General features: G+C 41.5%; 11 protein-coding genes, 3 long non-coding RNA genes and 1 other non-coding gene across 24 annotated transcripts in view; 10 read left to right on the top strand and 5 right to left on the bottom strand.

The window, feature by feature from the left end:
• Positions 1 to 16,095, top strand: part of LOC133408391 (G-protein coupled receptor 22) — a 34,913-nt gene extending 18,818 nt beyond the window's left edge. For 2 of the 4 annotated variants that reach the window (XM_061687249.1, XM_061687247.1), the window contains one exon: positions 11,963 to 16,095. In XM_061687249.1, coding sequence (XP_061543233.1) covers positions 12,051 to 13,739 — 1,689 coding nt within the window. In that variant the 5' untranslated portion in view covers positions 11,963 to 12,050 and the 3' untranslated portion in view covers positions 13,740 to 16,095. Of the gene's footprint in view, positions 1 to 10,472; positions 10,537 to 11,962 lie in introns of all 4 variants that reach the window. The other 2 variants (XR_009769302.1, XM_061687248.1) reach the window with 2 other exon arrangements.
• LOC133408395 (uncharacterized) lies at positions 14,978 to 21,861 on the bottom strand. Its single transcript, XR_009769304.1, has 3 exons — positions 18,765 to 21,861; positions 16,386 to 16,437; positions 14,978 to 15,678 (listed from the first exon to the last, which is right to left on the bottom strand). It is a non-coding gene; the product is annotated as an uncharacterized LOC133408395 (long non-coding RNA).
• trnaf-gaa (transfer RNA phenylalanine (anticodon GAA)) lies at positions 19,051 to 19,123 on the top strand. The gene has a single exon. It is a non-coding gene; the product is annotated as a tRNA-Phe (tRNA).
• Positions 21,862 to 22,012: 151 nt separating the features above from the next.
• On the bottom strand, positions 22,013 to 25,519 carry LOC133408394 (uncharacterized). The gene is made up of 3 exons (XR_009769303.1): positions 25,288 to 25,519; positions 24,812 to 24,845; positions 22,013 to 24,677 (listed from the first exon to the last, which is right to left on the bottom strand). It is a non-coding gene; the product is annotated as an uncharacterized LOC133408394 (long non-coding RNA).
• Positions 25,520 to 58,932: 33,413 nt separating this feature from the next.
• Positions 58,933 to 65,502, top strand: ip6k2b (inositol hexakisphosphate kinase 2b). The gene is made up of 5 exons (XM_061687250.1): positions 58,933 to 59,543; positions 61,949 to 62,180; positions 62,267 to 62,430; positions 62,541 to 62,716; positions 63,837 to 65,502. The coding sequence occupies exons 1-5, from the start codon at positions 59,330 to 59,332 to the stop codon at positions 64,425 to 64,427; spliced, it is 1,377 nt and encodes a 458-aa protein (XP_061543234.1). The 5' UTR covers positions 58,933 to 59,329; the 3' UTR covers positions 64,428 to 65,502.
• Positions 65,503 to 77,985: 12,483 nt separating this feature from the next.
• sec61a1a (SEC61 translocon subunit alpha 1a) lies at positions 77,986 to 83,785 on the top strand. The gene is made up of 12 exons (XM_061688368.1): positions 77,986 to 78,100; positions 78,713 to 78,780; positions 78,868 to 78,933; positions 79,232 to 79,310; positions 79,403 to 79,534; positions 79,607 to 79,716; positions 81,162 to 81,315; positions 81,404 to 81,564; positions 81,714 to 81,911; positions 82,090 to 82,281; positions 82,374 to 82,450; positions 82,662 to 83,785. Exons 1-12 carry the CDS (start codon positions 78,094 to 78,096, stop codon positions 82,846 to 82,848), a joined length of 1,431 nt encoding a protein of 476 aa, XP_061544352.1. The 5' UTR covers positions 77,986 to 78,093; the 3' UTR covers positions 82,849 to 83,785.
• A 396-nt stretch (positions 83,786 to 84,181) lies between these two features.
• uroc1 (urocanate hydratase 1) lies at positions 84,182 to 98,172 on the top strand. Of its 2 annotated transcripts, none has more exons than XM_061688063.1 (20): positions 84,182 to 84,272; positions 87,503 to 87,728; positions 88,284 to 88,414; positions 88,884 to 88,977; positions 89,051 to 89,110; positions 90,030 to 90,158; positions 90,245 to 90,306; positions 90,420 to 90,486; positions 92,182 to 92,325; positions 92,392 to 92,480; positions 93,318 to 93,380; positions 93,467 to 93,646; positions 93,734 to 93,831; positions 94,660 to 94,732; positions 95,277 to 95,466; positions 95,551 to 95,649; positions 96,476 to 96,575; positions 96,715 to 96,796; positions 97,844 to 97,943; positions 98,017 to 98,172. In XM_061688063.1, the coding sequence occupies exons 2-20, from the start codon at positions 87,603 to 87,605 to the stop codon at positions 98,155 to 98,157; spliced, it is 2,028 nt and encodes a 675-aa protein (XP_061544047.1). In that variant the 5' UTR covers positions 84,182 to 84,272; positions 87,503 to 87,602; the 3' UTR covers positions 98,158 to 98,172. The 2 variants fall into 2 exon arrangements, with proteins under 2 accessions (XP_061544047.1, XP_061544048.1); XM_061688064.1 differs by lacking the exon at positions 84,182 to 84,272 and adding an exon at positions 85,064 to 85,078.
• On the top strand, positions 84,189 to 86,333 carry chchd4b (coiled-coil-helix-coiled-coil-helix domain containing 4b). 2 transcript variants are annotated; one of them, XM_061688067.1, is made up of 4 exons: positions 84,189 to 84,272; positions 84,706 to 84,729; positions 84,980 to 85,078; positions 85,325 to 86,333. In XM_061688067.1, exons 2-4 carry the CDS (start codon positions 84,708 to 84,710, stop codon positions 85,669 to 85,671), a joined length of 468 nt encoding a protein of 155 aa, XP_061544051.1. In that variant the 5' UTR covers positions 84,189 to 84,272; positions 84,706 to 84,707; the 3' UTR covers positions 85,672 to 86,333. The 2 variants fall into 2 exon arrangements, with proteins under 2 accessions (XP_061544051.1, XP_061544050.1); XM_061688066.1 differs by lacking the exon at positions 84,189 to 84,272 and having other exon boundaries at positions 84,282 to 84,729.
• A 997-nt stretch (positions 98,173 to 99,169) lies between the features above and the next one.
• On the top strand, positions 99,170 to 107,077 carry LOC133408814 (MAP kinase-activated protein kinase 2-like). The gene is made up of 10 exons (XM_061688065.1): positions 99,170 to 99,443; positions 101,533 to 101,672; positions 102,037 to 102,101; positions 102,215 to 102,294; positions 102,369 to 102,495; positions 103,342 to 103,417; positions 103,497 to 103,621; positions 103,833 to 103,918; positions 103,996 to 104,076; positions 104,153 to 107,077. Exons 1-10 carry the CDS (start codon positions 99,171 to 99,173, stop codon positions 104,279 to 104,281), a joined length of 1,182 nt encoding a protein of 393 aa, XP_061544049.1. The 5' UTR covers position 99,170; the 3' UTR covers positions 104,282 to 107,077.
• Positions 107,078 to 109,793: 2,716 nt separating this feature from the next.
• Positions 109,794 to 125,194, top strand: pfkfb4b (6-phosphofructo-2-kinase/fructose-2,6-biphosphatase 4b). Of its 4 annotated transcripts, none has more exons than XM_061686877.1 (14): positions 109,794 to 109,940; positions 117,093 to 117,209; positions 117,309 to 117,405; positions 119,097 to 119,163; positions 119,247 to 119,321; positions 119,395 to 119,451; positions 119,547 to 119,668; positions 120,582 to 120,789; positions 120,873 to 121,019; positions 121,092 to 121,196; positions 121,316 to 121,445; positions 123,076 to 123,138; positions 123,210 to 123,274; positions 123,809 to 125,194. In XM_061686877.1, the coding sequence occupies exons 1-14, from the start codon at positions 109,898 to 109,900 to the stop codon at positions 123,866 to 123,868; spliced, it is 1,356 nt and encodes a 451-aa protein (XP_061542861.1). In that variant the 5' UTR covers positions 109,794 to 109,897; the 3' UTR covers positions 123,869 to 125,194. The 4 variants fall into 4 exon arrangements, with proteins under 4 accessions (XP_061542861.1, XP_061542862.1, XP_061542860.1 ...); XM_061686878.1 differs by lacking the exon at positions 123,809 to 125,194 and adding an exon at positions 123,340 to 123,783 and having other exon boundaries at positions 119,592 to 119,668; XM_061686876.1 differs by lacking the exon at positions 123,809 to 125,194 and adding an exon at positions 123,340 to 123,781.
• Positions 125,195 to 125,451: 257 nt separating this feature from the next.
• Positions 125,452 to 130,324, bottom strand: arpc4 (actin related protein 2/3 complex, subunit 4). The gene is made up of 6 exons (XM_061686880.1): positions 130,249 to 130,324; positions 129,193 to 129,311; positions 128,987 to 129,098; positions 128,808 to 128,903; positions 125,854 to 126,025; positions 125,452 to 125,769 (listed from the first exon to the last, which is right to left on the bottom strand). Exons 1-5 carry the CDS (start codon positions 130,249 to 130,251, stop codon positions 125,870 to 125,872), a joined length of 486 nt encoding a protein of 161 aa, XP_061542864.1. The 5' UTR covers positions 130,252 to 130,324; the 3' UTR covers positions 125,452 to 125,769; positions 125,854 to 125,869.
• A 1,490-nt stretch (positions 130,325 to 131,814) lies between these two features.
• LOC133408934 (ras-related protein rab7-like) lies at positions 131,815 to 139,669 on the bottom strand. The gene is made up of 6 exons (XM_061688333.1): positions 139,355 to 139,669; positions 135,999 to 136,062; positions 135,229 to 135,355; positions 134,895 to 135,113; positions 134,425 to 134,553; positions 131,815 to 132,928 (listed from the first exon to the last, which is right to left on the bottom strand). Exons 2-6 carry the CDS (start codon positions 136,049 to 136,051, stop codon positions 132,833 to 132,835), a joined length of 624 nt encoding a protein of 207 aa, XP_061544317.1. The 5' UTR covers positions 136,052 to 136,062; positions 139,355 to 139,669; the 3' UTR covers positions 131,815 to 132,832.
• A 2,155-nt stretch (positions 139,670 to 141,824) lies between these two features.
• On the top strand, positions 141,825 to 147,822 carry si:ch211-157b11.8 (fibroleukin). Its single transcript, XM_061687468.1, has 6 exons — positions 141,825 to 142,064; positions 144,055 to 144,244; positions 144,584 to 144,661; positions 146,621 to 146,733; positions 146,840 to 147,102; positions 147,480 to 147,822. The coding sequence occupies exons 1-6, from the start codon at positions 141,825 to 141,827 to the stop codon at positions 147,820 to 147,822; spliced, it is 1,227 nt and encodes a 408-aa protein (XP_061543452.1).
• A 13,868-nt stretch (positions 147,823 to 161,690) lies between these two features.
• gata2b (GATA binding protein 2b) lies at positions 161,691 to 171,444 on the top strand. Of its 2 annotated transcripts, none has more exons than XM_061688153.1 (6): positions 161,691 to 161,810; positions 161,909 to 162,370; positions 162,609 to 163,163; positions 164,391 to 164,536; positions 166,774 to 166,899; positions 168,650 to 171,444. In XM_061688153.1, exons 2-6 carry the CDS (start codon positions 162,145 to 162,147, stop codon positions 168,926 to 168,928), a joined length of 1,332 nt encoding a protein of 443 aa, XP_061544137.1. In that variant the 5' UTR covers positions 161,691 to 161,810; positions 161,909 to 162,144; the 3' UTR covers positions 168,929 to 171,444. The 2 variants fall into 2 exon arrangements, with proteins under 2 accessions (XP_061544137.1, XP_061544136.1); XM_061688152.1 differs by having other exon boundaries at positions 162,609 to 163,184.
• Positions 166,197 to 187,597, bottom strand: LOC133408857 (uncharacterized). The gene is made up of 4 exons (XR_009769334.1): positions 187,507 to 187,597; positions 185,324 to 185,593; positions 184,656 to 184,877; positions 166,197 to 166,585 (listed from the first exon to the last, which is right to left on the bottom strand). It is a non-coding gene; the product is annotated as an uncharacterized LOC133408857 (long non-coding RNA).
• Between the last annotated feature and the right edge of the window lie 49,521 nt (positions 187,598 to 237,118).

Here is a 237,118-nt window from a genome sequence, read left to right as displayed (position 1 = left end):
AAGTTTGTCAAGTGTTGCAAAGAGGTTACACAAGACTGGAACTGCACTTTTCATCTTGGGTCAGTTTTCGATCAATAGTGTAGTGGATGTCGCTGCAATATATCCCACCAGACACGTTCCAGATTTGTCTCGTACTTTCTGATGCATAAAAAAAATATTTTTGTGAAAGAATATGGACTAAAGTTCCAGCAATTCTTTGAGATAATGACTTCCCACGAGACTTCAACTCTTGAGACCTGAGCTCACTAAGGAGCCTGAGAATTTACAATGGATGTTTCTTAAGCTTTTTCTCTTGTGTTTTGCTAACCCTAAAGCCAAGTACAATGGGGAAAGCTGTTATGTCAGCAATAGAACTGACAAAGGAAAACTATTCTCAGGGAATCATGAAAGTCATCACTGGACCTCAGTAGTTTACATTTCAGCCATCATGAAATGATTAACTTTGCTGGTTTGTCACTCTTTTTTTTGTCGGACTGAAAGAAACACCTGTGTCTTAATACTTCAGTACAGCATTTAGTGGGTGTTTCAGTGTCATGATACTTTGAGATGATGGCCAGTTGACATGTGGAAGATTGAGCAGAAAGGTAGCGTCTGCTAAGCCCCATTTTAGTACTGTTACTGCTGTTATTTTTTGTTGCTTTTGGAGAACAATAGACTCAATTTGGATCTTCTTTGACTGCTATGGTGCCGTTATGACCACTATACCATCTTTTGTCCACGTTAACATCACATCTGTTATAGACAACAACAAAACCATCTATACATTGCAATTTCTGTATCACTTTTACTGATTAGGCTCGTGGGTGACCTGTAGCCTATCCCAGCTGACTTTGGGGTACGCCCTGTACTGGTCGCCAGCCAATTACATGGCACATATAGACAAAAAAAAAAACATTGACACTCAACACAGCAGATAAACGCAGTGAATTTGCTTGTTATATTAGTGAACAAATACAATCCATCAGGTTAAATATTAGCACAAATCAGAAAAATGATAAAATGATGCTACATCTGAAGCCACCCAGGAAAAAACTATGTCAAAATTTGATACAGTTGACCAAAAAACTGTAGAGAAAATGGTTCAGCAGCTGAAACCATCAATAAGCTGTCTTACCATCTGACTTTTCAAAACTATTGCAAAGTCTGTGCAAGCTGATTTGCAGCAAATAATCAATTTCTCACTTCAGTCAGGCAACTTTCCTAAAGCTGTTAAAGTGGCTGCTATTAAGCCTTTTCTAAAAAATAGATGTCCATGTTAGCAAGCTATAGACCCTTCTCAAAACTCCCCTTCATAGCCAAGATTGTCTAGAAAGTTATTTTTAATCAACTCACCAATTTCTTGAATTAAAATGTATTTTTTGACTAACTTCAATCATGTTTCCAAGCTCATCACAGTACTAAATCTGTTCTTATCAAAGTTCTAAATGATATAAGTCTAAATACTGACTCGTGAAAGGTGTCAATTCTGGTCTAGTTGGATCTCAGCGTGGCTTTTCATACGGTAGGTCATAATATACTGCTGAACAGATTGGAGACGTGGATTGGACTAAATGAAACAGTCCTTAAATGGTTCAGGTCCTACCTCAAGGAAAGGCGTTATTTCGTAACCATGAAGTGTTCAATCTCATCGAACGGCAATGACCTATGGGATCCCTCAAGGGTCAGTTCTTCGACCCCTCCTGTTCAGCCTGCATACGCTACCCTTGCGCTAAATTATGCAGACCTGACCTGACTTTCAACAGTCATATCAAATAAATGACTAAAACAGCCTTCTAGCAGTTGAAGAACATATCCAGAGTGAAGGCTTGCATGTGCCAAGCAGACCAGGAGAAGCTCATCCATGTTTTTATCTCAAGTGGACTTGACGACTGTAATTGTCTTCTGACTGAACTCCCCCAAAACAGCATTAAACAGCTGCAGCTCATTCAGAAGGCTGCAGTTCGGGTTCTGACTAGAACAAAGAGGTTCAGAACATAGTGCTCCAATTCTAAAGTTTCTACACTGGCTTCCAGTCAACTTGAGAATAGATTTTAAAGTTTTACTACTGGTCTATGAATCACTGAATGGTTTTGGGCCTGACTACATGAAAGAAATGCTAATGGAATATAAACCCAGTATGGCTCTGAGATCTACAGTCTCAGGTCAAATAGTGGCGGACAGAGTCTAAAGCAAACATGGTGAAGCAGCATTTAGCTGTTATGCTGCACAGAAATTGAATAAGTTGCCAACAGAATTGACGTCAGTGTGAAGGTTTTTAAGTCCAGGTTAAAAAACAAAAATCCCCCCATGGTTTTAGAGCATTTCAACTTTTAAATGATCTTTCTTGCAGTGTACACTGTTTAAATTTTATTTCGATTTTTTTCTTTGTTTTTAAATGCAGTGATCATGTAAAGCACATTGAGTTACCGTGTGTATGAAATGTGCTGCATAAATAAATTTTCTTTCCTTTGCTTCTGTAAAGAAAAAGAAGAAACCTGGTGATGAACGAATTAAAAAAAAAGGAGTGTGCAGTTGATTGCACCCAATTTTCTCTCAGAAATAAGAGGCAAATACTGATATAAAGTCAACACAACATCGGACCAAAGTTGTGGATGTGTTGATAATGATCTGAATATCAACCACACGTTGATTTGCTTTGATGAATCTGTTTTAATTTGACCTTTCATCACACTTCTTACTCCTACGTTCCTGATTGCATAATTAGATCCTCTGCAGGCTCCGTCGCAGCCTGCTGAGGACCCTAAACAGAAACATCTAACATGCAGGCTCAGGTCCTCCGAGACCAAGACTGAGAAGCACTTTGAAGAATTCCACGTGTGCACATCCTCTCTTCATCTGACCTAATGTTCAGTGCATTCGTGTATACACATTCAAATTAGCTGGATGAAATCCACCTAGAAGCACCTCAAATGATGAAAAATATAATTTCTCTTATGTACTCTCTCTGCAGCATGGTGAGAAGTGGTTAGATTCCGGGCTCTGGCCTTCCTGTGTGGGGTTTACTGCGACTTCCTCCATGCATGTTAGGTTCATTCAAGACCCTAATTCTTCCTTAAGTGTACATGTAAATGGTTGTTTGTCTATATGTGCCCTGTTGTTGGCTGTTGACCAATCCAAGGTCGACCCTGCCTCTAGCGCCCAAGTCAGCTTGGATAGGCTCCAGCTCCCCCACAACCCTCATCAAGATAAACAGTATAGAAAATACTTGGACATTAGCAAGTGCTGTTTTGAGCAGATTAATGCTGCTCTCATCGTGGAGATCTGCGTGGATGTAGCTCAACTTTCCTTAGCTGATGTCATGTGGGTCTTCTTTCGTTGGACAGAAAAATTGTTGAGACTGAATCAATAGCAGCGGCACGTTGGAAGACTGGTTAGCACATCTGCCTCACAGTTGAAATCCCGGCCTCACCTGTGTGAAGTTTGCATGTTCTCCCTGTGCCTGTGTGGATTTTCTCTGGGTACTCCAGTTTCCTCCCACATCCCAAAAACATGCGTGGTAGGTTGATTGAAGACTCTAAATTGCCTGTAGGTGTGAATGTGAGAGCGAATCGTTGTTTGCTTCTATGTGCCCTGCGATTGGCTGGTGATCAGTTCAGGGTGTACCCCGCCTCTTGCCCGAAGATAGCTGGGATAGGCTCCAGCACGCCCGCGACCGTAGTGAGGATAAGCGGTACAGAAAATGGATGGATGGATAAATCAATAGTGCCTCTACAGGTTGCAATCCATTTTGTCTTGCTTCATGACATGAATGATTGATCAATTCCAATCCGTAGTTGTCAACATGAATGGTTCTTTTATTTTTATTTTTTTGTGCCAGGAACAAAAACATTTTGTCTTTAGGTGTGCAGAAGCAATTATGTCTCTGGCAAGAAACAAGTCCCAAGTCACACACACAAAATAAGCACGGTATGTATGTGATTAGATTCTGACACACTGCATGGAGGTTTGCATGAGGACAGCATGAGATAGGCCTTGACAGCCATTAACAAGCTGACACCAATAATGATTCTGTCTGTAGCGCCCAGGAAGCTCTACAGAATATTCATTGTTGAGACTCTCAGTCAGCAAATTGGATGTAACAAGGTGACCAAACAGCCTGCTTTCCCTTTAGGGAATTTTAAAATCAACTTTAGTCGGCATTTATTCTTCTAAAGCACAGTGACTCGCATTTCTCATTAGTCCCGGCCTTCTCGTAAAGTATAGTCTCTACACCAGTGATTGTCAAATTGTGGTCCCACTAGTGGTATACGGGCTCCCTCTAGTGGTATGTGAAAGTACTGAAACTACATAACATTACAGCCGCTTAAATTTATTTTGAACCCAGTCCATTACAATCCGCTATATGCGGAACGTCACTTGAACAAACCCGGAAAAGAGGTTAGATGACTTGTGTATGCTACACCAACGAGCATCACTACGGGTTGATTACATGTTTGTTTGAAGCCGAACTTAGGTGTGAATGTGAGTGCGAATGGTTGTTTGTTTATATGTGCCCTGCGATTGGCTGGCGACCAGTTCTTCGCCATTCACCCAAACCGGGAGGGAGTGCTTAGACCCGTTTTCGACGAATACAGAAGTAGGTTTGTTAAGTACATTTCAGTTGTATTTAACTTTTAAGTACAATACATTTGCTTTTAATCTTTTAAAACAGTTTGTTTTCAAGCATTTATTGAGGATTTTGTTTACATTTATGTGCAATATAGTTTAATTAAATTATTATTTAATTAGCCGGCACGGTGAACAACTGGTTAGCACATCTGCCTCACTGTTCTGGGGACTGGGGTTCAAATTCCGGCCCCGCCTGTGAGGAGTTTGCATGTTCTCCCTGTGCCTGGGTGGGTTTTCGCCGGGCACTCCGGTTTCCTCCCACATCCCAAAAACATGCATGCATTGGAGACTCTAAATTGCCCATAGGTGTGAATGTGAGTGCCAATGGTTGTTTGTTTCTATGTGCCCTGCAATTGGCTGGCGACCGGTTCAGGGTGTACCCCGCCTCCTGCCAAAAGATAGCTGGGATAGGCTCTAGCAGCCCGTGACCCTAGTGAGGATAAACGGGAAAGAAAATTGATGGATGGGTATTATTTAATTATTTAAGTACAGTTTTTTGTTTTACTATAGTTAAGCACAGTGTTGTGCTTAAATGTTCCAACTGTACATAAGCATACTGTGGCTTACAACAATATTAAATATACATTTTAGGAACAAAACCGGTGTCTGGTTTTGGGTTAACACTTGGGCCTACTATGCTACTGTATTTTAATGTTGGTCATTATGGTGGTACTTGAAGAGCTAAGTGCTTTTTAGGTGATACTTGGCGTAAAAAGTTTGTGAACCACTTCTCTATACAGTAATGTCTTGGCCAGCTCACATGTCAATCATTGTACATAGCAGGAATGAATACTATAACTTTTTTCATGCAGGCTACACGCAGGACTGGTCACCAGGCAATCACAGCGCAAATATATAGACAAACGACCATTCACACTCATTGATAAATAACTATGGAAAATTCAGTCTTCAATGACCTAACATGCTTGTTTTTGGAACGTGTGGGGAAGCCGGAGAACCTGAAGAAAACTCACCCAAGCACAAAACTGAGGCAGAAATGCTAACCACTACTCCAACATGACCTGAAAAAACATAACATTGTATTCAATAAAAGTAATGTGTTCTACTAGTCATCATATTGTAGTAATCAAGAAAGTACTGTAAGATGACTTCTCTTTCATTCAAATTGAAATTCGCAAAAGATCATAGTAAATGATGCAAAAAGAATTTCAACTTTTCCTGCCCCTACTGCCTCGGTAAGAACAACATTGTGAGGTTTCCCATGTTAGATCCCCATCATACTAAGGGCTTTGACATTTCCCCTCAAAGCACTAGCTAAGACAGTCAGACATTTTCCTTGGTCTGTATCCCTTTCAGTCTCTTCCCAGTTCATCACACACTACCCAGTGTCCATTATCACAAAACTGGCGTTGTCATTGTTGCACTTAGTCACAGAATGGCATCAATTACACTTGTTGAAAGCTTCTCTGCCTGCTCATTTCAACAGTTCTCTATTAACCCCTTGTAAGTACTAACAGCCTCTAATGAGAACCTGATGACGGTCTAATTCTCAGTACAAATGCGGAATGCCGTACATAGCCTTGTTCCTAAGAACTGTGTTGTGCTTTCACCAAACAGGTAGTCCATCTGCAACCATGACCTGTTTGAACAAACCAGTTACTGTATAAGTGGGAGTCGGCATTCAGCGATAGCTGCTGTTTTAGCAGTTTGCAGATGATGGAGTGGGATAAATGATGCTCTTGTCCCATGTCAACTTTGCTCCCTCCTAGAGGCTGATTGCTTGTTTCTTGTTGTCAAGATCTGTGGCCTTTTTTTACTTTTTTGTTTGAAGGGTCAGGCACAGAGATTTTCTGTTTTCTATGGGGACCCTCAAGGGTCAGTTCTTGGACCCCTCCTGTTCAGCCTGAATATGCTACCCTTGGGTCAAATTCTTCAGAACTTTAATTTTGACTAATAGCTATGCTGATGACACGCAGTTATATCTAGCAGTGTTTCCAGATGACTACAGTTCAATTGAGATGTGTCACTGTCTAAAACAGATAAATAACTGGATGAGCCAAACTTTTCTTCAATTAAACCACAACAAAACTGAGATAATTGTTTTTGGCAATAAAGAAAAGAGGATTGCTGTTATTAAATACCTGGAGTCACTCTCTTTCAAAATTAAAGACCAAGTCCGAAACCTTGGTGTACTGATGATGACTGTTCTCAAAGTTTCCGACGTGACTTTCAACAGTCATATCAAATCAATTATTAAAACTGCCTTCTACCATCTGAAGAACATATCCAGAGGGAAGGCTTGCAAGAAGCTCATCCATGCTTTTAGCTCAAGTAAACTTGACTACTGAAATGGTCTTCTGACTGGACTCCCCAAAAAGAGTATTAAGCAGCTGCAGCTCATTCAGAATGCTGCAGCTCGGGTTCTGAACAGAACAGAGGTCAGAGCATATTACTCCAATTCTAAAGTCTTTACACTGGCTCCCAGTCAGCTTTAGAATAGATTTAAAATTTCTGCTACTGGTCTATAAAGGTCCCAAATACATGAAAGAAATGCTAATGGAATATAAACCCAGTAGAGATCTGAGATCGACAGACTCAGGTCAAATAGTAGAGCACGGAGACCAAAGCAAACATGGTGAAGCAGCATTTAGCTATTATGCTGCACACAAATGGAATAAGTTCCCAACGGAAGTGACGTCAGCCCAGTTTGAAGTTCAAGTTAAAAACTATTTATTTCCACCATGCTTTTTAGAGCACTCCCACTTTTAAATGACATTTCTTGCACTGTACGCTGTTTTAATTGTTTTTATTTTTTTTATTTTTTCTCCTTGTTTTAAATGTTTCTAAGCTGTTTTTTTCTTTGTTTTTAAATGCTTTTAATCATGTAAAGCACATTGAGTTACCTTATGTATGAGATGTGCTTTATAAATAAATTTGCTTTGCTTTGCTCTTTATGACGATTGAAGCGAAACAAAGCAGTAAACTTTGGAGCCGCGAATACTGATTTAAAGTTAAACATTCACAAGTTAGAGTCATTGATGGTGTAGTGGTTCACTCCCCCGACTTTGTAGGCAGCGTGGATTCAGTTCCCACTCTGTGACGATGTGAATGTGTGTGTGAATGGTTGTCTTTCTCAATATGTGCCCTGTGTTTGACTGGCAACTAGTCTAGAGGGTAGTCCATGTTTCACCTGAAATAGACCTGTCACGATAATTACTATATCGACTTATCGTTCTATAAATAAAATTGATACGATGGTTTTTACGGACTCGATAAATTGTCATTGTTGTGGTGACCCGGCAGAGATTTGGACGGCTGTGTCATTAGCCACTAGTGGGCGCCAGCGGAACTCTCTTGCCGGTGCTGGCTCCGTCCAATACTCCACAGGCTTGCTCCGTGTGCAGCGCGTAGATTCACACAACAGAGACACTTCAAGGAACATTAACTGTTTATTATGTTCGTTAACGAGCTAAACAGCTTGCTCCACCACGACAATGTCGTTTAAAACGTAAGCGCTTCGCTCCGAGTTGTTGTGTGGGTTAGTCCCCAATTAACAAACACACGTGAAAATTAACCATTTATTATGTCCGCTAGCCCCTGAGATAATGAGCTAAGTACCTAAACAGCTCGCTCCACCATGTTGAAGTCATTTAAAACGTCGTTGCCTCTAGTTAACTACACAGAACGTCAACGTATATTTGATTGACAGGTGAAGGGCTCGTCTTCGGTGGAGAAACTACACAATTTTGCAGGTCGAGGGCGGGCCTTTTCTATGATTTCAGAGGCATTAAAAAAAAAAATAAAAAATACAACGATATTGTCGTTGATCGTGATAGTTTTTAAGAAAATATATCGTCTTTTTCATGACTAAATTATCATGACAGGCCTAACCTGAAATCAGCTGGGAAAGGCTTCAGCTCCCCGTGACCCTAAACAAGTGGTACAAAAAAATGGATGGAAGGCACTCTTAATTCTTACGTTGGATGAGTGTTTTTACTGACAGCAAGAACGTTTTGCATCTACAGAATGTATGTTATCTTATGTGTAAGCCCCATGATTGACAAGGGATCAGTCCAAAGTGTAGCCAGTCTCTCGCCCAAAGTCTCCTCCTACACACATGACTGTGAACAATATTTGCGGAATAGAAAATGGATGGAAGGCACTCTTAATTCTTACGTTGGATGAGCGTTTTTACTGACAGCAAGAACGTTCTGAATCTACAGAATGTATGTTATCTTATGTGTAAGCCCCATGATTGACAAGTGATCAGTTCAAGGTGTAGCCAGTCTCTCGCCCAAAGTCTCCTCCTACACACATGACTGTGAACAATATTTGCGGAATAGAAAATGGATGGATGGATAATCTCTTGCTTAGGACTGGCGCAGGTATGTTTTTCCTTCCTACAAAATATTTTGAAGATCCTCAATCAGAAGTCTAAAAAGGCAGCACATCTGCCTCACAGTTTTGAGGTGCGCAGTTGGAATCTTAACTCTGGCCTTCCTGTGTGGAGTTTGCACATTCACCCCTTGCTTGTGTCAGTTTTCCACCCATATTCCCAAAACATGCATTTTCGGGTAATAAAAGACTTACAACTTGTCCATAGGTGTGAATGAGACTATGAATCGATGTTCGTCTATACAGATTTGTTTCCTGCAATTGGCAACCATGATGTACACTGACGCTTATCCACAGTCAGCTGGGACAAGCTCCAGCTCACCTGCAACCCTAATGAGGAATGTAAACCATTCCCCATTGTTAGATGAATGTAAAGTCCACAGAACGAGTCTGAACAGTGATGCTCACATAGCCATCCATGTCATTAAGGCCCCAAAAAAAAAAAAAAAAAACGCGCCATTCTTTGCTCTTACAACAAACGATATTGTGACCTGTGTCACAGTAAATTAACAACACTCACAAGTGTTGGTAGGCAGCACTTCGAATTAGGTCGCAAGTACTTGTGAGAGGACGATGGGGAGCGTCTTGCACAATGTTGTCAGATCAATGATGCTTTAAATCAATGTTCCAGCAACACTGCAAACCCCGTGGAACCCATTAGTGGATTAAGATGGACCACTGTTCCACTCGGAGTCCCCCTTTCTGCCTGCAGGTAAGGGTGTGAAATAAAACAAAGAAAAAAGGGCACACAAGAGGGTGAGAACAGCAATTATGCCAGAGAAAAGGTCGACAGTGGGGCAGGGCTCAATAATGCATCTGCAACTCTTCATTTACAGAGCAGTGGCATGTCAGGTGTGGCCAAAAGTCTCTCTTAGTCCAAACCAACACATTATATGAAGTACTCAGCAAATGTATTTGACCAATAGAGGGTTTATGCCCTTTTGCCAATGTGCGGCATTGAAGCGGTGGGGGATAAAAGGATCCCCACCCGCTCCCACAAGCCCTGAATCCTTAGTACAGTAGAAGTAGTATGTATGTAGTAAGTTCTTTAACCCAAAATAAAAATGTTGTGTTAAAATATTAGTCCTAAAATTATAAAATAAAATACAAAAATAATGGAAATACAAATACAAAAAAATAGATGCATGAAAATATATATATAATACAATAAAAGTAGACATTATTATTTAATAATAATACATTATTAAATAAAAAAAATATTTTTGAACAGAAAAAATATTTTCAGTGATTGAATGTTATGCTTAATTAATTTCTTAATTCTCAGTGAGCCTGCTCAAATTCATGTATAAAAAGGTACATCCTCTTAGAAATTCACTCTTCCCTGTTAAAATGTTTCACTGAAGTTTACAGAGTCCGCAGCAAAAGATTTTATAATGCTGAATGGTCTCTTTATGGCAGGTGGTCTTAAATGCTGTATTTCCATCACACGAGCAGTCAGCCAGGATGAATACTGTCCCCTTTATGCAAAACACTCTTGTCTCTTCCAGTAAACTGAAGCAGGAGCAGAACAAGATTGGATCCGAGTGATGCAGGAAAGTGAAGGAGGGGAAGGTGTGTGAAGAGCTGGTCTTTTTCTGATAGGGTTGTTTATGTGCCACTGTCTGCGGATCATTGATCCATTCGTCTTCATTACGTCCCCCTGTGAACTATTAACTGCTGCCACCCTCAGCCGGGTGTCTGCGATGTTGACATTCAAAACACAGTCTCTCAGCGATCCTGCTACCTCTTCTAAGGAAGGTTGAAGCTGACAGTTTTATTCTACTTGTGGTATTAATATGGTATTTTAAATGATGGTTTTATATTGGCATATCCTGGGATCGAATCAGCTTTCTTTCTCATCACAGGCTGAGTTGTGTCTGGTACCCCACTGAAAGATGCCAGTTGGTAGGCTAGTGCTCCTGTGATTCTACATTCTGTGGACCACACACACGCTTTCTGACCCAGTTAATGTATACTGCATAATCAAACATCCACCTACTCAGCCTCACCAGAAGGTTACATTAGATTCAGCACACAATTGGAAGTGTTATCATGAGATTCAAAACTTTTTTTAACACTATTAATTGCTCAATGATCCCAGACTATAAATGCTTTCACATCTAGACTCTCTACAGCAGTTTTGCCACCTTTATTGAGCCAAGGCACATATTTTGAGTGAGAAAAATCTCACGGTACACCACCAAACAAAAATGTTACTTGAAGTATATTTGCTGGCGTCCGGAGGAATCCTTGCATCTCCAAAACCATCACTTTTCAGTTGAGGAAACATCGTCAAAGAGAGCAAGCCATTTTCAACATATTGTTCAATATGTGTGAAAAAATGCAAATAAATTTACACACACGTGGGGACTGACCAATAGTACTGATTTGTGAAAAATATTAAATTGACCACATTTAGACATTTTGGTGCGACACCAGCTAAAATAATGATGATCTTGTCTCAATTTACTCACAAATTTACTAACTTAGTGTGAAATATGGGCTCTATTATTCTGTTCTTTGAATGGCAACAAGTGGATCCACAGGTAATTTGTACCTACTGCCATCTAGTGGAAGAACATTTAATTGCGCTGCCTGTCCCTATACATACTTGCTGGCATAGATAGATGAACAAAGATACATTATTTGTAGTTAAGAAATAATACTTTTCAGACCAATTAAACCAATTCGGTGAAATTGGATAATTTCCCGTGGCACACCTGATGACATCACACACGGCTCAATGGTTGGGAATCAGTGCTCTAGAGGTATCCTACCTTGCAGCCTCTATTTGTGCACATTCAGCATCTGCTCAGGCATCATGGGTCCTCAAAAACAGCTTGATTGTGCCCCGTGACGCCAATGAACCGACAGAATTACTTTCACCTCGCGACATCAACTCAGAGCTCCTCTCCAGTTGACAAGCTTGACTTGAACTGAAAATATGGCACGACTTAACACCTCTTATTTTTTTTCTCTCCAATTGTTTTGTTCACAGAAGACCACCCTGACCATCATCTTCATCAATGACGATGATTTGGCGTGGTAGCTGCTGTTGCTATGTGTAAACGAGTGCCTTGGCACCAATGGAGACCGAAGGCTATCGTGACCTCCTGGAGACCAGCGACGGTCGGGGGGTAGGCCTCCTGGATGGACAAGGTGGGGGTGGGGTGGAGGAGGACTGGAGCGCCCCCTACCCTCTTGGCTTCCAGGTGTCTTTGACCACAGTGCTGATCCTAGAGCTGGTACTGGGCTTCAGCAGCAACTTGACTGTACTCGTGCTGTACTGCGCCCAGTCCAACCTGGTGGATTCAGTCAGTAACCTGGTCACTGTCAACCTCCATGTTCTGGACATACTGGTGTGTGTGCTGTGTCTGCCGCTGACGGTGGCTGTCATCCTCCTCCCGGCCAATGGAAGCGGCGTCGGGAGCCTGGCCACATTGTGCTGCTTTCACGAAGCCTGCGTCACGTTCACCAGTGTGGCCACTGCTGTTAACGTCCTGGTGATCAGTTTGGACCGCTACGACATCTCTGTGCGTCCAGCCAGTCGCCTCCTGAACCCTCGCCGTGCTGGACTGCTGCTGGTGGCAGTGTGGGCCGTCTCTCTGGCTGTCTTCTTCCTTCCTTTCCTTGAGGGTGACTTCTTCTCCTCAATGGCTGAAGACAATGAGGATGTGGAGCAAGGAGGCCTGAACAATGACTTGGAGTCCACTACTGGACCCGCAACACTGTTTTCTTCTCTTGCACCTTCTGTTTTACCTTCGACCCACCCCTCCTCCCCCTCACACAACCTTTCTCCAGAATGGCAGAACAGAACACTGCTATGCATCGGGGGGCAAGGCTACTACACAGGAATGGCTATGTATTACCACTTGTTACTACAAGTGCCCTGCTTCTTCATTGCTGTGGTTGTCATGCTGTTCACCTACTCCCAGATCCTACAGGCCCTCAACATTCGAATAGGATCCCACATGATGAGGAGTAACCGTACAAAGGACTCGTCCTGCAGGATACGCTGCAGGAGGACGAAGAAGAAGGACCTCACCTTGCCAACAGAGGTGGTATCCTCCAATCAGAACCAGAATCTCTCTCATCCACCCCTTATTCCCTCTCCCACCCCAACGCCGACATCCCCACCACCACTGTCCTCCATGCCCCAGGGGATATCTGACAGTGGTGCTACAGTCACTACTGTTAGTACGGCTGCCACCACCCCCATTGCCACCACACCTGCCACCCCTGCTTCTCCAACTCCAGCGTCAGGATCCATGCAGACCCACGCCACCTCCCCACTACCGGCTTCCTCCATGGGTGTACAGGCCTCGGTTTCTGCAATCATCGCCTTGAGACGGGCCGTGCGTAGACATAGGGACCGCCGGGAACGTCAACGTCGTGTCCTTAAAATGTCTCTAATAATTATTTCCACCTTCTTGGGCTGCTGGGCTCCCTTGTCCGCGGTCAACATTCTGATCCTGTGCATGGGCCCCAGCGACGGTTTGGTGCGGATCCGTCTTTGCTTCTTGGCGATGGCTTATGGAACAACAATCTTTCATCCTCTGCTCTATGCTTTCACAAGGCAGAAGCTGCGCCGGGCCCTGAAAACACGAGTCAAGAAAAGGGTTGTGTCCCTCCTGCAGGTGGACCCAGCTCCCATTGGGGGGACAGTTATTCATAACTCCTGGGTGGAAGGGGGAGGCCAGAGGAAGAGTCGCAAGCCCCGAGTGGAGGCCAGCGATGGCACTGATCGATGTCTCACTGAGGCAGTGAGGGAATAAGGGTGGTCTTCAGTGTGCGCGCATGTGTCAAGTGTTGGGAATTTGAAGTATTGTATGCTATCATCTGCTGATGGATGGTGTGCATATCCTTGCATGTGTGTGAGAAGCCATTAGTTTACAAAGGACAGATCCCAGGACCTCTGGTTCCGGACAGATGAGGAGCCCAGAGTCATTGGGTCTAAACAAGAGCCGACCTTTCTGCACTCCTAATGTAATCTAGTTGACCACTTTTAACTGTCTCCATGACAGCATACAGTCCCCTCCAAAATTATTGGAGCAACAAGTTCAATTCCTGTTTTGGTTGTGTTCTGAAGACATTTGGGTTTCAGATCAAAAGATGAATATGAGACAAAGGTTCTTGAATTCCAGGTTTTTATTTCATGGTATTTACATTTAGATGTGTTAAACAACTCAGGACAGAGCACCTTTTCTTTGAAGCCACCCACTTTTGACTTCGAGAGAAGAAATATACAGCCCATACCACAAGATTCAAACCACTCATAAGCAAAAAGAATCTGAAGATCATGATTATTTTGCAAAGTACAGAGTCGAGCCACAAAGGTTTTGGAACACAGTTTTATGGACCGATGAAACCAAGATTAACCTCTTCCAAAGTGATGGAAAGGCCATAATATGGAGAAAGAACAAATCATCTTTTGATCTGAAACCCACGTCTTCAGTATACAACAAAACAAAGGAATTGACCTTCCCATTCCAATAATTTTAGAGGGGACAGAACACATTATGGTGAAGCCACACCTGAAAATATCCTACAATAGAGCATAAGGCTTGGATGAAATCAGTTGAAAACAATGCTCCTCCAAGCATGTGCATAGACAGAACCACAACACATTCACACACACACATACACCGCACACTGGTCTGCGCTTAGTCATTAAAAAGCACACAAACATCTATACTGTAATATCTACCTGCACATGTATTCTCAGTGAGAACACTTTTTGTGGTCTCTTTTTTTCTCCCTATTCTTTTCATGCCTTAATTGAGTTCATGGATTATATGTGTGGTGCTGAATGTCTGTTATATGTTTACAGAGTAGGAGTGAGACTTTGCACGTTAGTGCAACAATATGGTCAGTAAATGCTAATATTTAGAAGTTTACATTGTGAAATAACCAGCAAACTGGTTTAAAAAAATGAAAAAGATGGGATTTAATTTTTTTTTTTAATACAGCAGAGCAGAATTAACATATAAGGCATGACGTTTTCAAAGAACCATAGAGGATATGATCCAGTATGAGAGATAGTCTTGTGTTTGCGTGTGTTCTGCAGTGAGCAAAGCATTGACCCCCTAAGATGTGAACAAAAAGAATGTGAACACACAATTGTTGGTTTTCTATTTACTGCAGATAACAGTGAAGCAATGAGACTTAAAAGCGGGGGGATGGCTTAGGATGACTTTAATTATGTGGCTAGCTAATTATGTTGTAACTATGTGTGTATGCCAGGCCACTGTACTCCCACTGTATCACTTCAGCTTTTCAGTGGAAATCAAAGGGCAATATTTTGTTAACAGTCCGTCTAAAATGTCTTTGTAGTCACAGCAGGTAAACTAGTACGTGTAGTTTAAAGCAGAGAACTGCTGACATGTAAGAAAATCACATACTGTTTCATTTTAAGCTCATGTTTTGGACTGAACTTTGAGGCAGATCAGCCTCTGCCATGTTCAGCACTGAGTCCTTCACATATACACTGTACCTGTGTTTCTCTATTTCCTCAGGGCTCACATTTACAAATGTGCTGGACATGAAATAACAAAACCAGCCCTCAATCAGCTCTTCTATTGTGTGTGTTACCGTAAGTTAAGATTTATGTCACTCCATAGGTAGAGAACACATCACACTTTGTACAAACTCGGGTCTTGGAAACCACCTTGGGCTTTGGGCTATCTTCTCCATCATCCTCTCACCACTTTTACACTAGTGAACCAAACAGAAGTCAAGAATTCTTGTGTGTTCATGTACATTTTTCAGGGATGTAAATATTGAAGTGTCAGATTTGGGTTTTAGTCAAATATTTTTTTCTTCTTCTCATTTTTAGTCACAATCATCTGCCGGACAGAAAGAGAGCCATTGTGATGAAGTGAGCTACGGTAAAGAGCTACATGTAATCGTATTTGTGTTAATACTCTGTATGTGTAAACATAATTGTATATTTATGAAATTGTGTATAGAGAAATATTAGAATTGTATACAAATTTATATTACTGTGTTATTGTATAGAACAGAATCTGTATTAAAATGTAATCTACAAGTTGATCCATCTCGCCTTTGTATTTGTGTCACATTGAATTGTAAAACTGTAACGTTGAACACAATCCTTCCAGGACTCTGGTCAAACCCTTTCAATTGTTCAAAACACATTTTCATCTTGGAAATAATAAAGATACATTTAATGTACATGCAATGTTTTAAGTAACATTTTAAGATTCTTAACTGTCATACGATTACAAAAATAAGTTAACCGCTATTAGTGGTAAAACATAAAAATACAATATAAAACACTTTACGTGAAGACAAATAAAGGTGCAATATGAAAGTGAGTCACACTGCGGATGCGCTTCACACATATAAGTGTAAAAAGAACATGACAAGTGATTATGTGTATAGTATCACTGGAGACTTACTTCATGTGACTTCTGGTGTGTTTTCTCTTGACTGCCCTTGTTGAGACTGCTTCTGTGTCAAAAAAGCAAAATAAGTATATAGTTAATCCTGTAAGTGGTCTTGTAACATACGCTGTGGTCTCAAATGGAACAAGTGTTTCAATAAAAGCCTCAAAAAGTCAAACAAAATGCCAAAGACATGCACAGAGTTAATCTTAATGCTCGCTGAACGGAAGTCCTGCAAAGTTAGCTGGTCTTACATTAAATTACTTGAATGTGAATTACTACAAAATTTGAGAACAAATTTGAAATTGTACCTCAGGCGTTCCACTGTACAATTTACATTAAGATTTGTAAATGTACATTATGTTAATATCGGGACCATGTTGTCCTAGTAGTTAGCCCAGCTACCTCACACCTAAAGGTTTCTGGTTCGAATCTTGGTTCGGAACCTCCTGTGTATTTTCCATGTTCTCCTAAATATGTTTGGCGGTGGCAGCTTCTTTACATATTCCACATGCATATTGGGGTCCTAGAATACCCTAAATTGTCCATAGTCTTGAAAGTGAGTGTGAATGGTTGTTTGCTTATATGTGCCCTGCGATTGACTGGCGACCAGTCCAAGGTGTGAATTCAGCTGGAATAGGCTCTAGGTTACCTGTAACTATAATGAGGACAAGCACCTATAGAAAATGGGATGAATGTGTGTTTTATATACAAATGGAAAGGCGCTTTAAAAGCAATGCAGAAAAGTACCTTAAATGTTTTGAATTCTTTGTCCATATTTGACAATGAAAACACATAATAACCTCAAACTTGCGCTCCACATGTATTTGATCCCTAAATTTCGAATGTCTGTCCCAGATATTTGTGGTATTTAGTGATGACTTTTGTGAACACTCAGTAGTCACTGAGCTAGTACAGTTGTGGTACACTTCTTCTGTTTACATTATTTTTTCCATCCATACCAGAGCAAATCTCTCTGTGAGCTCTTGTCTGTTAACTGATTTTCCGGATCATACATTTTATGCCCTTCTTCTCATTCCCGACTTCCTCCCATGCTTCTCCTGCTTCCCCGGTACCCTGTTCTGCATCTCTCTCATCTCTTATCCACATTCAGGCCTTTCAAAACAAAGTGGGGAACAGCTGCAGTGGCTTGGAAGGAAGGAAAGTCACCTTGAGGGATGAAAGAGGAACAAAAAAATGCTAGAGAGGAACAGAGAGAGAGAAAGCGAGAGAGAGGGGAGGGGCTGCTATGTGACCTGGCATCAGAACATTAAATGACTACTAAAGGGACAAGCGCTGCATCGCTGCAGATTATCACAGTTTGCCATTGCTCTCTGTCCACTGTAGTCACATTGTTGTTCAATGTATAAAAAATATTTTAGAATGCATGAGAGTAGGCCACAATAACTGTAAATCATGTTACTTGTCTCCTGATTGTCCCTGAAGTGGATAATTAAATAATAATAAAATAAAACCTTATACATAGTGGATGTTTTCAATGAGTTTGACACAAAAATTAGGTTTTCAAAAAAAGGGAACTGTATACAAAAATAAAACCGCGATAAACAGGACTTCGCTCCCCCGTTTTTCATGGCAAATGCTCAAAATGATGATCAAACATGGGCCATGCTCTCCTCACATTCAATGGTGTCAGCAAAAAAAAAAAGCTTTATAATTGAGTGTCTGTGGAGGATACCTGATTCCAATAAGGGGCTCATTAGGACAAATTGGCTCATAGGAGTTTGTCAATATGCAAGCCACAGAGTTCACTCACAATGGCTGCTTCAAACCAAGGAGACTTTTTCTTGCATTCTGTTATGAGACATGTCCACCCCATTTCGTGTCGATGGGTGAAACTGGTGTCTGGGGTGTTCGTCAAAGTAGCAGCCCTGGAATTTCCCCAAAATGGCTGCTTCAAACCAAAATGGCTGACCTCTGTTGAATTTCAGGCATGGGTCCTTCAAACTTTTTCATGCATCCTATGATGATAGACATGTTCATTCGGTTTCGTACAAATGGATGAAACTGGTGTCCAGGGCTGATTTCTTTCTAACCCTGCTGGGAGTGCTTCTGGGTGAGTTTTGAGATTGTTGTTTCAGGGATCCTTAAAATGCAGTATATACGTTTTAGTATCGATACACACTTTCAGGCTGTATCAAATATTGTGCCTTGAAAGAGACGATAAAGCTTAGTTTTTACTGGCACAGTCAAAGAGATCAATTTCACCATGTTTCTGATTGTTTGGTTACAAGTGCAGTGCGTCAGATGAAGAGCTTTCTAATACAGCTTGAACTTTTTGAGCTACATAGGAGGGTCAGCATATAACAGCTCTCTCCTATGCTGAAGTTTAGCCAACATTAGATGTGATTGTACATTTTACAGCAGAGTACCTACCCTGAATTGTGGTTAAGTGTGCTGCGCTAGCGTCTCCTTGTGTTCAACCATCAGAACAACGTCACCAGGCCCAGAAATCCACAGCGCGGAGGTGGAGTGGTGGAAAAACGCCAAGAATGTCGATATACAGCCAGGGTAAGACGCTTATTCTCCCTTTATGGTAGGTTTTCTCCAAACTGGGCTCGGGTTGACGACGTAACTGACGTATATTCATGACCAAGAGGAAGCAAATTGGCCTCAGGGCCGTGTTAGCACTGAATTTTGTAACTGGGAGCATGCTAGCCGTGCCGAAATAGCTCAGTTGGGAGAGCGTTAGACTGAAGATCTAAAGGTCCCTGGTTCGATCCCGGGTTTCGGCATTGGGGACTACATAATGTTTTTATTATGTCTGAAAAGTCCCCAACAACGTTCATGTTGAAAGTAGTAAAACATATTGACCGCATGACGACTTTACGTTCCTCCTGGAATGTCGTACGTATAAACAGAAGGACGTATACGTTGCCTTAAAATGATGCTTTGTGAACCAAAATAATGTAGTTTTGTATTTTAGCTCAGTAGTTTCCTTTTCCCATACCGTACTTACATATTAAAAGAATAAATAAATAGAATAGACGTGCGTATAAGAAAAAAAATACCATTCGTACCAGAATAGTCACCACCAGGTGGCGACCTTGACGAATACATCAGGAAACAGTCACCCTTCTTAGTTTGTAAACAACGCATTAGGCAGTTCGCGTTAGGGCACCATGTTTACGTCAATGTAAATTTAAAACAAAAATTTGAAATCTAAAACACAAACACAAGTTCCTTTTCTCAAATAGTGTCACGCAGCAATTGACACATCTTACTTTAGTCAAGTACGTAGTGTTTATTATCAGCCATTGGATGAATTCTTTAATGCAGTATTTGCCAACCTGTATTGAGCAGTTAATTTTGCTTAATAAATTTACACGACAAATGATCAAACATAAATGTCACAAAAAGTATGAATTTTGAAGTAATCATTTCATCTCAATCAACCCACAAATTGACTGAGTGTTAAATGTCTGTTTGTGAACACATAGCTTTCGTATGAATGACCAAAGGTGGATGGTTTATTGTAACTTCTGTTACCTAATGGAAGAGCATTTAATTGGTTTTCCTGTCCCTATACGCTACTGGCATAGATAAATGAACAAATATATATTTGTAATAAATTAATAATAATTTTGGGTCAAATAAAGTGAAACTGCATCATTAATGATTTCTCACAGGTTGGGAATCATTGCTTTAATGTATTTACAAGATGCGCTTCACATTTTCATGCACAGTCAATTGCCTGTACACATAGATAAAGTAACTGCAGCATCAATCCCATAAACACCTTCTTCGCGTAGGCATCATCAACATGAAATGTTAATGTTTAGTTTAATGCCAGTGATTATACTTACTTCCAATAACATCTTTATTCCTCGATGCCAGCAACATATAGTGACAGGCATAACAATTAAATAATCTTCCAGTAGATGGCAGTTGGTACAGTTAATCTGTGTATTCAACTGTTCCCCCACATACAATTGAATAATAGCTTTGTGTTCAATTAAACAGGCAACGATTTCCCCTTCACTAAGTAAATATGTGTGGAAATTGAGACATCAGTATTTCAGTATATACCTGTAGACAAGTATTTTTGTGATATTTGTTTAGTGTTGTGCAGTGAGATTTAAAATATGTGCCTTGGGTCTATAACATTTTCGAAACACTGGTCCTCATAGTTCTGAGGACCGTGGTTCAAATCCCGGCCCCGCCTATGTGGTGTGTGCATGTTCTCTGCGTGCCTGCGAGGGTTTTCTCAGGGTACTCCGGTTTCCTCACGCATGGCAAAAACATGCATGGTAGGTTGATTGAAGACTCTAAATTGCCCGTAGGTGTGAATGTGAGTGGAAATGGTTGTTTGTTTCTATGTGCCCTGCAACTGGCTGGCGACCAGTTCAGGGTGTACCCCGCCTCTCGCCCGAAGATAGCTGGGATAGGCTCCAGCACGCCCACGACCCTACTGAGGATAAAGGGGTACAGAAAATGGATGGATGGATGGAAATTTCACACACCCCAGAGAAGTTTGTTGTTAACAACCCTGCCGAATATAAAATATAAAAAAAATCTGCAGTTGTATAAAATGAGGCTTCAAAATGGGGGGAAAAATCAAGCCATTTTCTCCTCTCTCAAACGTGGCCGCTGAATGTGCTGAAACCACGCCCCCCTCAACTGCTAACTGTCAATCAAATAGCACTATTGTAGATAGCAGTGTGTACATGCATTATGAAAAATGGTAGCTTACAAAAAAAAAAAAAAATCACATTAGGAGGCTCACTTTCAAAATGTTATTAGTTATTGTGGACTCTAATTGTAAAATAAGTACACAAGCCAATTTACACTCATTGGTGGGGACATAATGTGACTGCCGACCAATCATGCAACTACGTCAATGGGCAGCTCAAGTTCTTATACAGTGGTGGACGGGGTGACTCATGCCGGACTCCCAAGTGTGTCACTGGGCGGCGTTTTAACACGGGGCGTAATGAGTTTTGTGTTCTTTCGGGATTCAATTTATACTGTGATAGGAATTTTAGGTCATAGCCGTATTTAAGTCTTATGCAGGTCTTTTATTGGATCTAATTGGATTGTGTCAGATGTAACTCCTGTAATATCATTGTAGCAAGAGGTGAAGTCATTAACCATAAAAAAAAACCTTACTAAAGAAACCAAACTTCTTGACTTCTGAATTTGTGTTGAGTGGCCTTCTCCTTGCTCTTGTCGCCACCTGCCTCGTGTAACACAAGTACAGTATTCTATAAACTAACTAATCTTGCCACCTCTTCGCCTTTGCCTCTAGCTTCTCTCACTTCCCCTTTTTTCGTGAAGGTCCGCCAGTAAAGATGCCACTCCTTTGTTTATTTATACACACCTTTCTCAAAGCAGACTGAACCCATTGCATGCATTGCATGACACGTTACGAACCCATTACATGACACGTGGAATGTTTATTTTATGTTTATATGCGTGTTTGCCAAGTAGCCTCAAGAAGACGTTTATCAAAACATCCATCCATTTTCTGAGCCGCTTATCCTCACTAGGGTCGCGGGCGTGCTGGAGCCTATCCCAGCTGTCATCGGGCAGGAGGCGGGGTACACCCTGAACTGGTTGCCAGCCAATCGCAGGGCACATACAAACAGACAACCATTCGCACTCACAGTCATGCCTACGGGCAATTTAGAGTCTCCAATTAATGCATGTTTTTGGGATATGGGAGGAAACCGGAGTGCCCGGAGTTCAGGGTGTACCCCGCCTCTCGCCCGAAGATAGCTGGGATAGGCTCCAGCACGCCCGCGACCCATGTGAGGATAAAGTGGTACAGAAAATGGATGGATGGATGGAAATTTCACACACCCCAGAGAAGTTTGTTGTTAACAACCGTGCCGAATATAAAATATAAAAAAAATCAGCAGTTGTATAAAATGAGGCTTCAAAATGGGGGAAAAAAATCAAGCCATTTTCTCCGCTCTCAAACGTGGCCGCTGAATGTGCTGAAACCACGCCCCCCTCAACTGCTAACTGTCAATCAAGTAGCACTATTGTAGATAGCAGTGTGTACATGCATTATGAAAAATGGTAGCTTACAAAAAAAATAAAAAATAAATCACATTAGGAGGCTCACTTTCAAAATGTTATTGTGGACTCTAATTGTAAAATAAGTACACAAGCCAATTTACACTCATTGGTGGGGACATAATGTGACTGCCGACCAATCATGCAACTACGTCAATGGGCAGCTCAAGTTCTTATACAGTGGTGGACGGGGTGACTCATGCCGGACTCCCAAGTGTGTCACTGGGCGGCGTTTTAACACGGGGCGTAATGAGTTTTGTGTTATTTCGGGATTCAATTTATACTGTGATAGGAATTTTAGGTCATAGCCGTACTTAGGTCTTATGCAGGTCTTTTATTGGATCTAATTGGATTGTGTCAGATGTAACTCCTGTAATATCATTGTAGCAAGAGGTGAAGTCATTAACCATAAAAAAAAACCTTACTAAAGAAACCAAACTTCTTGACTTCTGAATTTGTGTTGAGTGGCCTTCTCCTTGCTCTTGTCGCCACCTGCCTCGTGTAACACAAGTACAGTATTCTATAAACTAACTAATCTTGCCACCTCTTCACCTTTGCCTCTAGCTTCTCTCACTTCCCCTTTTTTCGTGAAGGTCCGCCAGTAAAGATGCCACTCCTTTGTTTATTTATACACACACCTTTCTCAAAGCAGACTGAACCCATTGCACCCCGAACATGACACGTGAAATGTTTATTTTATGTTTATATCCGTGTTTGCCAAGTAGCCTCAAGAAGACGTTTATCAAAACATGTTTTTAGAATACAGTTTGTATCGATACTATCATGGGAAATATGGAAAGGATGGGTCTCAGATTCTGTGTGTTGTGATGTTGTTAATAACTTATTTCCACATTGACTGTGGCTCTGTCCACGCCTTCAATACTGATGTTCTGTGGAATCATCGGGGGTTACAAAAACATCGGCGTGTCCATTCGCTTCCAAGCAGTTTCTTATCATTATGATTATGATTATCATCTTCTTATCAATTTTGTATATGCAGTAGATAAGGTTCTGGCTATGATTTGTTATTGCAAAGCAGTTATCACAGAATGTCTGGCATCATCCGTGACATCTCTTCATTTTCGGGCTCCAAAGCAGTCTTCTTTCGGGAATTATTTCTATGATTTCTTTTTTTGTTTGTCAAGAGTATTCATTTTGAATGATTGTAAGCAACAAGGTCAAATGTATAGTTGGTCCTTTTCATTTACACCCCCCCCTAAAAATACTGATTTAGGATATTATTACACTCAAGATGCTTAAGACCTGTGATTGGCTAGCGACCAGTTCAGGGTGTACCCCACCTCTTGCTCAAAGTCAGCTGGGATAGGCTCTAACTCATCTGAGACCCTAGTGAGGATAAGTGGTTCAGAAAATGGGTAGATTTCTGTTTACACTACTGAAGTGGTACACTTTATAGCTGTAAATGTGAATGGTTGTCCATCTTTACACTTACAGACCACTTCATTAGGTACAACTGTACAATCCAATGAGATCCAAGACTGTATCAACAATTTTGTCAAGTAACACCACAAGCATCGTTATCTTTGTAAAAGTTTTGATACAACTGTTGCATTGGATCTCATTGAATTGTGGAGGTATACCTAATGTTGTAGCCATTGAGTTAATACGGCGGCTCTGCAATAAACCAGCGACCCATATGACCCTGCCGGCCTCATATCTTCAGGGGTAGGCTGCGTATAATAGACACCGTCCCAACTGGAAATTCGAGCAACATTGTAATGTCACACCATGAACACAATGTCCATGTCACTTGTTCATCTGTGACAGATAAATAATCACCTCACCCTGCCGATTGGCAATCATTTCTCACTGCCGCAATGTTCCATTCTGGCATCTTTGGGAGTTGGCCAAATACCAGCCTGCAATATTTGGGGCCCCAACATTTGATGTCATTAATAGCACCTGTTCTTTCCTCCTGATAAAGCCTCGCCATGCAAAAGACACGTTGTCTTTGTCTTTCACTCAGCTGTTTCTTCTCTCTGCAGTTAAGTTTGTATGTCAGCAAGGGACAGAGGACACAATCAGTAGTTTGTTTTGCAGTACGCACATGTACAATATTCACACTTCCTGTGTTTCTTTAGACCCCTCCCAAGTTTGCTTCCTCTTTTCAGAAGTTCGTGTGGCCGAATGTAAATTTAAGATTATTATTTGTGTGGCACGTGCTGCTTTTGAGGCCCGCTCTCTCGCATATTTCCTCTCACCAACCCACTTTCGCACTGGCCCCAACGTCTCACGTGAGTGTAGAGCCTGCGCAGGAAAGAGAAAGAGGAACAAGGCTTACCCTTCAGCTTTAGTCAGCGATCACTTCTATGAGACTACGTCCACTGACAATCGTCAGTCTCCTCTCCCAAACCACATATCTGTCGTGGTACCAAACTGACCTGTGAGAGTCAGCATGGCGGCAGGGCATCTAGACTGCCAGAAAATACACAGAAGAATAAAGAATAGTAGTAGGAGAAAAAAAATAGATGAAGCTAGGCTAACTGTTAGCTTATGTGGTCTTCTCTTTGTCATTTTTACGGCGGTGAATGACTTGTGAGACACATTAGCACACTAAACAGGACGAAACTGACTCAACTGGCATGCAGTGTGAGGGGGTTTGGCAAGTAATTTTCATGAGTGGTCAATTTTTCAAGATTCAGCCAGCTGCAGCCATTGCCAAGCCCTACCAATAAAGGATAGCTACAGTATATATTGTATATTGTGTTTTACAACAGTACTTACTTATGACCTATATACATATAATTTCATATATACTTGTGGATGAAAAAGTGAGTCTCTATCATGGAAAAAGTACATTCAATGAATGGAACAAACAGCCTCTGAAATATTAACACTCTTTCCTTTTATTTCTCACCTGTTTCCTCGTTATATAGCACAGCGACCAGGGCAGTCCACTTCTGTCTTGACAATGGTGCCATGATGTTTGCGGTTAAAAAAAAAATATATATAATAACAGTACAGTAAATGTTTTGCCTGAAAACGTTTTTTCGATAAGAACACCAGGGGTCGCAGTTTGTGCGAGGGTCAATGATGCTCAGGGTTTTTTCACAATGGTTCACTTCAGTTGCTTTCGGCCGCGTCGCTCGGTGTGCGGATGGCCAGTCAACACAAAGATTTCCTCCTCAACACAAAGAGTTCCTCCCCTCTCTCTCTCTCTCTCTCTCTCTCTCTCTCTCTCTCTCTCTCTCTCTCTCTCTCTCTCTCTCTCTCTCTCTCTCTCTCTCTCTCTCTCTCTCTCTCTCTCTCTCTCTCTCTCTCTCTCTCTCTCTCTCTCTCTCTCTATATATATATATATATATATATATATATATATATAAATATAAATAAATGTACCGGTATTACCAGATAACTATTAACCCTTTATTACGCAGTGACTGTTTTTTGTCAATGTCTTTATGTCTCAAATGTCTGTTGTCGTACTCGAGCGGCTCCAACTACCGGAGACAAATTCCTTGTGTGTTTTTACTTGACAAATAAAGATGATTCTGATTCTGATCAGTACGGCAACAGCATGTGCTTCCGGTTGCTTCTAAATTGGCTATCGTTACATTTCTCGTCACAATCACGGAGCCCTGGCTTGGCCCAACTTGGTACTGACCTCACACTTAGGGATTTGTGATTGTAGTTATTAAACAGGTTTTTTCCAAGCACATCCAAGAGGAAATATGTCTCTTAAAACACACGCCACACCATAGGATAATCGCTCAGGATAATCTTCAAGAAGCATCTGAGAATCAGGCCTTTGTGTTCAGTTTTGACAGAATATGCTCGCTTGTTATTGATGTAGTTTGCAGTGATGTGCAACTGTAGTCTTATCACACTGAGAGCTGTTCCTAATGTTTTTTACTCTTCTCAAATTGGGGAAACCGAATTTAGACGCATCTCTCATTATGACGCTGTACTGTCATTGTCAACAACTTTGGTAGCCCTTGTCTGTGGCCTCCAGCCACAGTCCATTACGCAACAGACCACAAAATGGGGAAAAAAATCAATATCAGCCCTCAGTGCAGCAATAAAGTATATGTGGTAAAGGGCAATAGTTTTCGTTTGAAGTGTATTTTTGGATAATTTTACTTTTTCAGCAAATCGACCGAAGGATCCACTAAACAAAGACATATAGCAGTTTAATCTTTGGTTATGTTTGTCTAAAGTGATTACAGTATCTAGTAAATCAATAGCTTCTCTTCCAGGTTTGTAATCAGAACTGACTAAGACTATCTCTACGCCGCTTGTATGACCACACGTCATGTCTTGCCTCGCTCCAGTTGCTGATAGACCGCAGCGTAATGTGATCCAGAGCATGACCGAAAGTACTAGGCCTTCTTTATTAGGCTAAGAATGTCATTGACCAGTGCATCTTTAAGTCTTAATATAGCCTGGGAATGAACCTTGAATGAGTGCTGGCTGCCAAGGTGATATGTAGACGCGCTCCTTTTGTACCTGTGTGGGCCTGCAGTTCCATCCATCCATTTACCGTACCACTTATCCTCACTAGGGTCGCGGGCGAGCTGGAGCCTATCCCAGCTATCTTTGGGCGAAAGGCGGGGTACACCCTGAAATGGTCGCCAGCCAATCGCAGGGCACAGATAAAGAAACAACCATTCGCACTCAGATTCACACCTACGGGCAATTTAGTTCCACCAAGGAAAACACATAACAAAATTACATGGTCCAGTCTTTACATATTGACAATCAAAGGTGTCATTCGGTTAACACCTGCGTCCTGCACGTAGTCTGAGCGGGGGACATCAGGTGTGCATGCTTGATGTCTTTCTGTGTATTAGTGTTTACAAGATGAGGGCTCATTCAGCTACAAGCATTAGCATTAAGACACCTGGCCATTACTGTACACCAACAGGAAGTGAAAATGGAAGACAGTTTGTCCCTCCTTTGAAGTCAGAGTACTGTACTGTATAACTCTTCTGATAACAATTGTTTTTAAATGTTGGCATATCTTTGTGGAAATTTTTGTCTATTCACCACAACATTTCTGAGATCAGGGCTCTCAGGTTCTTTCACACCAAATTCATCTAAGCACACATTTATGGGCCTTTGGTCAAAACGTTACCATACAATTGCCCAAAATGTCTTGATGAAGAATTAAGATTTGGGGGAACTTTATTCTTTTTTAGTTTTTGTTCAAATGAGCTGCTGTGTGCTGCTTTACCCTGTTACTGCTGTAACACTTGGGATTCCCCTGGGGATCAATAAAGGATTACTTTATCTTAACAGACTCCTAACTGATTAATTGATTAAGAGGTATGTCTCAATATTATGAATTATATCATTATTATTGTATCCCCCAACATATATAGTATATTTTTAACCCTCCTGTCAGGTTTGTTTTTGGTATCTTAAAAATTGTTCATGGGTCAATGTGTCATCAAAAACAGACTAAATAAATAAATAAAAATATAAGAAAGCGAAGATTGAGAAATGTTTTAAAGGGTGAGGAGTGTTTGTTTTCTGTTTTTCATTGGATTGCATATCATATGACTGCATAAATAAGAAACTAATTCCCCCCTTCTAGTCCCTTGAGTCCTTGCCATATTCCATGTACAGTATGGGCGAGCAGGAGTGTTTGCAAATTTAAGTTTTTCAAAATATTTGATGAAAAGAAAAATTTACATTTTTAGATATTTGACTGCCCTACAATTGGCTGGCAACCAGTTCAGGGTCTACCCTGCCTCTCGCCCGGAGATAGCTGGGATAGGCTCCAGCACGCTCGCGATCCTCGTGAGGAGAAGCGGTACAGAAAATGGATAGATATTTGACCCCCAAGATAACAGGAGGGGGCGGCATGGTGAACGACTGTTTAGCACATCTGCCTCACAGTTCTGAGGACCCAGGTTCAAATCCGGCCTCACCTGTGTGGAGTTTGCATGCTCTCCCCCTGCCTGCGTGGGTTTTCTCCAGGTAGTCCAGTTTCCTCCCACATTCCCAAAACTTGCATGGTCGTCGGTTTAATTGAATACTTAAAAAATTGCCCATAGGTGTAAATGTGTGAATGGTTGTTTGTTTATATGTGCCCTACGATAGGCTGGCGACCAGTTCAGGGTGTACCCCACCTCTTGCCCAGCGTCAGCTGGGATAGGCTCCAGCTCGGCCGCGACCCTAATGAGGATAAGTGGTATGGAAAATGAATGGATGGATGGATAACAGGAGGGCTATTTTATCAGTCCCTTTACTTTTGTTTGATTCTGTGCTTCTTCTTTAGAGATGTGGGCAGGACCCCTCGTCTCGGCTATCCTGTGCCAAGAGGCCTCATTGGGATGCTGAGGCCGCTCGAGGTCCTCTCGTCTTCTGTACGTGAGTCAGACGAGGTCGCTGGGGGAGATCCTTTTACGATTCTAACGTCGCTTTTTCTCTTCAGGGCCTCAAAAACAGGCCATGTGCATTGCTTTGAGCTCACTGAGAGACACAAAGAGAAATGCACACCAATAGAGCTGTATATTGATCTTATTTCCATTACAATTAAATAGGACTTCACTCCAAAAGTTACAGCAGTTATTTTAAAAACCTTTGTGGGTCCATTTCATATACACAAACCACTATATATATATATATATATATACATATATACTAGATTGAAACTCAACTTTATTTATATAGCACTTAAAAAACAAGGTGCTGTACATAAGACTGAAAATAAATAAATAAAAAACAAGACCCCCCTTCAGATTAGCATTTTGCATGGAGGAGGTCCAGAGTTTTATTTCTTTTTCTTGCACACTTGCAAAGTCTACGATGTGTGAAATCTTGGGTCAATGAGAGGGGAACATGATTTAAGTCTCTGCTGACCAGTATGAGAGTGTGGGGATGCTGAAATTGGAATCTTGCGATCACAGCGTGCATGACGTCACTCGCGTTGTAGGGGCTGAAGTTTGAATGTAAACAAACAACAGTTTAATAACAGCCGCGATTTTGTCTGTTGGCAAGTAACACACGTAGCCTACGGAAGGAATGGTTCAAATACCCTGTCCCATTTAGTCGCCTTTTTTTGCGTCACTTTACATCAATTGAGCGCTGACTATCGTCCCACTCCAACTCCTCCAGGATGCATTCTTAACAGGGCGGAGGATGGCCAGCTGAATGTTGGGGCGAAGCTCCTCGACGGGCAGCATTCACATGTGCACACAACAACAATTAAGCGCCAATATTCTCCGCCAAAGAATGTCACTGCTATTAAACTGCAATTTGTCGGGTTAGCATGATGCAAAACATACACTAAATGATTTTTAAAAAACGGTAAACAAGGGTGGATAAAGTACAAATGTAAAATTTTAAAAGTACATAAAGCCTTTTTGTGGTGAAATATAATCCAGTTTTGTGTGTGTGCAGTGAAAGTACATTTCGAACATAATCTAGTGCTTACATTTTTGTGTGATTTCCTATTGAATTCTCATGACAACACAATATAAACTGGACATTCACCTGTTTTATATATTCATTAATTTTCAGTACTTCTCAGGCTGTTTTGGGTTCTGGGTTAGCTGGAGCCTATCCTAGCTGACTGGGTAAAATACCTTGGACTGGTCGCCTAACACAGGGCACATGTAGAGACAACCGTTCACACTTAAAGTACATTCCTACTGTCATTCAGTGGGAATTGAACCCACACTGCCTGTATGTAAGCCCAGCAAGTAAACCGCTGTACCATCAGTAACCTGATAATTTTAATAATAAATAAATTCAGAATACTACATTCAAATGCAGCACAGAACTGAATGGATTCCTCTTCTAGATACATATACAATACAATAGTAAAGTGAGGCATGTTGGCTGGTTTAAAGGTATTGTATTGGTATTGCAAGCATCTAGCATCATTTCATCTTTATATGATTGTAGTGTATACTATCTGCTATATACAACATTTGAAGTAACTCAGTTTGACTTGATCCCACAAGATCAGGTGGTACGTTTCCAAGTGATTATGTCTGTTTTACAGCTTTTCCTTTAGAGATACATCATCATGTCTCATTTGTGAAGCCGAGAAAATACCAGTTGATTTGCCGGCATTAGATCGGTTTGACTGAAACTTATGTAAGCCAAATGTTCCCGTTCAGGACGTCAACAGTGTCGATGACCCTTTGCCTTGGCTTCCTTTCACCCTTGGAGGTGATGCTCGCAGGGGTTCCAGGTCAGCTAAAGTCTGCTGACTCGCTCGCTTGCCACAAGAGATAAACGTCTGAGAAAGACCTGTTCATGCATGCCACACATACGCACACGCACACACACACACACGTTTTCCTAGGGATGAGTACAGTGTTGACTTTGGCAGTGACAGGATATCTGACGAATGACTTTGCAAGAGAGACTAGGGATAGCTTTAGGTTGATGGGGATACAAGTGGTGGTCAGTCTGAAATTGGTGGGCTCACACCTGCTATGTGCAAAAAAATAATGTTTACCTCCACCAAGTAAGATATGATTTCCATAAAACTGTATAGAGGGTGGCACGTGTGTTTAGGAAAAAAATAAATTCAGTTAGGCAAATATAGTGTAGTGGTCCATGAGATTCATTCTCGCCTAATTTGTGTATGATGCCTTGTGATTGACTAGGCAACCAGTCCAGGGGCAGTTTGCCTTTTGCACAGTCAGCTGGGACATCATCTGCTTTTCAATAATAATGATGATAATGAAAATAAAAACAGTATCTAGTTGTGACATCAAGGAGACAAGCCAAGAAAATCATAGATTTCCTCATCAGGCAAACACTGGAAACTGAAAAAAAATGACTGAAAAGAAGTCTCCCTTGTGACTTTTTTCAGTTCAAATTTCAGTGACTCCAAACACAGTTTGTGTGGAGGCGAAAGGCTAAAACAACAGCCATACCCATGTGTCTCAACATTGGTGCATTGCCGTTACAGTACGCTGCCAGGGGAGCTAGTGGTCTGCCAGATCCAGCAGATTGAGCTGTGAAGAAAAACACTGTGTGGCAGGTGGCGCCCACCATATTACTGCCATCTATAGGACTGGAGTGGAACACTATCACTCTGTATGTCATGTTTTGTTTTGAGTCAGACAGGTATGCTTTTAGACCTTTCCTGCTTGCTATTATAGTTATTTTGGTGTCCTTCTGGCAAGAAGCAGCAATGCACTTCCAGGGCCAATTTAATCTAATCAGATCACCACAAAATTGTATTAGCATACGCATACATCGTACCGCTCAATGAACTGAGAACAACAGAGCAAATCTGTGCACTATTAGATTCATAATCTGTGGCTGTGGCCTGCGTTTTGCATCGTCGGTCCCCCTCTGGACAAGGATAAGGGACTCTTGTTCACAACAAACAACAGCTCGAGGAAAAGTATGGCACACAAAACAGTCATTGAGCAGCAATGCATTACGTAAGCATGAATGCAGATTGCAAAAGAGCATGCGCTTTCATAAAAGGACGGCAGTGGATTATGGGAGGACCTTTTACATGTCCTAGGTCACACTTGCTGTGTTTTCACTGCAAGGGGAATGCAGCAAACCAGGCTTTCACACCAACAAATCCATCCATCCATTTTCTACACCGCTTATCCTCACTAGGGTCGTGGGTATGCTGGAGCCTATCAGCTAGGGCACATATAAACAAACAACCATTCATACCTACGGACAATTTAGAGTCTTCAATTAACCTACCGTGCATGTTTTCGGGATGTGGGAGTAAACCGGAGTACCCAGAGAAAACCCACACAGGCACAGGGAGAACATGCAAACTCCACACAGGCGAGGCCAGATTTTAACCCGGGTCCTCAGAACTCTGAGGCGGATGTGCTAACCAGTTGGCAACAGTGCCGCCCCAGCACATACACCACGTCATATAGGTCAGTGGTCCCCAACCCTCGGTCCAGGGACCGGTACCGGCATTTGTTACCGGGCCGCATAGAAAGAATAACCAATTTATATAATTTCCGTTGAATTGCGTTTCACGTGTCAAATGTTTTATATTTTGAAAATTGACCGGATCTTCTCCGCCGCAACAGCTGTGCGTCTCAATTGACATGCAAGACTGCACAGAACGCTTCTGTTTCCGCCCCCAGCCGACTTGCTAACGGCGGCCAAGCTCCAAGAACCAATCATTTTATAAAATGATTCAGTTCATTACGTTCACTGAAAAGATTTGTTGTTTTGAACAAAACATTCGCGAACGAAACAACACTAGACTGCACGTCAGTCATGTGATATGTTACTAAAAATAAGGCCACAAACTAGCGAAAATGAGTAAAAAACAAATGTCTTTGGACAGCTTCTTTTCAAAAGGGAAAAGGCAACCTGAGGACCCAGAAGAAGAGAGCACGGCCTCAAAGAAAAAGAAAGCTTATTTTAATAGAAAATATCAGGAGTCCTACTTAAAATACGGATTTATCTCAACAAGTAACTCTCACACACCAAGCCTGCTCTGCATAATACTATATGTGGCGACAAGCTAGCCAACGACACGAGACCAAGCACCCTGGACTAAAAGATAAGCCGTTGGAGTTTTTTGAAAGAAAAAGAGATCAACTGAATACCCTGCTCCCATTTCCAAAATCCTATCTTTGTGAAGCGGGCTTTTCTGCAGTGACAGTAACGAAGACAAAATTACGGAGCAGACTGCACTGAACCAGCTGATATTAATTTGCACTGACAAGAGGCTGGGTTACTGTTTGATTATTGATAAATTTTAAGTGTTGTCTTGGCTTTCCATGCCTTTTTGTACCTCCTTTCTTCATGTGTTCAATACTTTTTCCCTGTGTCATTTCACAGTATTACTCACAATTTAATTTCTGATCTTATTTGTTGTACTTTCTTTGTATGTATGGATTACTTGGGTTGTTCTCACACACACACACACACACGTATAGAGTATATGCATCACCTTGACAGACAGTCCGTGAGAAAAATGCCTACGCTAAACCAGTCTGTGGTGCAAAAAATGTTGGGGAACACTGATATAGGTGACTCAGAGGTGTGAATGCAGGAGGGGGGTTGAGGCATGAAGGGCATGGATGTTGCCAACCTTAATCCTTCTGATATTCGGATGAATATAGCCTTCAACTCAGCTCAACTTAACTTTGTTTATGCTTAGCAAACCTTTTACCTCAAGTATTATAATGAGCAACAAGTCTGGTATTATGATCCATCGGTGCTTACATGTTCACAAGGGACATTTTAGATGTTGTTTTTGTCGGCAGTTGTTGGGAATTATAGCAGGCCATGTTTGGCAAGAAGTGATTGCTAACTTTCAGTCTCAGCCCTCTCCCCTTCCTGTCTGGCTATATTTAAACGTGTTCGTATTAAGAGAAAATGTAGCCTCTTAAACCTTGGCTTGGGCTCTAATTTCTTTATTTCCATGTCCTGCTAAGACTCATCTGTTTTTAGCAAAGTCTCAGTAGGTTGCTTCTTCATTGCGTCCCAAATGACTCAAGAAAATATTATGGGTTCCTCTGTTGAGACTATTCGACCTCTTTTTTAAATGGTTCACCTCATCCTTACAGGGACGGGATGTCCCAGTTCCAAGACCTTTAATTTTTTTTTCTACAAGACTTCCCTAATAAAATTGAGGATGTGGAGTAGAGATTTCGAAGCTTCCATTGTTTCAACTGCCACTTTGTATTATCTCATATCACAGATTTTCACTTCACAGGCTTCCTTCCGATCCCCGACAGCACAAACCAATTGAACATGTGCTGAAATTACTTTTCACAGAGTAAACCTCTCTTTTACTGGCAAGACCTCCGTCTGCCGCTTCAGCGTTCTCAGAGAGTCTGTGTTCTCAGAGACGAGGGCCTGATGTCCTCTTCTGCCAGCCAGCCCAGCAGTGTTACACCCACAATCTGTTCTGTTTTATCCCATCTATGGATTGTTCTCTCTGTCCTCCTTTTGTCTGATCCCTTTCTTGATCTCTGGGATTTACCGCCGCTTGTCATCGTGGTGAGCAGAAAGGTCAAGGTTACGCAACTCCAGGATTATTTCAATGGACAAATTGAGTCAGACAGGCTGAAACCACAGAGCATAGGCGAGGTTCAAACGCATTCCCACACAGTTGGTTAGAAGAGATCACACGCTCCCTTGGTATGGTGTTAAAACGTAAGGTGAAAAATGAAGGATGTGTACATTATCTATTGGACGATAGTGTTATCATGTGAATATTTGTGACTTTTATAGAAGATCCTCATCATGTACTTCTAACCATCTTGAAAAATATTCAAACCCAAAATGATAATGAAAATGCAAAAGAGCATTGTGTCCAAAGCTACACTGCGTATCTCCCAGAACCAAACTATGATTCAGTTTGTGCAATACCTGGTTTTTGGACTGTTTATTTATTTGTCTATTGACAAAAAATTTTTGGGTTTTTCTTGATGTGCGTTTGTGTGTGATTAAGCCTTGATTCGAATGTGAGGTGTGTGCATTTACTGTAATTCTGGCACTCGAGTCAATTGACTTGACTCGAGTCAATTGACTTGACTCGAGTCAATTGACTTGACTCGAGTCAATTGACTTGACTCGAGTCGACTCAAGTGGCCATTTTTATGCTTGGCAAATACTTCAGAAAGACTTGACTTTAGACTTGGTAGCTGATAGACTTGACTTGACTTTGACTTGAACTACATAACTTGACAAGTCACCTCTCGTTTGGAGTTGGAAATCTGCATTTTAATTGAGACAGTTTGCCTTTTGTTTTTAAGAAACATTTTGGGGGGTCATTCGGGACTTACTCCCATCTCTGCTAACTGGCAGTGTTGGGAAAGTTCATTTTCTGTGGGAACTAGTTCAAAATTCAGTTCACTGTTCCAAAAATGAACTAGTTCAATTCATAGTTCATAATTCAAAATTTTGAACTAAGTTCACCGGTCCACAAACTAATTAGTTCATAGTTTGTTTGGTTGTTTTCCCAATAAGTTACTGATGGGTTATTATCTTCAAAATACTGGCATTTAATTTTCCCATTGTTGCCACCCATTCAGTCCACACTATTAGCCAGCTGCAGCTTTCAGGCTGCAATCTCAAAAACATGAGGAAGAACATTTCGCTTGAATGTTCTTTTTTTAACTGATGAATTAAAACAAAAACAGGACTTTTGTCCTTAACGTGCAAACAAAAACACGCAACACAGGTATGACAGGAACGTTGGTGAAAGGACATGGATAGCTTGCATTCCTTGCAGCTCTGGCTGACTAAATCAACAAAATGTTTTAAATGTCTTATCTAGTCTTACATTGCAAAACAAAATAAATTCCATATTATGAGTGAGATCGTACAGTAATTTAACTAAAGCATTCTGGTACAAATAATTTTCCTAGTAATCAATTTTTACAATTATGTGCCAAAGAACACATGGAGTGTCCCTGAATCCACCTCGCACATGTAAACATGAATGGCGGCCGCACTGAATCGGTTGCCAAATACAGCGTTTATCCCACGACATATGAAGAATCATATATAGTGTTCAGACGGGTTTTGTCCTGGAAGTCCCTAACAAAACCTGGTACCCTTGAATGAAAATTTACTTTCGTTCGAAAACCATTCCGACGCAAGAAAAAACGTGTTCTCGATAAAGTTCATCAGGCAGAAATGAATCAGTTCAGTTCACGTTCGCCCCAAATATTAACTAGTTCATGAAATTTCATTCACCCAACTCATTCAGGTAAAACACTGCTTAACTAGGCCACATGAGAGAATACAAATGCAACTGGGTCACTTCTCCCATGTAACGTAAATCTGACTGACCCTGCTCAAACAAGCCATACCTCCATAGCCCCTTGTACACTGTCTCTAAAAGCCACAATTTTTCCATGTCACAGTGCTGTATAACCTGCCGTAAAACAGAAGTGGTACGATGCCTGCATGAATGAATGCCCTAATATTGTGGCTTGCTTGTGAAGAACATTTGGCACTCACCTCTCCCATCCTGTTGTGTTGGAAGCAATCGTTTCTGTCTGACAAGAATTGCGGGATGCCGTGTCACTGTGTAGCACACACATTTGTGTCGATATCTTTAACAATAACTTTAATCTGTTGGGTTCAGTGTAAAAGGCAACAGCAGATAAATGTGGTGTGCTTTCTGTGTTGCCATGAAGCAAATAAGACAATTTGGGGGTGGGGGGCAGGGCAAACACCTGAATTGTTTTTAAGTTGTGGCAAATATAACAATTTCACATCAATATAACGTGTGGGCCATATTTTATTTGCCTTTCTGCAGGATTTTACACTTGAGCATGTCAATAGTGTAGTGTATAGGCAGTGTCACTCCACTATGACCATTTATGATCATAATGCTTAGTATAGTGGTCCAAGTACCATTGCTGACTTTTGTACAGCTGGTGTGAGATCAATTCCCACTCATGCACTCTTCATAATCACTGTGATAGACTGGCACAGTCCATGGTGTTGTCCAGCTTTTGCCCTGAGTCAAATGGGATAGGCTCCAGCACCCTGCCATGACCATGACAAGGATAAGCTATATAGAAAATGCTTTGGTTTTTTTGCTACAAAGCTCTCATGTGAACATGTTGAACTGTACACTTAAATTGCTTGGGAGCTGATTACCAAACGAGGATTGGTTATTCTTCTGGAGGTTCACTTTGCTTTCACAGTGCACATAGTAGAGGCACAGATGACTGGCAACGGCCAGCTCCCCCCTCTGGCCCAGATCCCAAGCCCCTCAGGATTCCCATTAAAGCCCCTCTGTCACGAAGGCCTGCCGGGTCTAGTTTCTCTTGGCACCACAATGTGACCAAACGAGAGCAGCAAATGACGGGAGGGGATTAGATTGTGATGAGTGACTAAGGTTTCTCGGATTTACACACACACGTTAATTGCACAAAAGCACACTTTCCACATTAATATGTAACATAGTTTCTTATAAAAGCTTGTCAAAAGCTTTAGGCATCATCTTAACAATGTGTTTGTGGTGTGGTGTCATGCTGGCTGTTATCACTATCGGCATGAAACAATTTATGAAAAGTTCTGAAATTTGTTTTGTGTTACCAGGAGCACAGACCCTAAAGAATCCTTCACACAGACTACGTAAATGATTTAGTCTTTGGTGCAGTTAAATCTGGGCTGAGGCCTTGCTGTGTGGGGTTTGCATGTTCTCCTTGTGTTTGCGTGCATTTTCTCCTGGTGCTACAGCTTTCTCCCACATTCCAAAAACATGCATGTTAGGTTCGATGAAAATCTCTAAATTGTAGTTGTGAAGTGTGTTATGTCTATCCAGGATGTGCCCTGCAATTGGCTGGCGACCAAGCTGTGTAAAGCAAATTCTGGACACTCTTTATAGTGACAGCACTGCTCTGTCATTGGTTAACTCCATGTCACATGATTTATGGACACTATGTTTATAGTATAGGCCTACAGTAACTTTGGTCAGTTTTGGACTTCTGTAAGTGGATTTTTGGCAAAATGGTTTGTTGTGTGGCTGTAGGCTGTTCCAGTCATCCCAGACAAGGCGTGCGGATGCATCCTTTCCCAGAAAGACACTGTCAGAAAGTAGTGATGCACCGAAATGAAAATTCTTGACTGAAACTGAAAACCGAACTAAAAAAATGAATTTACTGTCAAACTAAACATGAAACAGAGAATTACCCGTGTATTTGACACAAGAAAACATCGATAGTCAAGGTGTTATAACCCTTTAAGCAACAGCTATTTGAACGCAAATGGTGTAGCAACACATGTAGACAGGTAATATAACAATACTCACAGGCGTACTGTATATTGTTTACCCTCTGCAAAATATAATAATATTAATATTACCGCTGCTCACAGAGGCGTTTTTACCGGCTACATGTACAGTACTGACATACATATATCTGTATTGTCTTGCCAGGTGACCACACCAGAAGCAGCAGGATGGACATTGAATTGAAGCAAAAAATGTGCCAAAATCTGCTTTACATTCTATTTAATTATGTCATGACTTCATGTTTATATAAAGTACAATGCTATAGGGTGCTATTTTCCATGTTAAAAACACATTACACATTTTTTTTATTTTTTTTTTTGGGGGGGGTGAGGCTGGAACAGATTTATGGCATTTCAATTCACTTAAATCAGAAAGAGAATTTGAGATACTAGTGTTTTGAGTCACGAACATGGGCTTAGAAAAAATGTAACTCTCAAGGCACCACTGTAATGTGGGTTTCCTCTGGAAAATCTCCCTTACAAATAATACATTTTGGAAATATTCAATTGTGTTGTATTGCATAAGTGTCGCTATGTCAAGCTGGGTAACTATATAGTGCCCGCGCATGTCACTGTCCAGACTTTCCTATATATGGCTTTGCCCCAGGACCTACCCCAGCTCTTGCCCAAAGTCATCTCAAAGTGGTATGCCCTTTAGCTCACCTGCAACCCGAATGGTAAGCACTGTAGAAAATGGTTGAATGGATAAATACAGTGAATTAGCATGAAATCCAACTAAATTCTTCTAACAGGCTCATGTTTGATTTGTGGGACAGCAGCTTCTCTTCCATCTCCTGAAGCAGGTTAAAAGTTGTCATCACTGGTGATGCAAGATGAAACGTCTGCTGTAATCCACACTCGCCTCCTCTACAATCAGCATTTACTGTACGTCATTATTCTCATGTCGTCACCAGTGGACTGCAGCAAAAGTCCTGACCCATGCAGTCACATACTCACCTAAAGGACCTCAACTGCATCCGTAACCACATTGCAACAGAAGGCCATTGGCACACAGTTGTCACACTCACAGATAGTCATTAACACATTTCCACTCGCCTCCTCCACTTTCCCAGCACAATTTTTTTTTTCTGTGAAGACATTGCAGATTCTTATTCCCGCTTCACAACCAATATAGTTCTCAACCTACAACAGATAATGAACACACGTCCTCTTAGAACATCATACTACAGGTAAAATATAATACTCTATATTTTTAGTTGGGGCATCAGATACAGCCGACCTTTCCGACCACGCCTGCATCACTGCTTCTGTAGAAGCTCAATGGAGACATTTTAAACTAGACCTCTACCAAGGTCAAAAAAATTGTACTGTATTGTCTTCGTGGAAAAGCCCCTTCTTTCTACATGTGCCTTAATTTTGTCATTACGATTCACACATTAGTTACTGCAAAAGCAGAAGAAAAGTGAAATATTACGTATTACTATTACATTGATGGCGGCACGGTGGACGACTGGATAGAGCGTCTGCCTCACAGTTCTGAGGACCGGGGTTCAATCCCCGACCCCAGCTGTGTGGAGTTTGCATGTTCTCCCCGTGCCTGCGTCCGTTTTCTCCGGGCACTCCGATTTCCTCCCACATCCCAAAAACATGCATGGTAGGTTAATTGACAACTCTAAATTGCCCGTAGGTGTCAATGTGAGTGCAAATGGTTGTTTGTTTATATGTGCCCTGCGATTTGCTGGCAACCAGTTCAGGGTGTACCCTGCCTCCTGCCCGATGATAGCTGGGATAGGCTCCAGCACGACCGCGACCCTAGTGAGGAGGAGCGGCTCAGAAAATGGATTGATGGATGGATATTATATTGATCAGCACCAACGTTTAAGTAGTTCATCCTTGACTGTTGACCCACCCCTCTGCAAAGAAAATCTGTAATGTATGTTTTCGCTTAATCCTGCTCACTAAGATGAGCTCCTGCCCTAAGTGGAGGAGTTCAAGTATCTTGGGGTCTTGTTCACGAGTGGGGGAAGAATGGAACGGGAGATCGGCAGGCGGATCGGTGCAGACTTTGTATCGGTCCGTTGTGGTAACGAAGGAGCTAGGAAGCTCACTAACAAAAAGCAGTTGAAAACAAAGCTCCTCGTGGTAGCGTGACAAATATGTGATTTAGAGGACATTAATTGATCCTTCATGGACATACTGAAAAACATTAAGCATGATTTGTTTGTTAAGATTGAATACAAATATGAAGTTTGCTTGCAGCTGGGTCTTTCTACATCCACTCCCTGAATATGTGCTGGTATTTTTCCACTTCATATCAGGAGAAAGATGAGAGCCCATTCATAAATGTGTTTGTTTTTCTTTTCTTTTTTCACCATTCATCTTACCAGCTTCTCCCATACTCATCACCTTTCTTCATCACCATGAGCCCTAATACTGCAGCTTGGAAAATTCCACACTGCAGCAAAATGAGGGGTGGCAGAGGAAAGAGCAGGAGAAAGAGAGAGAGAAAGAGGCGCAGGTAGGACGGAGTGGGAGGGACAAGATGAGAATGTTTAAAAGCAGGAATTGATGATGTGAATGTATCGGCATGATTTAGAAGGACCGTATTCATGATGAGAGTCCTCTAAGAGAGAATTAGTATGGCGCCTGTGCAGTAACGAATTTGATCATTTAAGGATGAGGGCAAAGTAAAACAAAAGCTAAATACCGCACTTTAATATAATTTTCCATAAATGTCCTTTAAACAGTTCACAGGCATGCATATGTACAGGCACAAAAAGTAGGACAGTAAATTGCTGCGGGAAATGAAGTGTCTACAATATAATGGGCACAGGGAAAGTAGATAAAATAGGATGGAGGCAGACTGAGAGTGAGTGAGGTTGGAGTGATGCAGCTCTCTGTACACACTTAACTCTGCAGAAACGTGCATCAGTCATCACGTGCAGAGATTGACCAGAAAAGCAATGCAGTGCCCAATAGTCCTGCACCCAAAAACACAACTTACGAGGCTGACAGCCTCATCTGTGCTGTGAATCATGCCACAGCGAAATAAAATATGCTTACTTGTGGCTCTAATGCAAAACATTAGAAACAAGTCAATGCAGCAATGTCTTTCTATACCACTGCAAATTAGAAAATGTACCTGATATGATGACCGGCAAATGTACAGTGGATATAAAAAGTCTAAAAAAAACCTGTGTTTTGAGATATTAAAAAATCTGATGAAAATAAATATTTTTAAAACTTATTACAGTATTAATCTACTGTAAAACCAAACTCTTTTTGAGAGGGCAAATAAAAATAAACAACTGAAACACTGAAGTTTCCCAAGTGTGCAGACCCACTATAACTGAGATGTGTCACATTTAAACTCAAGATAAATGGGAGTCAACACTCACTTGCCACGGTTTAAAGTGCATCTGATGAACCCCCCACCCCCCCAATTTGAGATTTTCTCATTGGCTTTTTGTGACTTTGCTTTCTACTAGATGATCAAATCCATCTGAAAAAAAACAGCCCCAAAGCTTGATACTGACACCACCATTCTTTGTTGTAGGTATGGTGTTGTTTTGGTAATGACCTGTGTTGTGTTTGCACCAATCATGCCTTTTGGAATTACGGCCAAAAAGTTCAATCTTGGCTTCATTGGACCATAATAACACATTTCCGTACGTGTTTGAAACATTTTCTAGCCGGAATTTATTTAGAGTAACGAGACGCACTTAAAATGGTGGCAGGTGTGTGGACCATTGAATATGGGTTTGAATATGATTGGTTAATTCTGAATACAGCTACATCCTAGTGATACGAGGATGTGCAAATTTTCTCTGTTGTTTATTTTTACTTACCCTCTCGAAAGTTGGCCAAGTTAAAGGTCAAATTAATGGTGAAAAAATATACGGCATAATTGACCTTGGTCTAATTTTTTTATATCGCAAAAACCTGACATTTGAGCAGGCATAGACTTTTTATAGCCACTGTATGTATATGACCTATTTTCACCATGCATGGGTCACAACAGACGTCACAACTTCAATCAATCAACCTGCCTGTTGGTAATATTCCACCCACATTGATTCAAACAACAAGCTGTACTAATGTGTTATCGAGTGGCAGCATGTAGATTGCAATTGGACGGATGGAGCCAGGTGACTGAATGAAGTGTGTCTCACTGATACCAACACTCATCATCTTCATTATGTTCCAGTCTATATTTTAAGACCTGCTCTTTGAATGATGAGGTTAAGACTTGAACACCACACATTTAAATAATAGTGGTGCTCTTTTCAAACTTGGAAAGAGAAGTTCAGGATGATCAAACTCTTTGTTTTAGGAAGACCAGAACAAAATTAATGACTTATAGGTGCTGAAAATATAAGTACTGTACACCATAATAAAGTTTATTTATTAATGATAATGAATAAAAAATTACTTTTCATATTTCACTTCATACTTTTGTTGATACAGATCAGTGGTGGGCAAAGTATGGCGACACGGCCCACTGGAGAATTTACATCAAGAGTTCTATAACATTTTATTTACAAATAAGTAAAATAAACAATGTACATATAAATCTGACTTTCTAAAAAATAGTTTATTGAAAAGTATGGATTCATTAATTAGAATTAAGTTAATTATACAGTAGATAATTACATTAAAAATGAGGATGGATTATTATTTTATTCATAATTAATCTTTGTGGGATGGGTGGATGACAGATAGAAAGAGCTGCTGACATCTGACAGGAACTGGAGCTCTACTGCTCACGGCAGTTGCACGTTGTTTTTTTTTTTTTTTTTTTTTTTTTTATAAACAATCAGCAATATTGTTCCGTATCCTCATTCTCCAATGTTGTGTATGTTGTTGTATTTAGCAGTGCACGTTATGACCCGTCCATTTGTATTTGTTTGCCTTTGTGCAGTTATTTGCTTCTTGGTAATGCCGCTGAACTTTCTCCTGAATTATTTACTCTTGGGTCTCGCTGAAATGTCAATAGCCAAGCTCTTGTAACAGTGCGACTTGAAATGTGTCCATGTCTATACCACGCATGCTAATTCGCTAAAGAAAAGCATGTTTGCTACACTATGGATGGCGTTGTGTTTCTCTGCTCGACCTTAGACCCCCTATTGCTGAGAGTGAAACGTGTAAGGTTTCTCACATTCCCTTCTATTTAGAATACAAAGATGAGAAAGCACACTGATCAAAAAATGTGGATTAGTGTTTATACCCAAAAACTCTGATCCCACACAAACTCTGTGACACGAAATGTGGAACTGATAAACATGTACTTCTGGATTCTATGTAAAGTACTTCCAGGAACTCCACCTCAGTTTTTGGATCAGAAATAGATGTTTGGGGAACAGTTTATAACTCCCAGCCCTCCATCATAACTCTTTAGTGTCACCAACACCAGTGAAGCAATTCCATTTTCTCTCACAAAACAACATCCATCCATTCATTTATTATGTATTCTCTTTGTGCAAATAATGTAATGTACTTATAAATTATGAAATAAAAAATTATTGTTTTATTATTGAAATAAACTTCAACATATTTACATGTATTTATCATTAATTTATCTCATTAAAAAAAAATCTTAAATAATACAATTTTAAAATTACATTAGAACATTTTATTCATTAAATAATTGGTTCATCAATAACAATAATATTACAATAATTGAAAAATACTGAAAAAAAAGGAAAATAAATTATTTTAAATCACAGTCAAAATGGTAATCAGTGGTAAAGTAAATAATTGGTTAATTCATTATAACTGGGGGAAAAATATATAGTGAGAATTAATTATTGCACTAAAATGACCTACTTTACATATTTGTCCATATCCATGATACAGTTGTTTCACATTTTCGATTTGTGCGTTTTGTTTAAGCTATACGGTAGTTGCCATTATTCAAATATTCATTGTAACTAGGAGGGTTGGTAGTGAGTGAGGTGTGTGTGTTGTTGTTTTGTTTTGTGAAATTACAATCAGCTGTTGGGAGGTTTATGTAATTATCCAAACCATAATTCTGAACCAGTATTACAAAGCCTGCTTTTGCCCTACATTGTATATACATTTAACTTAAAGACCTGGTGTATTTTATAAATCAAATGTGTCCCTTGTGCACAAACATTTGCCTACCCCTAGATTTAGTCTTAAATTAATGTGGAAGGAAGCCAGAGCACCCGCAAAAAAAAAAAAAAAAACACGCATGCACGGGGATGTCGGGAATAACATGCTAATTCATCACAAGAAGGCCAGAGCCTGGATTCAAACTCGCAACCTCAGAACTGTGAGTTGGCTGTGCTAACTACTTGTCCACCGTGCAACAACATTATTAAGGTATTTATAATGTGTGAATCTGTTGTTGTGAACCCAGAAATAGCGAGACTGTTGCCCTTCACATTGGCCTCACCAAATAAATTCTGTTAGTGAAAGTCCACATTCTCCACATAGATTGTGTGCAAAGCACCAGGATCAATAAGAGCCTCTGAGAGAGTGAGATATCGATGATTTCTCAACATGATTGCACTAATCACTGGCAGTGAAGCACTGAGAGACTGGAAGGCTCAATTTGAAAAGAAATTCAGCAGATATATAAAGAAAATTGTGTCATTAAAGCATCCCATATATGGTAATTGTACTCTAAAAGAACCATACACTGACCTGTAACAAGTAGAAAAATTTCTGTCATTGCTATGGTGACCCGAGATAATTAACTTTACTAGTTGCTTGCGTAGTCGCTAACGTTCCTGTCCAGAGTCGTGTACAGTGTTGGTAAGAAAAGTATACTTAAATGCTTTACTAAGTTTACTATTGGATCGACCAGTTCTGTTAGCAATTGGCTTGGAGTAGTATTTCATTACTAAGTGAATTATTAATATTTGCAACTTTTTTGGACAATATTTATACGCATCCCAGAAAAGAATAGGCACCGAAATAAATCGCAAGGCATCTTTTAGCTAATGTCGGTTCTTATCTATGGTCAGAACCGGTACACACACTTCCAGCTGTGTTGACGCTAATGACCAGGTAATGCTTGATTTACAACCATGACACAATCTATGAGATGATAGTTGACTACACTGCGATGGTTTAATGCCTCCTCTTGAATTGCTGTATGCTATGTGTCGGCACTGACTCGGCAGCGGCTTATAATGGTGCGTACTGCGTAACTATTAGCCCACCCAAAGTCCTCGACCTAGACTCGCCCCTCCTTGAGACGAATATCTAACGTTTGATATCAAATTACAAATTGGAAGGAGGCTGCCATCTTGAAAATCATGTGAATGGAAGATGCGTTTTAATTGGGCACCTGAACTTTTGCCCTCAGCAGGTTGCTCAAGTAGTGCCTCGCGAGGTGAAAAATATCAAACGTTATATCCATCTGAAGGCCACGTGAGGTAAAAAAATCTCCGAAAATTACATGCACACAGCAAGCTATCTGCTGAGCAAACTGTCTCAAATTACCTTTTTCGCTCAGCAATAGCTCAAGTGTGCGGCAGGCTTCAGTAAAAGCAAATTGTACACCAGCCCCTCTACCTCCAGCACAGTGACGAACATACTTTGTCCCACGTTTGTGAGTCATAATCAGTCATTCAGTTGTTTTTAGATTACGTTGATACTGCTCAGACCTTATAAACAACAAAGTGCATGAAGACTTTACCAAAAAACATTGCCATTAGCTGACATTTTCATTTTCTTTTCTCAGCCCTTCAAAACTGAACAAAAAAGTATTGCAACTGCCACCATTTATTTTTACCTTAGTAATGATAATTGTAACTTTTCTGCTCATGTACTGTAAATTTGTCACCAGATTACCTTTTCCTCATATATAAACTTTTTGTGCTTATCTCTTGTTAGGCAATATTTAGAAGACGTACGGTACTGCAGGACAGTCCATGTTTTGCCAGTGTAATTGGGTCTCTTGCCTCCGAACAGTATGTACTCTGCGTCAGCATACATCTGTTATATGCTCATGTTACGTAACTGCGTGAACCTATACTCTTTGCTTACTCCCAAACACAAGTAGTGTGCATTCACAAGACTACACACACAGACAGCCACACAATTATATGTTGGGAAACTCTAAAAGGCTGGACACAACAAAATGAATCCATATGGAGGGAGGAGTTTATTTCAACAGCAGCCCATGTTTACCTTTTTTGTTGCCCTGATAAGACAGAAAAGTAGCAGTGACTTTGACAGTCAGCCAACGGGGGTTACAGCATTCATGTCCATGACCTTTGCACATAAATAATGTTTGCACTTTTTAGCTTGCCTGATTCAGCAGATTGTTTGTAATGAGTGTTTACGTTTTAGAGTTCTCTTAACTATTTGTGTTAAGAATTGGGGGAGAGAGAAAAAAGAAGGGAAAAAACCTTGCAGTGAGTTGAAATGACAAGGTCCTGCAGCATTGTAAAGTGTTTCCATATGACCTTATAAACTTCTTGGAAGCCTTTGGATTGTAAATATCTCCCTGTTTGTTTTGGAATCCTTAGCATGCATGTGTTGCAGCTCGTGTGCATGTGTGTGTGGGTGTGCATGAGAATCACAATATTATGGTTCTAGCTGCTGGCAGTCTGAGGCTCCACGTGATGTCCCGTGCAGCACGTGCAAGCCAAAAGAAGAGGATTGACTAGTTGTTTTGCTCAGTTTGTTTGTGTCATATGGAAATACAGTATATTATAGTTAGCCTCCCTAGAGAAATGCTGTATGTGCAGATGGTCAGGATTCTGTCACATTGCAACCTAGTCTTTTGCAAACACCTCTAAAGTCACGGCTTTAAGTAAACCGCCAGACTGCATTAAAGAGAACATCTTAATCAAATTTACTTTGAACCCAGCAAAATGTCCTTTTTAACAAGCTTCTCATATTTCTCCTTTAGAAAGAAAATGAAGTAGGTCATAAGGTTTGTTTTTCTTTTCTTGTTCTCAACTCCACCCACCAAACTTTCCAGACATACAAGATTATTGTGTATGCAGTTCCACTATTGGACTAGGTCCAAATTTAGTCTTAAAGTGGCACACCATGCAAACAAATCCATTCAAGTGCTACAGGTTGGACACTGGAGGCTCTTTTTGTTCTCAACCGTGTAGTTATGCAGCGCTGAGGCTCACAATGACAGCCCGTCATTTGATAATTATCCAGAGTACTGAATGTTCTTGCATATTTTTTTCTGCAAAATAAGATGCTGATTTATTCTATTTCCGGAATATCCAGTCATTGCAGTGCTGACATTTTGGATTGTTATGTTCATGTGGTGAGATGGGATCTTTTTTTGAAAATCTGTTGTTTGCAGGGGCAAAAAAGGTTAAGCAACTTGTTCCCTGATATTTGTTTAGTTAGACTGAGGTAAATAGACCTTTTGTATCACTGACATACACTGCATGTTTCAATGTTTCAGTTTCAGTTTCTACAAACCCCAATTCCATTGACATTGGGACGTTGTGCAAAACATAAATAAAAACAGAATACAATAATTTGCACATCCTTTTTAATGTATATTCAATTGAAGACACTACAAAGACAATATATTTAATGTTCAAATTGATAAACTGATTCACCCATTTTTCATTTGATGTGTGCAACAAAATCCAAAAAAGCTGGGACAGGGGCATGCATGTTTACCGCTGTGTACACCTTTGCTTTTAACAACACTCAATAAGCGTGTGAACAGATTGGCACCATGATGCAGTCATTTAGAGCAGCGGTGTCAAAACATACAGCCCACGGGGTACAATTCAGCCCGCAGGAGAAGTTTCAAAGTGGGAACGATATTGTGGTTGGGACGATGGATAAATTTGAGAAGTAATATGATCATGTAGAACATGGAATGCTAATAATTCCTAGGTGTTAATAAGTTTATTTAACTTTAAAGTGAAATAATATAATTTTTGGTTCCACATACCTGTGACTTAGTTTTGTGCCTTAAATACAATTACTTCAGTTATTCACTTACTATGCACACATGTAGATGACAAAGCGAACCAAAATTTTCTGAAGAAAATGTAATCTACTTGTTTTGTTTTGCATTAAAACAAAGGAGAAAAAATCATTGTGCATTAAAACAAAGGGGGGGAAAAATCGTTGTTATTTATTATTATATTAAGAATGGTATGATTTTCGTGGTCCAGACCCTTTGACATCAAATTTGGCTGTATGCGGCCCCTAAACTACAAGGGAACATTTATAATCTTGCATTGAATATATTTCGTTATCACCTGACAACAGTTCCTTCTGGCGCACTCAGCCTTTGATTGTTACATGTTGATGTGATGGTGGGCCAGACGGGATGTGGAGGCAGAGGGTGGGGGCACCACTAAAGAGACATTGCGGTGGAATTATACAAGTACAACTTTTGTATGAGTGAGGATATTTCGTGCTAATAGAACATAACTGCGAAGAGCTTGAGAAAGGGGAATCTGGCCCAACTATGCCTCAAAGTATGCGAGAGCTCAGTACTCTTGGTAATATTCTAGAACATACCAATTTTCTTCTTTGACATTTCAAGTCTTGTATCATTAAACGTTAGAATGATTAATCTGCTCAACCAATGAGTGACCAGTATTAGTTCTCCCATATGGTATAGTAGTTTGGGACAATTGGACTTTAGCCAGTGATCGTCTTGAGTCCAGTGTATGGGCTCAGAAGTGATAGCTCACATGTCCTAAACAAGCTGCACATTTTGTTGTGTATGTAACTTTTAATGTTACGATTTAGAGTTTTTGTTGTCGTTACAGAAAAGCCTTGATGTAAATGCTTGACTCTACGCTCTGAATGAAAAGGCCAGATGAAATGAATAGATAGGTTTTCGGAGACTTTGACTCTCCTGTACAGATTAAGTTTTGCATTTTTTTTACACTGCACAAAGAATCAATTCATGCATATGAATACAAAGGAGACGCTCTATAATGCGGCTTAATTACCCCAAATCTGTCTCCATCCTGTCCTTGCTTAATATAGCCATTTAAACATTGACTAAATTTTCGCACACTGCTCCCATAGCTATGTGCTGTCCTAACGAGACTGTTCCCATGATGATATTCCAGTGAAGAACCAGCATTGATCCACAATGTGAAGAAATTGGGCCATCACACTGAGGGAGTCACTGTTTACAAGTCATTACATGTCTTTTTACTTTCACTCCCAGCAAGTGAGTGATGCTCCACACAAAAGCAAACTGTTCCACTCCCTGTGTGATGTTTTTTTGTTTGTTTTTCATACTCTCTAAACATTTAAGTTGAAAATGACTCCATGCCTCAAATTGGAGCGTGACGTGCATGTATACAAACACAATTCCGGATAGGTCCTCCTTGAACCGGGCCAAAGTGGGTCAGTGTCTTGTTAGTAGTTGACGGGCTAAATGCTGATAGCATGGCATTATCTCTCAACACTGCTGTCATCTGTTAACAGGGCTGTACTCATCTTTCCCTCTTGGAAGGGGCTTTTGTGGCCATGTGGGTGGGGGGGAGGCAAGTTTATGTTGGTGCTATGCCACGGGCTAGTTCATGCTCTCAGCTTTCATGGCACGTGTTCTGCTGCTCTTGTATTTAGTCACCTATGCTGTTTTTTTTCTTCACTCTGATTTCAAAGGGGCTGTAATGTGTCACTGATACAATATTTTGAGCTAAAGAGACTTAACACATGTACAGTGTGTCACTATGTAGCTGCACTGGGCGGCAGTTTCCGTGCATCATGACTGTGCAAAGACATGACTTAGAGGGTAATAGGCTATGCAAAGCTTCCGGAATGCATGTGTGGAATGTGCTAGTGGATTTGAAGAATGTAATCTCAATGTGTGAGACTAGTCAGGTGCTTTCCACCTCACCCAACAATACTTGCACGTGTTGGCCCAATGCAGCCTTGAAATGTACTAAATTTAAAAGCACAAAGTGACTTTACTGTCAAAGTATTTGCATTTACTAGATGGCCCTATGGTGTGATTGTGTTGTGAGAGGATAAGAATGAGCTATTCATTTACCCCGACAACTATGGTTGAGCATTGGAATAAATTTCCTTGATTACCTGTGGACAAAATGACAAATTATTATTCAATTGTTACTTTGTAGGCCACACTTGTTGCCTAGTGTGGGAAATCTTGATTTTAGATTACATAGCTGTCTTTATTTCAAGAATAATCTGTTTACAGTTCTCCAATTTAACACATTAGTCACAGATGTACATAACAATAAAACACAATATAAGTTCTTGTAAAGAAATATGAGCATGTCGACATGAACATGGACAAGTGACAGCAAGTCCAGCAATTATAAACACAGTTGAAGTATTGCAGAGATACGGTCATGCAAACATTCCTAACCTGTGCACTAATTGGTGAGTTTGGGCATAGACGCTGTATGTATAGACGCTGCGGTGTCTGTGTCCGCCCACTGCTTAGACACGGCAGTCATATTGTGGTTTTATTTTATTGTGGCAGTCATATTGTGTTTTTCGAAGAAATAACACTAGCGTTCGCATTTACATGGCTGTCAAGAATAATCATATTTAATGTTTTATAGTTATTGGCGTTCCATGCTTGTATTGGCAACGTAACATTTGAAATAGCAATTAAATAGATTACATGGAGGCTGCACGGTGGTCGACTGGTTAGAGCGTCTGCCTCACAGTTCTGAGGACCGGGGTTCAATCCCCAGCCCTGCCTGTGTGGAGTTTGCATGTTCTCCCCGTGCCTGCGCAGGTTTTCTCCGGGTACTCCGGTTTCCTCCAACATCCCAAAACCATGCATGATAGGTTAATTGAAGTCTCTAAATTGCCCCTAGGTGTGAATGTGAGAGCGGATGGTTGTTTGTTTATGTGTGCCCTGCGATTGGCTGGCAACAAGTTCAGGGTGTACCCCACCTCCTGCCCGAAGATAGCTGGGATAGGCTCCAGCACTCCCGCAACCCTTGTGAGGATAAGATGGATGGACATGTTACTGAAAAACAATAATGCGTTAGTAACACACTGGTTATAATGCTGATCCAAACAAGGGGCCTGTTCATTTAAACATTCTCCCTCCAATATGTCTTTTTGCCACAACCCTAATAGAAATGTATGGTAAAATAAGTACTTTCAATAAGAAGCCAAGGATCAGATTAAGGCTGAATGCTGACTACATTTTCAGGCACGTTTTATGTTTCTCAGAAATAGAGATTTCCTTGTTGTGGATTATGTGTTTATGACCCGACTCACGTTTCATGAGCCGCAATATTTACTCTTCAAACATCCTCATTCTTATCTGACAAATGACAACCCGCCATGTTGTTGAACACGGTTCATACATCTATTGTGAAAACATTTCATTTACTAATTTTGATACAAGCGACCCAACCCAATTCCTTGATTCTTGCTTGAAAATATAGTAAATGATTTAGAAATTCTGCAGCAAATGATTTGGGAGAAAAAAAGACATATTCATGGCTGTAACGAAACTGCAGTGTGTGTTTAGGGTGTTTTATGATGCTGACAGAGATACACCCACAGACAAGCTGACACTCTGATTGTATTTTTACCACTCGTGGTCAACATCTTGTGATCAGACAAATCAGACGAGTTTCCATCAGACAAAAGGAATGATAAGGAATGATGCGAGGGTGGGTGTAGGAGAATGTGGGAGTAAAGAAGGCTGTCCTTGACTTGGCATTTTGTGTCACCATGCCTGTGACATTCACTATTAACACTCCTAGCGCACGAGAGTGGCACGTGGCCTTATAGGAGTAGCATATGGAGCAATCCCCTTTCTCTAGCAAGCTATCACCCCCGGCCATGTTTCGCTGACTCACGTGTTGGTTGGTAAGTGAAGGGGAGGGCGTGTCGATTCGCAGAAAAATGGGATGTCCACTAACTAAAACAAAGCAGTGCAATTCCCCCACCCTTGAAATTCTATCCATTCTTTGCAGTAACTGCACGTTTTCACTTCTAAACGTTGCCCATAAGTGTACTGTTTCCTCGGAGAAATAGAGCACAGCAACAATAGCGGAAAATGAAAATCAGTTCATTATCTCCAATTTCAATAACAACTGAAGCTTTAATGTCTGAAAGAATTCAAAGAAAACAATATAAAATTTCTTTGTGGGTGTCTTTAATAAGCAAACAAATAAAGACCAACATCTGTGCTGACCAAAACTGCTTTTAAGGGGAATTGCACAACAAACAAATACAAAATAAGACACTCAGCCTCAGCAGATGGGTATTTGTCTTCTTTGTCTTCCAAAGACACTTCTCACACAAACCTATTCAAGATGGCAAATAAGCATACATATGTTAAAAGCTCCATCCATTCACTTGTCCTCACTAGGGTTGCGGGTGTGTTGTACCCTACACAGCTGACTTTGGGCGAGAGGTGGACTGGCCGTCATCCAATCACAGGACACATATAGATAAACATACTCACAACCATTTGCACTTGCATTCACACCAAAGGACAATTGTGAGTTTTTAATTAACCAAACATGCATGTTTTTAGAATGTGGGAGGAAACCGGGGTACCCGAAGAAAACCCACGCAAGCACGGGGAGAACATGCAAAAGGCCGCAGCCTGGATTCAAACCCAAACCTCAGAACTGTGAGCCAGATATGCAAACCCCTCATTCAATGTGTCACCACATTAAAAGACATTACAAAAATGGGGAAAGTATAGAAACGTGGCAGTGTAACAGTCAGATTAGCTGAAAGAGAAAGTGAAACAAAATGTCCAAAGTCAACCGCCCCAAATCTCCTTCAATTTGAAATTCATCCAACATTTTCTGGTAAAAGAAATAAAATAAAATGCTTTAAAAGTCGCACAAAAACCAGCACGTCATCAGAGACATGGGTGAATACACATATTCTTTCAACTTATTATGATCAACAGTGGGTACTTACTGTATTATTGTTTAAACTACCAACTGTGGTTAACCTACTATTTTCAGGCATGACAGCAGTGTTAAAGTATTACTTAAAACATTGGACATTGGCCAGCACCAAAAGATTGTTCTCACGAAGTTTAATTTTGCTTCACTCTATCAGGTGGTTTCATTCTGATAAATAGTGATGAATAGATACCACTGGAAGGATCATGTTGTTCTGCTCCTCTGGTCAGTAATACTGTAACATCATAAAAGAGGTGCATCCAGTATACTTTAGGGAGTTATGTTATGATGATGAGAATCCTAAAGTCTTCTTATAAGAAATATTGTGCTTGGTTTCTGAAATGTACAATGTATGTGGAAAAGGTTGTTGGAGATTACATCACCGCCCTGAGTCACTGCTGGACTAAGAACCCAGTGGTACTGCCAGAGTCTATTGTCCATGGACACAGACCCATGACATGAGAGGAGCTAACAAAACACTGACGAAACAGTGAGCCAAAAACATGTCATATGGACATTTCTATGCATCCAATTTTGTAGTTACAATTTAGGGAAGACCAATTTCCTTTGCCAACAAGCACCATACATGCATGCTTGATTGTGTTCAGTGTGGAAGAACTTGATGGCCCTGACCTCAGCCCCATCAAACACAGACCACTGGGAAGTCCTTCCTAGACAAAGCAAGAGAGAGAAGACTTGGTGTCCTGTTTAAAGGCTGATCATTTAATCCCTTCTCTGTCTGGCCCTGGGATTCTTTCTTTCCATTTGTAATCCCAGTGCTGAACTGGAACATCAGAGATTAGTGTGATTAGACTGTAACCAGTGACACACTAGTCTGACCCATTAGGTTGTCTATCACTCACAAACACCAGTTCAATTTGGTTAGTTTTCCTGGAGCGTGGCGGGAATGAATAGCATTTTACTTTCCACTGATCCATAGTGAAACAGAACATATCCTTATGTTACTATTTTTAAAAAAAATTTAAATGTCCAATCTCTGAGATTGCACATTAACAGAGGAAAAAAACACTGCGTGTGTACGGCTCTTAGTGTTTAGTGTAGTGGAGCTAACCAACACAGCACACCACACACATAACGTTTGTTGTAGTACCAGAACTGACCTGTGACAGGTAGCATAGTGCCACAGAGCATCCAGATTGCTGGAAATACAAAGAAAAAGAAAGAGTAGTAGTGGTAGTATTAGTTTTAGTAGAAAAATAAATAGAAGTTAGGATAATGTTTTCTCAGGTCATGTACAGGTGTTTATTTTTAAAATAAGCAGGAAAAAAATCTCAGATCTATTTATTAATGGGCGATGTCACTTATCTAGTGTCGGAATGTTTGTTATGTAGCACATTGATTAGAATTTTGTCACATGTGTGATACTAACAGGAACAGGATCACAAGAGCAGGCGGAATTCTTGGGAGGACCGAGCCCATGTGGTCGACGCGTTCGGGGAATTTTCCTGGTTATGTCACATACCCTCACAGCCTTAATCATGCTCGGGAGCCACATATTAGCATGACAAACATCACGTATTTTTACCAGTCCACATTCAGCATATCTGATGTTAGATGAGTAGAAACCTAATAACTACATTTCAACTGTTTACATTTTTTTCAGAACTGAGCAGTGACATGCATATAAATCCTAAGCTCTTTTCACACTAAAAATCACTTTCTGTGTTTTGGGGAATACATTTATTCTTGTTCATACATTGTTGTCCTTTAGTAGGATCAAAATAGTTTCATTTATGGTACGGGCAGATTATTATTATTTTTTTCATGGAAAACAAAAACCACAAATGTGAAAAGGAAATGGAAATGTGCCATTTCAATATTTGACAGGTTGGCTACACAGTGGCACTGTAGCCGACTGGTTAGCACATCTGCCTCACAGTTCAAGACAGAGTTTGCTTGTTCTCCCTGTGCGTGTGCGGGTTTTCGCCGGGTACTCTGGTTTCCTCCCACATTCCAAACACATGCATGGTAGGTTAACTGAAAACACTAAATTGTCTGTAGGTGTGGATGTGAATGGTTGTTTGTCCATATGTGCCCTGCAATCGGCTGACGACCAGTCTAAGGTGTACCCTGCCTCTTGCCCTCGGCTGGCGACCAGTCTAAGGTGTACCCTGCCTCTTGCCCAAAGTCGGCTAGGATAGGCTCCACCACACCCCTGAACTGAGATAGGATAAGCGGTACAGAGAACAGATGGATGGGTCGGCTACACAAATCAAAACATATTGAGGTCCGGACATTTTCTCTGAGAAATCCCTTGCAACCGGACCACTCCAAATACTAAATAAAGAACCCTGATGTACAGTGTAGAATGTGGATTTAACACTGAGGCGTTTGTCTTCTACTACCATTGTTAACTTAAAACACCAAAAGATTAAACATTTATTGGTGGCTTCTGGCTAGTAGAATCAAGTGTCACTTAAAGTAGAAGTGACCTTCAATGACCTAATACTTCAACCGTTCATCCCATGTTGTGATTCAAGACAAAAAACTAATTAAAACAAAGCTACTTTTACACCCACAACCAGCCACTAACACCTGACTCAACATGCTGACAATGACATCATCCACCCAACACACCGGTCAACAACTCCCCCACCCAGATGCAGAAATTCTCTTGCTTGGGTGACAGTGTTCGGTAATGTGATGCTATTAGGAAGTCCTATGTACAGGGGGGTCAAACTTGTTTTTATCACAGGCCACATACTGAATCATTTGGTTGCCCTCAAGTACAGGAAAGGAACAAAATGCAAAAAAACAAAAACCTAGATTTTGTGTAAAAAGGGACAGATTTCACAACATTTAAAATTAAACAACAGCTTACAATTTTTTAGGAAAGTGCAACATCAACCTCACCTAATACTGTTTGTTGTGTGTGTGAGGGAACCCTAAATCATTGTCCCAGTCAAACTTGCTGACTTGATGACGAAAGCACTCTAACAGCGTCTTCAATTGGGACACACAATTCCCGTGAGATGTTGAACTGTTACAATATGTACATGTTCTGCTGTTGACTGTTGGTCCACCACAAGTGAGGGAGGGGCCTCTGTGCAGGGTGGTCTGTCATGTTTCCTGCTGGGGGGCTTGTAGTGCAATGCAGTGGGCAACATGTGAACAAGCTAGGGTAATTACTGCAAATATGTCAAGTGGACTGGATGTTTTTTGTTGTTGTTGTTTTTACAAGGCCCTGTGCTTCATTCACCATTAAAATGTGTATTTTTAGATGCAACGCCCGCTATACTGCACACGTGGTTGGTGAGGGTCAACAAGGTCTTTTCTGCTGACTTTAAACACTTTAGCACTGAGCACTCATAAGCACTGACCTACATTTAATACCTAAATTCTAATATTTGTTCCATTATATTGTAGTAATTTATTCCTAACAGTCTATCCTCTTCATTTCATAGCATCTTGGATGCAGTGATTTTATTTATTATTTTTATTTTTTTTGTCCAATCAGATTTCAGCCTTTATGTGCTGCAAATGTTAATCTAATCTGTCCAGGGCCTTCCGAATCAGTACTGCCAGCTGATTTTAATGTACAATATATTAGTGGAACTGTTTCTTTAACGACTTCGATTTCCAATTTGTCCTCACCAGAAGTGGGTCGTAACGCATTTCATTTACTCTGTCTCTGCCTGTGCGATCTATTTTGTCAGACAGACTTCTGCCTCAAGCGCTGTCACATGACTGTTTCAACAATCCTACGTAACCAGTACTGTTTGACTCCATTTTACCAATCAAACGAAGGCAGGCAGTAACATGACCGCACAGTCTCCATGGCCACGCACACAGAAGCGAAGATTACAAAGTGACTACCGGTACTGTAATTTACATGAAACATGGTACGATGGAGGAAACAACGCCATGCACCTTGCAGTCAAAATAGGGCGAGGCACAACATCCCTGGCCTCACCTTCAATCCATTTTTATTTTACAGACTTTGAAAAAGAACAGCTGTCATGCGCTGTCATCTACTTCTGAGTAAAAATGGAAAAACATTGTTTTGTTGAAGTGATATTGTTGGGCAATATCTGACTTTGCACATTCCTATCTCATATTTTTTATGTTCATGTTCTGATTTAAAAAAAAAAAAAAAATAAATCAGAAGTTACTCAACAGTTAATACTTGTAGTTTTTTTGTTTGTTTGTTTTTTGACAGAAAACCTTGCTCAATTATGTGGGGAGTACTTTTTACTTTTACTTGAGTCAGTATTGCTACTTGAGTACAATTTATGGCTACTCTACTCACCTCTGGTCCTCATAAGGCCAGCAAGCTGGGTCTTGATGACGTTAGCATTTTTCCGTCCTGATTGTTTGGTCAGGCGGCACGGTGACCGACTGGTAAGTGCGTCTGCCTCACAGTTCTGAGGTCCGGGGTTCAATCCCCGGCCCCGCCTGTGTGGGGTTTGCATGGTCTCCCCGTGCCTGCATGGGTTGTCTCCGGGCACTCCGGTTTCTTCCCACATCCAAAAAACATGCGTGGTAGGTTAATTGACAACTCTAAATTGCCCGTAGGTGTGAATGTGAGTGCGAATGGTTGTTTGTTTGTATGTGCCCTGCGATTGGCTGGCAACCAGTTCAGGGTGTGCCTCGCCTCCTGCCCGATGATAGCTGGGATAGGCTCCAGCACGCCCACGACCCTAGTGAGAAGCGGCTCAGAAAATGGATGAATGGATGATTGGATTGTTTGGTCAGAGGAAAACTTGTTCCAGCCAACTGCGAACATCAAAACACATCTGTAGCAATCTGCTCACATTTTCTAAACTTTCAAAATGCTAGCAAGATTTGAATCAAGCCTCATTTGAGTCCCCGCCCCAGCTCGTGGACCTGCCACCTCACGTTGTTGCGCAAATAAACGGCCGCAGCTCACGCAACAAAAAATTACCAGAAAGATAGTGGCTCGGCTGGCCTCCTTAGACTACTCCTCAGTCGGCCTTGTTCCTCCAGCGAAGAACCTTTGGAGGAACGAGGATCGGACCTGCTTCCCACTCACCGCCGGTTGCCTTACTCAGAGTCACTGTGAGCACCGTTACACGAACTGTTGCCAGCTTGTTGTATTTTTGGGGAATGTATAATCAATTAAAAATATAAGACAGATGATTCATTTAGCGGCATGGAGGCCGACTGGTTAGAGCATCAGCCTCACAGTTCTGAGGACCCGGGTTCAATCCCCGGTCCCGCCTGTGTGGAGTTTCCTCCCACATCCCAAAAACATGCATTAATTGGTGACTCTAAATTGCCTGTGTGACTGTGAGTGCTAATAGTTGTTTGTTTGTATGTGCCCTGCAATTGAGGGTTGAAATAGCCTTAAAAATAATAAATAAAATAATAATTACAATTAAATTTGAGGCATTAGATGGGTCCAGAGACGGATCACTAAAGCAATATTCTGCTCTCAGGTCGCATGGTATTAGATGAATATTAATTCTGAACTGCTCAAGATGATACGTGGCAGTTGCATGTTTTTATATTGTAAATTATATTTATGATTTCTATAACTGTGAGAAGCAAGTGGTGGTATTAAGAGGTGGATCAAGTTGATCAATAAGACTCCACTGCAGGCCCAGGTGCCAAATGCACCACTGATATTTTTGGATTCTGATTACATGTATCTGTACTGCACCTGTACTGTATTACATTCATGCAAAACCTCTAAACCTGCTGTGTACTTTAGATGTCCTTCTCGTGTTTGTTTTACATGAAAGTAACATTTCGAGAACAAATGCAAACCTTATATGCAAGCTTCAGGTTGTCTCCGGGGCAACGAAAGCGAAGAACTTGCAACCTGAGTAAACAGCCCAAAAAAAGGCCTTCAGTCAGTGTTGTGTTTTTGTGTCTAGTATTTTTCCTGTTCTCCCCTCCCCCTGTTTTCTCTCTCTCCCCCTTTGTTTGCGTGATCCTCTGCGAGATGCCTTGTCTCCTCCCAGCGACAACGGCGCTTCCGTGATTGGCTGAGTCTCGCTTAGGGGCGGGACTGCCTGATCTTTACCAGGCAGGGATATTGGGTCGTGCGTCAGTTGAGCCACAGTACAGCCATAGTAAACGTCCACGTCAAGCGAATACGTTTTTGTAAGCCTTTAGTGACGAACACGCAGCGTTTGATGACACCAAATTAATGGCGGAGACTATATAGTTCTACAGAAGAGGGTAATACACCGTCCCAGTGCAGCTGACGCGAAGGGAATAAAGGAATTTCTTGCCGCCGTCCTTCCTGCTCAGCCTTTGTTTTTTTTTGGTGTTTTTTTTTCCACCAGCCTTGCTCGAAGCAGGCAACCTGCAGTGCCCCCTGTGGACTAAGTAAGAAACAAGTCCAGGATAGGGAGCCAGACGAGTGCCCGAGCCTCTTGCCTTGCGTGCGACGTGGGTCCACCACACTCAGCTGTCCGATGCGGAGTGAGGATGAGTCCCGCTCTGGAAGCCCTCATGCAAGCGGACGGGACTCCCTATTCGGGGAAAGGGGTCATGCTTGAACCCTTCGTGCACCAGGTGGGGGGCCACTCCTGCGTGCTGCGATTCGGGGAGCAGACCATCTGCAAGCCGCTCATTCCCCGCGAGCACCAGTTTTACAAGAGCCTCCCGGCCGAAATGAGGAAATTCACCCCTCAGTACAAAGGTAAGAACCGTCTCCCGGAGCTGACTGACCAAAAAAGGAACACGTCGTCTGTCATGGCGGTGACAAGCTAGCGCGCATGTTTCTCATGTGTATGCTAAGCATTACGTAACGCTCTGTAGGCTGCACTTGCACGTGGATGGATGTTCGCTTGAGTAGTTTGCGGTGGAACAGATTGTGACAATCAGACAACATGCTACAAAATGTTTTCTGCAGATGGTAAGGCCTCGGTCGTGCTGTCTAAAGCAGTGGCGGGCCTAAAGCAGTGGCGGGCCTTGAATTTGCTCCCTGGGCCTTCATTCCAGACTTAATCCATCTCTTGATAGCACCGCTATCACTATTAATTTACAGTTAGAAACCATATATAACAGAGAGAAACGCAATACAACAGCAACTTTGCCATATACGTCATCTGAAACAGTTCAGAATCACTGTATCTAATAACTTGGCCGAAAACAAAATAAATACATCAAGTTTGTTCGATGTATGGATTACTATTCAGTTGTGCAGATAACTACAGATTTATTTTACTAGTGCAATTTGACTAACAAGTTTTGCACTGACTAATCTGAGGACTGAAAAATGCTGAGGTGAATTTTAAATTTAGACTGGTGACAGAAATAGTCCTATTGCTAATATAGTTTTTTTGTTACATCATTCTGAATGCGCTGGGGAGACTCCTGAAATGAAGAGAATGTTCAGAATACATAAAATGCAATATGATGGAACAAATATTAAAAGTTAGGTCAGTGCTTCAGATATGTTTAGGCCAGCAGAGAATGGCTTTCTAGCCCTGGCAGCTCACCACAGATGGCAAGACATCAGTCCCGGACCATGGTAAAGCGACCATGATGTCATCTTGCATATGAAGGCCTCAAACCTACTCAAATCTGGCTTGTCACAGGAAGATAGTGTTTATTGTTTGTAAACGGTGAAGTATCATGTGAATTTAATATTAAATGTAACCACTAACAAGTCCAAGATTAGCCATAGGGGAAAATATAAACTCCCATACAACTTTTTATTGTAGTATAGATACTGTGGGCTACATAAACACTCAGATTACCCCATTAGACTAATGATTTAGTACATACTGAACCACATGTCTAAAGGCATCTGTTAAGGAGGTAAGACTTCCCTGTTAGTTGACTCCTCAGAAATGCAGCTTGGTACTAAAAAAAGACCCAGTACGAGGTGTCTGAGCAGACTTCTAGGACTAAGACATTACCACTGTCAAACATTTTCATCTAGCTTTTAAAGGTGTTTGACATATTTACTTTTATAACTCCAAGTCACTTGTCTTAAAGTGTATACCTGGCCATGTAAAGGTCCCAGGGACAAATGTGTACTCAAGTTCTCACCTCTGCCTTTTTATTCACTTAATGAGAATAAGGAGTTGAGTCACAAGTTCCCACACTGGCTGCTTCTGGTGCGATGACTGTGCAGGTCTCCATCAGGCCACACTGGCAAGAAGGCGTTAAGGGCCTAAGGATGCTGATGTCAGCACAGATGACGTCAGACATGCTTTCCGCTTGGGAAGCGGCGTGGCCGCTGGGTCCTCAGGCCCGCAGAATTAACACGTAGACTCGCTCAAAAGCAACACAGTCTTAGGAGAATTCATTTAGTTTTGTTATACAGTCAGTCTTGTGAAAAAGTGTTTTGATCTTTGACTAGGACATAACGTCCATATTTCTGTCAGCGTATTGACCACATCCCGTCTGTTTCTCCTCTACATCAACAGCCGTGGTGTTTATTCTGTGCGAAACAGCCCCCACCTTTCTCAGGACCCTCTCTGGGTACATTAGCATATGTAAGAACAAATAATTATTTGGATTAGATTCACTGCAGATCAAGTGTTTGTGCAAACCAAGTAACTTTATCAAAGTATAAAAGCTTTGTACTCAGTGACTTTGTTGGGGCTGTGTGCACTATGGACTATCAGTAATTTACCAAATGCTTCAAGTATGTATGTATTGTCGAATAAATGTATGAGCTGTATTCTTGCTCACTCTGCAATTGTTGGCTGTTTGATTTGGAGTTTTTGAATAAATGTGCTGCTTTAAATGGGGAAACAAAATCTGCCTTGTCTGTGTTTTCATTAACTGAGCTTGTGTATTAACACACATTCACATTTACATTTTTGTGTGGTAATTGCTTTGAATGTTCTTTAATACTATGGGTATTTATTGTATCATACCCAGGATTTACAGTTATTTGTTTGGTCATGTTGGTTTTCCTTTGTTGAGCAACTTCCTTTGGAGGATGGAAATTGCATTGTCATTACCTTGCATAATGGCATACATGTAACTCCATATGTCCTGTGGTATATCTACTTTGTTGTTTTCCATTTCTTGTTAAGCAGACTCGTGGTTGTAGAGTTATGTTTAAACGATCCTCTTTTTTCACAGGCGTAGTGTCGGTCAGTTTCGAAGAGGACGAGGGAGGGAACCTGTGCCTCATTGCTTACCCTCTTCATAGCGAATCGGGAGACTTGGAAAATAAGGACCCCTCGATGGACTGTGAGCCCAAGAGCAAGATGTTAAAGTGGAGCAACAAAAAGCAGTCCCCTTTGCACTTAGAGAATGACAACTTCAGCAAAGAAAGAGCTCGACAGAGCCGTAAAGACGACAATATCATGAGGTAAAGTTGCCATGCCGGACGTCTAAAGGGGAAACTATTTTATAACGTAAACGCTGACCTTTCTTATGTCCACGTTTTTTTTGTAGCTACCGTGACGATGTGCAGGCGCAACAGCAGGCAGAGGTCCTGTACTTAAGCCTCGAGAAAGGCAACATGGTGCCCCAGATTAAACACAATCCCTGGAGTCTCAAATGTCATCAGCAGCATTTACAGAGGATGAAGGACAATGCAAAGCACCGGAACCAATACAGTATCCTTTCATGTAGCTGTCATCTTGGAACACGCGACACTTGTCTCTGTACATAATAAGCACATGTATTTGTCTGGTGTTGCTGTGCATTCCTTGATTCACTTCTACAGAGTTCATCCTTTTGGAGAACCTAACGTGGCGTTACACTGTACCATGTGTCTTGGACTTGAAGATGGGCACCCGCCAACATGGCGATGACGCTTCAGAGGAGAAGAAAGCCAATCAGATCCGCAAGTGTCAACAAAGCACATCGGCCTCCATAGGAGTGCGACTCTGCGGCATGCAGGTAAAGTCGAGACCAGAGGAACCCTCCTATCACTGCTCTAGTTATGGTTATATACAGCAGTACCTTGACTTATGAGTGCCCCAACTTGCAAGTGAGCTTCATATACACCACCGATCGAGTGAAAAGAAATGGAGCAATTGAAGTAACTTATGTCGCTCCCTAGGCTGGAATCCAGTTTTACAACAATAGAATGGTTACTTCAATATGACGTAGGCGGCCGATTGTATGTGTTGATTCTAAAACATTGTACAACATGTTGTTTTGGAGAACAGCCAATGGGGAGGGGAAAAGATGGATTCTTCAGGAGAAGCAATTATTGTAAATTCCCTATTATTGCTGCGTTTTGTGCATGCATTGCTCGGACTGTGAACTTGGTTTATTTTACATCAGGCACCTTGTTGGGAAGCTTAGTGGTCCTCCGGAGGATGTTTGAATTTTTTTTTTTGCGGCAGACGGCTTTTATTGTTTTCTTTTATCATTGAAGTCTGTGCGTTTGTGATGAAGGTATCGGACAAATATCCCAGGCAGTACAATGTAGACAGAGTGAGTCATTCCCTATCATTGCTGCGTTTTCTGCATGCATTGTTCGTGATGCGTATTTTTTATGACAGGCATCTTGTTGGGTAGCTAAGGGGTCTTCAGAAAGGCTTTAAAAATCTTTTAACATTTAATTTAAAAATTTTAAAAACAGACAAATATACATCCTCGGGAATACGTGTTGAGTTTGTTTGTGGCCTTTTTTTTTACAATGATTTATGATTATGTATTATTATGATTATTATATTATGATATATGGTTATATATATATATAGCTATAGCTCCTGACATCACGCACTTTAGGCACACACAAATACTACAGTACGTCCATATTTACACTTTAAAAAATAAAAAACTTTTTCTCATGTTTTTATACAATAGCACTATTTTTCTTTATTAAAAAGACAAGATGAAAAAAAATTTGGGTTTTGGGGCTGGAGTGGATTATTGACATTTCAATTGAAGAAATTCAATTGATATGACTAAATTGATTTAAAGAGATGAGCTTGATCACGCAATGAATTTAACTCTAAAGGCACCACTGGAGTGCTGTTGTGCTCATTTTTCACTCTGACCTCCATAGGTGTACCAGTCAGATTCTGGCCAGCTCATGTTCATGAATAAGTACCACGGCCGAAAGCTGACCTTCGCAGGCTTCAAGGAGGCCCTTTACCGGTTTTTCCACGACGGGCGTCGCCTGCGGCGTGAGCTGCTGTCCCCAGTGCTGCGACGCCTCCGCGAAATGCAAGCTGCTCTGGAGTCCTGCGAGTCCTACCGATTCTACTCCAGCTCTCTGCTCATCATCTACGACGGAGATCCTCCCAGAACGCTCTCTCGACCCAGACACCGCGGTGGAGAGGAGGGGGATGAAGATGAGTTGTCTGATGAGGAGGAAGAAGAAGGGGCCTTTGGGTTCCCTCGTTCGTCCTCTGCAGGCTGCAGCGCTGGCGGAACCGGAGGGAGCGGCAACGGTAGCAGTGGTCGCTCCGCCCACAGCACAGTGGAGTCCAGCAGCCCCACGGTGGACGTGCGCATGATTGACTTTGCTCACACGACTTGCCGCCACTACGGCGAGGACAGCGTTGTGCATGAGGGCCAGGACAGCGGTTTCATCTTCGGGCTCCAGAATCTGGTCACAATCATCTCCCAGCTGGAGGATCACAGCACTGACTGAGGCTTGCACCAGAGCCCTCATGTTCTGAATTTCAAGCCTGGGGAATGAGGTCGATGAGTCGACACCCCGCTTCTCCGAGGTGCGTCCGCATGGAGGTCTGACCCGCCCCGCCTGCTTGGAGGGAACCTCGGACTCCTCGCCGTTAGGCGGGGGAAGGGTCCGCGGTGGGTCCTGCGCTCTCTCTCACCTGCCAGAGGACAGGGCTGCCTGAGCTCTTAGTTGCACTTTTTCCTCATTGAGACTGCTCCTTTTATTTAGCGCACACAGTAGGAGGAACGTAATGGAGGTCTCGCAACAGACACAGACTCGTAGCATCGTAGGACACTTACCCTGCGGTGTACACAGGTTTCTTAATTGTGCATTCTCTCTGCGAGAGAACTTGTGAGCTAGATGGTTGAAATGCCAGTTTACTGTAGTATAAAAGAGTCTGACATGGTGCTTTACCTGTGGCGTGAGTTTATTTGGTGTTTTTAGGGGAGTGCAGTTACAACTGTCAGTCCCTAAGAGTATAGCACATAATACTGGGGGAGGGACTTAAAGGGCTGACCTTGGCTGGCTAGGTCAGCAGCCTTGTAGCAAACAACAACGTAAGCTCCTGATAAGGACATTTTGTGTTTATGTTGGTGTTTGTAAGTAACGTGCTCTGTGTGTCCAATCAGGCACTTGGGGCGGACTTTTAATACAGGACTGACAAGATTATTTAGGAACAGAAGAAGGGGTTTGCCCCCCCCCCCCCCACAGTTCAGTCTCTATTTTATTTCCTGTAAACAAAAGATATTACAAGAAAATTTAAACTTTTTTTTAATCACCAATGTGGTTTTTGTTGGACTTTCTCCTATTCATTCCTTAAAAGTGGACTTAAAGAGATTTGACTGATTTAAAATCACTAGCTACTAAGAGACTATTTATTGGAAATGGTTGTTGAAAGTGGAAACAAATCACATTCCAAATAACCACTCTGAAATGTTTTTTTTCTTATACTGAATTTATTTTGTTATTATGAGAGCTGATAAGCTCGCATGTGTACCTGTGTGTTAGCGATGTCTTGGAAAATAAAGGCATTCATTTGTGGTAAGGGGTTTTCTATTGTGTGGTTGTTTTTGTGAAGGAATTTGTGTGAGTGTAATGAAATTAGTAGATTGCTGTCACCGCGTGAGTATTCAGATGATGTTTTCCTGCATGAAAGAAAATAGTCATGCAGTATATTTCATAAAAATAAGTTGTTTTTAATAAGGCAGGCTTAATTGTATTTAAGCACGTATTATAAGAAACGTCTCGCAGTGGATGTCTAAGTGCAAAATACACCCACAACAAGATTCCAACCTGCAGCGATGTCGCAGACTGGATTGTGCAAAGGTTTTGGATTACACAACTACATGAAAAACCTGAATGCCTGCATCCAGCTAAAGCAGGAAGTATTAGAAGGCAGCACACACATAACATCAACAAACTTTAACCTTTAAAAAAAAAACGTTCAATGTAATGGCTATTGTGCCCTAATCTATAAACTGGTTTTCCAGCACTGGAAGAAGTACAGTACATATGGTATGATGTGATGGAGTGGAATGCATTGTCAGTCTTTCATGAGCATATAGTGTAATTTGTAACAGAGTTCTTTCAACTGCCTGAAACAGGGAAAACCCTACTTTAATTAAACCCTGTTTAATTACAGTGCATGATGTGAAAGGACCATTGTAGGCAAAAACATTTATTTAAAACTGTTCACGTGTGTTTTATACAGCAGCTGATAGAGGCAAACGAGCTGCAAACACAGGAATGACGCAAAACCAAATGCGCACAAACACATGAAACAAATGCAAGAGAAAAATTCAACAAACACAGAAATGAGATGTACTGTAAAAATTATTTTGGGTTTTTTGTTATGTCAACTGATTTTTCTGAATCAGTCTTTTCTGAATTCAGTCTTTTCTTTCAGTCAATTTTTCTGAATCAGTCCAACGAAAAGTACCTAAATCATTGGCTCAACTTGAAATATTAAGTTCTAATATTGTCAACTCTTAACTGATGAGTTAACTGATTTAACTGATGAGTTAACTCATCAGTTAAATCAGAGCAGTCCAGGTAACTCAGATTGCTGAGTTGACTCAATTAAATATGAGTATCCCCTGCAAATCTCCCCGGGACAAGCCAACATGTCAAGACTGTCCCCTGGAAAGGAGGCCATTTTCTTTTACAAAGAGGCACCTCCTTATGTTGACTCCTGATACTCTGTGTATCAGGAGTCAACATAAAGAGGTAAGTAAAGATTATTGTAAGTTATAAAGGTGCGGTTTGTCATTCTATGCAATGTTAAAATGGTTGCCAAACCAGGTTCCTTAAGTTATTAGACCTAATTACTTGTTAGCTCCCTGTAAGTTATATAGCCTATTAGCTAACTATCTCATTCAGCAAGGGCATTTTGATATCCCCCTCCTTGAGCCGTCACCTTATCGTGGTGGAGGGGTTTCTGTGTCCCAATGATCCTTGGATCTAAGTTGTCTGGGGCTTTATACCCCTGGCAGGGTCACCCATAGCTAACAGGTCCTAGGTGAGGGACCAGACGAAGCACAGCTCAAAGACCCCTTATGATGACGACAAACAATGGACTCAGGTTTCCCTTGCCCGGACGCGGGACACCGGGGCCCCCCTCTGGAGCCGAGCATGGAGGTGGGGCTCGAGGGCGAGTGCCTGGCGGCCGGGCCTGCACCCATGGGGCCCGACCGGGCACAGCCCGAAAGGGTAATGTGGGTCCCCCTTCCCATGGGCTCATCACCTGTTGGAGGGGCCATGGGGGTCGTGTGCAGTGCGAGCTGGGCGGTGGCTGAAGGCAGGGACCTTGGCGATCCGATCCCTGGCTCAAGAAGCTGGCTCTAGGTACGCGGAATGTCACCTCTCTGGCAGGGAAGGAGCCCGATCTGGTGTGTGAGGTCGAGAAGTTCCGACTAGATATGGTCGGACTTGCCTCCACACACAGCTCGGGCTCTGATACCAGTCCTCTTAAGAGGGGTTGGACTCTCTTCCACTCTGGAGTTGCCCACGGTGAGAGCCTGTACGTTGGGGTTCACACCGGTTTGGTGGCCTCAGTATTGTATCGCTGCTTTTTGCAGATGATGTGGTTCTATTGGCTTCATCAAGCTGTGATCTCCAACTCTCACTGGAGCAGTTCACAGCCGAGTGTGAATGCGGCTGGGATGAGAATCAGCACCTCCAAATCTGAGACCATGCTCCTCAGTCAGAAAAGGGTGGTGGGCCCTCTCCAGCTCGGGGATGAGATCCTGCCCCAAGTGGAGGAGTTCAAGTATCTTAGGCTCTTGTTCACGAGTGAGGGAAGAATGGAACGGGAGATCGACAGGCGGATCGGTGCAGCGTCTGCAGTGATGCGGACTTTGTATCTGTTTGTTGTGGTAAAGAAGGAGCTAAGCCGAAAGGCGAAGCTCTCAATTTACCGGTCGATCTACGTTCCTACCCTCACCTATGGTCACGAGCTGTGAGTCGTGACCGAAAGAACAAGATCCCGGATACAAGCGGCCGAAATGAGTTTCCTCCGCAGGGTGTCCGGCTCATCAAGGACGGTGACGAGTCTGCATATCGACAGGACGTGGAGCGGCTGGAGCTGTGGTGCGGCCGACACAACCTGGAGCTGAACACGCTCAAGACTGTAGAGATGATCGTGGACTTCAGGAGGCATCCTTCGCCACAGCTGCCTCTCACGTTGTCCAGATGCCTTGTGTCAACCGTCGAGACCTTCAAGTTCCTGGGAATTACAGTCTCTCAGGACCTGAAGTGGGCGACCAACATCAACTCCGTCCTCAAAGAGGCCCAGCATAGGATGTACTTCCTGTGGCTTCTGAGAAAGCCCGGCCTGCCACAGGAGCTGCTAAGGAAGTTCTACACAGCGGTCATCGAATCAGTCCTGTGTTCTTCCATCACAGTCTGGTTTGGTGCTGCTACAAAAAAGGACAAACTCCGACTGCAACAGACAATCAAAACTGCTGAAAGGATTGTCGGTACCCCCCTACCCACCCTTGAGGACTTGCATGCTGCCAGAACTAAGACAAGAGCGTGCAAAATCCTCTCGGACCCTCCACATCCCGGTCACCAGCTCTTCCGGCTCCTTCCCTCAGGTAGGCGCTACCGATCAATGCAAACTAGAACTAGCGGACATTCCAACAGCTTCTTCCCTCTTGCGATCAACTTCTTAAACACCTAACCTACAATTCCATTGCAACATGCTGGCAATTTTTTGACATGAGTTCTTTGTCACATTTCTGTGGGGTCAATTATGTATTACTCGTGCACTCACTGTAGTAGTCTCGCCGTACTGCACTATTTGCATATCTGTTGTTTACCAATACTGGCCACTCATGCCAGAGTAGCATCTGCTCCATTTGCACACTGATTGAGGAGTATCTGCAACATTTGCACAATCAACATTGTCCCAGATTATCGCACTACCAGTCACTTTAAACTGCATACACTCCTTGAAGTCTCGCCGCCCTTTGCACAATGGTCATTGCACCGGACTATTGGAATATTAGTCATTCGAACTGCTCTAAGTGCTAGAGGACTCTGCATCTTTTGCACAATTGTCAAAAAAAAAATAATGTACCGACATTACTAGACAACTACCAACCCTTTATTGCTCAGTGACTGTTTTTTTTTTTTTTCTTCAATGTCTTTGTCTCCAAAGTGTTCTCTGTCAATTGACTGTCTGTTGTCGTACTAGAGCGGCTCCAACTACGGGAGACAAATTCCTTGTGTGTTTTTTTGGACATACTTGGCAAATAAAGATGATTCTGATTCTGACTAGAATCTTTCAATGTGGATACCTGATTCTTGTGTTTTCACCTTCTGTCTTCAGGCTTCTGATCCGGAGTAGGAAATAGCAAGAGGGGTCGATGTAGGCCTACTCTTCATGAACGGAGAAGCTGAGGATGGCGACATGCTCACAGACATTCTGGATGTTACAGTGATACTGGAGGACAAACTCATCCGTCAGCTAAAAAGTGTTCCATATGCCTTTGCTGTTCTAATTGGCCTCTTCATTAATTGTAATCTGACAGATTTCCTGAAATGTGATCAGATTTGGTGCCGCTGGATCTTGGCCTTTATGCAAGACACTCCCAGGCTGACCTTAATTGCACACTGCATGGTGCGGCCCATGGCGTAAGTGACTTTGTGATTACAGTAATATCACTTAGTTTATGACGCACAAGTATAAACGTGGTAGTTTGCACACACGTATCCACAGTGGCTACTTCATAAGCGTCACCACAAGCTGTACAAGTTGTTTTTTGTACCCATGATGTAAGTGACTTTGTGATTACAGTAATATCACTTAGTTTATGACGCACAAGTACAAACATGGTAGTTTGCACACACGTATCCACAGTGGCTACTTCATAAGCGTCACCACAAGCTGTACAAGTTGTTCTTTGTATTTTAATCATTTTAATCATGCTAACACATGATGGGAATTGCCATAGACAGACGGGCTAACGAATAGTATTTATGTGGCGGTGTTATAACACTTTAAACAATAGCTATTTGAACACAAGCTGTAGTAACACATGTGGACAGACAATATAACAATAACCACAGGCCTATGTTCTTTATACTCTGCGAAAATGCTACTGCAGTTTACTTGAGTCACAAGTAGTTGTGAAAGTCACCTTCGTTTGTTTTTCCATTACTTTATTATACTACCCCCCGTGGTCAAGTGGCACACACCAGAAGGAGTCACAAAGAATTAATCATGATGCACACACTGTTTAATTATTTACATTCTATTTAATTATGTTATTACTAGTGGTGTAATGATTCATTCATTATATCAATGTATCGCTTTATATTCGTAAGATCCAACTGGATCGATCTGTGTTTGGCAAGTTAGCTTTCCGGACGTAAATATATCGATTTGTTTTAAAAAGTAATCAATCGATTTTATCGATAGTGGGGGAAAACGCACTGGCAGTCTTTATATGGAGGTGTGCATGTGTTGTATTTCCAAGAAAAACGCTTGTAGAATTACAAGCGTTGAAAAATCAACTTGACATCCCAATTGAAAAATCAAGCGAAGTAAGAGGAATCTCTTACTTCGCTTGATTTTTCAATTAGCACACGGCAGTAAGCTCTGTCAAGGCTACTTTTTTCTTCGTCATCACTTTCCTTCTTTGTTTCCTTTTCTACACCCCAAATCTAGTCACTCCTTTCCGTAGTGCCCCTAGTGGTTGGATGATACACCACAGTGTGTGCGTGTTGTTTTTCTGTCTGGTGGATGGCAGATGAGGAGGAGGCTAGCGAGAATGTTTCAGGCTCAAGTTTGTGCTATACAGAGCAGGTTTGTTCATTTATTTATCTCTCTATGTATTATTAACACAATTCCTAAAATATTTTCCTCATGAAAACCTCACAGTGCTTCGTTTTAGCCATCCATCCATCCATCCATCCATTTTCTGAGCCGCTTATCCTCACAACGGTCGCGGGAGTGCTGGAGCCTATCCCAGCTATCATTGGGCAGAAAGCGGGGTACACCCTGAACTGGTTGCCAGCCAATCGCAGGGCACATACAAACAAACAACCATCCACACTCACATTCACACCTACGGGCAATTTAGAGTCTTCAATTAACCTACCATGCATGTTTTTGGGATGTGGGAGGAAACCGGAGTGCCCGGAGAAAACCCACGCAGGCACGGGGAGAACATGCAAACTCCACACAGGCAGGGCCGGGGATTGAACCCGGGTCCTCAGAACTGTGAGGCAGACGCTCTAACCAGTCGTCCACCGGGCTGCCTCCATTTTAGCCATTGGCATTTCATTGTTTAGAACAGGGATTCTCAAACTGGGTCCAGCTGGAGACTCCTTACAGTGGACACATTTTTCCAAGGACCCCCTCATAATTCTAACACCAATTAAACATCTGTTTTCTCGGAAGAAAATGGCCCAACAGGTAAAATCATAGCTGAACTAATATAAATAACAATAAGTTGCTGTTTTCCCCTTTGTTAATTGCAAAGAAATACAATCAGTCAACTTTTACGAAGCAGATTCATAGTCCATTAGAAAACAGATACAGTACGATACACAATAAGACACATAAAAGGAAGGTACATCAGGAAAATATTTATATTTAATGACCATAATTAGTTTTTACCCGATTACCAACAAACATCCAAGAAATTTCACCTGCACTGTCCAGTATGCAGTTATTGTTTTCACAGTAACACTGGAGGGATATTTGGCTGAAAAGTTACTGAATCGATTTCTAGCCACTGATTCGTTTTGGATCGTATCGTTCTAAATGAACCAATATCGTCCCTGAATCAAAGCGGCAACCACAAATTGTGATACGAATCAAATCGTTGCTATAATGAATCATTACACCCCTAGTTATTACTATTGTTGTTTTGTTAGGGGGAGGCTGGAACGGATTAAGGGCCCTTAAACTTAAACTCATATAGGAAGGCACAACGGCACATTATTGATTTCACATTGGCTCAGATGAGTTCCTACAAGTAAGGGTCACGTTTATTGTCAATGTACCTTGAATCTGCAGATGGATCTTTTGCATATTTTATCAAAACTGCAGGTGTTTTATTTTTCTGTTCGTAGCAACATGCTTATTTTTAGATTGGAATGTTTCACATCAATAAAAATATACTACCTGACAACACGCTTTCAATTTTTTTTGTACCTCTACGAGTTGACGGCTGGCCTTTGCATTTATTCACATGAACATTCGCGACTTTTTGTTTGCGAAAGTTAAGTCTTCGCTAAGCCATTATGTCAACACTTTCACAAGGATCAAAGGACACAAATATCTATGTAAATGTGTACTGTGGGTGTGCCAGCAGTGCACACGTGGTTCTGTGCGCGTAAATGCGATGACAGTCATCACAGTTCAAAGGTTGTGGAAATACTTATCTAATTGTTGTTTAGAGCCTCGTAACCACGTTGATCTGGTGGACAAATGATCAGATGCAGTCACGGGTATCCAAAGAGCCTAACCCAACTCTTAATTGACATACATGGAAGGACAAAGAATGGGATGTCACAACCTGTCGAGCAACATTAAACTAGGCAATGAAATGGGTATGAACAGATGGAGGCGAATTGATCACCACAGTTCAAATGACAGCTGATGAAAGAAACAAATTAGGATTTGAAAAATGTGAAAACGGTTCCTACCTTGCAGCTATTTTCATATCAAGCATGCACCATTGCAATTTTTTTTTTTCATCTAAATTTTCAGATTTTACATACATGGGTCTTGCCTATTTATTCTACACATACTGTCAAAATTTGCAGCAGCACCCACTTTTTCTTTCTTTTTATAGAAATCTGCCATATGCTGTATTTGTTGGTTATTTTCATTAAATCATTGTTAAAAACACTTCTTCATGATTTTAAAAAAACATAAAGCGGAGAGGCAAATTGTCAACATCCTCATCTTAACACAGGTATGAGTTTAAGCCACTACAATTACAACGTTATTGTCATTCTAAAAATACTTTATTGTTCTCAAAATATACTTTTCCCTCATAATATTAGTTTAATTCTAATAAAATAAGGTTGAATTCTCATCCTTTTCATGAATTCAAGATTATTATAATGGAAACCGGATTTCTTGTGCAATATTAGGATTTTTCTTGCAAATTTACTACCTCCCAATGTTGTATGCAGTGGATTTCTCTGCCAGATGGATGTTACATGAACATTAATTCACTCTTCACTTCAATCTGACATATCTGTCCTGTCTTGACAGGAGAAACATAAGAATGACACTGAAATGTGCCATGGTGACATTTCCCAGCAACTGCTGGCCTACTTTATCAGGTGCAACAATGCAAATGTGCACTACAGAGGTGAGTGGGTGTGTATGCGTGTGAAGGCCTGGTGATGATGTTGATGATGATTATGATGTGTGTTGTGTTGCGAAACAGAAACCACAGAAAAGGCTGTGGGGGGAATACATTGTTATCCACACGACAGTGCGTGCATGTTCGTTTGTCCCGCAGAACCCATCTGTACGGAGGCGCTAAAAATAACCGGGTAGTCCAACACAAGGCGGGGACGAGTGGGAGAGCGTCTGCAATTATCTAGATTAAACTCTACGGCTACGTTCCATTTAAGGACAGTTGACATGAGGGTTACATTGTGGCTTGTCACTCACAGTGATTTCTTCCAGGAAGTGGGCTTGTTTTGGTTTCAAAAATAGCTGCATTAAATCATCGCACATTTTTCAACTTCCTACATGCCGCGACGCCACACTCCCTCCCGTGAAGGTCAACACCCATGGTTGTTTTGTAGTCAGTTTTGTTGGCAGGATGGTTTGGTAAAAACATCCCCTTTTTAATTGTTGTAGACGGGTTGCATCTCATCATCTCAGAAAGGTTCTAGAACTGGTGTAACAAAAGATATATTTTAAATTCAAATTGCAAGTTTCCCCCCTTCAATGTAATTTCCCCTGACGTTTTAATGCGTTTAATGTGCTCCAGCACGGCGATGTTCTGCTCAGCTAGGAACTGTCAGATGCTCAGGGCCATGAGTTGTCCTGCCACAATTGCCCCGCTTTTCTCCCAAAGTCAGCTTGGATAGGCTGGGTTTGGGGTTTTTCTCCGGGCACTCCGGTTTCCTCCAACATCCCAAAAACATGCATGGTAGGTTAAATGAAGACTCTAAATTGCCCATAGGTGTGAATGTGAGTGCGAATGATTGTTTTTTTCTATGTCCCCTGCGATTGGCTGGCAAACAGTTCAGGGTGTACCCCGCCTCCTGGCCGATGATAGCTGGGATAGGGTCCAGCACTCCCGCGACCCTTGTGAGGATAAGCGGCTCAGAAAATGGAAGTATTGTATGTTTAATGACCTTCACATGTACAGCAATTTGATACAGTTGCAGTTATTGTTTTTTTTTGTTTTTTTTAAGTGCACTAGAAATAACATTGTGTTTAGATATAGTTGCATAATGAGAAAATCATTTTCATTTGCATTTGACTGTTAGGTGAATGGTAGAGTCCACCCCAGATTAAAAATGGCAAGTAAAGCAATTCAAACGTTATAATCAAAACTTCTGTTGTAATGATAATAACTTCTTAGAAGATGTTTGCAGAACTGTTCCCTGATCACTGTGAACCTTTGTTGTCAAAAGATAAAACCTTTTCATCTTTATCTTTCAGCCTGTCTGTTACACTCTGGTACCCGGAAGTTCTCCAAAAGACAGGGCATTGCCTTTGTCATTGTATTCCTGAATTATGAGAGTCATACTTCACCAGCTTTGTTTTGAATTCCATCACTGACAGGTTTCGTTGTTAAGCAAGTAAATGTTCTGATTTAAATGAACACATTTCAACAGGTGTGGGACGAATTGAAGTGTGTTGATGTCATTGTGAATGAACACATTCCTGTATTGACTTGTGTAAGAGAAATAATAATCATCACTTTTCTTAGAAAGAAAGTGTTGCTTGGACTTGCCTTTGTGCCTAGTCCTGCATTATGCTTTTGGAACAGTATAGTTAGATGGCAATAATAAGGAGGCGCAATAGTTGATCTGTGTAACATTTGGTGGATGAAGTAGCTAAACCTACAAAGATATCGACATGCTGTGCATTAATGGATTGATGGATTACTTGGGCACATTTGTACCTCCAGGTTTGCAAGTGTACATATCCTACTCCAGTGATTCCCAAACAGGGAGCCGTGGCATACTTGTGTGCCATGAAAGATCATCAGGGGTGCCACAGGAAATTATCCAATTGCTCCTAAATGTGTCTGGAAACGTATTTATTAATTAAATATGAATCTGTGTTCATCTATGCCACTGACGTATAGTCCAGTTTATTTATACTGTATCGCCCTTCATCACAAAAGAGTGTCAAAAGGCTTCACAGGCCCGCATCTGACAAAGATTGACAATATCCCTTGATCTAAACCACCCAATTAGGAAAGGAATAACTCAAAACCCCATTTAGGGAGAAAAGAAGAAACGTTGAGAAGGGACCACAGATCCTTTCAGGGTGGCCAGGCTGCAATGGATGTCGAGTGTGCAACATTTATCAGATAGAATGGTATTGTACAATATTAATTAGGATGGCGTAAGAGTCCATTTAAAGAGATGAAGCACCGTAGTAGATGCCTTCGGGAAAGTGGTTCTGCCTCAGGAGCTGGCCCGATCGCTCAGAGAACGCAGAAAAATTAAATGCTTTTCCTTTAGATGGCGGAAGGTACAGTAAACCTCAAGGTTATAATAATAAAACTAGGATTTTTTTTTTTTTTTTTTTGTAGTAGTACGACTCCTAATATTTTTCAGCCTTCCAAAATTACAACTTCCCAATTTTGTATGCTAAAGCGCATGCATGAATCTGTCATGGCTTCCTGTGATTATCATCCTTGTGTTCAATTAAACAGGCTGATATTATATGATACACAGTCTATTTGTGGGTAAATTGAGATGAGATCATAATTTCAGTAATCATACTTTTTCTAAGATTTCTATTTGGTGGAGTGCCATGAGATTTGTCTCATGTAAAATGTTTGCATTGGCTCAATAGAGATTGGGAAACATCCCCTTGACTGCACTGGCCTCATCACTGAATCTTCTCAATTCTCAGTTCTCTGCTGCCGTCTCCTGGCTCAGAAGATATAACACACAAGGCTGAAAAACCAGACAACCCGGAGAAAACCCAGGCAGGCACAGGGAGGCCAGATTTGAACCCGGCAGCTCGGAACTGTGAGGCAGATATGCTAACCGGTGCCGCCGCATGTCGCAATAGAACCGGACAACCACTGATGTGAACGAAGATGCTCAAGCTCTGATACAGTGAGGGAGGGGTGACTCATGTGCAAGATGAAATGCAGTAGTCCCTTGCGATATGAGTTTGCTTCGTTCCTTGACCACGCTCGTAACTCAAAACATTTGTTTCTCAAATCATCTTTCCTTATTCAAATGAATGGAAATGCCATTAATCCGTTCCAGCCTCCCGCACAAAAATGTTGTATGTATTTTTGAATGAGAAAAATAGCACTCTATAATATTGGACTTGATAAAAACATAGAATAATGACGTAATTACATACAATTAAAAAGAGTTAAAGATTTTGTCAAACTTTCTCTTTCAATTGTGCTCCTCATTTTGGTGTGCGTGCCTTGGACACCTGGGGCCAGTATAAGACCGACATACTGGTATATTGTACTGGGGGCTCAGCTTCTGTCTTTACTTCTCAGTACAGCAATAATATTAGTCGTTCTTCACAGAGGGTAGCTATATGTCTGTGATTATTGTTATGGCCTGTCTACATGTGTTGCAACACTGTTTGTATTCAGATAGCCGTTGCTTAAAGGGTAACAACACCACATAGGTGATAATTGTTAGTCCGTGTGCCAAAGGTTTCCCATTGCATGTTAGCATTCAGGTAGTGGAGTATGAGGAGAGATTTGTCTCAAAATTATTGACACAAATATATTTAATATTCCCATTAAAATGACTTGCAGTCAAGTCATCAACGGAGACAGCAACACTGCTGTTTAGCAGATGGAGGGACGGGCCTTCCCACACATGTGTGTGTGTCAACTTGTGTGTGTAACTATCTTGAAAACTGCGTTATGTTTGTCTAAAAAATAAATGCGCGTGCCCGCTGATCCACAAACGCACTTTCAACAATACACGAGCAGAATTCAATATTTACAAATGACAAGTCATGATAAATGCGCACACAACATTAAAAAACATGGAAATCGCGGATATATTTGTGGATGTACAAAACCTGTAAAGCGGGGATATATATTTGTGGATTTGAAAACATGTGTAAATCATGAGTAGACAGTATTTCTGAAAAACACATGTAAATCGCGGATATATATTTGTGTAAGTAATTTTGAGACAAATCACTCCCCATAGTGGAGGGTATGTGGTTGCTTTAAATAATTTTAATGTAATTATATCTGGCAAACTGCCTCTTGTTTTGAATTTAGCTGAGTCACCAGCCACCATACAGCGCTCATATCTCAAACTTGCCCTCACAAGTCAAAACAAAAAATCAGCTGGTTGACAGCTTGTATCTTTAAAAAAGTCTTAAGTTGGGTCGCTCGTATCTTAAGGCACAACTGTATGTCACAAAGCACCATTTTAGCCACGCCCCCAAAAAATCTGAAAAACTGAAATGGTGCAAAAAAGTTTAACACTACATCTCCACAAGTGACTACTACGTCGTTCACAGACGTTGCAAATGTTTTCAGCAATTCTCGTCAAGCATGTACAATGTAGCCTATTTTAAAACTACTCACTTTACAGGGTCTTTAAATAATGTAAAATGTGTTGACCGTACCCGGATGATTGTTGATAATGATGTGCTTAGGAAAGTATTTACCAAACTTTGCTGACCCTTCATAAATGTATGTCCAATATTATCAACGTGACCTATGGTATTTTTGAACAGTATGTACGTGTTTAACCATCCAGCATTAGCAATTGCGTGTACTGTGTCTTTAAGACGCTTGTCTCGCGCGAAGTGGTGACGTGTTTTGTTGGGCATTTCCCACTGTCCGCGCGCGCACGTTGACGTACGTACACGCGCACGCTCCCGGCGGCAGTCCACCGAGATTGCTCATTGTGGTGTGTTGCAAGATTGTCCTAACACGGAAGCTATCAGGTGGACATTCGGGACACCATGGGTAGTGAGTATCCTCTTGTTGCTTGGCTTAAACATGCCGTTTTGTACAACAGCTTTGTAATAGCGCAGAAAGCGTTTTACTGGTCCCCTTTATTTAGTAAACGATCACTTAGTAGCGCTGCACGTTAGCATGTTAGCTACTGTTGCAAGCTAACAGTAGTTTCTTAGATTTTTTTTTTTTTTTTTTAATCCACTTTTTTTTTTACACGTTGCTTGGAAGGTTGCACGGTGGTTAGTCTAACCTGTTTGATAAAACAACGTATTCACGGTTTGTGGAGTGCTGTCGTTGGTCTGTCGGTAAATGCTAACTTGTTAGCCACTCATTCTAATACACTAACAGGACAGTTAGTGATGACGACGCCTAACACCGCCGACGTTCCATTGTCATTTTTTTTTATGTTCATCATCCGCTAGCTGCCATAAACAAACAATTGTAATGCAGTCGCTCTTATGTGTAGCTAGAAAATGTCAATGTTGTTTTTGTTTTTCCACATTTGTCAGCATCGATTGTTTCTCGTAGCGGAAAGTCCGCCCCTCAATCATTGCCACGTCTCACAGATGACCAGCTCAAATCATCTGTGACATTACTTAAATGTTTACCTTTGCTTGATTTCAGTCAAATTCTTGGAAGTGATAAAGCCATTCTGTGCAGTTTTGCCAGAAATCCAAAAACCTGAAAGAAAGGTATGCGTTTAGTCAATGACTAGAAGACGCTAAACTGTAAACTCCTCTTCAGACTGTGTGTTGTAAAACATGATGATCTTGGTTCAGATCCAGTTTAGGGAGAAGGTGCTATGGACTGCCATCACTCTCTTCATCTTCCTGGTTTGCTGCCAAGTGAGTTTCCCCTTTTTCTTTTTTTCCTTAGTTCTAAGTAAATATAGGTCAAACATGATTTGCAAATCATTGTATTCTGTTTTTATTTGTTTAACACAACGTCCCAACTTCATTGGAATTGGGGTTGTACATTAACATTTTATAAACTATATCTAATGACAATCTCATCACTTTCATTATGCTAGTAAGTATGATATCACAATATTAGACAGCTGTCATCCTGAAAAGGAATTTGAACTCAACTACCAATTGAAACTGCCATTTTGCTGATAGGATAAGTATCATGTTTTTCTTCTAGATCCCTCTCTTTGGCATCATGTCATCAGACTCTGCAGATCCATTCTACTGGATGAGAGTGATTCTGGCCTCAAATCGAGGTATCTGTCTGTTATGAGCCTAACATGGACCACATGATGTTGTAGTGTAGTTAAGTGTATGATTGCTTCACTGTGTAACATGTGTTCCCCAGGGACGTTGATGGAGCTGGGCATCTCTCCTATTGTTACCTCTGGCCTGATCATGCAACTGCTTGCTGGAGCTAAAATCATTGAAGTTGGAGACACGCCCAAAGACAGAGCCCTCTTCAATGGAGCACAGAAATGTACAACACGCTACCCTGTTGACACTTGGTGACTGAAGTCAAGACTGGCGTCTAATTCTTCTTGTCTTTTAGTGTTTGGAATGATCATCACCATTGGCCAGGCTATTGTTTATGTAATGACTGGCATGTATGGTGACCCCTCTGAGATGGGAGCTGGAATCTGTCTGCTCATCATCATTCAGGTTTGACCAATTTAAAGATGAGGATACATGTATCATCGAGAGTTTTTGTAGTTCTAACTCGCTTTGATACAAGTTATTTTTTTGCGCTTTTCTCATATTGTACATAGGGTTGAGACCAATAAACCGATGCGACCGTGTATCTGTTTGTAAAGGCGAGAGATACGACTGTATCGGTAGCAGACTCCATTATCGATACAAAATCCGCCAGTAATCCCTAGATACGTCGGTTGTAGGGCGAGGCTATGAATCGGTTGCCTGAGGCTTTATGGTTTTCATCTCGTAAAACAAGCGCAAGAGGTCTCGCGCTGTGCTCCGCAGGTAACGTTATGTTTACAACCAAACGCAGCAGTGCTGGAAGCTAGCGACACACCTAGCTTAACTACATTTCTCCGTAGCGTCACTATTTCAACATCAAATAGCTTTTCAGTAGTTAGAACCTACTTTCGTGCGATAGCAAAGTAGCATTCCCCCAGGTGTTGGAAACATTGAATGCAACGTCACGTTACGTACCTTATCTCAAATCCGTTGTCGACACCGGGGCCGGCGGCGAAATGTGCGTCGCAGATTGTAAACATGCAGACAATATGGTAAAGGTAGGTACATCTCACCCATTTCCTTGGGCTGTAATTCAGCAAACTAATGCTTCTGCTCGAGTCCTCGCCGTCCACTTAGACGTTCGTGTTGGTAATGTGCGACCTTAAAAAGAAACTAGCGAGATCACACAAAGCCAGGTTTGTCCTGAAACCGAGACAACAATCGCCAGTTGAACTAAGCTAGTCGTCACGACTTAAAAGTTCAAAAAGTCAGCACTCAGCCAGCAGAGAGAGAGAGAGAAAAAAAAAAGCAGTGCGTGTGTGCAGTGGCAGTCCTAGCTTGAATGGCATGGTGTGGAAGACCACCCATGGCTCTTAAAATATTGTTTGTGGAGAGAAAAATCTTCAAAATTAATTGCTGTATTGTTGTTGTCTGTCTAAATAATTAATTTGATATTTAAATGTTGTTTTTTTACAGTGCCATAAAGCAATAATGCTCAGGGTTAAGTGGTCTTTGACTGTGCATGTTTGAAAATAATCCATTCATCCATTTTCAACACCGCTTAACACCATCAGTGACCGTTTGAAGATAAGGTTAGACAAATGTCATTTTATAGTTTTGGGTTAAGTCAAGTCAAGGTTCTTTAAGATTAGCACATGTGCAAATGTTAACTATCACATTTTTTTCTTCACCGAATCGAGAATTGTATCGCCCCCATACTGAATCGAATTGTATTGAATCATTCCGCCCGTTAAGATACCGTTTTTCATCGAATCGCTACCTCTGTATCTTGATATGTATTGAATCAGCCTCGTGCCAGAGATTCCCAACCCTAATTGTACATTTACTTGCAGGCAAGGTGTGTTTTGAAGGCAAAAAATAAGTGTTAACTCTGCACGTCTTCTCCATAGCTGTTTGTGGCCGGCCTCATTGTGCTGTTGCTGGATGAGTTGCTCCAAAAAGGCTATGGTCTTGGCTCGGGCATCTCACTGTTCATCGCAACCAATATCTGTGAGACGATCGTCTGGAAGGCTTTCAGCCCAACCACTGTGAACACTGGCCGAGGTAAGAATCCATACAAGAAGTACTGAATATGTGTGTTTTTATTTGATCGTATTGCTAATCATACTTACACTGGCAATGATGTTTGCAGGCACCGAGTTTGAGGGAGCAATCATCGCTCTTTTCCATCTGCTTGCAACCAGGACGGACAAAGTGCGTGCTCTGAGAGAGGCTTTCTACAGACAGAACCTACCCAACCTCATGAACCTCATTGCAACAGTCTTTGTTTTTGCTGTAGTCATATATTTTCAAGTGAGTTGTTCTTTTTTGTGTGTGTGTGTGTGTGTGTGTGTGTGCGCGTGCGCGCGTGCATATCACAAAGCTCCCAACGGGCATCCATGACGCAGTATGCATGGCAAGTGTTGTCAAAAGATGTCTTCACAGCTCGCCTCCTCTCACAGGGATTCCGAGTGGATCTGCCAATCAAGTCCGCTCGCTACCGTGGCCAATACAACACCTACCCCATTAAGCTTTTCTACACCTCCAACATTCCCATCATTCTGCAGTCTGCGCTTGTTTCCAATTTGTACGTCATATCTCAGATGCTTTCCACGCGCTTTAGTGGGAATTTCTTGGTCAATCTGCTCGGAACGTGGTCTGTAAGTACACTTCTTATTCTCCAGCTTCTACATTTTACAATAATGGGTGCTGTACTTCAGTCAGTAGTATGGCATTTGATTTTCTGTCATTAATGGATAATTGATGTTGATACAACCTCACTGATGAAATGTCAAATGGTGTTTTCTTGTTTGTTAACCGGAATGGTTGTTTTTGTAGGACGCTTCAACTGGTGGTCCAGCTCGGGCATATCCTGTGGGTGGTCTTTGTTACTACCTTTCTCCACCCGAGTCATTTGGATCAGTTCTAGACGATCCAGTCCACGCGGTTATCTATATTGCCTTCATGCTTGGATCATGTGCTTTTTTCTCCAAAACCTGGATTGAAGTCTCAGGCTCCTCTGCCAAAGATGTAAGACCAAACTTCTTTCCAAGTTAATTCCCCAAGCTGGTTGTGTCTTATTCTCCCCTTGACCCACAATAATAACTTTCTTTGTCGTGCAGGTGGCAAAGCAGCTGAAAGAGCAACAGATGGTGATGAGGGGACACAGAGAGACTTCTATGGTCCATGAACTAAACAGGTAAAATCTTATTTGAAAGACCTTTTTGCTTCACTTCCATATATACATAACCCATGCTATTGTGAATATATATTTTTTTCATCTCCCTATGCAGATATTACATTCATTACTCTAATTGTGATACTGTATTTCTACTAGATGATGGTAGAATTTTACTCATTAGTATTCGTTTAAATCTTTACTTCCATCCTGCCCTCCCTTTGTTCTTTAGGTACATACCTACGGCAGCTGCTTTCGGCGGGCTGTGTATTGGCGGTTTATCCGTGATGGCTGACTTCCTCGGAGCCATTGGCTCTGGCACGGGCATCCTGCTGGCCGTCACCATCATCTATCAATACTTTGAGATTTTTGTCAAAGAGCAGAGTGAAGTAGGCAGCCTGGGGGGATTCTTCTTCTAGGAATTCCTATATTCTAGCAACATTCATTAGCGCCACCAACTTGTGTATTTTTGACACCTTTGTGAAGCACTCCTGTCATCAGCTTTCCGTGTTCAGGATGTTTTTGGCATCCAGGATTCTCACATCAAATGAGGTGTCGTGTAACGACAGAACTTCTGCTACCTCTCCTCATCTACAAACACAAAAGACGTGACTGTTCGGTTTTTTTCACTCAATATTGAAGCTCCACTTTATTCACTTAAAGGCTGCCTTTGTGAGGGGCATTCGGTCTGTTTCTCCCGACTGACATGAACCTACCTTCAGTATGCAGGCATACTTGGCTGGGATGATGGTGGCCCAGTGTCTGCTGTGTGCATGAAAGCACACAACCTTCTAACAGACTTTATACATTCTTGTTCCACTTTTCTTTTTCCCCTAATAACCTGCTAGTCTTAAAGAAGGTGCTGACTACAAGCTGAAGTGTCAGACATGATGGATTCCAGTACCGTCCTTTCCCAATCGGTGCTCCTGTGGACATTTTTAATAGAACATCATGTAAGTGAAGAACAAAAGGATGTGACTTATATTTGTGTCTGGCAAAATATTCAACTGCTCTTCTGATGTCAGCCAATGAGCCATTCAAAAACAAGGTCCCTGCCTTTCTTTAAAAAAAAAAAAAAAAAAAAAAGGCAATCCCAGGAAGCTCCAGTATTAACTCTGTGGTCATGTTCATAATCATTTATTTCCTTTTAGTTCATTTTTTAATTGTTTGCTTTGCAAACCATTTAGTCGCCTTTTTCCCCCTCACACTCGACAGATAATTTATGATTTTGTGTACATAGGCCATGTGTTGAATTTGTTTTAAGTGTGAGATAGTCTTTGAAATATGTGAAAAATGAATGCATTTATAGTCAAACGTTTGCAATAAAAAACTTTTGGTAAAACGCCCAATTTTAAATTAGTTTTCCTCATTTGTGCACACTTGATTATTTATATAAGGTAATTTGTTAAAACGAAGGCGGCATCAATGTGACATGGACTCGAAAAAGATGTGCCAGAATTATATCAAACCCGGTGACAAAGGGTAACAATCATTTCCAATTTTGTAGCCGTGGTTCCAATTGAATCAATGATGAATGACAAAAACGCGAACATTCAGCTTTTTTTAAAAAATGAGGGACCTTGGCACGCAGTGATGAAGCATACGCCGATTCCTATTGGATCACAAATGTACACGTGACCTAGGCTAAAGCTAGTTAGGACCACAGATGTAAATGTTTAGATACGACACGCTCCTTTTGAGCTGCGTGCGAACAGCAACGCTAAGCTAGGAGAAATGTATTCAAACCAAAAGAACAAGGATCCCGCCACATTGTGCTGCATACGGTTGCGTTCAACGCCATACAACTAGTTGCGACGAGGGAATTGGGAGTAACCGTTCATAGGTAAATATATATTGGGGGCTTGCTTTCAAATGTTATGTATTGATAGCACGTGCTTTGGCGTTGACAAAAAAAAAATAAACCTCATGAAAGTCGGTTGAGAAATTAGGTCTATGCATTGCATTGGACGGGAACGTCGACCTTCCCAACATGGCCTCCACGTAGGCACGTCGGTTAGCTTGGCCGCAACAGAGCGCTGGCTTATCTTGTCTTCATATCTATGTGTTCCCCTTCCGTCTTCTATTAATGGTGGAAAAACATAAACGGCTAATTCACCTGAGCCACCAGCCGGGCACCGCTCGATTGTAGTTGTGAAACGCCTGAAGATGCTTGACACGCTGTGACATTGTCCTATGACTGCGACATGTTTCTATGACACCAACTTTACCCGGCGGGCTGCTGCACCAAATCGGGTTTCACATCTTCATTTGGGAAGAAATGACTACAGTCAGGCAAGAAGGTAAGCACAATGTGCTAGCTCAGCTAAGTCATCCATACAGCGAGTATGAGTTAATTTCAACACAAGTTTAAGTCCGTAGCAATTCTGTGTTTGTTTTTATGTAGTTTCTTAACCTTGAACCGGTAACATGTTAATGTTCAGTTTTGTATACGTTGTATAGATTATACTGTGGGTATTTGTTCTTTCACTGGTTCCATTGTTCTCACCTAACAGGAAAATGTTTTTGGTTTTTTTTGTACCCTCCCCACAGGTAAAGACAAAATAATCTTTGTCACCAAAGAGGATCATGCATCACCCAGCAACGCTGAGCTTGTTGAGGAAAACCCCGATGATCCCTATGAGGAGCGAGGTGAGCAGCCAAGAAAGTTTTTTAAGTAACCTTTTCATGACTCATTCATCTATAATAATCACTGACAGTTTTTAAATTGAAGGATAATCATCTGTTTTTCAAATAAAATAAAAATTTATTTTTCTTTGCTCTTTCTCTAATGCTCTGTGATGCCACAAAATAGTGTGACAGCCCTGGATAATAAGTCTCTATTCTTATGTTCAGCGTAGTATTTGTTTTTAACTCTTAGCATCCCTGTCTTACAAGGCCTGATTCTTCCCAATGGGGACATTAACTGGAACTGCCTCTGTCTGGGCGGGATGGCCAGTGGTCCCTGTGGGACCGAGTTTAAGGAGGCCTTCTCCTGTTTCCACTACAGTAAAGAAGAGGTGAAGGGCTCAGAGTGCCTAGATCAGTTCAGAACAATGCAAGAGTGCATGCAGCGCTATCCAGAACTCTACCCTCAAGAAGACGACAATGTCCCAGAGGAAAACGCATCTAAAGCAGAGCCGACCACAGAAGACGCTACCGCTACGGATTCCAAGTCCATATTTGACTCTGTTCAGGCATCAGACAGCACACAAGCAAGTGTAGGGAGACCACTAGAAAGCTAGTAACTGCTATCAGTTTGAGAAAGTCAAAACTTATTGTTCTTTAAGATGAGCCATGATGTGCTAGTGTTACTCCGTTGCATTTTTCGCCTGAAAGCCAATGTTTCTAAAAGACTTTAGCTGGGCACACAAGAAACTCAAGAAACAGAGAACAAATGTTTATTTATGCTGACACTTTCATCTCCATTCGTTGGTGGATACTAATTCTCACTGGTGTGTCAGTTGCATTTCATATATAATGGACGTTGCACACATTTTTATGTACTGTGCTGCATCGAGCGAATGAATGAAGACATTTAAGAATTGAGCTTTCCAGGGTGTTAGTGTGGGGCCAAGCCTTCTGCTAAGTGGACTCAAAGCATTTACCTCAACTGTTCCAATGGCTTGCAAATCACTGAAACTGTTAAAATAAATACTGATGAATAATTTGTGATAAGATTTATCATTGACTACATTGCTTCAAGTGTTGTCTGTCTACATGCATTGATGCACCATTTGTGGTTATAGATCTGTCCCTTGAAGCATTATAATCCCAGCACACAGATTCTATTCATAAGCATTTCTGTTGTGCCTATTATTTGTTAGTGTTAAGCTAGCAACATGTGTGATTAAATACACGTGTTTCTCTTAAGTTTTGTTTAATTTGACAGTAAAGTTCAACTTTGAGTGGCATTAAACAGCTTCAAGTCTCTTGAATTTATTTTTTCTATCTGCCAAACTGCTTCTTGTTGTGAAGTGAGGTGAGTTCACTGCCACAGAGCGTGCGTATCTCAAATTCTTGCTCGCAAGTCCAAGCAAAAAAAATCGTCCGAACGACGGCTTGTATCTCAAAAACTTATAGGTCAGATAATTCGTATCTCAAGACACTACTGTATAATAAAGATGGTGCTTATCCCTAGTTCTGGGATCAGTCCAACAGAGACTTGTATGTATATGGCAGTGATTTCCAACCTTTATGGAGCCAAGGCACATATTTTACAATTGAAAAATCTCACGGCACACCAACGAACATAAATGTCACAAAAAGTGGATACATCAATTACTGTATGTACTTCCTGCCATCGAATACAAGACCATTTATTTGTTCTGTCTGTCTTGGAGCAACTAAGTAAAATGTGATAATTTTCCACAGCACACCAACGAGCCCCGGTACATTGGTTGGGAATCACTGGTATATGGAGTCCCATCTGGTATTGGTTAATTGTTTTCAGGTCATGCCCCCGCTTTTTTTTTTTGTCCTCCAAAATCTTTATTAAAATTCTTAGAACATATATGAACATATACAAACATTTGTGGAGAATTGGCCAATGTAACACTGTTCTGTCAGTAAAGTGCAAAAAAAAATAAACCAACACTCAAGAAACAAAACAAACAAAAAGGACACCCTGGACCGGTCGCCAGCCAATCGCAGTGTTTTGAGGCAATAGTTTGGTTTTGCAAGAAGAGTGTGAGGTTTTGTGAATGTAGCTTTAATAGTGGGTTTTGTGTTTGCAGTTTAGAGAAAATGATGGAAGATTTCAAGAAATGTGAGTGGGTGAGAATATGTTTGCAAGTTGTGTCTAACTAGGTGAAAAGTGCTTAAGTTTCTACCAAAAGGCTGACCAATTCAATAAATGGGTTCAGGGCACTGAGCATTTGGTTCAGACCAATTGTGAAATGCTTACGCTTGCCTGAACTTAGATTTGTGTGCACGCGTGTGCGAATGTGTATGAGAGTGAGTGGGGGATGGTCAGGGGTCAGAGGTAAGTTTGTCCACTGAGGCACGTGCCACTTTAAACTCCCTTTGCGATCAATAATTACCAAACATCCTTTTCTGTCATTGGTGGATGTTCAGGGGGCAAAGATGACCAAAAAGCCAATCGGACCTCCTCAGTCGTCTTCCTCAAATGTTCAGCAGTCCTTCTGCATTCCTTTTAAACTGAGGACTTGACAGCATGGCCACCTTAAAGGAGATATGCAGCGGTTTACCTCTGGACCCTTTGCCCCCGAACCGAGGAAGAAATCCCAACGTGCCCCATGCACCTGTTCGGACCCCAAACCTCACAGCCCAAGAGCAGCGGGTAAGTACAGTAGATTCAGTAAAGTACTGTATATGGAGTGTAACTATTCCCAACAGTATGGGAAATCATGATGTTAATTACTGTAGTTCAGGAAGACATGAAGGATTAGTCAAAGATACTGTAATAAACCTTGTTAGGTTAACTAGAACCCAGCAGGGAATTGGTACACTGCCACCACTTTTAACCAGTCTGGTCCGCAGTCAGACACTGGGCACACACAGCATGAGAATACAAACTTTATTGAACACTTTTTAAGGTAACAGCAACCTCTTAGCAGGAAGTGGAAATACACGGGGCGTTCAATTTAGCCTTGGGCATGCAGGAGTCAACATCCACCAATCATCTCACTGTCATGTTGTGTACTTATTGCAACATCACTGGTGACAACTGTGCTGCATTACAATATCGGTTAGTCTCTAAGGTCCTTCACTGATTGACCACAACTCAAGCAAAGATTTCAGTCAATAATTTAGAGAAAGTAGTGACCTTTATCTTTTGATGTGAACTATCTACCTGGGGGCTGTGGTTTTATTTTACCTCCCCTCCCCCCTCTAGCTGGCACTAAGAAACGCCCTGCGCTATTTCTCCCCGGCCCATCATACAACACTCGCACCAGAATTTGCACAAGAGCTCCGGCAGTATGGGCACATCTACATGTACCGCTTTTGTCCTGCGTCGAGCCTGAGGTAAGACAACGTCGTCATCATTCATCAGAGACTTGAATGACATTTTTTAAGACCATGTGGAGGGTATGGTGGTCAAACGAAAAGATTAATACTTGTCAATCTTTGTTTTGTTCAAATTAAGGAACACATTTTCACTACAGTTTGAGGTTTTGTGAGAGTTTAGAAACACTAAACATTTTTAAATATAAAAAAATGATTGGAATTGGCTTTCTGAAAAGTATTTTCCTATGTTTCCAATGAATCTGTATAATGTGAGTTTCACATTATGAATTGAACAACTTAAATAAAGGAACTTTTCTAGACTGAGATGCCCCTGTTCAAACTCTAAGGTGTTTGACTTGTGGTTCCGCTGTGCTACTACATCATGTAACAATTGCAAAATCATTACCGAAATGAGTGTTCCTCATATGTTTTGCCATCGTGCTGCTTTTCGGCTGTTTACTGGCTTTGGGGTTGCTCTCTTCGTCAGAGCGTACCCACTACACGAGTACCCTTGCCGCACACGCCAAGCCGCCGCCATCATGTTAATGATCATGAACAACCTGGACCCGGCAGTGGCCCAGGTGAGCTTCTTCCATAGCTTAATTTATTTGATTGCTCACCTTTCGAACAATCTAACCGGTCTTCATGTCTTAGTTTCCCCAGGAGCTCGTCACCTATGGAGGAAATGGACAAGTGTTCAGTAACTGGGCTCAGGTACAATAAGAAACTGTCTTGTTTTTGGCCAAAACCTTATTCATGATGTCCACAAGTTACATTAGGCACACCTGCCTACTATACAATAGCAGCATTAAAACAAGTGCATTTATCACACCAACCATAGTTTCTGTGCAACATTTTGAAATAGTTATATTTATAGCTGTTGCACTGAGTGAATCTCATGGTGAAATTGCCTAATTAGTGTCGAATTAGGGAATCTAATTTTGGTCTCGCGGGTGGTAGGGCAAAATGTTGGGCAAGTGTACCTAAAGAAGTATCTAATGGATGTACAGGTATCCCCCCCCAAAAAAAATCACATGAATATCTTAGTAAATACACGTGAGGTCAGTGGTAACTACATGTGAGGCCAGTCATATATTTACATTTGAAAACTCTCATGGCATGCCCCCAAACAAAAATGCCACAAAAAGTATATTTGCTATACGGTGCAGAAGTAATTCTGATCTTCAATTTACGTAATGTGAAATCTGGGGCGGCTTAGTTGGAAAGAAAGCTATTATTCTGTTGTTTGAATAGCAACTCAAGGATACACAGGTTCATTGTTCCTTCTGCCGTCTAGTGGAAGAGCATTTAAATAATTCTTCTGGCTGTCACTATATGCCATTGACTTAGATGAACAGAGATACATTATTTGTAGTAAATAACGAATCATTTTCCAATCAATGAAGTGTATTTGGATAATTTTGTGATCTCTCATGGTGCACTAATATGCCGTGGCATACAAATCTGCGCAAAGCCCATGACATGACACACAGCTTCCTTTTTGTCCTTTTGAATTTTTTGTGCCATGTTCAAATCAGCTTCCCAGTTTTTGTTTTTTTAAATAATGTAATTTTTAGGGGATACCCTACATATCCTCTATACTTTTGAAAGGAGTTGTTTTGCATTGGTGCAGTTCCGTCTTGTGATGAATTATCTGAGTGAGATGACGGAGGAGCAGACCCTGGTCATGTACAGTGGTCACCCCTTGGGTCTGTTCCCCAGCCTGCCCGCCTCACCCCGCGCCATCATCACCAACGGCATGGTAAGCCAGCAACTCACCACACTCAACTCAGACGATTCTCATCACCTTCTAATTTGGTGACTGTCACATTTGATTATTTTATTTAGGTTATTCCAAACTACTCCTCCAGAGAGCAATATGAAAGGATGTTTGCTCTCGGTGTGTCAATGTAAGTCTATAAAATGTGCTTTGTGATCTGTGTTATGAGTTACAATATACGATAATACAATAAAATGTTGGCCTATTTATTTTTGTATGAGAGCCTGTTTTGCATATTTCTAGGTATGGTCAAATGACAGCTGGCAGTTACTGCTACATTGGACCTCAAGGGATTGTTCATGGCACTATGGTACAACATATCAATTAGATTTTGATCAAATTCTATGAGTCTATTATTACATGTAATGAAGTTAAAACACGAGACAAATATGTTAATGCGTGTTCTCCCCATGCTTGTGTGCAGTAAGCCTACTCCCATATACCAAAAACATACAGTACCTCTTAGGTTTGCAATGATAATTGCTCTAATTGCAATTATTATTTTTGCAATAATTGTTGCAATTTTCTTTATAATTTTTGAAATTTTTTTTGCAAAAATTATAATAAATTTCCAATTTACAATTGCAAGAATAAATAATTTGCAATAATAAATAAAGCGCTTTTTGTCATATTTGTCAAAACTATTGGCATCCTACCTGACAGTAGTACATCATAAAAATGATCTGTGAAACAAATCATATACCTTTATTTGCAAGAAACCACAGCACCCAGGGAAAAACAACCAACTCGTATTAGTCAGAGGACTCGAGTCACATGACTTAGACTCACGTCATGAATTTGATGACTTGACAAAATGTTGCCTCACTTGCAAACTTGAACAGCAATGACTCGTGACATCACTCAAACTCAAGCTCATTGACTTGAACAGACTTTCCACGTTCACCAAAGTATACATATGCTCGTTTTCGTTAGCATCGGCAGCTAGCTTTTTGAGCGATCACGCAAATAATTACACAATGGGCCGGCTGTGCGATGTCTGGGCTTCCTCTTCATTCCAGTCTTGTTTAGTAAGCGTAGTGTTCTCAAGAATCATTCTGGTATTTTTTTTATTTATTATTTTTTTTATTCCCTTGATTCACCAATCGATCAGCATACAGCTTGCTTCTATTCGACGTGTCCTTTTCTTCTTCTTCGCCTCGTTTTGAATACCAAGAAATACCAAGTTTAAACTGAAATCTATTCATATTTCAGTTGTATTTATTTCTATTTGTGTTTGAAATTAACTTACTAAAAATGCTTGTTGACAAGTATGCACAGCGTGAATTTGAGTTTGAGTTGATTATCTGAAAGAAGAACCCAATTGGTCCTTCATTATTAAGTGAAATGCGGCACGGTGGTCGACTGGTTAGAGCGTCTGCCTCACAGTTCTGAGGACCGGGGTTCAATCCCCGGCCCCGCCTGTGTGGAGTTTGTACGTTCTCCCCGTGCCTGCGTGGGTTTTCTCCGGCCACTCCGGTTTCCTCCCACATCCCGAAAACATGCATGGAAGGTTAATTGAAGACTCTAAATTGCCCGTAGGTGTGAATGTGAGTGCGAATGGTTATTTGTTTGTATGTGCCCTGCGATTGGCTGGCAACCAGTTCAGGGTGTACCCCGCCTCCTCCCCGATGATAGCTGGGATAGGCTCCAGCACGCCAGCGACCGTAATGAGGAAAAGCGGCTCAGAATATGGATGGATGGATGGATGGATTGATTAAGTCAAATGTCTCATTTTATGGTGTATTCATAATTGATCTTTAACCAAACAAAAATATATTTTATCCGATTACTTGATTATTCGATAGAATTGTCAGTAGGATACACGATTACTGATTGCAACACTACTGGATGCAAATTCTCATTTGTCACAGGTCTGTTAATGTAACTCCATAAATAAAGAGAGAATATGTAAGTCCTAGCATAGCATTTTCGTAGAATAACTGAAAATTTACTATTGATCGGTTTTGAAGGGGAAATACTCATTATGGTCTTATTTCCCGTGCAGCTGACTGTTCTGAATGCTGGTCGGAGGTACCTGGGCTCCGGTGAACTGAGAGGACGTGTCTTCGTGACCTCCGGGCTCGGGGGCATGAGTGGCGCTCAAGCTAAAGCTGCCGTCATCGCCGGTTGCATTGGCGTCATTGCGGAGGTGATGCAACCGTGAGTTTAAATGTGAGGTGGGTGTGACTGAGTGACGTGTGCGACTCTGTGTTAGGTGGATGAGGCTCCTCTCAAAAAGAGACATGAGCAAGGCTGGCTGATGGAGGTCACCGGGGACATGGATCACTGCATTAAACGCATCAGGTAACAGACACATTTATCCATAATTACTAAATGGTTATTGTAAGGTTATTTTAAGAGTATACTTGTGTTATTTTTAACATAACACAGTAATTACCATATTGTTGCTTGGCTTTATGTGTAATGATGCCTTAGTATCACAATTTGTGCCATGATTAGAGTCATACATACTCCGAGTTAGATTTAGAGTAGAGCCAATCTTCATCTTTAACATTAAAATTTACAGAACAAATGCAATTAACGTGTAATACATTGGGAAAAATATTTTTACAGCAACACAACATCAGAAAACAGAAACTATATTAATGGCCCGAATATAGAAATAAAAATACAGTTGGTCCTTATTTTCAGTGCTTGCAAGAGCCTTGACTGTCACAGACATGGAAAGATAGTGACTTTAAAATAAATGCATTCATGCTAAAACACTGGAAATCAAATTATTTTCTTGTGATTTTTTTCTTGAATTGTAGCATTTGATTATGATTGTCGTGAAATAGAAGCACTTGTGTTGTCTGTATGTACAGTAACTCAAAAACTAGAGCCTTGAGTAGAATAGTTTACAGTAGTTACAATAAACCACAACCTCCAAGGTAAGGTACTGGCTGTATATACACTCACTGGCCCAAACTGCAAAGTCTGAGTGCAAAACCCATTTATAAATTTGTATTTTTAAAGAAAAGGCTGTTTATTGTTATTCTTATTAGAGTGTGCATATGTGCTTAATATCGTGGCCAGTGGTTGTACATTGAACAAAAGGAGAGAAGGGAGGCTATTCTACAAAATAACCAGTCTAATACGTAATGCTGATATGTTGTAAAATCCAATTTTGGTGTCTTCTAGAGAAACCAGATGCTCAAAGACTCCCCTCAGTTTGGGTTACCATGGCAACGTTGTCGACTTGTGGTGAGCGCACAGCGAAAACCACATTTACGGTGAAATTCGCATCTTTTACCCAGTCGACAAACTTTTGTATTTGTATTCCTGATCAGGGAGCGGCTGCTGTTGGAGTACCAGAGGACAGGTGAGCTTCTGGTGGATTTGGGCTCGGACCAAACCTCCCTCCACAACCCCTTCAACGGAGGCTACTACCCGGTACAACTCAGCTTCCGCCAGGCCAACCAGCTCATGTCCACTGATCCCAGTCGTTTCCGCAGCATGGTCAAAGAAAGGTGCTGTCGGCGGTCACACTCAAACGATTGTATCCTCGCATCAAAGTATGTTGCCGTGACGCTATCACATTATTCACTCTACCACAGCCTCCGGAGACACGTCAACGCTATCAACAAACTGTCAGATGTGGGCATGTTCTTTTGGGACTATGGCAACGCTTTTCTACTAGAGGCACAAAGAGCTGGTACACAGTAACTTTGATGAAACCAATGGAATTTGGAATTGGCTTGTGTTCACAGTAACCTGCAGTACTCACAAAAACGATTGCGGTGTTGGGCTTTTGGGTGAGATTTTAGGATGAAACTAAAATGCACTATACCCTTCATAGGTGAACTTGCTCCCCGGGCGCTTCAGCTGCCCCCTGCTCCAGTGTGTTCCACTAACATGTGTATGTGTTCACTGTGATGGGTTAAATGCAGAGAACAAATTTCGTGTGCATGCATGCATGCATGCATGTTCATGACAATAAAAGGTGGTTCTTCTTCTTCTTCTTCTTCTTCAACTTTTGAATCCACATTTCCAACTGTTCTGTGTTTGAGGGCTTTTTGTACAACTTGCTGTTCTCTATTAAGTACGGCAAAATGTACAACAGGTGTCTGATCCATGAATCGAACAACACATTTTGCTAGGACATCCTCATGGATACCTTTCGGTGACTCTTCTAGTCTCTTTGTGTCTCTGTTGCAACATGCTCATGGAACTCTTTAAACTCGGTGTCCACTTCCCTCTCAGAAAAATGTCATGCTGATCAATTTTTAGCTGCGGTCTTGGTCTCATGATGTCAAAATGTGAACACAATGATGACCTGTTAAAATATTTAAATTCTAATTGAACTCAGGAATTTATTGGTTGAAAGGTATTGAAACATTGAACAGTTAGACACGTAACCGGTGAGGTTCTAGTGATTTTTGTATTTTGGTTCATCCTTAAAAATCACTTAAAAGCAGAATATCGTTGACCTTTTGTGAGTTGTGTATGTAACTTCAGAAAGTTATGTTTGTTGTTTTCATAGGAGCCGAGGTCGAAAAGATTGGTGGAGGAGAGACAGAGTTCCGCTACCCATCGTATGTCCAACACATCATGGGGTAAGTCAAGTTAATTTTGTTATTATCAGTATACAGGGAACCCCCACTATTTGCGGGGGATAGGGAACTGGGTGGAACACAAATAATGAAAATCTGCGTATAATTGACCCCCTTTATAATTTTTTCTTTTTCTTAAACCCCAAAATTCTTGAATAAGCGTGGAAAAGTTGCAAATAAGTGTTTTTCAGGGTGGTTCCCCCCAAAAAACAAAAAGTAAAATTTAAAAGATGTAAAAAATGTGAAAGAAATTGGCAAAGAAATCTGCAAACGCTGGTGCTACTGTATATCAACTCCAAACATATCTCTTATCTCTGGCACTTTACGTATGGGGGTCTACAAACACGCACACATTACGAACCCAACTGAACCTCGCATGAACCCAGCGCAGTAAGTCGATGAAAACAAGGTTCAAAATCCTAGTGGTCAGGCGAGGGAACCCATGCCGTCCATGTCAGGCTGAGTTGGTTCCATACTGAGCAAGTCAACTTGACTTGAGTCCCGTTTTCTCTCTCGTGAGCAATCATTTAATGTGTCTTCCTCCCAGAGACATTTTCTCCTTGGGCTTCGGTCCATTTCGCTGGGTGTGCACATCCGCCGACCCCCAGGACCTCGCCACAACCGACGACATCGCCGCCTCGGTCCTGGAGGATTTGAGCGCCAATGTGACTGACGGAGTCAGACAGCAGTACAACGACAACATACTCTGGATCCGGGAGGCAGGAAAACACAAAATGGTTTGTGAATACGGGCTCACAAATCAGCCCTCATCATACGTGAGCTGATTAGCTTTTTTGCGTGCATGTGTCCGCCTTCTACAGGTTGTGGGATCCCAGGCCAGAATTCTCTACTCAGACCAGAAAGGAAGAGTATCCATTGCTTTGGCCATAAACCGAGCCATTGCTGAAGGAAACGTTTCAGTAAGATACTGGAAGGGTCCTCTTTTATACGGGAATCACCTTAATAATTAATTTTTTGATAAGAGTTTGGCCAGTTGTGGGGAATTGATTAATCGTGTCTTGAAGGAACTAAGAGAAGAAGTGCACTACTTGGCTGCAACCAGTGATGAAGCCTCAACTAGTTTGCTATGTAAAGAAGTACAACACGATGTCAGCTAGGAAGCTGAACAACCACATTCTGACTACTCTGGCCACTATTATGCTCAACACAACACTGACATGGGAACAGGATTCTCCCATCCCATTAAAAAAAAAATCACAAATATTAATTCAATTTTCCACATAGTTGTACCTTCTTCATTTGTGTCTATGTCAGGGGTGGGCAAAGTACGGCCCGCGGACCACATACGGCCCTCTCCGTTCTTTAATTTGGCTTGCCTACCTGCATTTGTTGCATTCATTTGGCTGTTTTCCCCTAAAATTGGTCCTTAAAATGTATTCAGTCTTTTTAAAATGTATTTATTCATTTAGCTCATTAAACAATTGGTTAATGGATATATTTTAAATGTAGGTTATAAAAATAATTAGTAAAATAAAAAATATCATAAATATTCTATTTAAAGAAAAATAAGACATTATTTTATTAATAATTTAAAAAATTACATTTACATTTTAACACTTTTTAAAATTATTATTATTATTATTTATTTTTTTACCTCATCTATAAATGACTTTGCCCATCTGTCAAATTTAAAACTCAAATGTGACTCTTGAGCACCAAAGTTTGCCCTCCCCTGCTGCTACTCTATGTGGCCGTTTCTAAACTTAGTGGACTTGTGTGTGTCAGGCTCCGGTGGTGATTAGCAGAGACCACCATGATGTGAGTGGTACCGACAGCCCCTTTAGAGAGACCTCCAATGTCTATGATGGCTCTGCATTCTGTGCAGGTACAGTATGTGCATGTGCAGTTTGTCTGATCCTGCTTTTACTGTAGAACTCTTACAAATGATGATTTATTGCATGTAGCAGCCCTCTTTGATTTCCACAATCGCAGTGTTCATTAAAATCAGACCTTATGTTTTCTAGATATGGCAGTCCAGAACTTTGTCGGTGATGCGTTCAGGGGTGCCACCTGGGTAGCCCTGCACAACGGTGGCGGTGTTGGCTGGTAAGGCTTGGTCGGTTGTCGTTTGTCAAGGGGGATTTGTACGAATATTATTAACAATTCGTCTAGACCAGGATTTTGTGCATATAGAATATGCTAAATCCAATCTGGGGGCAAAACCCTGGCACAAATACCCAAAAATACATTAGTATTTTTAAATATGTTAACAAGGTTTATTATTGCCTAGAAATGGCACAATATGGCAGCAATGCCTTTGTAAATGAAGCCAGTCCCCTCACATCACAGTTGCTCGGCACACAGGGCTTTAGCCTGAGCACAAAAACAGTGAATGGGAGAGTTTTGCAGCAAATAACAGAGGATAATTAGATATTCTCAAACAAAAATCCGCCAATAAATGAATTTACTAGTAGTGAATCACAAATATGTAGGGTAACAATGTACAGTAGGTCAATGTATGCTAAGATTTAAAATTAAACACAAAAAAACAGTCTCCATCAGGGGTCACTAACCTTTTTGAAACTAAGAGGGCTACTAGCTACCTTTAATGTTTTTATTAATAATTAATAATATTGATGTAAATCAAGACACTGATCATATTATGATTTCTCACGATAACTATCAGTAATGATTCAGCAAGATAGGAAAAAGATAAATATCAATATCGATGCATTTTTAAAAATTATTATTGTTATTTTGATGTAACATTACAATTGTATTTTAAATGGTATTTTTTATTAGAATATGTTTGGTATCTGAAAAGATTTTTTTTAAATAAGAAAATGCATGATTTTTTACCACTTACCATTTAAATAATAAATTAAAATATTTAATGCCACATATTACATTTAATAATGAATTGTAACCATTTTTGTATTTATTGATGTTTTTACCTTTTTCCACATTAGATTTTTTTCTAAATAAGACATTGTGATTTCTTGTAATGTCCAGCATTTTTTTAAACTTTTTTTTGTCACCTTCTGATGTGTTGAGCCAATTAAAAAATATGCGCCGGGCTGCCAATGAACTTTGGATACCCCTGGTCTACGCCCAACGGTTGTAAAGTTAACATGTTACTTTGTCTGCCTTCAGGGGTGAGGTAATGAACGGAGGATTTGGTCTGCTTTTGGACGGCTCTGAGGAGGCAGCGAAGCGGGCCTCACTGATGCTCAACTGGGACGTGTCCAATGGGGTGAGACGATGGAGAAAAGTGGACTAGACAGATGACTTCTATATGATGCTAATGGCTTTTTCTGTTTCTGAAGGTGGCACGTCGTAGCTGGTGTGGAAATTCCAACGCCTACGAGACAATCCAGCGCACCATGGAGGAGAATGGGCAGCTGCGGGTCACCATGCCTTTTTCTGTACAGGATGAGCACGTGCTGGACCGGGCGCTGCAGGGCTAACCTCTAAGCACCGCAGTGTCTGAATGAGAACACCAGAAATTTGGTAGCCCATATGCATAGAACAAGAAGTGTGTAGCTTTATTAATAATAATATAATAAATATATATAAATCATATCCATCCATGCATTTTCTAGAGCACTTGTCTTCGTTAGGGTTAGAGGTGAGCCGCAGCTTTTCCCTGCTGACTTTGGGTGAGAGTTGGGGTACACCCTGGACTGGTCAATCGGAGGGCACATATAGACAAACAACCATTTACTTCAATGAATGTGTTTTTGGAATATGGAGGAAACCGGAGAAAACCCTCACAAGCGCGGGGAGAGCATGCAAACTCCACTGAGCCGAGATTCGAAGACTGACCCTCAGAACTGTGAGGCAGACGTCACTATACCAAACTTTTGAAAACAGAGAACTGCTTCTTGGCGACTGAAAAATACGGTCTAAAAAAAAAAAATCCATGTCTTGTTATTCTGGCATTTAGCAAATAGAAATCATTTTGGTCATCCTAACTGACCTAAAACAGGAAAAGTGACTGATTTCACGTCAGACAGTCAGGGCGGGGGGAAAGCGTATGTCTTTTTATACTGTCATGGGATGCCAATATTTCTGGCCATGGCTGTGTTATAGTTGCATTCATATTTTTTTGTTTTTACTCCTGTGTCCAACTGTGCGTATTTGTGCGTTGTTGGTCCTTTAAGAAACTGGCTGCATTCGAACCAAGTGACGTCATTGAATCGGAGACGTTGACGTCCTGCAGGGAGAGGCACATCCCGTGGTCAGTCAGGATCAGGAACATCATTACGTGCCACTTTTCAGCCTTTCAATGATTTACTGTGATTATATTCAGCTTTACTTTGCGTGGATGTATATAGTTTTTGCCTTTGCACGCCTGCGCCCCTTATTTTTCTGCGATAACTCAAGGGAGATGTACTTGAAGTATGTTGCATAGTGTTTCAAGTTGCTGAGGGCGTACGGAGGTGAAGTAGAGGGACACGTGTTGTGCAGCGGAGCGAACATGCACAGCAGCAGGAAGCAAGACGACGCGCAGAGGATGACTGCGCAGCCCGGGACAGGCTCCCTCCTCCTGGGATGTGACTCCGGCTGCAGCAGCAGCAGCCTCGCCGCCCTCTCCGACCTCCAGCCTCCTGCTCACGTGACGCAGATTAAGTTGAAGAGGAACGCGGTGACTGACGACTATAGGATCACCTCGCAGGTTCTCGGCCTGGGAATCAATGGCAAAGTGCTCGAATGCTTCTGCAAGAAGACTGGACACAAGTGCGCCCTCAAGGTGCGTGCGCAGCTGCAGTGGTATACGTCCCCTCGTTGAAATGTAACCCTCATTGGAGGCACATGAATTAGAGGATATATTGATTATGCAATGTTTACCTGCAGGATTTTCTTTCTCCTATTAATGCAGAGCATGACAGAGGTATTGCCTTGTAGCTATACAGTACATTCAAAATGACTCAAGTTGTCAATTTCAGAAAAATAAATCGCACTGTACTATGTGAAGCATTGAATGCGCCCCTTTGGGATAATTATTCATTAATCATTAATTAATCAGTTTATTTGAAAGGGGACAATACAATTTCATAAAACACATGAAGTACACATGGTTAAAAAAGCTATTGGACTACAGTGGAGACCCACATACTCGAGGCTCAGCACCCACAGATTCATGTATTTTCAGATAATTCCTCCCTTTTTTTCCAATTGTTTTGAAAACCCCGAACAGGTTTATTGGTGGTTTACCAATACTTATTCAAGAATTTTTGTGGGGGGGGGGTAATTTAAAAACAAAAAAAGTCAATGCAATTATAATGGGCGTCAAATATCCACGGATTTTCGCTCTTTGCGGTCCAACCCAGTCCTCTGTCCCCCGTGAATAGTGGGGGTCCAATTCATATGCAGTGAGGTTCATGGCTGGTGACTAAAGCAAATGTAGCCTATGAAGTGTGTATATCTTTTTCCAGGGCCATTTTTTATTTCCAAACTCTAACTGTAAACAAATGTACCAGCAACAAGACACTATCTACAATGGGGCAATTAGAGTGAACACACAAGAAGAGATGGCTTTATGACTTTCATCAGACATTATTGAGCTGAGCAGGGGTAAATGAAAGATGAATCTTCAAGAGTACATCAAAATCATTTAGTAGGAGAGGCTCTTGTGTACCATTCCTCCATGGTGACAACAATCTATTTTCCCACGTGTTGTTGAGCAAAACTCTTTGTAAATAGGGAGTCTTCCTCCACCAGGGTGTCAGGAACAATACTTACAAAAAAATTCTAATTCTGAGCGAGTCTGGGTGTACAATTTGATAACCCAAAATTGTTGAGTCAGTATAAACATAAGATGCCTTTGAGACTGCCCTATTCCACCCCCCCCCCCAAAAAAAAGTTTAGATTTGTCATTGAACTTCGTAAGTTATGCTGTTAGAACTGCCTATTGGTCAAGCTCACACAGTTCTTCTTAATAATAATAATAAGTGCCAGCAGACAATGTGCATGCGAAGAGCAAAATATGTGAGCTTGCTGAAAAGGTTGGACATTTTTGGCTAATTTAATGAGCACACGGTCGGCCTTCACTTAGCAACATGATTCAGTTAGCAAGCTGACTGTGTACTGTTTAACGAATAAATTTTTAATTTCTGAAAGGTTTTTATATCAATTGGTATACCAGTATGACAGAGTGGACATGTTAAGCATGACATCCAACATCACACATACTATGATAAAAATTACGAAACATAATTATGTTTATTCTGTTATGTCATCTATCCACTGTTTCAGCCTCCATTAAAGAGAGATACAATTCTGATCGTGATGTCACTGAAAAGATCAGAGGGGTTCTTAAAGGAGCAGTTACCCCTTAATGACAGGGTGGACATTTGGGACACAATCAAAATGTTCAATATGATTATGAAAATAAAATATAACAGATCAAAATGACTCATTTGATCAAGTAACAATAAAACCATGTTAATTTTTTGATTGTTTAGTATGATACAACCACTGATTAGTAATAAGTGGTTGTAATAAGTTATTACACACAATGTAGATAGCAGAGCAGAGTGTCAACATTCTGTGCATCCAATAAATAAAGTAAAAAAAGTGAAAGAAACACATTAGAAGACCTGTCGTTTTACTTGTATGTGTGCGAATGTTTGGGCACTTATAATAAGATCTCAGAGTTTCATTATTCTGCTACATTTTTGCAATGACTGAGTGATTCTGATGAGGACGCAAAAAGAACTTCAGAGTGATATTGACACCGTTATGTCCTTGGTGGAGGTCTTTTCTCCACTCTGCTTAATGTATATGCTTTTTTTTTCTAACCGTGTGTGTGTGTGTGTGTGTGTGTGTGTGGGGAGCAGATCTTGTATGACACACCTAAAGCCCGCCGTGAGGTGGAGCTGCACGGAAAGGTTTCTGGTGGTCCGCACGTGGTCCGGATCCTCAGCCTGTATGAAAACATGTACAAGGGGAAGAAGTGTCTCCTCATTGTGATGGAGTGGTGAGCATCACCTGCACTGTGGCGCAGTAATGCCACATTTGAATCATTCAACAGTATGTTTATTATTTTAATTAAAGCTTGAGGTGGGGTACAATTGCACTGCCTCGTACTAGTAGTAGTGGCGACTAATCGGACCGAAGCCCAAGGAGAAAATGTCTCTGGGAGGAAGACACATCAAATGATTGCTCACTAATATTTATGACTTGACTGGTGACATAACGCAGGAATTCGGAACTCCCTTGTAAACGCAGGGCTCCCTGTACATGATGGTGCACAATGCCTCCCGTTGTTTTGCCATAATGGTGGCGTGAGAGGGGGGCCTTCTGCTGCCTCACTTCTCATCTTTTTGTCAATTGGGTTTTAGCATGGAGGGAGGCGAGCTGTTCTGTCGCATTCAGGCCAGAGGGGACCAGGCTTTCACTGAGAGAGGTGGGTCACACTTCATGAAACCCTCCTCACGTGTACCCTGCAGGAGGAGCACTTTCAGACACTTGGGGAAACTGGCGCTCTACATTGTGTCTGCATGATGTCTGTCCAATTAGAGGCATCAGGGATCATGCGTGACATCGGCTCGGCCATCGAGTACATCCACCTCATGGACATCGCTCACAGGGATGTAAAAGTAAGACAGCAGATCTTTTTTTTTTTTTTTTTATGTAAACGAATAAGCTGATATTTTTGTCCCTGTGGCTTTAGCCTGAAAACCTGCTCTATAGCACCAAGGAGAGTAACGCATCCCTCAAACTGACAGACTTTGGCTTCGCAAAGGAGACCACTGTGCACAATTCCCTCCAAACTCCCTGTTACACTCCTTATTATGTCGGTGAGTGTATCACGTAGCAGTAATTTTACTATTTGGGTTAGTATTAGTTCACTGCAAAAATGTTTATCCTGTAGGTCCTCTTCTAAGGGATTAATACTCTTCTTCTTCTTCTTCTCATTTGTACAGTACTTAGTCTAAACTGTATTTTCATCACTTCTGAGTAGAAATATAGGTGCAGCTAAGGATATTATGGATTTTAAAAAAAATAAAATAAATTGTAGCTCATACAGTGGTGCGTTGAGATAAGAGTTTGATTCATTTGGAATTGGATTCATTCCGTGACCACGCACTCATATCTCAAATCATCTTTCCCCTTTAAAATAAATGGAAATGCCATTAATCCGTTCCAAACAAACAACCATTCGCACTCACATTCACACTGGTTAGAGTGTCTTCCTCACAGTTCTGAGGACCGGGGTTCAATCCCCGGCCCCGCCTGTGTGGAGTTTGCATGTTCTCCCCGTGCCTGCGTGGGTTTTCTCCGGGCACTCCGGTTTCCTCCCACATCCCAAAAACATGCATGGTAGGTTAATTGACAACTCTAAATTGCCCGTGGGTGTGAATGTGAGTGTGAATTGTTGTTTGTTTGTGTGTGCACTGCTATTGGATGGCAACCAGTTCAGGGTGTACCCCGCCTCCTGGCCGATGTTAGCTGAGATAGGCTCCAGCACGCCCGCGACCCAAGTGAGGAGAAGCTGCTCAGAAAATGGATGGATGGATATTTATTATATGGCGTTCCAACCCACAGTTCATTTCCCTGCGATTGCAGTTCCTTTAAAGCATTGCACAATTCTCACAAAAAGTGCATTTTCTAGTTAGTGCAATGTGCTTTGTCTGTCCCGTCAGCGCCTGAAGTGCTCGGCCCGGAGAAATACGACAAGTCATGTGACATGTGGTCTCTGGGCGTCATCACGTACATCCTGTGAGTGTCACATCAAGTGGGCCTACATTATGTTATATGTTAGCACAAGGAATTCACTGAGACTATTATATTTTCTCAGGCTGTGTGGATTCCCACCTTTCTACTCCAACACAGGCCAGGCCGTCTCACCTGGGATGAAGCAGCGGATCAGACTCGGACAATACAAATTCCCCAACCCTGAGTGGGCAGAGGTTTCAGAGGAGGGTCAGACTTTAGACTTTCGAAAAAGAATAACAATTCAAAATTGGCGCAGCGTGTTCTGATCTCATCTCCAGTCTTCCTGTGTGTTCCCCGGTCGAATATTAATATCACAATAATTCTGGAAGAGTTGCCTGTATTATCATTACATTGATTCATTGGTATTTCATTGACTCCATTGTTATTTCATATCCAGTTTTGGTGTTGTCGTCCGCAGCCAAGCAGCTCATCATCCAGCTCCTGAAGACCGACCCCAATGAAAGGATGACCATCGGTCAGTTCATGAGCCACCCTTGGATAAGCGTAAGTTGTCATCCATGCATGCCGTGTTATTGCATGTTTCTAAGGCATTCTCAGACTTGTGTGTCTTCATTAAACAGCAGTCCATGGTGGTCCCACTCACTCCTCTCCACACCTCTCGTGTTCTGATGGAGGACAAGGAGCTGTGGGATGATGTCAAGGTGAAGGAGATGCTTTGCAAAATGTGTCCGCAGGGAGGGAATAAAGCTCAGATGTGGTTGTTTGCGTGTCTATCAGGAGGAAATGACCAGTGCCTTGGCTACAATGCGTGTTGACTATGAACAGGTGAGGATTAAAGACCTGGACACGTCCAACAACCCTCTGCTCAACAAACGACGCAAGAGGCCTCTGCCTACAGAAGATTAAGCTCATTGTAATAGTAATACACATTCCTTTTTCTGACCAGGAGAAATGATTATAACCATACAACTATATAATTACAATATAGGGTGTTCCCCAAAAGAATGACACCATTTTGTAGTCCAATAACAAGGGGCAGCTGGTCAATAGAGGGCTCTCGGGCGCTTCCCCACCATATTACATTTCTTGAAGACGGTAAATTCATTAAAAACGCAAATACTTCAAAATATATGTCTATCTATTTTTAAGATGAACAGGGTAAATAGTGTATCATTTATGATGAGTAAAGCTGTTGTTTGTTTCTTTACTGATTTTGCGACACATTACTGGTCTGGGGCACACAAATCTATATCCATTGACTCTCGTTAAAGGTTTGACATGCACAGTCACTCCTCTTCGACGCAGTAGATAGCGCGCCGAGCTGGCCGACGTCACATTCGACTGTCATAGCTCGGTGTCTGTGCACGCTGCACTTCCGCATTCCGTGTTGGCATGTCATCATTACTTCTCATTGTACCGCTGCAATTTTAAAGCTAAGGCCCGGTACACACACAAATACAATCGGCCTGTTTTTCGTGCTGATTCTGCTCCTTCCCGACCTCACACGTCAAACGCCACACAATCTTAAGTCTTATAAATTTATCCTACATATTGTCCTTAGGTCTGATGTTTGTTAAGAGTGGATTTGTCACGATTTTAGGGACCAAAACAGGTTGGGGCCGACAATTCTTTAAAAATGAACTCGGTCAATATGTGCGACCAAAACTCTTCATGTGTGCGGGGAACGCCGTCTTCTACCAAGTCATGACGCCGAGAATGGTGACGTGGAACAGAACAGAACAGAATGTAGCCAATCAAAAAGCACCCGAGACTGACAAATACTGAAGCGACCGTAAATGAAAAAAAAAATTGTCATACCCGATGTCGTTTTATGGAGAAAAGTGGGTTCCTCAGACAGCAAGAAGTATTTTCCAAAGCTAGTCGTTTTTGAGAACATCGCCATTTTACAAGAAGTGTTTCTTCTTTGGTTTTGTGAGCTCATGTGTGATCACGCGAGACTTCGAGATCAGCAGTAGAACAGAATCTTTATGTGTGTGTCTGCTGTGTTGAGATACTCGGGGAACATCACACACATGACGACCAAAACTGTTGAATGCCCAATTTTTTATCTTTATTTTTGCGGTCAGCAGCAGATTAAAAAAAAAAAAAAAAAAAAAAACATTTTAAGAGTGGATAAATATTTGTGTGTACCAGGCCTAAGTTTGCTAACATTACTTACTCGCTTACGCTCATGCTTACTTAGTGTGGTACTCATGTAATGGATGCTCGCTCACGCTGTCCATGAGTACAGTACGTAGTCAAATCACACTCCTGCCTTATTAAGAGTGGCTGTATCGTGGAGAAAACTCCCCTACCCGCCACTGCTAATCACACAGCCAGTTCTCTCTACAAATGATCTTACAATTTAACAAGATAGATAGATGTAAGTTAAATGTTTTACTTTTGTGTTCAAGGTGAAGAATGACACTAGCAATGAAAAGGCATTTTGTGTGTTAGAATATGTTCTGACACAGTCAAACAAGAGTGCGCAGCATGCATTTTTGAAGAAATTCAACAAATACACCACTAGCAAAGTAAATTTGGACATGGTACAAAAAAGAAAGAAGAAAAGCTGTAATGTACAAGAGGTCCTCATCTTGATTTTTTTATTTTGTATTTGTGAAGCTTAGTAAAATTGTTCATAAAATCTGTTTCTGGAATTTTGATGAATAAATGTTCTATTTAATTTTTGAATGCCCGGGGCTTGTAGTTGCTCAGATATTCACATTTCAAATGATGTCAATTTTTGGGGAACACCCAATATATTAGTCATGATAACATAATACAACTATGACAGAGAGAGAGTATTGTATATCAGCCATTATATATATGAATATTTAGGGGATTCTATTTAATGTCATGAATGTAAAGCTACTATATATATATATATATATATATATATATATATATATATACAGTGCAGTATTTCAAATAAAATTAAACTTTTAATGTTTTATAACTCCATCAGATCTCTCTTGTACATAAAACCTCATAGAGTATAATGCAACCTAAATGTAGAATGTGATAATTTCTTCTGGCAGTAGTGGTTCTGGTTAATAATAATGGTATGGTAGTTTGTCTATATGTTTACTATGTTTGGCTGGCAACCAGTCCAAGGTTCTTGCTGAGGAGAAACAGCTGCAGGTGAGACATCAAGGATGAACTTGAAGTCAGATACTGAGGTACCACAAAGATCCAGCCTGGAAGAGATTGACCATGTGGTGGAAAGAACCATTAATGGACTTCAAAAGTCTTTGTCAGCTGTCATGACATTTGTGGCAAGTACAGTATGTCTACATTCCAGGGTCTACTTTATAGAACATGTTGCACTGGACTTGTATGCAAACCTTATTCCAGATATCCAGATGAAGCGGGGTTGCACTCATTCTGACAATTGGAAGACATTTGGGAATTTTTCCCCCCCCTTGTGATCAAAGTCAGGAAAGGCCTGATTATCAGATGTCTCTGAAAGAGTAGCCTGTGCGATTGTCCTGTGTTGTGGGGTCGAGGCAGACACGGAATGTTGACTGCCACTTCCTCCCAATCCCAAGTGAATATTTTTTTTTAAATCCCGCCATATCCTGATTTTTTTTCCAAAAATCTCATCCAATTTCTAGTTTATGAAAAACATCTTGCTCCCACAGAGATTGAGCCCAATCCCGAGCCAAAACTTTACAGACTCCCACAGATTATTTCCCCCCCCGCCCCCCCCTCCTTTTTTTTTTTTTTTTTTTTAAATCCCAGGCAATCCTGCTCTGTTTTTCCTCCACGGTATAAAATATGCAATACGTTTGCCTTAGTCACGGAAATAAATACATTGAATTACCGGAATAATCCAGAAAAAAAAAAAATTATCAACAAAAGTTGTATTGTTCCCTTAGTTTAGCTGTGTTTAGCTCGATGCTGAGGAGAAACGTTCAAATATCAATTTCACACCGCAGCTCCTAAATCACTTTAATAACACTCCATTTTGCTCTTATCATTCTTTTCACGCCTGCATGCATGGCAGGGGCACAATAACAACAGCATGCACTGTTCCTTTGATTTGGCAATTTACCTTTTAGTAACAATATATATTTTTTAATGGTCTGTACATAAACATTTATTTAGTTGAGATTAATAATTTTATTTACGTTAACCATCCGGTAATGTGGGTCAAACTGGCCTGTTCTACGGTTTTAAAATCTAGAGATAAATATATGAAGGGATTGCTGGCCTTATTTTTTTATAGTTTTCTTTTAAGTGGTATACTTTCCTTTTACATCAAAGACACAAGCATAGAAAGGATAACCTGACAAAATAACAATACAATGCAAAATAAAGATGATTCTGATTCTGATATTTAATAAAGTCAGTGTTTTTGGGGAAAATACACCTTTCCTCTTTTTGGCCTATTGTTTCAATATTCTTAATGTGGGTAACTTTTTAAATATTAAAAAAAAAAAAAAATTGAGGCCAGCAGAAGCATTATTGTCCATTTGTTTTTTTTGTTTTTTTTTTTAAACCAAATATCTTTTTCTAGATTTTTTTTTTTAAACGGCTCAATTTGACCCACAATATAACAAATAATTAAACTTAATACATATGTTAGCTTGCGTTTCATATTCGTAAAAATAAAAGATGCAAAATCTTCTTCATGCAAGATGATTATTATACATGATTATTGCACAGATGTGCCTTGGCCTGGCCACGCTACAAGTTTGCAACACAATGCCAAATATGGCATGAATCTAATGAGGGAGTGTGTGATAGCACTTCAGGAATAGCCACCCAATCAATTCATTGTACCACCATACGCAGACTTTGGTGATAATGAATCACATTTATCAGATGACATTTTGCAAGGATCTGTACACAAACCCAAGAAGCTAAAAAATAGTTTTATATTGTCAGTTTAACTATTGAGAATGCTTAAGAGACCAGCAAACATAACAGTCATGCAGGTTGGTCGAGTGGATCAGTATTCCACAGGTCTCAATCGATAACCAGTCAAGTCCATGTGGAGCAGAGTTCAGTACCCAATGATGGTGTTTTTGTTAGCTAAGATGCACATTGTAGAGGGTTCCTTAGCATGCTTTGCATGTGAGGAATCAGATATGTTTCTTCATATCAGGGAAATGGAAGAAAATTACAAGTTTGATTGTTTGTTTTTCAGTCCAGGGAGTAGTGCAAAGTGTCTGTGGTGCCATACTGTACATGGAGATGTTTGGAATGCAGGCAAGCCAGTCAAACACCTGCACTTTCCTATGATGAAACAGCGGTGTCAGGAATGCGTTTGTTAAAATTATTAGAAGGGATGTTGTTGTTTTGAAAGCAGCTTCTAGTCTATGTTAATAAAGCCCTCACAGAGGTCCAAGTTATCAACAAACTGGTCCCGACTTGTTGTTGGTAACTAAATCTGAATTGGCCTTTTTGTGTTTGAAGTTCGCAGTGTCCATTTTGGTCAGTTTTCTTCCTAAAAACAATATCTTGAGAATGCCAAAGAATGAATGATTTTGTTGTTAAAATAAACAATCTTCCATATTCATTTCACAGTTTGTATTTTATTAAATAATTGCTGAATTAATTTTGATAAAATAAATGATATAAATCAACCCCTAATTGTTGCAATAAAAATGAGAATGAATTACTGTGTGATTCTTGAACTAAATTCTATGACATATGTTTAACATGCTAATGTATTTTATTCAAATATCGCAGAATTTAATATAATGAAATGAATTATATATGTTTTAAAAATGGGAATTAATTATTTTGTTATTGGAAGATTAATCATAATTACATTTATTATATGTAATATATTTTCAATTGAATACAATTTTATTAAATAATTGGTGAATTAATTAGAATTAAATTATATAAAACATTTTTAATTAGAAGGAATTATTTCATTATTACCAAAGACAATTTTACGAGTGCATTTATCTTTTTGTATTTTATTTTATTAGATAATTAGTGATTTAATTGTCATTAAATGAATTATAATAAAATGAATTATTTTATTTTCAAGAACAACTATTTAACATATACTTTTTATATTATTTTACGAAAAAAATCGCTGAATTAGTGAAAGATACATTCAAAATATATTTAAAAAATGGGAATACATTATTTTATTTCAAAACGTGTGCAAATACTTTAAATATATCAGATAAATTAGTTCAGATTTACATTTAATATAAATGTTGAATTAAATATAATTAAATTAAGTGTCGTAGTAGTAGTAAATATTTAAGTTTTAAATATATAAAAAATGAGGAACAGGTTCATTATTGAAATAAATAAGAGCTGGAGGTGGAGGGCAGCACCTGGATTGCCAATCAAAAACAAGTGAACGTGCGCGTGCGCGCGTTGACGCGAGTAGGCGTGCGAGAGGCGGGTGCGCGCGCGCGCTCGCCCTTCATTCATTGCTAGCGGAACGACCGAAGCTGTTCTGCCTCTCCCTCCAGTGGGGACCTCCGCTCTTCCCTCCGCTGACTCTCCACACCTCCACGCGTGGAAGTAGAGCGCCCAACCCGGACTATGAGGGGCTCCTGCCGCCCGAGAAACACGCGGGACAGGACAGGTAAGTCGGAGCTTTTTGTCGCCTCCTCTGTAGCCTTGAAATCATTTTTGCTGTTTTTTATGTATATAAATGGAAAGTGTCGCTTTAGGAAGGGCAGCTGTGCTACTTTGGCTAGCAGCGGGCTGAAGTAAACAAGCGTGTGTCACGTAGGCATGCATCCGGACAGCTGCGGGAAAACACCCACTGATACGAGATTCACATACAAGGCAAAATCACAACGTTTATGATGTCATTTGCACACTACGCACTATTATTATTTTTTTATTATTATAATTTAATTTGTTTTAACTTCCTTTGTCACGCGTTGCCTATTGCGTGTTTATAGCGAGTTTGCTCGCCAGGAAGCTCGCTGGTGTTGGGGAGAAGCTGTCGAAAAGCTTTTAAATGTCACTTCATGCAGTTTTAGTTGTTGTACTTATAGTAGGATACGACTTTCCTTACAGTCGTCACTGAAATTCGGACATGCAGAGCTGAAAAGTACATGGCAGTACATTTACTGGTACTGATTACAAGGTGACGCACAAGAAATATTTCAAACCCAAACTACCAACTATGAGTTTTTTCCCCCTTCATTGTGGGCCAGACGATCAACCAGCAAGTCTACAAAGAGATGCTGCCGCCTTTTCTTCGCTCAGTGTGTGAGAAGAGGCGAGCGTTGTGGCCGTGTCACCGTGACAACGGGCTGAGCATCTGACAGTTCCTGGCCAAGAAGAACATCACTTCCCTGCTCAACCGAACTCATTGTGATTTTTAAAAAAATTTTTAGTTTTTATTTTACTTCCTCTTCCCTAAGATCAAGGGAGTCATAAAGGGGACCTGTTTTGAAGACTACATGAAGATGGCGGTGACAATGTAACAAAGCAGCAGAGGATCTTGGAAGGATTGGAGTAATAATAATAATAGCTTTGACTTATATAAATAAATCCAAATCGTCTGCCTCGCAATTTTGAGATACGAGGTTCGAAGCTCACCCCCGCAGCCTTCCCCTGTGGAGTCGAATGTAGGTTAGGAATTTAGGTTTAGGGTCAGGAATTGGGATGAGTTCAAGTTAAGGTTAAAAGTCACGGTAGGCTGTTTGACAGGTTAGGCTTTGGGTTTCCAGTTAGGGCAGCACACAGAGGTCGAGAGGTCGTGGTTTGTAATCTCGGCGGGAGCCTTTCTGTGTGGAGTTTGCATTTTCTCTCCGTCCTTGCGTGGTCCTCCGGTTTCTTCCCACATGAAACAAAATCATGCATGTCTGCTTGACTGAAGACTGTAAATTGTCTGTGTGAATGTTTGTTTTTCTGCATGTTCCCTGTGATTGACTGGTGACCATTCCAGGGTGTTCACTGCCTCTTGGATAGGCTCCCTCTCCCCCACCACCTTAATGAAGACACACGCTATCGAAAATGGATATACTTGAGTAGAATATTTTAATACTCTTTCCACCTCTGTTTAAACCTATTTTGTCAGTCTTTGAAGCATTTCTAGGTTAAATGTGATTAGGGCTTTTTAATAACGGTTCCTTGAAGGTTTTATTTGGTTTTAGACTTGCCTGGCATGCGCATTATTTGCTCTCAGAGGCCGTATATGAGCCAAAGGCCTTAGTGCCCCCCCGCTTTAAAAAACCTCTTAAAGTATTCTGCTCCTCATTTCTTTTTAAATGCTTCCCTTTTCTGCTTATTGTCATCTGATGAGGGCATTGCCTCAAAATATGTGCATTACAAGAGGATTTATGGTGTTGTGTGCTTAAAAAAAAAAAAAAAAAAAGCAAGGACTAGATGGATTTATTTAGGTTTATCTCCTCATGCCAGTGCATCTAAAAGTTGAAGACATTTCTTGTTCCTGTTCATTTCATTTCCCACTGTATTATGTAATTCATATTTCCTAGAGGCATTGCTGGAAAATAGCGGTCATATGTATACATATATGCGGTCATGTCAGTACGCTGGAGGGATTTGCTCCTTGTGCTAAATCCTCGTAAGGACGCTGTGACGGTGATTCCAAGTATGTGTTGGACAGATGTACTGTCAAGCTGTGCTGCTGTGAGACAACACATGGAAGGTGGCACTGTGGTCTGTTCACTTTAATTTGTTGCTAATGGTTCCACGGGGTGGCGGTAAAGGCATCCATCCGGTTTTGTCACATATGTGCTGCAGAGGGAGGGGAATATGCAATAATATGAAGTAACATGATATTCTAACTGCACGTGTGTCCAGTAAGATTCCATAACACAGCTCGTCTGTCAGTCTTTATACTCAAATATGCCTTGGTTGTGCCTTTGTGTGTCTATCATGGCTTCTATGAATAATGCCAATAAATCATCCCTCGGCCTCCCTCCCTCCCTTCCTGGTCTGAGCAGGATCTGGGGGAAAGTTCACCCTCTCGCTCTGAATCTCATTATAGGCTTGAGGCAGACCAAGATCTGCGCACGCGTGCACTGTGTTATTATGGCAGCGTTTACATCTGGAGACGTTATATTAGGCCCGTGTGCCAGCATTTAATGCCATGGTAATGATTCCTCCACATTAGTCTTGGTCGTGTAATAATGAAACACAAACCCAATCCTTTTTGTTGTCTGCGTTATATTCTCGAAACTGACCTGTATCAATTCTGTTTACGTTCCCTTTCCCCATCCAAATCTCATTGTTGCCACACACTGTATAATGCGCTAATGTTTCTGACAGTAGAGTGAGTCGTCACACTTCCTGCATCGCCATTTTGGAAGAAGAAATAGCAAAACAGACCATATAAAAAATATTGTCTTCTTAAGGGCTCGAGTGCCAAGCCTCATAACAAAGTGTTAAGAATCCATGTCACACCCAATGCATGTCATTAAAACTGAAGAGTCACGGTCCACATACTTTTTTTGGTCATGCGGTTTAGAGCTAAAACAGTAATGTAAACTATGACGCTCTGTTTATCAGAAAGCTAAAATTACTCAGGAGGCACATTTCTTTCGGACAAATTCACAAAATAACCCGGTTATGGCCGCAAATGATGGCCACTGCGCTAATTGACACCGTGCCCCAATTAATCGCTTGGTTTATTGTCCACTTGAATGAATAGAAGAGCCAATCTATAATTACCTTTACCATGGTATCTGTAAAGCTGACCTTTATAGTGGAGTTTCAATAGAAAGCGCTGAAAAGTCTTTTGTCCAACTCTTGCTCTTTTATTTTTGGGTCAGTGTTGAAAATATTTATCAGATTTGGTGACAAATATCAACTCTTCCGTGTAAGATGGAGGCCTAATCCGCTACAGTGCCATGAAGCGGTATTGGCCCCCTTCTCAAATTCTTTTATTTTTGCAGAGTTTCCCCACTCAAATGCATAAGCTCATCAAACAAATGTAAATATGAGACAAATATAACCCAAGTGAACTTAAAATGCTGTTTTTAAATGTTGATTTCATTGAAATGCTGATTTAATTTATTAAGGAAACAAAACTATTTAAAGTTACCTGGCTCTGTGTGAAGAAGTAAGGGTCACAAAAGCCATTTATAAAGCTTTAGGATTACAGCGAACCATAGGGAGAGCCATTATCCTCACATGGAGAAAACATGGAAGAGTGGTGAACCTTCCCAGGAGTGGCCGGCCTACAAAGATTACCCCAAGAGAACAGCAATAACTCATCCAGGAGGCCACAAAGGAACTCAGGACAACTTCTAAAGAACTGCAGGCCTCCCTTGCCTTAGTTAAGGTCAATGTTCCTGACACAACAATAAGGAAGAGAAAATGGCATCCATGGCAGAGTTCCAAGGTGAAAACCACTGCTGAGCAAAAAGAACGTAAAGGCTCATCTTACTTTTCCCCGCCAAAAAAAAAAAAAGAACGATTCCCAAGACTTTTATATATTAATATAAAAAAGAATATTATGTGGACTTAGAAGATGAAAGTTGTGCTTTCTGGAAGGTACGTGTCTCATTTCATCCGGTGTAAATCTAGCACAGCATTTCCGAAAAAAAACATCCAACCAACAGTCAAACATAGTGGTGGTAGTGTGATGGTCTTGGGCTGCGTTTACCCTTCAGGAACCTGGACAACTTGCTGTGATTGATGGAACCAAGAATTCTGCTCTTTAACAGAAAATCCTGAAGGAGAATGTTCAGCCATCAGTTTGTGACCTCAAGCTGAAGCACACTTGGGTTCTGCGGCAGGATAACAATCCAAAACACACCAGCAAGTCAACTTCTGAATGGCTTTAAAAAAAAAAAAAAAAAAGTTTTTGGAGTGGCCTAGTCAAAGTCCAGACTTGAATCCGATTGAAATGCAGTGGCATGACGTTCATGCTCGAAATCCCTCCATTTTTGCTGAATTCAAAAAAATTCTGCAAGGAAGATTGGGCCAAAGTATCTTCCACAGAGATGTGAAAGACTCATTGCCAGTTACAGAAAACGCTTGAGTTCTATTGTTGCTGCTGAGGATGGCCTAACCAGTTATTATGTCTAGGGGGGCATTACTTTTTCACACAGGTAACTGAATAGTATTTTCCTTAATAAATGAAATCACCATTTAAAAACAGTATTTTAAGTTCACTTGGGTTATATTTGTCTGATATTTACATATGTTTGATCTTAAACATTAAAGTGGGTAAACTATGCAAAAATCTTAAGAATTTGAGAAGGGGGCCAATGCTTTTTCACGGGACTGTATGATACGGAATGTCACGTGACCAAACTGGGAAAACAGGTTAGCGGACTTCCTGTATATGCTGCGATAACTAGCATAACACACGGGTTGGTGAGTGACATTCGCTAACTTGTGTAATTTTACCCTACATGCATGGTAAATCGCTCTGTTGATCATATGTAGCATTAGCAAAATCAAGTGAAACCAAAAAACACTCCTTCAATAGACAACCATTCACACCTATGGACAATTTAGAGTCTTCAATGAACCTAACAGGCATGTTTTTGGAATGCGGGAAGAAGTCGATATACCTGGAGAAAACCCACACAAGTTGGGGAGACCACGACCCGAGCCAAGATTCGAACCCTGTACCTTCAATTGTGAGGCAGACCTGCCACCTACTCCCTCACCGTGCCTTCCCATTAGATTGTATTTTGTATTATTTGGATTTAATATGGCGGCACGGTGAACGACTGATTAGCACATCTGCCTCACAGTTCTGAGAACCCAGGTTCAAATCCGGCCTCGCCTGTGTGGAGTTAGCATGATCTCCCCGTGCCTGGGTGGGTTTTGATGGATGAATGGCTGGGTTTACTTGCTGTAAGTCACTTGTGGGACTCTCCACTTTTGGAATAGCCTCTTGTTTAAAAAAAAAAAAAAGACATCAACACAGTTGCGTTACCTCTTGAGTAATAAGTAATACTTGTCAGTCCATGCTAATTCGATTTGTGCCCTAAATTTGATGTGCAGTGTGCACGGCTTTTTTTGAAAAATGCAGTGCATTGAACTGCATGTGAACGTGGCCAACAGCGCCACCTAGTGGTGTTTTAGTGTCACTACATGTATTTCCTTCGGTCTGAGATGAAATTGCACCTTGGACGCTTCAAATGAGTCGGTAATCATTGAGTACATTTCACATCATAATCAACAAGACTTTCAAATTATCCCTGCCTAAATAAAAAAATATTTTTTATTTAAAAAAAGACTTCGACTGTCATTAAAAAGTACATATTTTAATTTTTTTAATGCTAGGCGACCCTTTCCATAATTAATGAATAATCGCGAGTAAAAATGTTGCTGTTTTTGTGGTTTTATCTGAGTGCTGCCAGTTGCCGTGCTCCGCCGCGCCGATTGGCTGCCGGGCTTCCGGTCTGTTCTCTGATTGGCCAAGATGACCGCTCGCACTCGCTGTGCACGTGCTCTGCACGCGAAGGTTGCTTTATGCGAAACGTTTTGTTTTCCACTTTGCGTCTCGCTCGCAGCCCGTGGCTTTACGGTAACACCTGTTGGACCCACGAAACTCTTGGTCTATTTGTTGTTTATTCCACGCACTTATTTAATAGTCAGTTATAATTGATATTTGATGTTGTGGAATATTAAAGGGTGAAATTTATTTATTTTTTTTCCCTCGATTATTGCTGCGCGTACTATTCCAGCCATTACGGTAGCGACAACCTGCTGTTCCTCAGCTGGAGCGAGACATCACCCCCCCCCCCCCCCCCCCCCCCCCCCCCACCCCCAGCAGCCTCAAAGCTCACAGAGCCGAGGCGACCTTTGAGTAAGTTACTTCTAGTCAGCAGCGGCAGCAGCATCGTCGTGCAGGATGTTAGACAACGAGGAGTATCTGGTGGACGCCTGCCCGCGGGAGCTCACTCGGAACCCGCTGAGGAAGATCTGGTTACCGGGCAAGAGCGGCCACATAGCGCAGAGACGCGGTAAGATGCAGCAGATGGACGCCAAAGGATAGCCTAAACCTTGATGTGTTTTTGAATGAATATTTTTCCTTGGCTTTTGGCACGACTTTCGCTGCAAACAGTCACGTGCTTGGGCCTTAAGTAACTGGACTGAATTGGAATTTGTCCACAAACATGTTGTTTTCCAACGCTCCCTGCCAGCTGCTCTGCTCTCTGGATGGCTCTGTGCAGGTCCGCCTTTGTTTTTGCTGAGCCAAGCTCTGCGTGTTGTGCTGCTGTTTCAGCTTCAGCACTGCTGCATCAGTCGTTGGAACCAGTCCACTCTCAGCTCACTCTCTCCTTTTTTTTTTTTTTTCCCTCGCAGAACCTCTGGACAAACACGAGCAATTAAATTAGACTAACAATAAGCAAGTAGACTTACTTAACACTGACAGATAATCGAGAATGGGAACAAAAACCTTTCCTTCTAATGCATGTGATGATTTGTCAGTGTGTTAAACCGCCGCAGTGTAGCGCCAACTACTGGCGAGGGGGACTCACTTAATGTCAGATTTATTTTTTTTGGCAATGAATATCAGTGGCTGGTATCAGCAGCCTTCACAACTAACGGTGTACCCGATATCTATCTAAATAAGTCCGGTATCTGTACGCGCCCATTCCGATACTCAATGAATCGGAGTGAGGTAAACATGCTTCATTAACTGTTTTGTGGTTAGCCACACATCATTGTTTCCTCTTTGTCTTGTCCTGTCAGGAGGATCCCGAGTTACTGTATTACTTTCATATTGACGTTGACAACTCATCAAGTGAGCAGAAGTCAAGATGTCTATGCTTGTGCGTTTTGACAGTATGTATGACCAACTGCCCAACCCTCATTGTGACGGTCGGCCTTCCGGCGCGTGGGAAGACCTACATCTCCAAGAAGCTAACGCGCTACTTAAACTGGATCGGCGTGCCCACCAAAGGTACCCGTCGCTTCCACCTAATGCAAAAGTTCTGATTTATTGAACCGCAGCATCTGTAACCGTGAACTTTTTTGTTGTTGTTGTTTTAACGTGCAACAGAATTCAACGTGGGCCAGTACCGCAGGGAGTGTGTGAAGATCTACAAATCATTTGAGTTTTTCAGTCCGGATAATGAAGAGGGTTTAAAAATCAGACGGTAAGTTAGTTCACCAATTAAATTACTGTATATACAAACGGTCATTTCTCTCACCGTGTTGTAATTTAAATGTCTCCTTTTTCTTCACGTACATGTGAACAACCTCCCACAACTCACTCCGAAACAACCCATTGATCTGTAAAAAGACTGTGGTTGTACCATACTGTTAAACACCATGGTTATAGCCACACACACAATATTATTTAAAGTATGGGGTCAAGACAATCTGTCCTCAGCAAGTGGTTTAAAACACAATGTAAGAAATGCATTTGCAGGATGTATATCACATGCCAGAGCAACAGGCGCTACTAAGTGTAAGGCCGATTTAACCAATCAGAAAAGAGTCAGATGTAGAGAAGGCTTCATAAGAACTATGGCAAATGGAGGGAAAGGGAAATCATGCGATGATGGGGAAGTGGAATGACAATAAAACTCTACGACTTAGACTTCCGCATTAGCGCTATTTGCTCACCAATCAAACGACACAAGAAAGTCACATGACCTCACACAACTTCTTCTGTTGGGGTTCCCGGGCATAGGTTTTTAAACTAGATAAGCCAGCCGGCTGATTGTCGTGCCTACGTGGCGGCCATGTTGGGAAGGTCGTCGTTACCATGACGGCAACGGCGCGCAACGTGTCGTGTTTAGAGTTAGACAAACAAAAACAACAGCTTTCATGTATTGTAGTATTTGTCTGCCCAAACATGGATATTTCAGCTCACTTATAACTTGAGAAAACACCGTGCAGTAAATTGCAGATGTTTTGACTGTGCATACACCCACGCACACACGCAACATCAGAATCTGCATTTTATTTTGTAATTTAAATGGTTTTTTTTTAAATTGACGTTCATACTGTGGTTAAAAAAATTTGAACTTACTCACTATTTACTCAGTACTTGATTAATTATTTCACTGTGTACTTTTTACTCTTTCTAAAGTAATTTTTTGGAGGACTACTTTTTACTTTTACTTGAGTCACATTATTGTCGAGTAACAGTACTTTTACTTGAGTACAATATTTGCCTACTCTGCCCACCTCTGGAGAGGACAAGCTCTATTGCTACTCTTACATTTAAGCAACATTTTTGCTCATCAGATCAGCCAGTGTGGTATTTGTTGCACTGGTCTATAATTATTTTTTTGTGTTAAAATTGTTACAATGTGTGTTAAAGGGTGTTTCAATGCGATTATGGCGTGTGGGGGTAGTATTTGAAGACTGTAACTATAAAACAAATGTTTTTATTTCATTATTATTACATATTTTCTATTCATTTTTTGCTTGGAAATTTTGTCGTCAAACTTGTATACAGTGTATTTTAAAAAGTGTGTTTTTGTAAGTTTAAATGTGTGTAAAGCATGTGGGAAGGGTATTTTAAGGCTTAAACTATTACAAAAAAAGTTTTCCCCCATAGATTATTTTCACCTACAGTGGTTGTGAGTCTGAAACGTAACTCCCATGATGAACACTGAGTATTCTAATTTCTTGAGATGGAAAATTTGGGGTTTTCATCAGCTAAGCTATAACCATAATAATGATAACGAATCAAATTGTGAAATGTTTGTGGAGTGAATCTATATAAGAGTTAAAAAAATTTAAGTGAGCTACTATAATAAATACCATTTTTCACAATGTTAAAATTGATTGAGATCCAATTGTGAAGTGTGTGGACGTGTGTGTGTTCCTGCAGTCACTGTGCAATGGCAGCTCTTAATGACATCCGCCAGTACCTGAGCGTGGAAGGAGGACAAGTGGCTGTGAGTCTTTTCCTCCATTTAAAATCAACATGACTCTCTCATGGAAGCATGCTAATTTGTTTACGTTTGTACTTTGATTTCAGGTTTTTGATGCCACCAATACGACAAGAGAAAGACGGGGGGCCATTGTCAAGTTTGCGGAGCAAAATGGCTTCAAGGTAAGTTGGTGGTTGTTTGAAGTCACCCGAAGAGCCCGCCGACTGACCGTTTACGCTGTTGTCGTGCATTCAGGTGTTCTTTGTGGAGTCTGTGTGTGAAGACCCAGACGTCATCGCGCAAAACATCGTGGTGAGTTCTCATGATGTTGCCTTCCTTCAAATTCAAACAAACCCAACATCCTCTGGAAGTGTGTGTGTACGTGTGTGTGTTTGCTGCCGCGCTAGCAAGTGAAGCTCGGCAACCCAGACTACATCCACTGTGACACTCAGGAGGCCATCGAAGACTTCATGAAGAGGATCAAGTGTTACGAGTCGTCCTACCAGCCTCTGGATGAGGTTCTGGACAGGTAAGCAGACATAACATGAAGCTACTGTATAGTATATCAAATAAATCCTGACTTTACAAAAATAATAATAAAGCTTAGTTTTGATTGACCCTATAAGAGAGGTATGTTTTAACTGTACATTTAACCTGGAAAATCCCATTCTACACGGTCACAATCTTTCTTATGAGTGTTTAAGCCTTGGCAGAAGTCCGTACTTTCTACGTTGTTAATATCGACACGCACCATTCACAACATTCCGTGTAGTTGGACAATGGTTTCTAATGTAAGGTATTTTGGTCACTTTATTTAGCCAAATGAGAAGATTAGTATACACTGGTACCTTGATTTAAACATTTAATTTGTTCCGTGACCACGCTCATAACTTAATTGCCTTGCATATCAAATACATTTCCCCATTTAACTGAACATAAATGCCATTAACCGATTTTTTATTTACATTTTTAATGAAGATACATAGTACTGTATTGTGAAGAAATAAACTTTTTTTTTTTAAGTGTAATTACTGTACTGTACAACCTATTAATTGACAACAGGCGCTGAAGTTGGTTAGTCTGCATGTGAGCGTCTGGGTGTGAGCTGTGGGCTACAACAGCTCTTTGGAAGTGTGCTTGTTTTGTATTTCCGTTCAATAAACGGCTGAAACTGCAGCTCTCCTTGCCCACGTGAGGGCATTATAGCACTTTAATTGCTCCTTTTTTTCCCCTTCTAGTTCTCTTGAACAGAGGCATATCTGAAGCACGTCTCTCAGTATCAAAGTGCACAGTTTTACAGTAGTCTTAATTTAAAAACATGTTATTAAATGAATACATCTCAGACAGTGTCAATCAAAAGTGAGCATTGTTACTTATTCAAGGCTTGTGTTTGATGTCATGATGTGCTGGTGTACTGAATGAAGTGTCCTCTCAACCGTCAGGGAAATGCCCTACATCAAGATCATGGACGTGGGCCGCCGTTACCTGGTGAACCGCGTACAGGACCACATTCAGAGCCGGATCGTGTACTACCTGATGAACATCCACATCACGCCGCGCTCCATCTACTTGAGTCGGCATGGCGAGAGCGACCTCAACATCAAAGGACGCATTGGAGGCGACTCGGCCTTGTCGGGGCGGGGCAAAGAGGTGCTCTACCCTGGAAAAAGACATGGGTCTTAACTGGACTCGGTGGTTCCTACAATTCTGTTTTGTTGTTGTTTTTTTGCTAGTATGCCAAATGTCTGAAGAAGTATATCCAGGAGCAGAACATCAAGGATCTGAAGGTGTGGACAAGCCAGATGAAGAGAACCATCCAGACAGCCGAGTGTCTGGGAGTGCCGTACGAACAGTGGAAATCTCTCAACGAGATCGACGCTGTGAGTGGAGCGTTCTGCAATCGACCAAAGATTTGAAGGCGTGTTAACTTTTCATCTCGTCTCGTCCCAAAGGGCGTGTGCGAGGAAATGATGTATGAAGAGATCCAAGAGCATTACCCTCTGGAATTTGCACTGAGAGACCAGGACAAATATCGCTACCGCTATCCTAAAGGAGAGGTCAGACCACCATTCACCTGCAATGCACCTGCTAGTTAAAAAAATAAAAAAAAAAAAATAAAAAAAAAAGAGAGAAATGTTACAATGCTTAAGGCTATGTTCTCGCTGTGTTCCCTCAGTCATATGAAGACCTGGTGCAGCGTCTGGAGCCTGTCATCATGGAGCTGGAGAGGCAAGAGAATGTTCTGGTCATTTGTCACCAGGCTGTCATGCGCTGTCTTCTCGCTTACTTCCTAGACAAGACCGCAGGTATGACAACATTACGTACAAGCGCACAATCTATGATGACGTGTCACAGTAGATAATAATTTATAATTTACGAAGATAATAATGCTCACTTTTGTATTATTGTGATTGATGGTATAGTGGTGCCTTGCGGTACCAGTGACTCAGTTTACGAATATTTTGAGATACAAACAGATTTTGTATTTTATTTATTGTTTTCCTTTGATTTGCAACTCAAGTTACTGTAGGGTTAGGGTTAAGGCCTCTTTAGACTCCCGCAGTCGCGCATCCGACAACACCCGCATTGCATCACGTGACCGACGAATTGCCCCGCGCAGGACGTATGCGTAGCTTGCCGACAAAAAATAGTTGCTGCGCGTCAAACGCCGCGGAGATCATCTCTCGTGATTGGTCCGTTTCAGTCACATGCTGTGATGACGTACCAGTGTGCCCATTGGTTCTACATACCATCTACATCGCCGCCTTCTCGATCGATTTTTCAGCATAATTAAACGTTTCATCTGGTCATCTCGGTCCATTTGTTCTTTCGCGGTCGCCATTGTTGTTCCTTTGTTCCTTGTTACTGAAAGTAAAGTAAAAATGGCTACCAGAAATGGCAAAAAAAAATGCCGAGGAAACTCCACCCTGTGGTGTCCTTGCCAATACCAGTCGTAGCGACACCCCCAACTTGGAGGAGAACTGCAGTACACTTTCAAAACAGCGCGCGTGGGTTGCACTCGAGTATAAAGACAAACTACACGTGGGACAGCCGCAGTGACGTCAGCGCGGTCGCCGTCCGCGCGAGTATAAAGAAGCCTTTAGCGTTTCAATTTCTGGTTTCCGGTTTGGGTGTCAAGTTAGGGTTTTCAATTTAAAATAGGGGTTTCAACTTAGAGTTTGAAGTTAGGGCTTTAACTTAGGGTTAGGGTTTCAACTTAAAGGTCCCATATTTTGGCTATTTAGAGTGACTCTCTTAACAAGAACTTAGTATAAAAGTGTCAATTTAATTAAAAAAAAAAAAAAAAAAACACCTTGGTTTTTTCATATGAAGAATCCAGGCTAGAAAAGGCCCCTCTGACAGCTACTTCTGTTTGACCCAGTTTTGTATCCTCTTTGTCCATATTTGGCTAAGATAGCCCCCTTTCCTCAGATTGGTTGCCTCTGTGTAGAAGACCCGCCTGTGTGAGCACACTGGCTCCGGAGCGACAAGGGAAGGCATAGATCTTCGGTAGTGACGTAGATGAGCTCGAGAAATTCTATTGACCTGATTTTAGCCCTCTAAGCAGAAAAATGTCTGGAATTTAGGAACGCGTGGGTGATTTTATTTCATATTTCACAGGTTTACTGAGGCCCCATAGAGCCAATATTCCATCCGAAATATGGCACCTTTAAGGTTTACAGTTAGGTCTTCAAAATGAGATTTTGCATAAAGGTAATGTTTCCAGTTAAGACTGAACGTTGTGCTTTACATCAGGGTAAGGGCTTTGAGTTGGGGGTTCAAATTATTTTATTAGAGCTTACAAGATTGTGCAGGTGTACCTAATATTTTGTCAGGTAACTGTTAATTGACATTTTTTAATTTTATATTTATTTTTTAATTTTAGTTTTTTTTTTTTAAGATACTGAAGTACACTTTGTGTTTGTTGTCCCATAGTCGAGTTGCCTTATCTTAAGTGCCCCTTGCACACAGTGTTGAAACTGACCCCATTGGCTTACGGTAAGTTCTCTTCCTCCTCCTCACCTTTGTCAAATGGACGTGGTGATGATGAAGTGTGTTTGTTTGCTCAGGATGCAAAGTGGAGTCCATCTATTTAGGCGTGGACGCCGTCAATACACACCGAGAGCGACCGGAGGTAAGCGGACTACCACAACCGATCAAGAGTGATTAGCCCCCCTCACCGCCATTTGTTTTACCCAGATTCATCTCAGCCTGGAGGACACCTTGCTCTCCACACACGCACATCCGTCCTTTCCTGTCATACCTTGATATATGCTTTACAAACATCTACCTACAAGTATCTGTATTACACTTAAATTAGTTATACCAGGAAGCCATTCAAGTGTTTTTTAAATACATTATTATACGTGTAACCTCTTGATTGATGTTCAATTTTGTCTTTATTGTGAATGTAGCCTGAAGCTGTTTCATCAGCATACCTCCGATTATGATGCTTAGTGTTAATGTCCATTAACATTTCTTTTGTTTTTTACTGAATTTGTGACATAATAAAGAAATCATTTTCATCTGTTTTGTTTCCCTGTCGATTTAAAAAAAAAAAAAAATCATCTCAATATTTCCATGTCAGATGAATGATCGAGTCATTTGAAGTGTGTCTGATGGTGGACTATGATGGTTTTACGTGTCTCCTGTGCTGTGGCTCTTGCAGAATGTGAGCGTGCAGCGTAGCACAGAAGCTGCTCTGAAAACCGTGCCGGCGCACTTCTGACACCCTCGCTCACGCTTCCCGCGTGACCCCCTCACCTGCCTCTCGACGACGCTCATCGTCAGCGATATGAAGATGTTTGAGAGGAGCATCCTGTTTTATACTCCGACTCGATGGGGGAAACTTTCCGAATGGACAGCGTGTGTGTTTTTGTTACACTGTTATAGACAACACATCCTCCCGCACTGTCAGAAGCGCTCACTTAATGTGTTGCTATTTTATAAAGCTGGTGTGAGAGCGCAAGAACTCTACAATTACTGTTACTTATATTTTTTTTTAAATATGGGCGTCAGTGATTAGAAATCCAGTTGATTAACATATTTTTGCAAATAGTGGCCAGGAGGGTGTTTATTTAGATTACGAATGATGTCACGTGCCAAAAAACATGTAAACGGACAAGGATGGACACATTGTCAGAAGAGTGATTTAAATCTCAACTTCACATAAGACAGGATTGTCTTAAATATGGACACCACATTTTAATTCATCTGCAAGATGATGACGTAGGTCCTGCTGTTTGCTAGCAAAAGCGTTCAAATAGGTTCAGCAGTTAACTATTGTACGTGAACAATCAGTCTACTACAAATGGACTACAAAGTTAAATACAGTACAACTGAACTGTACTTGGGTAGTAATACTTTTACGTACCACGAGAGCACCCGTACCCTGCCAGTGGTACTAGTATCAAACTGAGAATCGCTGCATCAGAGTGACAGCCACTATTTGAGGAAATATGCTAATATGTCATAAGCTGTGTAAATCATCATATGCATGTCCTGTATGATACAAGAAGCAGTGGTGACGGAGTCACTGGTGCTTTTTTTGGGTCTACTTTTCCAAGAGCCTTTCGAACATGTAGGATCTTTGCAAAATTGTTCCAGATGTGGACATGAATTGAAGTGATACACCTGAAAACACACAAAATCGTCTTTGGGGTAACATTAACATGTAAATGTGGTAGACTGTAACAGGTACAGCAAACAGAAATGCCACAGATTTTAGAAATGGGCAACATGGGGGAAAATATTTTGGTTGCGCAAAGTAGTGGAATCTGTTTTGTTGACAATCCACTATCAATTCCACACGATCGACCAACTCTTAGCTATCAATAATGCCCATCCCCAACATTCACACTCCAATACTTATTTACACGGAGATTTGTGCCTGAAAACACAAATCTTTACATTTGTCAAATGATTTTAATAAAGTATGTTTGTGTTCTATTATATATTGGTTTGTGTACACGACTGTTGTGAAAAGTGTACTTGCCTTGCTGCTCCTTTCCAGTTTTGCAAATGTCAATAAAGTTTCTTTACTTGGTACCAGTCACCTTCCCATCCATCATTAGGGTCACTGATGAGCTGGAGCCTATCCTAGCTAACTTTGAGCAAAAGGCGGGGTGGACCCTGGACTGGTCGCCAGCCAATCATAGACCACATGGACAAACAACCATTCACACTTGAACCTCATGCAAACCCCACATATGAAAGCTCAAGCCAAGATTCAAAGTCCAGACTTCAGAAGTGTGATGTACGTGCTAACTAATAGTCCCAAGTGCTGCAGAAAAAAATGAAACAACATTCATATTCATTGCCAGCAAGTATATTTATTATTTTGGATGATTTCAATCAACAATAGGTGGGGCTCTGTAATAAAACATAACATGGATCAATTGACTGTCTCATGGTCATAACAAAAAGCACAGCACAATAAAATATATATTAAAAACAAACACTTTCAATAATCAGGGTAAACAAATTCAGTCTGTGCACATCAACAAGGACTATAAATGTACTAATAAGAAGCACAGTAAGTACATTTGTACATTTATAGTTGTCATCTTGGCTGATCTTCTCTTACATCAACTTGTGGAATGTTTTCTTTTCATCTCAGAAACCTCAGAACTGCAAAATAAAATAATTTTTGTTCGATTTTTTTTTTTTTTTTAGTAATTTTAGTAAAGAAAGCGTGACGTGTTGAAACCTGACATTTTTTAGGAACTCCTCAGCAACGATGCGAGCTCTGGCAGTTGACTGACAGCTTCATCTCGCTGATCTCCTTGTCGATCTCCTCCATGAAGTGAATGACGAAGTCAACCAGCTTGTGCTTGTACATCTGCTCCGTGTGGAAGTTGGTGATCAGGAAGCTGATGTCGTAACCCTGCACACACATCGCAGCAAATAGTAACAACAAAAACATTTGAGTCATGCGTAATAACGAGTGCGCAAAACAATTTAACATAATTTCAAAGTATAATATGCAATGATACCAATACCGATATTGTACGTCTGTACCTGTGCTTGTGAAAATGCTACGATACTACAACACCGATCCAACTTGAAGATGTTGAATGTGTCATGAAGAATGGCAAGTAAGAAAAAGGTATTTTGTGTGAAGGAATATCAAACCAAAGTGTGTATCGTGCATTTGAGGATATTCAATAAAAATACACCTACTGGAAAACAAATATGAGCATGGCACAAAAAAAAAATAAAATAAAATAAAATAAAATAAAAACGGAAGGCAAAAAGGATGTCGTGTGCATATTGAACATTTGGGAAGCTTTGTTGAAGGAGTTCAGAATATTTTGTTGGAATGTTTACTCGATAAATTAGCTTCACAGAGCAGTTTGTATTGGAGCTGCTACTGCATACACTGTACATAGCAGAATATTATTTTATTATTATGTTTGAGAAAAATAGGCGGTGTCTATTTGAGGTGTGACACTTATTTGCTCTAGTACATGGCCCAACCAGTGATTAACTGGGGCACAGTGTCTTTTGGAATTGAGGCCATTGTGTGAGGATTATTCGGTAGCTGCATCAATTTTCAAAGTGTGGCATAGGGGCTCCCTCTAGTGGTACGTGAACGAATAACTACCTCAGTACAGTTCAGTATTTAACTGAAGTTTAATACGTCAATGGCAGTGACCCTGTAAAGTGAATTCGGAGATTTGTCTACAAATGCATTATGCATGTTTGAAGATAATTGCTGAAAAGATAAGCAAAGAATGAGAACTATGTAGTACCGAATTGTGGTGCTACAAGGTTAAACTGTTTTTCACCATTTCAGTTTTATAATGGGGCTGCGTGACACACTTTAGAAACCGGCATGATTCCCCCATAAGAACATCACATCAGTGGTTATCTGGCACAACTGCAAGTTGAATAGTTATTGGCTGTTAGCTCGCAAGCAAGCCGGTGGCTAGCGTGGAAAAGCCCCGCGATGACTCAGTGGCTACGTCCCAGCCATTGAAGGCTTTATAGTTGGGCACAGAGCTGCCATACCGTAGAAATACACTTCCTGAACAATTTGTCTACATTTTTGTAATTTTTAAAATTATGTAAAAGTTCATTACCAAGGGACAGTTATTGTAGTAGATTATGTAACATAATTAAAAATAATTGTGCATACTGTTCAATTAAGCATATAATCACCATTTTATAATCAGAATCGTTAATAAAGTATGGCTTCAATATTTATTTTATAAATTGAAAAAAATAAAGTGGAAAGTGACAAGAGATGCTGTTCATCACCAAAACGTGAGTATAAAAGCAGTTGAAATGGTAAACTATATTAAATGTCAATTGACATTTTTATCAATTACAGTAAAAGTGTTGTTTGATAAAAATCCTCAAGAAGTATTTTAATGACATCGTCCAGCTCAGGAAATGGGGGATTTTTCTCAAATTCACACATGATAGTTGATAATAAAAAATATTCAAATTTTTGGGTGGTAAATATTAGCAGACTGTATTTGCCAGGGGCCCCCAAATGACTACCTACGGTCCTGGGCTGAGCCAGCGATGTTAAGTGGGATTAGCGGCTCATGCATTTATGAAGAAGGCAGCTGGCTAGCTGCGAGGACTAATATGAATTGCAGGACAATTTTATAAATATGCTTCGATTCGGCGCCAACCAAGCAGGTCCCGGAAGCTCACCCAGTATCTGGGCTCTCTTCCTCGATATGCCAGTCACCCACTCGGTACCGAATTGAAGCATTTTAAGAAGTGGGGGGCAAACTAAACCCCTTGGGGGTTTTTCCACTCTATGAAAAAAAATTTACTGTGAGAGAATGCCTTTCACACACCACAATGAGCACGCACAGACAGGCTTACGACACGGGCAAACAATGCTGCATGTGCAATTGGCATGTTGTCAAACATATATCGACAAATATTTGCTCATTTTCAACTTGTTTGAGCAATTTGGTTCATTGAAACTCCAAAACAAAATGGGCGTTAACGGGTTAGCTGTCAGTGATTTCCGTAACAAAAAACGGACGATCCATAACATTTGACAGCTCTGCGGACATATTTTCACAACTCGAGCATGTGTAGCCATTATAAAGATACTACACGAAGTAGCTTCCATTTTTCAACGAGGAGTGGTTTCACGCAGTTAGCTGACATGCTCACACCATCTGAGAATGGAGACAATGGCATGATTTTTCATGATTTTGAAGCCTCAGTTCATATACTTGGCAATTGTTTTTAATCATTCAAATATGGCAATTTCTGTGGGGTGTCAACTTTACAAGCCATTATTGTGACTTTACAGGGACTTTAAGAATTGCTTGTATTTAAACATTTATGTAGGTTCAATTTTCATTTAACTTATGTGTGATACATTTTATTTGAATTATTTTTAAGAACAGTTTTTTATTTTCCTATATTTGCATGGAGTGCTAATGTTCACATTATCCATAATGTTACAATGGCTTACAATAATTAATGACCCTTTTTAGGAATTCTTTCATGAACAAATCAGCCTACAATGCTACGGCATTTTAATGTTGCTCACAATGGGAAGTACTTAAAGAGCCGAGTAATCTTTTGAGATGGTCCTTGGTGTAAAAAGTTTGAGAAACATTGCTGTGGTGTAATGCAAGTCGAGCAAAGTGCTGTTGAGTAGTCAGCAGCACGACCGGCTCTCCGCTCACCTCCACCGGTTTCCTCCTCAGGATGAAGAAGTTCTCCGCCCTCATCATCATGAAGCGCATGAATTTGTGGCACAGGATCTTCTCTATCTCGTCGGCCTGGTAGATATAGCGCCAGCGAGCAAGTTATCGTGCGGGAGGAGAGACGCTTTAACGCTGAAAACGCCAGCGATCACGCTCACCTGCTTGACGGCGATGCTGACTCGGACTGAGTTGATGGAGCCCTCGATGAGGACTTTCTCTTTGTCATTGCGGCTGATGACGACGGGCTGGAGGAGAAGCTCTTTGCTACTCCTGAATGCGGGCACCACATAGACAACGCTTCAGTTATTCACCGCACTTCCTTGGCTGAGGCCGCCGGAGAGAGAACGACAGCGAAGCCACTCACCGTACTTCCACTTCGGGCTTGTTGTGTCTCTCCACCACCTGAGAGGAGAAGTTCTCCAGGCAGAGGGCGGCCTGCAGCGTGGCTCGCACCGCATTCAGGTAGGGCCGCAAGGTGGCCGTCTGACGACCACATAACAATCAGAGCACTATTGTTGAGTCCACTGTCAACCCGTTTGCTGGGTAAAGAAGCGTGCTTTGCTACATACATTTGCAAACAGTGTGCAAAATACTACATTTGTGCCTTGATTTATGAGGTTAATTCATTCCGAGTCCATGGACACAACTCAAAACAACTGCCTCTCAAATCCGTGTCATGCAAAAGCAGACTATGTTTTCCGTTACCCTCGCAACCGGTGGCGGAGCTGTGGTGTTGTGATGAAGCGGAGGACTACTCAGTGTTGCCAACTTAGCAACTTTGTGGTATTAATGTGCTTCCGAGTCATTTTGGTCCACTGACGGGATTGTTAACAAACTAATACCATGGACCACATTTGTCTGAAGGAAAACGTAATAAAGTTTTACTTTGAGACTTGTGATACTGGAGACTTTGTTGTTGTTTTGTATGTTTTTCTGCACATAAGTCGATTACCATCTTAATTATTGATTAGGACATTTGCTTTTATCAGTCCTAACTTAGAATTGGTATCAATCAGCTGGTTTATTATTGCTGAAACTGTTTTTACGTAATAGTGCACTGTGGAGGCTGGAGACCTCTTTTTAGTGCTCAACTGACAGCTGGCTGCATCAGCAGCTGTTAGCTTTAGCTGGCCAGCATTCCAGTTTACTGTCAGAGTCGCATTCTTTTACCGCTGTACTAAGAGGAGTCATCGCTTCCGAAGGATAATAGTCCGCTCTGTTTTGATGAAATGCTGAACACACGTACTCCACTATAGAGCTGACTTGCTAGAGTTAGCCTTTAAGCTAACTCGCTGCCTAGCATGTGTCTAAATGAGAGCAGTTGCTAAATGTTGCCTTAACAAGTTGGAACTTAGCAGGCATCTGTCGAAAGCGAGTGTACGGAGATGTGCTATAAGCATGGGTGTGGAGTGAGGCTCACCATTTTTGATGTGTCAGGAAAACAGGCAGCTCCGAGGCGGAAGTAGTTGCTCTTTGATCAACCTATTTCCGGCAAGGTGCCGGAAATCAACCTCTTCAAAGAGAAGAGAAGGAAACTGACTGAGAGGCGTGGACACGGGCCTGACGACGGTTGTGTTTAGGGCTTAGAAGTGTTTCTCATTCCCAAAAAAAATATTTACTGTCATTACTACTTCACTACTGCGTTTCTTTTTAGTAGATTAGACTACGTCGTTTGGCGTGGGAATGGAACTCCGTCGTAAACCGAGGACATGCATATATTTAACTCAGGTGCTGTCCATTTCTTTTGATCATCCTTAAAATGGTTCTACACCTTGATTGGAGTCCAGCTGTGTTTGATTATACTGATTGGACTTGATTAGGAAAGCCACACCCCTGTCTATATAAGACCTTACAGTTCACAGTGCATGTCAGAGCAAATGGGAATCATGAGGTCAAAGGAACTGGCTGAAGAGCTCAGAGACAGAATTGTGGCAAGGCACAGATCTGGCCAAGGTCACCAAAAAAATTCTGCTGCACTAAGGTTTCTAAGAGCACAGTGGCCTCCATAATCCTGAAATGGAAGACATTTGGGACAATCAGAACCCTTCCTAGAGCTGAGCAACCGGGGGAGAAGGGTCTTGGTGAGAAAGGTAAAGAAGAACCCAAAGATTACTGTGCTTGTGCTCCAGAGATGCAGTCGGGAGATGGTGAGAAATAAGATTCTCTGGTCTGATGAGACCAAGATAGAAATTATTGGCCTTAATTCTAAGTGGCATGTGTGGGAAAACCAGGCACTGCTCATCACCTGTCCATTACGGTCCCAAAAGTGAAGCATGGTGGTGGCAGCATCGTGCTGTCGGTGTGTTTTTCAGCTGCAGGGACAGGGAGACTGGTCGGAATCGAAGAAAACATGAATGCGGCCAACTACAGGGATATCCTGGAGGAAAACCTTCTCCAGAGTGCTCAGAACCTCAGGCCGGGCCGAAGGTTCACCTTAAAAAAAGACAATGACCCTAAGCACACAGCTAAACTACAGAAGTGGCTTCAGAACAACTCCATGGCTGTTTTTGAATGGAGCCCTGATTTAAACCCAATTGAGCATCTCTGGAAAGACCTGAAAATGGCTGTCCACCAACATTCACCATCCAACCTGACAGAACTGGAGAGAATCTCCAAGGACGAATGGCAGATGATCCCCAAATCCAGGTGTGAAAAACTTGTTGCACCATTACTCATGGCTGTATTAGGGTGCTTCTACGAAATACTGATCAAAGGGTATACTTATGGCTGCGTGATATTTCAGTTTTTCTTTAATAAATCTGCAAACATTTCAACAATTCATTTTTTTGTCAAGTGTGGTACTGTGTGTACATTGAGGGAAAAAATGAACTTAAATGATTTTAGCAGGTCTGAATATTTTCCGTACCCACTGTATATGCACATACTGTACATGTATACACATATTCTATGATACACATAACCTTTGACCGGACAGGGAATGTCTTTACCCCAGGAAACACAAATAGACAAATATAATAACAGTAGATATATTCAAGAGTTTTATTTGACGTTCAAATTACCAATTGACAACATTATTGGCATTGCAGTGAGTTTTTTCTACAAGAAGGAATAATACCACAGCAGAAAGATGGATAGTTTTTTGACATGGACATTTCCATTCCATCCGTCAGCCTTTGACTTGTCTATACACCATAACAGACAATCTATTAAAAATATTAAGTAATTGGCCAACCTGAGCTACAAGCAGATAAGTGAGTAGCGCAATGTGTGGGTGACGCATATTTATCCATTTGGTAGCATTGAAAGACAAATAACAGTGAAAGGAGCGGTCAAATGATTATTATTAGCAGAAGTGAAAGGCAGTTAAAAGTCTATGCAGGAGGAGGCCGTACAATCAACGTTCAACAGGAGGAATTTAACAATGAAAAGTGACAAGAAATATATATATTACCCTCACAGAAAAGGCATGTATTTAGTGGCAGATGTTGCCCAAAATCAGCCATCCCTCTACATTTAGAACATATGAAGGCAAGAAAGTGCAAAACAAAACATGTTTCAGATTGGCTTGAGATGTAGCATCTGCCAATTCAAATATATGTAATTTATTTGTGTGTGTATATATAACCATATAGTTCAAGACGATGACTTTTGACAGGCTATAGCAAGAGAACAGAAAGAGCTATTACGCTTCTTAGGATGCTGAGCTTAGCCAACATCACACATTACTGAGCATAACCAGTCCAGTTATTTTCCCGATTGTTTGAAACATGGCACTGTCATCCGGTCCAACAAGTTGAAAGGCTCACTGTGGAGTGCCAGAAGAGGCGCTGTTCGCCTCGTGTGATCTTCGGACACCAAGTTTGTCATAATAGTTTAATTGAAGTGAGAGAGGGTAGCGGTACATCCGTGGATCGTGAGTGGCTTCTTATTGCGTGAGGGATGAAATGGAGGAGGAAGACTTGCAGGGAAGGCTGTTCCCTGGGAGCAAGGTGCGGGTGACCGATCCGCTGAAAGCCAAGAGAAGAGATGCTCCCGGTTGCCCCTCAGCAACTGCAGCTTTCTGCTGAAGGCTTCGCTCTGTCATTCCGATCCAGTTTTATGGGCTCCGGGAAGTCATTGTACGGCTCCACCTCTGTCTCCTACGAGAGAGGAAGGTAACATCATTGGTAGAGGTGCAATGATTAATTGACAAGTAATCAATTAAATCAATCGTTAACAATTTTTTATTTTAAAAATTATCCTTTGGGGACCTTGTTTAACTTGAATTTGTCCAAATCCTTGGAATTTTGGCCTCTCAAAAGTAAACAATTATATTAGAATAATAAAGCAGACTAATCTTTGCAAAGACATTTGCAAACATCTTTTACTTTGGAAAACAATCATCAACATTTTTGCCTATTTCCTGCCCATGTTACTGACCAAAACAGTAACTGAATCATAATCAATTTATGTTTTTGCATTTTCTTCACTGTTAATTTAAACCCCATTTTTTAAAAATAAAGCGTTGGAAATAAAATTAAATAAAATTGATCGATTAATGGAAAAACAATCAACAGATTATTCGATTATTACTTGTTAGTTGGAGCCCTAATCATTGGTAAATGAAGGTCTGAAGTAACAAAATACAAATAAAGTGGACTTGGCTTTCATTGTTTTCCCCCTTGTGTTGAACTGAAATGCCATTTATCCATTTCAGCCCACAAAAACCCAAAACCTTTTTGTCACCTTTATATTGACGAAACATAGCGCTGTATTGTAAATTCTACAAATAAAACAAGAATATAAACTCTTTATAAATTGCAACTAGGTCAAAAGTCACACAAACACACACTGTAGTATCTGTCTCTTTAAGCTTTAGAAGTCAAATATCCATGTTAACTGGGAGGGTTGGCAGTGAATGAGTTAAGTAATACATGACAAGTGGCCGCCATCTTGTGGAATTTTATGGGTTTCCTCCCACATTCCAAAAACATGCAAGGTAGGTTAGTTGAAGACTCTAAATTGCCCGTACATGTGAATGATTGTGTGCCCTGCAAATGGCTGGTGACCAGTTCAGTATGTACCCCGCCTCTTGCCCAGAGTTAGCTGAGATAGGCGCCAGCACGCCCACGACCCAAGTGAGGATAAGCGGTACAGAAAACGGACGGATGGATGGGTGTTGGGTCTTGTGCCAGCCTAAAAACCACAAGAAAAATTCTGTCTAATCTAAAAAAAAAAAAAACAAATACAAGGTATATTTTTTCAGTTATCATTAGATAACTTGGCAAGTTTTGTTAGTCAGTTCACTACGTTAGCAAAGCTAGGGGAACACGTTGTTTTGATAGCATAAAACCTGCACCAATGCTAGCTAGCGCTTAACAACATGCAACGCAACAGTATTTTTTTCTTCTCAGTAACAAGCAATATGTGGAGAGGAAAATATTGTGTGTGCTGTAAGTACTCAAAACTGGCATGGCAGATTCTTGACAGTAAAACCTTTGTTTTTCAATTAATAATTTTTTAAAATGTTGTATTTAAGTACATTTCAGAATTTGTACTTTACTTTTACACAGGTACAGGGGTGAAATCAGTACTTTCACCAGTCTTTTGCCACCTCAGGCAAAAATTAAACCATACATGAAAGTGCTACACTCGCCTGCTTGAGGGCGTTGCGTGCGATAGTTTGGAATGCCTGCTCTACGTTGATGGCTTCTTTGGCGCTGGTCTCAAAGTAGGGAATGTTGTTCTTACTCTGGCACCAAGCCTGAGCCCTTTTGGTGGTTACCTATCAGTGAAGAAGAAGAAATGCATTCAAGTAACGGGCTAACTTCTTTGAGAATGTCACAATTACAAAATCATGAGGGAAAAGCAGCTCAAAAATAGTTCATTAAACCTGTTACAGTGTTCATCCCCAATCACTCTCAAGCCCCTTTTACATTCTAAACTTGTGAGACAGCAGTTTTCCCACAATTATGAAACATTGTTTATGGCCTTCTGGAGGCTCCCAAGTCCAATATTACCATTTAGCTGGATTTCAAGGTTGCCAACTCATACTTGATGTTTCAACAGCTAATCTAAACAGCAGTGAGAGTTTGACATCAGGCTGACATCGTCCCTCATGCCTACCTGTCTGTTCTCCAAGTCGATCTTGTTGCCGAGCACCACAAAGGGGAAGTTCTCGGGGTCTCGAGGGCTGGCCTGAATCAGAAACTCATCCCTCCAGCTGTCCAGGGTCTTGAAGGTATTGGGTGAGGTCACGTCAAACACCAACACGCAGCAGTCTGCTCCGCGGTAGAATGCCACACCCAACGACTGGAACCTCTCCTGGCCTGCTGTATCCCAGATCTGAGGAGCCAAATGGACACCAACAATTCAATAAATCCTTACTTCTACTGCTAACTATAGGGTTCAGACTACACTGTTGACAGGAAATAAGAGTGCAAGTGTAGCGTTGACAAACCTGCATGGTAACAAGCCGGTCATCTACCATCACCTCCTTGGTCAGAAAGTCTGCGCCTATTGTAGCTTTGTACTGGTTACTGAACTTCTTGTTCACATACTGGTTCATGAGGGAGGTCTTTCCAACACTGGTGGGACACAGACAGCACATGATGAAGACAGCAGCAGCAGCAGCAGACCACACCCACAGTAAGCATCATGCGATGGAACTTGACTATTTTAGTCAACATGGGGCGAGTAGCAACTCAGGAACCCTTTCAAATATCAGTCTCCATTTTTATATATTTATTTATTTTGTGTGTGTGTGGTGATCTGAAGGGGGCTGTGCATGGTGCACAAGTGATGCGCTCACAAGCTGACACTATTGGAGCGCTTTGGCGTGCTCCAATACTGTCAAGTCAAAATGCACCATGCTTGCTTCGACAATATAGTAGTTTCAATCTATAGCACATATTTTACTCAGGTTAGGTCACATTAAGGAGGGTCTAACTCAGGGACTTACTTTGATCTCTAGTTTAATAAGGGGGTCCTCAATTTTCAAACTGGGTATTATTTTCAGGGCAGACTTTTGTGAGTGAATTTGAACACAAGTCATAACTAGGGCTGAAGCTCTTTAATACTTCTGAATGTAAAGAATGTACGGAGTTAAGGGAACGTATTCTTATGGCGCTGCACAAACCTTTGGTACATAAGGAAAGCCTGTATTCAAAGTAACTAAATCTACAAAGAATGTGACAACAATTATAACGATAAAATAAAAGCACAACTCACCCAGAATCTCCCAGGATGATGACTTTTAAGAGAACTTTCTTCCTGGAGGCCATTCTTCAAAGAGCTATATAAAACAAACAAAAAGTAGGTTTGCCATGCTCGGTATGAGGAAAAATCATGTTACAAGACAAGCTGTAAATGTGTGTGCATGAGACGCTTGATACATTTGGACCAATAAGCTGGGAAAAGCAGTCATGTGCTCACTGAAAGCAGTTGGACGAATAACGAGAAACAACTCTCCTCCTCTGCTCACACTTTACTACAACCACTTCTTCATGGCACAATACTGTCTGTTCATTTAAATTACAACAAATGTGATGAGATTTGTGCCAATAGTATTTCTTATTTGTGTGTGCATGCTGACTAACCACCATTAAAACTCTCAGAAATGTTTGCCGTGAACAGTCATGAAAAAAAATTGTGTAAGTGATGGCAGTTACGAATGAGGCAAGCTGCACTTTTTAAAAGAAAAAATACATCCAGAACACAGTAAACTATTTAGAGACCAAGTCTGATAAAGACTGAAATGAAATATCTTTAATCTCTCATTAGACTTTAGCATTCACCTCACATTCCTTTCACGCAGTTATCTCTAGTCCAATACAAGAATATTGACTTTGCTTTTTATAGAGGAAACAAGCTAGCAGCTCAAATATCTGAATAAAGGTTTAGGAAATAAAAACAAACACAAAGCTGCCTATGTTCCTATTTTTATCGCTGCACAAATATGCTCCACAGATTAAACCGTGGCTTTCCTACCTGCACTTTGCCAAATCCAACCGCCAGACATCAGCAAATTTTAGGAGACTTCAGCAGAGTGAGTGCCTAAAAGCTGAGGTTGGCTGCTTTCTTTTCTTCTTTTTTTTTTTTTTTTTTTAGCCCTTTCAGTTCAGTGTGGAAATCAATAATAAAGATTAATGAAAAAATAAATAATTTTATCTTTTTTTCAATTATTTGACAGCGGCACCAAAACAGTGAAGGAATGTTCCTGTACTGGACTCCTGCTCTAAAGGATTAGTTTAAGAATGCTTAATTCTTTTTCTGCTTTTCTGGGCTGCCACCAGAGAATGTGTTGATGACATTACAAAATAAAGGTACATCTCTCAATAAATCAGAATGTATTCATTCTAAATTATTGAGATGATATACCTAAATAAATTGTGCAACAGAAGCCTCCAGATGACTATAGATGTGATTTATTGTTCTCAAATTTGTAGTGGAACTGTGTGAAGGTTCAGGCTATGTCCTGATTGCATTTTCCAGCTAATAAATCACATCTATAGTCACCTGCAGGCTTCTGTTTGCACAATTTATTTAGTTATGTCATCTCAATAAATTTGAATATTCTAATTTATTGAGATGTACCTGTGGAGTAGTACCTTGAGATACAAGTTTAATTCACGCCGTGACAACAGATGTAACTCAGAACACTCGTACTGTATATCAAATCATGCAATTATTTCAGCCCGCCGCCCACAAAAAAAGGTTTGCTTTTTTTAATAAGGGAAAAACAGCACTCTATAATAGTGTACTTTATAAAAACAGACTAAAATAATTGAAGTTTGTAAAACATGATCTAATGCTGCAATACAATTAATTGTGCTTTTCCTTCTGCTGTAACCGCCTGGGCCACCAAAAGGCAGTATAATACAACAGTCATGCTGACACATTCAAAGAAGAATAGTACTTCTACTACTACTCTGACTCAGTAAGATGCTGTAATATTAGTAATTTTTCATAGTGGATAAAAATATATGCCTGAGTATTGTTATATTACCTGCCTACGTGTGTTGCGCCACTGATTGTGTTCAAATAGCCGTTGATTTTAAAACGGCAACCATCGATGATAACCATTAGCATGTAAATAGTGTTTTGCATTGTTTGTTAGCATTAAGCTAACCAGACGCTCCTAAGGCAAAGCTGTGTTTTTTTTTTTTTTTTATAAATACACACCATGTATTTTTTTTATGTTTAGATTGACAGTAAACTTCAACTAGGGGTGGCACTAAACAGCTTGAAGTCTCTTTTTGGAATTGTTCAATATTTCCCAACCTGCTGCTTATTGTGAAATGAGTTGAATTGAGCTCACTTCAACCATACAACACACGTATCTCAAGCTGGCGCTCACAAATCAAGGCAATGGGTAAAAAAAAAGGCCTAATGACAGTTCGTATCCTGGGGGGGGGGGGGGTGGGGGGGATTCAGTCGAGTCCCTCGTATCTCAAGGAATCACTATATATACACAGGTTCATCTCAATAAATTACAATATGGTAGAAACATCAATGTTTTTCAGTACTTATACATGATAGAGATTAATTAAACATTTGGGGAAATACAGAGGGCAAATTCCTAATTTTCATTGTTTCTTGATTGTTACGTAATATTCTAGTTTCTACAGATGGTGAATTTGGAGTTTCCGTTACAGTAAGCTATAATCATCAAAATTATATATATTTTAACTTTTTGAATTGAACGAGCTAACTCATTTAAGCTTTCGACACTATACTACTTTATTGAGATGAACCTGCATACACCGCTTTTCACACTTGTATCACAGTTAAGAATGTTACATTTTATGATACTGATACTTTATATCCTGTGACGGAAATTGGATTTGTATGATACATTAGTGTAGACTCAACTTGTGATAATCTTCCCTCTACTTCCCTAAATGTAACACGTGTGCTAAAAATTTAGTAGAGTACAATAATTTGCATTATTATATAGACTATTTGATTTTAGTTTACACTTATAAGGCAAATCAAAAGCAGTTTCTGATCCAATTGACTAAATCAGAAATGTGCAAGCAAATCGACATGACACGAGCTTCTTGTACTGTAAATACAAAGTCCATCTACGAAAATGAAAGTGACATGTCTCCATGTGCCCAAACATGATGGTTGCCAGGTGTTGTCCTCCAAATGGGTACATTATTGTGTAACTTGACATGTCATCCACTGCACTGAGTGAGCAGCGTGTATCGACGTGACCTCTGCGAGTCGATAGTATGAATATCATGACATGCACAGAAAAATACGTCTTCCTGACAACAGAATCATAGAGTCTTATATCTGCAGTTAAAATGAGTCGAAACATGGCAGAATAAACGTGTACCAAGTATTCATGCACTAATGTGACCCCCCCCCCCCAGTCCAAATCACTCATATTTTATGTCACATCTTTAAGAATATTCGACTTGGTCTTGCCGTCTTTCTTTCTTGATCAGGAGGGGCCCAGAGGAGCTGCAGAACGGCCTTGTTTTTTCACCACTAGCTCCTCATCTGCGTTAGCCCCAGCAGAGCAGACGCAATTATCTTCATCAGACATTTCACAAGAGTAAGACGACCACACTTACTTTTCGTTTGTGTCACACAATTTGTCTTCTTGCCGGCTGGCTTGACCGAGCGAGCAGTCGCTGACAGCTAACTGGGCGCTAACGTTAGCTAGCTAGCTGCCACCAAAACCTTTGCCGACCTGGATGTTGTTATTGTGATACAATTAACTACTTTTGGCGGCAACACAACAACAACAACAAAAGTGTATCATAAACGGATGCGGCAACTAGTCGTCACTCCGTAAATTTGGCACTTTGCTAGAAGGCTAGGCTAGCCGCGAGCTAAGTATGTGCTGCTCTCTTGGCTCTTGTGTGTCTTCTTCTCTTCCCCTTTCACTTCCTTCTCTGAAACAACGCCCACAACACGTCACCGCTAATGACGTCAAGCTCCGACTTTACATACACTTTCTACACTTCATTGAAAACACCTCCCTTGTTCTCGCTGTGAGAACATTCGCAGGGTCCCGTGTTATTTAGCTCAAAACCTCACCGTTACGGAAATGTACACACATTGGAAAATATCTTCTGTAACTTTGAGTTTACTTTGAAAAAAAAAATAAAAATCTATTTTGGTTTTGTAAAGTGTGACACCTGACGCCTAAATTGAAAAAGAATACTATATAATGAATCTCTTTCAAAGTGTTATACTGTATTCATGAATACAAATTTGATGCCTTTATGAAAGAAATGGAATCTGTATTTAATGTCAATCTGTGTTGCTAAAAACCAAAAAGATATCAAAACCTTGACTTTATGCTCCCGCTACAGTGTTTTTATTCTTAATTTGTACTCGTGACCCCTGTATGTTCCTATATGTTTCTGTTTATTTGTCCTTTTTATGTGTGGTTTATGCAATACGTGCTCATTTTGTTACGTGCATTATAACACAACAATATTTGACATATTGTTAAATAGATTGGGGAAAAAACATCTCTCTTATCTGTCGCTAGATAGATCGATAGATAGAAGTCATGCATTTATTAAGACATACCAAAATCGTATATCGTAAGTATTATTTCAATGGTTTAGAATTATGAACTTCAGCTCCATGTTATGTCGCAGTTGTTTACATTTGTTTCCCTCAGATTAGCACTCCATGACGTCATGGAGAAATTACATACAAGTACGGAGTAACTATTTTCCTTCTTCCAATTTGTTGACACTGCCACCTGCTGCAAAAGACTCCTCCATTGTGTCACACTTGGCCTATCAGGCTGTTGCAGTTTTTAGGGTAGAATTATAACATTGTGATCAATATAAATTATTTGTGACACTTGCGCATTGCATGAGAAACAAACATGTCATCATCGACCACTTGGTGGCAGTGTCCACTGGTTTAGATTACATTAATGTATTACCGGGAGTGAAGTACATCAGGTACTTTCCTTCGAGGTAATTTTCATAATAAAAACAAAACCTTTTGAGTGATTTGAGGGTCTTCCAGGAAAAAAAATAAACTGATATTGTGGGACATTACCACAAAATAAATTACTACTGGAAAGCGATCTAACCATAAATGGACCATCTATGACTAGTTATAAATGATCAAAATGTGAGTCAACATAAACATGTATGTACCTACATGAAAGGTTAAAAACAAACTCAGACTTGTTTGTTTCTGCAATTGGGGGGGGGGGACACAGGTTATCTAAGATGTACAACCATCAGAGTAGAGAATTCAAATCAAAGAGGAACGCCTTGTTCACATGTTCTTCAACACCAAGCACTTTCCGACTGGGCTGTACTTTTGTGTTTTTAGAGAAATTCCTGCATTCCCTCACCTATTGAAGGCATATCTTTATGACCCTCCTCGGTACTCCATTTGTAAACACAAACACTGCGACACAAAAGACGGTGAGTGAGAAGACGACACAAAAGACTAGACGAATAGGATCACATTCTTGAAGCATCTGCTGCATTTCTTCAGCCTCAGTATAGACAGGCATCACAACGACATGATTCATTGAAAGTAAATTACTTGAAACAAAGAGTATCTTAATGTAGTGACTAACTACTACTTACGTCTCTAAAATTGTGTGAAAATAAAAACTATTTGGGATGTTCGTGTGAATTGTTGTGATCTGCTGAAAAGAGTGACTGAATTAGTGAGATGCATGGTGTGTGCGTGTGCGTGTGTCAGGGGGAGGGTGCATTAGTGGGTTTCAGACAGCAAAGAGTGCTGCAGTTATCTAGGAATCTGAGCCAAAGCAGCGTGAGAGCAGAAGAAAGAGGATGACCAAGACTAAGATGGACTGAGCAGAAGAAGAACAAAAAAGAGAGAGATGACAGAATTGATTGTTGCAAACAGGACACAGGCAGAATAAAAAAATACAAAGATCTAAAATCAAAAGATAATCCAGCCAACACTGAAGAGCCACATCCTGAAATGTGACAAGAGTGGAAAGTTTGCAGAGATCAAGAACAACAGGACAGACAACTCCAAGTTGGACAAACATCACTTTTGCTCATTATTCCTCGTGGTTCACCGGGCATGCTTACTCTGCTGTCTCTGTGTGTGGGAGCTTTGCTCTCCTGTCAGGCATCTCCAGACTGCACACAGCCTCCCTGCAGGGACAACCTGGTGGCAGCGCCCATCCCACCTGCTACTGGAATAGGAACCGGCATATGTGAGGGTCAACGGGCCTGCAGGAAGGGAGTCTCGCTACTGGCCATCTCAGATGCCCCTTGGAAGGTAGAGCAGAGGTCAGACTTTCCTCAGATTCAGGCACAGGTGAGTGACAGCTTCTATTTCGTTAAGCTTACATACAAACAAAGAAAGTGGAACAAATAAGATCAGAAATTCAATTCAATTCAATTCAATTAATGTGAAATGACACAGGGAAAAAGTATGGAACACGCCAACTGGTATTTATTTAATACTTTGTACAAAAGCAAAAGCCTTTATTTGCCATGACAGCTTCAAGGCACCGCCTGTATGGAGAAACTAGTTGCATGCATTGCTCTGGTGTGATTTTGGCCCATTCCTCCACACAAGCAGTCTTCAAATCTTGAAGGTGCAGTGGGCTTCATTTATGGACCTTAAGGTTCAGATTTTTCAATAGATTTTCGATTGGATTCAAGTCAGGTGATTGGCTGGGCCATTCTTGCAGCTTTATTTTGTTCTCTTTGAAACCAATGGAAAGTTTCCTTGGCTGTATGTTTTGGATCATTATCCAGCTGAAATGTCCACCCTCGTTTCATTTTCATCATCCTCGTAGATGGCAGCAGATGATGGTCTTGAGACAGCTCTTTGGTCTTACCCATCATGAGATGTGTCTTGACTCACACCTTGGCAATGAGACCTTTTTGCAGGCCATCAATTAGGACTAACTAGCTAATACTCATTTGCACTGACAAATGGCTAGATTGGTGTTTGATAGATTTTAGGTGTTGTCTTGCCTTTCCATGCCTTTTTGCACCTCCCTTTCTTCATGTGTTCAATACCTTTTCCCTATGTCATTTCACATTTTTACACAACTTAATTTCTGAGTTTATTTGTCTGACTTTATTTGTAAGTATGGAGTACTTGGGTTGTTCCAAACATCTGGTGAATAGCAACTATGAAAGTATATTTAGTGAGAAAAATGGTGACGTGTTAAATACGTCTTTCAGCCGCTGTAGTTCTGGCTGGAACTGCGTTTTCGTGGAGAGTAACCAACTTTGAACAACAAAACAACAGCCCAATTAATACGCGTTTGGAGATATATATATAAAATAATACACGTCTACACAGGACGCCATGTCTGAACTGGAAATGAATCGGTACGTCACTGCACACGTCACTTTAGAACGTGGGCAGGTTAAAAGTACATTATTATTGTCAATACATATTTGTAATATAAGATGAGATAACCTTCAGCAGCAAATATTGATAAAGGAAAGAAAAATATGTAATACAAATAACACGTAAGAGAAGACGTAAGTACATTTCTTCTTCTTCCATGTCCTTCTTGTATGCGTGCAAGAAGTACATTGCACAAAATAGAAACCAAAACTATTGTCCATACATAAATGATCCAATTCAGTCTATCAGCAATGTTATATGTTTGTTTGCAAATTAGTGTCCTGAGTTTTAATTTTGACATTTGATATCTGATGAATCTGCTTTAATAGACTTGCTTTTTTTCCTTTGTTACCAGGGTTGAAAACAGAATCGGCAAAATGCGAATTAATCCATAGACAGATTTTTTTTTATGATGGAACACCAAAATCTCATTTACTGGTACTTTGATTCAGGCTGCAACTGCATCCGCCATTACAAGGTTTATGTAATAAAAACATCTAAATGACAAATATTGAAGCCATAATTTATTAACGATTATGATCATGACTGTCACACGGTAATGTTCTTGACAACATTTTGAAAAGATGGAAACTCAGGCAAATTTGGACAAATTGTTAGGGTCAGGGTTAGGGTCGGTCGCTGTTTTCTCATGGGACGGTGGGCCCGCTAAATTTGGTGGCACCTTAAAGCCGTGAAAGGATAAAATTAGTTGTGCTTCAGAAATGTCCTCATTGTATGCTTGTGCTGAGCTCAGGCGACAACAGGTGGATGAGGGACGGCGCAGTTGATGTAAGTGTAAGAGACGAGACTGACACAAAACACTTGCCGGTGGGGTTTGAATGTCACTTGGCACTCACGCATTCACGTTGCTGACATAATCATAACGAATGACATACACTTTCTCCGTGAAGTGAATGTACGGCGACTGTCTTTGCAGGGCGGAGGTGTGAAGGAGCGGCTGGTTCAGCTGCAGCGCTGCATGCTTTCTCTCCAGGAAACAGGGGAAGCTCGGATTGGGCAGGACAGCAACTCTCTGGGGGCCATCCTGGCGCTAATGGCAGCCGTGCTGACAGAGTGTGACCTCCACTGTCACAGTCAAGCCCTCGGGGCGATGGCTAAACGACTGGGTTAGCGCCGTGCATTTATATCCACACCCTTCCCTCCTCTACAACACACACTAATGGGTGAACAAACACACACGCTGGTGCACTCACTCCCCCACACATAGTAAACAGAACCCCAATGAGGCCTGCTAAGTGTCGGTCATAGGTGAGTGCATCGGAATTTAACTGTACGGGGAAGGACGGAAACAAATGTCCACCTGGGCACAGATACCGATTTTATGGCTAATGACATGTAGGACATTTGAAAAAAGCAATCACAGTAAGAGAAGCCACAAAGCTATTTCCATGAGTGACAAATGCGATGCAACATGCTGATAACCTCATGTGTCTCTGGGTTGACAGAGGGTGCAGCCGTGGGAAGAGAGAGGGAGAAAGACCTGCTTCTTTTCCTCAAGAGCATTACACATCATCATCCTACAGGTGACACCTTTAAAGCACAAGTTAGAACCAAGACTCAAATGCACATATGAGAGACTCAGTCCATGTTATGATGTCCGACTGAGTTTGTGTTCAGCATATACACAAGTTTAATTACGGTACATGTAGTATTGTACGTCCCAAAAAAAAAAATTGTATGAAGAACTAGTTCAGTTTTGCTTGGTGATATGATTTTGTCGTAGAGAAGCTCAAAGCCAAGATTCCAGACCCAAACCCCCCGCCCCCCCCAAAAAACACTGATGTGAACATGATGATGTCATGACATCGCCACATATTTTAACAATCTAACCATCCCATCAGTTTGATTTAATGTAATAACCATATGCTGTGATGTATAGTAAAATGTCTAAATCACCATTAGATCTGTGCTGCAGCAATGCTTTGCTCTGTCCAAAGAAAAGCCTGTCTTTCCAAAAGCATTTCAAGTAAAGAGAAGAAACTTACAAAATACATGATTTTCACTGGACATTTAAATGTCCCATGCCATAAAATTTTTCTTCCATAATCTTTTCGGTCCTTTCATCAGGTTTGAAAGATAATTGGGGTTGAAAATGCCCAGAATGCCCTTTTCAAGCTATTCTCATTGAGCTTTTATGCCTGACAATTGAGACAGTCGGATTTCTCGTTAAAATTCGATATGTAAATATGCTTTGCTTTGATTGGATCGCTGTGATTCTTAATTTAAATATGGAAAGCAGGCGATATCACACCATCTTGTGGCGGCCAAGGCTTCACAGCCGTGTGGTGTCTTACTATCAGTGTGAAGCAGAATTCACCATGCGTTGTATTTTTGGCCCAATAATAGGGAACGGGAGCTGAAAGGGGATGTGGTTTAAAATTCAAAGAGAGGGGGATATTTTCAGGTTAGGCTCGTCCTCCGCTCCCATTCATTTGAACATAACGCTCATAGCTCGTGCACATTTTGGCAGCAATGATCACAAGCTTTGGTATTTCATTCAAAGTTACATTATAATTATGAATATAGCTATGTATTGTTGTAAAACACAACACATGTATACTTCATAGACTGTATTTGAATGACTTGGCAGCGGCTGAGACTCGCTTGAAATGCAGTGTTGCCGCTTAGCTGAGTTGAGCGGGCACCAACCACCAAGTGTGCAGGTATTTGAATAATTAGTAACTATCAATGCCACAAACACGGAAATCTAATCGGGTCATTTTGCAAAGCCTTATGCCGTTTATTGCCTTTTGCATTCAATCAACAAACCACGGATGTCAAACTTACTGTAGACCATGCCACAGACTCATTTTGACCTACGTTATGCATAAAACAACAAAGCTTGGATTTTGATGGCACGGGACCTTTAACTAACCTCTCTGTAGATCGCAGACCACCACCAAGGCCAAACTGGTAAAAACATAAGTTCACTGTCAACTTGTTAGTGAGCCGCCGACTAACTGGTTGATGGAGGTTGATGTATTGATGGGTGGAGCAATTATGATTCTTGGAGATGAACTATTCCAATGATACCTTGATCAAACAGAGAAATTACATTCATGAAAACACACTGTTATCCAGATCCCCACCAAAAAGTAATGGGCTCTTCCTTGGCCCATGCAGTAACCCTTTACAAAGTTAAAGTGAGTTTTACCTAACCCTGATAACTATTTCTTTGCTACTACTTCTAGTCAAAATGACTATTAAAGATAGTTGGGGCCAAAAATTTTTGGACTGTTAAGTAGCATTATCGGCGTTATGATTAGTTTTCCTTTCTTTCTTTGGAGTTTCATATAGGTGTATTGGCATCTCCCTGTATTTACACTCAAATATCGCACAGAAAAAAAAAAAAAAGAGTAATTTAACCAAACGGTTTGCGAGCACATTTACAGAATAGGCAAAAGCCACGTGTCACGTGAGTACTGTTAATTGCAGTGATAGTTTGACGAATTAATGGAATGAAATCGAACTCTGCTTGTCAGTCGCACCGTTGAAAAGGTTGCATCCTCAGGACTGCGCAGAGATTTACAGACTGGGGATCAAAGAGAACGGTATCTACACCATTCAGCCTGACCTGCACAGACCAGCACTGGAGGTATTTCACATCCACCACACACATTAAACACACATGCGGACCCCCGCTGCACTGTGCTTCTTTTAGACTCGGGCTTTGGAATATCAAAGTCTTTGTTTTGGCTCAGGCTAAATGTGACATGGTGACGACGGGAGGCGGGTGGACAGTGATCCAGAACCGTCAGGACGGCTCAGTGGACTTCAACAGGACGTGGCAGGAATACAGGGAGGGCTTTGGCAATCCGCAACGGGAACACTGGCTGGGCAATGCAGCCCTGCACACACTCACATCCACTGGCCAACACCGGCTTCATATAGAGCTGGAGGACTGGCACCAACAGAGGCGCCACGCCACCTACAACAACTTCAAAGTAGCCTCAGAGGCACAGAGGTGAAGTTAGTCTTTGTTTCTGCAACACACACACACACACACACACACACACACAAAAGCATCCATTGCAACGTGTCGGACCTTCCTAGTGCCTAATTTTTCCAATCCATCTTTGTCCCCCGAGTACCAACAGCAGCAATTGCCAGTTTGCCAGGTGCATTAAATAAACTCAAGTGGCACAACATGAGGCACAGGTAGAGCTATATAGGAAGCATGCTGCACAAACATTATCTCCAATATTGTGGTACCCTTATCTACATTGTCACATCCACAATAATAAACTTTTGCAATTGTTAAAAGAATACCTCTGACATCTGAATATGATACAGCTCTTATATTGGTAGCCTGAAAATTACCATGCTCTCTATTTCCACCAGGTACCGCCTGACATCTCGGGAGTACTCCGGTGATGCAGGCAATGCATTGAGCTACAGCAAACGCTACAACCACGATGGCAGAGCTTTCAGCACCACTGACAGAGATCACGACCGCTATGCTGCCGGAAACTGTGGTCATTACTATGGTGCAGGGTGGTGGTTTGATGCCTGCCTGGCCGCCAACCTGAACGGACACTACTACCGGGGGCGTTACAGCGGTGTGACTAATGGTATCTACTGGGGGACGTGGTACATCCTCACTGATGGGCGAACTGGTGAACGGTACTCCTTCAAGAGAGTAGAGATGAAGATAAGACCATGGGACTTTGCTGATTCATCATAAAAATGGGGGGGGGGGGAATAGTCACACTCAAAATGAGCTGCAAAGTAGATACACAAATTGAATTGAATTGACAATCATTTGTTTGCTGCAGTCACTGATGGGACCTCACCATTTCAGACTAAACAAAATGTTCAGGTCGAAGAAGAAAAAAAAGCCAAATATATCTACGTTTCTGTATGAAAACACTGTTACCACGTCACAGAAATAAATGAATGATGCTTGAATAGTTTCAATAAATTACAGAGTGTAAATTAAAAATAGCCCACTGTGGTACTTGAATTAACACGTAGCTTCCAACTCTCAGCATGTCATTCATGCATCATAGAGATGACAAGCATTCTACAACCTTGCTAATAGACCTCTGTGGTCTGCCTGCAGCTGTGTTAACATACATCTCAGATTTGCCACCAAAAACAGACATGTTTTCTTTTTGCACAAGCCATTTTTCACACGTCACAGTTGTCACACACTTCTACAACGTATGTAAAACGTCTATACATCCCTTTTCAAATGCCACTTTGTTGTTTTTTGATACGAAAGATAAATCAGTTCAAAACTTTTCCCACTATTATTGCAACCTATAAATCTCTACAACTCAAATCAATCAGACATATGATAATTTTATCATATGTACTAAACAGCTGATTATTGCCAGAAAGTGTTGCTGGCATCTTGCCATCCTGACTAGTTTTGCTTATGTCCTTTCATCAATATTGAAGGGACATCGAGTTCTTGGTAATGTAACTACTGTGCCATATTTTCTCCACATCTGAGTTCCAATGGTATATTTAATGCCTTGGAAATTCTTTTGTACCTTTCTCCTGACAGATGTTCAAAAAACACATGAGGAATTTGTCTCCGGTAGTTGGAGCCGCTCTAGTACGACAACAGACAGTCAATTGACAGAAAACACTTTTGAGACATAAAGACATTGACCAAAGAAAAATGTGCTGTAAGACTACAAAATTATAAAAAATGCCAGGAAAAGCTTACTAGAAAATTTGAACTTTGTTTGGCATTTAAATGGTGGCAGATGTGTTCTGACTCGTGCATAACATAGGTTTGAATGTGATTGGTTAATTCCAAACACAGCCACAACCCCAGTTGTAAGAGGGTGTGCACACTTGTACAACCACATGCTCTCAGTTATTTATTTTTACTTTACTATTTTATTACTTTAATTGTGTTGGATGTGTTATAGGTCACATAATGCTGGAAAATGTTTTGCAATACTTCATTCATACTGATCTCATTTTTTGAACTCACAAAATTGTGGCATTTGAACAGGGGTGTGCAGATTTTTTATATCCACTGTAGGTGCAGGCCCTCACTTAACTACACCTGCTTTGGCATCAAGTGAGTCTCTCCCTCTCTGGCTGGGCTTCACACAGAACTCTGAGTCGTGTGTGTGTGTGTGTGTGTGTTTGAATGGCTGCGCCAATTTTAGCGGCGTTCACGATGAGCTGTCGGTCTCTTCATCCAGACGGGAGTCTATTGTTAACTACTGGGGGGGCTCGGCGGGCTGTGATCGAAACACAAAGACACACTCTTGAGACCAACTTCTGACCTGGCTCACTCTACAAGCGCGCGCGCACACACACACACACACACACACACACACACACACACACACACACACTTGCTATATACTTAAATAATTAATACATACATTTCCTGAACAATTAGTTTTAGTGGCAATCGTATAGGTATGTTTCAAAGCGTAGTACAGTACAGTAAAGAACAGAAGAGTACAGTACAGTACAGTATGTTCGAGGGTACCTCCAAAGAGACAAGCTAGTCCCGACCTCATGGTACAATGATGTAGTTTTTCCTCCGAAAGTCCTTAGGAGTGTAAGATACCTTTCCTCATAAAATTAGCAGCATAGAATAAAATGGATGACAGTTATTGCGTGGTGTGGTCTTCTTTGTTAATCCATCCACAACCATTCATTTTCCATCATTTAGCCTGTTGAGAGTCACAGGCGAACTGGAGCCTATCCCAGCTGAATTTGGGCGAGTGGGCAACTGGTTGCCAGAAAATCGCAGGTCACATATAAATGAACAACCACCCACACTCACAACTGTGGGCAATTTAGAGTCTTCAATTAAACGACCATGCATGTTTTGGAGTTGGAGTACCTGGAGAAACAATTTGACCATTAAAACTGCACTTATGTTTGTAACAGGTCTACAAGAGATAATGCCACCTGAAGTAATGAAGGTAAAAAAAAATAATCACCTTAAAACAACCTGACACATATCTTGTTTAATTATTTGAGTCTGGCCTTTCAGCTCCTGCTGCAAATAGTACAGCTGGGGAAATATTCTGCCCCCTGGTGGGCGAAGAGCATGCTGAAGAATTCGACTGATGATAAACTGCAATTGATTAGTCCTTTATTGACAAACTTAGCCTCTTGTCTATCTAATTTAAGCTTAAAGTGCTTCAGACGCTGATAACTATTGAAACTATTGATAATTCTAAAACTCACAATGAGCAGTAAATCACAAAAGAATGCATCATGTTCATGTCATCAATGATGTACCGATAAACGGGGTCTATCATCTCACGTTTTGTCCGTCAGGCGTTTTTCTTCTCTAATTGCCTGCTGAGGGTTTTTTATCTTATCCACACCTTTTCATTGTGTACCCGTTATTCGGTGGTGTCGTTAGATATTAATCAGTCCTCCTATCCTCTCCTCTTATCCTTTCTGTATCCATCAGTCTTGTTGACAAGGGAGGAACAGTGGTTCACAGTTGTGTCACCACAGTATCCTGGCACAGTGTCTGGAGTGGGGTGATAGTGGTGCTGTTGTGAGCTGTGAGGGGTCCCGGCGTGCTCAGTTGCCCCAAAGCCGGAAGCCCAAGCTGGGCAGCGGTTAGCTTGCACATCCCTCTCAGAAGCTCTGAGCTCCCTTAAGGGAAGTTCCCCCCGTGACTTGTGTCATTCATTAATGTCTCGATAACCGAAACAGATATCAGAGTGAAAACAGAGACCTTCCGCATCTTCATACCACTTTTGGCCTACGAATAAAGTAACTGACGGTGACCTCTGCCCCCCCTGGAGCAAATATTTGCGGGAACTGTCTTCTGGAATTGTCACTTAAAGCACAAGCTTCTTTTAATTGCCAATCTGGAAGAAACTATATAGATCGCACATGATATTAAAAAAACAATAAAAAAACCACCTCTTTGGTGACCTTAACAAATCACTTCAAAATGATTATTAGTGCTAAGCCACATTATCTTCCTGGATACAAAAGCATCCTTTCATATATTTATTTGACTCTTTTTTACTTTTTATCAATCATATAATCTCATTCTGATTTACAGGGATTTACTGACAATACATACAACTAAACAGTCAGTGAAAGTCTTTGCAAGTCAGATCGCACATCAAATTCTTGTCCTCCCTCAAGCTTTATATACAATCAAATAGATTTGCGATGAGCGGAATGACTAAGGAATCAATCAAAGTATCAATATGAAGATGGATTATGGCATATGGAAACAGATGTCCTCGAGCTTCACATACCAGCTCTTGGAGGGCCCAACAACACCTCACCCGGACTGCTTTGATACCACAAAAACACAACGGCCAGTTGTACAGCAGATGGCAGTGTTGTGTAACACTGGTGGAATAAGAATACTGTACTGTACTGTACTGTATAAACTCGTCAGCCGTCACTGAATTCAATTAATGGAAAATTGTTGCCAACAAAAAAGGAATAAACACTGCATGAAGCAACAACATAAACAACAGAAAAAAGAATGGGATCACTTATAACTACAAATGTGATTAATATAATTAAACAAGTAAAAATAAACGAGTCTCGGGCAAAGTGTCACATTTGGGTGTACTATAAATACAGCGAAATGTAATTTACATTTGTGGCTCTGGTCAATGCGCATATTTCCAAGAATCCTGACATTGATTGGAAAAATCAGGTTGTAGTGTCTATTTTGAACACAGGGGGCACCATACTTAAGGTCAAATGTCAACAGGACAACGTGTCTAAAGTGAGAGCTGTTGAAGACATTTAAAGACAAACGTCACAATATTGTTTTGTAGGTGCAGTTTAGAATGTTATAAGTTTAAATCGCAGTTTATCTGCATTAGAAGCACGCTGACCTGACCGCTTGCCAGAGGATAAAGTTGGTGATGAACTTAGCCGCCCTGCAGTAGTGGCGGGACCTTTGTATGGTTTAATGTGCTCTCGGGGCGATAAGGGTGCTCGTGTGTTCTGTTGGAGGGGGTTAGGCGGGGGGCTGTTGGGGTGTGAGGCTCAGCGGCAGGAAGCGGGAGCAGGCGAAGTTTCAAAAAGGTGTGCAAGTGGAAGAGGCCGTTAGAGGCCTCCCTCCCCTGACCACAGGGCCAAGATGGAGGCAGCATGTACCTGCTTGCATGAGACCTGCAAGGCAACAAAGCAAGCAAGGCAGCGTTCCGTTTGAAACCGGAATTCAACAGAACAAGTGTATCCTGATGTGGTGAAGGGTTGGGGTGAGTGGGGGGGAGGAGGGAAGGCAGAGAGGGAGAGCACAGATGGCACCACATTGCAGGCCTCACTCCACCTCGTGTCAATTCTACATTTGCACAAGAAGGCCAAAGATGTTGCAGGGAGGGGGAGGAGACACTAAAGGTTGAAATGTTGGACTTCTGAAACAATTAAATATACAGCATTTAATTTTTTGTATTCTACAACATTCATATGGACTTATAATTTGTAATTGTTGTGGTCAGGTGATGGCACACCCCCATCCGACACGTCAATCAACACTGACCAGACACTTCCTTAGGCACACCTAAACAATCTATTCAAGAGCGGCATCAAAAAGTGATCATTTGTGATTGATACTCTCAGGGGGATATTAAATTAATGTTGATTGTTGTGGATGTAATTTGGAGTGCTGTAGAACTGTAATGCATCATACTGAGAGCCATTTTGCATGTTCTAATCATCATGTCGCTATATGTGGTCATACTGTAGGCACCAATTAAAGCTGATCAGAATACTGCACAAAGTGAAGAGAAGTTCATGTGCAAAGTCATTTTCCATTTTAAAGTGGCCCAGTTTTGATGAGTAAAGTATACAGGGAAACCCACTAAGAGATTCATGGTTCAAAGCAAAGGAATAACTCGCCGTGAGAACAATGGAGGAAAGGTCAGAGGCAGCTCGCTATAATGCACACAGCAAATGTCATAAATGATGAAGCGCAGAGTGTAAATGTGTGTTCATCAGAGTGTAGTACGTTGTGGGACTCACCTCCCTTTTGGTGACACATCCCAAGTGTTCTTTTTGAAGGTTTCTGGATGAAGATTTACGCTCTACATTTTCTGCATGGGGTGAGTGACACTCCTCTGAAGTAAAACAAAATAAAGTTAAATTATAATTTTAAAAAACACATTGTAAATGCAAGCTCATGACACTCTTGTCTTTGAAGAAATATAGCAACATATGTCACATTGTAATTTTTGAGTTAAGGTTTACAGTAGTGAACAGCAAAGGAAAAAGACAACATAAAGGTCGAGACAGAGCAGAAAATGTTGAAAGTGTTGTCTGTGTGCGTGTGTGCGTGTGTGTGCGTGTCAGAGAGTGAGAGACAAGCAGGGCGGATTGCGTCTGAGAAGGAGCTTAAGCAAAGTAGCAGACATTGCATCACAAGGAGGAGGAAAACCAGGATTTCAAGACTGAGGATCAGTGTCAGATTTGACACAGCATTTGAGAAAATATGAAACAATGGTTGTATATATATATCACACACACAAACATACTGTACAAACAAAGATGTATAGACAGGGTTTAGAGAGGATTTTTTTCGTGATGAAGCAAATGTAGTTTGCTGCAATGTTTATGTGATGGCAACGTACAGAAGAATTTGTTGAATTTGAACATACAATCCACCTTTTTACACTTTTGTGACAATTTCAAAAGTTGATCCAGTTGCACGAGTCACCTTAGTATTACACCTAACTTCATTGTTGACAGGTGTTCAGTGTTTTGTTGATTATTTTAATATTAACAGTGCTTATCTTATTTCTACACTTGTATGACAATTGAGAATGTAAAATGTTACTTAAATCTGCCTGTAAAGTTTCTGAAGGTAAAAAAAAAAAAAGGCAATATTTTGACCTCAGAGAAGATTTCTATATTATTACAAAAATAATTTTGTTCAGAAATGTACACATTTGAATTACAATCTAGCCTAATCATTTACTATTACCAACTCAAAATTCCCAGTGCACTGCATATTTCATATAGCAAATGTTTTATTCTAAACTAAGAAACTAATCGCCTGAAATAAATGCAATGCAAGTGTGTACCCAACAATGTCATTTATGACTTGGGCTATTATGCTATAGGGCTAAAGAAATACATCTTAAGATGAACAGCATTTTTTTTAATCGCAGAAACTATGAAACTGCACTCACTGGTCCTTTGCTGACATTATCAGATAGATAGACAGACAGACAGACACCCTCGCAAAACACACACTGGCACACAAACACACACACACGCACACACACAGTCTCCCCACAGGAAATGAATTAGACAAAATAAAGGTGCAGTCTGAAATTGGTGAAAGGACTTGGAGGTTGAGGGTGGCGGGGGGAGAGCTGTTTTGAATTCTTTAACTCCCCGGACAGCCTTGACTGACAGGTTGTTAGTGACAAGGTGTTGTAAACGCTCAGTTCTTGCTAGTCCCTGGTCAGGAAGTGAAGTATTAAACCTTCTGACCTCTAATTAGTCATTAGAGATCATTTTCAAGACATCCCACAGTGATAGAGAAAACTTAGGGGTGTCTCAGGAATGTTTCTTTTAAACTTTTATTGCAATATGTGCAAATAAATTGCAACACAACACCGTTTTTAAAGACACAATAAGAGTACATTTTACACACTGCGCACTATGTATACTGATTAATGATACAAACCCCAACTGTAATAAAGTTGGGACATTGTTTTAAATGTCCTAACTTTCTACGAATATTCCATTGAAAACACTACAAAGACAAGATATTTAATCTTCAAACTGACCAAGGTTATTGTTTTATGACAAATATTCTCTCATTTTGAATTTTATGCCTGCGACATGTTCCAAAAAAGCTGGGACCGGGGCAGCAAAAGACTGGGAAAGTTGAGGAATGCTGAAAAACACCTGTTTGAAAAATTCCAGGTTGATTGGAAACAGGTGAGGCACATGATTGGGTATAAAAGGAGCATCCCCGAAAGGCAAGCAACATTTCTCTCTCTCCTATCCTGTTCAACAGCACCTCCAAATTTGAGACCATGGTCGTCAGTCGGAAAAGGGTGGCGTGCCCTCTGCCAGGTCGGGGAATGCGATCCTGCCCCAAGTGGAGGAGTTCAAGTATCTTGGGGTCTTGTTCACGAGTGAGGGAAGAATGGAACAGAAGATCGACAGACGGATCGGTGCAGCGTCCGCAGTGATGCGGACTTTGTATCAGTTCGTTGTGGTAAAGAAGGAGCTAAGCCGAAAGGCGATCGCTCTCAATTTACCGTTCGATCGACATTCCTACCCTCACCTATGGTCACGAGCTGTGGGTCGTGACCCAAAGAACAAGATCCCGGATACAAGCGGCCGAAATGAGTTTCCTCCGCAGGGTGTCCGGGCTCTCCCTTAGAGATAGGGTGAGAAGCTCGGTCATCCGGGAGGATCTCAGAGTAGAGCCGCTGCTCCTCCGCATCGAGAGGAGCCAGATGAGGTGGCTGGGGCATCCGATTCGTATGCCTCCCGGACGCCTCCCCGGTGAGGTGTTCCGGGCACATCCCACCGGGAGGAGACCCCGGGGTCGACCCAGGACACGCTGGAGAGAATACGTCTTTCGGCTCGCCTGGGAAAGTTTCGGGATTCCCTCCGAAGAGCTGGATGAAGTGGCTGGGCAGAGGGAAGTGTGGGCTTCCCTGCTGAAGCTACTGCCCCCGCGACCCGACCTCGGATAAGCGGTAGAAAATGGATGGATGGATGTTCAACTGCTGGGCATGCAGAATGGTGGCTCTGTATGCCTTTTGTGCTAGAACAGTTTTGCTGTGCAATAGGGGCGTTTGAAATACTCCCTCTGCTTAATTTTATTCTTCTGATGATTTTGAAAATGCAGCCGGAAAGAAAAGGGTTTTAGGGGACAGACAGTGGGACAGAACGGACAATGGGAAAATGGGTGTGAACCGCAGCAGAACAATAGTTAGACAGCCTAGATATTTGAGCACAAATAACGTTACAACAGTCAAATCGTGTTCTTATTTGTGAATTGGAGGGAGGGGGGGGGGGGGGGGCACAGCCGATGAGGACATGCAACAACTAACCAATTGAACAAGATGCGAGAGGACAGAAAAAGGCAGGACAGGACAGGATGTGGGAAATGAGCAAGGCAGTGCTACTGACAAGTGGTGCGGTGGGATGCTTTTTATAGTGTCTGAACACCGGTAATAACCCATCCATTTTCTACACTGCTTATCCTGCTTAGGGTCATGGTTCGGAGCGCTGGAGCCGATCCCAGCTGACTTCGGGCGAAAGGCGGACTACACCTTGAACTGGTCGCCGAGCACATATAGACACGGACAACCATTTGCACTCACATTCACGCCGTCACTGAGTGGGAACTGAACCCACGCTGCCCACACCAAAGTCAGGCGAGTGCACCGCTACACCAGCAGTGACTTCCAGTAATAACCTTTGAGTTGAAATCTTAATAATCCGTGTTATTATTAGTGGTCCCAGCACAGGCAATTAAAGCCTATCGCGTGCCGATGGAATTTATTAGTGAATGAACACTAATGAACACATGCATGTTAGTCAACTGGTGTATGCAGTTGCTGAGCCGGCACATTGAGGAACGGTGGACCCAGAAACCTCCACCCACAAAGGGGTGGGAGCAAGCCAGTGAGGATGTACAGGGCGGAACCTAGCCAGGACTTCCCAGGACCCAATCCCCAAGCCCAATCCCCTCCCCCCCACACACACACACCCAGCGCACCCCACTGCCACCATCCGCCCCACCACTCCCGGAGAACATGGGGACCCCACCCACCAACAGAGTCCAACCTATGAGCCAGATGCCACGTGAAAAAGGTCACAGTCCGCCAAAAGCGAGCCCATGTTAAGCGCCTGTTACAAGCAATGACTCATAGTAAAAGAGTGTGGATACTAGACCCCTCTCCCATTGAAAATGTGTGGCGCATTATGAAGCACAAAATACGAAAACGGAGACCCCGGACTGTTGAGCAAGTTGTACATCAAGCAAGGATGGGAAAGAATTTCACCGAAAAAGCTTCAGCAATTCAAGTCCTCATTGAGTGTTGTTAAAAGCAAAGATGATGTAACACAGTGATAAACATGCCCCTGTCCCACCTTTTTTTCGGAATGTGTTGCATCAAATTCAAAATGAATGCATATTTGCAACAACAACAAAAATACATAAATAAATAAAAAAGAGGTTTATCAGTTTGAACATTAAACATCTTGTCTTTGTTGTCGTATATTCAATTGAATATAGTTTTAAAAGGATTTTCAAATCATATTCTGTTTTTAATGTACGTTTTACACAACATCATTGGAATTGAGATTTGTATAAAAACTGGGATCTTTCCCACTACCAGGGGGAAATGTACCTCATTGTATGTTAAGGTGTACAATGGCTTGTGCCTGTCGTGGTATATCTGTGATTTTTACAGTTTTACCTGCACTTTTTGGCCCTGGAAAATGTATTTGAATTAGTTGGGAGTGAAACAATCACTGCATAAGGTAATCATCTCCATGTCATATTGGCTAAGTTACTATAAGATGATGTCACGTACAGGTCGTAACGAACAAGTGCAGAAGAATGAGGATGTTAATTTTGAGTCAAGTATCTGTACTATACTTGTAGGTTTTACATCCAACTTCTCTCCCCTAGGTGACGCTGCCCACTAGATTATTCCAACAGTGAACGAATGGCCTATGTAATCCACAAGCATCAAATTTTACAATCAAGGGGCCTTTATAAACGGGCTAAATTCCGATGTGAACTACAGTGCAATTTCTGTCAATTGCATGACTTAATTTACAAATGACTGGATTCACAGTGCAATTTAATGAGTTCAATTAAAAACGAAATTAAATTTAACAGCATTTCTGAAGGCGACGTGCAGGATAAGATTATAAAGATGTGAAAATGACACTAGAAATCTTGATTTATATCGTGCACGACGGTTTCACGTGTCTGCAGGCTGTAAGATCAAATCAGTACTTGCGTGTTTTAGGTCAAAAGGCAGCATGAAGGAATTTGCACCTATGCACACAGGCATGATTACGTTTTCGGACTATGAAAACAGATTATAAAGGAGATCTAACCCAGTCAGGGCTGCATGAAGAATAAATTCAGATGGATGCATGTGTTATTGTTGTGTGGGCTTGCATGTATGAGTGCATGTCAGCAAAGGTCATCTTGCAAGGTTTGAGTATGGGAAAAATGTGAAACGCTCTGTCACTGCATCGAAGGCGGAGGAGGAACACTCCTGAGTGGCTTGACTTTACGTTTGACCTTTGAGGGAAGGAGAACTAATCCTTGAATATAATAAGACTGTAAGATATGGAAAATGAGTGCACCGTTATCTGCGTTACCCTGGAGACCAGCAGCAGCAGCAGCAGCAGCAGCAGCAGCAGCAGCAGCAGCAGCAGCAGCAGCAGCAGCAGCACCCTGGTCTGCTACAGTTGCCAACGTATTAAAGCATCCAGCTTGCAGTGGGAAATATTTCTACGGTCACTCCCCCCCCCCACCAACATACACAGGCCATCTCTATCGCGGAAGTGCACAAATCTTCAAGTTTGTGGAGATTTTCTTATTGTAGCGAAGGATGTTTTAAAATTCTTTTTGACTATTAAAATAACTTCCAAATTAATTTTCCTATGATTTAGTACAAGATAAAACAATGCCGTGAGCAAGATTGCGCAATCGTCAGTCATAAGTGGCAAAGATCTACGTTGCCTGCTTGCAACAGAGCGGTTTAGGCTTAATACTTATTACAGTTCAATGTTTCTATCTGCGCAAATTTCAACTCAATAGTATTCGAATACATTTTCTCGAGCAGCGTGGAAGCGGCTGTGTCAATTTAACCCTTATCCAGTCAAATCCGACTTGAAAGAAATCATATTCGTGATGCCACAACAAAGAAGCGGAGCCTCAGATGGCTGCCACCGATAACCTAAAAATAAAAAGAAGCCCACTGCACACAATAAAAGAGTTTGCGCATGCAGAGCGTTAAATGTGCAAATAAAAAGCTGACACGCTTCTCCCTCCTTGCATCTATCTGTGTGTCTATCTATCAATCATCCGTGCAGATCTGGACCAGCAAATGATGCATTCCCTGCATTAGATGTATTTGTTGTGCCAATTTGAAAAGGCGGCGATAATCTGGGAGCGAGAGATAAGAAATACCATTTATTCTGCGCCACTTGGGAGCCTATTTCCCGGGCCGATCAACCCCCCCCCCCCCCCCCCCCCCCGCCCCCCATTCTCCGCGACACCTCCAGCAGCCCGCTGATAACGATTAGGCTATTTATTATCTTCACAAAGAACAAAGATTAGCCTGCACCGATGAAAAATTACCCCGGGATGGGTTCGAATCAGAGGGACCGAAGGATCCGAACGGCATTGCATTTCTTATTTGGCTTTCCACTTCGAGCTGCACTGGCACACAATTAAGTGCAATTAATAATACTTCTAATAATAATAATAATAATAATAATAGAGAGAGATAGTGTGTTTTAAAATATAGCCTATTACATACAAATAATAACCAAACTGACGTTGCCTTGTTTTCATTATAAGCTAAAGCCACTTCCGTTTCTTTGCATAATAAGATTATCGGTGTTGAGACCTCTTTCTCCTTGGATCGTGTGAGGGGGAAAAAAGAGCAGTGGGGGGGGGGGGGGATTGAATTAATGTCAAATCCTAAAATGGAAGTGGATGTTTGTCACCGATAAGGTTTTATCATCAGGCCGAATCAAAAGGGCTCACACGAGAAGCATGTGTCTGTTCACATTATCATGCTGATGAGCTCTAATACTATACCGCAAACCACTCTGCTCCCTTTCCTCCGTTTACGTCAGCCTATTTGGCTTTTTTCCGCGTCAGTAAATAGCAAATAATCTCCACATAGGAGATAAAGAAAAAATAAATGCCAACCGTTGAAGTGTAAACCAATTAGGACTTTGTCTATTTTATTTATTTATACACTTATTTTTTTTTGCTGCTGGCCATTAATTGTATATGCGATGTGTGTAAGATCCCGTCTTATTTATATCACTTCCAACCAGTTCAGGCTTATGCATATCACATGGAAAAAGGTCCACTCCGCAGTGTGATGGTGCATGGCACCTGTGGTTGTCACATGGCACCCAAATACTGAAGCAGGATGACTGTAATGCACATTTATATACTTACTTGTAATGCTGAAACCAAAAATAATGTCAATTTTAAAAAGTGATTTGGCATCAAGATTGCCTGCAGAAGTACAACAAATGAAGCAGTCACAGTCCAAATTGCAGAGCAACTCGCAAATTACCGTTGTGCATGTAGTGTACATTCGGAGGTTTTGCAAATATAATTTACAATTCGTGCTAAATACATTCGAGTATGCAACTTGTGCATTCAATATATATAGAAAAAATAAAAATAAATTATACGGAGACAAAAATATATAATTTGTCTGCAAATTCTACCAAAACTCTTTAGTTGGACGATCATTTGTACAATTATGTCTGTTTTTGAAATGTTATTTACAGCTTGGAAAGAAAGAAAACAACTACGAATGTGTCATCAAAACACAACACAAACTAAGTGTGACATGGAGAATATGATGTTCGTGTACCATAATGTATTGTAAGGGGCAACATATATCACAATGTCAATATTGTGTCCCACCAAACTAGCAACAACAAAAGTTGATTAGTGAGTGGAACATGATGACTTTCAAAGTAGACATGAATCAATCAAGGGAAAGTGTTCCTTTGATGGGCCTGTTTCAGTGGGGACTTTGACACTGGTAAATAGTTTAATCTAATCTAATTTAATCTAATCTAATCTAATGTAATCTAATCTAATCGATGTAGTGAAGTTTAGTTTCCCCACTGGAGTTTCCTCGAAACGAAATCAAAGAAAGTGGAATTGATGTCAAATTAAAAACTGCCAGAGAGTAAATATAACTTCCTGGAGTTCATCTGCTGGGCAACCCCCCCCCCCCCCCCCCCCCCCCCGTCTATGTCTCTCTCTCTATTTTTCTGCTTTCTTGCTGTTAAGAATAAAAGAAGTCCTGAATCAGTTTGTTTTCCCTCTCCCTCTGATGCAATGACGTCAGCACACGGCGTCAAGCAGGCGGGAGCGTGGACTTCCAGGGCTGCACGCGCTCCCTCTCCAATTATTGGCTGTCAATCACGCGCGAGGACGGGGAAAGACCAACACACACTCACACGCGCGCGCACATAACACAACGCGATGCGACGTGAGGCACAACGCGGCCATTAGTGAGCCGTGCTGAAATTCTCATTATTTTACTTCTGGGTGAAATGCACAGATTTAGCCGCATGTTCTGGGCTGACTTTTACATTAAAAAGGAAAAATGGGTGAAAAAAAACACAGGGTAAAGCTTCTGAACACTCTTTTATAGGGATGAACTAATAGTCGCGTCAAGTCATGAGAGCTCTTAATAATCAAGCATACAATCGGAGCTATAATAACTTGAAGAGTTCTGTCCGGAAGCCCCGCCTCTTATCCTCTAACCTGATCTCTCATTGGCCGAGAAGAAGCCTTCCGTGGTGACTCCGCCCACAGCTCGACAATGGTGGCGGCTCGCTGTCAGGCAGGCGGGCGCAGTTACGTGTTGCTTCAAGTCCCAGTGGACGGACCGAGTCTTCTCCTGACAAACGCCCGGACGCAAGCGGCACAAGCGCACACGGCACCTGAAGGACGCCGAGGAAAAAAGAGCAAAGTTCGTCCATGTGAGTACGCTTCAAAGTCGAATGCTGATCATGCATTGGTTTTTATTTTCAAATGTTAATATTCGCTTTTTAAATTTTTTTTTTTTTTTTTAATGCAGGTTTGGAGTCCATGTGCAAGAGTTGAATTTAATTCGGATGACAGCAAACAAAACTATAGCGCTTGACTGCAAATGGCCGTTGTGAAGATCTTTTGAAGGAGAACGTTGCAGGACGTGTTCTCAACATTCTTGCGTGTTTTTCCTCCCCTCCTTGGATATAACCGGCTATCCATTCAATAATAATAATAATAATAATAATAATAATAGTCAGCGAAGTCCAACGAAGCACGCAGAAGATGGATGTGGCTGCCGACCAGCCCCGCTGGATGCACCCCCACGCCGTGCTGAACGGCCAGCACCCGGACTCGCACCATCCCGGCCTGGCCCACAACTACATGGAGCCTTCGACCCCGCTGCTGCCCCCGGACGAGGTGGATGTCTTCTTTAACCATCTGGACTCTCAGGGAAACCCGTACTACCACAACCCCGCCAGGGCCAGAATGCCCTACAGCCAGGCGCACGGTAGGTTGCACCCGTCGAATCAAAAATACATTTCAAAAATATATGGACATTCATGTCTTGTCAGCACGCGTCGCACATTAAATGTACAATGATTTCATCAATTCATAGCGAGGTGGAAGTCCGCTCATATTTCAGCACAAAATTATTGTCCGTTTACGCATCAAACAAACATTAATGTTGGGGGCCTGCTGTCACCTGCACTCCCCCCCCCCCCCCCCCCTCCCTCCCTTCCTCACAGCTCGCCTGACGGGGACGCAGGTGTGCCGGCCTCATCTGATCCACAGCCCGGGGATCTCCTGGCTGGACGGCAGCAAAGCGGCTCTGTCGGCCCACCATCATCACCACAACGCCTGGGCCGTGAGTCCCTTCAGCAAGCCGAGCCTGCACCACCCGAGCTCGGCGTCCCCCGGAGGCCTGTCGGCGGTCTACCCGTGTAGCAGCACATCGAACACGGCCTCCGCGACCTCGCTGACGCCGCCGTCCCACTCCAGCCCGCATCTGTACACTTTCCCCCCGACTCCGCCGAAGGACGTCTCGCCGGACCCGGGGGCCGCCTCGCCGAGAATGGACGAGAAGGAATGTATCAAATACCAGGTTTCGTTTTCGGACGGGATGAAGATGGAGGGCTCCAGCCCGATGAGAAGCAGCCTGGCCCCCCAGAGCGCCTCCACCCACCACCCCATCCCGACGTATCCCACCTACTCGCTGCCTGCGGCTCACGAGTACAGCGGCGGTCTGTTCCACCCGGGCAGCCTGCTCGGAGCTTCGGCCGGCTTCAGCGCCAAGAGCAAAGGCAAGACTCGCTCGTGCACCGGTGAGTTGCCGGGATTTTGCATGCAAAACAGAACATCATTCAATAGCCATCAAAAAACGGACGACACCGCCACCAGCACCGCTACTACCGCTTGTGCATGTGCGAAAAGCTGCCAAATGTGGAAAATGTCCCATTGCACGCAATATTATTCACAGCTTTCAATTGCCATCATTTGAATTTACAAACGTAAATAAGCCTGCCGCGTCATTATTTGACATTTTATAACATTTTCTATTCGGAGTGTTTTGTGAAGAATGTCGTATTTGTTAAAGCCGGGTAAGGCTTTATTTATATAAAAAAAAAAAAAAAAAAAAAAAAAAAAAAGCGTATTAAATGATATGGTTTAAAAATAAAAACAAGCTTAATATAACACATATTTGTTCATGGGCAAAATTATTGCCGAAAGCCAAACAAGATCATTGTGTTATTTCAGCCCTATTATTTATAATTTGTAATAGTCCATAAAAGCAATTTGAGACAGTCAAATATAACCTGATTCATTAATTTAAATGATTCTGGATTTTAAATGCTGCCAGTCTTTGGCATTAAAATTCATGTGTCATTTCCTAAATTAGAAAATAACAACAACATAAATGAAAAAAATAATAAAAAAATGCTTATCGAGCATGAGGCTGTAATCATAGCTCAACACAATGGCAATAATCCTCTTTTGTTAACCGTGACTCTGTAATTACTTCTGAGCTGGCTTCAGCTCAACCGCATCCAAGACCTGGGACACACAACGTCCCAAAACATAGCATATTTCGCTTAAATGAGCACATGTTGTATAATACCATCGCATATTGTTCCTGGTTATTCGTTGAGAGTGTAACAGTTATTTAAATTAATTTGTTATTAGGTCTATCAAACATTTTCTAAATGCGTGACAAGCTACAACGTTATGATGCATTTATCATGTCATTTCTTCAATCGTTTGTATTTATTATTTATATCATCTATTTTTTTTAAATGACGGCCGAAAAAAAAAAAAAAAAAAAAAAAGGTACGGTACATCAATGAATTTTTAAATTTGTCCCATTGGTCCATAATCGGCACAAATAATCTTTGATGTGCGACTGAAGGTGCAGTTTGAGTTTTAGGATTGTGTTGGAGGGGAAAAGCTGAACCGAAAAAAAATCCCCTTTACACGTGTTGTGTATTTTTGGTATCAACTTTCATCTCCATGAATGTGCGCGTTGCCTTTAGAGGGCCGAGAGTGCGTGAACTGCGGCGCCACATCCACTCCTCTGTGGAGACGGGACAGCACCGGACACTACCTGTGCAACGCCTGCGGGTTGTACCACAAGATGAACGGCCAGAACCGACCACTCATCAAGCCCAAACGCAGACTGGTGAGAGGCCCCGCTGTGTTTTGTGTGCCTTCTGGGAGTAGGAGATATAAAGGGCGTTCGGCCGAGAGGGGGAGGGAGAACACAATTCCAGGAAAGTTATATTTTCCCCAAAGAGTTTCCAGGAATTGTGTCTGGGGTTCACCTCTTGCTCCTTGAGCTCAAGATGTCAGCCGAGCGGGACCTTCGTGCTTGTTTCTGCTATCGTTATTACTGCTACTTCTGATACTGTCGCTGATGACCACTTTTAATGTGACATCATGATCTAATCTTTGCTGTGGTTTTCTGAGAAGACTAGCATTGAGGGTCTGGGGCTTTGGACAAGGCCACCAATTTGTTTGAATAAAATAAAATAAATAAAATAAACATGTTCAAACTACATGTCAAAATCAACACGGCAGCGTGCAGAAGTTAAACTGGTGGTGAAAATGGGAAGAAAACATCCAATAATGGAGTCAAGTATGTGACAGACCAGATTGATGATTCCCAAAGTGTGGTACGGGTAACGATGATGCTACGCGAAAACCCACTGAAATAAATGTTCAAAATGTGCATTATGGTATAGTGGCTTGAACTTTTAAACATTTAGTTTTAGTTTTATTTGTTATGTGCTGTTCAATTGTGTTTAACTTTTAAGTACAATACATTTGCATTTCTTGGTTGGTTTTTTTTTTTAACGTTTGTTTTATAAGATTTATTTAGGTAAAATTATACACTGAAATTGTGCAATACATTTTAATGTAATCATTATTAAAGCATTTTTAAATATTTTGAATTTTCCTATATTCAAGTGCAGTGTTAAAAGTCTTGACCTTATTATTGATGAACACTTGGGCCCACTATGCCATGTACAGCATTTTATGTTGGTGATGATGGTAGTACTTGGAGAGTTAAGAATTTTGTAGGTGGTACTGGATCGTGATAGATCATAACATTTTGTTGGAAGAAGCAACAGCCTGTCTAGCTAGAATCACAACGATTTGAAAAGCTATTCATGAAAAAGTATATTTATATTTAAGCGGGTTGACAATGGTTAACCGAGGTGAATCAAGTGCAACACCCATTTGTTTATTCACCTGCATTGATCAAGATTGTTTGTGTGGCTGTGTACACGTAGACCTTATTTTGTTTCATCCTAAATATATTCCATATACTGTAAATCTATGTAAACAAACACCTTTGTGATTAATGCAAAATATACGACTTCAACATGTTTTATCAATAATAGCGTAAAGGGCCATATATCAGGCCCGGTTTCCGTATGGCTCAGAGCAGTGACTCTTGTGTTTGGTGGCAGCAGCCTTTCAGTTGTTTCCTATCCGGATATCTGACCGGTCCAGATAAAGCAGCGGGCTTAGCGTCTGTTTCCTCCCGCGACCTCCTAAATAGACTCAGACCTCATTTTTCGAGTGGTCAAGCACTCCAGTAGTATCCGTGGCGCAAAAAGCACCGTTTAGAACTAATCGAGAGGATTAGGAAAGTTGCGGAAACACAATGAGCATTGTTGGACGGTTTTTCAAAATGTTTACTTCCCCATACATAGTGCACATCAAACTGAACATGCGTATTCATAATTCATGTGAATAGTTTAGCAAATACATAAGAGGGGAGAGGAGTTATATGCATGTGAATAAGTACTTCAAAAAGAAAGTGCTGACTCCTAGTCCTAATAGCAAAAGTTCATTTATTATCAATTCAGAGTATTTTTGATCATTTCTGAAAAACAGATTGGCTTCAATAGTAAGTAATTACTTAACAATCTTAGTTCCAGCATCTGTTGTGAAAACGGTCGTTTTTTTTTCCAGCACTGCGTGAATACGAATAATAACTTGACTTAACAAAATTACAATGACCTCAGCCAAGGCAAAACAAACACAATTTGGATGGATAAGTTTACACCGCCTCCTCCGTCATTAACATTCAGCGTGATTCCCTGCATTTATGCAACACCTTTAACTTGATCCAAACCAAAATACAGTGGATTCTTCCTTGGCTCTTGGCTCACTTTCACAAGTTTCATGGAGATCTGTTAATCAGTGAGGTAGTTTAATCCTGCAAACAAACATAGAAATGAGGGTTAAAATTTTAAAAGCCTAGATGGAGGTAACATTACATTTACAGCCTCACAAAAAAAAAAAAAAAAAATCATTGTATGCTTAAATGAAGAGATCACACATACTGTTGAATTGCTCTTTGCATGTGTGAGCATTAACAGAGGTCTAACTAATGCCTCTTTGCAGTCGGCAGCCAGACGAGCAGGCACCTGTTGCGCTAACTGTCAGACGACCACCACAACGCTCTGGCGGCGCAACGCTAATGGAGATCCAGTGTGCAACGCCTGCGGCCTCTATTACAAGCTGCATAATGTAAGTCTCAGAGTGCTGATCGCCAGGTTGGGCCCGCACAAAGCCGACAGGGTCCAGTAGTCGGAAAGTGAGCGGGGAAGGTTTCACTGATTGTTGAGCGAAAGAGGTAGCGAGAGGAGAGTGAGAGTTGTTTGACCCGCACACACACTGCTTGGACTTGAGGCTGCTCTGTCCCTTTGTGCTTTATTGTTTCCATGGTTATCCCCTTGAGAGTCACAATGGTGCGACCGCTATTGAGTGAAACCACAAGGCCGGGATCTATATGAATAGCATTAAGACGGGCCGACGTCTAAATTCGCAGCAGCTAATCGGGGTGCGTATTGTCAAGGGATGAGCGAAGTGATGTTTGTTAAAAGATAACAGTTGGGCACGCCGCACATCGAGCGACGCAGCCAAATGCGTCTGAACTGGAGAATCGTGAAAAAAATGCAGTCGGCGACTCCCAGCCGTACACAAGGCGACTGACTGACTCTCACATACATAAACTGACTGCAATAGAAAAAAAAATGCGTTATTGGGAACGTTTTATCTTTGATTGAACCACAAACAAGATGATGCAATTGTTGAGGAAGAAGCAGATTGGCTGGGCTGCCCTAAGTATATTAAAATAATACAAGAGAGAAAACGGGTGAGAAATAAAGAAAAAGGTGAATATTTGAGAGGTTCTTGGCAACATTCACTGACTTTATGCGTGCATTTCAGTAACAGAGACTCTCCACACTTCGCTTTTTTAACTACAGGTACATATAAAATGATACACACACACAAACGGATATATACGTTTAGTCTGGATCTCCCCTAATACCCAGACATGTTTTTTTGTTGTGAAAGCTCATGTGATATAAAATAAAAAATTTTGATTGTTCATTACATTAGCGATGTTTCGATACTGTTCCCCGGCGATTCAAATTGCGAATTGCAGCAAAACTCGTGGTCGACGGTCACTCATTCATGAAACCGTGGCAGAACCACGCACACGCCAGAACCGCACACACTGCACAACAGTTCTGTAGCCGTCGGCCACATCGCTCGGTGTGCGGTGGGCCGGAGGAACACTCGCAGTAATTTGCTCCAAGGCTTCATTTATAATTTGTAATTTAGTTTTTCTGGCCCCCTGTGGCAAATACATACCAATAGTAAATGTACATTTTTGAAAACCAACGAAGACCAAAAAAAAAAAATCTGGAACATCTAAAATTCTTACATGTCATCTGTGTTGTAACTCCATTTCTAAAATGAACATTCCTTGATCATTTTCGCGCAGAGAAAAGTTTGTACAAAGACTGCATGCAACTCATAATGTCAACACTGGCACTTGTGCTAACAAGGTGTCCTGGCTGGTCCACTATTATTACATATGTGGGGATGAGGGGTTGCCATGGTGCTGACAGAGATGCTATTTTACTTCATACAATATGTTAAATCCCCACATTTTAATTAATCTGAAATACTATTTATTTGCTTTGGTGCTGTTGTTTTGGTTAGCAACAGAGTTAAAACGGGCTCTGCCATTAACTATTTAATATTGATGTGTGAAAAATATTGTCTATAAAGAACCCTTTTTTATCTGATGGGAAAAGGGAGAAATTTAATTGTGTGGATGACACACCCAGCAACTACTCGGGGCCTCATCTGTTTAGTTTTGTTTTTAATACCATTGAGTCCTCTTAGTGGGGACAATTTATGATATTTTAACCCCGGAACTGTAATCCCACCACTAACAGAACCTCCCTCTTACTAAACATCACAGGTGAACCGACCCCTGACCATGAAAAAAGAGGGAATACAGACACGAAACAGGAAAATGTCCAGCAAGTCCAAAAAGATCAAGCGGGGCAGTGAGAGCTACGAGGAGTTTACCAAAAGTCTGCATGACAAGAACTCTACCTTCAGCTCCCTGGCAGGACACATGTCCATGGGCCACTTGCCGCCTTTCAGCCACGCCGGACACATGCTTCCCACTCCCACCCCGATACACCCGACCTTTGGCCACCCGCACCACTCCAACATGGTGACGGCCATGGGCTGAGGGGGGGGGGGGGGGGGGGTCGCACGGGATGACGCTATGTAAAGACATTTGAGGTTCTTGCGATTGATTATGCAAACGGTATGTTGGACAAAATGAGCCCAATCTATAGGTACCTAACTCTTAATGGAGGCAGACAGACGACGTACTTCCTGTCAGCCCAACACACACACACACACACACACACACACACACACAATAATACAACTCTCTCTTTGCTCCTAACCGTTTTACTTCAACTGACTGACAACATGACTGCACTGTGGTTCAGTTTCTGCCGATATGTTTATAGTAACTGTGAATATTGTATAGAAGAATCTCCTTCATTACATTCAACAAAAACATGCTGGAATTGTTTTTTGCCCTCAAAGAAAAAAAAAAAAAAAAAAAAAAACCAAGCAAACAAAAAAGCTTTCTGATTTATAATTTGACACTGTTAATTGTAATTATTGTTATTATAATTATTGTTATTCAGATAATTTATTTTCACTGCTTTGTTCCTTGATTATATAATGAATACTATTGTCCCAGTTATGACATATTATATTTTTAGCTAAAGCGCTTTCTTCTAACTTGGTCATCATTTATACTCATATGAAATAAAGAGATCAACTTCAAACTTTTCTGGTGCTTCTATCTGGCACTTAAGTCTTCATAGTTGCAACCATGTGCTTCAGATAAAACATATCTGATTTGTTTTATTTCAGGGAAGAAATGCATTTCTTCCAGAGATAAGAAGATTGTATCAAGCCAAGCTGTACCAGTTGTTGTTTAAAAACAAGGGAAGCTATGGGTCATCTATCGACCCGATTACTGAATTCGCTAATCATAATTAGTCATAATCATGCATCGTCAAAGATTCCACAAAATGCTAGGTTGTTAACAATCACATTTTATCCCACTTGACATCCTCCAACTGTTAATTATTGTGTATATGCACCAAAAATGTTCAACAAAATAATAATTTTCTAAATACAAATAAACCGTTAACTGTCTCTTGAACAAAAAGTTGAAGTTCAAGCATAATTGGATTTAAAAAGGCACATGTTGAGATTTCAACTAAATTATGTTTCAAGCACACAATTTGTAAACAATCCAAATCAAATGGTGATCCGTATTCTGAGCACACAAAAAATACAACAGCTAACCAAACAAACACAAAAATGGATTCACAACCGAATTAATCCAAGGTATCCTGGTGGGATAGAATAAATAGAACATTCATATTTGTTAGTTTTATGATTCCATCTTTTAGCTAACGACAGCATCAGCAAACAGTGAAACCTTTGTGCTATTTTTATGCCGTTTGATTATCTACATTCTGGGAAGAAAAAAATAGGTATTCATTTGGACCCAACAATAAATCCTATTTAGGATTAAGTGCGTCATTCATCTGCTAATGCTGGTTTATGTTTTTTTGTTTTTGTTTTTTTTTAAATAATACTTTAAACGTCAATTCCCACTCTAACATTGAACAATTGAGTTTAAATCTGGGGAAAAAGTTCTATTTTACACCACGGTGCGGTCAAAAAAGAAAAAAAAAAATACAAGCACACTCAACCAAGACAAATATACTAAACGGTTCTTCTGGGATGCTTGTGAGATGACACCGTCCAACCCAAATGCAGTGCACGGTCACCCCTCAACATTTTGCCCAAACCTTGAACCTGGAAGCACTTACTCTGTCTTTCTTCTGAGCCCTCCCACATTGCTCTTGCAATTATTCATAGACACTTTAAAAATGTCACGTCCTCCCGAGAACATGACAAAGCAAAACAAGGAGGCACTTCCCATAAAGATTTAGAAAGAATGGAAAGAGTAACTTTGGGACTGGGTGGCCATTGTAAATCAGCTCATAAGCAAATTACACATTTCCAACTTAGAACTTTGTACACACATCCTCCCTGTTCATTCCATTTGTTTTTGTAGCTAACTCAATTATTGGACTCTAAGACAAAGCCAGAAGTGATTTCACAGGAGTGAACTAGTGGAAGAATTGTGATGAAATGATAACAGATGAAAGAGGAGGATTCATTTTTTTTGTCAGTAAAAAACATATTCCATGTCATAAAGATTCTAAAATACATATATTGTTTTAAGGCAATGTCACAGAATTAGGCTGAGAGACCTTGGGGATCCTGAGACTTCGGAAAGATGAGTTTCAGGACAGAACAGACACACATAAATCCTCAATCCCAAAATAATGTCGAGGACAGACCAAAGCTTCAAAAAGCTTCAGGACACAAAGCAGAGAAGCCTCAATCCTGAATTTCAAGGCAATGTCCAGGTCAGGCCAAAGCTCAAGAAAGAAACCGAGCTGAATCCGTCTCTATCTTGAATCTTAAATTAGCTCCCTTGGCAAGCAGATTTTGTTCTTTGTGCTTATAAAAAGACAGTTGTATGCTTCACTGTATTTTGTCCTGATCTTGGAACAGACGCTGTACCCATTTATACTTACTTTTCACCGTGTGTGATGACTACGCAGTGTCTGATGACATCAATCTGCAAATAAAGCGAAGCACCCGTCTGAAAACGTCTCGCCTGTTCATTGTGGGACAGCTACAGTCACTTCAGAGCCTTTCAGCATTTTCTCAGGTTCGAGTGTCAACTAAGTGTATTATAATTGCTCTCTCTTTTGGACCAGAGTCACTCAATAGGAGACGAATGTTGCGCAAGTCAGAGGAAAGCGGCCAGGCACAGGTAGCCGTGGTTCTGACAGAAAAGTGCACAGGGGCTTATCATGACCTCGGAGCTGCTTATTCATAGCAGCATCAGGCCCATCTGATGCGTACAAAATTTAGCTTAGGAGAGAGAAGGAAAGCGACTGTGTTGTTGGAAAGCAACTCCACAACTCTCGGCCGGTGTGTTTTCCGGCTGTATCTTACTTTCTTTGAATTGCTTTGGTTGGATCGCTTGGCTGTGAAAGTTGGGTTGAATTGTATCTCATCACAGACTTTGACATGATTTTTAAGAAAAATGGGTAACATGTTTGACAGCGGGACCTGAGAAATTCTTGCAATGCGCTCGTTCTTACGTTCTCTTCCTCTGGGTAATGAAGCTCCAATCCCAAGTATGAAGTGGCTGTTTCATATCCAACAGCAGAATCAAAAGCACCAGTGAACGTAACTGCACAAACTGGACCAACTTTCAGTGACATTTGGGTGTCATCCACAAAGGTTAAGTCTTTGCTGGGATCTGAATACAGTATCATAACTTTAAACTCCACAGAGACCCAGTGACATACTCTCTAGTCTCTCAGTGGGCAAACATGAGAGTGAATAAAAAAATCTGCGAGAAAGTTCTCATTTCCACCAAAGTGATGACAGTCGTAATTACAAACTTTAAGCTACAGGCAGTCCAGTAAATGCAATCACCATAAAGGGTCTGCTCAGCTCAATATTGACTGGACTGGACCAGCTGTATGCCTCCTCAGAAAGGTGTGTACTCTACATGAAAATACAGTCACAGAAGACGTTGACACACAGCATTCTCACTGGAAAGTGGGACACTCGCCAAAGACCTGAGCCACAACCACTGACAAGTCCCTTTCAGACTGCTTTTCTTCACCTGTCTGGAGGCAGACAAATTCATCCCTCTTGTCTCTGAACAATCACCTCTTTTCTCCTGCCGCTTGCACTACTGACAGGAGGAGGGCGCGTCGCTTAGAGAGCGAGGCAGTGCACAGGGTTGCACTAGGCCAATGTCCTGTGTGTGTGAGCCTCTGGGACTGGGCGTCTTATAACACCGTTGACAAAAACCCCAAAGCTCAGCCTGCAGGAAATCTGAGCGGGGGCATATCGAGGCCGGTAAAGAGATGTACCTTCACCGATCCTGGATTCATATCGTACCATGGGGACCATCTATGCATGTTTTTAGGCAGCATAGTTCAGTTTGGTTCTGTGATTCATTTACATTCCATTTGTCAAATGTTGCAAATAGTACTGAAAACACAGTACAGTAGTACCTTCACATATGAGTTCAATTCACTCCATCAGAAGAAGCTCATAACTCAATTTACTCATATTAAATACATTTTCCCCCATGGAGATGAATTGAAAGACCATTAAAAAAACACCATTTTTCTGTTACTTATAAAGCAAATAATTAACCAAGCAACAGCTCATAACTCCAACAATCTTAAGTTGGGCTACTCATAAGTCAAAGAAGCTGCAGTGGTAGAGTTAAAAAAGGGTGGCGCTAGAAACTTTGATGACTAGTTGATAGACTAGCTAAAGCTTGTGTTTTTGTTGTAAACGCCCACATGCCAAGAAGAAAGAAAAGCTAAATGTTGGATGTCCCCCGTTGTTGTCCTTTGTGTAGTGTGTTGCAGTCTTTGTCAAACTGCTTGTCAGGTTAACAGTGCGTCGCTCTAGTTTATCGATATGATATGATATTACCGTGGGTTTACAAAACCAAACCTTATCATGGCAAGCTGAAGTGAACTGTACACCTTAGTGGAGTTATGGCTCTAAACACACTGTTAATAAAACGAGTGAGCAACAACCAGACACATGGAGGGAGGGCTGTGCTCTTGGGGTTGGTTTTAATACGTGACTAACCCTAACCCCCAACTATTTTTAAGACTAACATGCATTTTATTCACATTAATGAGGGACGGAGCTCAGTGCTCCAACTGCATACGTTGTACTGAGTGTATGGTAAAAAATTGTTGTACAGAATCTGAGACAGGAAAATGCTAAATATCAAACAGTTAGCAATCACGATTAAAATTAGCTCGGTAGAGATTACCATTTCAGGTACAAAAAACTAAATATCATTCAGCTCACTCATACTCGTGCGAAATGTACATTACACATCTAACATCCATCCATCCATCCATTTTCTGAGCCGCTTATCCTCACTAGGGTCGCGGGCATTCTGGAGCCTATCCCAGCTGTCATCGGGCAGGAGGCGGGGTACACCCTGAACTGGTTGCCAGCCAATCGCAGGGCACATACAAACAGACGACCATTCGCACTCACAGTCATGCCTACGGGCAATTTAGAGTCTCCAATTTATGCATGTTTTCGGGATGTGGGAGGAAACCGGAGTGCCCGGAGAAAACCCACGCAGGCACGGGGAGAACATGCAAACTCCACACAGTCGGGGCCGGGGATTGAACCCGAGTCCTCAGAACTGTGAGGCTGACGCTCCAACCAGTGGGCCACCGTGCCGCCTACACATCTAACAGTGTCTTAAAAATCAGTAATAGACGCTCCTTTATCGTTTTTGGCAAAGTTTATCACTGGCCCAACACTGCATCCGTCTGCAATAAATGTCCATGTGAAACATGGGTTAAGGCACAGACATGGTTCCGGGCAGAACTTTTTGGGAGGGGGCTCCTGGCGGAGCTTTGAGGCAGAAATTTTGAGTCGACCTATTTTTGAAGTCGACGTAGCCGAGTTATTATTTTTTTTCCCCAGCCCTAATAGGATGTCAAACACACAAATACAACACATGCACATTTGCATACAAATCTATAAATGTATGATTTTTGATGATGAGTATTTTGCTGTGACATCCTCCTTTTTTTTTTTTTTTTTATGACAACTACATGACTTATCATCCACCACCGTCAAGCTGCTTTTCATTTCCTCTCCATTTTATTGCTCCTTTATATATATATATATAAACAGGCTTTTTGTATGCAGAAATGTGAAATCCTAATCACCGTTTTATGACGTTTGACCATAAAGGGAAACAAGCCATCTCATATTGCGCCACACTAGAAACAGCGATGTGTGAAGATGAGACAACAACTTTCACACACGTAGGTGGGGCAAAGGGGCGAGTGATGGAAACGGGCCACACGAAACTGGAGACATCGACGTGAGCGCTGAGAAGCGAAAGAGTGGCGATAAAAGAAAAGACAGACATGGATCCTCACTTGTAGCCTCTACTGCTGCTGTAAATATATCAATGGAAGCCCCTCCCCCTTCATCTGTCCACACCAGATTCTTCACATCTTTCATTTCAGTGCCATTGTGGCGCTGACCACGACAACCAACAACACCCTGTTGTATTGTCCTCTTTACGGCGGCGATGTAAGGAGGATGTTTTGTCACCTGCAGCAGAGACCGTTGCTTCAGACACAAATCACTGTAGGCATTCACAGCTGCTCCAAGTCAAGAAGCCTCTACACAATGCCCTTTGACACCATTAAAGAGCTTACTTATCCATATAATATATATATATATATATATATATATAAAACACACACACACAGACTGACACGGACTCACATTTAATGTTGAATGAAACAATGAGACACAATTCAGTGTAAGACCTGAGTTCAGTCTTATTCCTGTGTATGAAGCGCAGATCATTTTAGATATGAAAAGTAAGGCACTGTAATGGATAACAACTGAGAAGAGCCCAGTGGCCTCGATTGAACCTTTGCAGACTGCCATGAATAAAAATTTGACTTGTTTTTTTAATTTTTATTATTATTTTTTTTTATAAATGATTCGATAGCTATAGCTCTATATAAACATAATCAGTAGACTACGCCATTCTAAAAAAATAATCAATAGCTGCAACCCAATACATAAAACTTCAACTAACTATGCAACATTTTTTTTATAGGAGGAGTAAGTAGAATTTAACCTGTAACCTACTGTCACACAAATGTAAAAATAACAAATAACAATAAAACGCAGCAAATTCAACTTAAGTTTCGTGTAACTTCAGAGGCAGATTTTTTGCAGAAATATTTGGTCAAATTTTCTGACCTCAGGCGTGTTAGACGTCCAGTGTACAGTTCTTCACAAATCGCAGAATTTTCTACTAAATTATTGTAAGCGCATGTTTAATAAACCACCAGTTCTGAAACAAGCGCCGTATTTTCACGACCATAGGTCGCACCGTATTAAAAGGCGCAGCCTCAGTTACGGGGTCTATTTCTGTATTTAACACATACATAAGGCGCACCGCATTATTGGGCGCAGGCGTGGTAAAACACGCGCTAGCTTAATACATACAGTAGCATGCATGCTCGCTAAAACAATGTTTTTAAAAAGGCAGCGGGAGCAAAACTGAGTTCGGTTGTACTTTATTGAAGTATTTAACAATGTACTCACGTTATTTTTTTTATCAATCCTCATCCACAAATCCAGCAAAGTCCTCATGTTCTGTATCCGAAATGAACAGCTGGGCAAGTTCTCAATCAAACACGCCAGGTTCGAGTCAGTCTCGTTGCCGTGCGGCTCCTCAGAAATGATGGCGGCTTTTACAAAGCTCGAGCAACAGTGCAAGCAGACACGTTAGCCCAAGCATCCACAATCCATTCACAAATTGTGGCGTAACTCGCCCGGCGCTGCCTCCTAGTCTTAGTAAAGCTGTGTTGTTCGCCATCTGTCATCCATGGCTCACACGCCTCTCACTTCACTTTGAACGCCCCGTTTACACCAATGTGCAGCGGTTGGAGTTAATTAATCCATGGCCCGAGTTGGTCTTCCAACTCGGGCCACCTCGCCTTGTTTCCGTGTTGTTTTTCTTTTTTTTCTCGGCGGAAACTCAGCTTCGTCTTCTTGACTTGGCGAAGCTCGTTTTCCTGCTTCCACCACCTGCGAACCATGGATTCGTTGATCTTGAATTCTCTCGGGGCTGCTCGATTCCCATGTTCCTCTGCGTAACTGATAGCTTGCAGTTTAAACTGTGCTTCGTAAGCGTGTCTCTTCGTAGGAGCAGTTTTCGACTGCGGTCAAGCCAGCCTCCGCTCGTAAAGTAGCAGTCAGGCCAGCTGCCCCTAATTGTGTTCATACTAGGCATTACGGTAATAGGACGGCAACTCGCTGCGAAAGCCACCTTCAAAATAAAAGCTTCCCAATAATACGGACGTCAGCGCTCTTCGGTTAAGGAATGCAACCGGCAAAGTTAATTTGAATCTTGAGTTACATTAAAAAATGTAGTCTATTTGTCTATCTTAGGAAAAATAAATGGTAAATGGACTGCACTTATATAGCACTTTATCTACATCATCACAGTGCCCAAAGCGCTTTACAAAGCCTCACATTCATAAACCAATGGGCGACTGCTGCCATGCGAGGCACTGCCAGGTCCACTGGGAGCAAATTAGGGTTCAGTGTCTTGCCCAAGGACACTTCGACATGCGGACAGTCGTAGCAGGGATTCGAACCTGTTCTACCTACTGAGCCAAAGCCACCCCAACAGAATCCCATAGGTATCGCAAGACAAGGCCAGATCTGTGTGACAGACCACCAAGCACTCCACTAAAAGAGGTTTGATGAAGATCTGATATTGTATTTCAAAATAAAAGTCTCAGAAAACTAATAAACTCCATTTTTTAATGCATCTCAAGATTCAAATGAACCTTGTATTCTTTAACCAAAGAGCATTGGCGTCCGTATTATTGGGAAACTTTTATTTTGAAGGTGGCTTTCGCCGCGAGTTGGCGACTTATTACCGTAATGCCTAGTATGAATAAAATTAGGGGCGGCTGGCTTGATTGCTACTTTACGGGTGGAGGCTGGCTTGACTGGCGCTATATACCTACTGGGGGCGTGCCTTTAGCGTCCTCCTTCACGCGCACCCTTTCCCCTTTACATCCGCATGCTGTCCGCACGTCCACTTTTCCTCTGTCTAAGCAGCGTGTCGGCAGGAAATGCTCCCAGAGATAGATTTTGGAACTCGGTGCACACATAAGGCGCGCCGCATTATAAGGCGCCCCGTCCATATTGGAGAAAATGTACGACTTTTAAGTGAGCCTTATGGTTGTGGAAATATGGTAAAGTCAACATGTCTTATTCAGACACATGTAATCCAACATCAAACAATGGATAAACATTAAGAAAACCTCTCTTACAATTAAGTTTATTTAACTATATGACATATTTTCAACCAGTCATTCAGCTTGTAGTCAAGGGTGAAAGGATATCGAACTCGCTCCTCTAAACTTGATCTTTTGTGAAACACACATGATCAAACTGCTCGTTGACTCCCTCACATTGTACTTTTGATTGTGATTTCAGAATAAACTTCCTTCCATGAAGCATTGCCCTGAGCTACACATCGAGACAATGCAGCTCCGAAGTGAAGACGCAGCAGCACAAGTGAGTGACACTATTTGTGGTCCTGAAACCTCGTCCTGATCTTTCAAGCACCACTCTATCGAGAAATGACAACTGTACTCGAACCTGTTTTTACGCAGATTTCCATAACAACAACAACACATTTCCTGTTTATTTTTCCTCCTCCAAATTTCCTCAAATAGTGCCCTGGGGCATTTATTTACACAACCGCAGAGAGTTTATGAAGGATTGTTTTGAAGTGAGACATTTTTTTGAGAGTAGGCCTTTATTTGTATGAATCCTTGTTTATGGGTGGAGCTAGACACGCCGCTGACTGGACATATAGTGTATCAAAATGAATATCTGAAAAACAAAACCATATCGCTGCATCTGCAATGATGCTGATGTGATCTGACACTGTGAGCAGGCATGCACAGACTGTAGTGTACATTATATCAGAGACAAAGACACACTTACTTAGCTGCTAGGCTGCTCCACGCGTAAGAGTGGAAAGGGTTCTGTAAAATTCTACAACAGGAAGTCAGGCTGGAGTCAGCCCACACACTCCGAGGATGCTGAGACGCTGGAGGCCTCAATTGTGGGAGGGAGGTGAAGAGAAGAATTCAGCTTCAGCCTATCTTAAAAATGCATAGTACAGTAAGAAATAAGTGGCTTTACTTGACTTAGGCATACTAATACCGATACTGTATAATCCAAATGGCAGAACTGGTGATAAAAAGCATCCTGGACGGATATCCTCAGGGGTTACAACGGAGACCCCAATGACCGCATAAGTAGCCCACGGACCAGTTCTAAAAATAGCTCACTCGGAAAGGGACATGGTGATTTTCAAGGAATGTTGTGGAAACGATCATTTGAAAATGTAAACCCTTGCAGAGATTTATGTTGCATACTGATATTCATCTGTTTCCTACATTGTTAAATCGTTGTTGATAATTATTGCAAGAAGTCATTACCATGATCAGTGTCTACATATGAATATCGTTTTGTTATTTCAGAGTTGTGTATCGAACTGTTAGCCACAATAATCAGAACCAGAGAAGTAGCGCTCGGTTTCCAAAAAGTTGGTGACTCCTGCTCTAATAAAACCACTCTAACTTTGCTCTGTTAACTTTGTTTGCATCACACTTGGGTGCAGGATGTCGTGAAAATGTTGGGCTACGGAGTTTTCGTTTCCTTCCCAGGTCAACAAATGTAACCCTTGTGTCACATTTACATACTCTAAGCCCATTAGACTTGACTCAGGAGTAACCTACACCTAATATGATGTTCGACTTGTTCGTGGTCTAACATGTTCTGTAATCCATCCGGGAGTGATGCCCTTTGGTAAAACAACTCAGCAGGCTCTGGTGGTCTCCACATTATACGAGAAGGTGTGGAAGAGAGGAAAGGAGTTGAATGGCATAGGACATAGGTCTCGTATTTACAGCAACACAAACTGCATTCGAGGCCATCTCATCTTTCTCCTCACCCTGCTACTCCTGTGACGACAAAGCAGTCACAGTCAGCAGACAGGAGCAGAGAGTCCCTCTACGATAATGTGAGTGAGGCCTGATTGCCAGCCTGCCACAAGGGCACATACAAACATGGACAAACAACCATTAACACTCACATTCACACCTAAGGACAATTTAGTCTTCAATGAACCTAACATGTATGTGTTTGGAACGAGGGTGGAAGCTTTAGTACCCACAGCAAACCCCACGAAGACCGGAGACGAGCTTTGAACCCAGAACCTTAGAACTGTGAGGCAGACTCCACTGCGCTGAACATATCAATAATAAGTCTTTATTATCTTTCATGTTGTCATATTTCTTTGCAGAAATGTCCGTGACCGTTTTAGTGCATCACATGTATGTGCATGTGTTGTTCAGATTAATACTCTATTGTGACTGATGGTGGGGAGGGGGGTGGGCATCAGGGGATCATGTGACAAGAGTCAGACTGAACTCGGCGCCTACACGCTTCTCAGGGGTCACGCTGGGGTCGTCATGTGGTTAATGTGCCCACTGCCTCACGCGTGTACACACAAACCATATACAGTAGATCAGACCACTATGTTCCCGCAATTCATTTTCATGACCCCATGTCCATAATGTCCTCATAAGATCACAATTCTTATACATCAACCGCACTCATTTGACTCAACTAATTATCATCGCTCTCTCCAACAATGCACTTCAGCCATGTCCCCTCTTGCGCTCTGCTCTCCTTGCCAGGCAACCTGAGAGTTCCAAGTTCTGTCCTCTGCCATTAATGACATCAACGCAGTTCGGACATCACGGCAAGGAGACGTCAGGGACGTGATGAACCAATGGGACGGAAGCAGTATTACGAGAGGCATTATGAAGACATCAGAGGAGGAAGTCAAGGAGAGGCGCTAGCTCAGGTTTCAGTGTTTTCATACCCCATCCCCATTACTGTAATGTGCCCGGCCCACTTAACTGGAGCATAAAAGGTTTGTGATACGCACAATAAACAGCTTTACACAATGAATTAGAGTAAAAGAGGCAGACTGTTAAATGTACTGACCCAAACTACTCACGGCGCCTCTCTACACACACAGCAAAGTACGTCGACTAACTTCATTACCCATTCCTCTTAGCGAGCACAGCCAATTGAAACCTAATTACCACACCGGAGTCAAATTAAAAGCTTTTGCTCGCTATGATTGCAATCCATCTCCTGACAAATGAACATCACCACTTCCACTGTGTTAGAGCCTCCGATTTGCACGGGAACATATTCATCGATGCCTTCTTTGAAACGCTCCAGCAGCTGCTTTCAGACCAACGGCATAATATACCAATCACACTTTTAAGACATATAATAGCGAAATAATAACTATCCATTATGTATCCCAATGTCACCTTTTAGCTGAAAGGTCACTGATTTTTCCATTGACAATAAGTAAAAGCTAATAGGCGACCTTGCTTTCAGTGTGTGTAATGCTGAGGGCTGGGCATCGAGAACCGATTGGCACCGGGACTAGCATTCCAGTTCTCCCGGAATCATTCAAATTAAAACATTTCAGTTCACAGGTTCAACTCCTACAGTCCGCTGACCCCGAATAAGAAGTGGCGAAAACCAACAAAGAAGCGTCGAAAACCAACGAAGAAGAACGTGCACAAAGACGCACTTGTGCCCAACAGCGGGGCGAACAAAAGTGCGTCTTAACGATGTTAAAATAAATGACGAGTTGCCTCAGTGCAACACTTGGAATAAGATTATATTGTGCAAAGGAGGTTTTCGCGATGTGTAGCGCCTGACGCGCTCCCTCCCGCTCCGAGCCTCAGCCTACACCGTGCGGAACTTCAGTCAAGTCACAAGGCACAAATAGACAAACAACCATTCACACTCGCAATCACACCTATAGACAATTTGGAGTCTTTGATGAACCTATGACATGTTTTTGGAATGTGGGAGGAAAGCGAGAGTACTGCAAACATGCAAACGACGCACGGTCGAGATTCGAACCCTGAAATCCCTGCCAAGCACAAACAAATTATATGCAAAAGTATTATAGGCCACCATTAAATTAACAGTTTTAATCATTCCCATAAATAACTTGAATGCCACTGTGACTCAGGATGCAGACCTCTTCAAAAAAGTAAGAAATCAAATTGTGGCACATGGATTATGACGATCAACTCACAGGTAGTACAATTATTATTCTGGCAGTGTGGACAGTTCCACTGATGCCATAATGGCACAAATTGTGAAAATATATGAATGTATCTGCACCTTTTTGTAGATCCTTATGAAAGGTTACGAGGTACTTTTGTGTGTTTTTTTTTTTTTTTTTTTTGTATAACTCTATTCACCATGTGCAAAATTTAATCAAAACAACAACACAAGTGGTGGCCAAATACTTTTGCACGTTATATGCGAAAGAACTGACCGCCATTTAAAGTTTCAGTGGGCAAAAATAATGTGAATGGGAGTTAAAAGTTCTAATTGACACACAACCTGGTTGCCCCGATACACCCAGCTCATTGCAGACCAGTCTGCCAAATTGTGTTTGCACGAAAATCAAGATGCGGCAGTTTTTTGCGCTCTGCCGCTATAAAAATAGAGCCCTAACAGTGTAGACACACAACCTACTGTTTTCCCCAGAAATTATATCAAAAGAATCTAGGTCCATCATGGTAAACAGAGCCTTACAGTATGTGTTATTCCTCTTTTCTGTTCTGCTGTAATTGCACTTAGTAATTAATAATGGCAGGTATCCGTTACATATCAGATGTTTGGGCCGGCGCTTAATCCAATGATGTCCTCCTTTAAGAGATAATGGAGGCCAGACATCAAGGTTATCGTGATGGCGTGACCACTCAGTGGGACACACAAGAGATTGTAGATCACATATTCTCCTTCTTTGTCCATGCGATTTCTCCTTTGCGCTGGAATTTCTTCCGGGAACTGGGCATCGTCAAATTATACTGGGAACAAAACTAATTGCTTTAGACTATATTCCGTTGTACGTCAGAGATGGTCAATGTAAAGCCGGTTTACGGTGAGATTCCATCAGTTTTAGCCGAGCGATCATCAATAACCCTCCAATGTGAAAAGCAACCGATGCTCCCACATGTTAAGTGAACTCTCCTTTGGCTTGGGAACGCTCTACCCTTTAAGAAATGGTTATCACATGGAGGGCAAAGTGCTCTTCATTTGAAAGTCTTTATCACCAGTCAGTTGTGGCCAAATACATTTGAATCGACAATTGATCAGTGCTGCTCAGTCTGTAAGTACTAATAGCATTAATGTCCTTCTGGCTCCATCACTGTCTGTCTATGCTAATCTACTTAGACACAATGAAACAGACCCAGAGGGACAGCACAGGACCTATCCAAAACAAATTATTACGGCTATTTCATTACACTTTGTGCAAGGTGAGACCTCTTTCGAAAAGGAATTGTATTTTGTTTTATTTAATTTAGTAATTGCACATACACCATGACATTCTAATGAGAATGTAGCTGTCAACTCTCAGCTCAAGGAACAGGCAAGCTGTTTCCAGAGAGGTGCTCCACTTTATTTGCAGATTGGTACCATTAGACACTGTGTGCAGTCATCAAACACCATGAAAAATTCTACTCGCAAGCGATCTCGCAAGATTGAACTTATTTTCTTCTTTCTGTAGCTTTGCTCTGTCATATAATTTGTCTTGCCATTCAGTTTCCCTACTCTTGTGTCTTGAACCTCTGCTCGTTTATCCTATCTTTATCCTAGAGCCCGATTTTACAGTATGTGACATTGCCTTCAAAGAGGTTCGCTCCATAATATTCCATAAGAGTACATCATTGACAGAGGATAAGAGTTGTAACAAAAAATCTGCCTTTACTTATGATTGACATTGTCAGAGAGGTATTCATTTAAGAATATTTGTATTTTCGTGGTTGTAGTGCCATTTGCATTGTTGCCAGACTCGACTGCATCATTCTCATATTTTGTCCTCCTTGTATAACAAACTGCATGCCAGTGTCTCTTCTTCCTTCTTAAATCAGTTTCCATACAGTAAGTGTGTCACATGACTCTACGCTTTGTCATACCAACAAAGCTGCAGGTCTACGGTGGGTCATTCTACACCATGCTGCTTGTTAGACTGAGTACACGCATGGAAACATATAGGAATGCTATAAGAACGGATTGGATCCATGTACTGTAGGCAAGAGAGAGGATAAGATATGTCACCACACTGTTTCCTAATGTTGTCCTCTAAGATGTTATTCTTTATATCTTATCAATGAGATCCAATACAGGAGACTGCTTAAAAATTTAGCCTTTATGAAGATAATATTGCTCATTTTCTTTGATTTGCATAATGTACATTGAACAAAATTCATTATAGGTACGAGTGGGGCGGTCGTTCAGGCCACAACATTTCAGGGGGCACAAAACTTTCAAGCAGGAAAACAAATACAGTATATTAATACATGTAGGAGTGGTCATAATTATATATATATATATATATATATAAAAAAAAAAAAAAAACATACAAAATAGGGGACTTGACAGCATCCCCTATGATTTTTATTCACCTCATGCCCCCTCCTCTGCCTGTTTAAGAGTCCCAATCAATTGCGGCCCTCGACAATTATGAGATTTCTGAGGTTGGAACTGAGGTCATTTCGCCCCTTTTCGGACGTTAAACAAATGTGATTTGAAACGTGACACAAAATGACTCCAACTTGTTTTTGCTCAATTCCACATTGTCCAGCAACAACTACAGTGGCTCTTCAGGGTAAAAAAAAAAATATAAATCTCAACATGAACTGATGGACCCAAGAGCGCTACAAGCTCATTGTGAAAGGACACCAAGTTGCAAAGCATGGGAACAATCGAAAGGAATTCTTGTCGTTGTCGTAGTAGAAGTCCTAAACGTTTTTTTTCTTCTTTTTGTTTTGGCAACGCAGGTTAACTACGAGGTGTCAGAACTCTGAAAATGTTTTTTTTTTCTCTTAGAAGTGACATTTATAGTATATAGTGGCCCTAAAAGGACAAAATACATGCTCCTTGGAAAGTGCTCCATGATAAAAATAAAATTGTGATGAGTTAGTTAGTTGTCATGCATAAGTTGTGCTTTTCGGGGGTCACATAGCACAGCCTGGTCGAGTTAGTAGTGAATAACAGTGATGATATTACTTCATATAGTCTACAATCGTCTTCTTCTCGAATGTTACCTGCTCGTTATGTAGCACTTCTGTGTTTGTATTGCACATTTGCTGCCACAGTTGTCCATGCAGCTGCAAACAATCCAACATGTCTGAGTGGGACCACATGTGCTCAAATAGAGGGAGAGTGGTTAGAGGGTGCGTGATGCAGGTCTTTGTGCTCGGCTTTAGACAAGGGTGTCAAAAGAGGCGGATTGGATGCGCTGCTTTGCCCTTGCAACACGATACAGGCTGGAAACAAAGAACGAGGCATCAATTTATACCGTCTGGTTTATACAGTGTGTAAAATAATTGATCACGGGTCTAATAAATGAATCTTCTTGAAAGAGGTCTTTAAAATATGAATCAACAGGCACCAAGGCCTTTTAACCCTGAACTCAGATTGACTTTACATTCCTTAGTATTCTGCAGTTTAAAAAAATGGAGGAAAGAAGACCCAGTTTATGGATTCTCAATATATTTTTGAAATAAATGTTTCTGTATAAGTCACCTGACAAATCACACCACAGTGTATTTGTTAGAGACTTACTGCTAGGGATAACAATGACCATGTGACCATGTTATTCCTCTCCCATTAGCAAAATAAAGGTACTAATAATATAAAACGTACTGGTTACATGTTTTGAAAGACAAGTTTTGGATTTTGGGCAGCATGGTCGGATGAGTGATTGACTCACAACTCTGAGGTTTTGGGTTCAAAGCTTGTGCTGGGCCTTCCTCTGTGGAGTTTGCATGCTCTCCCTTGTGCTTTGGAGGGTTTTCTCCGGTTTCCTTCCAAACTCCAAAAACATGCATTTGAGGTTTATTGAAGATGCATAATTGTCCATAGGTGTGAACGGAAGTGTGAATGGTTGTTTGTCCTTATCTGACATGTGTTTAGATGGCGACCAGTCCGGGGTGTAATTTGCCTCTCACCCAAAGCCAGCTAGGATTCGCTTCAATTCACCCTAATGAGGAAAATATGTAGAAAATGGATGAATGGAATAATACCGAATGATCTGGATTTAGCGGCATTATTGTTCTCATACAGCATGCATATTCTCAATTAACTTGCTTGTCTGTGGACATTGAATAAAATGGTATTTTTGTGTTCAATTTGCATTATTCTTTCATGCCTGCTTGGAAGTGGCCATGTGTTGAGTTGCTGTCGTTCCAGCTTGAAGTACCAATCACAATATCTATTCAAGTGTTGGTGCGTGGACACCTGTCGGACGCGTGTGCGCACAGGAAGCAAATCATGCAAAAAGCTTATAACTGAACATCCATCTCATATCAGATTACAGGGTATTTTATCATCACAGTGTTTCTTATTTTGCATGAACTAAATTTAGCTTTGTATCTATAAGATTTTGTGCGTTATTAATATTACATTTATTTTTGACTGAGAATGAATCACAAAGGGAATTTGGATGTCAAACACAGCTGCCACATTAAAAATAGGGAACTCATACAGGATGTTTAGACTAGAAAATGATCGTAGTACATTACAAGACTTGAAATGAAAAATCAACTTTACCAGAATGGTATACAGTAGTATTATTTACTATTATAACTTGTTGGCTACTAACATTTATGAATATTTAGCACTCCTTTTGCTGTCAACCAATTCAGACATAAAACATTCATTCATTCATTCATTCATCTTCCGTTCCGCCTATCCTAGACATAAAACAAGTAGTTTGTAATAAAAAAAATAAAATAAAAAGAACAAAATACTTTCTGCATGATTATAGAAACCCACTTTGTAGAAACAGCCACCTCCAGAGAGAGAATCGAGAAGCAAAATTGTCAGGCAAGCTAAGAAACGATTCCTAGGAATATAATTATTGGGAACCAGCTCTGAAAAAAAGAACGGATTTTTGATTACCATCCTTAATTATGACTTCAATTATGATCATTCATTAATTGCTGCCTTATTGTGAGGAAGTGGTGTTCAAGTTACCAAATATGTATAATTTTCCTCTGAAGGGCTGCAAATGAGTCTTTTTTTTTGTTTTTCACAAGAAAGTCTGGATGATGCATAAGCAACTCACTAGTTCTAGTGTTGCGATTGGCAGGCGACCGGTTCAGGGTGTACCCCGCCTCCCGCCCGATGATAGCTGGGGTAGGCTCCAGCGGCACGCGGCCCTAGTGAGGATAAGCGGTAAAGAAAATGGATGGATGGATGGATATTTCTAGTGTACTAAAAAGGGTGACCAAGGCAGAAGCCATTACATTTTGGTGAAAATCTACATATGGTGCTGATGCAGGATTTTTATTTTCAGCTGACTTTGCGTTTCTAAAATGTTCTTAATTCCTCAGTGACTAAATATCAATCAAAATTCAAGCATACAATATATGCAGTTGACCATTTAGACATTGGCAGATATTCATTCTAGATTTACAATTGTTTATTTACTCTTGCAATCAGTTCAATGTTTAATTTGACGGATGAAATCATTATGAATCATTAAGATTGTTGAACATTTAGGCAAATCCCTATCGATGAGCCTTTTACTACAATAAAGGAAGACCTGTAATTCTTTCAAAGGAAAAGTCACCGCTGCATGGCTTCACTTCCACTGGGATGAGTTGAGCTTAGTTTTTAACAATGTGGGTTAAACTGCACACGGTCTGGAACAAATCCTCGGTGCGCACACACACACACACGCACACGCACACACACACACACACACACACACACACACACATACATACTTAACACTTGGCCTCTAGCTGGGCGAGCGCTACCACACACTGAGAGTCACATGAAATGAGAGAAGGATATAAAGAGGAGATGGAGGGAGAAGTGCTGTGACATTCAATCAGGTTCGGGATTATCTGTCAACGATCATGCTTGTCTTTGTATTTTCCACTTTACCTTTTTCTACATCATAAATGATTAGCACTGGTTCTGAAGCTTCCTTGTCGTGTCCTGTCCTCGCATTGTCTCTTTGTCCGGTGACGTCCCCGCTGTGCCACGGAGAAATAACAAGTCATCAATACAAATGAACCTACAGAGGGGGAGGGAGAAAGCAATTACAATTGCTCCTTAATCCCCAGCAGTTTCAAAAAGTCCAAGATTTAGCTTGTCTTTGCTCACCTTGTGTGTGTGTGTGTGTGTGTGTGTGTGTGTGAAGCAGAGCCAGAGAGACCACTAATCAGGATATAGTGAACAGGGATCACGTCTACACGTCTACCTTTCACAGATCAGGATAACGTGTTTAATTCATCCAATCACACACGCTTGAATCTCGATTCAGCGAGAAGGGACTCGACGAAAAGCCCTGTTTCTTTTCTTTTTTTAAATAGAGGAGACAAAACAAGAAGAAGGGGATGAAGGGTGCCGAGTAAGTGTCAGGAGTAAAGTGATGCGATAGAAGAAGAAGGAGAAGAAAAAGGAAAAGGAGAAGAAGAAGAGGCAGAGGGCAGGTTTTGGCCCTGGATTATTCCCCACCTCCTTCAAGCAGAGGAATTAGACATGGCGGTGGGCGAGGGAGGCTGATAGTTTTAACAGAATGGAGTCCAGATAAGGAGCAGAGAGGGCCCGGTGGAGGGAGAAGTTAATTACCTGAGCAGAGGGCATGCAGCGAGAGGTGATTGGAATGAGGGATGGGGCGATATCTCACATGGCTTCCCCTCTACAGCCCTGGATGCATACAGAAACAGACATTAAATGGAGGCTTGCTGGTCCTCCCAACACCACAGAGCACCTTGGAATATTAAACAGGAATCAAAGAGAAACACACTCTCCCACGAAGCTCCACAAGGCAGGTGTGAGGCAAAAGGCATACTGTGCAGCGCAAATGACAAATAAATGCAGGTTATGTTCTTGAAACATTCACCAGACACAACATTAGGTACACCTGCACATAAATCCATCAATTTGCTCTAGTTCTTGTCCTTATTAATGTGGTCGGGACACCAACCCAGCCGCCCAACCACCCTCCCACCGTTCCTCCCGCCCTCCCTCCCTACCTACTTACCTACCAACCTACGTACCTATGGTGGAGACATCCATCCATTCATCCATTTTCTACCGCTTATCCGAGGTCGGGTCGTGGGGGCAGTAGCTTTAGCTGGGACGCCCAGACTTCCCTCTCCCCAGCCACCTCATCGAGCTCTTCCGGGGGGATCCCGAGGCGTTCCCAGGCCAGCTGAAGGATGTAGTCTCTCCAGTGTGTCCTGGGTCGTCCCTGGGGTCTCCTCCCGGCGGGACGTGCCCGGAATACCTCACCGGGGAGGCGTCTGGGAGGCATCCAAATCAGCCACCTCATCTCGCTCCTCTCGATGTGGAGGAGCAGCGGCTCTACTCCGAGATCCTCCCGGATGACCGAGCTTCTCACCCTATCTCTAAGGGAGAGCCCGGACACCCTGCGGAGGAAACTCATTTCGGCCGCTTGTTCTTTGGGTCACGACCCACAGCTCGTGACTATAGATGAGGGTAGGAACGTAGATCGACCGGTAAATCGAGAGCTTCGCCTTTCGGCTTAGCTCCTTCTTTAGAAGGCAGCTGTGACCCAATGGTTAAGATCATCGCCTGCCACCGTGGGGAACCTAAGTTCAAGACCCCGACTGGACCGTCCACCAACATCCCCCGGACTCACGGCTGTGGTGTCCATGAGCAAGACACTGATACCCCGAAATGCTCCCCGGGCGCGTCAGCCCGGGGAGCATTTGCGCCCTGCTCCAGTGTGTTCCACTAACATGTGCATGTGTTCAATGTGATGGGTAAAATGCAGAGAACAAATTTCGTGTGCATGCATGCCTGTTCGTGACAATAAAAGGTGATTCTTCTTCTTCTTTACCACAACGGATCGATACAAAGTCCGCAACGGTGCAGCGATCCGCCTGTCGATCTCCCGTCCCATTTTTCCCTCACTCGTGAACAAGACCCCAAGATATTTGAACTCCTCCACTTGGGGCAAGATCTCATCCCCGACCTGGAGAGGGCACGCCCCCCTTTTCCAACTGAGGACAATGGTCTCAGATTTGGAGGTGCTGATTTTCATCCCAGCCGCTTCACACTCAGCTGCGAACTGCTCCAGTGAGAGTTGGAGCTCACGGCTTGATGAAGCCAACAGAACCACATCATCTGCAAAAAGCAGAGATGCAATACTGAGGCCACCAAACCGGACCCCCTCTTCGCCTCGAGTGCGCCTAGAAATTCTGTCCATAAAAGTTATGAACAGAATCGGTGACAAAGGGCAGCCTTGGCGGAGTCCAACCCTCACCGGAAACGAGTCCGACGGCAATGCGGACCAAACTTTGACTCCGGTCGTACAGGGACCGACCAGCCCGTATCAGGGGGTTCGGTACCCCATACTCCCGAAGCACCCCCCACATGACCCCCAAGGGACAGGGTCGAACGTCTTCTCCAAGTCCACAAAACACATGTAGACTGGATGGGCGAACTCCCATGATTTCAATGAATAAATAATTAAATCATTGACTCCCCCAATGCTATTTAGATACATTGGGACTTGCTATGGAAAGTAGACTTGTTGGTCAGTGGGAGATTATCCATCAATTTATTTCCAACACTCAAATTGTTGGAGCCTATTGATTGTATGCATTATTGTTTTCAATATTAAGCTAATGATAATAATTAATTATTTGAACTTATACTGTAGATCCTACAATTTAGACAAATTAATGTATTATGAATATTTTTCTTTCTTCTCCTCGCTAGGCCATCCTGCTGATTAGATGTATGGGCCAGCTGTTTGGCGGAGTCGCCGCTTAGTATTGGAGTGAGGCGCAAAACAGTTTGTCAAGCAATAAACATTTGATTAACTCCGAATTAAGTTTCTTATTTGCTCTTTAGCCGACGTCATCCAAGGAGAGTTTTTGATTTATGTAAATAAAGCCAAGAGGCCTTTTGTTGAACCTGAAAATATGTCAGTGAGTGATTATTATTTAGTGAGACTTAAACCTCCTCCTCAGAAAGCTACTATGCCGTTTTTTGGACTTTTTTCTCCCATGCAAGCGTAGCCATAATACACATTCACATCTTTGTATAATTAGAGTTTCAATGTTTTTGGAAATTTGGGAGAAGGCCGCAGTACCCAGAGAATATCCACGCCAGAACGGAAAGAACATACAAACTCTGACCGGAGCTGAGATTCGAACCCCGAACCTCAGAATTGTGATGCTGACATGCTAACCACTGTGCTGGCTAGTGGAAGATTATGTCTATTTCATTTTAGTGAACTTGAGCACTCAATTCATTTTCTTTGCATGATAATATATGGGCGGCACAGTGGCCGACTGGTTAGAGCGTCAGCCTCACAGTTCAATCCCCGGCCCCTGCCTGTGTGGAGTTTGCATGTTCTCCCCGTGCCTGCGTGGGTTTTCTCCGGGCACTCCGGTTTCCTCCCACATCCCAAACACATGCGTGTATAAAAACATGCATGTATTGGAGATACATGCATGCCTCCTGCCCGATGATAGCTGGGATAGGCTCCAGCACGCCCGCGACCCTAGTGAGGAGAAGCGGCTCAGAAAATGGATGGATGGATGATTATATATGATTGACCCCCAAAATTTAAATAGATGTGAAAATGGCCAAATTCAAGTTTTCACACTCAGTGTAATATTATCTCACATTCAACATGCTGGCAATTTTTTTGACTTGAGTTCGTTGTCACATTTCTGTGGGGCCAATTATACATTACTTGTGCACTCACTGTAGTTGTCTTGCCATGCTGCACTATTTGCATATACCGGCCACTCATGCCAGAGTAGCATCTGCTGCATTTGCACATTGATTGAGGAGTATCTGCAACATTTGCACAATCAACATTGTCCCAGATTATCGCACTACTCGTCACTTTAAACCGCATACACTCCTTGAAGTCTCGGCGCCCTTTGCACAACGGTCATTGCACCGGACTATTGCAATATTAGTCATTCGAACTGCTCTAAGTGCTAGAGGACTCTGCATCTTTTTGCACAATTGTCAAAAAAAAAAATGTACCGGCATTACCAGATAACTAGCAACCCTTTACTGCTCAGTGACTGTTTTTTTTTTTGTCAATGTCTTTCTGTCTCCAAAGTGTTCTCTGTCAATTGACTGTCTGTTGTCGTACTAGAGCGGCTCCAACTACCGGAGACAAATTCCTTGTGTGTTTTTGGACATACTTGGCAAATAAAGATGATTCTGTGTATATATATATATATATATATATATATATATATATATATATATATATATTAAACTGGCTTTATTTAAAATACAACGTTAATTTTGTATGATTTCTCTTTACAAAATGTTCCACATCATCCCCATGTAATAATTGTATTGACAATTCGTAAAAATTTACTTTATTCAATTATATCCAATCCTTCTTCTTGTTCATTTGTTCAACTACAGGACTGGAGTGGAAATATTAGCCACCACACACCACAACACATCTCTTTTGGATGTCGTTAGATTGTGCAAGTGTACCTTTTCTTAAATAATATATATATTGACCTTATATATATATATATATATTTATATATAGTGAGTATCAGCCTGGCCAAAGAGGAATGCAGGATGCGAGAAGGAAAGGACATGAGAGGGAAAAGGCAAAGCAGCGTTCCATTATTAGAGCAAACTTCAGAGCCAAATTACTGAGGCGCCGCCGAGATAGCGATCAGAGCGCGGCCATGCACCCTGAGTCTGTTAACGCAGCGCTCGCTACATTTACATCACCATCATTACAAGTCTTATCACTCACATCATTCAAAGCAGCACATGAAGTGCATCGAAAAGCTGAAATAGAACACATTAGTTCACATCATGAGAGGTGAGCTGCTGGTCAGGTCCAAAGCTGTTACGCACAACAGCAGAATAGACAATAAAAATAAAAATGAAAAAATACACATTTTAAGAGTCCCCTCTTGTCCTTTCAAATGAGGAACTGGTAGAGCCGAGAACCTTCTGTGATTGGTCCCCGCAGACCGGCCCCGCGGCTCATTCGCTGGCTGGACTGTAATTTTGTTAAGGGCATGGGTTGCTTCCTGTGCTGGCTAAACATGTCTGTGCAAATGAGGTTTGGGATGCCTAGGGGGAGCGGGTCGAATGAAAGGGGGTGGGCATCTGGTAATGGAGCCAGTTGAACAGGGGAAGGAGGGAGGACAGGGACATGGAATGAGGAAGCCAGGCCGAGGTAATGGAGGTTCAATGAAGTGGAGATACAGCGGCATCAAAGTTGCATTAGCTTTGATTAACGGGCCTGCTTTGAGTTTCAGCCCGAACATTTCCAGACGTCAAAGAACGCTGACCCCGGCGAGCTGAGGGCTGTGTTCTCGCTGACCCCCCGGGTCACTAGCAAGCCTAATGTCTCACACGAAGCAGAACAAAAACAAACCCAGGACAGCCGTCAACATTTGAGAGAGCTCTGACTCAAAAGGGGAGATGCACATCCTTAACCTTGTAAGTATTCAATAAAAACGCCATCATCAGTGGAACCTCGAAGCTTGAACACACTCTGTTCTTGGTCCAATTCTTGGTTAGGTGGATTTGTAAACAAATGTTTTCCATCGGAAATGGAAATAATTTCTTTCAGGGTCAGACTGTTGCTATCATTAACCCTTTATAAAGGCCTGCTACACTCAAAGCAACATAACGGAAGGCGACTGAACTGTCGTGCAGTGCGTGAGGTTCTGCAAGTAGTTTTCATGAGTGGCCGTCCGTTTGCAATTAGTTTTGCTGCAATTGGAAATTTTAGTCGCAGGTGAACAGTTTCGCAACATTGCAGATGTAACGGCCAATCAAAAATGCCATGTTGTATTGCATGAACAAAAATCATAACAATTGTTTCCGAGTGCCTAGCAACATCCAGCTGGCTGCCACCAAGTCATTACTATACCGTATATACTATATATATAATGACAAATACAATATTTGTAATTTCCTATGTGCCTGTGGCTAAAAAGCAAAGCACGGAGAGTCTCTGTCACTGAAATGCATGAGTGCAGTCAATGACATTTCCTCTCCTTGTATTATTATAATATAGCTGCAGCCACCTGAAAAAATCTGTTTCTTCTTGATATTCACGCCAAAATAAATTCTTCTTCTACTTGTTGTTGTTATTATTATTATTATTTAACAAAAATGTAATTTATATAGCTCTTTCCATGACACTCAAAGATGCTTTACAGGGTACTGTGTACAACACAGAAACAAATAGCAAGCGTGAGCGTGTAGGATGCCAGTGTCCATGGTCCAGTCAGAACACTGAGACGGGAGGCGGTCCAACCTGGCGAAAATGTCGACAAGTTTCCGGCCTCGGTAGAAGCAGTGGGGACGACGAAAGGAGAGTCCTCAACAAAAGTAAAAATGCTAGTGGGGGAAGCATCCGATAGCCGAGCCAAAGGAGCTGCATGGATGTACAGGGCAACGATACAACTGAAGTCGGTGTCCGGAAAGAAGCCAACGCTGGAAACGGATGTCGGTCACGACAGATGAATGTAAGAAAGTGGAATACGAACAAGCATCCAGTGGAAGATGGAAAAGAGTCAAAGGTGGAGCAGGACCACCACAGCATGGTTGAGAGTCGTGTACCTAAGCCATCAGGGTGGACGTTAACAAGTTCTAGCTGGCGAGCTGGGGGAGCTAGCTTGCGTGAAAAAAAAAAGGGCATAGCGGTCCTGGCCAGCAAGCGCTAACCGTACAGAGACAAGTGAAAGCCTGCCCAGGTTCCACTTTCAGCCACGGTTTGGCTATTAATCCTGACAAAAGTAAACCATCAAAATGAATAAAGGAAACCCAAAAAAACTAAAAAGAAAAATTTCAGACAGAAAAGCAGTAGCCTCAATGCGCCACCATACTCTCCCTACAGGTTCCAGAATGTTGTTTGTGATTCAAGAAAAAGGTAGTGCAAAATGTTGTTTCTCGATAAGAACACTAGCGGCGCAGTTTTTCCATTATCGGGAGTTGGTATGTGTGTTCGGGTCAATCACCACATGTGCGGGTGTGAGTCGCTGACTAATTTCTTTACAATTGTCTTGTTCAGTCGCGTTTGGCTGCGTCGCTTAGTGTGCGGCTGGCCTAACTGTAGAGGCAATTGTTTAAGTAAGCAATTTAACATTCTTAATAGTTGCAAAAGCAACAAGCTAACCACAGTTAATATGTAAAGGTGAGTTGTGTTACAGATTTTTTACTTATTTATTTATTAATTACCATGCAAGTGTTAAAACGACATGGACAATTTAGTCTTCAATGCACCTGATATGCATGTTTAAGGAAGGTGGGAGGAAGTTGGAGTACATGTAATCTCCACAAAGTACGAGTAAAACCAACCCTCTACCTAATGCCCTTGTTTGAGGCTGCTCCTTCTTTTGAAACTGTGGTAAAAATGCCACAAAAAAAAGGTGACCCCTGCTATATGACATGCATGAGGGCAGTTCTAACTCAGAATTTTCATGTCATTTTAGACAATGGTCAAATGTAAATGTCAACTTCTTAAGGTTTTAGCTTTTACTGTGCGAGTTTACAGAGAGGTCTGGAATAAGAAACCATCCATCCATCCATCCCTCCATTTTCTGAGCCACTTCTCCTCACTAGGGTCGCGGGCGTGCTGGAGCCTATCCCAGCTATCATCAGGCAGAAGGCGGGGTACACCCTGAACTAGTTGCCAGCCAATCGCAGGGCACATACAAACAAACAACCATTCGCACTCACATTCACACCTACGGGCAATTTAGAGTCTCCTCTTCATGCATGTTTTTGGGATGTGGGAGGAAACCGGAGTGCCCGGAGAAAACCCACGCAGGCACGGGGAGAACATGCAAATTCCACACAGGCAGGGCCAGGGATTGAACCCTGGTCCTCAGAACTGTGAGGCTGACGCGCTAACCAGTCGTCCACCGTGCCACCAGGAAAAAGAAACCATCTTACTTATTTGAAAGTTTGCTAATAAATATGCATCGTATTGTGTCCTCCATTAATGTGCCACTCCAAATCACGTTATGAGCACACAATGACAGTTAGCGGCCCCCAGGAGCCAGGTATTCCCTTGGGGACCCTGCTACTCCACCCTCTCCAGGCCACCCGCCCCTCCATGGGCTCCAATGGCCCCTTGCAGGCTCCTAATTGGATTGGTCACAAGTTAACTCCATTAAAGCGGAGCAGCGAGGCACTTGATGCGCTCGAGTTGTTGGCAGTAATTTGCTCCTATTAGCAGCTTTTACTGAGAATAGGAGCCAGCGCGTAAACACCCTTCTAAGTAGCATTTTGGGGTGTGGTTGGATGCTGTGTTTGTTTGTGTAATCATCTCCATAAAAGGGTGTTTGTTTCAGTGGTGGATTCAATTTGAGGAGTCAAATCTAATTCAGGGGACGCAGGAGTCATTGCAGGGCAGTGGGTGTCAGAGGGTGGATGTCTCGTCTCGGGTTACCCCAGAAGCGCTGCGGTAATGGGAGCAGGAGACTGGAGTGTACAGTCATCACAATAATACAATTTGTAAGCAGCAAAAAATACACTACATCATGTAAACATACACCAAGAAGGCTATACTGAGATACCACCTGGCAGTATGGTTCAGTTTTGTTTGCAACAGAGTTGTTGTGGTAGTGTTCAGGCTGCGCCATCTACATTAATAGTGTGACATCACAGCGACAAGACAACATGGGACTAGCCAGGACGCTTTAAACAGAGCAGAGAACAAACACGACATGAGGAAATATAGTATAGTATAGTATAGTATAGTATGTTTTTTTTCCAAACCTTCATTAAACAGGGTGTTCCCTAAATAAATGGACATGTTTTCGTAGTCTAATAACATAACAAATTCTTGCCCAAATTCTATAGAGATATGTAAAATGTTTAATGTTGAAGTTTATTGTTTTATTTTTTTCCTCAGAGTGAAAAATGATATTCACTCGGAATGAAAAGTCATTTCATGTGTTGGAATATGCTGGAACAAAGTCAAACAATAGTGTGTCGCCTCCATTTTCGAGGACAAAGAAAAAACTCATCAATTTGAATGTCAAAAATTCAAAGAGGAAGGCAAAAAGGAAAACGTGATTATGTGTCACAGGCAGTGCGAATAGTGAACATTTGTGAAGCTTTGTGAAATCGGTTATGAAATCTATATCTGCATATGTTGGAATTTTGATCAATCTTTTATTTTTCAAAATGAAACTTTCAATTTTGTCTGCTTAGGACATGCATTTACTCAGATTTTAATTAATATTTCTAATAACGTCAAACTTTTCGGGACACCCTGTACTTTTAAAAGAAACAACCCAGGCATTGCAAGAACTAAACCAGACAGCAACACTCCTCCAAGAGCAAAGTAGTGTGGTGGAGGTTCTTTTCTGACTTTTTCAAAACAGACTTTTGTCCAGTTTATTGCAGGTAGTAATAATTTGGCCTTAGCTTTTATCCAGGAACATAAAGTAGACAGGGGAGGCAGCTCCAGGTCTCTACAGGAAGCAATAAGCTCACCCACGATAACAATCTGAGTGAAGCGAAACGGGGGGTGGGTGCACGGGGGGACGGGAGAAGCTGACAGTGGAGCATTTCAGTCTTATCCCGCTGCACTTCAGGCTGGCTATTTCTCCAGTTTAACCCCAAGAAATGCCTGTCAACTACTTGCTCGACTGGAATTGGATGAAAAAGGTGTCTGAGATGAGAAGACGGGCAAAACATCCAGACAGTCCATCTGCTAGAGAGTGGGATGATCTGTGCACATGAGGTGACAATGGCATCCCAACTCTATCTTTCAGCCAGAGGAACAAAATTACCTCAGGGGAAAAATAAAAGGAACTGTCTGGACTCATGTGCTAACGTTAAGTCAACCTCAGTTTGACTACCTCCCTCTCTCTGGTCTTGCTGAATAAAAGGAAAATGGTTTGCTGTCATTCAATCTTCATTCATACAAGGAAAAACTCTGTTTCTAACAATCAGTATGCTTTGGTCAGTTTGTTATGGGAATACCAGATCCGTACACAACTGTATTTGTCAGCCTTCTGGTGGCGTGCAGTGTAGTGATACGTGGTAGTGGCTGTTGATTGGTTGACGGCAAAATGACAATCCCATGTAGCAACATTTTCGGAATGGGAAAATGTGCCTTTCGTCTTCCTCTTGCAACAAATGGCCACGTGGCAAGAAAGAACACAAAATGCTGCATGTCCTCCATTGTTGACTTAGTTGCTCATCTTCAATGCATCCTTTGGAAGGGTACATTATTAATCATAGTCATGGCTCATCGAGAGGAGCCAGATGAGGTGGCTGGGGCATCTGATTTGGATGCCTCCCGGACGCCTCCCTGGTGAGGTGTTCCAGGCATGTCCCACCGGGAGGAGACCCCAGGGACGACCCAGGACACGCCGGAGAGACTACATCCTTCGGCTGGCCTGGGAACGCCTCGGGATCCCTCCGGAAGAGCTGGATGAAGTGGCTGGGGAGAGGTAAGTCTGGGCGTCCCTGCTAAAGCTACTGCCCTCGCGACCCGACCTCGGATAAGCGGGAGAAAATGGATGGATGGATGGATTATTAATCATTCAAAACACACAAGCCGCTGCTAATGCTAACGGTCACTGATAGCATCCTATAGGATGACGAGAGATCTGTCCCAAAGTGTGTGGATTGCCAATCTTTCAAATTGGTTGGGTCGAGAGTTCCCCCCCTCTATGTAGGGCCAGTCCACCTGTTGGAGCCCACATTCCGGCACATTCCGAGGATCCCACAGACAAAGCATGGTGAGAGGGCCAGGAACTGACCTTGGTTCTGCCTGTCAACAGCAGATCTTTTGGATAGCACCAACAAGGGGCCCATATTTACATGAAACACAATACATTTCTCTGAGAGCAATGTGTTTAAGAGTTGTAACAATTAATTCAATATGAGCAGATACATGTATGTTGCTAATGTGTAAGTTTATCACCCCAGTGCTAGATTAACAACAATGACAGGAAATAGTTATCAATTACTTCCATATAGGGAGCGTCGGTTCAGTTCCCATTCAGGGATGGTGTGAATATAAGTGAGAATGGTTACCTGTCTCTGTATGTGCCTTGTGATTGACTGGCAACCAATCCACGACGCAGCACACCTTTCACCTAAAGTCAGCTGAGATAGGCTCCAACTCCCCACAACACTTCACAGGGTAAGCTGTGTAGAATGAACGGATGGCAGTCAGTTGAGTGCAGATCACAAGAAAGACTAAGAATGTGAATTTGCATGAGCATCAAATTCCTTTATGTCCTGGATGCATACTATTCTTCACAATGTGCTGTGGAAATCATTTTACTAAATGTTGTGTGATTCGCCTCGAAAAGACACAAATAAACGAAGACATGCTGATTAATGGTCGAACTCCTTGGTAGTGGCAATCATTTACAATAGTTATTAATCATACTGGCAGGATTCAGTCATGGCTCGGGGTGGGGGGGGGGGAGGCATCATTATCAATAAATTGAATAATTAGTGATTAAGAATTCAGTCAATTGTGGGTGCAATGTATTGTTGATTAATCATGTCTTGAAGCAATTGCCTACATGTCGACACTTGACTGCGAAGCTTCCGTATAAAATATCAGCCATCCCAACTATTTCTGGTCGTCATCATCTATTCGGCGTTCTGTTAAATTTTTTCAAAATGCTATCTGCTAGTTTTTCCATTTCAGCGAACAAGGGGCACCACTGCCGAGCATTACTGTGTACCTCTGTGTCAGGCTTCTAGCACATGTACACACAACAGCGTTCTTAGTTTTTTACACTTTACATTTGGATAAGAAAATTTAACGTTTTCTTGACTTTCCCTCTCACTCAGATTTGGGGAGTTTTTTTTTTTTTTTTTTTTTTTGATCAACCTAAATCACTCAGATCAAACAGTAACATCAGTTGAGTCCCTGTTTGAAACTGACATTCATATAAGATTAGAATTCATTACAATGTATTACAGAAAGCCCATGCAAATCTGAATTAAATAAGATAACATAAGTGTTCTAACTATGCTAGAAGGTAGCTAATACTGGAAACTTGAATTTGAACGTTACCTTCATAATACAGCTTGAAGCTTTTGTCCTTCCTGGCGTCTGACAAATTTTCTTTAGTGGTACGACTCATGTGTTTCAGCAAAATATTCTATATATCTTCAAGTGATCTTGTGAAGAATACAGTATAGTCATTTGGCTTGGAGATACAGAAGATGCAGTGGGAAAAAAAATCTAACTGGCTGAGTCCGTACAACGGAAGTGCGTGGCATATAGGCAACTGATGCAGGGCACTATTTGGGTGCATCCAGCAAAGGTGCTGTTGAATCAGTCTTAACCATTTTGCTGCCTAAAGAAGTAACAATATGGTTTTGGATCTGGGAGATTGAGCTATAGCTACGCATATCTGCGCTACAGTACAACTCCTCCAGGTTGTATATTGTTCTCAATATACTGTGGTACTATACAATTACTTTTCAGACATTTACTGAAAAGCTCATCTAAAGGGAAGGGCGCGTGTCATGTTTTTGCATTCATGTTCAGAGAGCAGGAGCGTAAATTCCACATGAATGTCAAATACCACAAAGCTAATTCTCAGATTTCTGTCTGGCCACCTTGGTTTCATACCACGACCAGCTCTGAGCAGTGTAGCATTTCATGTGCTAACAGAACTGTCGTGAGAGTTGGAGGAGGGTGAGGGTTCAGGCGTGTGGCGAGTGCCACGATTCATGAATAGCCCTCATTCTACTTGAATCAACTTCAAACAGGCCCGCATCTATCAACCAAATGGAGCAGCCATGCTCACCATCCAGCCGTCCAAACCAGGGTTTTCACATTCACTAGGCATGCCAGGCAAAAGTTGTAGAGACCCCTCCAAAGCTCAGGGTATAACTTCAAACCTGCTAATGGGACTCCATTTGGATCCATGGTGCGCAAACTTATCATGACTCAAATGGGGGAAAAGACCAAATAAATTGTCTATATTTTTATCTCAATTTGCACCAAAATGTGATGGGTTACATCCATCCATCCATTTTCTACAGTGCTTGTCAATTTGTCCACATTAGGGCCACGGGGAAGCCGGTGTCTATCCCAGCTGACCTTGGGCGAGAGGCGGGCTGTACTCTGGACTGGCCAGTCGCCAGTCAATTGCAGGGTGCCAATGCATAAACGACCACTCATTAGCACCAATGGACAATTTAGTCTTAAATGATGCAGTCGAACGCGATTGGACCAGACCGTCTCATAAAAATGAGATTTGCCGACTCACGCCAGCACACTCAGCGACTGGCTATATGGACACCCTGAACAGAACATGCAAACTCCACACAGGCGAGGCCGGATTTGAACCCGGGTTCTCAGAACTGTGAGGCAGATGTGCTAACCAGTCGGTCACCGTGCCGCCTTTGTCACATTTATTAAACCTTAAAAAGATAGATTCATAGTTTCTTATCAGAATGGCAAAATACTGGAAAATCTATCCAACTGGCATGTGTGCAGGTCTTGAACATGGAGATCAATGCAATGATTTCCTCTGCCAGCCTTCAAGCTGAAAAAAAGCATCCAAGCAGTTACACGTCTGAGTGGATAAAGCCATGTGACAGAATCAGACGTTCCGGAAATGTTTCCTTCCCACCAGCACTCGGCTAAATGTCGCCCGCCGACTTCTGAGAGGCCGAGCCGGCGCGCCGACGGGGCCTCTCGGTGGGCTCGCCTTTGTGTTTGCGCTGCAATTATGCACGCTCTCTCTCCTCGACCGTGCCCCCCTTTGCGACCCCGGGGCGAGGGTCAACGCGCAAGACGTTCACTCGGACACACGCACAATAGAAGTCTATTGACGGGCCGGCGGAGGACAGGCTGGAGAAGGTTCTCTGGAACGTCAGACGGCCTATCGGTCCATCTCTCAATCATTCCCCCCTCACTGGGCCAGACTTGGCCCCACTGTGCAGACACTGCCCACATCCTCCCACAGCTACAAACCTCTGTCATACAAGGCCATTGAGCCCGCATCACCCTGCTCGACAAGGCCGGCTTGTACAGTGAGTTTGTGTGAGCCTGTGCCAAAGTACACTAAGAGCAGCCTGCAGCTCTGTGCATGTTGAACAAACTGCAGCATGCTATTAACAAATACACACACACACACACACACACACACACACACACACGCATCTTTTTCCTGAGTGGCAGCTGATCCCAAAGCATCCGCATGTCACCTGCTGGCGCGTGTGAATTCAGCCTGGTGCCCCTGCCATCGTGCGACTGGAAGGGATGTGGAGGGCTGTGGGAGGAGAGGGAGGACCCTCAGGGAGTAGGTGGTGCAGGGCTGGTGTTGATGGCTGGGTGGGGAGGTAGCCAGGATTTAAATGGAGATTGCCGCCCCAGGGGTAACCTGGCAACAGGCTGGAGCTGCTGTCAGATTAGGATCTGAGAGAGAGAGATAACCACTTTACTGCCCCCTGGACTGCGTGTGAGCGTGTGTGTGTGTGTTGTGCCATGCAGCAGGAGGCAGCTGCAGCGTTGTTTCTAAAGGTCTGGTTAAAATGCCACACACAAAAATACATCCATTACTGACTGCATCACTCCAACCTCTCTTAAAGAAGACAGACATTTCTGACTCAAACACATCAAAGGCTTTCAAACACACATTCTGCGATAGAAATTGAAATTGCAGTTTTCTCGGAAAGTGTGTACGTGTGGAGATATGCTGTTGCTGGTAGAAATGGTAAAGAAATGAATTGAGGACTATAGCATTGGTTAGTGCAGCACAGTTTATCATACTAATTCCTAGATTGAATAGATTGGATACTATTGAATAGATTGGAAACCTTTACACCGGTTTGATCGGGCTGATCAGTATCGGACGATATTTAGCCTTTTATGATGATCGGCTGATCGGCTTTAATGTCATAATTCGCCGGGCCGATCAATGACGTCATTGATTGGCTCCGCAAAAGACATTTACTCCGCGTCGCTGCGTGCACAGTATATTTGAATCCAAAAGCTGGTTTATTTTTAGCCTTGTCGCGTGTCTTTTGACGTAGTACTGTAAATATCTGACAGCCAATGAAGTTATTTAAAAAAATAAATAAATAAATAAATAAAACATGTAGGCAGTGTGGGACAGACAACACGTCGGAGACAGGCAATCAGCCCGGATCAGACTACAAGACAAATTTGCTCTTTCACGATTGCAATCTCAGACTACTGCAATAAAACCTTGTATTCCGATACCAGTGCATCCCGTTTTTTACGATCATTGAGCTTTATCTTGTCAACTCAAATGTGACCGGATACACCCGTTACCGTGGTGACGACAACAAGAGTGGAGCGCTTCGACTTTGTATTATAAGGACAAAATGGGGAAAAACGTGTGTTGGTGGTCACCGGCGCTCAGGACAGGAGTGGACGTTTGTTTAAGGCTTGCTTGAGGTATGGTCACGTACTTTTAATACGATACAAGCAGGCAATAAAATGTTATGTAGCCTAGCAAGCTAGTGGTACCACGAACGGTCGGACGTAAACATGCCGCCGTTCTGTCGAATCAAGCTCTAACGTTTCGGTATGGGTGAAGTAATTTAATGAAAAACAAAGTAATTTAATTACAGTAATTTAGCACCCATTATTTCTGCCATGTAATGTTGGTTTGTCCTGACTGATTAGAATACACGATCTGACTAATGCAGTGATTTCCAACCTTTATGGAGCCAAGGAACATAACCCTATGACTCATGACTACACAGTCAGGTCCAGAAATACTGGGATGTCAACACAATTCTCATCTTTTTGGCTATAAACTACCACCGCAATGGATTTTAAATGAAATGAGCAAGATGTACTTTAACTGCAGACCTCCAGCCTTAAATTGAAGGTATTTACATCCAAATCAGGTGAATGGTGTAGGAATTACAACGGTTTGTATATGCGCCTCCCAAGGAACCAACGAGCTGCCCTGCGCAGCCGCACATATGGCACATACCAGAAACCGCCACTGCTCCCCATCTCTCTTTCTTTGGACATTAGTCTTGCAAAAAGCCAAAGAAAAAGCTAAACACACAGAGTATTTGATGAGTTTATTTGATGTTCACTATCTTGCCAGATGTCATCAATGACGACAGTCCAATAGCAATGAAAAGCCAAAGAAAAAGAAAACTCCAAACCAGAGTTAATCCATTAATGCTTTGAACAGAAGTCTTGCTCGGGATTTGCTGATGTCTTAGGTGACGCCATGTGGCTAAAATGCTTTTGTATGATTTTTCACACATATTTTTCCAATAATATTTTTCACATTCCAAATTGTCAGACGTTTAGGCTCCACATTCATTACTATATTTTAAATGAACACATGAGCCCCGTTATTCTCGAGTGATAGGGAGTGTGGAAAAAATGCAATTCATGCCCCCGTCAAACTTTCACGATTGCCCATGTCAATAGTTTAAAACCGTGAATATACCACAAACCATGATACCAAAACACATTAACATCATTTCAAACGCATTTTACTACACGAACCTTCAAAATAAATGGCTTACAGATGATTTGATTTATCAAATAATGCACCGGAAGTGAACGTGTACCTGCAAGTTTACTTTCCACTGACAACCCAGGGTAAACCTCGCTCCTCCCAGACATACAAAGATGTTAGTCTCTCAGTCGAGATCTAGCACTTCAATAATCCTTCCTTTATCCCAATTACTACTTTAATATTAGAATCGATATAGCACAATAATATGCGCATACTTGAGTTCTTCAACTATTAGCGGTGGATAGGTTCCACAGGGAAAAAGACACTAACCCTGTTGGGGGTTTACTGTACAGGTACTATCACGTACTATGTTCAAACGTTAAGCCTAAGTTGTGAGTACTGTACTAGGTACCCGGCAGAACTTCCATCAAATTCATCTCATTCACCAAATTTGACCAGGAGGAGTGAGCGATATGGGCCCCATCTTATTACTGACATACAAAAGTGAATGATTGCTATAGCAACATCGTTTATTGTTTCATTTTGAACAGAAATTTAAATCCGTAGACACCCTGTTTCGATAAATATCTATGGCATTTCACCTGTTCGGTTTGCATGTGACACTGTACTGTACACACGTGTGGACACACACAGTAACACAGTGGAGCGTCTGAATGTCATCACAGACAAAAGACCACCAGCAGCCTCCATTTACATGACAATAGTCTCTTAGTGCTGTTTTATAACCGCAGCAAAGGCAAACAGCGAACCGCTTTATGCAGCATGCAAAGGGCAAAGGTTGTTTAAAAAGCTCCATTATTGATGAGAAGAATTGCGCGGTTAAGCACTAAATGTTACTGCAAATTGAATTGTACAAAAGGGGGTAGCTTTAAACTCAATTAACCGAATGGAGACTCAAGTCTGTGGTGATTTTTTTTTTAGCTTTTTTTTCTTAACTAAAAGAAATAAGATGGTTTCGAGGGTCCACGGCCCACCTGATAGACATTGATTAGTGTGGTTTGGCAAACTGATGAAATGACAGATTGAAGCTGTAATAGATGCAGATTGAAAGGGGAGGCCGTGCACACTCCAAACGTGAAGAGGCGCACACGCTGGCTGGCACGGTGAGAGGCATTTGTTGGACGGCACGCGACTGTGTCATGGCAGCGCGGGGCTCCGGGCTCCAGCTCCTGTCAGCTGTGTTTGTACAACGAGGGAGCGGTGTTTGTGTGAGCATGGGTGTGTGTGTGTGTGTGTGTGTGTGTGTATGTATGTATGTGTGTACGCCTACAGAGGAGGAGAATCTCAGCATAAAGGAGGTTGAAAAAATGAGCATGTAAATCTTCTTGACAAGGAAGAGGGCCGCCAAGGGAGAAAATAGAGGACACGGGTGAAAGTTGAAACAATCACTTTTTCTTTTGTGCAGGTGTTTGGCTGTGTGTGTGTGTGTGTGTGTGTGTGTGTGTGTGTGTGTGAGAGAGAAACGGTCATTGTGTCTTAATGGCATTAACTAAATAAGCTGAGTTCAGATTTGCTTTCTTTCTTTGGTTTTAACTTTGTAATGATTTGCATTTGCCCTTTAGCAACTGTAGGCTGTGTGTGTGTGTGTGTGTGTGTGTGTGTGTGCGTGTGTTTGTTTGTTGTTGGATGTTTAAAGATTAACGGGTAAAGGTAATAATATTAGCATAACATTAAATAACGGTTCTCTCAGAAACAATGTGTGAATGCTAAAAGATGATGAATTGAAGCGGTGGTGTCCAAAATCTAGCCCGTGGGATATTTGCGGTCCGCTGCGTGTTTTGTTTATTGGCCCACAGCATATTTTAGTAAGAACATTTAAACAGAAAAAAAAAAAAGTTACGAAAAAAGTTCATTGTTCATCAAAAATGAGGCAGAGGTTTCATTCCTAAAAAGTATAGTTATGATTGTAAGCTACTGTAACATTATGTACAGTTTGAACTTTAACAATGCGCTTAAATATTACAAAAGAAAAAAAATTACTTAAATTCCATCCATCCATTTTCTGCACCGCTTATCCTCACTAGGGTCGCGGGCGTGCTGGAGCCCATGCCAGCCACCGTCGGGCGAGAGGCGAGTATATCCTGAACTGGTCGCCAGCCAATCGTAGGGCACATGTAGACAAACAACCATTCACACCTACGGGCAATTTAGAGTCTTCGATAAACCTACCGCGCATGTTTTTGGGATGTGGGAGGAAACCGGAGCGCCTGGAGAAAACTCACGCAGGCACGGGGAGAACATGCATGTACCACTAAAGAGAGCAAGTCCCACCAGGTACCGCTGGTGGTACTTGTACCTTACTTTGAGAATTACTGAGTTCCACATTTGGTCCTTGACTGCGTTCAAATCCACTGAGAAAATGCAATGCTATCACGTCGGCATTTAGCATTTCAGAATACCATTGGAGTGAATGCTTTACCCTCTTCTCCCTTCAAGCGACACGTTCCAAATTATTCAGTGCTGCATTCAGATTTTATCCTGCCACATGACCCCACAAGGGAAGCGCAGAAGAATTCAAGCCGGTTCCTTCATTACCAAGGAAAACATACCGGTATATAGAAAGGCCAATAAACCAGCAGAAAGATAAAATGAACATCTCTACAATGTTTTATTGGCCAGCTTTAAAAGCTAATTTATGTTTTCTACTATAAACCTCATCCAGCACAAGAGCTACGAGTGTGGTCCGCTAATCGTTAAAGCACATTTAACCAAGACAGTTTTATTTTAATCTTAAGGGTTAAAGTTAGTGAGCCTCTGTGTGTGTTGTGCGTGTGTTTGCGTGGGTGGGTACAAAACAGGTATTTGTATCTTATCGATGGAAATGTTTGTTATATATTAAACGTATATAGACTATAACTGTTGTGATCGGTCTTAAAAACCTTAGTGAAGTGAACAATAGTTTTTCCATCCAGTGTATGTGCTATTGGGACGCACGATGAAGGAGTGGTTGGCAAATGTGATTATATAAATATTCAATAAATATTCAAAGGCATTTAAGGCAGAGGTTTTTTTTTTTTTTTTTAAATACATGGTCAATATTTTGGTTAGCCACTGTAACATTATGTGCAGTTTGACCATTAACACTGCACTTAAATATAGGAAAACTAAAATAACAATTTATTTAAAATGTATTGCATAGAAAAAGTGCAAAAAAAATTAACTGAAGTTTTAAAACAAACATTTCTAAATGATTAAATGCAAATGTGTTGTACCGGAAAGTTAAATCCAACTGAACTGTAACAACAGTACAACAAATGTACTGTACCTGACTAGAAATGTTAAGCTACTGTGTAACGTTATGGACAGTTTGGGAAAAAAAAAAAAAAGAATTCTGTGATTGTTTCACGTACGACAAGAGGGAGCCCGTGTACCACAAGTGGTACGCGTGCCACACTTTGAGAGCTACTGATTTGTTTAATAAACGTTCATTTTAAATGGCATTCAATTTGAATAAAATGTGTTATCATTGTGCAGTGTGGTAGCTACAGATTTAAAACGTCTTTAGCCAGCAAACTGATTGCAAACTCGAATCAACAGCGTCCTTCCCATTATTTTGCCTTCTTTTGCTGACAACGCAACATCACCTTGTTAATATAAACGTTAAAATGACAAATTCCATGCAATCAAAGAGCAAGTCACACTCATCCCTGCGTGAGTGTTTTTTACTCTTTCAATTGTATCAGCAAAAAAAAGCGGCTTCGGCTTGAGAGGGTCGTAAAGACGAGGGAATAAAAGAGGGTTCTTATTTCCAGTCGGTGGACATTAGCGCTTCATTAGCAGGCGGCTCGTGCTTAATATTATTGGGGCTCCGATGGCTATCTCACTCCTTTGTAATGAGGTACAGGCCCTGTGAAGGCAGAGTGCCGCAACGCCTCCTGACCTTCCTTTTTGTACCTCTCAGCATGCATGCATGTTCACGAGCACACACACATCCTTCCAATAGTAATAAAAGAAGAAGTGCAAAAGAAGAAGAGAATGATACGCCTCCCTGAACTCTAATCCATATCATAGACTATGAGGTCTTCTCACTGCTCATAGGCAGATCTCATTTCAGTTTTCAGGGCTTTAGGACCTCACTCTTAACTCCTATCTCCCTGCGGACCATTTAGAGAATTATTCAAATGAAGTAGAAACTTTGTCCGATAAAAGGCCCTAAGATGTTCTTTTGAGGACCTTTGAAGGTTGCGGATGTAAGGAGGGATTCCTCTAGAGTCACTCCCTCATTAACAATGATAATTGAGATCTGCATGTGTTTGATATACACCATTAAACTAAAGGTCTGAACAATGGCAGTAAGGCCAAAAAGGAATTCTTCGCTGTGCCTGCTGGCTGGGAAAGCTGATGGCTATTATAAATGACTTGCAATATCGATTAATTCCACTTTGCAATATTCAGCGCAGGCCATGTGTTGAACGACGGTGGCCTGCTAGTGCAAAACAATATAACAAATTGTGAAACACTTTCACATTTCAGAAAACAAATTAACCAAAGCCAAAACATTTTTACATTTCAGAAAACAAATGAACAAAAACCGAAATACTTTTACATTTTAGAGAGCAAATTAACTAAAATTGAAACACTTTTACATTTCAGAAAACACATTAACAAAAGCAAAAACACTTTTCCAAAAGACAAAAAAAAATTCAAAATACAAAAGACATGGAAAGGGAACGTCCCATTTCACAGACATTCTTAGAAATCCCACGCCCTTTCTCGGCAAGACCCGCCCAGCTTCGACATGATTGGCTCCTGCATTGCGGGAAGGGTAGGTATTTGTTTCGTCTTTTGTAAAAGTGTTTCTACTTTTGTTCATCTGTTTTCTGAAATATAAAAGTGTTTCTGCTATTGTTAATGTGTTTTCTGAAATGTCAAAGTGTTTAAGTTTTTGTTCATTTGTTTTCTGAAATGTAAAAGTTTTTCACAATTTGTTATATTGTTTTGCACTTCCAGGCCACCATAGTTGAACACTAGGTGTAGTGTATTTATATTTAAGAAAAGAAAACAGATGCAAATTGGGAGTGTATTTTATGGTTTATTCCATGTGGGCCCTCTGTGAAACACCGAAAACTCCAATGTTTTGTTTTTTTTTGTACAATTTTGAAACTGTAATACCAATATACGAGTGCAATACATTTTTATCACTGTACAGTAATTCAGTATGAGATTCATCCATTCATTTTCTATTTTGCTTGTCATTAGGGATGCGCTCAAGCAGGAGCCTTTCCCCGGCTGACTTTGAAAGAGAGGGAGGGTAAATCCTGGACCTGGACTGGCTGCCAGCCAATCGCAGGGAAATATCTTTTTTCATCTGTCTATGCCCGCCACGTATAGTGACAAGCATAATAATTAAATGCTCTTTCAGTATATGGCTGAAGGTACAACTAACCTGCCTTTGATACAACAGACTTTGTTCTATGTTTAACCAAACAGGCCAGACTAAATAATTCAATTTGTGAATACATTTAGCCAAGATTATTTGAGTATATTTGCTTTTTGTGACATTTTTTGGAGTTGCTGTGCCGTGACATTTTTCTGATGCAAAATATGTGCCTTGGCTCAATAATGGTTGGGAAATACTGTATTTACTGCATGTTGATTATTACTGCCATAAGCATGCAATCATAAGGTGATGTGGATCACTTTTGTTGCTTTGTGTATTTCCAGATGCTTTCCTTCACTTCAGGGGACACCTCATTGACTTACATTAATTTCCTGGAGACAGAATGAGCAAATGTGTGCACAGTACGTGAATATATATTACATTGCCCTACTACATGAGCACACACTGAACTATCGCTTGATCAGTCATTCTTGAGTATACTGCCCCCTAGAGGATCAATGGTCACTAAAATAAATACATAAATAAATAAATAAAAGGCTTAATCTCAAAAAAGGGCTTCATTGCCTCTTGAACCCGCTTGTCCACACGTACAACACCAAAAAAAGAAATGGAGCCGTGTATGGGCGGAGAGAGCAAATAGCTACTGAATAGGTTTACAAAGTCCAGGATGTAATATTAAATATCATTACTTGTTGGGCCTCGACTTTGTAATGGTTGTGTAACCAACACAATGGCAATTTTTGTTCTGTTGCAGAGACCTATGAGCAGCACATACACACAAGCATACGCACACAAACACAACACTGGGCCCCGGATAAAAGGCAACCAGAGCGCAGAGGCTTGATAAAAGCCAATCACAGAGGTACAAAGTGATAAGGAAGCAGACGTGAACCTGCAGGTGATGAGTTGCAGCCTCACTTGCCACATGCAAATACACCAGAGGTGGGAAGAGTACTCAAAAATTGGACACGAGTGACAATACTTTGTATTTTAGAATACTTTAACTGAAGTAAAAGTAGTCCTACAACAAATTACTTAAGAGTCAGTACTCTGATTTACTTTTTTTTTTTTTTTTTTTTTTTTTTTAAATTAGAGCATGGAACTAGAACGAGACAAAAATATAAAATAGGAATGCGCAACTACTGATATTGGCCAACAATACGGCTTTAACTAAAACAATATGAAATTAAATCTTTATTAAATAAATAAATTGAGGCATATTCTGGTACAATATATGGTCTTAAATTAACTTTCTTTGTTTCCACCCACGAAACAGCACAATAGGCTCACCAGGCAGATTACAAAACCACAATGTGTTCCAAATGTCACTAGCAGTTACATTGGATTTGTGAAAGAGTCATGTTACACAAGTTTCTCTGGTGAACCAAACCAAAACTAGACGGCGTAAGCAATAATAAATACCTGTAGATTAAAATTCAAGTATCGAGTGGAATGTAGCATTTCTTCTTCTTACTAAAAATATTAAAAGTAAAAAGTATATTGCATAAAACTACTCTGACAAGTACAATTTATCCAAAACGTTCCTGAAGTAAAAGTAATGGCGTAAATGTAGCTTGTTACTACCCACCAATGAATAACACACGGACACTGACCGCACAGAAGAACGAATCAATAGCTTTACATCGACCCAAAGTTGTTGCAATAAAAAAAAGTGGCTGTTATTACAGTCAAGTCTTTACGAGGCCACATGGCGCAAAACCTGAATGAAAGCAATCATTGTTCATCCTTTGCCAACATAACTTTGCATCAGCTCTCGTGCATTTCAATCGTCGTCCTCTTCCTCATAAGCCACAAAAACGTAAGAGCAAAGTATGTTTACTTTGGAGCTGTGTGTATAATATATTCAAAATATCTCAAATACTACCCCCTGTTCACTTCTTTCATAACATTGACAGTGCAGGACAGGGGGGGGAAGACATTTGTAGCCAAACAAAGCAGAACTCAAGCCTTTACTAGACTGTACCAACATGTGTAATGTCTCCCTAATGTCCACATGTGTATCTTAAACGCAACCAAGACACCTGACGATGTTTCCTCACCGGTGTTTGGATTTTTATCTCAAAGCGTGAGGCACGAGGTTATGTTTTCACCAGCGTTTGTATGTTATTAGCATAATTCAAGATAAGGAAAGGACAACAAAACATGATTTTTATTTTGGAAGGGTATGGAAAAAAACTAGTGATGGGCATGAATGTTTCCTTCATTGTTACCAATTCTGGACTGCACTACTCGCAGAGGCACTGTTGATTCAGTTTGAGGAAATGTAGTCAAATGTCCACTTGTGGGAGAAATAAGGTTAAGATGTCGGATCCAGGTTTGGTTCAGGTGAGAGGTCAGTTTTGCAAGTTATCTAACAGGCAACCCATTCAACTTCATTGAGGATCAGAATATGGATCGTCAGTTACATCCCAGCAGATGGAGCGACAGGATGACAACGGAAGAAGTTAGTCTCGTTGTTGTAACTCAAACGTAACACGAGTAGTGTAATGTAACACTTTTCACAACAATTCAAAGGCAGTATTTTAGTAATTACTTTCAAACGATAGTACAATAGCTACAAATATGTAACGTTACATTTGCCCAACACTTGTCTTTGCGCTTTACCGAGTAGCTGAGGTGAAACAGTTAAAGGGTGGCAACACTGTACAGAAACATGTGAGAGACCAAATGAAAGTTGGTCCAGGAAGAGAACACATGCAATTAGAACAGCGTGCTGCTGTGATGGAGGCGATAACACAAATGCTCTGGGAATGGACAGAATGCTGGCACACCACAACAACTCGTTTGGGCTCAAAGTCCCAGGCTGCTTTCAAAGAGGTCGCCTGCAGGTCAAGCGAGGATCGTGCACAGGAAGGAGATGGGGAATGCGCAATTTAATCACAACATCTCATCTAATGGCAGCGCTATGTTTTGCGTCTTTTCATTTTGGATGATATGTGTGTTTGTGGTTGTGATTGGTCATGCATGCATGCATGCAGCCTGCCATGACTCACGCTTGTTGAAAGAAAACTTTGCAGTGTGAGAACCTTATATGGATCGTCAGCCAGTAAAAAACAGCTATTACACAAATACTGTACTGTAAAATGTTCATTTAAAAAGGTGTGTGTATATGTGTGTGTGGAAATGTCATTCAGCCGATGTCAATGTGAACACAAGCGATATTTATAAAAATAGGTCTCGTCTTATAGATGGGCCTTTTGTCCACGTCAAACAAAAAACAAATCAGCAGTGGATAAGCCTAAGCCCAAGTTGGCCCATGAAACCCCAAGGATCCTTCCAAGGGTACATAGTTATTGCATAGTTAGTGTTGTTTTTGTCAATACCTTAATACAGTCATATCAATAAACATACAATTTCTAGTCAGTGCTCCTATTTTGGTTAGTTAGTTCAAATGGGCTCAACAGTTTTCCATGTGAACAATAGCATGTATGAACTGAGAAAATGACAGTTACTGCCTGTTTTGTTTTGTTTTTTTCTGATGGGAAATCGGGGGCACTTACATGTTTCTATTATTTTATGCTCATGAAATACAGGTATTTTTATTCAAATTCAACAAAGAAAGGTGCAGCCAACCAGCCATACGCTACCCTCATGCATTGCCACTGTCAGTCTGTCAGAGGTTTGACATAATTCAAAGTAGTCAAAAGGAGGGAGAATTCTCTATAGTCAGTTTCCATGTAACTTTGTGGAGTGGTGGCAAATGAAGGAAGAACCTATTAAATTTGGGTGAGAATCGAGATAAAGGTGCGGATATGCGAAGTTATTTTCGGAGGCAATTGTTCCCTGCCCCAAAACACAGATAGTGCAGCACCATCAATGTAGTCCTAATATGGGAACATACAGGAAGTAGCCTGCTAACTACCATACACACTACAAAACCAAAACACAGCTTTTACATTATGTAAACTCCAATTCACGAAAACAGTGATTTTTCCTATTGCGACTTTTCCAGAAATGACTTTCTGATTGACGAGAATGGCCTTACATTTAAGAGGTCTACCACCACCTTCAACTCTTGTGAATATGTTGTCATAAACATAGTGTTTTTTTGAAATACTGGTGCATTGAATGCTTTGCTGCCATCGCAACAGAAATTTTGACTGAGGTTCGCTCTGTTAAAAAATCTAAATCTTTTGCCATGCAATGAATACCGCAGTGCACCACATACACACTCACTGTATCTTAGTACATACATGCTTTCACACTCTGACACACACACACACACACACACACACGCACACGCACACGCACACGCACACACAAATCCAAGCAGACGCTCTCACAATTCACCTCTCTCTCACCCCTCTTCCCTGGGTGGGAGTCCATTTCCGTCTCCTGATACATAAATAAATACAAGGCTATGTAGTGCCCCAGGACGGGGACCAAGGAGACGGGAGTGCTGAAGTGACTCAGGCAGAGAAAAGAATAAGGGTGGACAGACGAAAGTGAAGTAAGAGGTGATTGTTTCCCAGTGCTGGAAAGTCAAGTCGCGATGCGAGCAGGCTGCCAGTCCCGACGGAGCCCGCCGGCCCGCACCAAGACACCGGGGAGAGGCCTCAATCAAACACATGGGGCGCCCAACACGACCCGGCAAGTTCAGCAGGAAAAGAGGAGAGGAGGAGGAGGAGAGGGTTGGTGTGAACTGATTGAATTAGGCTTGTTAAAAGTGCATGTGTGGGCCTGATTGGTGTGGGCCTGACAAGGCGGCTGTGTGAACACTTTAAGATTCTTTGGTACAGCTTCTTCTTCCACTTTAATTTATCGCGAGGGATATGATCCAGGTGAAAATATGTAATTCAGAGAGACTGCTTAAAACAGTTTTAAACCCATTGAAACACTTTTTAAAGTATTCCTTAGCACCTGTTCTCACGCTCACACTCGCACAGTTCTTCCAAAGAGCCATAGCGTGCTTGCTTCAAGCTGTTTGTTACTCCCAGTTGAAGTAAAACAAAAGAGGATTAAATATTACAGCGAAATGTTCTACCAAACCATACAAAGGGATTTTGTTGAGAGGGTAAGTCTGCAATTTCCCCCCCAAACGTCACCTACTGTCACATTTTTTAAAACTGTCAGTATGACCAGACACGAGTTCATTAGTAAAATCGTTTCCTTTCGACCTGTCCTGTTAGGGGTCGGCGCAGTGTGTCATCAAGCCTATCTCCTGCATCTTCATCTTTAACACCAACTGCCCTCATGTCTTCCCTCACGACATCCATCAACCTTCTCTTTGGTCTTCCTCGAGCCCTCTTGCCTGGCAGCTCCATCCTCATCACCCTTCTACCAATGTAATCGCTATCTCTCCTCTGGACGTATCCAAACCATCGAAGTCTGCTCTCTCTAACTTTGTCTCCAAAACATCGAACCTTGGCCGTCCCTCTATGGAGCTCTTTTCTAAACCTATCCAACCTGGTCACTTCTAGAGAGAACCTCAACATCTTCATTTCCGCCACCTCCAGCTCTGCTTCCTGTTGTCTCTTCAGTGCCACTGTCTCTACTCTGTACATCATGGCTGGCCACACCACTGTCTTATGAACTTTCCCCTTCATCCTAGCAGAGACTCTTCTGTCACATAACACACCTGACACCTTCCCCCACCCTTTCCAACCTGCTTGGACCTGTTTCTTCACTTCCTTACCACACTCACCATTGCTATGGATTTTTCTTTGTTCTTAAAAATGGTCACCAGCACACTTTCCCTCCATTCTTCAGGCATCTGGCATCTTCAGGCATTAAGACTAGCAGCGGAAGCAGAGCGAAGACGCAACAAAAGGAGTAGTTGGACAGATCCCGAGACAAAACAAGAGTGAACATAGGGGTTACCTTTCGGAGGTGGAGGGAACTCAGTTTGTATGTGCAAAATGTTCAAAAGGTGAGTCCTAATAAGTACGGGAGTGCCTATTTACTATAAAAAAAAAATAAATCCACAATAAAGCGAAGGCACGAAAAATTAACCACTATATAGGGTAAAGAATAACTGTATTACACAGACATTCAGGGAGAAGCAATCACATGCCAATGTGTGTGTGTGCTTAATGGCATCTGTGAAAAACAACAAGGTTAATTGAGATTTTATGATGATGAGCCACTTAAAGTTACGCCCATCAGGCACTAAAAAGAAGGATGAGAGGGGAACATTTGTGAATTAATAAATGCATTTGTCTTCTAGGGATCATAAAGCCGCTCCTTATTTCTCATCTCACCCGTCACTTTCCATGGAGGAGAATAATAGCTCAAAGCGGCAAATATAATTAAGCTGCTCAATTTATTCATCTAATTTGGGAATGGCCATGCGCACAGATGTATTGTATGTGTTAGAAAAGGGTCTTCCTTGCGCTAATTCTTGCTTTAAGTCTTGTTTATTTTTGCTTGTCTCACTGTCAGTGAGTACAGTAACAGGCGTTGACTTCACCTGCCAATCAAGAGCATCCCGCCAGCGTTGAGTTAATTACACAGCAAATGGGCTGAGACTGCTCCAAGTACTCAAAGACACACTTAATCTTGATTTAGTTTCAGACGGTATCGATTTTTAAGGTGTGGATTTTCAGTGCTCCACTTAAATTAAATTGTTTCTGTTTCAATCTGTGCGGGGATTGGAATTCTGGGTTAACACGAGGAGTGTTAAGGTTACACGGCTGCCTCTTTTTAAATTTGATATTCTGCTCAATTGCAGTCACTGGAACTGGAAGCATTAAAGAGAATTAACAGCTTTTTTCTTCCTATAATAAACACTGCATGTGCAAGAGTTTGATAAAGGCACTCAGTAAGTGTTGAAATAATATCACCAAAATGTGATTAAAAGCCTAATTAGAAAGCCGGGTAGCTGCTAATTACGCACGCTAAAAGTACTAGCGTCCGATTTGTGGCTTCTTTGTGAGGGGCACGCATTGTGAAATGAGCTTATTACAAGATATATTACTTTTAACAATGATAGAGTCATAGAACATGCTTCTAATAGAACTGAAAATGGATCATGTCAAGATCTAAAAGTATTTCTTCTGGAAAAAGGAAAATTGGGATATGTTAACAGCTTTTATAATTGTCTGGAAAATCTATTAGGCTACAATACATCAGTAAATAACACAGAGCACTGAAAGGGTTGACTGAATGATCGTCCTACCTTTAGATGCTCTGCTATCAGATGGCTTGCTAACAGAACACGCAACTTAAAGTTGAACCGCCCTAGTTTGTTTGAAATCAGTCACTCTATGGAGGTCTAAATAGCCAAAATGAGGGACCTTGAAGCATTTTGATGCTATTCAATGTGAATTTAGACTAAAACAATCATCATTGCTTTTAATTAAGAAAACTAATGGTAAGTCAACCACTGATTTGGATGTGCTGAGATGTGCCAAGTGATCTGGTGTTGCGCACACAGACAGAGATAAGCCTCAAGATACAGTAGATGGTTCTGACACCTGTACAGATGTAATGAGAAACATTAACAAGAGGAACCGGGTCCCTTTGATTGCCTTGTTAATACAAGATTTGAGTACTGTACATGGACAGAATTGCATTAAACAGATGTCGTTGGTTAGAGTAAGGGTAATTTCCCTTGGTTAGGGTTAAGTTTAAGGGTTACGTCAATGGTTAGTGGCTAACTGAGAGAAGCTAACTAATGGTTAGTTCTCTCAGTTAGGTTTAAGGCTAAGGTTGATTTTCTTGAGTTTGGGTTAAGGGTAATTTCCTTAGGTTAGGGTTTGGATTTAGCTGGTGTTACGTGATCTTTTTATCTCTTCTTCATTCTAACAACAGTGCTCTTTTTAGACCAGAAAACATCAGCACCTGAGTTGGTTTGCTAACAGACCAAGACCCGTCCCTGAAAGCGCTTATTTGGTGCACACCAGTGTTGGGATGAGAGTACGATCGAATAAAATAATAAAAGTATGAACACACCCTAAAGACACAAGGGTGGAGTAAGAGTCGGAAACCTGCTTCATTGCCAAAAATGTGTTGGCGACTCAGCTTACGGCAATAAGATCATTAGATGCGTACTTTCAACAGAAAGGGGCAGAGGAAGTAAGTATCTGGTGTTAATCTTAAAACCCTGGTCCCAGCTTTCCACAATCTCCTTACACACAGTCAAGCCGAACCTGACTACCTCAACCCCCTCATTCCTTATCATTACCTTTCACACAGAAGATTGTCACAGAAAAACGTCGGCTTTGACAGGCAGGATGAAAGCAGGTAAAGTCTGTCCATAGAAAGGGACAATGCGTTCTACTCTATGGACAATGAGTTATACTGTATGTATGTATGTATGTGTATACAAGTCAGCTAACAGGTAGCCTATTCCTGGCACTTTGCAGTCAACTCTGAACAGGACCGGTAGAATGCAGCACTCACAAAAAAAAAAATGAAGCAAAAACTTTACGCACAATTCTTCCAGCATGTCACTGAGAACTTAAAACATCCTTCAGTCTTTCTCTGCAAACACACACCCCATCTACTAAGCTTGGTACACTTGGCTGACCGTTGAAAGGATCAATATCAAATCTTCAGTGCAAATGTATGGGTCTGTTATTGTCCTGCAAGATTTTGAGTAAATCCAGCACCCCAACACCCACTTTCCAAATCTTTAACATCAGTATGATATTGGGCTTTAATCACTCTATGAACACTTAGTTGTGACTGTTACTATACTCGCATGAATAAGCCCCCATATTTGCCTCAGATTGAGGCACTAATCTGAAAGATCTAAAAGCCTGAATCAATCCTCCATTCTGGCTCTATTGATCTCATCTCCCAATTACACTCTCGGTTTTGCTCTCTGAAGTAATGGATACTGAAGATGTCAGGCAGGTTTAACATGTATTGCTTCTTTAAAACGGCTTCTGACCCACGCACACAATGCCCCCCACCACATCCCTGCAGACAAAGAGAATTCTGGGCGTTTCAGCTAATGCGGAGGGTCCGTCAGCCGTTTTTGTTGCGGTAGCTATGAAATGATTACGCTCGCCTAATGGCTGCCTTATCTCTGCATTAATGGCTGCTCCTAGCTTCAGTCTCCAGGCGGGATTTGTGTCATTAGGCTGCGATCTTACACTTAAACTAGCCACCACGCTTTGGCGAAAAGCTGCGATATGGGGGAGGTTTGAAAGGCTTGAAGGACTGGACTGATGGATCAAAGCAGTACAACTTGATTGTAAATATCTACATGTGTCAGCTCCTGTGTTAGCAATCAGTGCAGTGAGACGCTCTCAAATCTCATCAAATCTTGCCTGCAGTGTTTTCATAGGCAGCTGAAGTGAGGAGGTTATATTTTCATCAACCTTTGTTAGCGAACAGGATTATGGAAAACAATACTTGTAACCATGAAACCTTGTGGAGGGGTGCTGAACGGGCTGAGGAAGAGTTTGTTCATTTTGGGGCAGACCCAGACTTTTCCTGTCAGAATTTTGAGTTTCAGTAATACTCGGCAGAAAGTAAGCTAAACAAAACGGAATTCCTAAACTGTACACCTGTAGTGATACCAACTTCCTGTGAATGCATGCACTTTATCATTTAGATACATGCACTATTTTGTCGAAAGTTAAACATTGAAAAAATAATCAAGGTTAAAACAAAGTGAAAACAAATTACAAAAAACATCTATGCATGAAAATCTGTGGCTTTGAGAACAGTGTTCCCCGCTATATCACAGTTCAACATTCACGTCCCAGAAGTTTTGTTTTTGTTTTTTTTACTTACTGTGATGCCCTTACTGTGATGTGGGAAAAGAGAGCCACAGTCACTGATGCACTTTTCAGTCGTCTAGCGAACATCGGGACAACAGTATAACACTGTGAGCACATTCAAGCAGAAGCTGCTGTTGGCCACAGCTCTTACCCAGACACTCACAGGCACAATGCATGTACACAGACAATACCATAAGTACAGTATTTTCTGTGTTTTATGGTTGCAAGTATTTTTTTGTTCAGAGCCAGTATGTTTATAAACAGTTTTTGAAAATAAATTTAAATGTGTTTAAAGTGTGTGGGGTAAAACTATTTTATATGGTCTCTCGGAATCGCAGATTTTCACCTATTGTGGGTCGGTCTGAAAGGTATCCCCTGCGATAAACAAGGATTCACTGTAATACTGCACCCAATCAAACGCACAAAATTGTTGAAAATGCAAACTCCTTGCTAGAGGTAATAAAGCACGACTCTTAAGGACTAATAAATATGCACGTGGGTATTAAGCAACACAAGCTGGTCCAGATCCAAATTAGGATCGTTCAGCCTCGGCGGAGAGCTGCAGTCTACCGAGAGTCTCTCCAGCCTTAATGTAATGAAAAGAAAACCGAATTTGCAACACGAGAGAAATCACCAAGAGTGAGACAAATACTCTATTACTCCAGTTATTCTCAAATTATGGTACAAGTACTTTCAGTGGTACGCGAAAGAATCACAGAATCAAATACAAAAAATTTTTACATTTAAAAAATGAAGGCGGCACGGTGGACGACTGCTTCGCTATGAATACAGCCCAAATCTTTTAACTTTTTTTTTTTAAAGTACACTTCCGTTGTATTTCACTTTTAGATACAATACAATGCAATTCCATGTGATCTTTAAGAACTGTTTGAAAAAAACATTTATTTAAACTTTTGTATACAGTACATTTAATTGAATCTTTATTTAAGTACTGCATTACAATGCTGGATGGTAGTACTTGGAGAGCCAAGTCATTTTTGAGGTGAGAGAGCAACTGCTCTTGTCAAAGCAGAACCAACACACTCAAAACATTAGGGCATGAGACGCAACAGGTTAACATTCATGAGGAAGAGCCTTAAAGACAAAAGAGCAAACTGATAGCTAAATAATAGTAGACAAAGTCAAACTCATGCTGATCCATCCATCCATTTATTTTCCTACATTTATCCAAGGTCGGGTCGCGGGGGCATCAGCTCAAGCAGGGAAGCCCAGACTTCCCTCCCCCCAGCCACTTCGTCCAGTTCTTCCACAAGGATCCCGAGGCATTCCCAGGCCAGCCGGTAGACATAATCTCTCCAGCATATCCTGGATTGTCCCCGGGGCCTCCTCCTGGTGGGATGTGCCCGGAACACCTCACCAGAGAGGTGTCCGGGGGGGCATCGTAACCATATCCCCGAGCCACCTCATTTGGCTCCTTTCAATGCGACTTCAGGTTCTCACCCTATCGCTGAGGGAGAGCCTGGACATCCTACGGAGGAAAATTATTTTGGCCCCTTTGTATCTGCGATCTTGTTCTTTCAGACACGACCCACAGCTCGTGACCATAGGTGGGGGTAAGAAAGTACATCGACCAGTAAATAGAGCGCTTCACCTTTTGCTCAGCTCTTTATTTACCACGACAGCCCGATACAGAGTCCGCATTACTACAGAATCTATACCGATCCGCCTATCGATTTCTTGTTCCATTCCTCGCTCACTCGTGAACAAGACCCCGAGATACTTGAACTCCTCCACTTGGGGTTGGATCTCTCCCTGACCCGGAGAGGGCCATGGCCTCAGATTTGGAGCTAATTTTCATCCCAGCCGCTTCACACTCTGCGAACTGCTCCAGTGAGAGTTGAAGGTCACAGCTTGATGAAGCCATCAGAGCCACATCATCATCATCATCCTTGGCGGAGTCCAACACTCACTGAAAACGTATTTGATTTATTGCTGGCAATGAGGACCATACTCTGACACCGGACGTTCAGGGACCGAACAGCCCTTAAAATGGGGGTCCCGTACGCCATATTCCCGGACCGCCCTCCACAGTACTCCCTGACGGACACAGTCGAAGGCTTCTCCAAGTCCACAAAACACATGTAGACTGCTTGGGCGAAGTCCCATGTACCCTCAAGGACACTTCGGAGGGTATACAGCTGGTACACGGTTCCACTGCTAGGACGAAAACCGCACTGCTCCTCCTGAATCTGAGAATCGACTTCCAAACGGACCCTCCTCTCCAGAACCCATGAATAGACCTCATCGAGGAGGCTGAGGAGTGTGATGCCCCTGTAGTTGGAACACACCCTCCAGTCCCCCTTCTTAAAAAGCGGGACCACCACTCTAGTCTGCCAATCCAGAGGCATTGTCTCTGATATCCATGCAATGTTGCAGAGGCATGCCAGCCAGGACAGCCCCACAACATCCAGAGCCTTTAGGAACTCCACCTCAGTGACCTCAAACCGGGCAATAGGAGAGCCCGCCTCAGAGCCCCCAGACTATGTTTCCTCTTGGGAAAGTGTGTTGGTGGAACTGAGGAAGTCTTTGAAGTATTCGGCCCACCGATTCACCACGTCCTGAGTTGAGGTCAGCAGCACCCCATCCCCACTATACACAGTGTTGATGGTGCACTGCTTCACCCTCCTGAAACGCCAGCTGGTGGACCAGAATTTCCTCAAAGCCGTCCGGAGGCTGTTCTCCATGGCATCACTGAACTCCTCTCACGCCCTAGTTTTTGCCTCAGTGACCACAAAATCCATATTCCGCTTGTTAACCCGGTACCCATTAGCTCCGTCCGGAGTCCTACAGACCAAAAATGCCCGATAGGACTCCTTCTTCAGCTTGACGGCATCTTTTACCGCTGGTGACCACCAACCGGTTAGGGGATTGCCACCACGACATGCACCGACCACCTTATGGCTACACATTCGGTCAGGCGCCTTGACAATGGAGGAGCAAAACATGGTCCACTGAATCAATGTTCCCCGGCTCCCCCAGGAGGTGGCTAAAGTTCTGCCGGAGGTGAGAGATGAAACTCATTCATTCATCTTCCATTCCGCTTATCCTCACTAGCGTCGTGGGCGTGCTGGAGCCTATCCGAGCAATCTTTGCGCGAGAGGCGGGGTACACCCTGAACTGGTCGCCAGTCAATCACAGGGTATATATAAACCATTTGCGCACACATTCACACTTAAGGGCAATTTAGAGTCCTCAATCAACCTACCGTGCATATTTTTGGGATGTGGGAGGGAGATGAAACTCCTTCTGAAAATACATTTGGGTCTGCCAGGTCGGACCGGCATCTTCGGGCCTGGATCCAGAAGGGGCCCCCTGTGACTCGCGTCTGGGTAAGGAAATACGAGGTCCAATGTTCGTACTCATCATAAGTTGTGGTTTTTGAGCGTCCTTTGTCTGGTGCCTCACCTAGGACCTATTTGCCATGGGTGACCCCTACCAGGGGCGTGGAGCCCCAGACAACTTAACTCCTAGGATCCTTTGGACACAAACCCCTCCACCACGATAAGGTGACGGCTCCAGGAGGGGACTCATGCTGATATCCATTGTAATGAATTGAAAGTAGATCATTTCTCAAAACTGAGAAATGAAGAGAAAAGAGTTTTAAGAAAATACACATCATTACTTAAAGTTAGGGGAGGAGAATGAAATTTCTGATTTTACTGTTTTTAATTTAGTATCAACTTGAAATTCTGTGTAAATTAATCTTATAATTAACTGTTACAGGGGCAGAAGAAAATTTCTAGGACTGCGGGGCATTGAAATCGAAAAATAAACACTACATTAATTCACTGAATATGTTTACGAAAAACCCAGCTTGTAGCAAGTGTGTTCAGCCATGCAGTAGATGTTACATCTGTTTGTATTCATCACATCAACACTTTTTTCCCCTCAATAAGACCTTAGTCTGTTATTAGTATCATGCAGCAAAAGTGTATTCATTGTTTTGAAAACAATACCACATTTCATCTCTCTGCAGTCTTCTTTCCACTGTGTTTTGTCTCGAGTTTAAAATACTATTTTTAGTTAAAGTTCATTTTTATTTGTTAACTTGTACTTTTATAGCTGGAAATTAAGAACAAAATGTGCTATTTTCATTGTGTTTACATTTGGAAAATCATTAGTTTTTGAGGAAATATAATCTACAACATTTTACTTTAGTTTAAATTTAGAACATGCATCTGCTGAGAAATTGCATGAATTATTTTGGAAATGGAACTTCAAGTCAAAACGTAAAAAATAATAAAAATGTTGTACATAATATTACTTAACACAATCATTATAGTATTTTGACACTTTCTTGTGTCATTTCTAGATATAAGATAGACATTCAACAAATATAAAAATCACTTTATTTCAATCATAATTTGTGCAGCGTATTAATCATTTTGGCCTCGATTTCACACCCTTGTGTTAGACTCCAGTCCTATATGTGGCAGTAATGTGACTTTAAAAAGGGGTTGCCAACTGTCAAAAATGAAGGAGAAAAAGTTGTACATCCTCTCCTGTGGAGTTTTCCATTTGCAAAACATAATGGTTTCTTCGTTGGCCTTTTTTAAAATGTAATCACAGGGCACATGTTCCTATGTGCCCTGCGATTGGCTGGCAACCAGTTCAGGGTGTACCCCGCCTCCTGCCCGATGACAGCTGGGATAGGCTCCAGCATGCCCGCGACCCTAGTGAGGAGAAGCGGCTCAGAAAATGGATGGATGGATGGATAATACAGTACAAAGATAGTAAGCAATGAGAACGAAAAAAATAGGGTAAGAGGCCATACAGGTTATTTGGAGGCAAAATGACTGATTAAATGAGTTTGAATAAATTTATGATCAGCTTGTGACGAGTCCAGGCCCCTTGCCCAAAGTCAGCTGGGATAGGCTCCAGTTCACCCACGACCCTAATGAGGACAAGCACTAGAAAATGATGGATGGATTTGAAGAACAATTAATTATCAAAAAAAAAAAAAGATAAAGCATCTGCAAGTCGTTATAAAATTAGGTCAATTTTCTCAATGGGGGATCCGGAAATGTCAACATCAGTGTTCCCACAAGAACAAAAAGTGACCCACTTCTTTGCTGTGTCTTTACATGCAACATATCCCTTTGTTGTGGCGAGATTTTGTTTGGGTGCTTGTGAACCACTCATTTGAGTCTTTGCTAGGCCTCTGATCTTCATCACCCCCACGGTGGCTGTGGGAGGTGTCACCTCATCTCCCCCATAGCATCTGACGTCAAAAATGTGTACAGCGCACCGACGGTGGTCTCTTTGTTCTCGACAGATCACACCTCAGCGGTAACCTTGACCACATCCCTCACTTCAAAAAAGCAGCCTGCGCTTGCGCGACAAACAAGGCCATTGGTAACACTGACAGTGGTGGGCTGTGCATTTGGTACTTGGGCCTTCAGTGGGGAATTACCCGCCTTAATCCCCCTCTTAATACCACCACTATCACGTCACAGTTATAGAAACCATCAAAACGCAATATAACAGCAGGCAACTGGGCCACATACAGTACATCATCTGCAGCAGTTTAAAATCAATATTTATCCAATAACATGACAAAAAAAAATAAAATACATCATACTCACCAGACATGCTGATTATTGTGTGCAGATGACTACAGATTTATATTGGTAGTCGAACTCGGCTTTCTCTTAAACAATCAGAGAATAGAAAAATTCTGAAATTATTGTGGGCTGGCGTGCTGGCCTTGTGAGGTGACTTTAAATGAATGAAAATGCCATTCATTCGCATAATTAAGTTGAATGTAAAGAATTTAAAAGTTTGTGCATCATGATTAATTCATTGTGGTTGTTTCTTGTGTGCATGACTTGGCCACCGGGGGCAGTATAAATCAGTCCTGTAGACAAACTAAGAAGAGTTTCACAACTACTGTGACTCAGCAAATTCCAGTAATATTATCGCTTATATATGTTTTTGGGAAAGAATGTTATTGTTATGTTGTTTGTTGCACCATTTGGTCTTCAAATATCTGTTAGATAAAGGGTTATAACAGCGCCACATAGATTTGTTATTTGTTAGCCGGCCTATGGCATTTTGTATTGTTTGTTAGCATAAAGATAGCAGACTTTCGTAAGAAAAGGTTATTGATTCATTCATCTTCCATTCCGCTTATCCTCACTAGGGTCGGTTATGTGGTATGGTTATATTCACAAAGTGTAACTCTGTTTCGTTTGACAGTAAAAGTCAACTGGGAGTGTCATTAAACTGCTAGAATAATTTTTTTTAATCTGCCAAGCTGCTGCTTTTTTTTTTAGGTGAGTTGAGGTGACTTCACTGCCAAGTCGTTGGGTCACTCATCGGCCAGCACTACTGATTCTGAAGACCCTGGGCAGAGTAAATTGATATGGCAACTCACCGAGGCTGATATCTGATTGGACAAAAAAGAATTAACATCCACATTCATGTACTGAAAGCAGTGCAGCCGAGAGAAATGCTACACAATGAATGAAATTGATTGTTGGGAAAAAAATTAACACAATTTCAAACAAATATATTGATTTCTGAGAATGTTTTGGCCAGCAAAGAAGACCATACCAAATGTCAGTCATGAATGAGACCGAGTTGATCCTCGTTGTATTGCGGCCTGACTGCAAGTTTAGGGATTCAGATCTGCCTTCTTCACAACACACAGGAGGACAAATTCATTCAGAGTGGCCAATATTCACTTAATCAGGTTTGCTTTCATAGCGCAGCGCCAGTCTGTGAGAAAAATGAGCGCCACTTGCATGCTTTAACCACCGTCTGGGCAAAGAGGAAGCGTTCAAGACACTCAATTCTGCCTCCAGATATTACTGATAAAATATAAAAGCCATAATAATCAAGGAACCAGCTCTAATGGGTGTTGTCCTGTCCCCCCAAATCATTTCCAAACAGTCTGCCTGACTCTCGTAGCCCGTGCCAAATGTGAGGAAGGAAAAGGGGAAGCAGAAAAAATAAATACATCCTCAATTTTAATGGCTCATTTCCGTGGGACACTATTCTTAAGCCTTAGGCCCGACAGCAGTAAAGAGGCGAGACCTCGGCCCCAAAATCCCACTGAATTTTATAATCTGCTTCAACAAACACACTGCATCCACAGGTTGGAAATATAAGTGGATGGACCTTAATGTAATTACGCTTTTCTTTTAGTTTTTACACCTGCACATTTTGCATTTCACACGGCAAGCCATTTCAATTATTATTATTATTGTTTTTTCTTTACAATCCGGCATAATCACAAAAAACATGAGAAATGTAAAAAAAAATAAGCTTTGACTGAATATCCATCCATCCATTTTCCATACCGCTTATCTCCACTAGGATCTTGGGGCTGCTGCAGCCTATCTCAGCTATCTTTGGGCGAGAGACAGGGTACACCCTGAACTGACCGCCAGCCAATCGCAGGGCACATACAACCCCAACTCCAATGAAGTTGGGACGTTGTGATACACATAAATAAAAAGAAAATACGATTTGCAACTCATGTTCGACCTATATTTAATTGAATACACTACATGAAAAAGACGTTGCTTGGATGGCAGCATATGTTTCGAACCCGGGCCCTCAGAACTGTGAGGCAGATGTGCTAACCAGTCGGTCACCGTCCGACCACTTTGACTAAATAGTCATTTCAAAACACTTGGAACCACTTTAAATTAAGGGCACCCTTCTAAGGGGTTTACGATGAATAATACTGACGAGGTATCTAAAAATCATTAATAAAATGTATAAATTTATTTCAAATACACAAACACTTCATTATTGTTATACATTCATCGGTTTTAATTAGCTTTACAACATATTTTCACAACCAATGTAGCTTTTATAAGGGTCCACTTAATTTGAACTGGTACCAGAAAGTGCATTTTAGTGACAGAAATTAGTGATATTTGTGAGTGTGTGTCATGAGTGGTTTGCAGGCTTGACGTGTTGGAGTCTAGCGGCTGCACCTTATCATCCTAATTACACCTGACTACTCTTAAGACACTGTGGGACTCCAACTCGTCGCCACACTATCAACGCTCTATGTCGAGTTCGGCGCCTCGCCGCCTTGTCCACCTTTTGCTTCCTGAAGATCTCGTAATTTTATCTCTAACCCATTCTTGCTCCTTGTCTCCAGTCTGCCGTCTGCCCTTGCTCCCCGCAAACCAGCGCTCACCTCTTGTGGCCCACCGACAACCCGGACTCCTACTCTGCCAGACTGGTCCTCCTTGGAACCCTGCTAATCGCGGATCTAGTTCTCTGAGCCCTTTTTATTTGCTTCCAATCTATAATAAACATTTGTTCACAAACTACCCTCCCTCTCCTCTCTGCATCTGGCTCCAACTCGCAACCTGAATCCTGACACACTCGAGGATACCACATCAATCAGTGGCTGATAATTTTCTGTCATTATTGCTTACTGTTGGCTAGACTGGAACATTATGAAACATTGAATCATAAGAACATTATGTAACACTGAATCATACGAAGAAGGCCAACATTATGTGACCTCTCAATGTGATGGTCTGTATTTAAAACTGAAAATTTCATCTGACACTAAAGTGGACCCGGTACTCTGGTCAACCTGCGATTATGCTTTGGAATTGTTTCCCATAGGAAAGAAATTTCCAGGATCAAACTGTCACCACAATAAAACCTTTATTGACTGCACAGGACATTTGAAGTCATATTTTAACTGTCATGTAAGTGTAAGAAGAAGTTCACCCCTGTTAATGGTAAAAATAATAATTCTCAGGTGATTTGTTTGACATAAATGCAACGAGCAGCCAGGAAACCTGTATGGGTTTCCCAGGTCGTAAGAACTTGATGTTCTATGGTGATCATCACACTTTCCATCTTTGTCATCACTGGTAGCACCCTTCTTGGGTGTAAAAAAAAAAAATAAAAAAACATTCTAAAAGAAAAAGCAAATACATGTGCAGTGTTTAATGCTTGTTGAGCAAAAGTCTCTTGTGAGATCACAGTTTGAACTAATGTTCGACTTACAAGGGGGAGTTTTCTTTTACATAGGCCGACTTTAGGGGTTGCACTCTATGTTGCTTTGCGTTGGTGAATCAAATAGTATTCAAAATGAATGAATGAATGAATGAATGAATGTACGATTTAATAAATAACTAGTTTTTAAATCAGAAGTCACAGAAAATTGTTTAACTATTATTCGAGTTATTCTAAAGAAAAGGGTTTGGTAACAACAACAACAAATTCTTCCAATGTCACATTATTAAAAGTGAAGAAAGTTTACAATTTTAGTAGATTTTAGCGAACAACATGAAGTAGACACACATCATTTATTTTAGCAGTGGGGTTAAACGAGTTCAGATTTTTTGTAGTTGACGAGAGTGCGATGAAAGCCGAGTCAAAGTCGATTTAATCAATGGCGTCGTTGATATTTGGTACAGCGGTCCCAAAACATTTTTTACTCCATGGACCAGTTTCACATAAATGTGGAGTTCGCATATGGCGGATGCCTGTATGCTGTTGCATCATAAAATGCAGATTGGATGCTTAAGGGCGCAGATGGTGAATAATAAGATGAAAGACGACAAAGGGCTCACCGAGTGTGCACCATTAGTCATCCTCCTTCGTCTCCACTATTGTCTCCTCTCTGTGCAATGATGCTATGTACACACACCTGATGATAAACATGCGGGAAGATGGACGCGTGATAAAGTGAAAATAGAGGAGACAAAGGCCTGATGGGAATCATTTTGGGGGGTGGTAAACACTGCATGAATTATCCCATCGGTCCGCTCATAATAGAACACACACAGACACTAGAATTAAAGTTTCTTTTTAATCCTTGTTCTGTTTGGAAAATAGCCTGTTACATTAGGATGGAGACAAAAAGTGGTTTTCTGCAGTGCTTACGTGTGGGTGTAGAATGTATGTTTAATGGCGATCAAAAAGGCTTCTAATTAAGAGTCTCCTGTAAAAGGTTAGTGATTGTTTCCAGAAAAGAAAAAAAATCACTATCAGCCTCCATTTTCATAAGAATGAACTCTTTTAATTAAACCGAGTAGCTAATGAGAGGCTATAATCAAAATAATACAATGTTGGAGCAGCTCTGTGAGGAAGGAACAAAAAAAGGCCCAAGTGGAAGACATATAGAAGGAACAGCTAGACAAGCAGCGCGTGAGAGAAAAAAAAAAAAAAAAAAAAAAAAAAAAAAGGAGATTAAGTGCTTCTGAACACAAAACAGATAGCAGTTGTCTTTGAACCTTTCATGTTTTATTTTGCCCACTGACAGAAGTTGAAAGAATGGAGAATTTAGCGAAGACTTTGTGCACAAAAGAAATGAGGACTGAAGAAGAAATGCAGACTGGCATGTTGTCTAATGTGTGTGTCAGAAGATGGAAATGAAGTAAAGCGAAGAGAAAGACACATGCAGGGAGATCGCAGATGAAAAACAGGGGAAAGGCTCTCGTCTATTGTTGTTTTGGTATGTGCGTGGCGCTGCGACTCGTTTGTGCCTGCTGTAATTTCTTCATTTGAAGGTTAATTAACACTCGCAGTAAAAAGTAACAGGGCTGCAAATCAAAGAGAGTAAACAGTGTTGGAGGTGCCTCGAGGGATTATTAGAAAATAAATGAAAGCTGCTTAATACAATTCAAATATTGGAAATATGAACTCGGGAGAAGCAGTTTTCCTTTGCTAGCACTTAAATGATCAAGGACAAGAGAAGTAAACTAGAAGCAAATAATAAGCAAATGTACAAAAATGCACTCATCTACCAAATCATTAGGAACACCGCAGGAGAAAAACAGGAGCTGAATCAAAAATTGGGCCCTAACCAAGATACTGGTCACTTTTGATTGACACAGTCATGGAGGTATTCATTTAACAATACAGGAAGTCCTCGAGTTACGACGTACTCGACCTACGACGTTTCGACTTTACGACGCCCGTACCTCGTCCGCCATTTTGCCCCCAGCACCATAGTGTTTCTGCTTAGCTCGTGCATAGTGCTTGTTTGTGTTTGTGCGCCGGGAGTATCTTTGCCTTTTTCACCCTCCTTTTTTCACACTCTCAGCAGTAATGGTAAGTACAGAATCTTATTTTTCTATTTGAATGCATTTTAGTTTCTTTATACAAAGTGTTAACCTTTCCTGCTACGGTCACATGACCGCGGTCGAGAGACACAGGGGAGACGCCTTCTCCAGGGCCGAGGTTGTCCTCCTCGGGGTTAACTCCCTTCTCTCGTTGGCGGCAACACTAAAGGCACGAAGCGCCGATTTGCTGCTTTAATGGCTTTATTAGCTCCTCTGCACATTCAACGTCAACGGGTCCTCCGCTAATCGCTACTCTTCCCCGGTCGCCGTCACTACACTTGCCACTGTACACCCTCGCATCTGCGCGCACTCCTTCCTCATTCGCAGTCCCGTCTCACTCGCACATCGACACCCGCACACACTGAGCTTGCTGACACAATCACATGGGACCATACCCGTAACAGAAGTATTTCGCCGTAAATTTCGACTTTAACGGTGAAATCCGACTGAGGTGGAAATTTGGGTTGCGTTGCCATCGTAGGAACGGAACTCGTTCGTAAATCGAGGACTTCCTGTATGTTTATTTTTCTGTTCATAGTTTCATGAGAGGGATACAACAGAAACAACTCCCCGAACATTAAAATACAAACAGTTAGCGTAGTAGGCCTAAGTGTTTATCAAAAAGGAGACAGAGCTTTAATTCCTAAATATTATTGTAAGACGCAGTAACATTATGCAATTGAACATTACCACAACGTTAAAAAAATATTTTATTCAATTAAACTGTATTGTCCATAAACGTTAAATCACGAATCTTGAAAAACAAAGCATTTTTGAATTTCTCCATTTACTCATACCCTTTATCCTCACTCGGGTGCTGGAGCCCATCCCAGCTATCTTCGGGCGGGAGTCGGGGTACACCCTGAACCGGTCGCCAGCCAATCGCAGGGCACATAGAAACAAACAACCATTCGCACTCACATTCACACCTGCGGGCAATTTAGAGTCTTCAATTAACCTACCACGCATGTTTTTGGGATGTGGAAGCAAACCGGAGAAAACCCACTTGGCACGGGGAGAACATGTAAACTCCAAACAGGCGGGGGCCGGGAATTGAACCCCGGTCTCCAGAACTGTGAGGCAGATGTGCAAACCAGTAGTCCACCGTGCCGGCGCATTTTTGAATATGAAATGCAAATGTGTCAAACATAAAAGCACTAATAAAAATGAAAAACTTCGATGCATCATTGTTTACCTGGCGCAATTGTGAGAGACTTAGTTATAATTATCGGACCCATTTCTATCACTGCAGTGTGTCGTTACCTAGCAAGTTATGGCTATCTTCCTGGATTCCACAACTGACAGAAAAGCTCGGTGTTGTTATTTAAATTCCCAAACGAGGAGGTGATGCTGTGCACGAGCCCGCAAACAGTCCGTCGAGCCGAGAGAAGCCCCGCAAGCTTGTTAGCTTGCGAGCTAGCTGGGAGCTAGCGCCTCTCGTCAGAGCACGGAAAGCCCCATGACAACCAAACCAGATATATTCCAGCCCCTGGAGGTGTTAAGTGGATATAGTTTGACGGCTCATACATGTAGGGATGCGTGGGCATAAGAAAGATGCTAGTAGTAGCATTGGATTTTCAGCAGGGTTTCCGTTTCCGAGCATTCAGCGGACACGTCCGCAGCATTCGAGAACAGAGACAATTTACACAATTTTGAAGCCTCATTTTCGACACACATGGCGATAGTTTAAACACAACACTCATGGGTAACAAATTCACATCAGTATTGTTTTTAAGTTAATAAGTCAAACCCCCATTTGTAGTTTTCCACTGTGCATTTCCAAATAGAAAAGAGTAAATAAGTCCAAGTAACAAGGGGACAGAGATCGTTCATGGTCTGGTGTCTGTGTCTATGTGTGTGCATGCGCTTGTGTGCATGTGTTGCGAGGCTTTTAAAAGCACACACTTGTGCATATATTTGATTTGGGGCTGTGCCGTGTTCATGTCATCACCCTGGCTCTGGCAAAGCAGAGGGATATGAGCTAATTAGGAAGGCAGACAACCGAAGGGCCAGAAAAAGGGGGAGAAATCACATTAAAGGCATGGGACGGGGGGGGGGGGGGGGGGGGGGGGGAATCACTCTACTTTAGAGCTTAAAAAAAAAGTGGTAGACAAGGCGTAAAGAGTTTAGAGACTGATGAACAAGAGCGTTTGCTCGTTTTTAAGTCCTTGTGTTGCAGTCCTCTTTTTTTGTCTCTTTCTAGCGTGTCCTTCTGTATCTGTGTTGCCCTTTCTCAGGAGTTGTCCCTTACCAAGCGTGGTGCTGCTATCAGATGGGCAGAAGGCCACTGTTATCATAAACATAGATTTGGGAGGGCGAGCAGACATACATAAACAGCAGCAGCACAGGCTGCAGTGTCACATCTCTTCTAAACCTCCGTCAGTCACTCTGCTCTTCTAAAAGCCTCATCAAGGCAGTGTTTGGGTCAGCCTGACAGTGCTGCGCGCTCAGACGGCTCGCGCATACAACCCGAGTCACCACGGGGACCCCATTAGCCCCGGCCAGAAGCCATCAGAACCTCACTGTCCGTGGCTGTCAGTCCAGGATTAGTTCTGTATACATTGGGCCATTACAGAACATTATAGAACCCTCGGGGTACAATAAATACCTCTTAATCTGATATCCTTGTGTTTGCTTTGACAGAAAAGGACTTGGAGGGTATTGTGGTTTTGAAATTTTACAGTGTAATACTCAGTGGAGAACTGCAAAGATCCTGAAACCATTTTCACTTAAGAACCATTAAACGTCCCTACTCTAAAACAATGGACGTGGAGTCATAAAGTAGCACTATACACTGTAACATGTTCTACAACAAATTGAATCAAGGCAACTGGACTCCACTTGGTTGTTGACGACGTTTTTAACTTGAATCCAAAAGGTTTCTTCAGTTCAGAAGCCTTTTGGATTCAAGTTGGAACGACGACCAATGTGACCCAACAACCAGAAGTGTAAAACGTCACCAACAAGCAAGAAGAGTCCAATTGCCCTAAATTAACATATTGTGGATTACCATGACCTGGATGACTGAGAATCTACACAGATATACTGTGTGTACAACGTAGTTTATTTATTAATTTATTTTTAATTTGTTTTAGCCAATCCTGTCTTTTCCTCCATTCATTCATTCATTTTCCGCTAATCCTCACTGGGGTCGCAGGCGTGCTGGAGCCTATCCCAGCCATCTTTGGGTGAGAGGCGGAGTACACCCTGAACTGGTCGCGAGTCAATCGCAAGGCACATATAAACAAACAACCATTTGCACTCACATTCACACCTACGGTCAATTTAGAGTCTTCAATGAACCTACCATGCATGTTTTTGGGATGAGGGAGGAAACCGGACTACCCCGAGAAAACCCACGCAGGCGCGGGGAGAACATGCAAACTCCACACAAGCAAGGCTGGTTTTAAACCCGGGTCCTCAGAATTGTGAGGCAGATGTGCTAACCAGTCATTCACCGTGCCGCCTTTTCCTCTATATTATATATAAATATAAAACTACATATACTTTTCATTTTGGCCAAGTAACGTTTTGGGTTTTGTCTTTGTGTAAATGCCTGTGAACAGTTTTTGGTATATGAACATATATCTTGAATAGTTATTATGTTCATGTTCAATTTAGGTAGGAATCAAAACATTGGATTTCACCATAAATAATACTGTTTAGAGTGACCCAGTTGTGCCATTTGGAAAATATGCCTCAAAGGTCACACAACACTTTGCAGTTAATTATCATTAAAGTTAACAGTCTATCTTCTACACTGCTAATCCTGTTCAAGGTCACAGATGTATCAGCTGCGAAGGTCTGACTACACCCTGGACTGGTCCATGCACTTGGACCAAATCGTTGCAATTTGCGTCCCCAGGAATTTTATTTTATTTTTAAATGCACAATAACAATTCACTGTAAAATGGATTTTTTTTTTTTTTTTAATCAAGCAAAATGTCCCGCACATTGATCTGATTGCTTATCTACTTTAAACTACCTTGAACGGTGGAAAGTAAAGATTGAGGTTCTCATGAAGCTGAAAAAAAAAATGAGGTCAAGACAAGTACCTTGTTCCTATCCAGGCTCAAGGTTGTAACCATTTTGCATCGATATGCATTTAGTTTCGTGGTTTCTGGTGTCAAGTCAATTGTATTTGTATGGCACCACATCCCCGAGGCACCTTACATATAAGAGGCTATGACCTTTCCTCTACTCCGATATTATTTACAACAGTCCCATGAGTGTTTACAGTGAAGCTGCAGCTAGTCTTGGGCAGCCATGAGGTTTGACTTGAATTCAACAGCCACGACGCACGGCCAGGTCTTTCTCTCTGGCCTTTGTCATGCATGAGACAGTAGCACTAATGGCACTTTTTTTTTACCCACTTGGTGTACCACGCAGTAAACAGCAACAACATGGAGACAACATGGCAAGTGAAAGAGATTTTAAACAATCATCCTGTTATCATATAGTGACAAAATCCAACCTTTCTTGTTTTTTTTTTGTTTTTACTGCATGTCTGAAATGAACTTCAATCAATCCCAATGAAGTATTATATCCTGATAGATATATTTTTTTTGTATGGAATACCAAAGGTGTAGGCCATATAATTGAAAATTAAGTACAGTACTTCACTATTTTCATTTGTGAAAATGTCCGGCCAGAATTTTAATTTGTCCATTCTTTTACACAGGGTTCTTACAAAACTGCTGTGATTTACTGTTCATGCACAAAGTTTAACTACGAGCAGACTATCCCAGCTGAATGGGCGAGAGGCGGGGTACACTTTGGATTCGTCACCAGCCAATCGCAGTTTACATATAGACAAAACAAGCATTCACACTCACATTCACACCTATGAACAATTTAGTCTTCAATGAACCTAACATGCATGTTTTTGAAATGTGGGAGGAAGATGGAGGAAAGACACAAAATCCATTCTTGTGTATTTTGACCAGTTTTCATTTTTTTCAAATTGCTTTAAGTCAGTGATTCTCAACTGCTGTCACCCTAGGACACACAATTTTTTTTTATTATTGTCACTGTCGAGACACACTTTATAGAAGTTAAGAACAATTTAAAAAATGTATTGTTCAAAAATAGTATTTGAAAACATCTCGGCCTACAGTATAACATATTTTTAAACATAACTCTATGCTTACATGTTCAAATTGCCTTTCAGAGAACCTTATTAGTAAACTGAAGATTAACATGACAACAGCATGTACATAAATGAATAGAGTAAACGGCCATAAAACTTCTTGTAAATTGGCACTGATCTTTTCTTTTTCAGAAAGTCCCTTAACTAATATATTCCATGTACCGTTACCCTTCTGATGCATACCTGTTAAAGTAATGTTATTTTGCCAAACAAAAGACAAGTCTGACCTGGGATGCACGTTATACAGGGTGATTGAAAAGTGTCCTTTTCCCTATCCTCTGTTTATGACAGAGGCCCGCTCCTACAAATTTGACTATGTCGGAACGTGTCACTGTACCACTAACCTACACTAATGCCGTAGTAAAGTCAAAATTAAAGTAAGTACAGTCTTTCTTTGGAAAAACAAATATAAAACAAATGAATGGGTCAATGAATTTCCTAGTTCAATTAGAATTGGTATGAAAACAGTCTTATCGTGCTGTTCACATTTTGACATGAGACCAAGACGCCATTGCAAGGCTTCCAACAAATGTCATCAACAGGTTTCAACAGAGGTACAGACAGACTGGAAGAGTCACAGAAAGGTGTAAGTGGATGCCCTTGGAAATCTATTGGTCAATTGACGGATTAAACACCTGATGGGAATTTTATGTCAGCTTTTTGTTAAAGAACAGCAAGTTGTACAAAAAGCACTAAAACATTCAACATTGAATTGAAAGTACACAGAAAGGTTTTGAAAAGGTCACACTAGGTTCACCTGAAGATGTTATAGTACATTTTAGGTTCATTTTGAAATTTCACAATTTTTGTGAGTAGTGTGTGTGTGTGTGTGTGTGTGTGTGTGTATGCGTATGTGTATATATAAAACAATTGATGAAGAAATGCTCAGAAAATTGTTTCCACAAGGTCAGCAGAGTACTATTATACGATGTCTTTATCTAGGAAAACGTATTTTCCAATCAATCAGTGTCCAGGTCAGAAGCAAACACTGAGCCCTTGCTGAACTCCTCAAAGAGAAAGCGAATGACTAGATGATATCGACAATGGACGAACCCTGGCTCGTATTTTTGGAGGTGATGTCGCAGGTGAACTGTGACCCGCAATGCTGAGCTCAGCTGTAATGTCGTCTGTTATTGTGGCTGTCAATGGCCGTCGGCGCTGTCCTACGGTGCGGAATAGGATGACAAAGACAATACTGGCCCTTCGGCTTTGGCGTGATCGCTGTGTGGTGAACGAGTGTGAATGACTCGGAGATATGGCAGCACTTTATCAATATGCCGCTTTATTGAACTGGCAGCGCTCATTTGCATGGCTGTTTTGTTGTCTTGCTGCTTAGAATGACACAGGCGCAGACACGCAGACAATTCGAGCGCTGATGGAGGAACAATGGTAATCCTTATAGGCTTTTCTTTCACTGTGGCATTTTGATTTCACCTTGCAGATTTAAGAACAGATCAGCTAATTAGCCTTAGTTTGATTTGCAGAGGACATAAGTCCCTGGAAGATAACTGCAGACATAATTGCTCTAAGCATTCATTTCACGAGTAACATTTTGCAATAAAACAAGTTGAGCGCTCACCATATAGAGCATTTATTCCCAATCACAATTCACAAAAGATCTGTGCAGCTGGGCAGGTGAGAGATAACCCGTGCCGGAAATGGGAGAGGTGGACTGAAAGGCGCTGGCGCTATTAATTAAACCACAACCATTTTTAATCACAGCTAATTACATTGGGAGGCGAGGTTTGAGTGCCGAGCGTGATTCTATCGCTGTGTGTGTGTGTGTGTGTGTGTGTTCTTTAGCACGGTGCAACTGTCTCATA

The sequence above is a fragment of the Phycodurus eques genome, chromosome 10 (assembly GCF_024500275.1).
Source record: "Phycodurus eques isolate BA_2022a chromosome 10, UOR_Pequ_1.1, whole genome shotgun sequence".
Classification (NCBI taxonomy): Eukaryota; Metazoa; Chordata; class Actinopteri; order Syngnathiformes; family Syngnathidae; genus Phycodurus; species Phycodurus eques.
The sequence above is the reverse complement of the archived record's forward strand: the minus strand, read 5'-3'. Positions and strand labels throughout refer to the sequence as shown.

Excerpts from the sequence above, each read along its gene's own strand:
- ip6k2b (XM_061687250.1), top strand. The coding sequence starts at position 59,330 with ATGAGTCCCGCTCTGGAAGCCCTCATGCAAGCGGACGGGACTCCCTAT. Across the intron at positions 59,544-61,948 it reads ATTCACCCCTCAGTACAAAG|GCGTAGTGTCGGTCAGTTTC; the intron begins GTAAGAACCGTC and ends CTTTTTTCACAG. Across the intron at positions 62,181-62,266 it reads AAAGACGACAATATCATGAG|CTACCGTGACGATGTGCAGG; the intron begins GTAAAGTTGCCA and ends TTTTTTTTGTAG.
- sec61a1a (XM_061688368.1), top strand. Across the intron at positions 79,311-79,402 it reads GATTCTGGCCTCAAATCGAG|GGACGTTGATGGAGCTGGGC; the intron begins GTATCTGTCTGT and ends TGTGTTCCCCAG. Across the intron at positions 81,912-82,089 it reads ATCTGCTCGGAACGTGGTCT|GACGCTTCAACTGGTGGTCC; the intron begins GTAAGTACACTT and ends TTGTTTTTGTAG.
- chchd4b (XM_061688066.1), top strand. The coding sequence starts at position 84,642 with ATGACACCAACTTTACCCGGCGGGCTGCTGCACCAAATCGGGTTTCAC. Across the intron at positions 84,730-84,979 it reads GACTACAGTCAGGCAAGAAG|GTAAAGACAAAATAATCTTT; the intron begins GTAAGCACAATG and ends CCCTCCCCACAG. Across the intron at positions 85,079-85,324 it reads TGATCCCTATGAGGAGCGAG|GCCTGATTCTTCCCAATGGG; the intron begins GTGAGCAGCCAA and ends CTGTCTTACAAG.
- uroc1 (XM_061688063.1), top strand. The coding sequence starts at position 87,603 with ATGGCCACCTTAAAGGAGATATGCAGCGGTTTACCTCTGGACCCTTTG. Across the intron at positions 90,487-92,181 it reads GGATTGTTCATGGCACTATG|CTGACTGTTCTGAATGCTGG; the intron begins GTACAACATATC and ends TTTCCCGTGCAG. Across the intron at positions 93,381-93,466 it reads GGCAACGTTGTCGACTTGTG|GGAGCGGCTGCTGTTGGAGT; the intron begins GTGAGCGCACAG and ends ATTCCTGATCAG.
- LOC133408814 (XM_061688065.1), top strand. The coding sequence starts at position 99,171 with ATGCACAGCAGCAGGAAGCAAGACGACGCGCAGAGGATGACTGCGCAG. Across the intron at positions 101,673-102,036 it reads CTCCTCATTGTGATGGAGTG|CATGGAGGGAGGCGAGCTGT; the intron begins GTGAGCATCACC and ends ATTGGGTTTTAG. Across the intron at positions 103,622-103,832 it reads GGCAGAGGTTTCAGAGGAGG|CCAAGCAGCTCATCATCCAG; the intron begins GTCAGACTTTAG and ends TGTCGTCCGCAG.
- pfkfb4b (XM_061686879.1), top strand. The coding sequence starts at position 116,154 with ATGTTAGACAACGAGGAGTATCTGGTGGACGCCTGCCCGCGGGAGCTC. Across the intron at positions 120,790-120,872 it reads TGTCGGGGCGGGGCAAAGAG|TATGCCAAATGTCTGAAGAA; the intron begins GTGCTCTACCCT and ends TTTTTTTGCTAG. Across the intron at positions 121,197-121,315 it reads ACCGCTATCCTAAAGGAGAG|TCATATGAAGACCTGGTGCA; the intron begins GTCAGACCACCA and ends GTGTTCCCTCAG.
- arpc4 (XM_061686880.1), bottom strand. Across the intron at positions 129,099-129,192 it reads AAGCCCGAAGTGGAAGTACG|GAGTAGCAAAGAGCTTCTCC; the intron begins GTGAGTGGCTTC and ends GCCCGCATTCAG. Across the intron at positions 128,904-128,986 it reads TCAGCATCGCCGTCAAGCAG|GCCGACGAGATAGAGAAGAT; the intron begins GTGAGCGTGATC and ends TATATCTACCAG.
- LOC133408934 (XM_061688333.1), bottom strand. The coding sequence starts at position 136,051 with ATGGCCTCCAGGAAGAAAGTTCTCTTAAAAGTCATCATCCTGGGAGAT. Across the intron at positions 135,356-135,998 it reads ATCATCCTGGGAGATTCTGG|TGTTGGAAAGACCTCCCTCA; the intron begins GTGAGTTGTGCT and ends GTGTCCCACCAG. Across the intron at positions 132,929-134,424 it reads CACGCAACGCCCTCAAGCAG|GAGACAGAGGTGGAGCCGTA; the intron begins GCGAGTGTAGCA and ends CCTCTCTCGTAG.
- si:ch211-157b11.8 (XM_061687468.1), top strand. The coding sequence starts at position 141,825 with ATGCTTACTCTGCTGTCTCTGTGTGTGGGAGCTTTGCTCTCCTGTCAG. Across the intron at positions 142,065-144,054 it reads TTCCTCAGATTCAGGCACAG|GGCGGAGGTGTGAAGGAGCG; the intron begins GTGAGTGACAGC and ends CTGTCTTTGCAG. Across the intron at positions 146,734-146,839 it reads TGCACAGACCAGCACTGGAG|GCTAAATGTGACATGGTGAC; the intron begins GTATTTCACATC and ends GTTTTGGCTCAG.
- gata2b (XM_061688152.1), top strand. The coding sequence starts at position 162,145 with ATGGATGTGGCTGCCGACCAGCCCCGCTGGATGCACCCCCACGCCGTG. Across the intron at positions 162,371-162,608 it reads GCCCTACAGCCAGGCGCACG|CTCGCCTGACGGGGACGCAG; the intron begins GTAGGTTGCACC and ends CCTTCCTCACAG. Across the intron at positions 166,900-168,649 it reads TCTATTACAAGCTGCATAAT|GTGAACCGACCCCTGACCAT; the intron begins GTAAGTCTCAGA and ends TAAACATCACAG.